The sequence below is a fragment of the Monomorium pharaonis genome, chromosome 5, assembly GCF_013373865.1.
Source record: "Monomorium pharaonis isolate MP-MQ-018 chromosome 5, ASM1337386v2, whole genome shotgun sequence".
NCBI lineage: Eukaryota > Metazoa > Arthropoda > Insecta > Hymenoptera > Formicidae > Monomorium > Monomorium pharaonis.
In genome coordinates, this window is record NC_050471.1 from 245,273 (window position 1) to 461,609 (window position 216,337).

Below are 216,337 nucleotides of genomic sequence, written 5' to 3' on the forward strand. Positions count from 1 at the left end.
CTTCCTCGTACCTTAGCGAATCTCTCTTCTGTCTATCTCTCTCTTTGGCTCACCAGCTGTTCTTTTCTCCTTGTCGGTAGCCCTTCGCGCGGGAGAGACTCTACGGTGGTTTAACTCCCGTGACCTCCCGCTTTTCCCTCTTTCTTTTTCACTCTTTCGACAACTCGGCTCCTATTCGGGCCCGAATTTCTTTCTACAGACCATCCTGAGCGCGCTCGTCCTGGAATGCTCGCGTCTCTCGGGGATCTAGTCTAGTTCTATCTAGCTGGTACTAACAGGGATCTCTACGACAATCGTTGACGGGTTTGTAAAGATGACAATTGCGATCGTTTCGGGGTATTTAACCGGATACAGTTACTATTAGGGGAATGGTTTCGCATAGTTCTCGGGGATCCCCGAACCATTCACCATCGGAGTATCTCTCACGTTGTCTTCACCCGGGACACTGCTTAATTCTAGATATTGTCCCTGAAATTGCGAGTTATGATAATCACGCGACCAGCATATGTCGCTGAATAACACTTTCGGTAAATTAAGCGTTATCTAATTCATTTTATCTCTTACGTGCTGATCGCACTGGGCATCTATCCCCTGAAAGAAATGACTCCCATGACGATCAGCCATAATTCTGTCGCAAGTAATAAAGAAACAACTTTGTACGCTCTACCAATAGCACGATGTATAAATCCCCGCGATGGATATTACTTTTTTAGAATACGAAATAAATTTCTTCGTGCAACGCTCTCCCCTGGGAGTAATTTTAAGCTAATAACATAAAAGCACAAAAAATGAGCTTAGGAGCAGTAAAAACAGTTGAGACTCGCGGCGTTTATATACCAATTCGATTTAACATTTTCAGTTTAATGAAAATATTCGCAAACATCTGTCTGTTTTAAACCAATATTTTACGCGTGTCGTGTACATGCATGGCAGGCAAACCTTATGGACTAAATCCGCATGCAAAAATGACAAACAAAAACATAAGCGCGACAAAAATAATTTTAATCTTATTTCTATGTTTGGCTAAAAAACAAAAATTTTGACAAACTTTCGCGATCATCGTTAATAGAATTTCGTTTCAAATGGAAAATAGTACATGTGTTATTACTTTTACTTTTTTTTACTGAAAATGTCTTTACAATGACACATAAATTGACAATCAAACAAAGAATATACACTGAGAAAAGTTTCCAGACAATAGCAATTTGATTATTCTATCAAAAAGTAACAAATGAATATTTACGGTCATGATCGGACAAAAATCCGACTACGTATTGAATTAAATCACCGAAATATCTGAAAATGAAACGGAAAATAATTATCCATCACGTTTTAAACGAATAATTCGTTTTCTTTTATATTTCAATGACTTCATTCCCAATGAAACATAGACCAATTTTTATCTGCTCTAAATGATCATAAATATTTGTTATTTTTTAAAAGGATAGTTTAATTATACAGTGTTCTTAATTATACAGTGTAATTTGTAATAATTGTAACGGAGACTTATGTTAAATTCTCTTTAAATAAATTGCAAATAACAGTTGTGTTCAATAATTTTTCTCTCAAAAATTTCTATTTATTCACGGCAATAGAAAGAAAACGAATGTCAAATGCATTCAAAACTTTATATGTATGTCACGGTATCTTTTTTCTAAGCATGCTACCGATAGAGTAGTATTGGAAAATGATAATAAACTTAATCTTTCCAAAACGTCATCGAATTACATATTTCATTTATATTAATCCTGTCTATCATTTTGTTCGCTATCTCGGATTATCTGGCTTTATCTGACGTGGGTTGTCCGTGATAGCAAATCGCGAGAACAGTATTCACGTGAGAGAACTAGGTATATTCCAAAAAGATCACAATCTATCAATGACCTATATCGAACCTACTATTAGCGAAGAGCGAAAAGGATGGTCGAAGATCTAAGTTGACGCTATATCGGAATACAGGAGACGGAATTTAGAATGATGGAAACGATTGTCCTGAAATTACAAAGTACGATCTTCCGGCGCGTAGTTAGCAGATTCGAACGTTTGCGAACATGTCGTGAACGAGCGAAAAAAGTGGGAAAGGGGAAAGAGATTGTCGAGTAATTGACTTTGAGATTCGACTTGAATTCACCTGGAAAATAAATCTAAGTATCAAAATGTCAATATTTGTCGCGCCATTTTATCACGCGCAACTGTCATATTTTCAAAATCTTAATAAATGAATGAGATGCGCGCACATGCGGCTTGATATATTAATTTCGCTTATAGATGAAACTGTTTTTATCTCTCTGTTATGGGTAACGCGTCAAATTTTAAATCTAGCGCTTTTTTAAATGTTCCAATATAATAGGATATCTCATACAGTATGAATTGCTGGAAAATTTTCAGAAAGATTTTAATCTTTCACAATTTATGTGCTATTCTGAAAAAACTCTGTAAAATATCATAAAATTTATGTAACAGAAATATTTCTAAAATCTCTCACCTATAATAAACTTAAAAATATGCTCAGAATCAAAAGAACAAATTATCATAATGTCAAAATGGTTTTTAAAAATAATTATTAAAAGCACTTTTTTTATCAATTATGATTTATTTTTGCATCATTTTAAAGTTGTTCAATTATTTAACACTAAATAAAATTTGTAATAAAACCAAAGAGCAGATTGAAAATTTAAAAAATTAACAATTACAAATAATTTATTATTTATTTATATTACAATAAATTGTTTTTCTTATTTTCCGTAACAATCAAGTTTCTTTTAATATAACATTTATCCTTATGCTCTTTTTGGTTTTTATATAATGTTAATACGTTAATCAAAATACTTAAAACACTTCACTATATAGAACTTTATTATTGAATATATAACATTTTTAATATTAAAAAATAATAAATAATACATTTTTTAATTTGTATAATATCCATTCTTTAATTGGCTTATTTTCTTCGCATAATTACTTTTGTAAAACAAATAAATGTTTATTTTTTATTTAAACAGATAATTTTTTGTGCTTTTACATATTTACATTTATTTTATAAAAAATGAGAATAATGTAAAATAAAAATATTATCAGTTGTATTTATGTAATGATATTTTACGATTAATACCTTATGATGGAATATTGATTACCAAAAAATCTTAAGTTGAGCATAAGATAGATTTCAGAGATATGAGATTAAAGTATTTCAAGAAAATCAATTAATGCAATAGCCTCATATCCCTTGTTCTACTTTTTGTATCTATTAATATCTTTTGCATCTATTATATTATCAATCTGTTGTATTTATTATTTTAACATCTTAAAGTTTTAAGATTTTTTAGGTCAAAGATGACGAATTCCAAAACAAAATTTCAAAATTAAAAATATGGCGGAAAGTCTGTCTCTGTTCCTATAATTTTTTTTTATGACTGAGAAAATATACATACTAGATACATAGATCAACACATCCTTGTTTGGTGCTGATGCTACATCAAATATCGGTCTGAGCCATATCATCAGAACATATCGATTTCTACATTGGAATTATTTGTTAATTATTTGCTATTTTTTGCTAAAAAAAAATTTTTTGCTCCAACCAAAAAAAAAATATCAATGGCTAGATAGCTTAATATTATGCTATCTAACCACTACAAAAAATCATATATAAACTAAATAAATTAAAAAATCAACAATACATGAATTTTTTGCTAATTATTTGCTATCTTTGGTGACAAAAAAAAATTTTTTGCTCCAGGCAAAAAAGTTATCATTTGTATCTTTTTAGTTGAAGCAAAAAAATTTTTTTTTCACCAAAGGCTAACAAATAATTATACATAATTTTGTTGCTTTTTAAATTCATTTAGCTTGCGTACGTTTTTTGTAGTATCTTGTTATTAAACTGTCTAGCCACTGGCAATTTTTTTGGGCTGAGGCAAAAAATTTTGTTTGTCACCAAAAAATAGAAAATAATTAGCAAAAAATTCATGTATCGATGATTTTTTTATGATAATTTTTTAATTTATTTAGTTTATATACGACTAGTGGCTAGATAGCATAATATTAAGCTATTTAGCCACTACAAAAAAACGCATATACACTAAACAAATAAAAAAATCATTAATATAGGAATTATTTGCTAATTATTTGCTATCTTTCGATGACAAAAAAATTGTTTATCACCAAAAGCTAGCCAAAGATTAAATATTGTCTACATTATCAAAAAACGGTGTTTAGTCAGTCTGAAACCCAGTGTTGAGTAAGTTAATATAATTTTTTAACTAAATTAAATTAAAGTTAATGGGTTATAAAATTAATTTAATTAAGTTAAAAGTTACACAAATAAAAAACAAACCTAGTTAGTTACGTTAAGATTAAATTAATTCAAGTTACAGTAAAAGTTATTTTTGAGAAACTTTATTTATATTAAATTAAAAACTCATAATTTATTTAAGTCAGATTACCAACAATATCGATCATCAAATATATCTAATATTTTATTTGTAAACTAAGTTATAATATTAATTATAATTTATTTACATGTAAATAACTTACTTTATTTTACTCTTGTATTTACTCTTTCTTCTTATCTCCTTTAAACTGTTTCTAATTTTCTCTCTCTCTCTCTCTCTCTCTCTTCTTCTTCTCTCTTTCTGTTTTTTAATTAAAATTATGTTTAAAATTATGTTATTTTAATCTAAAATATTTATTTTAATTATTTAAAAAATTTCAAATTACTTGTCAAAAATTTGATTGTCAATTGTAGACAACAGCAGACGACAGTATGAAGCAAGTCATACAGCACGAACCTGACACCAACAACCAATCAGCATTGCAGAAAAGCGGTTACAAAATCAATAATACGCTTTTTTTAAGTGGACTAGACACCACAGACTAGACACCACAGACACTACTACTTAACTTTTTATTTCTTACTTTTTAAAAATAAATTACAACGATAATTGTATAGATAATATCTACACAAATTTAACAGCCATCAAAATTCAATCGCAATGACAGCTCCTCTTGCAACACGAAGTAAGCGCAGCGAAAGAATCAATCGGCATCGTGGAAAATCGACAACAATAAATTTCGAGAAATGCGAGCAATCGAATTTACATGCATTTTTTTAGATAGGATAGGATAGGATAGAATTATATTATAAAATCTAGTACAGTTAATATAATGCAACTTTTCCAAGTAGTAAGGTGACGTCAAATATAGTTTTAATGACGCCTTCTTGACGTTGCAAACATCATTAAAAAGACCATATTTGACGTCAGTTTGCTACTTGGATTGTATTTCTTATTTGATTACAGATGCATACAAATAAGTAGTACTTGTGTGTGGGTGTGTGTGTGTGTGTGTGTGTGTGTGTGTGTGTGTGTGCGCGTGCGTGCGTGCGCGCGCGCGCTTAATAATGTGTACTTAATAAAAATTAACATTTTAACAATACCACTTATATATATATGTAATAATTAAACGTGTATTCATGTACATTATCATTTTATTAAGATGAAAAAATAAAATATAAAATTGTATCCTCATTAAACTGATTATTGTACATACATAACGTAGTAAATATTAAAATTGATATCAATTGTATTATGTTTGTAAATATATTGATCTCGTTATTTTTCGATGCCCATCATTCATGTGAGAAAAACCATACATAATGTAGATTAAAATGTTCTTTGAAACAGATGTTTTGGAAGAAACGTCTTATTTCAAATATAATTTTGTTCTAATTAACTCTCCCTGGTCACATGGGATGCACAGCACCCCAAGTAATTTTCTATTCTAATTTACGTACTCTAAAACTCTAGATTCAATTCTAAATTAAACTCTAGATCAAACTTAAAAATGGACTATTATATTTGCTTATTCTCACTATTTTAATTATCAAAACATATTTTTAAATCCGTTAATAATATATCAATATCACTCAAAAGTTTAAAAATGCAAAATAATTATGATAAAACTCTAAAGATGTCGTTGGGACATGACACACCCCATGTGACCAACTTGTTACAAATACGAAGTGTGAGGATTAAAATTAATGAAAACGTGTTGCAACATTTATATAACTTTTATTTAATACAGAAAATAATAACATAAACAATTTTTTTAATATTCTTGTTACAATTATTATGTTAATTGTTAAGATATTTGTTCACGCGTATGATATTTGCTTTAATTTTTAAGTACACAAAATAACATTGATAAAGAAAAAAAATTCAGTTAATCAATTTTATATAAAATTGCCTTTGAAACAAAACAATCTAAGGCTGCATTTCAAAATTCACTGCCAGTACTAAAAATCTATAGTTCATGTTACGTGTACTACTCAGATGGCACATGTTCGTTTTCTAAACGTTTTCTAAACGTATCTAATATTTTTCAATTGGCAATCATTAATAAGAAACGTCTCAACAAAAACTTTTTCAAAACCATAGTTTAAAAAATTTATTTTTCACGTTTCTATAAATGAAATAAAAATTAATTTTTTAATTCAAAATTTTATATATACAGGGTAAATTTTTGACATGTACGAATCATGTATGTGCACATGTCGTCCATGTGTGTACTAAGATCGCAGTCGGTAATTCCATCTCTCATGGTAAAAAGTTGGGACAGCCATTAAAATTCACCCTGTGTGTGTGTGTGTGTGTGTGTGTGTGGGGGGGGGGGGAGAGAGAGAGAAGATAATATGGCTACCCAATTACGCGCGCGTTATGTATATGTGTATAAAACATTTTTTAAACAAATATCTGCTACGTGGGACATTTATATGATAGTATGTTAAAGTTTAAAAAGAATAATGAAGAAGTATATGTGTAATTAAAAGTTTCAAAATGTTCAAAACTAAAAATGTCTTTTGTAACAAATAGCTATTGTATATATTATTATATTAACGCACCTATGTAATGGTAGGCATTATTTTAAATCTGTGAAAAATAATTTTTTACAGATAAAGAAAAAAACAAATTTTAAGTTTCTTAAACGTTATTTTTTCTATTAAAAAAATATTTCCCTAAACGCTTTTGGAGTAAATATTTTTATCAATTAGAAATGTTTCCAAGAGCCGGTTAGATTAGATTAGCTTAGGTTATGAAACGTTTCGAAGAAACATTTGTGAAACGTTTTTAAAACGAGTATGTGCTACCTGGGTATAGATTTTCAGTACTCGCAGTAAATTTTGAAATGCTCTATAAATCGTAAGAATTCGCGGAAATACGCATTAGCATGATAAATTATAAACAAAAATTTTTTTAGAGATGTTTTGCTTTTTGTCGACATTATTACGTGCGCATTGTGTTATCGTTTATACCTTAATTGTGGAAAAGGATTTTTTATTCTGTAAACGCAATTAAAATATTGATGAATCGGAATTAATTAATCACATTATATAATAAAATAAGACAAATTTATCCCCTTATATATTAAAGTTTCAAGTATAAATATTTTAATTACTTATTTTACTTTAATAAATGCTATTTAAAAAATAAAGCATAAAAAATTGTATATTTCTCATTAATTAATTCATTAATTCGTTATTAATTAAAAATCATGAATAATAGATTACACAAGCACACAAAAGAAGTTGTCTGAACAGAATACTCCATGGTGGATGATGAGGCAATTCTGACACCGAATCTGTGTTCAGCGGCTCAAAATACATAAAGACATCATAGTCTGATCCGTGATACAATTCAATTTTTTTGGTACGGCAGTGCAGCATAGTCACTCACAAAAAAAGGTCTGTAAGGTAAATGTCCCTATTCCGGACACCTATAAAGCCGACCCAACAAAAGAATGGCGTTGTCAAGCGTGACAAAAATAAATTGGATAAAGAGTTTTATACTGGTGGATAGCTTCATCCATGCACTTTCCAAAAATCGTAGACTCAATCCATTCCGTCAAGTATTTTTCTAAATAAAGAGGAATAAAGCGGCACTAGTGCGTTCCCCCTCTACCGACCAGCTGTATCTAATGCCGACCAGGCATGCCCCCATGACCGACCACCTTTTTTTAGAGCATGCAAGGCAGAGGTTTCAAACAAAAAATAAACATAAAAACAAACATAAATCAATAATAAACAAAAAATATACATAAATCATGCAAATAGGTATTTTATTTTAATTCAATCAATATTATATTTTAATTCAATCAATATTTTATTTTGATTCAATCAATTTTACATCTTTTGCTTTTTTCTCGCCTTTTCTTCTCGTTTCAAGCGTTTTCTTTTTTTTTCGGCTTCAATAATACGTTTCTTTTCTTCAGTGACGTTTATATACGGCAACGGGGATATGCAGGCATTTTGCTGCGCCTAACCTCGACCATCAAATAAATAAAAAAATAACAGTTTTCGACTGATTTTTGTTTCTAAGTATGGCAAACTATAACAAAACATTTAGCGTTCAAATTATTCTTTACAAAAGAATTTTGAACGAAATACGGACTAGTTAGACAACTGACAATTCTTAACCTCACTCTTAAGAATACGCGTGGATGGTGACGTGTGGCAAGAAATGCGAAAAAAAGTATATTTAATTATCGTACTTACTCTACACGTTACAATCCTCTTGTACTACATGAATTCTGGAATTTTTCCACTTCACTAATGAACGAGCTGATGAATCAGCAGGCTCGTAAACAACGTTTCGCGTCAAAATGATCGGTAGAGGAAACATGGTCGGGAATAGGGACATTTACCTTATCACGAAGCAGACCATGATATGTATTTTGAACCGCTGAACACAAATCCATTTTCAGAATTGCACCATGACTCATCATTTTCCGCGTACAGAGCAATTATTACAATTTTTAGGTTTTTAGGTTACCTTTTTGATTAAATAAAAAAAAAGATGAGTAATGGGACAGTTCTGACACCAGATTCGTGTTTAACACGTCAAAATGCATAAAAATAGCTTAGTGGGATATTCTGTTCAAACAACTTTTTTTATGCGCTTGTGTTATTAAAATATTTTTAATTATTTATTTGCATTAAAAAATGTGAGCATTTCACGTTACGTGAAATTATATATTTTTCTCATTAAATAAATAAAATTATTAAAAATAATTAAAAAAATGAGAATAGGCTTTTTAAGTTCAAGTTTTCAACTTTCCATTAATCCTCTTTTGAATTATTTTTTTGATACAAGTATTTCAAAAAAATATATATTTTTTTTTTAATAAAAAAGAAGAACTAAAGGTAAGAACTTTGCATTCTCTGGCTACGCTTAGAAAACACAATAATCACTGAGTGGCCAGTAATTATTGGTCTTCACCATTGGTTCTCTAAATTTAAACCAATTATATTAGAATTATTCAATTGTTGTGCATCCGTTGTGTTTTCTGAACGTACAATTAGATGCATCGAGAAGTACGCTTACTATGCAGCAAAATAGCAATTAAACGTGACTTGTTAGATCCAAAAGTAAGAACCAATCATCTTCAATTGCTACTTCGCCGCACAATTAGAGATTGTGCTTCTGCACCCATATTAAAAATTTAATGAGCGCTCAGTAATTTTTTAATATAACTATTCTTGCCTTTAGTTCTTTTTTTCTCTCACAACCATGGCTCAATGGTAAATCCTCAAAATTAGCAGTGCTGGTTTGGAATTTCGAATTTTGTGAGTACAAATTGCAAATATTTTCCCTAATATCACAAAACATTAAAGCAATATTGGAAAATAATATTATATGTATCTGTGTATGTCTGTGTGTATGAGTGTATGAATGAAAATTTACATTACATGTATATACTCTCCTTCCCGTGGGTTGAGTGCCTATCGGGCGCGTCTCCGGGCGGCGGATAGGAGGACGCCCGGGTGGGAAACCCTGGCCCGGGTCTAAACCCCCGCGTGCCCGGGTGGACCGCCCGGGTAGTAGCGGTTATAACCTGCCCCGGCGGGCGTAAAACCCTGCCCAGGGGGGGGGAAAGCCGTTACCGCGGACCAACTCCCCAAGCCAAGCTGGAAGCCATCGTGGCGAGGGCTGCGTGGCACTGGGGGAGCAGTGTCTTGAACGATGCCTCTGGGGAACCGGGCGAAACCCCAGAGTATTTAGCCTTACCCACGCATGCGGGGCTCTGCGTGGGTGGACCGTTTATTTCCCTAGCTGCTCGTGGGAACAAAATGGAGAGCTTAAATTTAACATTAAAAACAAAACTCACGGAAGACACCCCGATGGAGGCTTCGACAGAGGACTCCGGAAGAGTAGCAGAAGCGGGATCGGGAGCCGAACGGACCCCTATGGGCACGGGAAGCACCGAGACCGCGGAGAGAGGAGTGGTTTCGGGAGCCGAACGGGCCCCAAGGGGCACGGGAGGCACCGAAGCTACGGATGCTAAGGCGGAAAAGGAGGGGGACCTCGGTAAGAGGAAACTCTCCGGAGCCGCGAAAAGGAAGAGGGCTCGGGAGCGAAAGGTGGAGGCTCAGGCCCGGGCGCAAACCCGGGAGGGGCCTCTGCCGGCCGCTCCGGGGACCTCAACCTTGACCGACCCCCGGACACCGGTTGGGGGGGTTCGGGGGGGCACCACCGCCGGTAAGCGACGGAGGGGCCCCGCCGAGACCCCGCCTTCGGTGGAAGGGGCGACAAAGAAGCCGAAGGTCCAAGGGACCCAGGCTTACGCAGATGCCGCGGACCCCCTAACGAGGGTGATTGTCGCGGAGGGGTACCCCGAGGAAGCGCTAACCGTTGAGCGGGTGGCGCAACTAAGGGGTGCGGTCTTTAAGGAGATCCAGGGGATCCAGGAGGGTCCCCTGCCCAGATTCGACAGCACCTCTTTGCGGGCAGGGGCTGCGGTCGTCAGATGCGCGGATGCGGAGTCGCTGAGTTGGCTAGAAAGTCGAATCAGCGGCATCGTACCGTGGGAGGGCGCCAGGCTCAGGGTGGTGGGACTGGAGATGCTGCAAAGGCAGTGCAGGGCAGTGGTATGGGTCCCGGGTCCACCTGTGGGCGCGGCCGCTGTCCTGGGGCTGCTGGAGCGGCAGAACCCGGGGATCAGTACTTCGGGCTGGCGTGTGCATGCGGAGAACGTGGGGGCTACCTGCGAGGGCAGAAACCTCGTTCTCGGCATTCCCGAGTCCAGTGTCCTCAAGCTGAAGGCACTGGATTTCAGGCCTCATCTCGGGATGGACCGGGTTACCTTCAAGGTGACCGGGGCATCCCAGGATGGGAAGGATAAGGGCAAGGGAGGGCCCGACCCAAAGGCCTCGTCTTCACAGTAGACGGGACCGGGGTGGGCTTCACCCAGATTAACTTGCACCACAGCAAGGGAGCCTCGGCTGCTTTGGCCAGGCGCCAAGCTAGGGTGCACACAGCCATATCACTAATACAAGAACCCTGGCTAGTCCGGGGGGGTATTAGGGGTCTGGCGGGGTGCGGAAGACTATTCAAGTCTCCGCAAGATGAACGACCCAGGGCCTGTGTGGCTGTCAAGGGGTTAGAGGCCCAACTGCTGCCGAATTTCTGTTCCAGAGACCTGGTGGCGGTTGTGATCGAGGCCATCAGTGAGACTAGGACTAGAAGGAGGGTGGTGGTGGCGTCGGGTTACTTCCCACACGAGGAGGACGACCCACTACCATCGGACCTGGTGGTTCGCCTGGTGGAGTACTGCCAAAAGGAGCAGCTTTCCCTCATTTTGGGGTGCGATGCGAACGCGCACCATACGGTGTGGGGAAGCACGGACACCAACAGGAGAGGAGAGAAGCTATTGGAATTTCTGGTGTCTACCGACCTGGAAATTCTCAATAGAGGTAACGAGCCCACCTTTGTCACTGCGGTGAGAAGGGAGGTGCTGGATCTAACTGTCTGTTCTAGGCGGTTGGTATGGGAGGTGACCGGCTGGAGGGTCTCCGATGAACCCTCATTGTCGGATCACAGACAGATCACCTTCAGACTGGCAAAGGCCAAGGCGAAGGTGAGGACTGTAAGGGACCCAAGGAAGACGGACTGGGATTCATTCCGTGAGGACCTGGCTGTCGGTCTCAGGGAGTTCCCCAAGAGACACGGGACCTCACAAGAGATCGAGCTGTGTGTCGAGCACCTGCAAAGGGCGCTCATCAACAGCTTTGAAAGCAACTGTCCGGAGAGGACGGTAAGGAATGACAGAAAGGTTTCCTGGTGGAGCCCAAAGCTGCAGGATCTCAGGGGTGCGGCACGTCGGGCCTGGAATAGAGCCAGGAACACGGGCCGCCAGGCTGACTGGGACCTTCACCGAAGGGCTCAGAAGGTCTACAGGGACTCTGTGGTAAGGGCAAAGAAGGAGAGCTGGAGAAGATTCTGCGAGTCGGTGGAGGGGATACCCGAAGCCGCCAGACTAGGCAGGATCTTGGCTAGAAGTCAGGACGCGGCCTTGGAGGCCATCCGGCTCGATGACGGGACGATGGTTTCCGGGGAACGTTGCCTGACCCACCTGCTGGAATCGAATTTTCCGGGCTTCTGTAGAGACCCGGGAGCAGACATCCAGCAGGAAACCTTGGACCCATGCAGGGCACGAGAGAATGACTGGTCTCTTGCAGCCAAAATTGTGAGGCCCGACAGGGTCAAAAGGGCTGTAGGAGGTTTCAAGCCCTTCAAGTCGGCTGGACCGGACCGGGTCTTCCCGGCCCTTCTTCAGGAGGGGCTGGAACAGATCACGGGGCCGCTCACGCGGACAATGAGGGCTTGCTTGGCCCTGGGCTATACGCCCAGAGCTTGGAGACAGGCGAGAGTTGTGTTCATCCCCAAGGCGGGAAGAACGGGATACAGCTCCGCCAAGGATTTTCGTCCAATCAGCCTGACGTCCTTTCTTCTAAAGACGTTGGAAAGGCTGGTGGATATTTACATACGGGATGTGGTTCTGCTGCGGCATCCGCTGCACGCGAACCAGCATGCGTATCGTACGGGGTATTCCACCGAAACGGCGCTTCACTCTGCTGTATCGTTCATCGAGGAGCAATTGGAGAAGAAGGGTTACGCGGTGGGCACCTTCCTAGATATTGAAGGTGCTTTTAACAACACACCGCATGAGGTGGTATGTGAAGAGGCTGCTCGCAGAGGTGTGCCGGAGAAGATTGTGGAGTGGATCAAAGGCATGCTCAAGCGGCAGGTAACGGCCTCACTGGGAACGGTGAGTGTCAGTGGCTGGGTGGAGAGAGGGTGCCCTCAGGGAGGGGTTCTTTCTCCACTCTTGTGGTGTCTGGTGGCAGATAGTCTGCTCGGAACACTGAACGAGAGGGGGATTCTTACATTGGGATATGCGGATGACCTGGCTATCCTAGTACGAGGCCCCTTCTTGGAAACACTTCTGGAGCTCACGCAGGGAGCATTGGAGGTAGTCGAGGAGTGGTGTGGCAGGACCGGTTTGTCGGTAAACCCACTGAAGACCGGGCTTGTGGTATTCACTCGCAAGTACAAGGTAGGTCCGGTGGAAGGGCCAGTCCTTGGAGGAACGAGATTAGTCCCAACCGGGACGGCTAAATATCTGGGAGTAATCCTAGATAGGAAGCTGGCTTGGAGGGAACATCTTGAGAACCGATGTAAGAGTGTATGCTCTTACTTATGGGTATGCAGGAGGACATTCGGACAGACATGGGGTCTGAAACCGAGGATAGTCCACTGGATTTACACGGCGATACTCAGACCCAGGCTGCTATACGCATCTGTTGTGTGGTGGCCGAGGGTGCTGAAGAAAACCGCCGCGTCAGCGCTGGAGCATATCAGGGCTCTGGTTTTGAGAGGGGCCTTGGGAGCTATGCGGACCACGCCGGTGGCGGCGATGGGCATGCTGCTGGGCATCGAGCCCCTCGATCGGGTAGTAGTGGCGGCGGCGGCAGCGGCGGCCTACCGCCTGAGGTGCGAATCAAGGTGGAGGGCGGGAGCCCTGCACACAAGATTCCCTGAAGGAATTCTATCGGGCCCCATTTTTGCGATGGGGCAAGATAGAAGGCCAGTAATTCGTACCTTTGAAAGAAGGTACAAGATAAGCTTTCCCAAGCGCTGGGAGTGGGACGGCTCCAAGGGACCGGTTCCTCGGGATGGGGACGTCTGGTTCACGGACGGCTCCAGAACGAGCACGGGCTCTGGAGCTGGGCTCTACTGCCAGCGCGATAGAACAAGAATGGTCGTTCCGCTTGGCGAACACGCAACGGTATTTCAGGCGGAAGTGGTAGCTATCATGAGATGTGCCCAGAACCTACTGGAGCTCGGTAGGGTGGGAGGGCGCATCAGAATTTGCTCGGACAGTCAGGCAGCGCTCAAAGCGCTGGAAGGTCCGAGATTTAACTCGCGGTTGGTCTGGGATTGTAAAATTGTACTAGACGAACTGGCGAAGAATAATGACGTTGGTCTAGTATGGGTCCCCGGGCATTCGGGGATCGAGGGCAACGAAATAGCCGACTTGCTTGCCAAGGAGGCAGCAGAAACAAGGTTGGTGGGACCGGAGCCGGCTGTTGGGATCTCCTTCTGCCTGGGCAGGAGAAGGATCGGGAGCTGGCTCCGGGACCAGCACCTTGAGCACTGGAGGAAAGTTACGGGGGTCAAATGCAGACAGGCCGGAGCCTTGCTGGGAGACTGTCCCGGTGAGGACCTGGCCAGAAGCATGAGATCCCTAAATAGGAGGGACGCCAGGCTGGCGACGCAATTGCTCACGGGCCATGGCGACCTTAATTATCACCTGTATAAGCTGGGCAGTAGCGATACGCCCGACTGCAGGTGGTGTGGCGAAGAAGAGGAGACTAGTCTCCATATTCTTGGGAACTGCCCTGTATTGGTCGGACCAAGAGCACGCCTGCTGGGCTCAGGCATTCTGGAACCGGATCAGGTGGGACAGCTGCCCTTGGAGGATCTTCTCCGCTTCTGGAAGGAAGCGGGGCCCCGCTAAGGGCGGCTGACAACGGGGAGATACAATGGACTCTGTCTGAGTGTCAGAGGCGGGACCCATTTGAGGACTGCCCCCCGAACTCATTATTATTATTATTATTATTATATACTCTCCTTCACACTTGTAACTAGAAAACCTTTTATACTATAGAGAACATTCTATGCTATAAGACAGTATAAGAATATAGAAATAAAAAAATTACAGTATCAAAATCAATATTATATCATTGCGTTTCATATTTAAAAAAATCTTTTAATTGTAAGATAATTTTCCATGTACTTATGTACTTAGAAACTTTATATAGTACAGAACATTATACATATATAAAAGCCTGGATACTTTATAAAAACAGCTTGCAAAAACAAAGGCTGAAAGTTAATTTAATGGTTAAATTCTTGCAAGATACGGTCAAGTATTTTCCTTCTTAATTAATTTCTCCTTATTCTTCCAAACTTTTGGTAAATTTCAATTTTGAGGATGTTGGATCTGAAATGCGATACAAACAAGACGTAATCGTATTGTATCAAAAATAAGGAAGTAAGTTTGCTGGACATCTCACAGAGAGATAATATTAACAATTCACAAGATGCTAATTTCACGAACATAGAAATTGAGGCAGTTGCAGAAGTTCCTATAAAGTTGATTCTTAATCTATGTTTGGATATAAGATTCAAAACAAACTTGACACATTTCCGTAATGTGTCCGTAATGTTGAGAAAATGAAATACATTTTGCACATTGTTTTCTCGAGTACGAAAAAATTCATTAACGTTCATAATATTACAAATAATATTACGTTTCGTGTACCCGTTAGTGCATGGAAAAAGGTTAAATACAGAAAAAAAACAATGTAAACCTTTTTTGTATTTTTCTAATACACAAATATGTGTACATTTATATATATGCCTAATTGGAATTGTAATAACAAGTCGAATAGGACAACAGAAATGTTGTGTACCACCTAATAATTATCAACAATTGCACAAACTCATATTCGACGCGCGCAAAAAAAAATTAGTTAATCAAGTTCATGCGACCTTACACGCACGTGCTGTGAAAATGAGATTTGTGTAAGGAAGTAAGGAAATATGTGTAGAGTGTGGTGTATCCGATTTAAAACAAACTCCTTGCCGATAGTTAATTATTGGAGGACAAAACTGATTTGCAAGTACGTCGTTTATAATCCACTTAAGCTCTAATCTAATCCTGGCTAGTCTCGGGGACAACGGATAGACGTGGCTTCCATAGCCGACGTAGTCACATAGTCGATCCTCGGCATTGTGCGTAATTACGCGCTCCGTTTACAATCCTTCATGCGTTATATATATATATATATATATATATATATATATATATATTATACGAGGAACATTTCGCAGTAGAAAATATAATTTATATTGTATATCCCAAATTCACATAAATTTTTGTCATTAATTTAACATAAGATAAATATGTTAAAAAATATAAATAATAATTATATATCATTTTATTCTAATCTTACTTCAAATTCGGACACGATGTTTGTTAGTTTTGTTAGAATATTTTTTTACTGCATACTTATTTCTTACTAATCAAGTTACATTTTAATGATAACGTACACTACAATTTTATATTATTCGTATCCAATATTGTGGAATCTTTAAGTAAATTCTTATTGGAACTTAAAATATGTTTACATTAATCCTATCTCTGATAATTTTTATCTTATTACTACCACAATTTTTAAAATAATTAGTCTGCCTTCCGGCTGTTGAATCAGTTCGACGATAGCGAACAGGGATCACGTAAATTATTCACGCTAATAGCATATTTTTACATTGTAAAAAATTGTCACTAAAGATGACTTACAAGGAACTTTACGGAGGTGTGACTCGTCAATTTTAATAGAACTTTGCATACTTATAAAAATGTAAAAATAATGAATACGTATATTTTTATATCAACAATGGTGCACTTTAAGTGCGGAATACACCTCTCGTGTACTTATGTACATACCAAAAGTTCGAAAAGTACTGGGATGAATATCTCGAAGGGATTATATTTTAGAAAAAAATCTTGAATGCAAAAGTTGTAGGGCACAGAAAAAGTCACTTCCCATCCTTCCCTGCTTACACTGATCGGAGAGTCTCCTATCTTGCCTTCACTGGCCGGATAATTTGCATGTCTTGCTTTCACTGTAAAAAAGTAAATGATCCCTAGAAAGAACCTCAAGGTTAAGGCCAAGGTCGCCATCAGATGACCCTTTCTGTGCCCTGCAACCTTTACATTCAAAATTTTTTCCTAAAATCTAATCCCTTTAAAATATTTTACCGTCCTGGTACTTTTTAAACTTTTCATATGTACACGCAAGATATATTCCACCCTTGAAAGTACACCATTACCAATATAAAAACATTTGTGTTCATTATTTTTCATGTATATATTGAATATACAAGTTTCAAACTTGAGTACTTAAAAAACTTTTTTTTATAACATTTTACTCATTGGAAAAAATTATTTCGAATAATCAGATCTCGTCTAAATAGATGAAGAATCTATCTATACGAAAAAAAACATATGTGAAGGAGGGATCCAAACTAGAAAGATGGCCAGACCTCATTTGTAAATCGAAGATTGGAAGGCATTGTCAAGTGGGTGAAGGCAACAAACCGAGCTTGCTTTCCCATGACAATAGGGTTTCCTCGTTTCAAATTCTCCGTAAAGAAAAGAATTCCTTTACGGAGATGAACGCGGACATTCTTTAAAATTCATGTCATTGGTTCTAGTCTACGACATTGTCACTTCGAATACGTCGTTTCGTCCGCAATACTCAATAAATGCGTTATCATTATGAAACAGTGGAAATATTAAAGCGATGCAGAAACGATCGAAATATTCGATTTGTTCGTGTAGTTTAATGAATCCATATGGGAGCTTTTATATATACGAGAAAAAATTACATAAATACGAGAGTGCAAAAGCACAGTACCACAAAAAAATCGTGCGGTTAGATGCATAAAAGATGGGAGTAGCTCCAATATAACGGCCTTTGATTTCTATTATTCGCATAATTGTATCACGTGATACACACCTGTACCTTTATTTTATAATATAATAATTCAATTATGTGAAAACCATAAATAAATTTTGCGCATTGTTAGGCAATAAAAAATTGTCGACATCGCGTTGCACGCTAATATTTCTGTGATTGTCGAAGAACATCTCTTTCACATTACTCTCTAAATTGCAATCAGTGTATTTTCACTGATTTGTAATAGTATACTTATAACTGTAATAATTTTATTAATATCTACTACTGACTTTTTATGATTTTTACTTCAGAATCAGTGTATAATCACTGAAAAATTAATATTTATTTCACTGATTGACAAGTTATAAATATACCACAAAAATTAGTGTATTTTCACTGATTACAGATTACACTGAATTCAGTGACTTTTCATTGATTGTAATTTAGAAAGTACGCATTGTAAAGTAAATTAAGTAAAATAAAAGCTATACATGTATCGTACATAGTGCATGATGTTGCAAGTTTCAATGTTTAGATTTGGAAACTGGGAACCTGAGAAGAATTGGGTTGAAATAACGACGCTAATTATAAACTTTTAAATTATCTTCCAAAGAAAGAAAAAGAAAGAATCTCTAATGTTCGCTATTCATGGAAATTATCGATCAAAATCCATTCGCTCTCACACCAATGTTTTATATGCACAAATCTCTTTTTAACTTTCAACATCAGACATACCACATTACGATAAAAATATTCATACCGTAAAAATTCTATCATGTTCTTAAAGTAATCCCGTCGGAAAATCATATATTAGAGGCAATAAAGATATTCTGAATTCCAATAATTCTAACCGTTGTTCACAAATATTCTAGTATTCAATTCGGTTTTTTTTCTTGAATTTTAAAGCTAGATTCTTTTAATTCGCATTTTTTATTCACCTCGCATTTACTTGTCTTAAATTATCTATTACACTTCTATTACAGTTCTGTTACAACATTCGTAGAATTTCTAGGGTGCCAGAATAAGGAAGTGAGCCCGATCTGTTCGTTCTCTCAAGCTATATCTCGCAAATTCCTGTCTAAAATCCTCTAATATAAGTTTGCATAGTAAATCAGAATCAAAAGGATTAAAGATCTTCAACTTCTTCACGCATATGTACATTTAAATACTAGGTACTATATCTACTTTAAAGTAAAAATATTTTTATATAACTTTAAAATAGATATAAAGTTCGCATCAATTGATTTATTAAAAAAAACTTGGATATTTTAAGATTTTCTAGCTTAAAAAAATAAAAAGAGTAACATGACTTTTTATATAAGAGAGTTGTGCCAAATGTGTAAAGGTGTTAACATACAGATCAGTATGTCGGATTACCTATCTACCGATCAGCGGATGTATACTTTACCGACCTTGCGCAGTAAAGTCAGGATGCAAACCCTGATGAAAATATTGTACTGAAATGTATTTGAAAATCTCTTAAATGATTATGTTTCATTATTTCATCAATATTTTAATAAAATATTATTAATTTTATTGAAACAGTCAATTGAGAGATTTTCAAATATATTTCAGTAAAATATTTTCATCGGGGTTTGCATCCTGATTTTATTGCGCAAGATCGGTAAACCATGCATCTGCCGATCGGCAGATAGGTAACCCGACATATTGATCTGTATGTTGCATTAGAAGGATGCTAAAGCCTATTTTACCGACATTCTGTTTAACTATTTAGTTTCGAATTAAATTTACAGAATTGGAATTACACGTTTAAAGTACATACACAAATAAACCCGAGGACAATTAGGTAAAAAAATATGCAAAAAATGCAAAAAAAAATTTTAAGTTTATTTGTTTATAAAAATATTTGCTTTAAAATACAAATTATGTAGCTTATACGTACAAATGAATGGCATCCCGCAGTTTGAAATAGGTCGAGGAATAAGACTATATTTGTCAAATTACGATTACAAGCCATTAAAAAAAGATATTTATGTGATCAAATTTTCAGAAATCTGTAATGAAAGCTTAGATGAATAAAATTTGATCACACAAATATTTTTTTTTAACGGCTTGTAATCATAATTTGACGAATACAGTCTTATTCCTCAATCTATTTCAAATCTTGAGACACCATTCATTTGTACGTATAAACTACATAACTTGTAATTTAAAACGAATATTTTCATAAACAAGGATAAACAAATGACTACATTATCGACCTCAATCAAGTTTGATGGGCAGTTTAGCATCCTCTTAACACCTTGTACATATCATTTAAGTTTTTGAATATTTAAATTAAATTTTAGTATAATCTTTTTTACATTTTTTATTTAAAAAAGTCGCCGATATTAATATACCAATATTTATTTTTGGATTTTCTTTCTAAACAAAAAGTAAAAATTAAACTTTGGAGAGATAAATACAAACTAGAAGTGTTTTTGTCAAATAATATAGCCGTTTCTATTTTATAATTTTCCAATAATTTTCTTTTACAAATAAAAAAGCATTTAACAAAATAAACTTTACAACCGATAATAATATATTTTACTTCTGTTTTCCTTTAATATGAATCATTCGTATAACATACTTAATTCTCTAATGCTCTTATCAACAAATGAATACTGATGCTCTTGAATTAGCATTAAATATATCACACATTAACACTGTCAATGTCTTTAACAAAAATTGTATAAAGTAAAATTGAAGAAATGATCTCTCGCTCACACACACAAACACACATAAACTATATTTTAAAAGTTTAGAAGATTGTAAAAAAAAATTAGAATAAAGTTTTAGAGTCAACTTTTGTCATATATGTGTAATTATCTCATTGCACGTATTTTCAATTCCGTCGTTTCACACGAAAAGATAGCATACCACGTCAATGTTCAAATGTTCTCTCTCTCTCTCTCTCTCTCTCTCTCTCTCTTCTTTTTTTTTTTTTTTTTTTTTTTTTTTTTTTTTTTTTTTTTTTTTTGATAAAATGCATCTGTGTAAAATCTTTATTTTGAAAGACTTAAAAAGAGCCCTGTATAAGTAGAATTAAAAATTGTAAATTGCAGAAAAATAAATATTTAATAAATTACATTTTTCAAAAAATCTTCAAAAAACGATCTTTAAAAAATTAATTACACTTAATATAAAGATAAATATAAATAAACTAAAAAAATAAACAACATGAAATGTACATTTTAATTGAAACAAATGTGTTAAAATATTCCCGTGTAATAAATATATTTTGATAAATTAAATTACAAAATTTGTAGAAAAAGTATGAACCATTTTTATATCTTAAAATCATAATTTTAACGCTAAAAAGATGCAAGTAAAAACCTTTTTTACTTAAAATTAAGGGAAAACCTCATGTAAAATAAAAATTTTGAACATTTTTCAATTTTTGCTTAAATCGATAAGAAATTTTCTCTAGAATATGATAAGTTAGAAAGTCATCAAAAACCTCCTTGTACCTTATTTAAAAAAAAATGAAACGGTCGAATTGGGCGGAACACTCAGGTAAACGAACGCTTGCCTGGTTCCTTTGTAATAAATTTAATGTTAATTTGATATTCGAGTAACAGAAAGATCTACTCTATGGCTCTAAAATCGCAGATTAGCAAAAAAATGCGGTAAATTAAAATAAATTGTTTTTTCACGATTCTTACTCTTACTTTAAACACGTTTTTCTCAAAACGCAAAATTTCGCCGGGCAACGTAGATCAAAAACTAATCTTTCAATCCTTATGAAATTTGGTATAAATATTCTATAGATAATTGGCCTTGGCATGACGTGCTCCGATCTTTGGTAATTGTTTAGAATAATAGCTTTTCGCAATTTTGAAGTTTAAAAAAAATTTTTTTTTACGAAATAGTATATGTTGTTGTCAAGTTGAAGAATTGCACGGGGGAGATAAAAAAAACTACACACAAAATATTTTTTTATAGTTTATGGCTTTTTTTAAAGTAGAGTATATTTAAAAGTATATAATGTTCGAATCACATTTGTTTCGTTACATTGTTTCCAAGGGAACTAGCCGTTTCCTTGGAAAAAATGTAACGATGTAATCCAATAATGGATTAACTTTGGTATCCTTGAAATCATATCTCGCGAAAGAGCTTTACATTTGAAAAACAACAGTTTAATTGAAAAAAAAAATAGCAAAAAAACATCAGATAAAGAGAAGGAGAGAGAGAGAGAGAAGGGGAGAAAGAGAAAAAGAGAAGGGGGAGAGAACAAGCAAAAACAAGAAAAGGGCTGACGGCTTGACGATATCTCGGATTCACAAAACTCATTGGATGGAAGTCGACGAAAACTTTCTTGCCACTTTCCTTCCTGTGCTACGGTTCCTCGATAGTTAAAAGTTTTCCGCGCGAGTGTTGATCTACTTCACCCACGCCCGAATTAATCGTGATTCCCGTATAAACTGAGTGACTTAAAAGAATCCCCGTGAGACAGCGTGAAAACGACGGCATAAAGTGAATTGAAAACAAAGGCGGAGAATGACGGCAAAGGATGCGCGATGGCAAAAAGGGATGGTGGAGAGTAATCGGTCGTGCGCGCTTTGTATATTTATTCGCATTGCGGATGGCAAGTCGGCAAAACGGCACCACTTGCTCATGCAAATAGACAACTCGGTTACACGCTTAGTCGGTTGCCGCGGCAACCTTTGTAAAATCTCATAGCCGCTCTTTTACTCTCCTCCCCCTCACTCCATTCTCTCTCTCTCTCTCTCTCTCTCTCTCTCTCTCTCTCTCTCTCTCTTTCCCTCACTTTCTCTTTTCACGATTCCTTGGAAATTTTTATACTTAAAGTAACAAGTCTACGCACAAATTCACCGAGCGCATGACTAAAGCTTTATGATTAACGTATCTTGAATCTTTAAGGAAAAAGATTACAAAATCCAAAATAATACTTTTGATCATATCACATTCAACCTAAGTGATATATAATCTGTAAATACTACAAAATGTATGATATCCAAACCAAATTACTTTTTTTAAAAAGCTAAAAAAATCGCGCCAAGTGTGTGATTTTCCTTTAAGGAAAAAAATCACAAAATCCAAGAATACTTTTCATAATTTTAGCCTAAGTGATATGTTTTTATAACGAAAAAAATTACAAATCCAAGACTTGAATATAAAACTTTTGATCAAATGCAACCTAAGTAATATACTGTAAGTAATATACCTAAGTAATTCCTGAAATGGTATAACTCTGATTATTAAAGTGACAATTATTTAAAAATTAAAAGTTATTGTATTCACACACACACAAATTAATTTCTCTACAAAAATAATGATATGTAAATATTTTGCGCCAATTAAGAATAAACACTACTCTTCTCTTTCTCTCACTTTCTCTTATGCGTGAGCGTTTAAAACTGGATTTAAAACTGGAAATACAAAAATATCTGATTATTATATCTCAAATGTATGGATACTTTACTGTATGAATAATATTTACAAACTTTTACAATAGACAAAAAAAAACATTTCAACGCAGCAAAATATATCACAGAAATATCTTAAAGATATCTATATATCAGAATATCTGTTGCGTAGCAATAGTCACTATCAAGATATTTTAAGTTCAATGTTTCTGAAATATCCCCATGATGATAAAAAGTCATATTAATTTTATCTCAGATATAATATTTGATTTTTAGATTTATTCTAACTAATGTTTAATTCTCATATTTTAAATAGACTAAAGCTTTTCTTAAGATATGTTATAATTACTACACTGTAAAGTATAACATCTATCTCATCACTGTAAAATCTGAGCTATGTTACTATCTGATTAATTAATTTTACATTAATGTTGATGATTAAAAAAGATAAGGTGTAATGTTGAGTGTAGAGTTGTGCATCAGTTAAATACTAATAATGTTCTAAAAATAAAAACCATCTTTTATTATCAAGGTACCAACAATTATATATGTTACTAGTAAAGCAAAGAATAAAAAGTAGTATTATTAAAAATATTTATTTCAAGTTTTATTAAAGCTAATTAATAGTTGTTAATATTGATTGACAATTACAGCAACATTTAACTAATTCACAATTCTATATCACACAGCATCTGATCTACCTCATCGACACCAGTGTAAAGTTAAATCAGAGAGTAACGTAGCTCAGTTAATTATTTAATACATTTATAATATGACAATCTAAGAACAATGATAAAAAATTTGTATGAATAGTCATAACTTAACACGAGTCACTACCTTGTCTTTTGATCTCATATATGTGTAAGACTTCTTTTTCTTAGCTACATTACTACACATATATTAATAAACATAATTCAAAACAATCAGTACCGGAGCTATCGTATACACGTTTTTTACATTACGCAAAGCATATAAAATTGTGTAAAAACTTGAGTACCTCATATATGACTGTATTTTCCATTCTTTACCGTCCCGGCTCTTTCTGCTGTCCTCTTTTTTCGTTTTCTCTCTCTCCCCCCCTCTCTCTCTCTCTCCCTCCCCCATTCTCCCTCGAGGTTTTACCATTGACACGATTATCAATAATAACAAAGCACAATTCACAAAACTGTCTTGTAACCTCACGCTGTGCGTCACTTACAGCAAATTAATCATAATCTCACGCTGCGCGTCACTTACAATGAACCACTATCATGTCTCCCAAAATTTATCACAACTTAGTTAAAATTAAAATTATTGTTGAAAGATAAATCAAACAGTATAACAATGCACTACTTCACAATGCTTCACAAAACTGCCATTCATAATATAACCTCAACATAACCTTACATTGCACATCACACACAAACTGACGCGTGGCGCGAGCAAGCCACTGGCGACACACGTGACTTATATACGGTGCTATAGTGACGATTTGAACGCCACATGGTAGCAGATATGCGAGATGGAATTTCGTCCCTCATGCCGACAACCGTAGAGATACTTACAAGGTTGACGACGACAATGATAATGACGACGACGACGCATCTTAAATGAAATTTTGGCGTTTCGGACTTTACGTCGTGATATCGTCACTCATAAGGCATGTAGAGAAAAAAAGCAGTTTTCTAATATAAATCGATCCCAAGCTTTTGATTGAGTTAGAACTCGATCGGTTTAACCGTTTCTGAGATCCGATAATTTCGGGTGCTCGAAAATCGCGTAGTCGTGTAAAGAACACGGTCGGTCTCGCGCTGCGCTCTCACTTGGCGCGAACCACTACCGTGTCTCTTGATGGACATCGGGACCAATATCTTTCCCGGAGATGCCATTATATTTTTGGTTAGTAACGCAGATAAATAAATAGCCTGGATGATTCATGTTTTTATTATTGAATTATCGCATTTATTTCTTTATATTATATATTTTATAATGTATTTATTCGTTTTCTCTCAATAATGGAAACAATGATTTTTCTATAACTATAAAAGACAAAGTAAGAGTGAAAGAGAGAGAGGAGGGAAGAGAGAGAGGTGAGAGAGAAGAGGGAGAGAGAAAGAGAGAGAGAGAGAGAGAGGGGGGGGGGAGAGAAAATTGCTGTATCGCCAATAATAATGGATAAATGATAAAAGGCTTAAAAACATTGAAGATAACGAAAATATTTATCTACTGTTATCGTTTGTATTTCGTTTATTTTGTAATCTGCTCACAATTATAATTTAGTTGATATTTTTTAATTGCAATTAATATTTGTTTGAAACATTAACATTATTAATATTAAAAGCAAACGGGACTTATAAAGGGCACTAAAAAAATGGGATCATGTGTAATATTTATCCCAAGACATTTTGTCTTGTACTGACAATGCAACATCGTGTTTTTCTTCTTTCAGTCTGTTGTAGTTTCACGCGCGACGTACTTTTTTATGTATGCGTCTTCTATAAAGACATACGGTGGCTCAGGATAAGAGGGTAGGTGAATAGAGTAGGATAGAACAAAATAAAGTAGATAGGTAGATAGGTTTGTATGTAGATGGGTAGTGGGCGGTGTAAGTAGGGTCACGCTTCGTCTAATCCTCCGTGAGATTGTACACCGTGACCAACAAAGTACCACGGTTTACGGAGTATAACTCGCCAAGTAGTTAGATAGGATGAGGCCAAATATGAAAGACAGAGAAAAAGAGAGAGAGTAGAAAACAGTGAATACGGAAAGAAGAAGTAGAGAGGAAGAAAGTCAGAGGGGCTGAAACAGCGGAGCTATTGCAGAATAGAAACGGATGGATCTCGCAGGAGCGAGAGCAATGCGATTAAAAGGTCGCGGTTATCCTGAGAAAAAAAGAGAGCTGACGAGAGCCGACAGGTGGAAAGAAGTCAGTAAGAGCATAAAAAAGAAATAGTAAGAAGAAAAATAAAAGCCGAGAGAAATGAAACATAATGAGAATTAACGAGACGATTATAGAAACGATCAGGTAAAAAAAAATATTACCGGATTTTGAAGGAACGCAATAATAGACTAAAAAAAATTTTCGGTTAGAATAATTATGTTGCATCTAGAATAGCATCTGAAATTATAAACATCGCGCTCAGTAAAAAATTTTTATATAGGAACATAAATATATTAATATACAGGTATGGGAAAGTTATTTTTAAAGTAACTAGTTACCGTTACTCGTTACCAGATCAAAAAAATAACTAGTTACTAAGAACGAGAATTCAGTTAACGTACAAAAAGATACGGAAAATTTGAACACGTTATAACACATATATAACAAAACATATATACTTGAACACATATATAACAGAATAATAAAGATTGCTTAATGGTTGCTCTTTATATATACCTTAGGGATTGTTTTGTTATTGATCTTTAGTCGATTTGCTGACGTCATATGTTAAACGTATTTTACATTTGGTCTTTTACATTATAGTTTACAGTCTTATTATTCTTAATTTTATCTAATGTATAAATGTATAAATGTATTTATTGACTTTAAACATGTAAATTCTCAATATTTTATTTTAATTCATATCTTTTTCTTCGCCCTGCGTTCTATATTCCTTTATTGCTACATTTTTATTCTTATATTTTATTTTACATCTTTGTTGTATATCTTGTAGAACTTGCTTTATATTTCGTTGATCCAAACATAACAAGTTGTTATGTCGTAAATCAAGCACATGTATGTATACCTGAAGAGGACCAAAATCAATGGTCGAAACGTTGTTTATCTAATAAACTAATTTGTCAAGAAGTCGATTTGACTAATTTATCTATTGATTATTTTATGTTATAAATAGATACATCAAAAGCGTCCCAGATGCGCACAGTAACAAACGAACACAGTGCGAAACGGACATAGTAACAAACGCACACAGTGCGAAACGGACACAGTAACAAACGAACTTACCACATGGGTTGCGACTTTTCAGGGTCCCCCTACCAACAGGGTGAGTACGGGGGAAGGAGAAGCCCCCCTTGTACCCCCCCCCCGTGTGTGTGTGTGTGTGTGCGCGCGCGCGCGCAAAGCATTCTCTGCACTATATGGGTTTGTAACTGTGTCCGTTTGGTCTATAAGCATTTGGTCTGTGTCCGTTTCACTCAGCCTGCTGTGCCCGTTTATTACTGTGTGCATCTGGGACTCACTCGATACATCGGTGTAGCTTGCAGTAGTCAATAGATAAATGACAATGTCGCTTCACCGTTACATCAGTTACATCTATTCACGTGCAGTGTCCCATAATTTGCACTAACGCAGTCAGTGATTTACCCACGTGACTTTGTTTAACCATTTAAATTGAGATTATCGATCCAAAATCACTAGATTATGCAAGCGCAAAAGAACAAATCTATGACTAATATTTCATGTATCGTACGGTAAGTTAATAAGACTTTTTGATTGGCGATAAGATAGAGCACTTTTAGAGACTCAAAAATCTCTCTAGTCTATGACCAATCGAGAACGTCCAACTAGCTTGTCGTATGACACATAAAATATTAGCCTAATGAGTGACGTGAAACGATATTTAAAAAGTAACAATAAAAGTAATTAATTCGTTACCGTTATTAAAAACATGTAATTATCATCACAGCACCAAAAGATTTCAGAAAGTTTTCAGAAAGTCGTCAATAAAATATAAAATATTTTTTAAAATATATTTCAGGAATGTTTCAGATATGTTTCAAATACATGAAATGTCCGCTTTCATGTAATGTCAAAAATGTATCTGAAATATTTCTGAAAAGTTTCAAAAATATATTTCTGACATTATATGAAAGCGGATATTTAATATATCTAACATATATATGAAACATATCTGAAATATTTTTTTAAATGTTTTATATTTTATTAAGTTTTCTGAAATCTTTCGATGTTGTGTAAAAACGGTCACCCATCCAAGTGTCAGTCATTATCGACGTTGCTTGACTTAGCAGATCGTACGCAACCTAACGCATAGTGATAATCCACAAATACTTCATGTTTATGCATACATATATTTGTTATAGATCATTTTAAAAGATGTTAGAAGGATGAAACATGTATAAAAAACTTATATTTTTATAAATAAATACAAAGTTTTACAAGTTTTTTGATTTTCCACACAGTACAGATATCTTTTAGAAAGCTCTTTGAAAGATGCACTGTATGGGGCTGTACTCGTTCACGTTAACGCGAAAAATAAAATTAATGTCAATAAAGCCAAAGTAGTAACAATTTTAATAATAATTTAGAAACTTTTTTTGTATTTTACTTTAAAAATCAAATAAAAACTATTTGTATTAAATATTTTAATAACATTCAAAATTATTTCAATGTCGGCTGTCATATTAAATTTAACATTTTTGAAAACTTTTAATGATATTTTAGATATTACATATGAAATATTTCTGAAATATTTCAAAATAATTTTGAAATCTTTTACTGAAAAAATCGAAAGTGATTTTGATGTAATGTTTTACAAATATTTCTGAATGATTACAATGCTATATTTCAATATTAATTTCCAAGATATATTTTAAAAAGCTTTTTGAAAGATGTGTGCTGTGTGCTATACGTTACCGTTATAGTTACAGAAAAACAACCGTAACATCGTTACCAGTCCGTTACCAAAAAAAAGTAACTGTAACGACATTACAAGTAATTCCCCTTCTCTGACACAGGCATACAATACAAAAAAATAAAAGTTGTGTGCCCGACAGACTAAATCATGGTATCCTTGTGTTTTTGAGGTTGTTAAATCTGAACTTGAAGTCCGTTTTGATCCTTAGATAAGAGTTCTTCCCTCGTCTCAAAAAATAACCGCCAAAGTAATACTTTTCGGATTAAACTATAATCTTAACTGAAACTATTAGAGAGAAAAAGTATTCTTATATATTTGGGTTGCTGAATATTTACATTAGATTTACGTTCAAGACATCAGCCATCATGTTTAACAAAATGTAAACCAAGACAGACTCCAAAACGTACATTATCACAGAAAAAAATAAATCTGATTTTCCAATCTTTTTATGCTGTTTTGATTTAGACCTTGAGTAAATCTCATCTTCCCTTTTCTCCTTGGTTTATGTGAGTTTGGTAGTCTGTCTTGGTTAACATTTTGTAAACACAATGGCTGATTTCTGTTGAATATCGAACCTTATGGAGAAAATCTAATGTAAGAATCAAATTCAGCAACCCAAAAAAATATAAGAATATTCTTTCTCACTAAAAGTTTCAGTCATCAAGGTTATAGTTTAGTCCGAAAAGTGTCACTTTAACAGTTATTTTTTAAGGTTAGTAAAAAACCCTGAGCTAAACGGCCAAAATGAGCTTCGGACTCGAATTCAGCGATCCCAAAAACATAAAGATATCACGATCTAGTCCGTCGGACAACTTTTTCTGTTTATGTGTCTGTGTAATTAACTTAATCATAATAGGAGACTTATAACAAAATATTTAATTTTATAGAGAAAAAATACCGATTTGAAACAGTTTTCTAAATTGAAACCCCTTTATTTCTCAGAAACTAAACATTGAATACCGATAAAAACATAATCCGTTTAGTTAATTAGAGAAATAAAAATCCATATTTCATATAATTCACACACATTGCCCTTTTCTACGTAAAATCTGCTGAAAACAAATTTGTCAAAAGCGAGAGATTTATTTGCACAATTTTCTCTTGCAAATTGCACAGTTTAAACAATAGTAAGTGTATAATTGATAACATTACCATCATTTCACATATTTGTAGTTTCCTAAAATTGTTTCTTTTTATTTTTCTCTTTTATATTTATTTCGTAGTGCAGTTTTAAACATAGAGTTGCCGTATGTGCGTAATTGTAACACTCCGTGAGATCAGAGGTCTAGTATGACAACTGTTACTACGCCGTGACCATAGTATAGCTAAGCCGTGATCGTGACGTTAATATATAACTTATATGTATAATAACCTAAATGTTTCGAGACGAGATTTCACGAGAAACAATTAATAAACGAGTCGGAAAAAGCGTGCTTTTAAAAAATATGCTTCTTAAGAATGTTAAACTGCTCGTCAAACTTGATCGAGATCGATAATGTAGAGTCATTCATACATATCTTCTTTTACAGATTTGGAAATCCTTTTCCAGAATTACAAATTTTTTCAGATTGCTCTTTTCAGACATGAAATTTTCGCAGTGCTGCAACTTTTTTATTAAGACGCCTACGCTCAATCTAAAAGCGTAGTATTGTTCCTTAATGTTTACTCGAGTGCGGATTTGGCTTGATTTATAAAACTTTTACATCAAGCACATTTTGTTACAAGTCCACGCCAACAATTAAAAAAAAATTTTTTTATACAAAATTGTTACGTGCGCATACTATTATCATCTATACTTTAATTGTGGAAAAGGATTTTTAATTCTGTAAATGCAATTCAAAGCTGGAGCACTGCAAAAATTATCGATAAAACAGACGACTTTAGGATCCCTTTAAGCGAATCTAATGGAATAACATGGGGTCTATAGAACTACGTAATTTAGGTAAGATGTATAAATAAAAAAATATAACATTAACACTTCGATCGTATACGGGTCCTAAATAAGGCGTCCATTTCATCAGATGCCCTTTTTTGACATGTGTCACAAAAACATTAATTATTAAAAAAATACGAAACAATATTATGAAAATTACTATATCATTTGACAAAAGATACTTTCTAATTTAAATTCATATTTTCAACAGTGTTTTTTAACTATTATTTAAGAAATGTAGTCCAAAAACAACGTGGTGGTCCAAATTCGGTACCTTTCCTCTAATATATTAAGAAATGAATGATTTTAAAAATAAATAAGAAATTAATTTTTTACGGATTTTTTACATTAATTTCGTGTGAGAATATTGTACAAGAAAATATGCAATGTTACATCTTACACTTAAATAAAGGTAATAGTGTTCTTTTACAGTAAATTAATTTTAATTTTTTTTAGAGGAGCGGATTATTTTACCTTATTATAAAAGTTACAAAAGAATCAAATCTCTTTGATTTAAATCTAATTTAGGAAAAAGTCAAATTTTAGTTTAACTCATGTGACATATGGTCTATTTGCTAAATAGTTCTGAATGCACACTGGCGATTGCGACTACGGTAAGTTTGTACACATACGTAAATGTGATAAATGGTTCAAAGGGTGGATACAAAAATCAATACGAGATACTCAATACTCGTACTTTTTCATATTTTATAATTTTACATGCGACACACACACATACACACAGGGTGAGTCACTTAAAATGTTACAGACTTATGTCTCGGAAACTAATCATTTTAGAAGAAAAAAATTCAAACAAAAGTTATTATGTCTAAAGGGGGACACAAGGTGGTACCATCGGATTAATCTTCAATAATCGCTTGAAGATCACATTAAAGTCACCTTTAATTTCTTAAATAAAACACCTTACTTTTTATTACATTCTTGTAGCTTACCAAAATAGTTCGAAAGCTTTCCAAAATACTATAATAAAATGTCTTTTCGTTGAGTATTTTTCGAGTTATAAGCCCTAAATGTACAATACCGCGGACATTACCACGTGGAGGTTGAACGGTAGGATTTACATCTCTTTTTGTGTGTGTGTGTGTGTGTGTGTGTGTGTGTGTGTGTGTGTGTGTGTGTGTGTCACGTGGTTGTCACAGAGAAAAGAACCTAACGATTCGTCACTCCCGTTGTATTTTAGGACTTCAAACCTCTGCTGTGTGTATATATGTGTACGTATAAGCAAAAAATGAAATAAAAAATATCTATTTAATATGTTCAAATTAATCCTCTACTAAAATACACTGTAAGTCTTTTTTTAAAAGATTCTCGGGCACGACCTAACATTTCCGGTGTCACTTCAGTGCAGGCTCGACGAATTCTGACTTTCATATCATCAACTGTTGTGGGTGGCATTGACAACACTCGATTTTTGATAAAGCCTCAGAGAAAAAAATCTAAGGGCGTCATAACAAGCGAACAAGACCAGTTGACAGTTCCTCCTCGTCCTATTCACTTTCCAAGAAACATTTGATTAGTCTGGAACACATCGCATTATGTGGAGGTACACCATCATGCTGCATCTCCATGTTCACTCTAATATTTAGTGGGACATCTTCGAGTAATTGTAGAAGAATATCTCCTAAAAAATTGGAATACATTTAAATGGCCCTCAAAAAAGTAGGAACCTATAACGCAATCTCCTACAATTTCACACCAAACGTTTACGGAGCATGAGTGTTGATATGCAACAGTTCTCATCCAATGGGGGTTTATATCAGACCAGTAATGCATATTATATCTGTTAACTTGTCCAGTATTTGTAGAATTAATTAATTACATCAGAAAATAATATGCAAAAAGAGATTAACACGATTGGCGAAGTCGTTTTCGTATAAATTTTGATGCTAAGACATGTGATAAAAATGAAATTTATACTTATGTAAAATTCTTATGATAGATCTTTAACTTATTCCATTCTCTTTTAAAATTAGCCTGGAACTTGCATGTGGATTTAATTCCATATAAGCAAAAATATCTGTTGATTTTTCTTCAGTAACAATCGTTGACTATCTATTTCTTTTAAGTTGGACACAACCATTTTGAAGAGATCTTTTTTTGAACGACAAAATGCCATATGAGATTTTCGTGAGTGATTTGGAAAGTGTTCATTAAACATAATTTTAGCTGCTCTGTAGTTACCCCTACATTCACCTAAAATCATTAACAAGTGAACTCCTCTTCGAAAGCATTAATTTTGATAATATTAAAAAATATTAACAAAATAAATAAAATTTATCAATAACGATAACGTACAGAGTGATGTGCGTCGTTGTCGGCCGGCTCGAAAGTAAGGATGTGAATAATAGCTCAATGACTATGGCCTTGACAATAATGTTCAAACGTCAGGCATCTGCATTAATGTTTTTGTGACGCAGCACGTTTACAATCATTTTTAGATAAATGTATTGTAACAGGCCTTATAACTCAAAAAATACCTAACAAAGACACTTCATTATAAGATTTTGGAAAGCTTTCGAGGTAAGCTACAAGAATATACAGTAAAAAGTAGGGTGTTTCTATTTAAGTAATTATAAGTGACTTTAACGTGATCTTCAAGCGATTATCAGGGTTAAATAGTTCCACCTTATGCCTCCCTTTGAACACAACTTTTGTATAAAACATTTTCCTTTAAAATGCTTCGTTTCCGAGATATAAGTCTGTAAGACTTTAAGACTCACCCTTACACACACACACGCACACGCACACGCACACACACACACACACATTGTTACATATGTTCCTTTGTGGTCCCTACTCTAGCATAGTTCGAGAATTTAGCACAAACCTCTCTCGTATGGAAAAATAAATTTTTGATGTGTCGATGGAGGCGCGAGTCCTCGAGCAAAAAGAAACGGTGCAAATGTGACATAAAATGAAACGAAAGAAAGAGCAAAAGACGGTAAGGAGAACAGGTTGCATACGAACAGAATTGGATTAGTCGATGTGCTTTCTTTGGCGGTCTCCTCTCGATCGTCTTTCGCCTAAGAAACGACGAGAGAGAAAGAGGTAGATAGATAGAGAAAAAGCAGGAGGGGATGAGACTAAAAAAGTGCGCTTGCACACGTACGCGCGTGGTCCCATCAAACGCGCGGGGAATCCAATTAGTTGTATTTCCGCTCGAAAGAGACTCCGGGGGCCTATGCAAATAAATTTAGCCTGGGCGCTCCTCTTCGTCTCATCTCTCGCCTCTCCTCGACATTTCTCTTCTCACTTTGTCTTCTTAGAAATTCGTGGCGGAAACTCTAATTTCTCTTGTTACATTGTACCTGGCTTCCTCAGGGACCACTCGATTTCGAGACATAAGCAAGAGAATTTTCCCGCGGTTGACGGCTTGCGCAGCCCGGTTTGCGATAATTTCTTATGCTAAAACGTTTTCGGGATAAGTGGTCCAAAACTCGGCGATTCAAAGCTATTCTTACCGGTAGTAGCATTCTCCCTCCGTTTCCTTACTTTTTCTTGCAGCGTGCTGGCGAGCACGTTCTCCGATTTAATTTGGCATTCATTAACGAACGCCACAATGAAATACTACTAAATCTGCTATATGGAAATGACAAGAATTAACAAAAGGAATAAAATATTTTGGGCGTGCACTCGCACGCTCCAAGATTGTTGGTGTTGACATTGGTGGGCATTGAAAAATAAAGTGCAAAGCATATCCCGAGTCGAAATATTCCGTGAGAGAAAAGAAATCCAGATGATATCGTCGGCCGTAGATAAATATCGCGCGCGCGTATCGATTACCCAATACAAAATCTACGAAATCGTTTTCTGAATCTTGCAATGTAAACCAATTGTACTTGCATAAAAAAAATATTTATAAAATTTAATAGTATTTAATTTTTTACAACATTCTTCCACGATACTTTTACATAAAAATTTTCCTTTTTAAATCATTTTTAGGGAAAAATACCTTTTGATAAGTTTTAATTAATTAAAATTAATTTCTTACTATTTATTCTAGAAAAAAAATTAAAGAAAATTTTTCCAAATTCAACTATATAAAAAAGAAATTTAAATATTTAAAAAAATAATAATAAGAGGTATTTTAAAAAATTAACTTTATACAGTATAGTTATAAAATTTACAAAAAATCACAAGTTTTATCTAAAACATGTTTTATATATCTCACTGTTTTGTTGATAACACTGCCACACAAAAAGTAATCTTGATAGTGGGACTAAGTAATCTATGTATTTTGATATGCTGAACACGATCAGAATTACTTCACCTATTTTTTTTATCAAAAAAAATGGCCTAAAAAACCTTGAAAATCGTAATAATTTCGCTGTACGCAAAAAATGGTGAGTGATGGGGCAATTCTGACACTAGATTTATGTTTAGCGGCTCAAAATACATAAAGATATCATAGTCTGGTCCGTGATACAGATCAAATTTTTTTGGTGCGGCAGTGCAGTATAGCTACCCACAAAAAAATTGTCTGTATCACGGATTAAACCATAATATCTTTATGTATTTTAAACCGCTGAACACAAATCTAGTGTCAGAATTACCCTATCACCCACCATTTTCCGCGTGCAGAATAATTTTTAAGATTCTTAGGCTACTTTTTTATTTTAAAAAAAGGAAATAGTGGGTAATGGGGCAATCCTGACACATAATTCGTATTCAGCACGACACAAAATACATAGAGATTAACTAATGGGGGGTCCCAGTATCAGACCACTTTTTTGTGTACTTGGATAATTACGTGAAATCAAATATAAACATTACTTATGAGAAATTGTTACTCGTCTTAAATATCAAACTGGACCAATATAAAAAGAATACGTATTTTAGATTTTTGTGTTATAACATATTTTAAGAAGAATCGAATTAAACAACAAGTAAACCTACTATATGTTTCAATTTTGATAACCTTTGAATATGTAATCTATAGGTCAAAATAAGAAACACGTGTTTATACGACCTATAAAGAGGTAAAACAGTCTCTTGAAAAAAATTAGTTTTTATTTCTTTAAGTCAATGCTATCGAAATGAGAAAATATCCCAGATAGAAACGCATAAAAAAATTAACATTTTAATTTCAAAATGTAATGTAAGATGTATTGTGACATAATTGTAAATCTAATTTTTGAAATTATTGATTGTAAATTTAATTTATATAATATACAGCAATCTTAAAAAAATGATGCTTAAAATATATTTCAGCATGATTGTAATAATAGTGAAAATTATCTCTGCACAATTATTGCTAAATACATTTCAGAAATTAATTTTGTGATTATTGTAAAAACCATGACAGCATTAAATCGTAAAATATATTATTAGTTAAATATTTTTAAATAAAAATTTCACAAAGAAACAAACATAATATTTGTAAATATGTAATGTTCAAAATACTTTTATGTTAATATTAATAATAATTTAACTATTAGCTGATAAAATAATCTTTTTGAGAAGATTATCAATAAATTGAGTTTTCAAAAAAAAGTTAAATAAGTATATATAAGTTTAATATTCAAGTTTACATTAAATCATAAGACCTATTCACATCAATAGCTCACCGAACAACAATTCCGTTTATAGTTAAAATCCAAATTTCAAAAGTAAAGTTGAATCAATTCAACATTTGTCGTGTTACATAAACCATACATAAGATGGAATAAACAGTTTAAACTTCTTCAGATATAACATATTCAGTACAAATAACATAAGATTTTTTAATACACATAAATAATTTGCATGTAACCAACATAAGATTTCATAATACGCATATAAATAATTTGCATATAAACAACATAAGAATTCATAATACACATATAAATAATTTGCATTATAACATCAAAATAGCAGCTTTTATCACATACCAATTTTCACAAGAAAATTACACGAGAGTTTATAATAATAAAGTTCACATGATTAAAAAAATTGACTTGAATTTCACAATAAAGAACTATGATTATTAGTTAGGATTTAAACATACAATTCTGTTGAAATTAAAATAATATGGAATAACATTGATTCATATTGTAAGAAAAGTCAATACTGTATGAAACTTATAATATTTTAATATAAGCAACGCAGTATAAAATACAAAACTGTATGTTTCTCATGCATTGATTATTTGGTAATATACCAATTATATCCTATAAGCAATAGAAATTAAGCATTAATTGACTTTGCTAATATCAAAGAGATTGTTATAACTATAAATATTTATGTACGCAAATTAACGAGACTTATTTATATCAAAGCAATGAATCAACTTTAATCTTGTAATGATACGAAGATATCTTCATATTAAACTAATGAAGTAACCTTTCACAAAGAAATATGCAAAGTGAAATAAAAATTTTTTTTAGTTAGACATGATACAACGCAATTAAATATAGATCAAGAAGATGATCGATCAATCAAATAATTATGATATATTTAATTAAATATCAATACATGAGCAATATACAACAATTTTAATAACTCAATATATAAATAATAGATCTATTATTTACAATTTAATATCTCAATAGTCTTGAGAGAGAATATGCTCGAGCAATTCTTCATGTAAATAAATCTTTGAATTGCATGTAATGAAAGTCATATGTAATTCAGCTTGTAATTAGAAACAGAAAATTGTACTTATCGATTTTCAGAAGATTGATGCTTAAGCCATCATAATGGTGATTATATGCTAATGAGCCCTGAGATAATTCTAAAGACTAGCCATATTAACTCGAAGCCTTTATAGTGTGAGCATTATCCATGTACTTTAGGAATGTACTTAGACAGGATTAAGATATATTAAGCATGAACTACTTATCGTGAGCATTACGTGCGGAATGCACTTACAGAGAATTAGAGATATATTTCTAATGTATATTTTCCATTATCTTGTTTTAAAAAAATACTTTACATTGTTTTCCTCTGAACGTATGGAATTTTCCTTTTTCTTTAGTAAACATGATACATAATTTTAGCCCTATAAATAAGGCACCCTGCAACTGTAGCAACAGTTCTCTCAGTTCTCTTAAAGTACTCTTACAAATCTCTCCTAAGATCCGAATCACGTAGTTATAAGTGATAATTGTAAAGCTTATTAAATAAAGTTGTTTTTTTATATGAAAAAAATCGACAATTCTTACAATAGGATGAATATTACTTTCTTTTTTATTTCAGGACTGATATTTGGCCAACACCAGGAGCACACCAGTGTACAAAAGCACAAAATATTCAATGTGACTATTACTCAAGAGACTGAATAATTTCTCGAATTATAGAAACAGCCAGTTAAGGCACCACTCAAAAATACGTATGTTTACTTCAAATGTTGGATGAGATCTGGTACTTTCGTTACTAACAAACGTGAACAAAAGAAGAAATCGAAAAGACGACACACTTGGTAATACTGCATAACAACAACAAATTTTGAGACGTGTAATGTCAGCGCCACAGGCGTCACGTGATTGATGCTGTTAGCGCCACCGAAGCGCCGCATGACCGTCAATGATATGAAAGCACCACAGAAACTTCACAAACGCAATATCCGCTCGGCACGAGAGCGCTGCTAGAGCGCTGCCATTTGTTAAGATCCACTCATGCGCGCTAATTCTCAATAAAATAGATTAACAAAATATAAAGTTATAATTATTGCGACATACATCTACAGAATTCGATCATTTCTCAAAATCACCTAAATTCGCCTAACACTCTTATCCTTTTTCAATCGGCTACCGGCATCGCTTATCGACAGCGAGTTCGCATGAACTTAAAATGAATCCATCTCATTTCATTCATGTTTTAAGTTCATACATATTGGTAATGTATTATGACTGAAGAGGACTGAGTATAGTCGAAACGTTTCTTTAATACAGTGTTATTAGTCGCGTTTATAATTATATAATGTTTATCTAATTAATTATAATGTATTAAGAAAATTTGTCTTGGCTCGATACATTGACCTGTTTATCAAAATATTTTACTATAGAAACTTGGCGCCGCTAAACCGAATAATTTGTTTTAATACAAAATCGCTTTCTTACAAATTAATTTATATATTAAAATAATACGTATAACATCCCAGGTAACACAGAGATGAACAGAAATTCCTAAAGAAGTCATTTTAAAGAATACTTGGCGAAGTAGAAAAATGAATACATAAAGAATTCTTGAGGAATTAGCTACAATGAGTTCACATTAAAGTATTCCTTAAGAGTTCATCGCAATGAATACCTCGCGATTTATTATTTGGAATATTTAGAGTATTCATAGAGAAGTCATTTTAAAGAATACTTGGCGAAGTAGAAAAATGAATACATAAAGAATTCTTGAGGAATTAGCCACAATGAGTTCACATTGAAGTATTCCTTAAGAGTTCATTGCAATGAATACCTCGCGATTGGAATACTTTGAGTATTCATCAGAAATTACTCGAGTGTTTGGATAATCTCGATTACATTTTTATAATTATATATCGCTTAATAAATGCTAATTTATACTTTTATATACAAAATGCGCTATATATAATTAACAAAACAATATATTAGCAAATATGTATGCATAAACAAGAAGTGTTTATGGATCATCACGAGGCGTTAGGATGCGTACGGTCTTCGAAGTCAAGCAACGTTGGCAATGGTTAACACTTGAATGGGTGACCGTTTTTTCAGGTACAGAAATTAAACATGCTTTAACAGGTACGATGGCTTGGCTGAAATATGGTATAATCTTTTTCCTCTTACAAAATTAATCAGAATTTTTTATTTTTGAAATTTTTCTGAGAAACGTTCCAATATTATAAAAATCGGAACATTTATCAGAAATCTTAAAAATAAATTTTTAATTCCGTTTGAGATATCTACTTGGAGAAGTCCTAATGAATACTTTAAGAAGTTCTGAGGAATTCCAACAAGTAATTCTATATAAATACTTTAAGAAGTCCTGAGGAATTCGAATCATGGTGCATGTAACTTCCTACGTTATTCTTAAAGTATTCTTCTATGAATTCCTCAGGAATTACTGCTCAGAAAGAAAGACTACTTTATGAATTCTTTAAGAAAACACTGTGTTATCTGAGATTATTCATCCACGCATGACAGAAAGAAAAAGAAAAAGAGACATTTAAACGTAAGAACGTATAAAAGACTAAGATATTAAAAATTGCTTCTTTATAAACTGAGTTATACATATACTAAAAACACGCACGCACACACACACACACGCACATACATTCAGATGCACGCACAAAAGAAAAAGAAAGAGAACTGGCAAATTATTCGGTTTAACGGCGCCAAGTTTCTATAGTAAAATATTTATTGGAATTTGACCATTCAAAGCAAAGTTAAGGAATATTGGTTTTGTTCCTAATTAATTACATTTCAATTTAATCCCAATATCAATCTCTAATTTGATACGAGCTTAATGAAAAATCAAATTATGAAGCCAGCCAAAGAATAAACATCTATTTTTATAGGTTGGTGCATATTTCTTCATATCATTATTTTTGTAGAAAAAAAACTTAACACTCATTTTGTAGTGTTCACTCTTAATTGGCGCAAAACATTTACATATCATTATTTTTGTAGAAAAATTAATTTGTGTGTGTAAATACAATAATTTTTTATTTAAAATAATTGTTACTTTAATAATTAAAGGTATACCATTTAAAAAATGTATATTACTTAGGTTGAATTTAATCAAAAGTTTTATCTTGGATTTTTTCGTTATAAAAAAATATCACTTAAGTTGAATTTATCAAAAGTATTCTTGAATTTTGTGATTTTTTCCTTAAAGAAAAATCACACACTCGGCGCGTTTTTTTAAATTGTAATATAACACACGTGTTATATTACAATTACATTGTTGAGTGGGAAATTACAACTAACAGGTACGTTACATGTAACTTGGTGTTTGGTGGAATACTATGTACACCTATATATATCTACTCAGTGTCTTACTAACGTCGCTGTATGATATTCTTCCTCCGTACCGTATTGTCCTCATAATTACCTTGATCCTATCCTATGTCGAAAAAATAAACTCTCCAATGTTGTGTACGAATAAAAAAACGTATTTTAACTAAACCGAGAATGCTTGAGTGTGATTAATTACTTGTAAGAGCCAACAAAGTTCGCAACAGTAATATCTGCAAAGTTTCCAAAACTTTACTGATAAACTGCACGTTGACAGGTCCAACAATTTATTTACATGTTGCACGAAGCGAGAATTGCATTAAATTCCTCAAAGTCAAAATAAATATCGTTTGCGTTACAAGGATAATTGTATTTCATTGGAATCGCATTTAATTTATGAATATAAATGTCCTATTGCCCTATAATTCCTGAAATAATATGAAAATATGTAAAAAGAAATTGTTTTTTTAATTTCATGATTAAAGAGAAATAATAGTTTAAAATAACTAAAAATAGTGTTTTTTTTTTAATTTTTAAAATAAAAATAATAAGTAAAATAAAATGTCGACCTTATTTAAAAAGCCTACCTTATTAAATAAGGTCGGCTTTTATCTACATTATCCTTCTATATAATCCTTTTACATTAAAAAACTTTTTTTACATACTTATTATAAAAATAACAGCAGCTATTGATATTTATTAAAACATACTTTGCAGTAATTCATTATAACATTTCAGAAAATAATTTGAAAGAAAAAATGCTTTGAGAATCCTAAAGAAGGAACTTAAATGTTGTTCAACACGCAAGTACTTCTTTGATTTATGTATTTTTAAAGAAGTTACTGTCTTAAAGCAATAAAAATTTATTTAAAGTTGTTATTTTAAATCTTCGTTGACACACCTCTTTTTTCGATCAATTTTGATAGATATTTATTTTGCATACGGAAGGTAGGCTGTTTATGAAAAATTAGAAAAGGAAAAGGAAAAGATACAGAGTGTCAAAGTCAAAAAAGGAAAAGACACGCGTTAAAGTCATAAAAAGAAAAGGAAAAGGTACAGAGTGTCAAAGTTACCGTATGAGTGACTCACACCCAGTGTGACAACGAAGAGTTAAATTTGAAATTATTTTTATTAATAAATTTAGACGTTTTTATTAAACAATGTTTTATATGAAGAACGAAATAGTAATGAAAATTTTTTAGCTATATCAGTCGAATTTTTGAGATATTATAATCACCAATTTTGAAACGTCTTCTGACAAAAATAATTAACTGTTAAAAAACAATGAAAAAAGATAAACAATAGTCTTAAAACTTAAAAAAATTCAAAAAACAAAAATTAATTTTTTCAAAGATCTTTCAATCTTTTATCTTTCTAAAGGTCGGTTGTTCCAATTTCTTGGTAAACTTACTTATCGGGTAAATATATTTTGTCTGTATTTATTTAAGAAAAGAAATAAAGATAGACACATGCTTATCTGGTAGATAAGTTTATCAAGAAGTTGGAACAACCGACCCTTAATAAGATTTTTATGAAATCGTGGCTTTTCAAATCATTCAAGTTTCTTTTCAAAATAAAATCGGTAATTTTTTATATACGTTTGGTTGTTCAACGTATAAAAGATTCTGAGCAAACTATCGTGAAAAATTAATATCCTATCAGAATTACAAGAAAAAAGGCTTTAAAAATTTTTTACTCCTTTTGTAAATATGTATATATTACATATATATTGGGTTGTCAGAGAAGTCATGACGTATTTTACTATGTTTTTCACCCAAATATCGAGCTTGTTTACGTATCCCAGCTTTTCAAATAGTCGTAAACGCTTGAATAATAATTGTTTAATATTCTGAAATCTCTCCTGTTGTGTAATATGGGTTTGACTTAATCAATGCTTTATTTTGTCGTTATCAATCTATGTAGGCTTTCCTGACCGAAGAGCATCGTAGAGATCAAAATCAGCATGAAATTTCATAAACCATCATTGGCACTGACGTTCTTCTAGAGCATTGTCACCGTAAACTTTACGTAACTTTTTACAAACTTGACGCGCGTGTTTCTCTTTACGAAAGTAAAACAAAAATACTGCGAAAATGCATAGTTTAATTTTCCATCTTCAACTTGTTGTAAAATCTCCAAAACTCAACCAAATTGCTCAATTTTTTTAAGAATAAAGCTAGAACTGTCAACTAAAAAAAATTGAGCAATTTGATTAAGCTTTGGAGATTTTACAGTAAGTTAAAAATGGAAGATCAAACTATGCATTTTCGTTTTACTTACGTAAAAAAAAAAGAACACGTATCAAGTTCGTGAAAAGTTGCATAAAGTTTACCATGTATACATGTATAGATGGATATATATTTATATATACATATAAATACATATACATACATACATACATACATACACGCATACACATGCGCGCGCACACTATATTGCAATATATATATATATATATATATATATATATATATATATATATATATATACATACATATATATATATGTGTGTGTGGGGGGGGGGGCGGGGAGGCGCACATTGCCATTCGTGATCGGTAAACAATAATACAACGAGATAACGCGATATAATGGCAGAATAAAATTCAAAGCTTACGCACCATTTCATCGGTATAGCAATACGTTACGTTACGTATGTGTTCATTACAATGTTGGTGTCACATAATGTACCTAGATGTTTCGAAATATACATTTCCTTGCTACATATTGCACCTCTTTCATATTTAAAAATAACATTTAATCAACTTTACAATTAACAAAACCATGGCTCAATCAAATTAATAATTTAATTATGACAATCGAGCCACGAACTTGTAATAAAGATTGGTAGCGCAAACGGGTATATGACAAAAGATGTTTTATATATTATAATATTTTTTTTATCTTCGTACTTTTTTTTGTGATACCTCATTTTCGAAGAGCTCCAATTTAATAACAAAGGAAACTAATGACATTTTTTCTGTTAAGCAATTTTTTAATAATGTATAATAATAATATCTATTGCAGCAAAAATACTGTAATAATTTATGTCACAATGTAATAGAACTTGATTAAATATTTACACGCACATGTGTGTGTGTGTGTGTGTGTGTGTGTGTGTTTTACATATATTTTAAACATATTCACACACACACACACACATATATATATATACACATATATATATAAAATACCCACATAATAAAAAGATATATACAAATACAAGATGTCTTATTTCTTTCACATTAAAATATTTCGAAAAATATGAAAGATACAAACATTTCAGACAAAAATTATATACTCTGAATAAATAATGATAAAATTAATTTTCAAAAAAAAAATTTTTATAGGTCCATGTATAAAGTTGCCATATTAAAAATTTTTTAACTAAAACTTACAGGCCAAAAACCCCGGACATTTCTATTGCAACCCCGGACATACGAGAATATGTTAATTAGACATAATAAATATTATGAAAGCTGCTCAATAAGTCATGCCATTGGGAAAAACACGGTAAAGGAAATGAATAATCAAAATATTTAAAACCTGGACGCACACAAATTTCCCAGACGAATTTTCAACACTTTCAAAATATGTCTTTTTTTACAGAAAAGCTGATGAAGAGCAATTGGTTTACGTAGTGATAAATTTTGCAAATAATATAAAAATATAATATAAAAATAATATAAATACTTCCACAATGGAAATATTATAGCAAATAGCGGTAATTATAATAACAATCAGTTAAGTCGTGTAATGTACAAAAATTGTTTCGAGTAAATGACAACAATAGTTATATCATTTATTCGAACTAATTATATCTTCGAATTCATAGAGTCCAATAGCACTCAGCCTGTTGCAAAATGAGCTTATTTTGAGCATGGAACTCTATAAACGAGAGCGAGTTATTTATAAGACAAATTGTGCATTACGAAAACAAATCACTTACCAAAAAGTATCTTAAAAGCGGTAGCAACATCACCTTTCGTACATGTGTCTTATATGTCCTAAACTTGAAATTGTTTGTCATGCCATTTCACGATTTGTCGATGAAGATGGAGTAAATCCTCGATAGTGCTGCTAATAAAAATATTATATTATATATTACACAATTCTTTAATATTTTCCAAATCTATAAAAAAATACATACGAAATTTTGTTAAAGCTGTGCACTAATGATTCTACACTATCGACCTTGATTAAATTTCACCATCATTCCAGCGTTCCCTTAAAATAAAATATTAAAAATGTAAAAATTGGAAGAACTAAATTTAAAAAACTATAATATAATAAATAAATTTTAACTAAGAATTTTAACTAAGAAAATTAACTGAGAATATAATAAATAAATTTACTCACAAACTGATGAACCGATGATGTTTTCCTCGTTGCGTTCACACACTCGCCCACACGCCCTTGACACGATTAACGGCTTGGTTCGGCAGGCTCGGCGATGCCTTCCGCGGGGAAACTCACTCTCGACCGACGAGAAGACGCGGGGACGCGACGAGATCGAACGGAGACGGGGACCGCAACACGACGCGACCGCGGACGACGGTCAAGTACAGCCTAAAGTACGATCGTTGTGCACTACGTCACCTTGGACACGACGCGACGAAAATTTCGACACGATTTTCGCGCTAATTTCCCAGACGGGAGGGGAAAGGGGCGCGAGGGACGCGACCACTTTGCCCGCCGATTAATGTCGTCGATTCGGTTCGACATCCCCGGCGATGCCTTCCACGGGGAAACTCGTTCTGGACCGACGAGAAAACACAGGGACCGCGACACGACGCGACCGCGGGCGACGGTTGTACATGAACTGCGTCACACACGATAGTCACTACGCACATGACGCGACGAAAGACTTAAGCGATTTTCGCGCCAATTTCTCACGAACGAGAGGGGAGAGGGGCACGCTACCACTTTGCCCGCCGATTAATGTCGTCGACTCGGTTCGACATCCCCGGCAATGCCTTCCGCGAGGAAACTCGCTCTCGACCGACGAGAGGACGGCGAGAAACGCGACGAGATCTTACCTCGCGGCACTAAAAAGACGAGACAATTAACGCGACACTTTTCGTTACCTACGCCGGACATCGACATCCCAGGCAATATTTTCCGCGGGGAAATTTGCTCTCGATCGAGGACGCGAGAAACGCGACGAGATCTCATTTCGTGGCACTAAAAAGAACTCTTGCCGAGTCAAAAAACGCACGATCGCGAAGCGTAAACGACGTGACCTTCCCCTTGCGTATTCGCCACGGTACTGAGTCGCCTGGCGAACCATGGGAGGAGGATCAGGGGACAAGTAGCTGATTGGCCTTGAGAATCGGAAGAGGAAATTCGTGGAAAAGAAAAAAACTCTAGCGCTTGTCACATGAAATGGCTCGATGTTTTGCTCTAAAAATTTAATAAAAGAAATAAAAACCCATATTTCATTCAATCATACTCTTTTCTACGTAAAATCTGCTAAATGAATTCGTCGAAAGCGAGAGTTTTATTTGCATAATTTTCTCTTGCAAATTACACATTTTAAACAATAGTAAGTGTATTATCGATAACATTACCATCATTTCACATGTTTGTAGTTTTCTAAAACTGTTCCTTTTTATTTTTCTCTTTTATATATTTATTTTTATATATCAATTTTCTATTAGAAAAAACTCTTTCCTTAGAAAAATTATATCAACAGTAAATAAAATTAACAGTAAATGAAATTAATTACACATAACTTTAAAATATTATTTATTAAAAATAAAACATTTTTATGGAGCATGTAAGCCACGCAAGTTGTTCATGCTCGAGTATTGGTAAACAATTTATTAGAAAAAGAAACGTTTTTATCCTGTTATTAGGTTATTTTTAATGTGTTATTGCAATTAAAATTCTTTTTGGGTGATCAAAAAATCTTCTGAAAATCGCATATCAGATAAGATCGCATCGTATTGTATAAAACTTACTAATTGTTTAAAATTCTCTGTATTTGAATGTATACAACTTCGGAAACATTTAGATCGGATTATTTTTGTTATATATTCAACATTTCACAAGAACCACTTTCTTATTCTTTAAGCATATTGAGTTTACGTTATAAATTTAATCTGTCTGTTAATCAAATTTACTTCAATGTGTCAATAATTAAAAAAGAGAAAGAGTGTTAAATGTGAAAGTCGATTGAACAAAAATTAAATAAATGATTATAAAATGACTGTAGAAGTATGAAATGGATAAATAAATAAATAAAATGGAATAAAAATAAAAATAAAAATTGATAACAAGCTACTACAGTACCTGTGATACGATGAAATGATTATTTTACTTCGTTATTCACTGTTAATTTTAATTATTTATTTCCTTTACCGTGCTTTTTCCAATAGCACGACCACTTATTGAAAGGCTAAGTAACAATTAAATATAATAAAATAAAAATACTTAATAGACTTACAACAAAATACTGGTTTAATTTTTAATTTCAAATTTGTAGTTAATTTTTCTCATGGAATTTATAATCAATTTAAGAGTGAATAATTTGAATCATAATTTAAATCGATAAGAAATCCAGATATATGTGTATAAATCTGATTTATTTGCAGAATTTGGCAGTGAAGGAAATAATTAATATTTTACAGTAAAAATATCGAATTTATTTTTCATCTCTTTCTCTTTTATTCCTTCAGGATTAAATGTTTTATAAATTAATATACGAAAAGAATTATTAGATTCAGCCAGTTGTTCAAATATGGACGTATACAATAATAAATAAATAAATAAACAAATAAATATTTCTCCTCTGTCTCATTTTTGATAAAACATTCGTGAATTCCACATTGCACATTAATGTGTAAAATTAAATAATATGAAGAGATAAGCTATGGTAACTATATATATGTCCTTTATGTCAAGTAGCTATCCCGCAGATTTATATATTTTTTAAAATTTAATTTTACCCTTTATTTTAAAAAGTTTCGCAAATTCTTTTCTAAAAATTAGCATTCTAGTATTTAATGAGCAAATTTTTATGAAAACAAATTTAATTCCGTGCATTATAATTTGTATCTTTCGCCAATTGTGCTTTTTAATTTTCTTTTATTAAAATTATTTAAATTAAATCTGTGTATGTTGTATTTTTTATTATTTTAGACCGATTTCATATTTAAACCAAGAGTTAACTCCTTTTTAATACAGATGAACCAATAATAGTTTCAAATTATTAGTAAATTGCACGGTGTATATAATTTTGATATATTGCAAAAAATTTTTAGATGAAAACATCGAACCTCGCCGTGTGTGGCTAATCTCTTCTCGGAAGCAGAGCTCATGTTTTCATGTGACATTTGGCACACGCCGGGCGCGAGCCGAAGCGCTAGAGTTTTTTCTTTTCCACGAATTTTCTCTTCCGATTCTCAAGGCCAATCAGCTACTTGCCCCCCTGGCCCCCCTCCCACGATTCGCCAGGCGACTCAGTACCGTGGCGAACACGCAAGGGGAAGGTCACGTCGTTTACGCTTCGCGATTGTGCGTTTTTCGACTCCGTAAAAGTCGTCTTTTTAGTGCCGCGAAATGAGATCTCGTCGCGTTTCTCACCGTCCTTTCGTCGATCGAGAGTGAGTTTCCCCGTGGAAGACATCGCCGGGGATGTCGAACCAAGTCGACAACATTAATCGGCGGGCAAAGTGGTCGCGTCCCGTCTGTGGGGAAATTAGCGTAAAAATCGTGTCGAAATTTTCGTCGCGTCGCGTCGTGTACAAGGTGACGGCCATATTGTGACGTAATTAGTGCACAACGGTCGTACTTTAGGCTTAGGACCGATTTCACCAACTCCGGTTACCTTAACCGGCCGGTTATTCCATTGGAATTGACCAATCGTATTTGTCATTAAGCAAAATTAACAAATGCGATTGGTCAATTCCAATGGAATAACCAGCCGGTTAAGGTAACCGGAGTTGGTGAAATCGGCCCTTAGTAGTTGACAGTCGCCCGCGTTCGCGTCGTGTCTCGTCTCCGCTCGACACACAGTTGTCCCTTCCGTATCAAGGGTTTCTTGCGAGTTTGCGATCATTTTGCCGTCCTCTCGTCGATCGAGAGCGAGTTTCCCCGCGAAAGGCATCGCCGGAGATGCCGGTGTCCGGTGTACGCAACGAAGTGTCGCGTTGCCGTCATTAATTGTCTCGTTTTTTTAGTGCCGCGAGGCGAGATCTCGTCGCGTTCCTCGCCATCCTCTCGTTGCGTGCCTCGCCATCCTCTCGTCGCGTTCCTCGCCATCCTCTCGTCGCGTTCCTCGCCATCCTCTCGTCAGTCCAGAACGAGTTTCCCCGCGGAAGGCATCGCCAGGGATGTCGAACCGAGTCGACGACACTAAATGGCGTGCAAAGTGGTCGTGATTCTTGCGTCCTTAGTGTTTCTGATCGTGTTGAGTGCATGTAGCGAGTGTGTGTGCGAACGCAACAAGAAAAACGTCATCGATTCATCGGCTGGTGAGTAAATTTATTATATTCGTGGAATTAAATCGGCACGTGGCGTCATTGTCAACTAATATCTTAACCAGAATTTCAAGTTTATTAAATTAAGAATAAGTTTGTAAAATTTTGTTCTTTCAATTTTTCCATTTTTTTCAAATTTTTAAATATTTTTTAAATATTTCCATATTTTATATTTTTGTTATTTTAAGGGGATGCTGGAATGATGGTTAAACTTGATTAAGGTCGATGACAAATTGTCAAGTTTAGGACACATATGAGAGGTGATGCCGCTACCGCTTTTAAAATACTTCTTGGTAAGTGGTTTGTTTTCGTAATGCACAATTTGTCTTATTAATAAATTGCTCTCGTTCATATAGATTTCTATGCTCAAAAAAGCTCATTTTGCAATAGGTTGAGTGCTATCGGACTCTATAAATTCGAAAATATAATTAGTTCAAATAAATAATATAACTACTGTTATCATTTACTCGAAACAATTTTTGTAAATTGCATTGTGCGACTTAATTGATTGTTATTATAGTTATCGATATTATAATATTTCCATTGTGGAAGTATTTATATTATTTTTGTATTATTTGCAAAGTTTACCACTATGTAAACCAATTGCTCTCCATCAGCTGTAATAAGAAGCACATATTTTGAAAGTGTTGAAAATTTGTCTGGGAAAATTATGTGCGTTTAGGTTTTAAATACTTTAATTATTTTCCTTTACCGTGCTTTTTTCAATGGCACGACCACTTATTGAACGGCTTTTATAATATATATTATGTGTAATTGACGTATTCTCGTATATGTCTGGGGTTGCAACAGAAATGTCCGAGGTTTTTGGCCTGTAAATTCTAGTTTAAAAAATTTTAATATGGCAACCCTAGTTGTAAGTTTATTAAATATTTTAATTTTACTATATTTAATTGTTGCTCAGCCTCTCAATAAGTGGTCGTGCCATTGGAAAAAGCACGGTAAAGGAAATAAATAATTAAAATATTTAAAATCCCGGACGCACATAATTTTTCCGGACAAATTTTCAACACTTTCAAAAATCTCTGGACGACCCTAAATGTTCTTAAAAAAAGGACAGTGTCCGGGGAAAAGAGGACGGATGGCAATCCTATCCATATATGAAGATTATAGGTCCTTGTTTTAAATAAAATTATATAATTTTTCTAGAAAGCAATAACGCAATGCAAATAAAAGTTTATTCCGGGTGGTAACTTGTGCTTCAATTTATTCTAATTTACCTAAAGCAATAATAATTCATAACACAATACATAACGTTTCGAACTATTTCAGATCCTCTTCAGTATAATACAAATTTGCACTAAATTGTGTCAAACCGCAAATCTTTCAAACATAAATAAATTTCTGTTGAACATGTAGAAAGATCATAGAAACGCATAGAAATAATGTGTCAATCAAAAAATTTCGATAAGATTACAATTGAGTAAAAAAATCAAAAATTAGTCATTGTATAAAGTTAAGATTCGTGTTATTGCTGTAAAAATTAGTTATATAAAGCATTTCTCGAATAGTTTAGTGACAATTTGAACGATTAAAACTTACATTTGTATTTATAATGAGATGTTATTTGACCGAAAGACGATGATCTTGTAAGAATAAATAATATTCGGTAAAGGAAAGATTTTATAAACAAGTTTGTATACAAAAACCGAACAAAATTTATATATAAAGTTAAGCAAATCAATCTTATGTTAAACATTCTTTTTTATCTGAAATTATGATATTGTCTGAATTAAAATTTTATGTCATGCTCATTTTATGTTCTGTAAATTACCGAAAGTTGCATTATGCTTCTATTGGTTATTTTTGTGTTTTTTTAATTCTTGTTTTTAGGCATCTTGATCTATCCCATGCATCATAGTCATTACAAATAATTCTGTATGTTACATTCCTGCACATTTTTCACGAATGTTGCAATCAAATTAGTAATCAACGTGAATTTATTAACTTATTAAAGCCCATGGATTAACTATTAAAGTCGACAAAAGAATAACTATTGAAAATAAGACTATGGAGCATAAAAAACTTTGACATAAAGAATAGAGTAAAGGCACCGAACTTGGAACACCACTATATTTCTTAAATAATAGTTGGAAAAATATTTTTGAAAATACTAATTTAAATTAGAAAGTATCTTCTATCAGATAACATAGTAATGTTTATAATATTGTTTCGTATTTTTTAAATAATTATTGTTTTTGTCATACATGTAAAAAAAATCTGACAAAATCGACGCCTAATTTGGAACTCGTACGATCGAAGTATTAATGTTTTATTTATTTATACATTTTACCTAAATTACGTAATTCTATAAACTCTATGTTATTCCCTTAGGAAGCATATTTTTTAACAGGCACGCTTTTTTCTACTCTTCTATTGTCTCTCGTGAAATCTCGCCTCGAAACATTTAAGTTGTTATACATATAGGTTATATATTAAAGTTACGATTACAGCCTAGCTATACTACGGTCAAAGCATAGTAACAGTTATGACGTTTTCGACCGGGCAAAATTGAGTTGAGTTAATCCATCTCAGATTCTTATTCTTTTAGAACTGGCCAATTACAATTATTCCATTCTTCAGAAGAAGGGCTGTGATTGGCTTTATGACGTCATTAATTGCTTCTGGAGCGATTAACCCAAGACCGGTCGAAAATGCTATTATATTATTACTAGACGTGATCTCACGGAGTGTTCCAATTTACGCACACATGACAACTTTATTTTTACAACTGCACTACAAAATAAATATAAAAAAGAAAAATAAAAAGAAACAGTTTTAGGAAACTACAAACATGTGAAATGATGGTAATGTTATTGATAATACACTCACTATTGTTTAAACTTTGCAATTTGCAAGAGAAAATTGTGCAAATAAAACTCTCGTTTTTGACGAAATTTTTTTTAGCAGATTTTATATAGAAAAGGACATGAATATATGAAATATGGATTTTCATTTCTTTAATTAACCAAGCGGATCATGTTTTTATCGGTATTCATACGGTGTGATGTTTAGTTTTCGAGAAATAAGGGGGTTCCAATTTAGGAAACTATTCCAAATTTCGTGCCTTTCCTCTACTTTTTAAAATCAATTTTCTAATAAATTATTATAAACAAATTGTTAAAAATTAATTATAAAAAGAAATTGATCTAAGGGAATTTTTCTTGCCATTCCATATATAATGATTTTTTCCGACCAGTTAAAAAATTTATTTAAGAAAAATCCTGCAATTTTACGTAGCTTATATGAGCATAAATAAACTGAGTAAATTTATTAAGATTTAGATAGAAAGACAAGTTATCTATTTTTAATCGAATAAATAGTTACAGAATTGCAATAACTGATGCGTCATGTGTGGAGCACATCTTAAAACTGGAATTAGAAAACAAAAATAATATCAATAGAAACAACTCTTGGTAATTATGAAATCTAAAATAAATACGACACATAATTTTAATTCAGATAATATCATAATTTAGATTAAAAAAACGTTGAGCAAAAACTTAAGGGGCTACATACACCCAGAAATTTTGAAAAAATGGATTTTTCGTTTTTTGCATATTCGTAAAGTATAAGGTCTTAAGAATGTCCCTTGCAAGTTTCAAAGTGATTCCTTAAAAATTGTCGGAGATATAGCGAGAAAGGTCCAAGCGCGTTTGACAATGCTGGGGCGCGATGAGCGCCTTCTGATCCTTTGCAGCAGATAGCTTACGCGAGAATATTACGCCGGCAAGCTAGAATCGAAGCCTTTCATGCCGTTACATCTGGGGAGGGTTCACTGTATGGCCTTGGAGTGGATGACTCTATGTAAGTTGGAAAAAAAATTATCTACGTTTTAACCGAATGTCAAACTTTAAACGCGTTTTTCTCGAAACCATGTTTTCAAAACGCGTGCCAAAAATATCTCGAAAACGGCTGGACCGATTTACTTGAAATTTGGAGGGCTTAATCTACACAAAAAAAGGCAGTCTTTATCGTAGCGGTTTTTTTTAAAGCCCTTACTTTTTTTTTAGTTAAAAAAACGACCGATTTTTATCCTAAAAAATCGCTTTTTTTCTTTAAACGGCTGCCATTTTGCCAAAAATCGATATTTTAAAAATCGGCTACGATAAAGACTAGATAATATCATTCAGTTTAAGAAAATTCTAGGCTGGTCTGTTTCAGATAAGTTCTGTACGAACTGCAATTGGCACCGCAAAGCACCTTTTTTCAACAAGGTCTTGCGACGAGGACAATATCTCCGCCATTTTTAAATATTTTCAGTTCAAATTTATTCTGAGACATGTTCTAAGAATGTATTTTAAAATAAAGAAAACTAGGATTAATTACATACATTACGTTTCGAAAAAAAAAATCGAGAAAAAGGCCTATTTTTTACGTCTCTGGGTGTATGTAGCCCCTTAAGCTCAAAAAAGAATAATCAGCATTCACTAACAGGAACTAAATTATTAAAAAATACTTGCTTGACTTTCTAAATACTAATTTCTTTACTGTCTCTCACAAGATCACTATCTTTCGATCAAGCGATGTGGCAATGATCTAGTATATTTAAAAATCATGCCATGTGACGCAAAATTTACTGCGCAAATATTGTGGTGCTATTAAGTTTATCTAAAATTCAGCTGTCCAGTTCACTTTCAACTAAAATATTTCAGATACTAAAATTATAATTAAAAATATAATGGGAAATTTGTTATACTAGAACAAAACAGGCACGCGCTACGCGCGCGTTATTTAGCTTTTTACTTTTTGAAAATAGTAATAATTGCAATAATAATTATATAAATAAATAATTATATACAGTAGGAATGGTTAAAAAAGAAAGATAGCGAAAACATACATTACTTTATTACCGAATCTTTCTTCTTTAAAAACATTATACACATAAAGATAAAAAAACTCAAAATACACAACATATATAAATCTATTCTTTAAAGCAGTATATTTTTGACATTGAAATGTTACGAATTGTGTGCTCTTTTCTGATGCTGTTTGGCTTTCTTACTTCATGTGTGAATTAATAGAAATAAGATTGCATTAACGATTATATAATCTCTCATGTGTTATAGAAAGTTCAACTTAAAAAAAAACGATAATGCAGTCTTCACAGTAGTAATATAATTTTACTATTAGCATTATCGCGTAAAGGATTACTTGAATAATGATAACAGTAAAAGAACTCAAGTGATAGTAAGGAATGTAGAAGTCAATCGCGTATAGAAACGTCTTATATTGTCTGAATATGTAAATTTTAATTCTTTAATCTATTTTAATACTGATCTACATATAACACAATATTTGTAACTTTTAACTTTATAGAAAATATCAACGTACAAATGATAATAAAATAGCATATTTATTTTAATGAATATTAATTCAAAAATCTTAAATATAAAATTGGAAAAAGAGGCATGAAAAATATATGTACAATTTTATAACTGTAACAATTTTACCACTAATTTAAAATTAGTTTCAGAAAAACATTTAGCAACAATTAAGCTAAAGTAATTCTTACCAAAACTACAATTCAAATAGCAAAATTATACAATGAACGCAAATACTATAATAATATACATTTTTTCTACAAACGTATTTCTTACATTTTCTCTCTCACTATCTCTCTTTCTCTCTCCCTCCCTCCCTTTCTCTCTCAAACCTGTTTTTTATTATTTCTTATTAAACTACATATATAAGTGTACACATATATAGATAATATAGAATAATATTATTAAAAAATTAAATATTATCTGATGTTTTTCCTTATTACTTCTTTCAAACACTCTACCTGTCCCTTACTTTTACTGTTACTTTCTCTTTTGCACTCTTACTATTCCTTCTATTTACAAAAATCATTGTTTCTCTAAATTATGTTATATTTTAATGTTGTATCCTATTTCTCTCTCACTCTCTATCTATCTATCTATCTATCTCTTTTCTTTTCTTCCAAAAACATTAACAATTTCCAATTTTATAATTACAAAATTTTAAAGATATATTAAAAGAGAAATATATATATTAACATACATTAGAAACATTATTGTGCAATGTTATTTTCTTATTTTATAACTACCTGATATTTCTCTCCTTAATTCTTCTCTTCTAAACTTTCTCTTTCTCTCTTTCCGTTCCTTCTTTCTGCAAAAGTTACTGTTTCTCCTTCTAATTTCTTGTCTTCTGTAATCTTTCTCTCTATTTCTCTTTTTTTCTATCTCTCAAACTATCTAATAACCAATTACTTTTTTTTCCTTCTTATTTTTTGTGAAAGATTTCAAAATTTTAAGCATGTTATTGTCATATAATACCCAACAAAATTACTTTTTTTAAAAAAAGATTAAAAAAGGCGCCAAGTGTCTGTATGTGCGCCCCTAAGAAAAAAACTATTATATTAGGTAAATTGTCTTATTGTCTTCTCTACGCAAATAATGATATAAAATAAATGCGCCAATTATAAGAATATTTATACAAAATTTATTTATTATAATTTTTTATTAAAATATTTAATAATAAACGGGCTTGATAATCAAATAATTGAATGATTAAAATCAACTAACGGAATTATAGTGAAGCAAAAACTTGGCGTGCCCGGGTCGCATTTTTTCAATATTTCCAAGACTATATTATTGATATCAATAAGTATATATACAAGAATGCGATTAATGTGGCTTGGGTTTTGTTTTACTACCTATCAGTTTTTGCTTGATTATCAGTTATTATTGATAACATTTCCATTTGTTAAATAACTTTTAAATAGATTTTATAAGATTTTTTTAAGTCTTTTTACCAAATATATTTGGCTAATTAATCTCATCCGATTTTTAAATGTGTTTATGTTTTTGATGGGTTATCATTTTTATTATTTTATTTGTACAAATAATTTAAATAATTTTTTAATAGATTGTATAAGATTTTTCAAGTCTTTTTTCAAATATACTTGTCCAATTCTATTGATCTTGTCCCATTTTCGAATGCGTTTATGTACTTGACATATTTTCTTTGTAAAATTTTTGACGGGTTATCATTTTTTCGTTATTTTATTTGTACAAATAATTTCCATATTTTTATTGTTTAACATTAATGGTTTATTGCGATTTAACGACCCGGGCACGCCAAGTTTTTGCTTCATTATAATCCCGTTAGTTGATTTTAATCATTCAATTATTTGAATATCAAGCCCGTTTATTATTAAATATTTTAATAAAAAATTATGATAAATAAATTTTGTATAAATATTCTTATAATTGGCGCATTTATTTTATATCATTATTTGCGTAGAGAAGACAATAAGACAATTTACCTAATATAATAGTTTTTTTCTTAGGAGCGCACATACAGACACTTGGCGCCTTTTTTTACCTTTTTTTAAAAAAAATAATTTTGTTGGGATATCACGCATTTTGTAGTATTAAGCATTTTATTTAGAGCATATATATTTTTGCAATAAAAAATTATTATATATGACTTAAATTGATTTACATTACACAATTCTTTATATTATATTATTTTTTATATTATTTTATTTTATATTATATTATACTACCGTGTCTCTTGATTTCTGCAATAGGCTGAAAAGTGCAGAAAATATCGAATTTTTACAATACACAAAGTGTTGTAAAAATTAATTTCTGCAATAGGCTGACCATTGCAGAAAATATCGAATTTTTACAATACACATAGTGTTGTAAAAATTAATTTCTGCAATAAGCTGATAATTGCAGAAAATATCGAATTTTTACAATACACAGAGATACGATTCTTGAAATTAAGTACCTGTACCCAATATGGCCCACCTCAGCTTTGGAGATTTTTCTAATTTTTGGATGAATATAAAATTAAAAAATAAGAGTCAGACTTAAAATAGAAACATTTCTGAAACTAAAAAAATGTGTGGCACTCATTTCGACACGGTTCAAATGGACACTGTGCATTTGCACACAGTGTTTTTGGACACGATATCTTGCGCACCGTTCATTTGGACACGGTGCTTTTGGACATCGTTCATTTACATACCGTTCAGTTGCACACCGCTCACTTGCACATCGTTCAATTGGACACGAAAAGAAACAGATATATACATACACGCGTGCGCACACATACACACACACGGGGCGTGCAATGAGGGCTTTCGGCCCCTCTCCCGCACCCACCCCGTCGGTAGGGTGCCCTCGGCTTAGTTATTTCTCACTGTCTCCAAGTGAACAGTGTGCAAATGAACGGTATACAACTGAACGGTGTGCAAATAAACAGTGTGCAACTAAACGGTGTGCAAATGAATGGTGCGTAAAATATCGTGTCCAAAAGCACCGTGTGCAAATGCACCATGTCCATTTGAACCGTGTGCAAATGCATCGCTCCTCAAAAAAGTATATAAAATATTTGCAATTATTTATATAAGTATAGTAATTTATTTAAAGAGTAGCACTTAGGCCATGTTGATTACATATATACTCATTGTGACCTCTAGCTATGTATTTTTCTTTTTTTCATAAATATTTTTGAATAATTGCGATATAAATGCAAATAAAAAATAAACTGGTTTTTAATTAAGCATTTATTAATATACTTATAAAAAAAGTTATACGTACAGCTATTTATTAAATGTTTATTTACTACAAAAGACGTTATCTTAACTTTTACCTGTCAAAAAACTTCAATTAACTGGAGAAAGACAAGAAATACTAATTAAAAGCTAAACACTAAATGAAAAAACAAAATCTTAACTTTTGTATAATAATAAGATATATTGTGTTTCCAGTAGTAATGATTTTACAATACAAAGAGTTTTCTTTTCTTAATTATAAATAAAATGTTTTAATAAAAATGTGAAGTAAATATAGCATAGTTAAAAGCATAAATAAAGAGTTACAAAAATATGAATTGCAGATATTTATAATTGTCACATGATAATTATACAAAGCAAAAATTTACTTTTGAAATTTTTGATTCAGAAGAACACAATTTGAATAAAGTGTCATAATTATAAGTCATGGAAAGCAGATATTAACCAGTTAACTGGCATAAATACATCGTATCGACTTCCTGAACGATATTATTAGCGTTATTTGTAAAAATTCGTTGTGTAACTATTTTAAAATGGGAGGATGAGTCAAATTGGATACATGGCCATATTGGATACCTTATAATTGTTATCTTTGGAGAATTGTTGATTAATACAAAAAAATATGTGGCTCTTGGATTTTTATGTTTAACAACATTTAGTTTTAAAATTTTCGAGACGAGTCGGAGACACGTTGAGCATCGAGAAATATCGTAACCGAGAATATATACGCGCATCTTATCATCGCTTCGCGCTTACTGAATTGTCTGTCTGGGCTCTGACGATATCTCTATTGTGTTCGGCACAAGCATACGGAGTGAATCTCTCTCTCTCTCTCCTTCCCTCCTTTCCTCCCTTTCTCCCCCTGTCTCTTTCTCTCTTTCTGTGCATGTATATGTGACGCATTTGATTTATATTTGTAGAACTATGCCGTTGCGCATTGGATCCTTATCAGCGTCGGATGAATACAGCGTTTGCGAAATTGGAACGCGCGCAACACGAGATAGATTTATTCTATATTTGGAGACCCCGTCGCACCGATTCTAGAGCGAGATCCATTTTGATTTATTTTTGCTGCACCAGTCAAAATTTGTAGCGATTGTTGCGCTTAATCTGGACTCGAATACTCGCTAGCTGATTTTATTTTAGTATTAGCTGTCTCGTGTCGCCGCGTAGTGTATACTAATTCTGATAATTTTGTGATTGCGTTGCGCTGAACATTGTATTCCAAAGCGACTCTGTCTTTCAGTACGATAACCCGCGAACTTCGTTTGTGTCCTTCTGAATCTATTCAGTGTCCGCCTTGATACGCTGTCCGCGTTAGGAGACACTCGGGCATACAGATGACCATCGATTCGATCGCATTAACACAATCCCGTACTCCGTTAGTAAAGCTAAATTATTTCTGTCGCATAACGCGCTGGTGTTTTATATATACTCGCCACTTAGCCGGATAATATTTTATTGCATGGCACGCGAAGTCGCATCTAAGTAGCATTGTCATTCCGCTTGCACTTATGAGAAACTATCCTTATCGATCAAACTTCTTTATAATCCAAAGAAATAATTAAAGGTTGTAAATGTATCCAATATTTTTTAACCGTCAAACACTAATAAGAAACGTTTCTAAAATTATAGTTTAAGAAACGTTATTTTTCACATTTTTATAGACGGAACAAAAATTAATTTTTTAATTCAAAATTTTATGTATACAGAGAAGAAGGTGGTAATATGGCTATTATTTATATTTAATACTTTAATTATAAAATATAAGTATATTTTTATATCCTATATAGATTTTTTAAAATACTTTATGTAGTTGTACTTGAATTTTTGTTAAATCTTATTGTAATATTTGATTGTAATATTATAAACAAAAATAAACAAAAAAATATATAACTACTACACATTTATACATAAATGTATTGTATATTTTTTTATAAAAGAAACAATTTTTCATTTATATATATATCCGTGAAAAATAATTTATTTTATTACAGATTCTCTTCCTCCTATCCATCCATAATAAAAAAGGCCACGGAAACGTAAGAAGTTCGCTCGTAGTCGAGCAGTATTATTGCCGCTTTTCCGCGATGCTGATTAATTCTCTCACTTGACTCATTTCATGTTGCGAGAATTGTAATTTGACAGTTTAATTTTGATAGTTTATATAGGCGCGCACGAAGCGTGCGCTGCGTGCTAGTCTATAACAAAAAAGGCTGTGTAGACGCGAAAAGTGCGCGTTTGATCGCTCCAAATTGTTGCCACTTTTCCGTGATTGGTTTTCTCGCTTGACTCACTTCGTGTTGCGAGATTGTAATTTGACAGTTCAGCTAATACAGGCGCGCGCAAAGCGCACGCTGCGTGCTAGTAGTCCATAATCCATAATAAAAAAAACCGGGAGAACGCGAGAAGTTCGCTCGTGGTCGAGCGGTATTGTTGCCACTTTTCCGCGATGCTGATTGGTTCTCTTGCTTGATTCACTTTGTGTTGCGAAAGTTGTAATTTGACAGTTTAATTTTGACAGTTCAGTTAATATAGCACTGCGTACTAGTGTCCACTATCCACCATCCATCATAATAAGAGGTCATGGGAACGTGAGAAATTTGCTCATGGTCGAGCGGTATTATTGTCGCCGATTGGTTCTCTTACTTGCTTCACTTCGTATTGCGAGAGTAACTGTCATTACAATTGAATACTGACAGCTGTCAAATTTGTATAGGGTTAACTATGCAATTATCTTTGCAATTTATTTTTTAAAAGTAAAAATTGAAAAGTTAAATCGCGCACGCGAAGCACCTAAGTTTTCGTACTTTACGTATTTGACAGAGCATGAATTTTATTAAAGAGAGATGAGAAGGAAAGAGATTGGTGAGAGAAAGAGAGGAGAAACGGGAAGAAATAAGAAGGTACAATATCAGTTAAATTGTTATTTGTTAAGAAAAAAAGGAAATAAAATAAGGAATAACGTTAATTAGAGAGAAAGAGAGATTGATTGATCTTTTATTAGCTTTCTCAGTTATTTTCAATACATTTATAAACAATATTATGCTACACCATTTATGACAAACTCTTTTAACATTCGTTTAAACGATCGTTCTAAACGATTACAATGTTTTATTTCGGGTGGTAATGCGTTATACATTAACACCTCATAAAACATCCTCATAAAACACTTTTTTGCACGCTTCTTGTTTTGCGAAATTTAATTGCAATGTCTCCCGCTTGCCTAGTTTGCCTTTCCTCCCCTTCGCGTTCCTCCCCTAAGTCTATTACTTAATTGCTCCGGCATCATATTATTTAGGATCTTAAAAATAAATGCACATATTGTAGTATAGCCTTTGTCTTATGGTTATGAATTACAGCTCTTGGAGCATACATTTAACTTCGGAACATCTGTCACATTGTAATATGACTCTCATAGCTCTATTTTGCGCTTTTTGTAGCATACTTAGCCGTGTATCTCCTATATCAATTGGCAGCGTCGCACAATACTCAAAGTGAGATGCTATGATTATCTTATATATAGTACATCTAGTATATATCGATATATAATTTTCTATTCTATTTAGAAAACTTATTTTTTCCCTATTTTCTTTAGCATGTAATCACAGTGACCACTGAATCTAAGTCTATCATTGATAATTACGCCTAGATACTTCGTTATTTCTACACGCTCAATCTCTCCATCCAAGCATTTCACAATAGTATTGCCTCTCAACTCTTTTCTTATACTTCGAACTAACATATATTTCGTTTTATCCTCGCATTTATCTTCAGTTTGTTAGTATTCATCCATTCCTCCATTACGTTAAATGCAATATTCAATTTTCTCTCTACCTCCACTACTTTCACCTGTTACATATATTAAGGTGTGGTCTGCAAACATTTTTATACTACACACCTCTGAACAAACATTAACAATATCATTAATTTATATATATTATAAACAACAATGGGCCCACTACCGAACCCTGTGACACTCCGTATTCCGTAGTCAATACCTTAGATCATCCATCATCAAACTGAACTTGCTGTATTCTATCTTTTAAGTATGACCTAAACCATTCTAGAACTGTTCCTATAATACCGTATCGATATAATTTCTTTAATAACTTTCTTCTATCAGTTGTCTCGAATGCCCACTTCAGATCTACAAAAATAACTTCTACTATTTGTCTTTCACTAATAATCAATTTCCATTCATGTATAACTCCTTGAATTGCTGTTTCAGACGAATAATTTTTCTTGAACCCCGACTGATGTTCCGTTATGACATTATTACTTTCTACGTAAAATTTAATTTGTTTTTTAACTATTATCTCTAATACTTTCTCATATATTGATATGTGACTTTGTCCGTCAAGGGCCTAAGCTCGACTGAGAGGAGATCTGAAATTGCGCTCTCGTGTCAGCGGGGAGCGATCTCTCCACCTCGATGGCGTATATCTTTTTGTATTTTCGTGCGTCTTATCGTGTCTTTCAATTTAATTACTTTTTGTTAAGTGCTTTTGTTTAGTAACTGCGAAATTGCGAACGAGATCCGGGTGAGAGGTCGAAGGAGTTTCTTGTTGTAAATCAGAGAAGCTGTGAGGAGGATAGCGGCTATACGACGGTGCAGATGGAATCCGGGACTGTGGATCACCGGCTAAGTTCTGCTATCGGAGCCGTTCGGAGGTACAAGGTGTCACGCCCAGAAAGAAGATCGAAGGAGCGAAGTCTGGAGGACGTTCCGACTTCATTCCAGGAAAAATTGGCGTACTGCAAGACGCATTCGAAGGCCCTAGTGTATCCCGACATTCTGTAGCGGACAAAGTTGCCGCGGCCTGGCCAGCCGAGAACGGATTGTACCGCGAGGCGTAAGAAGGAAAGGTGGCAGCAGGAAATGGCAAAGAGAAGTCCTGGAAAAGCGAGAGTAACGCTAGATCGCTCAATATTCCGATCAACGACGGACGAAAAGTTTCCTGAAAATTACGCGGGCTGCGCAAGTACCGCCGCAAGGACTCGGTGGGATCGCAGCCGGCTATCCTCTGCCGGAAAATCACTGTTCGGCGAACTAGCGACACGAGAGGTGCAAGCTCTGAGGATCCCGACTCACGTCTCTTGAGGCAAACGGACGAGCGACCACCAGCAGTCATTTTGTAAAACCTTCACCTTGGCATATCTCGGTGAGATCGGTCCCGGCTATCCTCTTCCGCGCTTAGGTATCGTCTGTTCCTAAGAGAGCTCGAAGGCATTAGCGGAAGGAGAACAAAGATATTAAGCGTTCTCAGCCATGTGCGCGGCAAATCGGCCGGCTCCGAATCTCCTTGGGTATATTTTCTACGTATCGTAATTTTCGCGTCGTATTGGTTTCAGTTGCGTTTCGGTATCTCATGTATATTCGCACATTCGTGTGAAGAATTTCATGAACTTGTTCGCGAGTCCGAGATTTTTTCCCCCGCCTGATCGACCGCCGACAGTCACCTTGTATCATGTATTGTAATAACAAGTATTGTCGAAAAATATTTTGTATCGGAGATAAAGTCGAGTCAACTGTTATCGTATTGTATGTTGTAACGATTGGAATTATATCGAGAACTTTGGTATTGCGTATCATAAAGTGCTTTCAATTCGTATCGAATTATCGTATATTGCGGTAAATTCCGAATAATCATCACGTCACGTCTCGAAGATCTCTCGAGGAGACTTACGTATCGGATTGTAGTGACGATTAAGTCATCGGAAGTGCGGAATAAGAACTGTTATAATTAAGGGTGTATCGGACATACAATCTTAGACAAAAGTGCATGAAATTTGAAATACTTAAATATCTACGCCTAACGCATAGTAAATCTAGATGTAAGAAACTTGAACGATAGTTGGAGTCTTATTTTTACTTTTACAAAAGTATTTTTTACGTATTTGCGATATTTTTTACTTATAAGTTTAAACTTTTGACAGTGAAAATGCACAATTATCTCAAGTTATATTTTATTTCTTTAAAACGGTGTAGTGAAAACAATTGAAACTTGGCAGATATTTTCATCTATTCATATACTAGATGTACAAAAAAATTCAAAACACTAGTACTATTTCTTCTATATTTTTTTAGCTGTTTCATCCGTCAAGATCGTCTTTTTCCATAAGAAAAGGATACCATGTAAAATCGGTGAAAATTAAAATAGTTATAACTCAGCAACCGTTTAGTGGATGCGTTTTCAATTTTTTTCAGTACATTAAGGAAACTAAAAGAACAATTTCACAAATTTTTAGCAACTTTGTACCATTTTGAACTTCAATCCGATACATCCTTAACTTGCTATACGAAACTCACCGCGTATCACACTATTTTCAATCCTGTGTATTATTATAAAATATATATTTATATGTTTTCTATAATTTAATCTTGATGTATATTTTGTGCGAAACGCTTCCTCTCTCCTAACTCCGCATTAAAAAAGGACCCGCCCCTGTGCCGCGGGCTAATCGAAGCATATCGTGCTATTGTGGATAGATAAAGACTAGTAATTTTTGTGTGACGCGAATTATCGCGCCTGGCGCCCATTGTCGAGAATTTTCCGAAATTATTAGAGATATTATTGCAGTGATTAACGTTTGAATCCATTTTCGACACGCCTCTCCGACCTAGAGCGGGATCGGAGGGTAACATTGTCATCAGAGGTAATATATTAGTAGATTTTAATTTTTTGAAAAGAAGAAAAGTTTTTAAATAAATTAATTGGAATCAAAATGAAGAAAATACGGTTAAAAATAAAGAAGAAGTACGAGTCATAAAAGTGTCTAAACTGGACAGATGTGTAAAAGTTGTCGCGTAAAAAAATGCAAAGTACAAACACAAATAAAAAATGTCAGCATAAATCAGATTTGTCAATAATAGAAGAAAAGGTGGTATGGCCATATTATGCTCATTGTCAACAATATGGCCACTTATTTTTATTAGCTGACAAATTCTAGTAATTAATTATGGAATTATTTGTTTAATAGCTTACCGTTATGATGTGGCGCTAATATGACAATGTACAATAGTCAACGTTTGTTATAACGCATTTTTACTTTTAAGAACTTTCGAAATTTTGAAACTTTTTTAAAATATTTTAGCATTTAATTACACATACTTCCTTATTCTTCTTTACTTAAAGAACTTAAACGCATTATCACACAAATATATGTACACTTGAATATTTTTTTGTTATTTAACTTTTTATTCGGCTGTACACATTTCAACTTATACAAAGTTAAACAATGTCATAAGATTTTGTTAATATATAGTCACCTAAGCGTGCTGGTAATATAATCACTTTCGATTGTCTCCATATTGAAAAAATTAATTGATATATCGATTGTCATTCTACTATTAACTAATAATTCGTGACATGAGGAGAAAGATATACGTATAAACCTAAAAATTCTACCTTTATTAAGTAAGTCTATCTACTTTTATTTCTCTTCACAATTATACTAGTTTTTTCTAACCTAACAATTTATTTTATATAAATATATAATTTTGTAACAAAATATTATGACATTTGTAAAAAAAAACAATTTATTACATCTATTTTTGTCGCGGCCATATATTACAATCCCTTTTTTTGTTCAACCCATTATGCAGTGTCGTTACATATTTATAAATAATATGTAATATAGTAAATATTTTTTATCTTTGAATCTAAAATCTAATGAACAACATTTTAATGAATATAACCGTTAAATTTCAAAATATTTTAAAATATTAGTTATTAACACAGTTATTGCATAAAATGTAAATGTGGGTGGCCATATTATCACCTCCTCCACGTATTTATTATATTCAAAATAATTCCAATTTTTCGAAGCTGTGATAATATTGCACGCTTATTCGAATATAAGAATCTTTCGGAAAAAATAATCAAACTTTCTATCATAGTGAAGAAAAAGAACGAAAAAGAAGCGATCGATAATTATTTCTGCAATCAAAGCCATATTCTCATTCTCGACGATCATTGTTTCCCTCTGAACAATTAATCTTGACATCTGCAATTCTTGCCGCGATTACGGAACTCGACTCGCGAAAAGCGGGGAGGCTTTATATAGGCCGCTTTCCTTTTAGGGAATACAATCGACACAAATATCGTTCTATCTTTGTTACTTATTGAACACAAAAAAAGATAGAACGATGCTTGTGTCGATTGTGTTCCCTAAAAGGAAAGCAGCCATCATGATAAGTCCGAGAATGCGGCCAAGATATTTGGACAAGTGGCGTCAGATGAGAAAAAAAGAAATTCGCGATTCTCTAAATTACGATACGAAAAGAATCAAATAAAATCATTCTAAAATAAAAACACAATTATAGTTTAATCCGAGTACTCATCTTTAGTTAAATAATACAGTCTTATGCATTTTAAGGAGCGTCAAGTTTGTGATTGAATGTTTTCTGCATATAATTATCTCTCATATTTACTCGTTCCTAAAAGGGATAGAATTCATTCTTAACATGGAAACAGATGGAGGAATTTGCACGGGCAATTGATGATTCGTGAAATTGTGCGCAAAGATCATGTGTGGGAGAAGAGGAGAGGGAAAGATAAACCAGTAGTTGAACGAACGGCGGTGCACAAGGTGGAGGAGAACGAAGGTGGAGGAGGTGATAGCGGCAATGGCGGTCCTAGCAATGGAGAGGACCTGGAAATTGAAGAGAGAGAAGCGGCATGCCACTCGTTCGCAGGATACTGCCGGCGTGTGTGCCGGTGGTGGCAAACGCGCCCGGACATCGATACAGCTCCGTCGTTGCCACTATCTCCTCCGCCGCCGCCGCCACCGTCGGCATCGTTTTGCCCCTGAGCCTCTCTCTGACCCTCTCCCCCAGCAGTCGCGCACGCGACCTTCATGTGAACCTTGTGCACGGTACCCCCCCCCCCCCTACACACACACGCACGCACACACACACACACGCGCGCGCGTAGAGAGAGAGAGAGAGAGAGAGAGAGAGTAATATCACAAACATGTTTTCATATTCTCTCGCCCCCTTCGCTCTTCTTTTCGTATATACACCATTAGCCCCAAGAGTGGTACGTTGCCTGATCCTTCCTCTTGCTTCTCTACGTTATTTTCGCGCGCCCAACACTTATTACCATCCGCTTCTCCTTATCTGCAACTTTCTTTCAGACTTATTCTCTTTTTTCCCTCGATCAATGATCAACTCTAACTCGGAGTCATTCGAAATAATTTGAAGAGCGTGCACGTGAAGTCATAACTCTCAATCACGACTTTTTCACTTTCTTCAGTGTTTCTAAAGTTACAAAAAAAATATTATTCCATATAAAAAAAGATTTTTATTAGAATTGCAAAATTATTTGTATTAGACTCGCAATCGGTATGAATCATTCCCTAATATATTAATGCGCGCGGTATATAAAATAATAATTCCAAAAATTCTTTCAAAAATTTCCTTCACAAAGTGTATTGTAACGATAAACGCAAAAAAATGCAAAGACTAAAGAGTACGAATGAAGAGTTAAAAATGTCTTTATTCTTCCAGTGGACTGTATAATAATGTTTCGATAATTGTATAACGGTCAGTTCATCGTTACAAATAGTTTCGACCGTGTCAATGCTCAAATACAACTGGTGCGAAAAGCGTTGTCTGTTCGTCTTCGAACGTATTGACTCCCTTTCCCTTGAAATGTGTTTACGGTAGTAAGCACGCAGTTAGATCATGCTGTGATCACGTTCTCCTCGCTTCCATATACAAAAAAACAATTAATCATATGTCGATAATTATGACAATAACTGCAAAAATTACATATTTATATTAGTTGTTTAAATGCTTGTAATACATAACTTCGTGCTATATTTATTTGTATTTAAAAATCACTTTTTGTATACATCACATACATATGTACTGAACTAATTTAACAATGCAGAATACTATAGATTATAAATCATAAAAAATTTAAGATTATAGTAAACAATTTTAAAATAAAGTTTAAAAAATTCTGTAAAAAAATATTTCATGATTTGTATATGCGTCATATATTTATGTTATTTAAAATTAATGCTGTTTGATTATAAATATACATATAGAAAGATGCCAAAAATTAATAATGAAACAATGCCTTATTTTGTCTATTATACATGGAAAGTATTCCTGTTATAAAAATATCTGCATTTTCAGAATATTAAATATTTATGCGAGATAAAATTATATAATGTGAAACAGAAATAATTTGCGTTAAAATTTTGAAGAATTTTACAGTTTTATCTATATAAAAAAATATTTTTCATTATTTAATAATATAATATATTTTTTTACTTTATTTTATATTATTTATTTGTATAGTTATTTATATAGTTAATATTTCATAAGTTGATAAAAAAATACTGCTGAAAAAATATTGATAGCAATGCCTTCAAATCAAGAATTAGAATTTTTTAATACTAAAGGAAATAATCAAGTCACTATATTAAGTTAAATAAGATTTCTTAAAACAAAAGCGAAAAATATAATTTTAAAAATACAAAGATGAACTAGAAACTATCTTCTGTGAGGAAAGAAGCTGATTATTGTTCGTCTTAATCGAGCTGCAAGTGATTTTTATGTAGTGCGTCGACTGCGTCTTACCGAGAAAGTTAAATCGCCTACTGGTCTATCGGCGCCGCGCACTAACGATATACTAAATATTTTATATTAATTCCGGACTATATTTAGATGTTTAGTACAAAATCTGTCTAGTTATGTCTATTCGATCAAAATATTGTTTGAAATATACATTTAGCATTTGTCTGTATTGTCCAATTTTTACCAAGTTCACACGTCAGGGCAGTTAAACAAACTTTAATATAATTTAGACAAATTGCAGCTTTGAATTGCTGGCTTGCTACCTGTCCAAAACGCATCCAAAACAAGTCTAATTTCTGACTATTTAGTCAAATTGGTCCGCTAAGATTTTTTTTTTCATTATTAATTACATGAAACTGTGTTAGTCATTTTCTAATGATCTTAAACTCAATTATTGTGCGCCGTTTTCCACTAACATTCGCATTAGCAAGCCAAAAACAAGAACGGTAAATAGAAATTGGTAAGCAATAAGCTGCATTCTCTACAGAAAAGTGCGAAAAGAAATTCAGTTATATGCTAAGGAAGCACAAGATAAGTTTAAGTTGATAGCAATCGCGATAATCATCATGCAACACACAGAAACCGTGTTTAGCAACCGAGTTTATTACGACGGTGTGCATTAACATTAGCGATTTATCAATGAACCATTCTACAAAATTTACGATTACATTCTCAAAAGACAGAAGGAAAGTTGTCGGTTTCTACCGAGAACATCAAATTACATGTTAGGAAAAAGATAAATAACACCATTGATGAAATTATGAATGTCCATATATTTGGCCTTAGTAATATTGTGAATAGTAATAAAAATAATAATTGCGTCGTAATCATAGTACATCGTATCTAACGTGACATTTCTCCTCTTTCAATATTCTAACAGTAGAAATCGTAATAATACAATCAATAAATTGTGGTGATAATTATTATTATTACTATATTGTAAAAAAAATTACTACCATCTTTGGGAGACAATACGTAAGAAAAAGGTAGCGAACACCGTAGAAATTTAAGATTAAAAAATGGAGTCGAATAAAGAAAAGGGAAAAGTTTTTCCGTACAAAATTGGTTCTCGCAGATCTAGTTTAAAGTAATTTATATTACCATCATAATGTTATATTCGAATACCTGCCAATCCATAAAATGTATAATCGTTCAAAAGTATTTGCCCAAAATACGCCTCCTCTCTCTCTCTCTTTCCTTCCGTGGGCCACTCGTTCATTGTCCTCGCGCGATAAAAAGCTTATTCCATTTAAAAAACAGTCTTCCATGACATTATACAGAGTTGTCCTTTTCGTTAATGGTATAAAAAATGTTTCGTCACGACAGAGATTACCACAGTGTAAGCTGCAACTGACAGAACTTTCACAAGACTTGCTTTGACAGGATTTCGAGTCAATCTAAGTTAAAATTATCTCACTTTATATGTATCGTGTAGGGCGGGCGGGCGCGCGCGCACGCACGCACGCACGCACGCACGCACGCACGCACGCACGCACGCACGCACGCACGCACGCACGCACGCACGCACGCACGCACGCACGCACGCACACACACACACACACACACCACATTTATTCATTTATTTACAAATAAATGAATATACAAATGTCTCATGTGATAATTCCCCAAACCACAAATATAACTACTATATAAAATAGATGTAAAATCACTAATTTACATACGTAACATAGCAGTTATATGTGTTTCATAGATTCGATGGGATTGTTGAAATCACTATGTGCTTTGCCCGATTGTATTGCAAGTCACGTAACGTAAGGGTATCATATTGCATTATATTTTTCTTAGAATCAGTTTCACCCTGATTAGACCAATTGACAGTCAGTCAGAATGGATGTGAATATTTTAACATTAAGAATGACAGGACATTTATATCATCTATTGACCATATTAATTTGACTGTCGGTTGTTATAATCATGGTTAATGAAACAAATCCTTCAAAAGATGTAGGTTCCAATCATCAATGACGTGATCAGTTGCTTTAAACTGCGATCCACCTAATCTTACAAATATCGCAAAGCATTTAATTAACTAATCGAAATAAAGACGTTTACTAATTAATAGAATACTTCAAAACATTGTAGCATCAAGTAAACCATGTCACTCGTTTAGAAACGGAGTGTTAATGAGCAAGAATATATTAACTGCGCTAGACGAAAAAAAGACATTGTTAAAACAAATTTGCTTATCGCAATATGCGCAATACTCTCGTATACAAGCAAACACGCACACAATCATTCTCGCCCGAACACTCCTCGTAGTCGAAATAACAATATTTGGATCGGATAATCTCGGCTCTTGATCTTAACACTCTTATCACACTTGTTCCAGTGTTACATTAATAACGTCAATTAAACTTACACTTTTGTTACAATTTCTAACATTACTCGATCTGATATTAATAAAACCCCCGCGTAAACATTACGTATACTGATTGCATTCACGTTCAAAAATTCCGCTGGACAATATGAACAAATAATATTTCACGTAATTTGAAAATTTGCCTTCTTTATTATAACACCGAAATTAAAATAGCGAAGATAATCTGATGTTAATAGCAATACAGTAATTATATTATTAAGGATTTTTTTCCAAACTAAAGAGAAGAGTATCTTTGAGATTGTATGAAATCAGATCGTAATAATGCTTCTTCAAAGATGTAACAAATTCACGATTCGCGATCAAGGAACGAGCAGGAAAACGGAAGGACAGGATACTTCCTCTCTTTTAGCGCACGTCGTCTCGCTAAGTTATGAATTCTTTATAAAAGCTGAAGACTTGTGTATCGCCAATGTATTGTTCGTCGACAAATAACATGACAAAAGAATTGTATTAAAAATGAAAAAAAATTTTTCAAAATCTGAAAACTCATCGTGGAAAAAGAAACTGTCAGATATTCATGTCCAGACATCGTGCGTCACGAAATTCCTACAATACAATTAATCTATTATTTATAAAAATGTGACGACATCCGTCGAATATTTACTCGCGCGTTTTTTCATTTCGTGTGTCATCATCATTGTCGTTATGTCTTTTCCATAACGAGTCAGCCGAAAGAATCCTCAGCTGCTATAACTATACAATGAATTAATTAATGTTAGTAATTACTCTCACTTAATTCTAAATTTATCATGATATCGTGTTGTAACGATGTCATCTCTTCAATACGCTAGCCCGTCGTAACGCGTCGTCCGTTTTTATTCGGAACATTAATTAGAACTACACCAGAACTTTACACTAAGAAATTAACTTCGACAAAAAAAGAATCACGATTCGAGCACTATACGAGCTTCCGCTTTTTTTTCTTTCTCTTATCTTCGAGATCTTCGATTCTTTCCACGACACTCGTAATTCGATTATTGAAATATTGGATATTCTAGATTCAAGTAAAGAGTCTCTTACATAATTAGGGTCTTTTTGTATAGACCAGTCAGCGTTGATATTGCACGAGTCTCCTTACATTGAAAACAATTGCACGGCACAGTTGGCTATGCAAGTTGGTGATTTGACAACGCCATTTCTTATTCTACTATTTCACAATTTTTAGAAAGATCAGCACAAATTAAGTTCATACTCCTACTACGTTACTCTAAATCATGTTCCGTATAAAATATTCTTAATTATTAATTATTGATCAAACACGGTAAAACACACTTTATCTCGTTTTTATTAATATTTCTTGAGAATTAAGGTATGTATACATGCCAATGTAAACGAGTACAGACTTATAGTAAATAAAGCGATAAATTTGTATTATAAAAAAGATACACATATAATAATATTGATACGATTTATCAGAAGTAATTTATCTTCTGGATATACCTTTTATTTTCTGAAGTGGAATAGGAGGGGGAGAGGATTTGCTCTGCGTTTCGACCACATGTTAGGTCGCGCTGCGTAATCTGCAGGGTGAGCAAGTAACAAAACAAAGGAATCTCTTGACAAGCAGATTCACAAACGTCAATGTTCCCGATGTGCTTCGTAGAGGCAACTGAACACATCGTTGGAACTTATCATATTCTTCGTCTTCTTCATAGTCATGATTATAATTACACGAAAAATTATGTAAATAATTATGACGATGACGTTGACATTGATGATGCCGTACTTGTTGCTGATGCTGATAAGAATGTTGAATACGGTGTACGCACTTCCTCATTTCCAAAGCGCTAGGTCCTGGCAGTGAAGGGCGAGCGAGGGTGCGTGCTGACGCTGTGTATCCCGATACACGTGGAGAATTGTGCAGTGAGAATAATCGCGAGGATAATCTTGGGGCCAGATTCGGCCTCATTCGGGATCACCAGTTAGCCATGCCCGGTTTGTTTAGAGTCATGAAATAAATCTGGCACGAACTACCACCCTTCGCTGATGAAAAGAATACCTAAAAAGCATATAAATTTGTATACAAAATGTTACAAAAATTCAACACGTTATATCTTTCAGATCTAAGAAAAAAATAATACTAAATACTCAAAATTATACTGTATACTAAAATACTCCATGTTCAGTATACAAAATATCTCGTTTTAAAAAAGGGTCAAAGACTTTGTTCTTAAAGTACAAAACCTAAACAATAAAAACCTAAATTTTTAGCTAAAAATATTAAAAATTAAAAAAGCTATGATTTATTTTGTAAAACTTTTTTTTCTAATGTTGCAAGATTCTAAAATTTTCTTAGCTACTAACGTTTTTAGATTTTTACTTAAAAAATATTAGAATACATTTTTCAAACATTCAAGTTTATCCAAGAATTTTTTTGTTACCAGTATTTTTGATAATTTTATAAATACAGCTATTTAATCACCTTAATCAGCCCTTTGTAATCACACCTCGAAAAATTCAACATTAATCACACGAGTGTTATTTTGACCCCAACGACTTTAAACACTTGCGGCACCAAAGTATGCATCCTATCGAGGACTAAAAATTCCTACACATAATTTGTTCATTGAAGAACTTGCTTTCATAATTGATATAATCAATTCTTATGTTTTGAGTATTGAGATAAAATCTTGAAAAAAATTATTAAACAGTCTTTTTGTACTAAAAAATTCATAATTCTTTCAATTTTTTATAATTTTACATAAAAATTTGGAGCTTTACTCTTGAGATATGATACTCTAAGAAAAAAAGAAAAAAAATAGTTTGTACTGGGTGTTCCAAAAAGTATATTTTGAAGATTGAATTCGATGATTTTGAGGCAAGAATGCGGTGATTCAATGTTGAAGAGTGTATTTATTTAATTATAAAAATAATTCTAATAGATTTTTATTCTTCAAAATTTATTTAATCTTTTTTCTTTAATTTTTATTTTACAATCAAGTGCGAACACAAATTATACGCCATCCAAATATTCAGAAACCATTAAAAAATGCAGTAAAAAAATTTGACGGAATCACAATATTATTTATCATTTTTTGAGGCGTTTGGAGCACAAAAATGGCGAAAAAATAATTGTCCGAAATTAACAAAAAAACTTACGTTCTAATCACACTCAAAGTTAACGTGACCCCAGATTTCAAAACGTTTACTTCAAACGACAATTGAAAGCACACTGATGTTTTACAAGTTATAGCATGTATACAGTCGTGGACTAAACACCTCAAATCATCAGCAAATGGCGCTACAGGTCACGCTTTGGAGAATTTAGTACTCGTAATATCGATGTGAAAATTTGTTGGGATCAAATAGATCCTAGGTGATTACAAAGGGTTAAAAATGACGATGAGTGATAACCACCCAGTCTGATCTCGGCACAGTACAGGCCGACGTCGTTGTAAACAAGGGGGGAGGTATGGTTGGACCTTACTTCGCGTAGAAAGTCACAAATGTGGTTCATAAAACACGTGGGCGGATTGCAGGTGGAAGAACTTCTACGCTTTTCATGCCAAACAAGATCCACACTTTTTGTTTCCACATTGTTCTGCGCCATGAAGATAGGATTATTTACTTTAACCAAAAGTACACTGTACTTCTTACTTATATTTGATTAAAGCAGAAAATATATTGTTTTAATCAAAAGCTTCAACACCTGCTTTCGGTCACTCAGGAGGGTGACCTTAACGACATAGGTTATGATCTAGGTCACCGGAGCTACCTCTCCTATACTGAATAATTATCATGTATCATATTTATTAAACTTTTTTTGTTAATAACTTTTTGTGTATAACTCAAAAACTAAGGCCGAGCGACGGTAACATATGTAGGGAAAAATTGTTCAGAATAATAACCTTGACAACATATTTGAAGGTCATTAAAATCGATGAGAAATTGCTAATGTAAATAATTACCGGTCATCTTAATAATGACATAAATATTGAATATCAAATTCTATTAAAAATTAATAAAAATTTTTATTAAAATTGTGTAACAAAGAGAATGTATGAATCAACATATGATAGCATATATAGCGTTATTTTCATTAAATACTAATAACAGTACATATGATTTAATTTTTTATCTTTATAAAGTTTTCATTTAGTGTACATAAAATAATAAAACACATAATTAAACACATGATATATAACAGTGAATAGAACATAAAATGTAAGATTTTCTTATTTCTTATATTTAAAATAATGTACAATTAGTTTAAAAAAGTAATTGAAAAGTAACGACTCGTTATTTTTTTACTAATTGTGACTGTAATGAATTAATTTTTTAAATCATAACTTGTAACTGTAATTAGTTACTTTTTCAATGAAAAAACTAACTATAACTAATTCTTACAAAGTAATTTTTCCAACCAGGATAACATTAAAGATATTGTATTTTTAGAAATATGCTAGCAGCTCTAGTGTGAGAAAGTTCATCTAAAAAATTTATGCACATGTGTGTGTGCGTCATCGATGTAGTAAAGATATGTGATGTTTACTATTACATCAATATCACACATGGATTGGTAAACTAATGTCACTTCCCCTTAAAAGTGCTAAAATTATTATTCTCAATATAGATCACTTTTTGCTGAGAATATACTGATTAAATTATGTCTTGTACATGTGATGTATCCTTAATCAGATTGCAAATACTAAAAATGTCCAGTAAAAATAATAAGTATATTTTATATATAATTTGTATTGTAATTGTTTAGTTTTTACAAGCTTCTGATTGTGTGTGTGTGTGTGTGTGTGTGTGTGTGTGTAAAATTTAAATTATTCAAATAATATTTAAATATTTCTGAATACTTTAAATTCCTTAAAAAATAAAATCCTTCAAAAATAATACTTAAAGAATTTAATGCTAAATAATATTTCCAAAAATTTCAGTTATCTTAATAGTTTCACATTAGTACACGGAAATATAGAAGAAACTACGAATTATATTAGTTTTTTCAATGTTTCCGCCATATTGGAAGCGACATATTGGATTCACTTTTTAAGATACAAACTAATATGGTCAAACGTTTCTAAGTGATTAATGAGCATTAGTAAATCGAATTACGTTTGACTAGAAAAAATCGTAAAAAATGGGGATTTCCAAAATTTTAAACCAAAAAAATCATGATTTTTTATTAAAAAAAGCTCAAAACTTGATATATGAGACTTGTTTTTAAATTTTTCTCAGCGGCATTTAAAAGAGCACACTTAAAAACCTCAAGAAAAGTACTTTTGGATAAAACGTTTGTCCATTTTATACAGTCTACAATATCTACATCGTCAAAGTTTACAAAAACTCTTGTGCATTTGAGCGTTAAAGGGTTAATCGTTTGCGTCACGGTGAGTTAGAGTGACTTACCAAGGTCTCTACAGTTTTTAATTATTTTAATAATTTTTTAACCTTTTAAAGTCAGTTTTTTGCTTTTTGATAGTTCGGGACACCTTAAAGTATGTATGTTTAAAAATATATATATAACCACAAAATTGTATTTATTTACTTGCTGTAAATAAACAAATACCAAAAATTTAATGTTCTTTTTAAAGAAATTTATTTTCTCTAAGAAAAGAACGCCAATTTCTACAAAACTTTTTGAGGTCGCTGATTATGAATCCGTCGTCAGATTTTCAAAAATAGCAAATGCAATATAACGCACACAATATTAAAAATTTAACCAATTTCCATAAAACTTTAGTATCTAGGAGTTTTTTGAGGTGCTGATTATGAATAGGTTATCAGAATTTCAAAATTTAAAATGATGGATTCAATATGTCGGACATAAAATTAAAAATTCAACTGATTTCCGTAAAACTTAGTACCTAGTAGTTGTGTCATATTAAATCCGTCATTTTGCAAATCTAACAACGAATTCGTAATCAGCATCCAGAAAAACCTAGATACTAAGTTTCACAGGATTTGATTTAATCTTTAGTATTACGTCCGCCATATTGGTCCTTATTTAGTTTCATAATCAGCGAGCCAAAAACCTCTGGATACAGAGTTTTAGCAATATTGGTAAGCAAGAATAATTCGTGGCTCAAGGGGTTAAGAGATTAATATTCTAATTAATTATCAAAATATGCATACTCAAAATTACACATACCTTATCATTACGTTCACAGAGGAACTTGAGTCGTTGAGCCTTCTTGTGCATAAAAACACCATCAAGATGACCGCTCTCTACGCTCCTAATCTCGATCGCTTTGTTACCCCAACCCATGATTTGTCCCGTACCAATATACGCAACACTTGTAGGCATTTCGCCCCACTGAAGTACCATCGTCTTCGATACTCTGCCGTAAGTATTTACGTATACGCCCTCATTGTCGTAGCAGAGTAGCAACTGCATACCGTTACTATTCGGTAATGCTACTATACAGTGCGGGCAAATGGGACCCTGAGTCTATAATTCAACAACATATAATACATATAACAGCTTTCAAAACAATTAAAAAATACATACAGATAAAAAAGATAAATAAATAGATGTTATTCACTGATCAAGTTGAGTAATTTAAATTGGAAATATTGTTAAAGAACATTGTCTGATTTAAATACATAAAATTTTATAAGTAATATATATCTTCCAAATTTTTTTATTGCTATGAAATTTGAAATATTATCAAAAAAATTTGGATTAAAATATTTAAAATTTTAAAAATAATTACATTATTGTTTTAACATAGTCAAAATTTTCTCGCATTTCATAAAACATTATGATACCCTTTAAAAATTTAAAAAAAATTTATGCAAATCACATAATACTTTTTTTTCGTAAACACTCTTTAGTTTCTTGTACAAAATTTACAAAATTTTATAAGAAATATTTATAAAAAATAAATTTTTACAAACGGTTAATGCTATTAAAAAATAGTACTAATTAAAAAAAAAATTTAACTGAGAAAACCTTAAAAATAATTTTTTTTCTTTAATTTTTATTCAATGTTTTATCAGCCTGCAGCGTTTCAGAATAAGAAATATTGAAAAAATATATTTTTAATATCACAATTTAAGAACAAACTATCGAGACATTTAAATATATAATTTTATTCACCTTTATAATTTTATAATTTACATAATGTTGATCAAAAACGTCAATGGGCTGCACTCTCTAAGAATTATAACATATTTTAACCTGTAGAGACCATTAAATGTTTAATCGGCGACCCCAAAAACCTATAGCACCATGTGAATCATATGAAAACAGTAAGCACAAAAAACCAAGATTTATATAAATAAGAGAATATATATTTACGTTACGGTATTATGATTTATCTTAATAAGATAACTCATTAACTCTACAAAAAAAAAAAAAAAAACATGTCAATAAACCACGTAACTTAACTAATCAATCAAATGGATTGTCTCTATGTCGCTTCTCTCTTCTCTAGAATTCTAGTACTATCTGATTATTTCACGTAATTTGGCAATAATCTATAGATGGTAATGAGCAGTCCAGTAGTATATAGTCAAACTCCTGAACGCATATGTAATGAATTCTATTACGAAATAAATTAAACGCGCATGAATAGGATAGAGTAGAGAGCGGAACGCCTTACTTGATGCCGTACATATAGCGCGCTCGGGCCTAAGCTACTATTTCATTGTCAAGTTAGATATCATACACACTGTATATCGTATTCCATTTAATTGTGGATAAGTTGTAGCCGTGTATAACAACCTGCGTTGATTTGTGTTTCCTAAAAGCAGCTAATATTTATTTATTTTTATTTATTTAGCTTTGTTTGTCTTTCCAAAAAAGTTAACGCTTTTGTATTTCTCGTAATATTTTAGGCTAATAAAATTATAAAACTGGAACACTACTGGAAAATCCACTGTAACGCGAAACGTCGAACGGATTTGTTCGACAAGTATTTTAATAATTATAAATATTTTGACCCCGTGTTATCTATTGTTGGTATTGGCGAATAGCACGAGCAGTAAAACGATTGTAGGCATGACTCCTGTACGAACCGGACGAAAACTTATCTACTCTCTTCATGTTCTTTCGCTGTATAGAATATATATTATTTAAAGATTCTATTCGGAGCAAACAAGTTTTTGTTCAATTCACAGAAGTAACCCTCGCTACACTAACTACGTTTATGACCTGATTTACGCCGAATAACGAAGTTACAACTGATGTTAGATACTGTGTTAGATACTATTGTATACGGTACGCTGCTTCACGACAAAATTATTACATCAATGTAGTAACTTAGATCGTTTGGTGATAAGATTACTACATCGACGTAAAAAGAACGTGTAAATAGCCGCAATTTAACAATGACGATACTATCAACCATAAAAATTAAACATTTTAACTTTATTGTTTTGTAGAGTTGGTTATTTCAGTTTCCAATGTACAGAAGACAAAGAAAATAATTATTTCAACTTAATCAAAATAAGATAAACGTAATCAAGTAAACGCAACTCACATTAAATAGAGTTATAACATTAACATTATTAAGTCAAAGTTACAAGTCGTGTAAACATAGTCACCGTCTTACTGCTCGTGTTGTTTGCCAACGCCAGCAACACGATAACATGACACCAGAATATTTGACATAACGATAGTTATTAAAATACCGTTCGTCGACACGATGTCGTTATGAGTGCATTTTTATTCTAGTATTTATCAAATTTTACAATGGCAATAGTGATATGTTCAGAAGCACCGTTAGCTTTTTTTAAGAAAAAAAAAATAATGGTACACTATATAATAAGAGCGGAAGTCGGGTTTTTCTGCACGAGTACAAGAAGTGGATGCATGATGCCGAAGACGAATGTGTTTATTTGCACTCTCTACAAATAAATTATCCATTTTTAGTTTTTACTTCCATCAGTGTATACTTAACTAAACTCCTACTTTCTACTACTAGACAGTAGTTTGTCATTCCAAAAAATTATGGTATTTAAAATATACAGGGTGCGGCGCCAAAATCTGGACAAAATTCAATTTGAATTTCCCGCCGTTCTGTACCATTTGTAATGGTCACGATCAGCGTCCAAAAAAGCTTGACGCGTGTACTAAACAGTCATAATCTCGAAACAGTCGCAATGTTGAAACCAAGTGCGGAGTATAACCGAAGAGCTGCGATCAAGTGTTCGCGTTGGGCGCTCAGCGACAGAAATTATTCGGTTCTTGGGAATCGATTGTGTATGATGTCGTCGCGAAGTCCAATGTATGTTTTGCAACACCGGCGAATGTTTACGTGCTAATTGTGATGTCATGCCACCGCATTTCTTTAACAAAGGGGAAAATGTGACAAAAGAAGTTTATTTGCATGTTCTGACAAATGTAGTGAAGCCATGGATGGAAAACCGTCTGTTTTCCTGTGTCGTCTAGAAAGCCATGTTTTCCAGCAGGACGGTGCGCCCGCCCACACAAGTCATTTGGTTCAAAATTGGTTGTCGGACAACGTCGACATATTTTGGTCCAAAGAATTCTGGCCTCCCAACAGCCCAGATTTAAATCCTTTGGACTTCTATGTATGGATTGAAAGGGTGATTGAAAGGGTCACCAACAAGATCAGACATCCAAATGCATTATGGAGAGCCGCTATTGAAGCGGCATTCGCCGATATGGACCGTGACACATTGAAATATTGAGTAAATGTGTTCTTTACGACCTTACAATTTAGTATTTAAAAAAAGGGGGGAGGTAAACTTTTCCGTTTTTGCAATAAAAATTATGTTTGAAAAAAATCTTTAATTTGTCCGGATTTTGGCGCCACACCCTGTATATACGAGAAATAAAATTATACACACTAAAACGCAACTTATTTTAAAATGCATAATTTTGCATAATTTCAAATAAATTTCTTGCATAATCCATCATTTTTAATGATAAACTCTATCCTGTGCTTAATTATTATTTTTAACGTCTTTAAATTTATTTTAATAATTAATCTAAAAATAAAAAACCTGACAAGTTATTTTAATAGTTTTCGTAATTTAATCTAAAAATTGCAACTCGTTATTTTGACAGATTTTGTTGTTCTAAATGTTAAAAGACACAAATCGTTGTTGCATAGATGCACATTCGAACACAGTTTACTATAGCTAAATGAAATACGATATACAGTGGTTGTACCCTTAATAAGATAATAACCCAAATAGACCCAAGCGCGCTATAAACATGGCATCAAGTAAAGCGTTGTTTTCTCCACGTTGTCCTATATATCCGCACATCGAACCAAATCTTTCGTTAAACAAAGTACAGAGTATTTTGCTCGCATAGAATTGTAAATAAAATAAATTTTTTCATTATGATTTAAAAAATTTACAAATTTTAATGATCTCTGTAAGCTAAACTGTAATTCCTAGAAAGTTTTAGCATTAATACTTTTCATCAGCGCTACATAAAATTTTAAGTATTTAGATTTTAACAATCCCGTATACAACCATATGAAAAATTGTTTCCCAATGGATTTCATTTATCTTCTGTAATTTTATATTTTATGTGACACTTATATATATGTAAATATTGTTTAAATTTAATATTCATTGATGTATTGCTAAATATTGTAAACCGCACATATTCCTTATTCATACATCACTAATTAATAATTGAAAATTATTAAAAAGTATGTATCTAATTTTTCAAACTACGAAATTGGACAATAAATCACATCGCATACATCTACTTATAGATAAGAATCTACTAAAAATTTTCTTACATGTTTTGGTAGATATATATCATAAACCGTAGCAGAATCCAGATCGACTGCGTGAAATCCGTCAGCACTACCATAAATAACCTTTAATCTGGAATTTTCCTCAACTGTAAGATCAACCAACAAGGGTCTGTGCGCAAGCTCGCCAAAAGACTTAAAAGCCATAAATTTGTGGTATGGCTTCGGTGCCCAAGCGTAAATTTCAATGGAATCTTTCAGCGCAATTACGAGAAACTTTATTCTTTCGTACTTCACTATTTTGAAGTGCACCGCGCCCTGCAGATCACCCACATTGATCCAACCGTTACGTCGCTCGACTTGCTGCAAATAAACAAATAAAATATCGACATTAAAATGCAAAGGACACACATACATGTAAAAAAAATTCTTTTGATATATATAAAACAAAAACTTACATCACTGTGACCATCCGTCCGAAGAATTTTGCTCTTCAACCAAGAAAGATAATAAACGCGGACTCTATTTTTCTTACCGCTGATCGTAACCAGAATATTTTGACCCTCAAGGACTTCCATTTGTTGAAAACGTCTTCTACTGATAAGTTGATAAACCTTACCCTGTCCACTTCTGTCCAATAACATTAAACCGTTCTCGGTTCCAATTAATAGATTTACACCTAAAATAATAAGAACCTTAAAATAATAAGAACCCGTTACATTCAATAATTTGGTATTTACAATTTTTTGAATCTTGTTTTCAATTATGTCACTTTAAGAGATTTTTACTTAGTTTCAGTTCAAAATTAAAAAAGTCTGAACAAAAATAAAAAATTTTATTATACACACATATATATAATATATCGAATTAAACAGATAAGTACCATTGAATATCTATTTTGACCCGATCTAACGAAATCTACTTATATCTAGATATATGTTCTACCTCATTAGATTTAAGGACCTGTGATTGTAGAGATAAATTAATTCAATCTGATCACATACAAGAAAATCTTAACCAGTAAAAAGGATAAAAGTTTCTCATATGCGCGCGCACCCCCCCCCCCCACACACATACCAACCCTAATCCCTCCAACTAGGGTCATTCATGTCCCCTCATTTCTGATCGTCGTTATCTCCAAAGAAATATTTGTTATAAAATTGTTATAGAAAATATTTAAACAAATTTCCAAATTTTTTAATATTGATTTTTAGTCAAAAGAATAAAGAGATTGTAAACATTCCCGTGAATTTTTTTGAAGCTATTAACATAGTAAAAACCGCACTGAAATACTCTAGTTGAAAGGATTTAGTTGCAAAAAAACATTGAAAAGATTAAGGTTAATATGCATATATATATATATATACATATATATATAATTTTGTATAAAATTATACAAAATTATGTATAAAATATGTCCTTATAAATTTTTCATAATCATATGTAATTATATATACTGTAAGTTTTTTAAAATTTACGCTAAAATTTCCCAAGACGATCATCTATATTCACAATCTAGTATCATTTAATTTCTGCGAGTAGACTGCTAACACGATCACCTAAGCCAAAGTCACCTAAAAAATTAAGTTTTTAGTATTTTGATATGGCTGTAGAGCAGAAGAAAGGTAAAAACCAATCATATTAAAAACTTAGTAAGCGCTCCATAATTCTTTAATATAATTGATTGTTTTTAGTTCTTTTTCTTTTCCATAGCCATGGCTCTGTGGCAAAATTTTAAACCATGTTCTACTGGACCGCGCCATTTGTAAACTAATGCCGAATTAAGAGACAAGAACAACATTATAGTAACAGCACTTAGGATAAGATCCATTTAATGCTACAAACGTATCAAAGCACTTTTTTAATTAATCAATTCGTAAAATTCTTTGTTCCAATTGGTCAATAAAATGTAGATTACTTAATAATTAAACACCTACCTAAAATTACTCAAAAATACTCGGTTGTGGATATATATAATTATATTTGAAGAATTAGATTTATTCCGGACGATTGAAAGAAGTACCAAGTAATTTTCATCGATAAAGTTGGAAAAGAAAAAGTTCGACCAATAGCTTTGTCTTCCTGTGTTGGGAAAATAATGAAATGCCTTGTAAACGAGCGACTTATCTGGTAATTAGAAAAAAAAAAGATATTATCCCCTATGCAAAACGGTTTTAGGAGACGCAGATTGTGTGCGAAAAATTTAGTTCAACTATTTTCAGATCTTAAGAGCTCCATGATAGTTGGTTTACTCCCTTGCTGCATTCTTGGGTATCGCACCGGCATATGATAACGTGAACTTGGACATTCTCTTACAAAAATTAAAAAGCATTGGATGTCCGCCAGGTATTATGATCTTTATGCTAAATTGGCTTGTACCTCATGAAACAGATTTTGTTATAAATAGCCAAAAACATGTTAAGAGATATGTCGGCAGAGGACTCCCACAAGGAGCAATTCTTAGCCCCATTTTGTATGCATTATACACTAACGAAATTACAAAGGGCGTAGCAACCAATATCAATGTGTTACAATTTGGAGATGATATCGCGATATACACTAGAACAGTAGTTCGAAAAAAAATAATAGAATCTTACTAGAAGTGGCAGTTAATAAAGTCAGAAAGAACCTTGAAATGCTAGGTTTATTGCTAGAATGAAAAAAAAACTAATTTAGTAGAATTCTCAATAACCGGATTTGATAGAAATCAGTACATCAAGATCAAGGGTATTAAGATCGCGAATCAACGTTCGGCAAAATTCTTGGGTGTATGATTTGATAATCACTTCTCCTTTAGCAGACATATAACAGAAATTAGAGATAAGGTTGATAAAGCTAATTTCTCTATTGCGATATCTTGGCGGCGTATCAAAAGGTATAAAAGTCAATACCTCACTTGCGTTATATAAAAGTTTAGTACGTTCTATTATGGATTATGGTTCTTTTGTTTATGCTCCAAATAATTATAACTTACAGCTAAAATTAGAAAGAGGGCAATTTCTTGGACTTAGAACAGCATTAGGATATCGTAACAGCACTCCTAACAATGTTATTATGGCGGAGTCAAAAATAATGTATATCAGAAACAGATCACTTATGTTAACAAAAAATTTTTGTATTAAGACTTTTAAATAAGGAGAAAACACGATTAGGAATAGTCTATGTTTACTTAGGAAAAGAGAGATGTATGCAAATTACAGAAATTCGGGTACTAGCAGACTTGTAATTAAAACGGTATAAAACTATACTATGGTAAATAGAAAGAAAGTGGGTTTACCGTTAAATACGTTTCAACTATGGAACATTATAAACAAATTACCGATAGAATAGATTACGATGAGATTGGTGAAAGAATTAAGATGTTAAAACCCAACAAGATTCTGAGTAACAGTAATGATATTAAAAGTTATAATTCCCAAGATATTAATTTAATTAGAGAAATCCAACATAAATATAAACTGTCAGAAAACTCCTTGATTGTATACTCTGATGGATTGAGCGGTGACCAATACACTTCTGTAGGTTCCAGTCTGATTTTTCGAAGAGCACGGTGAAGACTATAGTACAAGTCTACTGAAACAATGTTCTATATTCTCTGCGGAAGTGTTTGCTATTAAGACTGCTATAGAGTGAGCTATGAATAAATGTACAGATAGAGATGTGATAATTTTTTCGGATTGTAAATTGGTTTTACAGGTTCTTAAGAACAATAGATTATATGCATATCAAAATAAGTATATATTAAAAATAAAGAGCAATAATATTAGAATATAAGGTCAATGAATGAGCTAATGTAGGTGTTACATATATGATTAATCATTATTAATACGCACGTGCAAGAGGAGAATAATATAAATATAAATATATATAAATAAAAGAATTGCGAAATGTTTCGATTCTACTTAGTTATTTTCAGTCGCGTACAATAAAATTAATAATTAGCAGCAGGGTGTTGCATGTCAAACGTTGGGAACGAGTTATACAAACCGAAAATAACAAAAAATAATAAATACGCTCAAAAACAAAAGAAATAATTATACAACAAAAGATCCAAATTAAAATGTCTGTTACAATGTGTTAAATCTTTATTAAAATAAGCGCAATCGGGAAAAAAATTTTTTCTTTGTTAAAAAATTCTTATTAATACATATATTCGAAAGTCCACTCTCTTCGACTTCAATATACTGTTTCTTGGGTAGGTGGAAATGTTGTCAAAAATGGCCATTAATAATTGTTTAAAACGTCAACCGGAATAAAATTATGTAGAAAAAAACGTTCCCACCATCTATGTTCAATCTGTTGTCCAATTAAGAAATAATTTTTGCCTCCCCCTTTGCCAAAAAATGGTAATCTGTGAATTCATTAAAGATTTGAAAAATCATAACAAACACATAGATCTTGACAACATAATAAAAATAAAAAACGCTGTTATTCCACAATTTCAAAAATACCTCAATAAACGACCAACATGTAATGCAATTGACAACCGCATTATGCAGTTGCATAAACTGCAGAGTTTACTAAAAATGTCGCGGACATCATTTTTACAAGAGCTGATAAGGGCCATGTTACAGTGACACTTAACAAAGAGGCATATATCAAAAAAATGGAAGAAATGAGTGACGTAAATACCTACATAGTGGTTAAAAAAGACCCTAGTTCAACTTTAGAGAGGAAACCTTAACAAAATCTTAAAAAGTTGGCTGAATAAGGATTACATCTCTAAGAGTTGCTATTATCAATTACACTCAAGTGATTCGATCTTACATAAGGCCTATGGCCTACCAAAAATTCATAAACCTGACATCCCACTAAGAATTATTGTTTCCTCAATTAATACTTTTCTATATCCGAGAGCGAATTTTTTTACACAAAAGTATACCACAAGATAATAAGCTACCAAAGAACAGCTTTGAAATATATGGAGCACTTTCGGGAAAAAAGATCCCTGCATCGCACATTTTGTTATCACTCGACGCAGTCTCTATTTACGAACATCCCTCAAGATCTTGTAATACTGAGTATAAAGAAAAGATGGAAATACATAAAAAAAAATATTAACATTCCGCTACAAGATTTTATCTCAGTGTTAAAATTTATTTTGAAATCTACTTATTTCACATTCAACAACAAAATTTACAAATAAACATTCGGCACGATGGGGTCACTATTATCTCCCATAATTGCTGATTTAGTTTTGCAAGACCTTGAGAAAAAAGCGTTGAATATGATTAATGTAGATTTACCATTTTATTATAGATACGTAGTTGACATTGTTTTATGTGCTCCATCCAATAAAACTAAGACTATCTTAGATACTTTTAGCAGTTTCCACGAAAGATTCCAATTTACTATCGAAATAGAACACGATCATAATATCAGTTTTCTTGATTTGTTGCTGACTGTTAAGAATAACACAATCTTCATTGACTGGTTCCAAAAAAAAAACTAGAAGAGAAAAAAGAGTTCGAGCAGATATCTCTTTTTATTCACAACACCCTTTATGCCAAAAAATTGGAACAATTTACAGTCTGGTTGACAGAGCATTAATTCTGTCACATCCTATATTTCAACAAAAGAATCTGAAATACTACATTAAAATTTTAAAAGAAAACGGATATCCACTAGACCTAATCTTTAAAGAAATTAATCGAAGAATTAATAAACTTATTGATTGTAGACTGCAACCACTACAAGCAAAAAAGACACTAACGTTGGACAACAGTGATGAGGAACATAAAGAAGATGAAAACTCAATTAATAACTGTAACGCCAATTCACTCATATGGCGACATCTATTGCCCGTGTACTTTTTCGTAGTTTTTGTAGCGCGACCTACTCCCGGTTCTTGTCTCGATGCTTAGTCTTGTGAAATCTCTCTCGGTAAAAGCACGTAACAAATAAATATCAATTTCTTTTGCAAACGCGAGTATCTTTATTAAAGTAATCTCATAACCCAAGCCTATTTCCCACAATAACAAAAAATTCTTTGTGTTGCCCTACATAAAAAACATTTCAGAAATTGCCTTATCTGTGATTGACAAAAATCTCTTTACTGTTGGCTACAGAGTGGTTAATAAACTGAACGCAGTGGTCAAAGTACAAAAAGAAAAAACGGATCATTTCTTAAAAAACAATATTGTATATAAAATATATTGTAATGATTGCGATGCTTCATACGTCGGACAAACTAAAAACGAGAATAAAAGAACATGCCAACAATTTTATATTAAAACCATCAAGACACTCAGTGATCACTAAGCATATTTCTGACACAGGCCATAACATTTGACTGAGATAACATTAAAATTCTTGATTACAAACCTAATTATCAAAAAAGATTAATCTCAGAAATGGTTCATATAAAAAAACAAAAAAAAATTCACAAAATGACACTGAGTTTCTCGATTCTGCCTATTCGTATTTACGTCACAGCCTTACGGGTATAAACAAAAAATATATTTAATGCCTCGTTCGTTTCGAAGGTTCACTTTTTTTTTACTACTGTCTCTTGCACATAACGGCACATAATGTCTCTCACATAACGGCATAATTTTATAAGATTTCATACTCAGTTTTCTACTTCACTCAAGCCATATGTAAGTTTTTCCGCCACTTTGATTTTACATTAGTGATTTCAAAAAATTTAACCGAGCAAATTTAACTAATAGTTATAATTTGCTCGGTTTTCTTGTTTATACAGTTACTTCCACATTTATGCCTTATCATAAAACTAAATTTCTATAACATAACAGTTTTTCGCTCACTAGCGAAAAATACGTTGTTTTAATCTATCTTGACGTATCTGAGCAATTAGACACACGTAAGTGTTTCTTATACAAGTTTTTTACTATTTCAATTCAACTTTAAACCATAAACTGATTTTAGTTTTTTTATCTACATTAGAGTTTTTTTTCTACATAATTTTATCCCGGTTGACGTTCTAAACAATTATTATAGGCCGTTCTTGACAACATTTCCACCTACCCAAGAAACAGTATATTGAAGTCGAAGACAGTGGACTTTCGAATATATTAATAAAAATTTTTTAACAAAAAAATTTGTTTCTCTCCGACTGCGCTTATTTTAATAAAGATTTGACACATTGTAACAGACGTTTTAATTTGGATCCTTTGTTGTATAATTATTTCTTTTGTTTTAGAGCGTATTTATTATTTTTTGTTATTTTCGGTTTGTATAACTCTCGTTCCCAACGTTTAACATGCAACACCGTACTGCTAATTATTAATTTTATTGTACGCGACTAAAAATGACTAAGTGGAGTCGAAACGTTTCGCAATCCTTCTATTTATATATATTTAGATTTTTATATTTTTATTCTCCTCTTTTTTTCATTATTCTCCTCTCACATGCGTATTAATAAAGATTAATCATATATAACACCTATATTAGCTCATTCATTGACCTTGTATTCTAATATTATTGCTTAGCACGACCGAACGGTGTCACATTTAATTTAAAAATAAAAAGATTACACTCTAGGTTTAAAGAATTAATAAATAAAAAAAGATGATATTTATTTGGATCCCATCACATCGAGATCTGACTAGCAATGAACTTGCGGACATGCTGGCTAAACAAGGCGCGGAAGAAGCTTCATCACAAATAGAGATCCCTATAAGATACTTGAGATTTTACAAAGAGGAATCATGGTCCCTCTCTCAGGAAAAAATTAATAATAAATTTAGAAATAAAGAAATTATTTATTATAACAATTACTATAATAAAGATAGTAAAAAGCCATGGTTTAGTTCTTCAAACGCTGAGAAATATTTCATTACATTAACCAAGAGATTACGAGCTAATCGTTATAATTTGAACGCCTCGGTAGCAAGAAAGGACTATATACCGGATTCAAGATACGAATGTGGAGCAGAGTCGGAAGATTTCGATCACCAAGCTACTTATTTTATTTTTTTGTGATTTTTTCAACGCAATATTTTTTGCACTTACAAATTTAAAAATTCTTTTCTACAAACTAAACGTATAAGTACCAACTTAAACAAATAGATTTTATGTCAAAAATTAAAAAAAAAATAGAGAAAGCATTTTTTAAAACCTACTCTTATTCCAATATAGCATTATTAACATGTGTCAATATGTGTTTCATACAAAAAGTTTGCAATCTGTTTGTACAAAACAAAAATGCAATATTGATGTATTATATTACAGTAGTAGTATGTAGTATAAGTAAGAACTAATGTTTTGTAAATCACATGTGTTGTTATAAAACTGGCAACTTTAGCATTCCTTAAATGCTGAGATTCCTAACTTTATTTCAATTTGATTATAATAAGACTTTTCCATCACATCATAGTTATAATATGTAAAAATAATTTTTTCTTGAAACTTCAATTACAAATTTTGCAAAATTGTGAAAAAAAAATTTCGAAACAAAATTCGTACTTAGCATTTAAAAAACTATAGCAAAAGATCAATCTCATTCTGATATTAAAGTATTTTTTCTTGTTAAACTATACAATACTACATATACTCACCCCATAACGCGGCGCAAAGGATCTCGCTGTTAAACCGCTTCTTGTATTTACGTATCTCTGGTGTGTCAGATGCTAAATCATGACTGGTGGGAGTTACGTTAACGTTCACATGGGACTCTCTCCTGGCTGGACCGGCTCCAAAACCAAAAGTCAGAAAAGATCGCTGTTTCTGTTGAAGCGCAAACGGAGGAGGTGATTTCACCGCTTGTCGATACTGCAACAGATATGACTTTGCCGTTTGAGAAAACTCCAGATGAAGCACGTGTCGCAAAACGCAGGCAAACTTTACTACTTTGCAAAGAGATGCTCTAAAAGAATTTCTCATCAACCACATCAAACACAATCAACAGAAGATACAAGTCGCAAAAACGCGCGTTTCTCCTTTCTTCCTATTAATAATAGTATGTAAAAAAAAGCATGCAGCGTATTAAAGGAAGAAAAGAAGAAATCAAAAAAGAACAAATCAGGCAAGTTAAATATGCGATATTTACATAGCATTCATACATACAAATATCATCTCAATCGCAAAAATTAAAGCTTTTTTTTTACAGAATAACACAAAAATAAAAATAAACATTGCATGCATTGAAAAAAAAATATTAACTAAATTTTTCAACTAAATTAAAGAGAGAGAGTCCATAAGGCCAGTTTTTAGCCCCATCTAAAAATTTTATTCTAAATTAAAATAAACATTTTATTATTGTAAGAATTATTGAAATCAGGTAATTTTAGTTAACACTTTTATATCTTATTTTCTAATAACCAACATTTAGTTTACATTTTATTAAGTTTTTAGGGTCATTGATTATAACAATGATAAGATAAGCGTGGTGTAGCAAATAACCGAATGATCCGTTACACCAAAGGTCCTGGATTCGATTCCGGCCAAAATCAAATTGTGTTTGTTATACGCTCGTTCTCCTCTTCGACGGAATAGTAGGTCATCAAGAATATTCCATAGTTCAAAATCTTTTTATCTTAACGGTTGTACGGAAGTATATCTGTATACAAATTACGTATGCACTATAGGTATACCATAAAAAAACCCAGGGAAATCCAGATTATAGATACTATTGAATGAATAAATGATTATAGCACTTAGACTATAGTGCTATTGAGTGAATATAGTACTTAGACTATAGTGTTATTGAATGAATGAGTAATTATAGCAGTAATGCTAACAGATGAAACTATCAGTCCTTATATGCCACCTAGATCTAAAAAGTTTTTGTATGACTTTCGCTAAAGATTAAGAGAAAAAGAATAAAATAAAAAAGTGGGTAAAATAATGTATTGCTAATTTCTCTAAACTAATAACATTTAACGAGCCATGTTGAATTTATTATGCCATCTCGCGACACACATACGATAATGAATACAAAATTACCAACATTTCGTCGTTTTCACGAACCTAATCTAACCTTAACTAATCGATCCATTCGTGTTACTCAAAAACATCAGATGGCGACATATCAAGATCGCGTAAAAGAAATCGATCACGTGGTAATATGATTAAGTAATAAAACCAAAAATGAATACCAAATATCGTCATAATACCCGAAAGTGACAGCAAATTCACATCTTCAGAGATTGTCCAAGTTGTGAAAGACTACAAAAAATATTTTGCTACAAAAATAAAAATAAAATATTTGAATATATACAATAAAAATAAATATTACTAAATTAAAAAATTTTTTTATTACAAAACTATTTAAAGTTTATAATTTACAGAGAACATTTCCTCTGTTCCCCACAAATTCCCTGTCTTTCTTTCTGAACCGGTTCTCGTCTTTGTTACTTTCAACTTGTAACAAAAAATAGTATGTGTAACTCGTGCGGTTTGACCATTGTTCACTTCGACTCGTGCATCCACTCTCTGCACACATGAACAAACCGGTTTTCCAAACTTGATACACATTCTGTTACACACTATTGTTACATTTATATTCATTAATCTGATTCTTTGTTAATTATTCTTTATTTTTATGATATCAAAAAATATAAGTTTAATATATTATAAATTTTTTGTTAAATAAAAAGTATACTTTTGACTTAATTCTTCGTGGTTATCTGAGATCCAGTAAACCCCCAAAAATTTGGTGCTCTGTATCTGAGTCATTATTTAAAAATTAGACTTTTTGTTCTCATGTTAAAATCAAATTTTCATATTCGTTACCAGACGGTACTTTAAAACAATATTTCAAGTTTATTCAGTATTTTGTTTTTATCAAAATAATGAAAATTGTTAATACGGCAAGAAGATGGGCTGGACTATTATATCCAAGTGTGATCAGCACAGAATTTTTTGGAAGTGTGATCACGAAAGATTAATTTAACTCTTTTCATTATCCTACCTCATAGGGAGATAAGATGATAAACTTAACACATTCTCAAAAAATTTAAATTTTGTCAAATTCTAATTTATCTAACAATTTATAATCCTTCGCATACATACTGAGTGGTTATCACCATAACTAAAAATTTTAGCGCTCTGTATCTTTTAAGTAACTTAATGAATAGAAAAAAAAAACTCAAAAACTGCAAAAACTAATTTTTTTAATGGCAAAATAATTTTATGTAAAGTTTCTTAAATTTTAATATCCAAAGTATGTCAATACTTTCTATAAATATTAAAGTTAATCCATGAATTTTTTCAGAATTTTAGCATAAATATTTAAAAAAATACCACTGTTTGAAAATTGTCATGAGTGGCTACCACTCAGTGTGTATGCAAAGGTTAAAAAATAAGTAATGATATATCCACACAAACTTGCATAAACGCATAAGCATATGCATAAAAAATTCGATTGGTCTATTTTCTTATGTAAGTGCTTGTAGACCAATCAATTTTCTTATGTATATGCTTATGCGCTTATGCAAGTTTGTGTGGATATACCATAAGTGTGTATGCAAAGTGTGTAATTTTTACAATAGATAGCGTACTTGTCCCTATTAGTGTGCCTTTAAGCAAACTTCTTCAGTATTCAATTTATTATTAAAGATTACAGAGTTTTAATTTTATGTTTATTTTACTGTTAATATATAATTAATATCGATTTTTTAATTATTTCTTTGACTAAAATATTTTTTATAAGTAAAAAAAGTTAATATTTTATATTGCTTTAATAAAAATTTGAAAGTTTTTTTGTCCCAATTAGTGTGCCCTTCCAAGGAGTAATGAGCATATTAATGTGCTCCTAATTAATATGCATGTCCATATTTATGCATGTGTCCCCGATTAATGTCTGAATAAAGTTATGTTCCCGGCAAAAGAGATCCCGACAACGATTCCGAATAAAGTATCCTAATAACCCAAGGCACAACAATTCTCTCATATATAACAGTCTTTATCAATACCTACCTAAATTATTTTTATTTTTTCACTTGCATTCTCGCATTACAATATTTATCTGTGTTTATTTTTCAGTTTGCACTTTTACGTTGTAATATTCATATTTTTTAGTCGATGTAAAGTTTGAAAAAAGTTATATTAAACTTGAAATGTTTTTCATCAATCATAATAATTATTTCAGATATCAAATCATTATTTATTTATTTTAACATTGTTGCTCGCTTTTTTTTAAATTTTCTTTGTTAGAAAAACTTTTTAACTTTTTTCTTAAGTTTTTGTAGTAAAATTTTATAATTGATACTAAATTTTGTATCTTGTAAATAATTAAAAACAACTTAAAAGTTGTACCTTTTATTTTAATAGTACCTCTTACTAATTTTATTTTAAACAATATTTTGTAATATCTTTTAAAAATAATTGCACTTTATAAAAATATATTTTATGTATCAATATCCAAAAACGCATTATATTAAATTCAAAAAAATAATTAAAATGTTGCATACACGCATACATACACATGTAAATGTAAAAAGATAATATGTAAGTAACACAAATAATAGTGTTGATGATAAAAATGGGACTAATTAATTATAGGATAAATAGGCGTCAAATATTGTTCATTTAAGCAAAAATCAATAATTCTCACAATAAAATGTTTCTAGTAGTTTAGAATACAATTTTCAGATAGGGTCGGAAACCAGCCTTATAAGCTTTCCTCCTTTCAGCCCAAGCATTTATATTTATATTCAACTAAAATATATAAAATACATAAACTTCACTTTAAGTATTTATGTATTCAATTTACATAAAATATTTGAACTATAAAACACTTGAACTAAAAAAAATTTAATCAGATTGAAAAATTTAGTCAAATTGATTTTTCTGTGTGTACAATCTATATGTATATCAAAGGGATACATTCGGTAAGAGTTAAGCAGACTCAAAACTAGCCATCAATATGTTTAATAGCGCTACTACTATTAACTTGTTTTTATCGAATTCTCGAATAACCCTCAAAATAGAATTAAACATCCGTGAAACATAATCCTTCCAGCCGCATGTCGTCGCATCGCACATTTTATTCGGATGAGAAACAAAATCCAAAGGAAAGATCAGAAAGAAGAGAGAGACGTGAAAACAAAAAACAACGGTGATCACGGCAACGGGTTAAGAATTTTACTGTGATAACACCAAGAATTAAATATATATTATATCCCCAAAAAACTAATCAAAAAGAGGATAAGATAAGAATATGATCTACGCGTATATATACACAAAACTAGCATTCATTCTCACGCGGTTATACATAATGAAAAAAAATTAATATTCAAGAGCAAAATAACACGCGTATCCTCGTGCTCCTGTGTCCCTATTCCCACTCCTCACTTAAAAAAGCGAGGAGGAGGAAGAGAGAGGGTCGAAAGTTTTCTTTTAAGTGGATGAATAGATACTTACATTGTAATTAGTATTGGGATTGGAATGGTCAGTAGAGGGCCCTGCCCTTCGAGTTAGAGCTCCCGCGTGTCCCACAACACACAACATAATAATCCTGAATTAGTCACGTTGACAACCGCTTCATTAACGTTTAATAGAGAACACACGTAAAAACAGATATTGCGTGGCCCTATTATCCTACCAATTGTAACATGTAATCGTATAATCATGTTTTTGTAATTTTTTGTAATTCTATATACAAGTTCTATGATAGAAAAATATTAACCCTTTAACGTTCAAATGCACAAAATTTTTTCGTAAACTTTGACAAACGGACAAACTTTTTATGCAAAAGTACTTATCTAGACTATCTAGAGAATTTCAAAAGTGCTCTTTTAAATCCGTGACTTTGACTTTATGTCAAAATTATCGATTCTTACCGCGTGAAAGTGGACGATTATTGAGAATCTTTTTTATCTGTATTTTTTATTTTTTTGTATTTTTTCATTTTTTAAATAATTTAAATAATTTTTTAGAATTATATTTTTTAGTTTTTATAAATTTTTTTTCTTTGTCTCTTCTTCCTTGAATCTAATAATTATTTTCGAAAAACGTCTAACAAAAATATAAATTTCAATGTTTACAGAGTTTTCTTGTTCTTACTGTACATGTTTTTGTTGAATAATATTTCTATGAACTAACTGACTCAGTTTCGTGTTCTTTCATATTCTTAAAGTAAAGTGAGAATAAGAAAATTATATAAACATTGCAAGTCATATATTTGTAAAACATGTTTTAAAAATATTTATCAGATTCAATTAATTTTTTAAATTAATTTTTTAAATAAAAAGTAAAAATTAATTACTTTTTCAATTAATTTTTTTAAGTAAAAAATAAAAATATGAAAAATATTTCAATTTTAAAAAGTAAATAAATATAAAAAAATACTAAACAATTTTAAAAAACAAAACAAAAAAGATTTTCAATAATCGTCCACCTCCAAGCGGGGAGAATAGGTAACACTAACATGAAGTCATCGGCAAAAAACAATTTAGAAGTCGGTTATAGGTGCGTTCGGGGAGACGCTATTAGCGCTATCAGCATCAGTTTATCCTTGTTCTACTTTAAATGAGTAATGAAGATGGACTGATGCTGGTAGCGCTAATAGCGTCTCCCCGAATGCACCCTATGTCATCAGTTTCACTTCTAATTATTTCTTGAATTAGATGTACGTATACACACACACACACACACACTCGCACACAGTATACGTAGTTGCTTTTATATCCCCAGTCATATTAGTACACGGAAATATAAAAAAAAACTACGAATTATATTTTTCTCGGTGTTTCCGCCAATCCTAACCGTCATATTGAATTTCACTTTTTAAGTTACAAACTAATAAGGTCAAACGTTTCTAAACAATTAATGAGCATTAGTAAATCGAATTATGATTGAATAAAAAAAATTGTAAAAAATGAGGATTTCCAAAATTTCTAACATTTAGGCAGCCATATGAGATTCGCTATGCTAAAAAAAAATTTTGCGTTGCACAACCTTCAAGTACAACTAAAAAGTACACCTTTTATGCAGTTTTGATCGCAATTCAAACCCGTTACGATAAAGAAAATTCACTTTAAAATAAATTTTACACAAAAAATTGTCTTTAAAAAGAAAACTCAAAAACTCGATGTTCTCAACTTATTTTTCAATTTTTCTTAGCAGCATTCGAAAGAGCACACTCAAAACCCCTTAAAAAAAGTACTCTTGGATAAAAAGTTTGTCCATTTTATAGTCTACGCCGCCAAAGTTTATGAAAAAATCTTGTGCATTTGAGCATTAAAAGGTTAATAAAATTTTAATAAGATTTGATGATATTTTATTAAATTTTATTAAATTTATTTTAGAATTTAATAAATTATATAGCCAGTAATTTTATCAAAATTTCAGTAAAAATTAATTAATTTTCGTTGCAATTTTAAAAATTTATTACAATGTTTTTTTTAATTCAATGTTGTTAATTTATCATCACAAACCCAATTCACTAACACTATTTAGTATATCCTATTATTGTGTAGCTACTTTATACTAATAGATAAATAGAAAAGATACATATGTGTATACACACACACACACAACACACGCACACACGCGCGCGCGCGCACACACACACACACACACACACACACACACACACACACAAATCAACAAATAAAAAATTCAAACCTTTGCAATACTTTATATAAACAAAGTAATATTAAAAAATATAAATTTTTTTTCTATATTTCATACATTATTTTATTTTAATGTTAATATACATATTAGTTATAAACATAATTTTAAATAAAATTATTTGAACAATTTTCTCTTCATATAAAAAATTATAGTTACAAAATCATTTAGAGTCTAAATTTTAAAACAATAAACATTACATATAACATCACATTTCCTTGATATCTTATTAATGTATACATGAATCTGTCGCGTCTGATGTTATTTTTGTCTTAAACTCTTTAAAGAACTATCATTTGGCTTATTTATCAGTATATGCAATATTGCGGATATAATTATATTTTTACTGTTCATCAAATCTTCCACAAGAATAAATGTCATGTACATATACGATCAAGCCGACAGTTTGCAATATTAAAAAGCCACTCGATACTATGATGTACAATAATCTAATTATTGCAAAGTATCTACAATTTTTCATTACAATTTCATCAAAAACTTATTACAAGTTCAATAAAATGTCGTTAGTTCATCAACAAAGTATATGTGATTTTTCACTGCAATTTTATCAAAAATGTATAACTTCAATAAAATGCCGTTAAGGGAGAAGAGCCTTATGTAAAAGTCAAAAAGATTTTTGTTTTGTACATCAACAATACTTAACTATAGAATATACTAGTAAAATTCTAGAACTAGATTTAAAAGTTGAAGAACGTTTCAATCGGTTTTAGTGCGTTCCGCTCGGCGGCAGACGCAAGTATACAAGTCGCCGTATAGGACCGCTTCTCAGTTCCTTTGTATAATAGCTTGGAAAGAAATATATTCAAAGAGGGAGGATACATATTTATGTAAATTTAACGGATATGGACCTAGTATCACGGAATAATATAAAACAGCTGTAAGTTTGCAAAAAGTACGACTTTTCTGTATTAAAAATTTTAAACGCGTTTTTCTCAAAATGAGAAATTTTGAGCGCCGGGAAGTGTAACGGGGAGTTACACTCAAAAAGTTTTCAATCAATTAACTTCTCCTTTCATACACACATTTTTTGACATCTTCCTCACAACATGAACCTATCCGTTTATAAATATTTTTGTTATAAATAAAATTGTTTTTAGCATTATTTGTTAAGAAAAAAATTATCTTTAATGTCATTATTTTTGCCATTTTGTACACTCACTCGCAAAAAACATGCTATTTAATTTTTCTCAAATTTTTTCATATCTTTTAATAACGACAACTTCGCGAAAAATTATCGTATCGAGATGAATTAAAGCTCAAATTAAAGCTTAAATTTTCCTCTTAAAAGCCATATAAATCGTAATTGATTATGTTACAATAAACGTTTTACAAAATAGCGGACGTCAAAGAGTGTTTAAAAATGGGAAAAAAATTTTTTTTTATTATTGCGTAGCTCAAGGGAGTCAGTCCTTGGTTTAAAAATGTATGAGTTTTTAAGCTTATTCATTTTTTAACAAATCCATCTTTGGAACATTTTTCTACGATTTTTTTTAACAAAACTACATTGTTTTGAAAAATATATTACAAAAACGACAACTTTTTCATTAAAAATCAGCAATTTATAAACAAATTGTCATTACAAAACTTTAAAAAAAAAAACAAAAAAAAAACACTTCGAAGTTAAAAAATTTGTTTCTCTTGAAAGTAAACGATCCAATTTAAATATCGTGTAAGTGTGTACATGTGTGCATTCTGCTCTTAGCATTAACCAGGATCAACGACGTGTATATGACAAAAATCTGATCCCATGTGTGCGCGAGCGTGCATATATGTGTGTTTAATAATGTGTATTAACTTCTCTTGCATCTAACAATTTTCATATTCGTTGAGGCATACTGTTAATTAAATTTCTTATTTTTTCTTGTCTCAAATTGTCCCATTCTTCTTACAAAGCGTTGTGGAGTGCTGCTAATGTTTGAGCATTGTATTTTCTAATTCTGTTTTAGGATATCCCGTACGTGCTCTGTAGGATTCACATCCGGACTTATAACAGACAACATTATAAAAAAGTTGTCGTTTTTGTAACATTTTCTTCAAAACGATATACCTCTGTTTAAAAAAAATCATAGAAAAATGTTCCAAAGATGGATTTGTTCGGAAATAAATAAGATTAAAAACTCATACGTTTTTAAATTAAGAAACTGATTCCTTTGAGCTGCGCAATAATTAAAAAAAAATTTTCCCCATTTTTTAAACACTATCTTCAACGTCCGCCATTTTGTAAAACGTTGTAACTCAATTATATTTATATGGTTTTCAAGAGGAAAGTTCAGGCTTTAATTTGAGCTTTGATTCATCTCGATACAAATTTTGGCGGAATATTCGCCATTAAAAAATATTTAAAAATTTAAGAAAAATTAGGTGGCCCGTTTTTTTGCGAGTGTACTTTTTAATTTGTATTTAAGTTCGTGTTGAACGTATATTTATAAATCAACGGTTTCTTTTTCATTTTTTATTTGTGATGAATGTGGCAGCCTCTATATTCTCCGATGCGTTTCGCGGGGAAGTGGACAAATAGAACATTATTTAAACAATTTCAAGTTTATCACAATAAAAAAATATATTTTAGTACTTGCAATAAAACGTATTTAAAATTTCAAAATAATTCATTACATTCCTCAGGAAAAATGCGTAAATTTTTGGCTGTTTACATAAGACTCCCTTAATTCATCATTATATATTTACAATTTTTGCAGCAATTTTATCAAAAATTTATTATTATATTATAAAATATAATTTCAATAAAACTTTCTTATTTTTTCATTAAATAATTAAAGTATTAACAATTTTTCATTAAAATTTTATTACATTTGTATCAAATTCTCATTAAAGTGTTTTTCAATAAACACAAAAAATAATTTTCTTAGCAAAATATACTTAAAATTTCATTGTATATTTGTTAAAATTTTTCATCAAATTTAATAAAACAATAAATTCATCAAAATTTCATTAAAATCTACCTATCAAGAATCTTCCAATTCCAAATGCATTATTTACAATTTTCATGTCTTTTTTTACACGTAGATGAAAAACGGATAACACTTTCGCATATACGCAACTTGTATATTTGTATACTGCGACATAATCGATATCCAGAAAACACGTCAAAAATAAAAAAAAACGGAAAAGAGCTCTACACAACTCAAAAAACTTTGTTCCACAAAAAAAAAATACAAAACTATGAAATACAAAAAACATGTTGGAAAAAAAAACAAGAGCATCTATAACTTTTACAATAATAAATCGGGTGTATACTGCACAAGACATTGAAAATTTCTTGTGAAGATTTCTTTAAAATTGTCCCCAACCTGAACTCAGAGGACGCAAATAAAGAAACAGAAAATAATTCGGAGAACGATATTTCTAGACCATTACTAAACTAGTGGTAACTCTCTCTCTCTCTCTCTCTCTCTCTCTCTCTCTCTCTCTCTCTCTCTCTCTCTCTCTCTCCCCCCCCCTTAAATTTCTGTTATCAAAGTATACGATGACTTCAAATCGAATTTAAATAGTTTCCTCTAAAATTTCTGCTAATGTCAAACACAGGCCTTTTCCGTTTCGTGCCTATGGCCGTGTATAATAAACGCAAGACAATCGTTTTGCACGACTTCTATTAACAGACAATAATATATTTCTGTCTGTGCTCATAAAAAGAAAACAAAGAACAAATACAAAATAAATAAATACCGTCAAGATAGATCTATTTGTCAATTACTAAAATTCACAACAAAAAGTGAGAATGCAGAACCTAAAAAGAACGGAACAACAAGACTGATACGTATAACGATATAATAGTCAACAAAATGCACTTTTTGGCTATCATAGACATTTAACAAGACATTGGCACAAAGCATATAAGCCGCCCTCTGTGCAAACCCTCAAACTTAAACAAACAGATATAAAGTAAATCGAAAAAACTCAGAAGTTTCCTGCTTAAAACGAAGTAATGTGGGAAAGTTGTCTTCTGATCTCAGAATAAAACTCTTCAAAATACTTTTCTATGAGTTAATATTTTCCGTTCTGGCAAAATAGAAGTTTTAAAATTTGAGTAAAAATAATATTAAAATATTAAGAATATTCAAAAACAATTCCATTTATGTCGATTACAATTTCTATGTTTATTATGGTTAGTTTTTGCTTGCTTGTACATCTAAAAGTAACAAAGTTGCAAAAAGTAACAAATTTGTAACCATAATAGATGATTATAAACTGAAAAATAAATTACAAATAAGAATTTTAGTACAGTGAAAGTGTGTGCTAGAGTTACACTAACCCAGTGTGCAACAATAAGTTGAAAATCGGTATTTTTCAAAAAACTTAAAATGTAAGTAGAAGTGATTAATTGTATTATTTGTGATTCGTATCATAAACGTATATTATAAAAAGTGATTTAAGTTTAATTTTATTGTATTTTTGTTGTCATAGAAAGAAAAAAAGAACAACTAAGCAGTTATTAACGTTAGCGCCGTCTTTATACAGAACATTTAAATAAAATGGTAAGTCTTTTTAATAAAAAAATAATATAAATACTTCTTAAACTATATTTCTTAAAAACATTGATGTAATTTTACTGTTTTTTTTTTAAATAAAAAAACAAAGTCGACGTTGCTTGGCCACACGCAAAAAAATTAATTTGATGTGCAGATTTATGAACAATTTGTGAACATTTCTTTTGTAAACATCATAAACAATACTTTTTAACTAATAAACAAGTTTTGCATTTATGTATAAATATTTATAAATTTATAATACCCACTAATATTATACCCGTTAATACTTTTTCTTTATATAAGCAGTCATTTTATCCGCCATTTTTTGGATTATTTTTATTAATCTTAAATGTTAATATTAATATTTCTCATAGAATTACAATAGAAGTATTTTTCTGTTTTCTGTTCATCAAAGCTAAAAAATGTTTAACTATAATTAGTTCATAAATCTTAAAAATCACTCATCTTTATTTCGTCTAAAAAATATACTTTCTGTACTGATCTAAAAAGACCTCTATTTTCTTAAAGTTCAATTCATTAACTATTGATTTATCATCGAAAAAAATCTTATTATTTTTGGCAAAAATATATAATTTAAACATATACAAATATATAATTTAAAAAAAAAACTGGTTTTTTTCAAACTTTATTCCGATCTACTTTTAATTTTTGCAAAATGTCTCTTGTGCTATAACTTCTTTGGGTTTTTAACTAAAATATTCTTTTTCAGATTTCAAACTATCGATTGAAAAAAATAGTTTAAATTAGTGCAGAGATATACGCAATAAAAACACAGAATTAAGAAAACCCGAGTATGCGTAAATCAGAAGTTTTTTTATGTGTGCTGAGGGATAATTGATAAAACTGACTGTCTCTAATATCCCTTTAAAGTATTAATACTAAAAGTATAATTTTATTTATTTTTCGAAGAAAATATGCTTATTTTCAGCTTATTTCCTGACCCATTATCACCTGCTACGGGGTTCACAGTTTGCTGTTTTTTGCAATTTAAATATGTCAACAAAATTAGTAAAAGATTAACATAAACAGAATCGCTTCTGAATATCCTTAATAGTTCAGTATTTTTATTCAAATTTCAACAAAAGAATGAGCAAAATCGCCGGATTTTGATCCCACCGATAAAATCTTTTATGCATATTTTCTTATATTTTTGGCTAAATTTAAATTAAATATTTTCAAAATAAAAAAGTATAAAAAATCGCATTTAAATTGTTCCGATCTTAAGGGGATGCTGAACTGCCTCTCAAACTTGATCGGAGGCGATAATGTAGTCATTCGTGCACTTTATTAATAAAAGTTCGTATATATTTCTTTTATAGATTTGGAAATTCTTTTCCAGAATTAAAGTACACATATATTATATATAATATCAATCTGTGAATTGGATTTTATACCGAGAACAAAAAAAATTTTTTTCATATTACTCTCTACTTATCGATTTCTTCCAAATCTCGCATATACATATGAAATTTTCAGATAATTTATTCTCTTACACATATCATAATTCTAAATGTGTATAACTTAATCTTATGTATCAACGCACTTGAAAAGGGCCGAACCCTATGATCAAAACGTGGTGTTTTATTAAATATATATGAGGCCAGTCAAATCGAATTGAATAATCACAGTCGTTATTCTCTTATACCAAAAGTTTCTAGCTCATTTCTGAAAGCATATTATTATTCTTTCCTGTAATGACAACGGTACATAACAGTTATTTTGTACGTATAGTCTTTAAAACTTAGTGCTGCAGATTAAAATCACGAGACGACTGCACAAAAAGTATAATTCTATAATCTTTTTTTACATGAAATGGTAGTTAGCCACCGTTTGTTATTGTCTATACTTTAATTCTGGATAAGGATTTACAATTCTATAAAATTAATTAAGAGCCAAGCTTATCCAAAAATAATTAGCGTTTAATCAGTAAAACAGATGACTCCAGTATCCCCTTAACATGATCTAGAATCAATAATGTGAATGTAGCGGATGTTTGATATCGTGTGTGTGTGTGTGTGTGTGTGTGTGTGTGTGTGTGTGTGTTGAAAATTCGTTCTTTTATTCAATATTAATCGTATCATAATTAATCGTCAATGTCGTAGTCGCCATCACAATAATCTTCGACATTAAAAGGATTGTCTAAATATCCAGCTGAACCAGGAGTCGCTTCCAAGTATCAAGCATAAGCAAAATATTATATTATGGTAACAACATACTAACAACTAACTACTCAAAGTCCGATTTTGCAATTGTACAAATGATCTATAACAGCTGAAAGATCAGAACAACTTTTATTAATAATGACATAATAAAAATATTTCACAAATTTTGAATAACTTAATTCAAGCCTTCACTAAAAGAACCCTATTAGTATTGATATCTATATCTTTATCTCTTCAATCAAGTTATTTTTTTCAAGGCACTTTAAAAATATATGTAGTGAGAAAAAGGGGACCAAAAGAGGGAGGGGGAGAGAGAGGGAGAGGGGTAAAAAGAAAAAAGAAGAAATAAAAAAGGAAAGGGGTAGCAGCTTTATTTGCATGTTTATTTGTATTAAGTTACATTATGTTCAATTGAGTTAAGTAAGATTAAGTATTATAATATTAGTAAGGTTATTAATGTACAAAAAAGACAACAATGACAAGATTAGTAAAAAAATCTAGATAAGATTAATCAATACAAAATTGATCAATACAAAAAAATCGAGTTACATTATGTAATGGTACAAGAGTAAGGTAAGAAGATAAAATGAAAAGGAGAGTAAGAAAATATTCAATCTTAAGCTTTTATTCAAATTTTATCAGAAATTTTGCAATTAAATACGATTTAACTATGGTTTTTACTACTTTTTCATCTTTCCATTTTAAATATATTTGGTTTAGATTTAACACTTTTAAAAATATAAAAACACATGCATAAAAAGGGATCCATTATTAGGGTCAAAATCCGATTTTATCCATCCTCTTTTGACTTTCTCACTTGAACAGAAAATATCAACTCATAGAAAGACGCTTTTGCCCGTTTCACTCGTGAGATTGAAAAACAATTTCTCGCACTGTCCGTTTCGATCAGAGAATTTTCGGGTTTTTAATCCACTCTAATGTACGTATGGTTGTGTGTGTTATGTAAATATATATTATGTATATCACGCGCAGTTTCGTTGATTCAGCATAATCTGAAAGTATAAAAGCGTCGAATAAACTCATATCATTGCTGTCGTTGCCACTAGTCTGTTTCCAAGTCTGGTAAGATATAAAGAAAAATTAAATCACATGTTTGCGGGTAAACACAGTATCATACGCGCTACGTACCTATTTTGCGACGAATACTCAGAATAATTGACGAATAATCGTACACATTATAGAACGTTTTGATCCAAATGCACAAAAAAAGCATTACTCTTCGACAGTTCAATAACACGGAGAAAAGAAAGCATTCTCACTTGCTACTGAACAAAATAATCATTCTCATGATTTCGATCGATCATTATACATCGATGTCGTACGTTTCACATCGCTCACCAAACTCACACCTCAAATACACACACGCGAGCGCGCGCGCGCGCATATATAAACGTGTGGGTGGGTGTTATTTTAAAAAGCCACCTAAATGTCTCGAAAACTAAATCCCGTAGACAAAAATGTCTTTAACAAAAGTTGCATGATTTGAAAACAGACACATGAAAATACAGACTTGATTTAACATTGCCAAGTGTTAGGCCAAAGCAGTCGGAATTTTTTAAATAAAAAATCTCTTTTTTGTATATTCTCATAGCCCATCTTGAAACTATTTCAAAACACTTTAATTAAGTTTTTTTAGTTAAAAATTTTCTAATGTTTTAAATTTCATCTTGATATTTATTAATATAAAATATAAAATATCTTGTAAAATATTCACTTTTTGATAATTTTACTCTTATAATTTTATACGTAAAATAATAAAGAAAATCAATTATCAATATTAATTTATACATATTAATATTAATTTATATATATTACAATTTTGTAAACCTTATAAATCTTGTAAATTTTGTAAATCCATTGCGTCTACAAAATGTATTTTTTTAAAAATAAGTTTTACATTAACCGACCTACATCTACGTGCGCATGAATAAGTGTAAATATGTATAAATTCAAAGTGAACATTTCTTACGAGATATTTCACATTTTACATTTCACATTTATATTATTAAACATCAAGACAAAATTTGAAATAGTTTTTTACTAAAAAATAAAAATTATGTTTTAAATAGATTCACCTCTTAAAAAAATTGCAATATACAAAATTTTTTTATATAAAATATTCCAAATAACCTTGCTTTGACTTTAATGACGTCACAATCCATACTTTCATCATTGTTTCTTTCAAACTATGCAAGTTTTGTCTAACAATGGAGATTAAGTAACGAAAATTTAAAAAATCCTGGAAAATTGTGTGCAAATATAGTAGTTCTTTTCTAACACAAAACTATTTTTTATTTTTGCAAAATTACACTTTAAGGAGTTGAAACACTCCTTTGAAAAAAATCGGGGTTTTTCCTTTTCAAGCAAATATCTTCAAAACTATAAAATAGAAAAAAAATTTTTAACACAAGTTGAATGTTTTTGGTATGTTAAAGTTATGAAAATAGAATCTAGAAAGCACAATATTTTGTTAAACAAAAAAAAATAAAAATTTATTCTTTAAACTTTAAAGTGCTTTGAAAACCATTCGCCTTCTGTCAATAAAAAATTTGTTCTTTCTTTTATAGTTTTAAAAATCTTTGTCTTATATATATATATATATATTTTTTAAAAAAAAAGTGTTTAACTCCCTCAAAGTAACTTGCAAAAATAGAAAATAGTTTCGTATTAGAAAAGAACTACTCTACTGGCACACAATTTTTCAGAATTTTCTGAATTTACAGATTCTCTAACTTCCCTTGTAAGACATTGTCTGACAGAGTTTCATTTTTGATATATTTCTCCTTTAAAAATAAGACTATGTGTTCATGTGTAAATGAAAGCGCGCGCGCGTATATGTGTGTGGGGGGGGGGGGGCAAAAAAAAATAGTTGTGAAAAGTGATGCATGCGCGCACTCGCGGAGTTATCACGCGTTAAAATTGAATTCAGATCAAACAAAAAATGTGAACGCAAATAAACGAACTTATTTCAATGATGTAAATTAGCAAATTTTTACATCATCAAATATCTCTCAATGATATATCAAAAAGATTGTTACATTCGCCCATATTTACTCGCAATTGTCTTTGGCCAGTATTCACAGTCAAACCTTATTTTAAGATCGTTTCAACTAACATCTTAAGATGCTAATTTTGCTATTAATACGGCTCTGTAAATAATGGAATTTTAAAATTGTACTTAAAACAATCTTAAATATAAGATTCGATTATGAATACCGACCCTTAATTTAGATCCATCTTTAAATTCGCGCGAGCAAATCTTCTGTTAAATGTAAGACTTTCAATTAATTTCACCTCAAATACTTATTACACCATTAATTCCCTTTTCTTTTCATTCTATATCGAATTACTCATGCAGTACAGAATCTTGCAGCTACATTGCAGTCTTGTATATTACAATGCAATATTTCAAAAACATTGCTAAAATATAAATATATCCATGGATTCTGAAAGATCAAGATTTTTTTGTTTGGGAATGATAGTTTTGTTACATTTCGAGCTAGAAAACTACTTTTTCTAGGCAAAAAGTCAATCGATAATAAAATGTTTGATGGGAAAGAAATTGGGATTAAGGTGCTTATAGCATTATTAAATCTGACGATCAATTTGATTAATTTGAGGTATTATTCTTCAATTTAGAGATAATAAAATTTCATTTATAGTTTACGATTGCGTTTTAATTCCAAAAACCATAACGGTACGCAGTATAAAAATAAAAAATAATTTATATAAAAATATTATTAAACATGAAGATTAATTTCAACTAAAAAATAAGATTCTTTATTACTTGTGTTTTTAATATTAAAATTCAATGTAATTCTAAGCTCTAAGATGCGAAAATTACGTTATTTAAAGTACGATCAAACATGTATGCAAATATAAAAAATTAACCTCTCTGGGACCGGAAGTCTAATATTAGACGCTAGAGCGATGTCATCTTTTTCATAGTTCAACCCACTAACAAGGATAAAAATGTTTTAATATTAAAACTAAAAAAGTCGTCCAAAAAAGGGCCAATCCTCTAGAGATCAAGAAAACAATTATATAAATATAAATTTGTAATTGTGCTTTTAATAATGAAGTAACACATACTTTATATAATTGTGTGTGTGTATGTGTGTGTTGTGTGTGTGTGTTGTGTGTGTGTGTGTGTGTGTGAAAATTACATTCTTTTTTCTAATAATATTGTATTGCTAATAATATTTCTAAAACATTTTACAGTTGCTGTAATGTTGCTATAGCAATTTGCAATATTTTGCAATGTTTTTGCAATCCATCTGTGCTGTATGAAGAATATCTATCTCATGTACATCTCTGTATTTGTCAAGAGATAAAGCGTATACGAGTGCGCGCATAAAAAAATGATGTAGGAAACAGGAAGTATATAAGTATAGACGGATGTATGAATCTGACCTCCTCGCTAGTTGACTTGTCCTGTCGTTGACCCGGCGAAGAAGTCAGAAGATCCGGTAAAACCGAGCTAGGCCGCGAACCCGGGGATGAATCTGATCTCTGAAAATCACTGCCGCCTCCACCTCTCGAACGGTCACCACCTTCGCGATTCTGCAAACCAGTTAATCTCCGTTTAATAAAAATGGCCACCAGCCAAAACCACCAAAGAATAAGAAAGAAAAGATAAAATTAGAAAAAAGATACTCGATCAAGATCTAAATTCTTGTTTTATTGATAAGTTTCTCTACAAAATTTTTTCTTATCTTTCCTAATCCTGATCATATCTCATCCTTCGCACTTCTAAAAAAATTGTTTAATTTTAAGTTTAAAATATTTTACTTTTATATCTATTCTTTAAATACTTAATGTTTTAGTTTTAAACGGTCTTCAAATTCAAAACGCTAAAACATTTTAAAATGTTAAAGATGTTTCAACTTTAAAGCCGATTGTTCCATTTCTAGATAAATTATGTAATAAATTATCTAATATCTATGATTCATTGATAATATTACTTTATTCGAAAGTAGAACAACCGACCTTTAATATTTTAAATTTAAACACTTACATCAAAAACAAAGTTAAAAACTAACTTTTTTTAATATTTAAAAATCAAAGAAAAAATATTTCAATGTTTTAAAATAAAACTTCTTTTATAAGTGCAAAACTGATATGAGATTATTTTCCTTACATCAATATTATAAATTTAGATCTCGGAATTGCCATACAGATCCAATAAAATAAGAAACAAATTGTGCTAATTAGAGAAACAAAACAATTACATTAATGTTAATATCGTAATATAGAAATCAGATATTAATGAATGAGATAGTAATTCCAACAAATATAAGAAGCAATAAAATCATGAAAGCGCAAATTATGTCATAAAAAAGCAAAAAGACAAAATAATAAAGAAAATCGACAGAAAAAGAACAAAGATTTGTAAACAAAAAAAAAAAAAGAAAAGGATAAAAAAATAGATAAATAAAAACAAATAAAATACCAAAATTATCGAAAAACTTATTTTGACGATATATCTAAAGTAAAGAGATATTATGACTAATTTCTTCTATTGATTTCTTCATACGCAACAAGTTTCGATTTGAATGTTATTAAATAATATACATGGTATCTAAACATTTTCGACACAGCACTTAATTACATAGAGATAGAACAGACTAAACTGAGTAGAAAAGTCCTGTACTATTTTGCGATTTTCACAACAATTAACGAGTTATTAATTTAAAAAACAGCCAATTTACCCAACTTACCACTAAATATCGACAAGCGCGCGACGAGATAAGATACCCAAAAAGACGCGCGTCCACAGTTACTAGGCACGCAAGAAATTGTTTACAAGTTCGGCGTAGCCAATTATTTGTTACCATTCTATCTCTCCGTTCTCTATCTCTGTTCTACCTCTATACAAGCGCTGTATCGAGTAATTTCAGACACCCTGTATACAGTGCAGAATACATTTTTTTAACGCAATGTTGGACAAAATTTAATCAATTTATAATTGTGACTAAAAATTTATTTTCTATAATCTCTCTCTAAAGTCAATTTTTCTGATAACTAAAAATCTTCATTTAATACATACTGCATGCGACAACTATCTTATGATAAATGGTTAAAATTTGTTAGTTGCCTTAAAATAAATATTAGACATTACTTAAACTTTCAATCAATAAGTTGTCATTAAAATAAATTGTTTTATAATATGTACACTAAAAAAAAATTATTAGATTAAAATAAATATTTTTTCAAATAGTACCAAGCAGAAGTTTTGTAAAAAAAAAATATTTATTTTTTATAAAACTTCTGCTTGGTACTATTTGAAAAAATATTTATTTCAATCTAGTAAATTTTTTCCATGTATAATTGTAATTAATTCAATCAATCGATTAAAAATAATTTAAATAATTGATTAAAAATACTACTACTTACTAAGCTTATTCTTTTTCGCTGCAGTGCTATACCATATATTTATGACACTTCATAACTTATATTGCCTTTGTGCGCGCGCGCGCGCGTGTGTGTGTGTGTGTGCGCGCGCGCGCGCGCGCAAGATGTTCATAATCATACGGGTCAATACTCATGAAAAGATACAAAAGATCGAGGTAAACAAAAATGTTTTGTATCGTATTGTAATATTTACAATAATTATCGAGATAATAATTTATAAACATAGCCGAATTCGCTCGGTCTACTGCCAAATGTAACCGTGCAGTGAGATAAGAACATCCAGTGAGATGAGCGTCTGCTATCGTTAAAAGCGAATAGTTGAGCGCAAAAACATTGCCGGTTGTAAACAATTTCCCGCGTGTTTAGCAACGCACGTCTATCAACAAAAAAATTGACAATAAAAACGCGTAAAAAGTGAATTTTACTTCGTGGAAAGTTAATTTTTATTATAGTAAACCATTTACAATTAACTTGAATAAAATTAATATTAATATTATTTTATTATTATTATTATACACTACAAGAATTATAATTAAATAAAACCTGAGTATTAGTTTTATTTACAAAATCTTAATCAATATTGTAAATTAAACTATACACCCACAGAAAAGATTTCTGGACCTAATGCTATTATTCTTCGATCTATCATAAAATAAAATCGATATAGCGCCAATCATATTTATCATCATAGAGGAAATATTTTATTCTTAAATGGAAAGTTCTTAAATCTAGAATAATTTTTAATGTTATCTTATTAATTTTCTTAGAACGATTTAGTGTGACAATCTTATGATATTCTAGATTTAAGAATAAACCGATCTGTATATTTTAATCTGAAAATTTGATTTTAATATTTCTAGAAGGGTAAATTACATCAATATTAACAATAACATATTAACGTACGAAGACATCAATAATGCTTTTCTATATAAAATAAGCCGCATTCGGGGCCAGTAATAACTAAGCGCATCACATCAAACTATTCGTGCATCATGACTGTTGGTTATATCATAACGACTCATTATAGACGAGGCATTAGGCTTACGTTTTACGTTCTTACAGATTTTTATGTGTGAAGGCCTTTATTCAAAAGAGTGACATTGACAACATATATCAAAGTCAAAGCCATTGGCGGGAGGTTCATAAAAATAAATGGTTACTGGTTAAATATGTATTACAAAATATTAATAGTTAAAAATATATATCATATATAACTCTTATAACTTTTTAGTTGTAACTTATTAACGAATTACGGGCGCCTTTTAAAACCTTTCAAAGATCACTTAGAGAAATGACTTTGACAACATATCTCAAAGTCAAATTCATTGGCGCTGGCTCTCTACATATGCATCTTAAGCATATTTCACTCTAACTTATTGCACTAGAGTAGCAATGCAGCGAAAAAAATAGATCTATTAATTAAAAAATCAATTGTTAATTATTAATTGCTAATTTTAGTTTCTGATTCATAACATTAATTAATATTCCAAAAAGAAACAGAATATATTAAATTTGAGCAAAGTATTAAAAAATGGGTTTCATATTTTAATATTGGTTCTGGTACTCATTTGAAGATCAGCGTAGTACAAGTCGGTATTCACATACATAAAAGTTATATTAGATCAATATTTCACTTTGTAAATAAACGATAATACTTTGTAATGTCACTAAATGTCAACTAAATAATGCAATATGCATATCTTGAACATTTAATCTAAATTTTTCTAGCAACAGATTCAAACTTAAAGTCTGAAAATTTATTTGTCAAAAATTTGTTTTTTTCTTGCACTAAATTAATGTAAATTAGTGTTATTGATTATTAATCAAAAGCTTGATTAATTTTAATAATCAATTAAATTAATTGTGATTATATTATTAATTTTAAATTGACTGCTTTAATCGAAACTTAACTGATTAAATATACAAAATAATTTAACAATCAATTTTATGAATTAATTACATCAATCAAGATTACATACTTTTTTTAGACGATTATTTTAGTTAACAAATCAATTAATGTCCAACAATGACGCAGTCATGCAAACTGTCAATCAGCCAATATCAATATTGGTTCTTAAATTTATTCTATTAAACTTAAATATAAAATTATTAATTCACTACGTTAATTCAGAACGTTCTACAGTTTATCTTATTATAACTTTAATATTCATTATTTTAAATCTCGTTAATTTCAATAGAAGTGAGAATGCATAATTTCAACAAGATGTACAATAAATATTGCATGAAGAAAGATACAAATTTATGCAATAATAAACAAAAGAAAAATTAAACAGATTGATGTACAATGAGTAATACATTATCGTCTGTTACGTTTCGATAATAACAAACTTAGTTTATATTAATTAATCTAATAAAACAAATACAATTATCACTTTCATTTCAGACACTGCGCGTTAAAGTTTGTTTTAACAAAATAATATATAAATCGAAAATTTTAGAAATTAAAAAATTGCAAATTTTTTAGGTTTATTCTCTTTCTTTTCTTAATCAGTGACAAACTATTTTAGTCGTTTCGAACATTCGAATTTTGAAACTCGTTGCAAAATAAATAATTTAGTTTAAATGAATTATGATATCTTACTGTAATTTTAAGTAAACAATTTTTTAACGAGTAAGTAAATCCAAGTAAACTCTTGCACAAATATTAATTAAAAATATATATAAAAACAATAATTTAATTCAATTAATCCAATCCATTATTTCGTTAAATTTGCAAATAAATACTACAAAATGCGATTTACATAAGAATTAGCAAAGATGAAAGATTAGAAGAGCAAGGATCAAATAACTTTTAAACAGACGATAAAAGTAATTGAGCTCAAATTTTATAGATACTGAAACATTACAATAGAACAATCTATAGCTTTTATATATTTTTATATTTTGACTATAATGTTTGAGATGTGACAAATAAGTTGAAATTGTTACATAACTGTATGCTATTAAAATTCCTAGGAAGTCTATTTACTATAAAATTTTATTAAAACTGTCTACTAATTAAAGAAAAGAATTTAAGAATAAATTTCCAGTATTTGGGACGCTGTTAATAATTCGGCCATTTTCAATAACGTAGATATATAGATACATCTTTGACGTGACTGTTATGGTCCATGCTTTCTTGAGGTTAACAAACGTAAGATAAGAATATCTGAAATTCAATACTAATTCAAGATTCTCTGAATCCTTTTCGTAACGCGCGTTAACCTCGATAAGATCTCGGTAATCAAAACAGATACTGAAAATCGCTACACGCATCATGCCGAAAGAACACATAGAGGCAAAATTAAACATGCTTAGCACGTGCTACAACACACACAAAAACACAAAATACGATCGCCGCGTTTTAACACGTGCAGATTTCAACGAGATGCATTCATACATGTCACAAGCGTCATGCAAGACGATCGTGATAACAGAAGCACAGTTGTTTTATGTACGACATTTACAAAGTGATCCGTCTATTTCTTGTTCCTCGACTTCTTCGAGATCACTCTCCGCCTTGTCGTTCTTTCCTCTTCTCTTGGTACTTCATACTTCAATCTTTATAACCATGTCGTCTTTTGCCTTTATTTTTTATCTTTTTTTTGGTCACACAGGATTACACACACACACACACACACACACACACACACACACACACACAATATTGAAAACTATAATATAAAATGCACTTAAACACATCAGGCTGGATTGTTAACTTATTATTGCTTTTTTTCCATTTTTCAGTCTTCTCAATCGCTCTCTCTCTCTCTCTCTCTCTCTCTCTCTCTCTCTCTCTCTCTCTCTACTTTTTTCATTGGGGTACAAAGAATTGATTCGATAATAGGACTTTCTGATAGAAACTGATACTCAAGAACAATGATTGTTATTAATGCGTGTGAAGTTGGCGTATCATTTTGTGGAAACTCATTAATGTTTTAAAATTCTGGAATCTTTTTAATAGTTCTAGAATTTCTGCTAGATTAAACTCAGTTCTAGTCGTCAAAGCGAAAAATATTGCTTAGTTCAAACTAATGCACTTTGTCCTACAAAAGTTTTCGCTATAATTCTTGTTGAATTTTAAAAGATCTACAGTTCTATACAAATTTCAACGAGAGACGCCGCTCGAAGTAGCTAAAAATTTATTAATGTTTGGAAATAAAAAACTCTTTAGGAAATGTTTAAATACATTTTGATAAGCTTCGAGTATTTTGTAGTTTAGGTCAAAATAAGAAACATGTTTTTATACGTGCCCATACGGCCGTTAAGGAAGTGAACACTCTCTTTAAAAAAATTAGTTTTTATGTTTCTAAGTAAATGCTGTCAAAACTGTAAGAAATATTTAAAAAAGTTTCAAGTAAAAGTTTTGTGGCTTTCAATGTATTTCATAACAGTGCAATCGATTTTTTGAAATTCCCTCTCGCCCCCCTTAATTTTCAAAAATCCAATACTGTACTAACATAACTCCAAAAAGCTAAATAATAACATATCAATTATAGTATTAAACATTGATTAGGTTCATTAAACATCCAAAATTCAGCACTTAACTTTGACCACAGAAAATCAATGTTAACCTAAATTTAATGCATGGAATACAATATTTTTTTTAACTAAATTTAATAATTTTAACTCCGTTTAAGGTAAATTGTAGAACCAGGGCTAAGAAAGACTAAAGTAAAGTCGAAACATTTCGTTTGTACATAATGTTCGAAATATAAATGTGTGTGTGTGTGTGTGTGTTAATCGTATTAAAATATTATTTTCTATTTGCTCGTTTTCATTAATTTTATTTGTTAAATTGTCAAGTAAATCCATGATGAAAAAACACATTAAAACACGTTCGGTAATGCAATAAAAAAACCGTCTTCATTATTTATTAAATCAATTTTATTAAATCAATTTTTTAATATCATATCTCTGAAATCCTGTGGGGTGCCGTTAAGCTGAGTAGTAATGACGTTATTGAGTATCTCGAGAAAATTCCATGCAATTAATCCTCAGTTCAATCTTAGATTTCATATTGTCGCCGTAGACGTCCAGCATTTTTTCATAGTAGCACATCACTCAAACAATAAAGGACAAGGCTTGTTTGCCAAGGACAGGGACACAACAATGAATGGAAAAAACAAAGGAGTCAAAATTACCAAATAGCAATTAATCAATCAATCAAAATGAATATTTTTTCCCATATCCTCGTTAGTGTATTCACGCAAAATCCCCACAACCGTATTAATGAATACATAGTTCAGAAACATCAAAGGTTTACAGATAGAAACATCATATGTGACGATTAAAAAAGTATTCGTCTAAAAAAGTAAAAAAATGTGGTATTTTAAACTTTTTTTATAAAAAAACAAATTTTTGTAAATTTTGCAACTTATGTATTTTTATAATTTCTATAAATTTTTTCAGAATTTTTATTTGCTTTTTTTGTTTTTATCATAGATATTAATTGTGAATTTAAACATCTTAATAACCAATAAAAGAATTTTTTGATTCGAATCTGTTTTTTAAACTAGTCTTGAAATGATATAAAAATCAATTGTTCGAGTGGCTTCTAATTTCAAAACCTTATATAAAAATTTTTATATATAATTTCTACTACAAATAATCAAAATTTCTATTTTTTATAACAATATATGTGCAGCGACTGCTTCGCCACAACCGCGTGTTAACAGAAGTTTAACGGAAAATTCGAAAAGTTTCTCTAATACAGGCAATCTTACTGCCTGCACAGGGAAACAAAAAAATCTAGAAGCGTCGGTTTGTAGGTATATAAAGAGAGAGAAATCTGGAAAAAAAGTTATTGTTACTCTGTACTTGATTCTCGACGCATTTGTTCAGTTCTCTGTTCAATTTGTTACCCGGCATTCCGACGAAACTCTTTTATATATCTACATAGTTTGATATTCAAAGTCAGTAATAAACTCAGTGTTACTCAAAACCCGTGTTGTTCAATTTGAGTCACACTTTTCTGCAGTTTAGTACATCTTAATTCGCAATATCCATAACTAAATATATTTTTCATAAGGTTAAAAAAAGAAGTTAAAAAATCAAACTTTAATTTAAGTGGTCGCCATTCTTATTTATGGCAACTTATTTCAATAATTTTAACAAGAGACATATTTCGTAATCATAAAAATTCTTGATTTTAGATTAAGCCCAACAAAATCCAACTACAACAAAATTAAATCTTATTTATTTTATTAATTTATACTTTTTTCGTATTGGTTATTAAGATGTCCAAAATTTCCGAAGTTATAATTTTTTTTTCTTATAAAAAAAAGAGGTAAAAATGTTTTTTATATCTTATAATTAAAAAAAATTTTTTCATGTTTAAAATTTTTTCTTATTTCTTAAAAACTATCTCAAATTTCTTCAGATTTTGTATATTTTCTTTAGAAATTATAGCATAAGAAATTTTATAATATATCAAAATTTACATAAAGATTTCTAGAAAAAATGCAAACTTTTATATCTTTTCATGACATAATTGTTCTGAAAAATCTTTTTCTGTTGTAATATATTTCTCTATAAATTTCTTAAAATGAAAATACTACCACTATAATTTTTAGAGTAATTTTCCATTTTATAATAAGAGTTAAAATTCACTCTAATAGATTGAATTTTCCACTCCAATAAGAGTTATTTTTCGAGTAATTTTCCACTTCAATAAAAGTTAAAAATTCACTCTGTTAGAGTGAATTCTAACCCTTATTGAGTGGAAAATCACTCGAAAAATTGTAGTGGCAGTATTTTCACTCTAAGAAATTTAAAGAGTAGGATTGAACGTGAGCAATACGCGGCACCGATAAATAGATGCCAAAAAATTCTATTTCCTATAATTAAAAAATTATACAAAATAAAACACAATAAAAGATACAATATTATAAAATTTCTTAATCAATGTTGCCAGGTTTGGTACAATTGTATCCAGATTCAGTACATTTTTAATACAATGCATTATTATGTCTTATTATTTAAAAAAAAAAACAAAGGAAAAAAGTCGCGTTTACTTCAAGACTTAAGTGTAAGCAACTAATAGTGATCATCTATTTGTTATGAGTATAAGTACTACATATCAGGATAATAAAAAAATAACTTTTTAACCTGTATTCACTCTTTCTTAATAAATCCTTAATAAAGGTTGACAATGTTGTAATCTAAAATGATATTAATACGGCAAGGCAATACAATAAGCAAAAATATTTTATTAAGTTATTTTTCTATAATCATATAATTAGATATTATATAATCATGAAAAAGGCTTAGGTATCATAAGACATCTAGACTAATAATTTTAGCTTTATGGCCAAATTTTTTCTTATTTAATGATCATTTGTGACATTCCTAATAATTATACAATATAAAAAAATAACAATAAAAAAAAGTGTTTTTGTTACCAGTGCGTCGAAAGTGATCCCTTTTGAGTCACTTTTTCATGTGCAAAGTCGCCACATTTTATTTTAATACAACTGTTATACAATTATACAGTTTTTATCTTCTAATAAATAGCGTAAGTCGTGGTGAAAAACTATGTTTGATCATTTTTTTATACCTTTATCTTGGTTACCATACTCGCATGTATGTCATCTCGCCACATGGATACGATAACTCGTGCTGAATTATTGATATTTCATCGCTTTCGCAAACCTAACATTAGCACCTATTAATTCATAAAAACTCAAGAGTACTCAAGAACGTCACTTCGACGCAAGTGACAAAAAATGTCGTGTGTAGCATGTATGGATCGGCTATTCCCTATGTGTGCATTTACCTACGCGAATGGGAATATCTAATCTTGTATCCGCACTTGTAATACAATATATATATAAAAAAAAAAAAAAAAAGAAAATGGTAATTTGGCCACATATTTATATTTTATCTAATAACTTTGTTAATAATCAGTATTTTAAATTGAAACATAACGATTATATTCATCAAAGTGTTATTCATTAGATTGTAGATTCAAAGTTATAAAATATTTACTATATTACATATTATTTATAAAAATGTAGACACTGCATAAGGAGTTAAAAAAAAAGAGATAGTAATATGACCACCACAAAAATAAATTTAAAAAACTAATTTTATTTTAAAAAATCGCAATATTTTATTACAAAATTATATATTTATATAAAATAAATTAAGTCAGAAAAAATTGTGACGTAATTGTGAAAAGATAAAGGTAGGATTTTTAAGTTTATGCGTAATTCTTCCTTTTGTCGTGATAATAATTATACGTATCACAAATTATTAATTAAGAATAAAGCGACAAACGATTTATCACGATTAATCTTTTCGATATAAGGATGATCAAAAGTGACCATTACCATGCTCAGGTGGCTGTATCAACAAAATTCTATGCCATTGTTTAACTTTGTATAACTCAAAATGTGTATAAACGAATAAAAAGTTAAATAACAAAAAAATACTCAACTGTATATATATATATATATATATATATATATATATATTTGTGCTAACACGTTTAACTCATTAAGTCCCAAGTGGACAGTTTTCTGTGACTTTTTTCAATGGTATTATTTTACGCTATAAATCTAACGCTTAAAAAAGTTTAAACTAACTTTTTTTATGTAAAATTTCTTAAACTTTCAATATCCATCGTCAGAATTTCTCAAAAATGCTATCTGGATAATTTATGTTAATTTATTTCTAAAAAAGCTAATTTTTTCACTGAAATTTTTTTTAAATTAATATTTACACATAAAAAATAAATGGAAATATCTCTGAGAAGTAAAAATCTTGCGTCCATAGACCATGAACTTTCAAATGTACGTAAATTTCAATTCAAGATGACAACATCCAATATGAAATCTTCGATTTCTCAGCATGTAAATATTTTTTTCAATCGTTTTATCATCTACATTGATTTTTAGAGGTTTTTTTTTTTGAGTCGCTGATTGCGATTCTGTTATCACACATTCAAGATGGCGAATCCAATACGGCAGTCAAAAAAGTTTAAAGTCAATCAAATTTATCGAAAATTACTAAATGAGACTTTTCCGGGTCGCTGATTACAGATCTGGCATTAAAATATTCAAACTCAAGATGACGGATCCAATATGGCGGTCAGAAATGTTTAAAGTCAATTAAATTTACTGAAAATCATTGTATGGGGTTGGGAGGTTACTGATTACGAATCTGGCATCAAAATTGTCGATTTGTAAAAGGATTTACTGTCATAAATAAAATAGCCAAAATCACTCAAATTTCATCAATTTTAAAATTTATCTGATTCATACAAGTGCAGATGAGTTATAATTTTGTATTCTACAAATTCTTTTTTTTTTTTCATTATTTTTCTCGTACTTTCATATTCGTGATATATATTCAAAAACTGAAAAAATAAATAAAAAACCAAAAACTAAAAAATAAAAAAAATAAAAACTGAAGTGTCTCTATTTATGTTCACCTCCAAATGATAAAAACTGGGCAACAATTTCTTGACGGCTAAAAAACGTACATAATTCACTCATTTTATTTCGTATGATGAATATATTTTGTAAAAACGATTCAATATGAATGTAGCGAAGTTTTTCCGAAAGGAGATGAGTATCAGAATCCTCCATAAATGTTCACACATAAAATTTCTCATAGCTTAAAAAATTTTTTGTTGACTACACACAATATTCGATACACTTTCTTCGATTCAACAATTCTGATGTCATATTCATAATCACCAATCCAAAAATCCCCATAGTAATATTCAGCAAATTTAAAAAATTTCGAAGGCTTTCTATCGCCATACTGGATCCGTCATTTTAAGTTCAATTGTTTTGATGACAGATTCGTAATCAGCGACCCCAAAAAACCGATATAGTGATTTCCAAAAAAGTTGATTGACTTCCAAACATTTTCGACCGCTATTTTGGATCCGCCATCTTAAATTCAAATATTTTGATGCCAGATTCGTCATCAGCGACCCAAAAAACTCTCATACAGTAAATTTCAGTAATTTTGATTGACTTCAAACATTTTCGACTGCTATATTGGATTCACCATCTTAAATGACATGTCTAATAACAGAATCGCAATCAGCAACCCAAAAAACTTATAAAAACCAATTTGAATGATAGAGTGATCGAAAGAAATATTTACATACAGAGAAATCTAAGATTTCGTAAATTTTTCCTTTTCTAACTGCCATATTAGATGCGCCATCTTGAATTGAAATATATTTACACGTACATTTGAAAGTTCATGATCCACGGACGCAAGATTTTCACTTCTCAGAGATATTTCCATCTGTTTTCTACGTGTAAATATCGATTTAAAAAAATTTTTCAGTAAAAAAAAATCAGTTTTTTGCAAATAAATTAACATAAATTGTCCAGATCGCATTTTTAAGAAATTCTGACGACGGATATTAAAAGTTCAGAAAATTTTACATAAGAAAAAGTTAATTTAAACTTTTTTGAGAATTAGATGGTATAAAATACCACTAAAGAAAGTAAAAAAACTGCCTGCTTGTGACTTAATGAGTTAAGTTTTAAAAAAATGAAGAAATATGTATAATTAAATGTTAAAATGTACCTTAAAAGTTTCAAAATACTCAAAACTAAAAATGCCTTATAACAAACGTTGGCTATTGTGTGTTGTCATATTAGTGCCATTTCATAACGACAGACCATTGAATAAATGATTCCATAAGTAATTACTAGAATTCGTCAGCTAATAAAAGAAATAATAAGAGCGACCATATTGTCTATAGTTATCATAATATCACCTTCTCCTCTATTATATACTTTGACCATATTATTTTACTAACTTTTTATTTTTCGGGGTAACTGTTCTCTCTACTGTTTTTGATGAAAATGTTCTACAATCCTGAGCATTCTCATCTGGCCATAAAACCGACTGTACCAAAACTATTATTACGTCACTCCAAATCATAGTATATCTAATTTTTGGCAACTGACTTTAATTTATGAATTTATGCACTGATAGCTCAAAATGTAGTCAAAACTTTTATGTTTAATCCATGTAATATTGTACTTTAAATTATTAAAAATATATATTAACTAATTACTTGTTATACTTCTTGCACTCTAATAACCAGACTGACTCCAAATTAACAGTTTTTATCTTAAAATTTGATAAAACATTTAGAAGTCCTAGCCAATTTGTAATCCTTAGTTAAAATTTTTTAACAATGCTTTATAGATCGTGATCAAATACATACTTTTAAAAAAACAAGGAAAAAAACTATTCGCAGAAAATGTAATAAATTACAAAGAAAAAAGATATATTGACATTTTTAATTAATCTAGTGTATTTTTATGATTTAGTTGGTATAAAATATTTTTTAACCTGGCAACACTGTTCTTAACTACGTTTTCATCTAATAATGATGAAATAATATTTTAAAAGCAAACCCATTCCCTCCAAAATTTGTACTCTGAAATAAAATTTTGACAATGCAGTATATTAAATAATGTAGAAATAATATTACAGTAGCAAATATTGTTAAATAGTATTAGGACAAATATCTGTATCTAACAATTTATATTTGTCTAAATATCTAACTATTTTACATATGTTAATGTAAAAAAGTTTTTAGATTTTTAAAATTATTTTTTAAGTATTTCTTAAAAGTATATTAATTACAGAAAATTTGAAAAATTTCCTAAAAAGTTATATACAATATTCGAAATTCTGAAAATATTTTTCTCCAGAAAATTGTATTTTTCCGATTTTTTTAGGCAAATACACTCTTAACACAATCGAGGTAATTCTTCGAAAAAATATGCGTAGTAACATTGCTCAGCAAATACATTTACAAAAAGCCTCTCAAGAAGCGAAAACGTAAATAAAACATTGTGTCGCAGCAACACCTCTTAGCGAAACTCTCCCTCTCCCTCTTAGCGAGCCTCTCATGTTCTTAGTAGAAATAAAAATCAGTATTAGTAATACTAATAGTAGCAGTAGTAATAGTAATAGTGGTAATGGTAACGATAAAAATAGTAAGGATAGTAATGTTAGTAATAGCGAAATTAATAATAGAAAGTGCGACAATATTAAAGATATTCTAACATTATGATTCAAAAATCCCATGATCGCTTTCACATAAAAAAAAAAATAATCAAGAATCTAATCAAAGATTATTATATGAGATAATATTAATACTGCTAATATAATACTAATAGCACTAATAATTAATAATGTATAACTGCTATTTATTTTATAAATCATGAAAACAAATTATACAAGAAAAGAAAATTGCGCCTAAAAGTCGAGCATAGCTGACTAGCTTTCTATGTGATCGTTATGCTAAATATTGAAAAATCGATCACGACTGTGATCTTCTCAAAAAAAAGAATCGAAGTGTCCACGAGTGCGGATATGGACGAGTCGATTAGTTTTAATAAAGTGTTCATAATGTTATTTATAAATAGTTTACAAAAATTATATTGACAATAAATATATAATAAAAAATAAACAAATAAAATAAACTCGACAGACACTTCGAAAATGTTTTGGAGCGGAGCAAAGGATAATCGGGAAAAATAAGACAAAATATGTTGATAAGATAAGTAAAAAGGATTTCTCTCAGGCAAGCACACAGGCAGGACTCGTGAAAGTTTCTCGCGACTCGGGCTGGCGACTCGCAGGCGATTCGCCTAGGGAAACTGACCTGGATGACAATGGGGCTGTACTCGCTGGCTGTCGTACTGACCGTAGACTTAATCGTTCCCGCATCGTCGACCACGGCAAACGCCATAGATCCGTCCGAGGGTCTACAACTGCGTCTTCTTGCATTCTCGTCTTTATTACGTCCAAAATCGTACCGCCTCGCTTCGTGTCTACCGAAGACGATCTCGCTCTCGGTTTTTTCTCTTCTAGGCCTCTGGGGCCCCTCGCGACATAGCGAGAAGTCTGTCAAAACTGGCTCCCCGGTGCTAAGAACACTGCCTTTTTTACCAATGATACCGGCAACGCTTATCTCGCTGCCGCGTCGATTGCCGCTGGCGAATATACTAGAGCGCGAAGAGTCTGATTTTTGTAAGTACGCCGAATGCCTCGCGGACGGGAAAAAATCCGAGTTTTCGCGGCGAAAGGCGCGTGTAAAAGCATTCGACGCGTTGCCCAGTTTCGAATCACTCTCCTGCCGCCTATGAATCGATTTCAATTGCTGCTGTTGCTTTTGATGATGCTGTTGCTCATGTTTTCTTCGAACTAATTGCTCCTGTCTCTTCAGCGTTCTCTCACTAGATGATGAAGAATGATCCTCGTTGGATCCGGATTTGCTCATCCCTTGACCGGCTGCCTCTTGTCGATGCTCCTGTTTCATTTTATCCAATTTTTCGTTAAAACCCTGAAAGAAGCGGGTAAAGTCCCACTCCTTCAGGAGGAGCTGCTCGTCTATTTCTGAACGTCGGTTGTCGCTAGCCGTTGCACGATCATCAGACATCTGACTAAGTTTCTAGAGTGTGTGTACGATGGCGAAGATAATGGTACGGTGACAGAAAAAAAAAACAAGAAAAAGAAATGCGTGCGATAACAACGTGATACAATGATTGTCGACGATAATAATGGTGGTGTATATGATGTAATAATATAACACAATATACACTACTAAAAAAAAAATAGGGAACACTTTTCGTATACTAAAAATTTAGGCTATTTTCAAACCGCTGGATCTTAGGGAAAAATCATCGCAGAAACAAAAACCAAAAAGTGTTTTTAAGCTTGAAACTTCTTTTAAACGCTTTTTGGCGATTTCAGTTATCTTTTTTCTACCAACGTGGCACATATATATAGATAAAGCTTGATCCATTAAAATAAAATTTTTTATGCGACTTTACTGCGTTGGATTTGGCGTAAAAAAACAGAATTTTTGTTACTTGCATCTTGTAACTGGATCTTTTCTTTTTATTTTGAGTGGTCGTTCATTGCTGTATGATTTTTTTGACTGAGTTATTGAGATTTTAAGAAAAAAATAGTCATTTTAATTTTCATCGCTTCTTAATTGTGAACAATTAAGACGTAAGGCGCTCCCCCAAAAAAGCGATGGAGATCTGAAAATTTGTACTTTTCAATGCTGATTGATAAGTTGGGAAAAGCACTTAAACAAATTTGACATAAAATTCCACTGAACATTATTGAGAGGTGCATAAACATATGAGAATGTTTACAGCAGTAATTGATCAAAGAACGTTAATGTTTATTACTAAGGAATAATCGTACTATAAAACTTTGTATTAACGGTGTGATTGGATCTTTCTTCACAATATATAGAATTAAATAAAAACCGTAAAATATGCGATTTTTCTACGTAATTTTTTAACCCGATTTGAAAAAGTAAATTTATGAAAAAATAATTAATAACTTTTGAAAGTGCAAACTTCCAGCTTTCCAACGCTTTCTTGCTGAGCGCTGAATGTTGATCTGTTTACAAGTATCAAGTGATGAAAATCAAAATGACTTCTTTTTTTTTAAATCTCAATAACTCGGTTTTAAAAAATCGCACAGCAATAAACAACCATTCAAAATAAAGGAAAAAAATCCCACTATAAAATGCAAATAACAGAAATTCTCTATAATTTTTTCACGCGAGATGCAGCAAAATCGTATAAAAATTTTTATTTTAACAGGCTTTCAAAAGCTTTGTCATTGTGCCATGTTGATAAAGAAAAGATAACTAAAATTGCCAAAAAACGTTTGAAAGAAGAAATTTCAAGCTTTAAAATGCTTTTTGGATTTTGTTTCTGCAATAATTTTTCGTTAAGTTCCAGCGGTTTAAAGATAGCCTAAATTTTCGGTATACGTCAAATGTTCCCTATTCTTTTTTTAGTAGTATAATAATGAACTATTATCATTGTAGCAGATAAATCTAAGTTCAAAGTAATAAAAATTTTTAGATTAATCTCAACATTGAAAGACAAAATTATGACCAAAAAAAGATGAAAAAAAAGATGTAATGACGCAATTCATTGCATCTTCACTGCAGCAACAGTCAATCTGTAGCAACGTGTGTATATATATATATATATATATATATATATATATATATATATATGAATGTGCATGGTGTATCATAAGACAGCGACAAAGACACAAGGCAGTGCTCGCCATGGTGCTCATTTGAAACATATAGTCTAGTCTTGACGAATACGTGGAGCAAAACAATAAAGAGAGCGGACAATAATAATATCACTGATTTAGTCCTGATTATCAGTTGACATACGTACATATTTACAAGAAAATAAATAAAAGATAAATATGCATCGTAATCACTCGTTTTCTTCCCTCTCTATTCCGTAAATCCGATTCACAAAAAAATTCGGGGCAAATAAATAATAGAGGATCCCTGCAGTCACAAAACAATTATTAAATAATTGTTTTAAAAAAATATTAAAAGAAAAAAAAAATAGTAAAATAATCAAACTTCAAAATAAAATGCATTAATTACATATTACATAATTGTAACTTAATCGATATTTTTTAAATCAAAAGCTAATTCACGTTCAAGTAAATTCTTCAAGTATATTGTCAAATCTACCGAAGTATGTGTCTCGTATTTGCGATAACTGTGCAGTTCTGTATAAACATTTCAATAGGCTTAATAAGTGTGTTTGCATATGCAATACTTGACAAGTTTACTTAAACGTATAGTCGGCTTAATTTTCATACATATTTTATCGAAATAGCATATTTTAGTTTAAATATGTAATTATATTAAGTTGCTCTAATTTGTTTTTCAATTGGCAACAAAACCTATATTGTTTAAATTTGGACGTATCGATTCTCGTGAATGGCTAAAGAAATTAGAGAGGGGAGAAAACACTGCTTTATATGAACTACTAAAACACAATTACATAAAATTTACATTACATACCAACAGTATATACAAAAATGTCAAGTTATATTGAAGTAAAATATATCTAAATAAAAAAGAAGTCTACAAATGTGTATATTTCAACTTGCATCCTAACTTCGATAAAAGAGATACTTACTCGTTTCATGACTAGTGTACGATCTCCCGATTCTTCCTCGTCAGGAGTTGGTGGGAGCGGACGATTCGGTGCTCCTCCTACAAAAATTAAACAAAGTGTTAAATTCCAATGTTTAATATCACATGACATTAGAATCTTGTAAAAACATTAGTCTTGTATATTGAAATGCAATGTTTTAAAAATATTGTTTTAAAAAATGGATATGCAATATAATTTTAATAATACCGCAGTATTTTAAGTATATTGTAATAAAATTATAATTGTGTGTGTGTGTGTGTGTGTGTGTGTGTGTGTGTGTGTGTGTGTGTGCATGTGTGCGTGCGTGTGTGCGTGCGTGCGTGCGTGCGTGCGTGCGTGCGTGCGTGCGTGCGTGCGTGCGTGCGTGCATGCGAGCGCGTGCGCAAAATTAGAAAGTAACGTGTTACTTGTAATGCTGTTACCGTTATTTTTTTTGTAACGGATTGGTGACGGCATTACTTTTCTTTTTTTTGTAACTATAACGGTAACGTAGTTACATTTTTTTAGTAACAATTTAACAGTTACTTTTACTCTTTATCCCAGAAAACATAACATAGTACGCACGCACGCACAATATATAAAAATATCTATTTTTTAGGGTGCATTATATTTTTGTCCTAAGGTTAAACAAATAAAAGTTTATAAAAAAAGTACTATCAACTTCTCTCATCAAACTACAATATAGAGTTCATCCACTTTCCCAGAAAAGATTTGCGTGACCCCAACCAAAATTTCTCCAAAAATTGTTATTGTTAAATTGTTATAAATAGTACATACAGAATTATTTTATTGTTTACTAATATTTTAGCAGAAACACTGCTGCGTCAGTAACCGTACCAGTTTTTAAGATTACGATAAAAAAATGATAATTATATTAAATGGTTTTATTTTATATCTTTGCTATTATAAATATATTTCATATATAAGAAATGTATTTCAAATAAATATTCAAGTTTTATACATTTTTAAAAAATTTTGAAAAATATACCCAGTGGGACACCTATGACCTATTAAAATCTTTCATGTTTTTATGCATCATAACCAATATAACTTTTAATTAGAAATATAAAATAGGTAATTTAAGTTGTCAAAAAAATTCTACAATTTCTATAAAAACTTGGATTAAATTTTAATGTTCTAAGACACTCTAAAAATTACACAACGTTGTTTAAATTACAAACAATGCTATGAGGCATGTATACAAATAATTAAAAGAACAATTAAATAAATATAAACTTACAATTATGCTATTAATAATGTATTAATTGCACATAGTATATGTCGTACAGTGTTATAATACTGTTATTTATAACACATTGCAAATTTAATTATAATGGCTTTAATTCTGCAGAATATATGCCGCACCTAATAAAAACTGGTTTGTTTGCATCGTTCCAACGCATTTTTATTCGCTCCAACATTCTTTTACCAATCAGTATGTTCCAAAGAGCATATCAGAGCAAACCTGTTGAGGCATAACGCAAACAAACTTGTAATTTATCAAGTTCTATTTACTACATTTACGGAAAAAAAACCTGTAAAAACTTTATACTATCTACAATTTTAAAAAATTAAAAATATTTTTTGTATATGAATATATTTAAAAATGATAGGAAAAAGGGGGGTAAGGTGACGAAGTGGATAAGATGACAAATCACTAATTTTTCTAAGCTAATAACAGATTTCAACCCATTGTTAAACTCATTAAAAACTTTAGATGTTTAGATAATAGTAGATTATCTGTTGTAGTTTGATTTTAATCGGTTCACAAAAGTGGATAATAGAATAAGAAATGTGTTTTAGGTACACACCCATGTGTAACTTTTTGGCATTTGTTTATAAAAAATGACGTAATTATAGTAAATACTTCAATTTTTTAATAAAATCATAATATAGTAGAGATAAAAACGTATGTATTAATGCATTCATATTTTTCATTTCTCGCAATATAAACATTTTTATTGAATAAACAAGTGAATACTATAAATGTGGGTAAGACAACGGACGAAACCAGATGACGCATTCGTACTTATAGATCATGTTCTGCAACGAATGTAATTGCGTTAAAGTTATGCAAATTAAGTTTGTAATTTGTGATACTGGTTATACTGATAATCTGTACTGTAAATAAATTTTATTATATGCAATTTATTAATTTCGTAATTTTTAAAAAAATAAAGTAGTTGTACTATTAATATAATATATTGTTAAATAAATAAGAAAATTTGTGTTTATGCAGATAAACAATAGATAGGTTACAATGCCACTAAATTACTCTTCGCTACTAAGTCATCTTATCCACATAGGGGGATAAAATGACGAAATTGACACGAAATTGTTCTTAAAAAATCAAAATTTTTTAAAATTCTAATTTATTTAATAGCTTTTAATTTTTATGCTAAATACAAAAAGCTTCAGTGAATCTAAAAAAATAAATCATTTTTACATCACAAAAATTAGGAAAAATCGACAAACCTTAGCCCTTGGGGTCATGGTGGGTCACTGTGAGTAACTCACCAAGGTCTCTCTAGTTTTTAATCATTTTAACGATTTTTTTGATCTTTTAAAGTCATTTTTTTGCTTTCTGATAGTTCTGGATACCTTACGGTATGTTTATAAAATATATATGATCACAAATTTGTATTTATTTACTTGTTATAAATAAATACCAAAAATTTGCTGCTTTTTGGAAGAAATTTATTTGCGTTGGAGGATGCAAAAGCGAGAAAGAATTCAGAGAGGAAAACAAAAGGTTCAAGGTGGAAGGAAAGGAGTTTGCAGGAAGAAGAGATTGCAAAGCCAGTCTAGCGTTCTAATGTAGCAAAGAGAGTACCGACATATAAAATGCTAAAATATCTTTTCATATTCTTTTCGTAAGTCTATATGTATAATGTATATATGTTAAAAAAGCCAACTGTTCCAACGTTAGTAAGTATCTAGTTGTCTATATTTGGAAATAGTAATTAAATTTTGTAAACGTGTATTTTTTTGTTAATATTGTAATTATTTTTTTATTGTATCTGGAATGTGAGGCTGCTCAATATTTTTTCGTATTTTTGAAAGAATACGAAGAGCGTCACATAAAAATAGTCTAAATGTTGATAGACATTAAATTTTATAATTTCAGTATTTCGTTACTCATTGTTATAAATCCAATAAATAATTTATTTCATGTACCTGTGTTTTTATTTTATATACATACATACGTACGTATTTTTTACGTAATTATTTTTTCAATTTTTTGTTACTTGTATGTTTATTTTACGGATTATTCGTTCAAATTAAAAATACCTTAATTATTGTAACATTATAAAGTATTGTAAAATGTATATTATATTGTATATTATATACATTTATATTGTTATATTGCTGCAACATTGTATTGTGTCTCTCATTGTATATTTCTAAAAGCAATTTATTATTACAACAATATTACGACAACATTTCACAACATTTTTGCAATAAAATCTGCAGTGTTTCTGCAATGTTTCCATGTTATGTGTAATAAACGCTTTTAAAAAGTAGTATTTTCGTACCTTTTGGCTTGTCCTCATGATGAGAATTTTGAGCATTGTGCGAGGACGATGACGACGAGTCCGATGACGGTCTGAAAGGAGAAAATTCGGGACTGCAGCGATGAAAATAGAGATTGCGGCGAAACGACGTAATGGTAGATGAGGTACACGTAATGCGTTGGTGGTGTTGCGAGACGAGGCGAGGCGACCAAGACGACCATATGACGCGAAATGTCGAAGTGTGGGATAGGCATAATGGAAGATGAAACGAAATGACATTAGTAATATTAATACTACAGCCACTTCTTGCTGTATTTAGTGTAAAAATATTTTTAAAAACAATTTTGCAGTGTTATATTGAATATTACCGTACAGAAATTTTTTCTTTAATTTAATTTTAAAATAATTGTAATCGTGAGACTAACGGATATCAAAAAATTTTATTATAGTGATACATGATCGGCAGCCGCGTAAATTAAGCTGTGGGTCACGCTGACTCCAAGCGTGTACCAAGCGTCGACTTGCTCCCAATAAAATAACGCTTTTTTTTTTTAATTGTATTACTCTTAAGAAAAACAAGGTTGCACAAGCAGAGTTACATATTAGTAACAAAATAGTGCGAATAAAGCGATGGCATACAATTTACGCACGCGACGTCTTCAAAATGCTTTACTACAGACAGAGAGAAAAAAGAATAATTTCGAATAAAAAAAGATGTTTACTTTGTTCTTATAAGCAAGATAGGAAAACATCTACACAATTTAGTTTGCTTGCGTCGCATATACATTGTATTTTATTACCATTAAAGTTCGAAAATGTAATTCTTTTTAAATTACATAGAAAAATAAATACTTTTTGTAATAAAATTTTTTCATCCTAAAATTTCACGATTGTTTTACCCTAAAAAACAAGCTCTATCAGTTTATGAAATAAATATCTTTTTTAAAAACTGCACTACAAAATAATTTTTTTTTTAAAGGTATATCTTGAGAATATCAGGTTAAATTTTTAGCCAAAAATATTAAAAATTCAAAAGGTTACAATTTTTTAAGCCAAATAACTTTTAAACTAATAAGTTAAACCAAACTTTTAAACTATATAAATTTATTCTAAAGTATTTAAAGTTTATCTCAGAATTCTTTGCGCAGTCACGTTGACCCAGAGTTGTCTCTGTGTTCGAAAAAATAGTTATGTATCCCAATGATTAAAAAAACAATATAAGTAAGAAAAATTTACTTTTAGACTTTAGAGAATTAAACTAATTTTTACAACTGTAGAGCTAGAGATGTAAAATGTATGATAAAAAATATGTAAAAAGACATGTTATCTCATATATTAAATTAATGGTACATATCACACATCTCTTTTAAAATTTATTTTTCAAAAACTGATTTAAAAATTAATTTGTATAAATTACCTAATTTTATTATATGTTATTTCTGGATAAAATAAACTTTTTCGCATATATAATTTTTTAATTGAGAAATTCTGTAGTTGTACACTCTTCTAAAACACTTCTAAAATAATAAATTGTATTCTAAAAGTATTTTATTGAAAAATGCGCAATTCATAAAAAATTTGTAATCTAAATTTTATTATAATAAAATTATAGAATATTTTTATAGAATAAAATGTAAGGACAACTTGGTTATTAACTTATGTTTCTTATAAATAACAATATCTTTGTTAAGAGAAAGATTAGATATCTGGTATAGAAATAAATTCTTAATTATAATGTTAAGGTCAGATTGTACGCGATTCGTAAATTCATGATTCATAGATATTCATTCGACATTCGGGAAGATTCATCATTCGCTATTATAAATTTCTCACACTATTCACGATTCGCAGTATATCACTTGTCATTTCTTAGTTCGTATTACTTCGACCAGTATTTTCAGCGGTATAAACGTTTACTTAATCAATATTGTTTGTGCCAAAAATGTCTTCTAGAAGCGCAGGGTACGACTTATTTGTCTACTCGATTTTCATTATAGCAGCCAAAGTAAGAACAACAAATCATCGCGAATAGTATGTTACGACACGAATAGATTGATTCGTGTTGATTCATGTCCTTTAAAATTCGTCAAAAAACCGCTCGAATCAATATGAACAAATCATGCATGACGAATTGACAAATTTTTTCTCCACATTATTCACGAACGTAATATAAATCGCAAATTACGAATCACGAATTGTGAATTGCGAATACTCACATAGTGTGCTAGCGTAATATGGTGTTTAAAGAAAACTGTGTACTTCCTCTAATTTTAAATTTTTTAATATCTCAATTTCAATAAAAATTAACTTATATTGTTTCTCAAGAAATCGATTCATACGTTTTTATGGCAACAAGTGACTAATAGAATCTTGATTAACAAGTATTATTTCAATGGTAAATATTTCTTCCAAGGAAATCTCATAAACTCTTATTTCTGATTTTAATAAAACTTTTTTAAGGAAAGTTGGTATAAATGTAGAAAAAGTAAATACATAAATTTAGAAATTTTCCGTTTGGATTCAAAAACGGTTTAAAGGGGTGAAACCACCCTTCAAAGGTAAAGACATTTTTGCCTTTTCTTGATGTCTTATAAACTAAACAAAATATCAAAAAATGTTTTATACAAAAGTTTTACAGCATAAATATATACCTCTATTTAACTATATTATTTATTAAAAAAAAAAAATTTTTTTTTTTTTTCAAAAAATAAATAGCATAATTAAATAGAAGTATTTATGTTGTAAAAATATACTTGTACAAAATATTTTTTGACATCTCGTTTAATTTACGAGATGTATCAAGAAAAGGTAAAAATAATGTCTTTACCTTTGAAGGGTGATTTCACCTCTTTAAAACGTTTTTGGGTCCAAACGGAAAATTTCTAAATTCGTATTTACTCCCTCTACATTTATGCCAAGTTTCAGAGTTTTAGAATCAGAATTTAAGAATTCGCGAGATTTCCTTGTTAGTAAAAATTTTTGAATATTGGAATGTTACTTTACAGTAAAGTTGTTTACTTACAGCGGTTTGGGCGGGTCGCTGGCTAGCAAAGTGCCGTCATTTCTCAAATTATTCCCACCAGTATCCTCATCGTCATCGCTGTCACTCTCAATCGACAGCGCCTAGAATGATAAGACGATATCATTTTTAGAAGATCTCACTCTTGACGTTTACGTGACATTAATTTTTATATTAGTGTACGTTTCTTATTTTTACCTCAAATTAGACGCAAGACAAGGTTTATGTGTCTCATATAATAAAAAGACAAAGAAAACTAAAGTATAACATAACAACAAGGAAACGAAGGATGCAGGCATAAGTAAATTTTGCTGCTGAAATGTCAATCGTGGGTCGCACACGGGCTCCAATCGCTTACTTGATCAAGAATACTGGAGGATTGCGGCATCTGTTTGTTGTTGTGATCGTTACCACTTGCGGGCTGCGTCGAATTCGACATAGACGAAGCTGCGGGACCTTTATGTTGCCTGTTCGGCCTCGGCGGGGCCTCGGGGCCCTGCGACACACCAAGCTCGATGAGTTGAGCGGCCAGTACCTCCATGTCCTACCACCCACACGCATACACGCACAACCCCGTTAGTCACTGTTCCGAGACCTCTAAAAATCTTTTACTAAAGCCACCACCGAATAGGCAACAAGGCAGCGAAACAAAAAAAAAAAGGCAAAGAAAAAGAAACGTCAACAAAAAAGGCATAATGTGCACTTGAGCATAATGTTACAAAGTTTACATCAAATTTAATTCAGATTTCAAAAAATTCCAAAAAATTGTTTAGTGGCCAAATTTTCATAGTATAAATTCTTTTTCTTAATATATGATAATAAATTTTCCTAACATTTGTAATATATACCATTTAATAATTATTATCAAAAATATTCTTTATATATATAAAAAACCGTTATTTTTAAAAAAGTAAATTAAGTAATTGTTTTCTTTAACAGTAGAATTAATATTTTTCTATTTGTATGATTTTCTTATTGATATTTTATATTCTAATGGCCCACAAGCCTGGCCTACAAACTATAGCTCAAACTTTCCTGCTTCTCCTACTCGCAGAGCGCGTACAGTAGCACGCTAATGACCATGTAAAAAAAATAGATAAAATACTCAAGAAGCAAAAAAAAATACGGGACAAAACAATCACAAAAAAAGGGAGCATATTTTCTTTCTCGTATGCTCCGTGGATGCTTGCAAGGTGTATTTTAATTCTTTCTTTTAGTTTTTTCTTCAATTTTAAAAAATATAATATAAGAACTTAATCAAATTTTAAATAAATTTGATTAATGCATTAAAGACCAAATGTATATTTTTTTCACGATAATCAACATTATTTTTATTCATGATAAATCTAAGCATTTTGGCAAGGTTTATTTCTTATACCACCTCTTTCCCCCCTCTCACATTTTTAATTCAAAATAAATATAAGTAATTTTAAAAAACGCGATTTTGTACATTTTTTTCTTAAATTTGCTATTTTAACCCTAAAAAAGTATTGCAGGATTTTTAGAAACCACAAATATCGTGTCAAAAAATGTTTAAGCTTTATGATTAATTATTTTTAAAAAATTGCAAATAGTAATTTTTAAACGGCGTCAAAATTATAAAGATTTTATAATATTGTTAAAATGTTAAAATGTTCGGACTCACTAGTCTTTTTTTATATTTTTTTTTATATCTGAAACTGTATAGAGTCAAATATTTCCTAGATTGCAATTCAGTCAGCCAAAATTTCTTTCTCCTTCATATCCAAAATCTAGAATGTTCTTTAGCCGTCAAATAGTTGAAACATTTTGCCATTACCCAACTCTTACCATGGGAAATAAACGTATTTTAAATGTCATTTTTTGTTTTTAAATTTTAATCTTTAAAACTTCAAAATGAAAAAATGAAACTCACATCTACATATTGTTAATTAAATTAAAACTTTTTAATTTTTGGACCGCTATTTTGGATTCGGCACTTCGAATTTTATGAATCTAATAGTAAATTCAATTGCAATAATCTTTAAAATATTCATATACTCATTTTTATACGAATATTTTCTCGATTTTCGATCCAAATTTAATTCACCTCGAATTTTGAAGATTTTATTGCAGATTTGTTATTAGCTAGAAAACCTCTGACCGTATATAATTTCAAAGAAAATATTATTAAAAAACTAATAAATCAAAATATTTAAAGTCATAAAACCCTCATAATTTCAACGCTATATTAAAATCGTCATTCTGAGTTTGTAAAAAATAATTAGTACCATCTATGGTAAAAGCTTGAGCATTTTTAATATATTTGTCGTTTCCAAGAATACTCCAATGCTTTTTGCGGGTATAGTAAATTTAACCCTTCGTTGACGCACCTCTTCTTTCGATCAACTTTGACACTAAGTAGCTCACCTAGAACAATTTTTTTACAACTGCTATTCTCAGATAGAGAATTCAATTGTTATTTAAAAAAATTATAGATCAATTTCAAGGTTTTTAGAATGTATTGCAATAGTTTTTTTCTATAAAGTTTTATTATAGCTTTTACAAACAAATTCTTTCTTATCATATATCAAAAAAAAAATATAAAAAATCTTTAAAAAATTGTAATTTTCACAAATTTCAATACTAGAAGTTAAAAATTTACAGAGTTATTTAGATAAAACATTTTTTTTAAATAATTCTTTGTGAGGTCAGAAAAGATATTTATTTTGCATATGGAAGGTAAAACTGTTTCGATAAATGAAAAGAAAAAGGTACAGAGTCAAAGTCAGAAAAGAAAAAGATACAAAGAGTCAAAGTTACGTATGGGTGGCTCACACCCAAAGAGTCAAAAAATTAAGAAAAAAAATTTACAAAATTTACGTTCTTTTTTTCTAAGTTATCTTTTTTGGATTAAAGTTTTCAAATTTTGAAAAAAGAAGATGGCATCTGAAAAAACAAACTTCGAAATATAAAAAATAAATTCTGCCAAAATTTTCCCTTTGTCATAAATAAAACTTATGTCAAATATCATTCAAAAGTACATTTGGTCTTTAAAAGATTAATAGTGCATTCAAATTGTTCCGGGACTAATTTTTTTTGGATTGGACTAGTGATGCTATCTATATTTTACTGATAAAACTGGTTAGTACAAAGCTTCGTAAGTTTCCATATTTTTAGCGTCGCCAGCTTGTCTGCAGTTTACATTCAATAAAAATTTCAAATTTTTTTAAATTTATTGTCTTGTCAGAATTTTCATTATGGAACAAAAAATCACGATAAAGTTTTGCTTCAAATATGAGAAAAGCACATCAAAAACATTAATAATCAGGGTTGGGAAGTAACGCATTACTTGTAACGCTGTTACCGTCACAGTTACTTTTTTTAGTAACGGACTGGTAACAACGTTGCTTTTTTTCTGTAGCTGTAACAGTAATGTAGTTACATTTAAATTTTCTACTTATGACATATCATAATTTTTACATTTTCAATTTTTATTCAATCAATATTCCTAATTAAAATCATTTTATAAAAAGTTTTAAGATATCATGAATCAATAGGCGCGTTCAGCAGACGGAGTAAATCAATGAGCGCTCAGTAATTCTTTATTATGATTGTTTTCTACTTCTAAATCCAATAAAGAACTAAAGGCAAGAACCGATCATATTAGAGAATCACTGAGCGCTCACTGATCCGCTCCGTCTGCTGAACGCGCCTAATTACAGAGTCGTAGCTCTTACTTTAAACAAACTTTATAAATATCGGCCTTTAAGTTTATTGCAAGACTGCCCGAAACTAAAAAACTATTTATTAAACTCAATACAACTTTACGAAGCAGCGCAGGTGCTGAGAGAATGTTTAGTATTGGTAATACTGTTTTATCACCTTGTAGAGATAATCTGAACGATAATATAATGGAATATCAACTTTTATTAAAAATTAATAAAAATTATTAATAAAATTTAACAAATTTATTTTATATTTTGTAGAATAATTAATAATCCTATATCCTAATCCGAATAATCCTATTAATTTTATACATTTTAAGAAAACAATTGTAAGTTTAATAAAATTATATTAAAAATGTAAAAATATTAATTTGGATATACTTATAAACTTAATTAAATAAAATTTTTTATTTATATGTTAAGCATTTTAAAACTTTGTTTAGAAAATTTCTTTATTTTGCAACTTTAAAAAATATGTTGCTTACGTTATTTTAAATAAAAAAATATTTTACAAATTTTTTATTTAATCTCGTTTTAGCATTAAAAAAGTAACGGAAAAAATAACGAACCGTTACTTCTTAAGTAACGGTAACGGTAACAAGTTACTTTAGAGAATCAGTAACGAGTAACGGTAACGAGTTACTTTTTTGATTCAGTAACGAGTAACGGTATAACAAATTACTTTTAAAAGTAACTTTTCCATCCCTGTTAATAATGATGCAAAATTCATCATAGAGGAGAGTATCTGAGTTGTAGCAAAAAGTTCGAATAATATTCACGTTTTATTAATGATCGTGGATCGTTTAAAAATAATACGAGAGAAGAACGTTCGACAACGAGCAAAACGGATGACAATGTGGAACGCGTACGCACTCTTTTAACCGAGAACCACCGGCTATTGAAATAATAACAAAGAAGTTGCACATTAGTGTGGGGAGTGTCCACACTATCGTGCATGACGTGCTAAATAAAAAAAAGTTTCTCCACAACAACGCTTCAACACATTCATCAATAAGATTTTTGGCGAAAAAATCGATCGCAATTATTCATCATTCGCTCCCTTCACTAAATCTGATTCCAGCAGATTTTCCCTTTTCTCAAAATTGAAAACTATCCTTAAAAGGAATCATTTCGAGAGTGTGGAGTCCATTATGACAAATATTACAGCGATTCTAAATGCAATTCCGAGGAATATTCTAGGGCCTTTCAGAATTTATATATGATAAGCGCTGTTAAATGTGTATAGAAAGAGAAGGAATGTATGTTAAACATTAAAAAATAAAATTTTGTTTATTTGTAAAATTTAATTTTCTATAGCATCAGTCCCGGAACTTTTTAAACTGTGTAAAGGACGTGGTATTATAGCCTCTCCTTCACATTTTATAAATATAACTTTGTTAATAATCAATATTTTAGATTAAAAACTTATCATTTCCATTCGTCAATATGTTATTCAATCAATTCTAAAAATTATAAAATATCTAATTCTTAGAATGTTATTTATAAAAATATGCGTCACTGAATAATGGATCAAAAAGAAATAGTAATAACATGATAATAACCCGTCCATTAAAATAAGTTTTAAAAATTGGTTTTGTTTTAAAAAACCACTGTTTCGTATTAAATATATAAAATTATATATTTAGTTAAAATTAAAAAATATTGCACAATGCAAATATATGTACAAACACACGATCTTTCTTCTGTATCTAAATATTAGATATCAAAAATCTCTAATACATTTAATGTAAATTTTAAACCAACACTATAAAAACATAAAATGTCAAAAGCAAAAATTTATCTATTTAAACAAATTTCGAATTTAAAACTATAAATAATAATTTTGTAATTTTTATAAATATTAACTCTTTTAACTTACATTTTGTTCAACAAATTTTTTATAATTGTAAAAGATTATTTTGGTATTCAATTTCTGATAAACAATTCTACATATCAATTGTCATAAATGTGAAACAAATTAATAAATTTTATATTACACACACACACACACACACGCGCGCGGTGTAAAATTGATCATAAATATCATGTTTATATTTTAACGATATACAATAATAGAATCGGTGATATCTCGAAACACCAACAAACGTGTTGTGTTCAAATATATACAATTTAACAAAAAAAAACTTAAACAATCAGAGTTAAAGCTTAATATGGAACAAAACAAATGCTCAAGCAGATACATTAAAAAAGCATGTATTTGTTACTATAGAACGGACAAATTTAACAATAAATCAACAATAAATCAATTGCATTCTAAAATATAATCTTTGTCAATTGATGGTCTGTAAATATTTGATATAGTTGCCATTTATATTTAATTCTGTGTTTAAGATTAAATAAAACTACTTTACACAATAGATATTATGTTACTTTTATCATACGTTATGTATAAAATTATGCTTTTTCTGCCATGACAATTTCTTTGATTAATTTAATTTTCTTAATCTTTATTTTACAAAAAACTTCAAAGTTAACAAAACTAACAATCATTATTATTATTTTCTTCACAAAATCAATACTTAAGGGTCTCTAACTTCAAAAGATACACCTAAAAATTTTTTTTGCTGATATAGACAGATTTCTTGATATCACAATCAAAGTGTATCGCTAATTTTGGTATCTGCTTTTGCAGAATTTTGGCTGTTACGTATAAAAACTAAAAATTCTGCTTCTATCAGCTAGATTGATTAGTTACAATACATATACATATCACAGTACTTGCTAATTATTTATCTATCTCAGCTAGATTTTACAAACATATAATTTTTGTTAAAGTTGCAAAATCATTTTTTAAATGTAGGGACTAATTTTTTATTTACATATTTTGTCTTATACACAAAAGCTTTTGGTATTGCTATCTTCAAAATAGTGAATTTGAACAATTTGAACAATAAAAACATGATAATATGTTATTAAGTTCTGATAATTAAATTAAAATAAAATGTAGAACTTTTTTTACTGTATTAACTACAACATTATAAAGTAAAAAATCCACTCAAAACATTCCAAAGTAAATAATTTCGGTGTTCCAATGTAATAATATAAACTGTTGTATTTATGGTTTTACCACAATTCCGATAGAATGGAAAAATATTTTGAGAAATCTCAAAAATATCTTCTCTTCTTTGACTTTCTTTTAAAGATTATATCTAAAAAATTAAAGATAATAAAATTAACAAAATAACGTCTAAAACAAAAAATTAAAAAAATTTTGTTTTTCTAGACGCCATTTTATTACTTTATTTTTATCTTTAATTTTCAGTTATAACCTCTAAAAAGTTAAACGAGAAAAAATATTTTTGATTTCTTAAAATCTTTTTTTATTCGACCGAAATCGTAGTAAAATCGCAAATACAACATATTTTATATTTTGGAACATCAAAATTATTCATTCTAAAATGATTTTGAGGGGATTTTTTACTTTATAATGTTGTAGTTAATACTGTAAAAAATAAAAAAGTTCCATATTTATCCGCGGCTTTGTTATTAACAATTAAACGCAAGCTAATATTCGACATTTTCAAACCTCACCAGTTCCCTTAAATGTATCAAAATTACCATATTTTCATTAAGGGAGGAAACTCATATAAAATGAAAATTTTTAGCCTTTTTTTTACTTAAATTTATAAAAAATCATCCCAAGATGTTCGGAAGAAAAAGAAAGAAGAAGAAGAAGAAGAAGAAAGAAAGTCTTCTCTATGTATCGCCCTTGTATCACATATTAGCACAAAACTGCTGTAAGTTTAAATAAAACACATTTTTTGGCGATTTTTTCCTAAAACTTTAAACGCATTTTTTTCGAAACGCTAAATTTTTCGCGCCGAAACGGATTGCTCGAAAACTACTTGACCGATTTCGATAAAACTTTGAAGGAATATTCTTAAACTTATTGACCACTGCACAAACGTCTTCAATTTTTAATTTTCAATGTTAAAAAAACTTATGAACAATTATTTATTTTAAAAAATCAAACTTTTTTTAAAACATTGTCATTTTTGCATTTTGCAAATTTTTATAATATTGGAGGTTTGTGCTATGCGTTTTTACATAAATTAAAAAAACAATTTTGGATTTTCTGTTTCAGACCATTTTTGCGCCTTCCATTTGTCCGGCGCATTTTCGAAGTACCATCTTTAAGCCGCCATTACTAATTTATTTATAGATATTTACTAACAAAAAAAATATATGTTATAGTTAATAATCTCAACAAAAAGCATATAAAATTTCAAATTATTCAATCCATTTGTTTTCCCCCAAAAATTTCTTAAAAAATAAGCTATTTATGTGAGTTTCCCCCCTTAATATGGCATCACATGTTCAAAGAAAAATTATATAATTTATAAACATTTTATATTATACTTTTTTACAAAAAATAATAGTTACACTTTATTTTTTCTTCTAAAAAATATTCTTTAAATTCCGTTCTTTCTTATAGATAGTTTTTCAGAATTCTTATATTTGTTTGTAATTAAATTACTTAAAATTCTGTTTTTTATTAAAACCTTTCATAAAAATAATGTAGAAATTAATAATATAACCTCGAATTTTGTAAAACAAATATGTGATAAAAGAGTCAAGAACAAGCTTAAAAAAAATTTAAAATAAAATTTTAATTTAAATTTTATTAAAATTAAAATTTATGTTTTTAACAATATTTAATATATGTAATTCATTAATAACAATCAAATTAAATTAAGCGTTATTAAAAACGTTTTAACCCAAAGACATCAATTTAACATTAAACAACTTTATCTTATTACACATTTACTATTTTAAAAAATTATATTTTAAGATTAAAGAAAATTATACAATCAAAAAATTTAAAAAAAATATAGAAGTTTGTATATATTAATCAGAAACTTACTCTCCAAAATTGATCAAGTTTTTATACTATGTAAAAAGATCGAGAAATCTTCTTTTGGAAATTTTTCTAAGCCTTATTTTAATAAAAAGCTGTTGAAATAAATAATAACTATTATATTCTTCAAGAGATCATCAACAGAATACACAAAAACATATCTTTGTATAAATCACAATAAAAATCAACATAATTTTTACACTAATCTTTATTATTAAATCATCCGTATTAAGCAAGCATTTGCAATAAAGCAATTTGTGTATATGTAATTTAAAAAAAAGCAAATAAAGTGTACGTGTCATCTTACCTCTGGCTTCTTCGGCGGCAGCTACGGTAGGTATGAACATAGAAAAGAAACAAAAACATTCCAAGTTCAAGTGCTAGGAGCCTTGCTGTATATGCGAGTATGTGTATGTAGAACGTTGCAGCGTATAAATCAATGACGCAATAGCGACAAGGACGCGTGCAATATATGATAAAAATATCTAATATGTTGCAAATACGTACAAGATATATACAGAATGTTAAAAGTCCAGATGTCCTTTTAGAAATAAATTGTTTAACATATTCTAAAACAAAAATTCTAATGCAAATGTGTTATAGCTACAATAGTTTTTAAATTATTAAGAATACAAATTCGCAAAGCTGACATTTCGCACACTCAGACATGGTTTTATAATAAATGATAAAAGTGGTATCACGAATTTTTTAACCATTCTTTGCTCTTGTATAAGACAAATGATCAGTCCATATTTAGTTTTCTTTTATTATATGAACGCAATATAAAAGTTGACTCTAAAATTTTTTGAAAAATCCAAAAATATAGCGTTTGCCTCATACAGAATAAAAAATTAAAATTTTTATACAAAGGTGTGCACAATATTTTTATTTAAAAATTATTTTTACTTTTATACTAAACATATTTCTACATTACATATGTATTATATGAAAACATAATAGCAAAATATTAATTCAATTATAAGATATTATGACATGTATCAATTGTTAAAATAACCCTTAGCTGGCACTCTGGAGTCAATACAACCCCAGCCTAGTTTAAACTTTGAACCATCTTATTGCGCAAAAATGGCAATAGTGGCGTCATTTAGTGTTAGTTTAAAAAACAAACTTTCTTTTAGGCCACTGAGCATAATTTTAAAAGCGTTGATGTGCTCGTAACAATCCACCGAACCGGAGTGGTGTCCTCAGAGACCCTAGTGTGCCAGCTGTAATTGTAGACAATTTTTTTTCATATTTTTTTTCCTCCAAGTTTTTGTCATTGCCGTGTTAAATAAAATACATCATGTACGATACTTAATTTTTTGTTAAGATCATATAGAATTTTTATGGTTTTATTAAATAAAAAAGTTATTAAATAATATTTATTAAATGAAAAATTACATATTATTTTTTTTACTTGAAATTCAGCATTTCAACTTTCAAAATAAATATCTTTGTTGAAACGACTATTATCAAACTTTTTTTCTGAAAGCGTGATGTCTCAAGAGTATAACGCTACAGTTTTTAGCTTTTTATATAAAAAAAAACAAAGAATTGTTAATTTTTCTGTAAAAACAATTTTTTTCGGTTTTTTTACGAATTCGATTTATTTCTTACTTAACTTTAAATTTATTATAGTATCTTTTTTTTTAAGCAACACTTAAAGAATATCCAGTAATTTTTTTCTAGTAATAATATCCAATAATTTATAGGAATACGCATTTTAATCTTTGTGGTCATAAAGACCTCAGAGTGCTAGTTATGTGATTCGGCTGAATTAGTGTAAATAAATTCACAATAAAAGATAAATTCATAACCATGATGGAAAGAAATAAGGTGAGGCATTCTTCGTGACGAGTTTCGCTGTTCTGCGCAGTCTAGAGATGGTGAGGATTCGCACAATTTCCGCCATCCTTTTTCATTAACACATGCACAGTAGTGTATGTTGAAACATGCATTGGTAAAAATTGTTTAAAAAAAAATTGTTAAAAATTTTATTAGTAAAAATTGTTATTAGTAAAAATAATTTACATCAAGTATTATATTATTTGAAATATTCCTGTTATTGGGATTAAATAATAAATGTGGATATATTAAAGGGTAATTCAATATTAAATTTTTTTTGTTTTTTTAAGTGGATCCTGGAGTGCCAGGAGACCCTTTGAAATTTGATCGATGTCGATAATGTAGAGTCAATCGTGCACATTATTAATAAAATTTCATATGTATTTCTTTTATAGATAAATTCTTTTCCAGAATTAAGGTACACGTATCAATATCAATCTGTGAATTGGATTTTATATTGAGAACGAAAAAATTTTTTTTCATATTGCTCTACTTATCGACTTTTTACGCATATATGTATAATCTACATTTTCGTTTTTTCATTTTCCAGTTTGCGGAATGCGAATCTTTTTTTCTAGGCTTCTAATCTTATTTCTAATTGCACAATATTGTTCCTGAAAGTTTTTTCTACGAGGCGACGAGACTATTTTTTATATATATAAATTATAGATTTTTCGTATAAAGCAAATATTGTTATTAGGTTATTAATAAATAACAATTTTTTTAATTTATCAAAACAAATCGTACGTGGGCCTCTTAATTTTTGTGCATACTTTAATCGTGTAAAAGGATTTTGCATTTTGTTATTCCAATTTAAAAATCCAAGTTCGCAAAAAAATTTTGGTATCTCTGTCACTCCAAAATTCCCTTAAGAGAATCCTAAATATACTACTGTGATCAAAAAATAAGATAAATTTTTTATTTAAACTTCGCGGGTACTATAAAATCATAAAATTATTTTTTTGTGGATTGGTAGTACTGTTTTTGACATCTATGCAGAGTTTCATGTCAATATATTTAATTGCTGCAGAGCTACACATGCTTTTGTAAACATACAAAAGTGAGTTTTTCGATTTTTACTATGTTTGATTTTGTTGAGCAATGAATTTGCATTAAATTTTGCGGAATGAATATTCTGCCGCGAAAACGTTGAGGATATTGCAGAAGGCTTTTGGTGATAAGCCTATGTCGCAAAAAAAAAAAAAACGTTTACAAGTGGTACAAAGACTTGAAAGAAAACAGAGAACGAGTTCAAGACGAACAGCGTCCCGGACAAAATTAAGTGTTTTTGGAACCAATCGAGATTTAACGCGTTTGAGACACAAAACATCTTTTAAAATGATTTGAGTTGATCCAAATGAAATGCCCACAGCATCAACAAGGTCTCTAATTGTCAATTTACGATTTTCGAGCACCAAATCTTTGATTTCCTTGACGTCGCTTTCATTGGTAGATGTTGATGGTCGTCCGGGACGTTGTTTGTCTTGAACTCGTTCTCGGCCTTCTTTCAAGTCTTTGTACCACTTGTAAACATTTTTTTGAGACATAGTCTTATCACCAAAGACCTTCTACAACATCCTCAACGTTTCCGCGGCAGAATATTCATTCCGCAAACAAAATTTAATGCAAATTCTTTGCTCAACAAAATCAGACATAGTAAAAATAAAAAAACTCACTTTTGTATGTTTACAAAAACACGTGTAGCTCTGTAGCAATTCAATATATTGACATGAAACTCTGCATAGACGTTAAAGACAGTACTACCAACCTACAAAAAAAATAATTTCATGATTTTATAGTACTCGCAAAGTTTAAATGAAAAATTCATCTTATTTTTTTATCACAGTAGTATCCTCTTTTACCGATCAAAAAATAAGGTTAAATTTAAATATATTAAATCTATTTATTTGCTACACGAAGTGTTTTTTTAATTATAGCGCTTCCCCGTTTGTAACCTAATATTAATACTTTAATTGTGAAAAGGGATTTAGCAATCTATATAGTCAATCAAAATTATAAGTTCAACTACCTATATTTTGATTAACTACAGATTAATAAATCCTTTTACACAATTAAAATATTAAAATTAATAAACGAAAGAGCGCTATAATTGAAAAAAACAATCGGTATAGTAAATAGATTTATAGTCAAATCTAACATCATTTTTGATCGGTAAAACAAGATGCGTTTAAGATCCTCTATTTTTATACAATGCATAATGCATTTTATATTGTTTCAGAGAAATTATCCAAGTGTGCTGTTAGTTTAACAACAAATATTAGAATTTCATTTCTGATATTTTAAGATCGCAGAAAAAATGCAACACTGTCCGATTATAGGGTGTCGGAGCGATAGACGGAGTAAAACAAAGCAACAAATAAAAAAATTGTTTTTTTTAGTTTTCCAAGGACGGATATTTGCAAAGAATGGCTGAAACACTGTAAAAACCAAAACATCGATACAAAAACAGGTTAGTTGGATCACAGTCCAAGAAAAATTATATTCAAAAGTTATCGTTTGCTTTTTTTGTTAACATAATTTTAAAATAAAATATATTATTTTACAAAAAAAATATGTTTCCTTCATTTTCTGCCAAGTGCCTACAAGAAATAATCTTGGGCACAACAGCAATTGCCTGATACTTTTCGCAGTCTACCGCGTTTGAAAAAAGATGTTCCAACTAAACATTAGGCACTAGAAAGTTCTGATGAAAATTGGAAACTTCAGATTCAAGCTAAAAGGGACACTAATATTGAATTAGCTTTAGCTCATTCAGAAACTAGAAATTCTCCAGAAAAGTCTCAAAAAAAAAAAAATCTTAACGAGAGTCAAAAGTTAATACTTTTGTTGCACCAAGTAGAAGAATTAAAAAAAAACAAATAAACAATTGAGGGAGGCTAACAAAGAATTAATGCAAAAGGTGATTACGACGGATAAAAAACTCAAAGAATAAAACAAATTAATTGAGAAAAAAATTAATTGCTTAGAAAAAAAACACAAGAAACTTTGCGTGCAAGAAAGAAAAATATCCAAAGCTATGAATAAAAGCATAAGATACCAGAGAATATTGCAAAGTGTTTTCACAGCAGAACAATTGAAAATACTCTCCAACAAAAATTTAAAAAAAAATAACATGGTGTTCTAAAGATATTACATCGGTCATATCTTTACGAAGCATTAGCCCTAAAGCTTATAGGTTTGTTAAGAACAGTCTAAAAATCCCTCTACCAGCTATGTCAACCTTGAGAAATTGAGCCCAAAAGTTTAATGTTATGTCAGGTATTTTAAATGTCTTAACCATTAGGAAAAACAAAGCTGAAAGCTTAACAGAATTAGAAAGTTTAACAGTATTAACTTTTTATGGGGATTTACATTTCCAATGACGTGGCAATTAACAGGAAGAATAAAAAAGTTATTTGGCCTCATAAAACATGTCAATTTATCATGGTTAGAGAACTTTTCGGTCGATGGAAAGCCAGTGTTTTATAATTATGATAAAACAATGGACAAAGAACTCTGGAACAAGTAATCAAACAGCTTTTTGAATTCACGCTAGTGGCGCTGCAGATTCAGATTTGGGAACTATGAACGCAATGCTATAGAACAAATTGAATATTGGAACAGACAAAGATGAACATTGTTATTTTGAACATCCAAATAAGATCAATATCGTATTTACATTTTCTCTGACGCCCCCCCATATGATAAAACTGGCACAAAATCACTTTATGGATTTCTTTATAATAAAATCCACATTTAGATGTAAAAAGCCCTCAACGTCAAAATGTGAAACTAGCCGCAAAACTATTTTCCAACAGTATAGCTATTCAATCTTGTACTGCAAAATATCTTGCTGATTTTGAAAATTGCTATACAGTAGTTAGTATGTTGGAAATATTCAATAAGTGCCCTGGCAGAAAAGTTTCTACAAAATTCTAAAAAAACTACAAAAATTTACAAAAGTATTCCAATTCTAGCATTTTTCTAAGAAAAACTACAAAAAAAAAAACTACAAAAATTTACAAAAGTGTTCCAATTTTAGCATTTTTCTTAGAAAAGATTTCTAAAAACAAAAGCTAGAATTGAAACACTTTTATAAATTTTTGTAGTTTTTTTTTTAGAATTTTGTAGAAATTTTTTCGAGTGATTTCTCAGATGTTATCTTATGAAGTTAGATTTATTATGGTTATTTTAATTTTAATAATTTTGAGGGAGAGATATTCTTTTATTGATTTTATAAAATGGCAAAGTTACAAGAAATAAATTCTAAGAAAAACGCTAGAAATGGAACATTTTTGTAAATTTTTGTATTTTTTTAGAACTTTGTAAAATTTTTTCCGCCAGAGTAGTTCGACATTTTCAACAGTAGAACAATATATGGAAAAAATTCAGAACTTCACGAATTTGGCGTTCAACTTTAATCTCAATGCCAAGTATTGCAAGAAATGGAAGAGTTCATTACAAACATGACTATTTTCGGGAAAAAATCTATGCTTCCTTTTCAAAAGAGTTTCGCGCTGTGCTGTCGCTCGTTGCCAAGTTTATTTACATATTTGAAAATTACCTATAGCCAAGAAAAAATCCAATTTCTTATAACTTGCCGACTAAATCGAGATGAGCTGGAGAATATATTCTCTTACCTTCGTGGTGTAGAAAAATATAATGATCACCTCAATTACTACAGATTTACAAAATAGACTTCGGTGGTATATTCTTGGAAAACATTCCACAGCTTTTTTCAGTTCGAGCAAACACCGTTCCAGATCTACTCGACTTAAGTTTGATGGAAGCACAAAATTTTCTGTCAAAGGAAAAATTCTTCATACTCTACCTCACAACAAAGTAAAGATGAACTTTTAATAAATATGAGTTCGTTAAAATCTCCAAAAGATGGTGGAGAAAAAGAGGACGTAAAATAATGGAAAATGAGATGAGTAAAATGACGTATGTGGATAATAGCAATCCAATGGAAACTGACGATTGTGAATTACTGAAACTTCCTGAAGGTTTTAAAAAATCCATTCAACAAAGCGATAAGGCAAAATAAACAAACAAATTCATGTCCTGCTATAATATTTCTATGGTAAAACTACCATACCATGTTATAGTAACAAAAAGATAGTTGAAGGAAATTTTCTTCATCATTTTATTTATATTGTTAATGGCATCTGTCGTTAAATTTAAAATTAATTGTACATAATTGAATAAAATTAAATATTTACATGTATTTTTTAAAGATAGTGGAGAAAAAAAGGACTATGAAATAATAAAAAAGAGATAAGTAAGATGACGTATGTAAATTATAACAATCCGATGAAAACTAATGATTGTGAATTACTGAAGGTTCCAAAGAATCCATTAAACAAAGATGATTTTAAAGGTTAATAAACATATTATCATTATTATTTTATTTATATTGTTAATGACATTTGTCGTTTAATTATTTACATGTATTTTTTTCATAATCAGTTTCACAGTTCTATGACCCAACAGAAGAAGAAATACATCTTCTCAGACAGGTCAAACATATCAATAAAATTGATGACCGGAAATGGATCTGCAATCAAGGCTTAAAATACATCGCGGAATATGTTGCCTATCAGTTCAGGGAAGAGTATTCTTTTTGGGGGAATTCAACAAAAAATTTAGAATTGCTAGATGTCTCAGAATATATAATGTTATAAAGAGATGGTTTGATGTAGGTATCCTTCTGAAGAATTCATCAAAGTGACAAAGTTATAGACGATGTATTCGAAGAATTTCACGGACCGAATCAACTGAAACTAAAAACAAAACTTATTTTTCAAAAAGTGGCAGATCTTGTAGAAGAATGACTCCGTTCCTCGTGATGCTCTTTTGTGTCTGGTGCGCAAGAGAACGTACATCAGGCTTAGGAAATGTAAGATAGAAATTCGAGAACAAAATAGGTTTAAGAAAACAGCAAAAAAGGTAGAAAAAAAAGTGCAATAAAACTATTTAATTAACTAGCAATGAATGTTTCGTTCATATTTGTTTGAAGTCCCCAGTGAAGTATAATAATCAAATAAACCGCTAATAATGGCCGACGCTAATAATGCGGCGTTCTCTATTGGCTGGATGATGCGCATTGCCTCATCTTATTTCCTTTCACCATTTTCATAACCATGTTTATTTGCCTCGTGTTTGTAGTAACATTTTGTAGTAACATTGGTAAACAAACTATTTCTGATGTAAAAATAATAGTCCTCTTAAAAGAATACAAAAAAGATAATAATATATACGCTTCTCAAAAAAGTGTTACTTATTTTTTTTAAATAAAATTCAAATAATATAATAGTATATTTAACTTAAAAAAAAAAACTTGAATAGTAATAGCTTCAATTCTCATTTTTCAAAATCATCACAAAACTGCGCCTATAAAAATAAAATTTATGCACATAAAATTAAAAAATTGCCTTAAAAATAAAATAATATAATATAAATATAACATAAATAAAATAAAAAGTTAAAATTTAGACATGTTACCTTATCTATGTACCAAATTAGATTAAAAAATATTTTTGACGGTTGAGTTAAAATAATAAGATACTTCCACTTGGATTAAAACAGAATTATTCTTAAGGAAGAATTTAAGATTACCTATAGGTTAAGTAACATAACACGCGAAAACTTTCTTTTAACTCCGATAAGCACATTTGTAAAAATATTGCACAATAACATAAATTAATTAAATTAATAAAAATTTCGCAATATTTGCGTTAAGGCGTCATAACGCAATTTTATCGAATAAAGATTTCAAAATAATATCGTCAAAAATTAGACAAATTTAAGTTTGAGAAGTATAAATATTTTACAATTATTTTAAAAATTAATTCATTATTTAAAATGTTACCATACTAAATGTTTAATATATTTCATGTTACAATATTTCTATATTATAATTTACGAAAGTAATTACCCAGTAAACATTGATATCTTGTAGAAATCGAAAAAACATCTTATTCAAGATATCTTCAAGACATATCTAAAAGATATCTAAAAAGATTTTGTCGAAGATATCTTCATAGAATTTCTAAAAAATATCTAAAAGACATCTTCAAAGATGTCTTAAAAATTTTCGAATTAGATATGTCAAAGATATCTAAATGAAAGATCTATACAAGATATCTTAACCTCTTCCTGGCCAGAAGCCTTATATTAAGCTTATAATTCAATTTACCGAAAACACTATATATTCATTTAGCTAAAATTACTTCTTTTAACATAATATATCCATTTATTTCAAAATAATTTGATATGTTACTTTAATGACACTTTATATACTGTCTCATACTTCATAAAGTGCAACATAATCATATTTTTATATACATATTTTTTAACATTTTTATTACAAATGACGCTAAACAATCATTTTAACAATAAATAGTAATATAAAGTTCAAATATAACAAAAAAATAATTACTTTTTTCGAACTAAAAGCCTAATAATATTAGGCGTTAGAGTGATGTTATCTTCTTCGTAGTTCATTTCACTGACAAGGACAAAAATATTTTAGTATTAAAATTAAAAAAGTCAGCCAAAAAAGGGTTGATCTTCTAGAGGTTAAAGATGTACGTCTTTTATACATATACCTTAAAGACCAATTCTAGAATTGCTTTAAATATCCTTAATTACAATCGTAATTTTTAAACAAAATTTTATCATATAATTCTATAAGAGATGTCGGGAAATTAGTGCAATTTTGTAATATTATTTTTTATAAAGACAATATTGCTTGGATATTTCTTTTTTTTTAATTAATTGTACAATAGTTATTTTTCGAGAAATGTTTATCGTTCTTAATATCTTTTTTGTTACATGTGCGTCGAAAGCGATCCTTTTGATGTCACTTTTCTGTAAATAAAGTCCCGAAGTCAGCACTTTCGCAATTTCAGCACTTTAACATCATTACACAGTTAATCCTGTAATAGATAGCGTAAATCGTTACAAAAAACTTTCCAACAAGACTTTTTCAGCACGTTTCACGTTTCAACATGTTTCAAACGTTGACTAATCAAGGAACCACACATTGACGGACGAATACCAAAAAATACGATATGCAACACGGGCATAATGCAGATGAAAGCACTCATGCACAAAAGATCGACTTTACGCTGCATTTCGAAATTCACAGCCAGTACTAAAAATCTATAGTTCATGTTACGCATATTATAGATTTTCAGTATTTGTAGTGAATTTTGGAACGCAGCTCTTGTTACATAATGTACTATTTTATCTATTTTTAAAAAAGTAATTCTTTTCTTGACAATAGTCAATCTTACCATAAAACTGTTTATATAGACAAAAAAACATAATTGTGAATTTATTTTGACAACTAATATATGCTAATATTTATTAAATTGATATTTGTATGTCCGATTGTATTTCTGTGTTCCAATATATTATACGTATAGAATGTATATAAAGTGATACCACTTTTACTATTCGTCTTAGTACCAATTGACTGCACAATGTCAGCACTACAATTGTGAATTTGAATTGCTAATAATTTTAAAACTATTATAACCCAATATGTTTATATTATAATTTTTTTAAGAACATTCCAAAGAATCGATTCTTAAAAAGGCATCCGTTTTGAGATACCATGTATAGAAAGAGAAAAACATACAAAATAAACTATGTGTTATGTAAAAGAATATATACTTGGATTGATAAATACAAAATTTATAGGCAAAACTGCAAAGAAAAGGAAATAATAGCTTACACCTCATTACAAATTTGTTCATCTATAGTTTGTTTTTCTATTTATGATTGTCTCCAGTCATTTTAGCATTTCACCTCTGAAAAAGTCCCATTGAGCTAAATTTTTGCGCACACCTTTATGGAAACATTATTAATAACGTGCGAAAAGTCCCCATCGATATCGTGTTCGCTTCAAAAGTTATTCGTGGTCAAAGATTACGAAAATCGATTTTTCGCAAATATCTCGCTTCTTATTGGGGTCGGACGACAATTATAGTTATTATAAAAATTATAGATTGAACAATTCTCTACAAAAAAGGTCCTATACATTTTTTACGTATGAGCAACCGTTTTCACGTTATACGGCAACAAAGTGTCAATCGCAGAGCGTAGAACAATAATAGCAATGCATTCGTTTCCCCATCATCTTCAAGATAAAATGCAAGGCGCGTTTTTTTTTTATGGTTTCCCCAGTAGACCTAATCCATATTTTGCAAAAGATATATGTATAAAATCATTACGATTCTTCTTCATCATTGTCTTTAATTTAAGGTATTTCTTCGACATCTCTGTCTTCTATTTCGTCTTGAGTACTTTCCTTTGATATGTTAATAATGGCGTCCATTTCATCGTATTCTGCTTCTTCTATATTAATATTTCAAGAAGTGTCAGCAGAATCATTATCGGGAGTGACTTGAGGCATGATTGACTGCGACAGTAACCACAAATTATAGAACATGGCAATCCTGATAATTTGACAGGTGTATTGAGCCTTGACGATTTAGCGAAACTCAAGTAATTATCAATACAATGAAATAGACGCCATTATTAACATATCAAAGGAAAGTACTCAAGACGAAATAGAAGACGCAGATGTAGAAGAAATACCTGAAATTGAAGCCAATGATGAAGAAGAATCGTAATAATTATATATATATATATATATATATATATATATATCTTTTGCAAAATATGGATTAGACCTACTGGAGAAACCATAAAAAAACGCGCCTTGCATTTTACCTCGAAGGTGGTGGGCAAACAAATGCATTACTATTATTGTTCTACGCTCTGCGGTTGACACTTTGTTGCCGTATAATTGTGAAAACGGTTGCTAGTACGTAAAAAATGTATAGGACCTTTTTTGTAGAGAATTGTTCAATCTACAATTTTTATAATAATCACAATTGTCGCCCGACCAATAGGAAGAGAGATATTTGCAAAAAAACAATTTTCTTGACTTTTGACCACAAATAACTTTTGAAACGAACACGATATCAATGAGGACTTTTCGGATGTTATTAATAATGCTTCCATAAAGGTGTGTGCAAAAATTTAGCTCAATGAGACTTTTTCAGAGGTAACGCCCTTTTTTGAGCTAAAATGACCGTATTAGTGTCGTGGAAGAAAAAAGATATGTTTTGGTTGGGGTAAAAAAAAAGCAGGGTTGGCAAATTCCACATTTTTTAAATAAAATTCATGCCAGTGATAAAAACCGATATTTTTTGGAAAAAACCAGCAAAGTGATCTCTTTTTAAGAATAAGTAAGATAAATAAGTAGAAAACAATTACAAAGTATTATCAACTAATGGACTTTTTCAATTTAAAGTTTATCCAAAATAAAATTGTAATAGGTTAGAAATATATATATTGACAACCAAATTTTTGCGCTCGTGCCATTCTGTAATTACTCATTGTATCTTGATGCTGTAATCTATGACATAGTTGTAAAACCACGAAATATGACAAATGCTAACTATAATAATTATACATATAAAATTTTTTTCTCTTTACGATAGAAAAAATCGGCCTCGTACCACATTAATTTTATGATTATGTATTGACTATCAAGGAAAAAGTAAAGATCGATGCTTCTAAGCATTGCTATCTACATCTAGCTAGTTACCATGTTTCAAGACTAACAAATTGTTAGAGTGCAGTTTATGAGTTATAGAAATATTAAATTAATAGAAAAATTATATTTCGCATCAAAATCCGCTGCAGACCAAAGAGACAATCTTAACTTTATGTTAAAACATTCATCGGTCAAAAAGTTAACTTACTATTATTGTATTAAAATACTTATGTGTTATTTGACACGAGAGCAAAAATTGGGCTGTCAATGTATCATTTCTCGTCTCCGACGTCACAAATTCTATATGAATGTGGCAAGAGGCCAAAAGCTCTAATTAATTTTTTAATTAAAATGTAAAATAATGCAAAACAAATTTATGTATGTAAATTTACATGTAAAAATATTTAATTCTGTTACTATGATGGTTTTGTTATAATTTTAATTAAATTAAAAATTAATATAAAATTTAGTAATATTTTTTTATATCTCTAAAATTAAAAAAACAAGTATTTCAATTATAAGTAATTAAAATTTAAAAAATGTTTATCACTACAGTAACTAAACTATAGTAATAAATATGATTTAATAATTTAAAAAAATATCTTTTTACATAAAGTTATACAAACATATTTTAGTCATTTACATATTAACAATTTTTATCGTTTTTGCCAGTTTATTCCATTACATAAAATCCAAGACAACAATCAGAATTTACCGTAAGTTTTTTTACCCACTGAACATTTTCCAACCCTGGATTAAAGAAATATAAAAAATAAGAGTCTATTCATAAAAACTCACCATAGGCTTAAAGACACTGTTCCTTTGAGGTGCGGATTGTCCGCTGGATCCTCCTCCAGCAGCTGTTTGATGATTAGAAGGCGGTGTAGATACTTTATGCGGTTGTCGGAGATCATCTCTAGGTGTTGGAGGTAATGGACGAGATGGTGGTTGTGGATCGGGCACCACTGTTTACATTTTATTTTAATTATCAATATTAGTAGTGTAAAAACGATCAACTAATGTAAATTCTTTTAAAAATCCAAAAATTAAGGAAACAAAATAGACAACTAAGGAGTGATGCTATAATTAGTAAGCAATTTTTTTATTTTGTTTTTGATAATCACTTATTTTTTTGTTTCTAATTACGATTTCTATATGATTTTTATACATCTTTATTTTTAAATTTTTATTTTTTAGTTTTTAAAATCATCTTTTATTCTTTTTTTATCGTTTATTTTTAAATTTTTATTAGTTTTTTTTATATTACTTGTGAATTATTACGTATTAAAATTACATTCTACAAAATATTGTGCATTAATTTAGCATCAAATCCTAGTTATTTCTTGTTTCCACAATTTTTCAATTCTTCAAAGATACCAGTATTATTATTTTTTACAAATTATTAATACCGATGAGTCTGTGTGGTATAGCTGGTCTTGCGGGTGGTCCTGGTTCCGGCACCTCTCTCTGAGATCTACTTCCCGGTTTTTCTTTAGCGGCAGGTGTTTGCACGTCTTGCATCAAAGTCCTGCCTTCCTGAATCTGTTGGAAATTACGTCGCAATGTGTCACCTCCAGGTGCTTGAACTATGGATGACGGTTCGCCCGCTAATGCCGGTTCATCCTCTTCGTTTTCACTACCACTGTATCGATAATCGTCTCTTTCTGTAATAAATGACAAACATGTATGCGTAATATTAATGCAACAAACATGAAATAAATTTCTAAGAAATAACTTTCACTGTTATCTCCGCACCTTTTTCTTGTTTGCGCTTTTTACAACGATCGATGTGATCCTTAAGTTGTATTCTGACTTGTCTTTCCGTAGGTTGATCCCGTATAAATGGATGTTTAAGGAGCTGTTCCGTATAAGGTCTCTGATGATAATCTTTCACCAACACCGTTTCAATAAATCCGTGAAACTTTTTGGCCCATTTTTTAGACTTGAGCCGTGGCGGTGGATTACGAGGAATCAAAAACAAAGCCTGTTTAAACAAATAAAACAATGAAAGATTTTTCTATAAAAATAAAAAAAATCAAAAGTTAAATTTTTGGGTTAAACCTGATGGAAATATATTACTGAAATATTTTACTGAAAATCTCTCTTACACAAAAAAAATGTAATATAGCCAATAACATATGTGATTGCGGGCTGCCAACTACATAAAATACTCAATACAATATTTGCTACTAATGCAAATATAATGTTGATACTGCAATAGTATATATTATTGTATTGAATATATTTGTAGTTGGCAGCCCACAACAACATATGTATCTTATTGAATATATCACTTTTTTTTCAGTGCAATTGACCCCTTTTCATGAAGATTCATTAAGATTCGTTAAATTTAATTAAAATTAATTAAAATTTATTAAGGTTCTTTAAAATTTATTAAAATTCATAAAATTTATTTTTTTGTTAAATAACAATAAAATAAATTTAATGAATTTTATTGAATTTTAATAAATTTGAATGAATTAAATGAGTTTTAATAAATTGTAATGGAATTTAATGAATTTAATGAATTTCAATGAAATGGGTCAATTGAGAGAGATTTTCAATAAAATATTTTTATCGGGGAAATTAAAGAAAAAAACTAAATAAAAAAAAATAAAAAGAAAAAGTAGTTAAATTAAAGTTAAATTAAAGAAAAAAAAACTTCTCATCTTAAAACTGTTCATTACAGTTAGCAATGCTTTGGATATATACAATATATATTAAAAAGTTTTAAATTTTAATATTTTAAAAACAGATTTAAAAATTCTGTTTGGTATTGTGGAAATTTAATACCTATTTACTTATTTCACATTTGTTTTTTATAATTAATAATATAGATAAAGAAGAAAATATTATTTAAAGGACAAAGTACCTTTTATTTATAAAATTTTACCTTTAATTGCTCTTAACAAAAACGTCCTTTTAGATTTGTTTCTATATAAATGTGGTAATTTTTCTTTCGACATATAATAGGTATAAAAAAAAGATTTAAACTTTGATTAATATTTTAAAGATCCATTTAGAAAAAAATAAAAGACCTCTAAATTTTTTTTCAGAAATTTTATATTTTCCACACCTATGTATTTATATTACATTTTTATTTTCCATTTTATATTTCTTGATCTTTGATCAAAGCAAAATTGTTCACGGTGTGATGTGATGCTACCAATAAAAAATAATTTAACGTTATAATTTAGACTTGAAAAGTAAACTTCTTTCATAGAAAATCTTTCAACTGTATAATAATATATAATTTTAAACACAAAAATATTGTGTCATAAAAATTACAATCGCCAAAATTGACAAAGACTCACTCTCATGGGATGTAGATCGCAAAGCGGAGGTTGTGATTCAGCCATTTCTAGAGCGGTAATTCCAAGTGACCAAAGGTCACTTCTATTGTCGTAAGTAGCATCTGGATTCTCGTCGCATGCAATAACTTCTGGTGCCATCCAGTAAGGTGTGCCAATGAATGTATTTCTTCTACCTATCGTCCTGTCCAATTGTGCGCTAACGCCAAAATCAACTGAAAATATCATAGGATAATTAATGTACAAAAGTAAAATATACTGAAATAATAGATATGTAATAATTTGATGCAAAATATTTCTCTTGTAAAGCTCTTATTTTGTTTCACAGATACATTTTTTACAAATAAACAGTATTTAAATTAATCTTACCAAGTTTGACTTCCGCATTATCAGTTAACAAAACATTTTGTCCTTTAATATCTCTGTGAATAACTTTATTACTATGAAGATAACTAAGTCCCCTCAGTATCTCTCGTGATATATAAGCTATCCACTCTTCCTTCAAGCTCTGGCCCTTAGTCGATTTGACAAGATCCGTGACGGAGCCAGCTCCGCAATATTCCATAACCAACCATAATTGATCGTCCTTGCCGGGTGATGACTTCTTTACGAAGGCACCATAATACGTAGCTATATTCCTATGATTTGAGTACTACAAAACAGAAATAAATAAATAAATAAATCAAATGCATTAATGTATACTTTGTTAAGAACCCAACGCTTTAAAATATTTGTTCAAAGTAAGAAAATAATTAAGTCACTCACCCGCTTGAGTACATTTATTTCCAATTTAATTTCTTCCTCCTCATCCTGCAATAAGACAAACAGTTCGTTAAAAAACATAATTTATCAAATATTTAACAAACAAATAAGTACAAAAAGCCAATAAAACAAACAAATTTTATATTGTTTATCAAATGTTTCTTTTAATTTCTTGTATTGCACTTTTGACAAATCCCATTTTTAAACACTTTCGTCCCATTTTTAAACACATTAAAAAATGGGACGAGATCAATTAGTCAAATATATTTGATAAAAAGACTTAAAAAAATCTTATTAAATCTATCAAAAAGCTATTTAAAAAATGGAAATGTTATCAATAATAACAGATTAAGCAAAAACTGATAGATAGTAAAACAAAACCCAAGTCACATTAATCACATTCTTGTATATATACTTATTGATATCAATAACATAGTCTTGGAAATATTGAAAAAATGCGACCCGGGCACGCCAAGTTTTTGCTTCACTATAATCCCGTTAGTTGATTTTAATTATTCAATTATTTGATCATCAAGTCCGTTTATTATTAAATATTTTAATAAAAACTTATAATAAATAAATTTTGTATAAATATTCTTATAATTGGCGCATTTACTTTATATCATTATTTGTGTAGAGAAGACAATAAAACAATAGAACAGTAAGACAATTTACTTAATATAATAGTTCTTTTTAGGAGCGCACACACTTGGCGCCTTTTTTTACCTTTTTATAAAAAAGATAATTTTGTTCGGATATCACTTTTTGTAGTATTAAGCATCTTAATTAGAATATTATATATTTTTGCAATAAAAATTATTATATATATTGATAATTTACTATACTTTTAGTAAATTTAGTAAAATTTACTAAAAGTATGGTGAAATTTTTTGCTACTATATAACTTTCTGATACTGCATGCTTTGTAATTTCCTGTAGAGCTTCTTTCCCTGTATTACTTTTGTCAACTTTATATATCATGTGAAACTCGCCGCGAACTCGTCTGCTAACGTCAAAGCATATATTCGACTACGAACGCGCACTTCTCATCGGATCTACGAGACTTTCCTTCTTATAAGAAATTATTAACCGTACGATTTACAGATATATCATTTAATATTTATTTTTTATTCTTTTAGTCAAAAACGACCATATCACGAATGACAGCAATTTATCATATCAATATATAGTATACATCAACACTTTATAAAAGACCTGTCATGTACTGGACAAAGAATAAAGAGTGACGACGACGTATCTTAAATGAAAAATTTAAAATTCGGTCTTTGCGTGACAATATCTCCACTCGTAGAACATGTAGAGTAAAAATAAAAACAGTTTTCTTATGCAAATCAAACCCAAACTTTCGATTGAGTCTAGTTAGAACTCGATCAGTTCAGTCGTTATTGAGATCTGATAATATCAGTTGCTCGCAAGTCGCGTACTCGCGTATAATACACGGGGCGGTCTCGCGCTGCGCGTTCACTTGGCGTGAGACACCGTGTCTCATGATACCGTTTAAAGTACCGTTTTATGTTTATTTCTTTTGTTTTCGATTCATATATTATTTATTTTCAAATTTTAAATAAAGATATTTGTAAAATTGTACGATATTAAAAAATAGCTTAGTACTTGACTATGTTTAAAATTATTAGATCCTAATATTTTTGTATCTAATCTAACATCTACATAAAGAAACTAAAATTGTAAATAAAAATCTCAAAACCTACTATATAAAATTTCAAGATTTCTAAACAATCGAAATAAAAAGCCGTGTTACCTTACCCGTGAACATTTCGAAAATAATAAAAATTTTAACTTCAGTAAATTATTATAAAACTCACAAGTAACACTACCTAACTGACATTCACCAATTCTAATGACACTTAACATACTTATTAAACACTAAAAAATATTAAACGTGTTTTTTTGTTTCTATTAAACACACATTTTAAAACTCACCCCTCAACTCCTGAGGGTAAAAACAGCTATGGGTAATTATTTCCAAAATGATAAATTTTTTGAAAAAAGTGCTCAGAACCAAAGTTATAGGATTTAAATCATCAAATAATCCTTTTGAATCAATCAAGCCATCCACGTTCTAAACGTAAAATTTTACACTCTATCGATTCTCAGGGTCAAAAGTAAGCTATTCTCTTTGAAAAACATAAGGTGATCTTCAACTGACTTCGTAAATCAAAGAATTTATTATAATTTTGTAAAATTTGTTAAAATTTTAGTAATAAATACTAAAAGGAATTTTACTAATAATTTTAGTAAATTTTAGAACAATTTTATTAAAATTATAACAAAATTCTTCGATATTCACGTTATCCTATACATAATTTTAAACATAAATTCCAAGAGAAAATTCTCTGTGTTTAAAAGTCAACAATCATAACTAGAAACATCGATCAAAAAATCGAATCAAACTTTCGCGAGTCTCTAACAAATGAAAAAACACGTTTGTTATACAAACATATTCCAGATTCTAGATATCATTCCACAGATCTAAGTCAGTGAATATCAAACGTATCATTTGCAAATTCATTTTTATCTCTCTCTCTCATCAGCGTCAGTGATCCGCGGATAATGAATTTAAACTCCCTTCTTATGTCTCCTTCATTTTCTGATAAAAACTTATCTATCTGTGGTCATGCGTGCCGCACAAACGTGTTACATCTATTTTTTTCATATTAAAATTTTTTTTTCTTAATGATGACTATAAACTTTGCCCATACAACTTATATAAATGATGCATATCTCATTATCTCATAAAACTCTTCTATTTCCTGACAGAGAATGGCGCTACACCGAAAAAAATTGTATTCTGAGAACCAAGAGAATATTCTAAAAATAAAAAGACAAGTCTAAATTTGATAATTTTTTCAGTGAATACGTTATTACTTGCAATTGATTTGATGTTTTTGCAATTCTCATAATTATATTTGTCAATTATATTTCTAAATTTAAATAGTATTTTTGTAAAAAGCCAAAAAACGAGAAAATTAGGATGTACTTTAAAAAATAAATTTATTTTAAATCAAACATTAAAAATTAAACTTACGATACATTAATTTATTTACTTATATCTACATTTAATTTAACAATGTTCTTATCTTTAATTATTTATTAATATTATTATTTATTAGAACAAAGAAAGCTGAGAAAGATTGAGTAAATCGAAACGTACCGTCCGTTATTTTAATTTAATATTTGATTTAAAAATAAATTTATTTTTTAAAAGTTAAACATAATAATTTTCTTGTTTCTTTGAATTGTTATTTTATTGCTTACAAATACAAGCTGTTATTCTTTATTGTTTTAATATTTATATTAAAAACTGTTCAAATTAGGAAAAATTGTAAAAAATTAAAAAATAAGATAAAACTTGTATATAAAATAATATTTGAACAAGGTGTAGCGGATATAGTGCACTGATCTGTTATGTCAAAGGTCCCGGGTTCCATCTCGAACCAAAACCGAATTGTGTTTGCTATTATACGCTCATTCTCTTCGATAGAATGGCAGACCATCAAAAGTATTCTATACCTCAAAATCTTTCTATCTTAGCCGTCCAAAATTAGCGTTAAATTGTAGGTCTCGTATATCTATGTGCAACCTACGTGCACACCATAGATATACGTAGAAAGAAAACCCAGATCCGACTTGTAGTGCCATTAAATGAATAAAATGCAACTGAATACTTGCCTCCGTGACGTCCATGACTTTGATGGCCGCCAGCTGACCGGTCTTGGTGTGTCGACCCTGCAAAGTAAAAAAGTACATTATATCATTATCACTCCATTGAACACATAAAACTAAAAAAAATATCAAAATAATTACGAGGCGACTCTCATTATCGCATATTTCATTTCCTAATGTATGCAGAAAACTGCAATCTCGATTGTTAAGGGATTCTATGCTCGTGATTCGTCTTGACTCGTCCAAGCTCATCACAAATTTAATTCATAAATTGATAAAAACAGGCTAAAACCACAGTTCCATGATGCATAGCTCATCGAGCCATGGCAGATCATCCTCGATACGCCGCGTGCCGTGAAAATAAAATAGTTCACTATCGCTTGCAAATTATGACACGCAACTTGTTTCGATAATGTTGGTAGATTGATTGCGAGTCAAAAAGATATTTATGACTAAACAAGACGATAAACATCGCCGCGCATCTCGAAAAAGAAATCAGTTCTAAACCGCGATCTCATGGCGTGACAATTGGCTTGTTCTTTTTCGCTGCACTGCTGCACTGGTGTAACAGGTTAAAGTAAGACAAATTTTTTTTTCTCATTTTAACTTATTGGCACCAGTGCAGCAGTGCAGCAAAAAAGAACAAGTCTCATGATTCATAATTCCTCTTGCTCACCTAGGCTCGTCACAAGCTCGATTCACAAATTGATTTGGTAATGACCCAATACGCGGAGTGACTTATGAGTGAATAATATATCGACACTCTTCAAAAACACTACACCAAAAAAAATATTCTACTCATAAGCAGGAGAAATTCTTCTAACCATTTTCTCCAACCAAAAATCTTATATAAAATAAAGTTTCTCTTTAAAAATGTATTCCTTTACAAAAGATTTGATGCGTCATTTTTAATCTAAAATAAATTCCTATAGTAATATTTTAATAAAAATATATTCTCTTTATTTAATAACAATTTTCATAAGCTTAATAAAAAAAATGTCAAATCTTTAAACTAAAAATTAAATTTTTTAATACTATTTTTATCAAAACATTTATACGTACAAACACATACAAAATAAATAATTTTAATCAAGCCACTAAAATATATCCAAATCTGTAAATAAGATAAAAATGTTTCAGATAAAAACTATTTGATCCGAAAAAAGACGTAAGATGATGTCATTCATTTAATCTTACGTGTACGTGCCAAGATCATATGGAGTTTTTTTTGTAAAACCACACTAATCTTTTTATACAAATCAATTCTTCGCAACATTCTATGTAAAAAGTTATAAAGGTATAATGACAAAAAACTTAATAGTTTACAAGATATTTCAAATTATTTGACATAGTTTTCCATAATATACGAAATATCTCATCAAATATTTATTTCTCAATAAAAATGACATAATAGATCATAATTTCATATCATTTATTATGTATTTATTCTTAAATTTCAAATATAGAAGAAAACGGAGTTATAAATCATCATTTAAATAACTTGTTAGTAAATATTTATGTGACAATTTTCTTGTTAGTACAAGTTTGCTATCCATAGTGTTCTATCAATCATATTATAAGCAAAAGTTTTTCGAATATACATAACATAATTAACAATTTAATAAAGAGGAGAGAAAGATTGCCGTTAAAATTATAAAATTCGTAGAAAGCTATAAAACTACCAAAAAAACTTTCTGTTGCCTCTGATCTGTCAGAATAAGTTTACGTTTTGGCATCTTGAGTGAAAGAAATTAAAAACTGTGTATTAGAACTTAATGATACTTTGGAAAGAGATTAGAACATAAAAAAAGATTAAAAAACGGTTAAAATATTAGAGTTTATCTTTATTATATAATATATAAATAATAGAAAAATGATTTTTTAATTTTTTTTACCGTATCTTTTCTACATATCATTAAATAATTCCTAACATTAAATTATATTTATATAATATTTATTTTATAGATTTTTATTTTTATTTCTAATAAGCAAAATATATTAAAATAACATTTAAAAATGTTGATTTTGTGTGTATTTTTTTAATGTTTTAAAATTATACATATAAACATTTCAAAAAAACTATTTAATACACAATTTTTCAAAATTGTTAAAATATTTTAAAAACTTTTATTTCTAAATCAATGATCAATATTTATTCAATGTTACAACGCATTAAATAGAATAAATTTAAAAACATTACACGTTATTAAACATCTTGTAATAACACAGTAATTATTTTATGTTTATTGAGATATTATTATTGCGTATTATATCTTATAATATCAATATTTCATTCAATATTTCTAAATTTCTCACATATTTTTCTCTATAGCATTAGTTCTACAGTACATAGTAAAGCCAGAAGTTCAAAATTATTAACAGCCGCATTATTGTAAAATATTTAAAAAACGGTAAAACAATTTCTAGACTTTCGTATACAAACGACATTACGATTATGCAATATATGTAATTTCTAAATAAAAATTATGTGTAGATATTACGGATAAGTGTATAATAAATGTTTAGAAGATCGTTCACAGAAAACTGTTCATCAATCACTTTACGCTGATTATCAAGCGCTCAAAAATCAATTGTCCAATCGTATTCATTAAACGCATTCAACATACGAGTACATACAGCCGATTAAAATATTAAACAAAAACACTCAAGCATACATATATTCGTATAATAATATGCTCAAATTAAAAAAAAAGTATGTGCAATTAAATACAAAATGTAAAATGTATTAAAAAATGTATTCAAATATCACGAAACTTTATCACATTAATTCTAATAAATGGTAGGACAATATAATTCTGTAAGACAGTGCATGCATTCGTCATCGCGCTCAAGTTTTCACTCACACACATACCACGTGCGCGGGCGCACGCACACACATACATTTGACCTATTCTGTCATCAGTAGAGCGGGTCATCGTCCTCTTCCTCCGCTCACTCCTCTTCGTCCTCCCCGCGTGGTACGAAAGTAAAGCGTTTAAAGAGTACGAGTATGTCACGCACACATGAGAGCAACCTTGATAAAAACGTATCTTCCCAGTCAACGGTAGCACGCAAAATTTACGCATGTAAATCTTTCCCAAAGCAATTCGGTTAGTGTGTTCTTAATTTAAAAAAAAGAAAAGAAAAATTAAAAAGAAAAAATCTGTTTCTTTATATTCTTTCTGAAAGATGGAAAAATACAACTCTAAAAACGATGGCAGATGTCATTAAAGAATTACTTATTAGAGTTCTTAAATGTAAAAGCTCTTAAATATAAAACTCTTAAATCTTAAAATTGTTGTAAAAAAGTGGCATCTTAAAAGAAAAAAACATATATATAAGTATAACAAGAAAATCAGAAAAAAACGTTTTTCCTTCAAAATTTGCAAGAATTTTTTTCGAGTTAAAATTATTTAACTCGAATATAATAAATTAATCTGTTAGAAATGTAGTACTAAATGATACCAAATGGCGTTGACAATGCTGGTACACCGGGATAAACCGGAATATATTCCAACTCTAGATACAATCGTCTAGTCTATGTTTATCGTAGTCAGCCGTGCTAGTGGTGCTAGGCTGTACGCAGTTGTTGTATTGGTATAAGAAAACTGAGATAAGTACTCTAAATGTAAAATTGCTAAGATTTTTATTATAAATTTGCATTTATTGTCAAATGCTTGTCGTTATACCCCATATTGTTTCTGGTAAATCACTGTCGCCAGCGCCACCATTTGGTACTACATTTCTAACAGATTTTCGCCTCACTTTTGGAGGCGAAATCAGGTTTAGTTCGGTCTCCTGGTTCTAGTCTTCATAGATAAAAAGTTAGGACAGCCATTAAGAAACACCCGGTGTGTGTGTGTGTGTGTGTGTGTGTGTGTGTGTGTGTGTGTGTGTGCGCGTGCGTGCGTGCGTGTGTGTGTGTGTGTGTGTGTACACATACACACACACTATATATCCCACACAGTACATCCGTCCTGTGGACGGATGTAACCTTTTCTTAACCTTTTCTTTTTTTACCTTTTCGTAACCTTTTCTTTATATTTATTACCTATTAATTAAGTAAAATCTAATATGGATGTAACAACGTTACATACTCAGAATATTTTTCAATTTTTTCTCTCCTCTATAACATACCCTTTTACATCTTTTCCAAATTTATATAGATCGCGACTCATCTAGACTTAAGACCAAATTATATTAGTAATTGAATTACAATCGTGATTACCAATTCCTTTTCAACCAATTAAAACAAAAACAGTTACCAATTGACATTAGTGACTGCCGGTAAGAAACTCTCTTCGTTCTATTTTATAACTACTAATTGCAGTCAGCAATAATGATTATTTATCGTATTTTTTATTTATATCACTTTACTCCTCTTACAATTTAATTTGTCACTAAATACAATTTTATGTCTAGTTTTCAATAAAGTATAAAAATATACAAAATTGATTTTTTTCTTATTTCTGCTGATTACTTTATCAAAACATTTTTATGTACAAGAAATTTAACAATTTTGAAAGGGTTTAACGGAATAAGTATGTAAAATCTGCCCCCGCACGTATCAAATCAAAATTTTATTCAAAAAAATGCATTTTTGTAGGAGTTATGGAAGGGGGAAGAAAAACCAAAAGTGATTTTTCTCAAAAACTACTAAACCAATTTTAATTTAAAAAATTAATGTTATGTAGACTAATATAATTATTTAAAAAATTTTAATTTTTTTGTAAAAAAGAAAATTTAAAAAAATTTTTGGAATCTTTTAAGAATTTTTTAGGGTAATATTTTAGATTTTCATATTTTTACAGAAATATCTCTGGATTGTCTACTTTAACACTTTTTTTCAAATTTTTTGATGTGGTGGAACTTTGTATTGTATTGATGGTTATAATAATGTGTGAAAAGCTGGCATATTAATGCTTAGAAAATCATAAATTATTGAGAGTTCTGGCTTTATTTTCAATAGTTCTAGAGTTTCTCATAGATCAGACACAGATTTCTGCTCAGTGAAGCAAAAACGCATTAGTATAAAGTTCCAGGTTCACACAGCAAATCACTTTACTTCACAAAAATTTTAATAACATGTCTTGCAGTATTTTAATAGACTTAGGCCGATTGTTCCAACTCCTTGATAAACTTACCTACTAGGTAAGCATGTGTCTATCTTCATTTCTTTTCTTAAATAAATAAAGACAAATATATATTTATCTGGTAGGTAAGTTTACCAAGAAGTTGGAACAACCGACCCTTAAGATCGGTTGTTTCAACTTCTTGATAAATTTATATATTAGGTAAACTTACGTCTTATTATATTAGGTAAGTTTACCAAGTTGAAACAATCGACCCTTATAATTCTATATGAGTTCTAAAGAAAATTCTGGCTAAACACTAGTTCTTTAATTTTTTAATAATTTTCTTCGTTCCAAAGACATCTTTAAGATAAGACGCTAGTTGGCACTCAGGAGTTCTGTGTATTATATTATATTTTCTAGGTAGTTCTAAATATTTAAATGTTCAAACGCCTTCCAAAAAGTTCTGCCAGTAAACATTATTAATTAATTTTTTAATCATTTTTATCGTCTTAAATATATGTGCAAATGCGAATTTTGGTAATACGCTGTTTTATAGATCTATGCATTATAAAATATTTTTCGTTCCGATCATGTAGTTTTATGAGTTCGATAATTCATGTATCTCTAAATCCATTCAAATAATTTTATAAAGATATACTAATTGAAATTATTTTTTGTTTCTTAAATTGTCTTTATTACAAGATATTGTGTCGCATTTTTTTATGGGCCATAAAAATTATTAAAAAATTAATCATGCTCACGGACAGAACTCTTCAGAAGGCGCTTAAACCCAATTAGAACCACACAAAAATATTTTATCATGCCCAGAACTCTCAAAAAATTAGCAACATCTCGCCAAAATGTGCGTTTGTACTAAAGGTGATAAAAATTATTAAAAAATCAATTTTTCATCAATTAATAATGATTACGGGTAAAACTCTTCGAAAGGCGCTTAAACACATTTAGAACTATATAATATAGTACACAGAAAATATAATACACAGAATTTCTGAGTGTCAACCAGCGTCTCACCTTAAGGATGTCTTTTGGGGCGAAAAAAATTATTAAAAAATTAAAGAAATAGTGTTTCGCCAAAACTCTTTCTAAAACTCATATAGAACTTAAAGTTCATTAAAAAACTCCAAAATGTTATTAAAATTTTTTAATACACAGTGAATGTGTGTGTGTACCTGTTAAATCACTTTATACTAACGCGTTTTTTTTTTAATTGAGCAGAAACCTGTGTTTGATCTATGAACTATTAAAAATAAACCAAGGCGCTTAAACACATTGGAAACTACACAAAAAATATTTTATTATGCACAGAACTCTTCAAAAATTCCCAACGTCTCACAAAATGTGCGAATGTTAAATCACACTGATATCAACTTATGACATCAATTTCGGTTTGATACGTCCTGAGACAAATTTTACATACTTATTCCACTAAGCCTTTTGATTTCTATTATTGATAATCAATTTTTCGTGATCAATATTTTGGGAATATCTGATTTAAATATTTTAATTTTTTTTATTTTAATTTAATTCATCTTTCTTGTCCTATATTATTTATTTCTTCTCTGTATCCTTCTACCTTCATCTCCCAATTTCTTATTTTAAATAAGCATACAAAATAAAAAAATCCCCAATTCAAAATTGCATCTGCCGTAACAAAACGAGAAACGACGTAACAGCATTAGTTGTCTTTATATTAAAAAAAAAAGGCGATTTCTTTATTTCTAAGACATTTTTGCTATGTGACTCACGCCACTTCTGGGTTCACCAATTTAACACGGGTCCATTTATTAATACAAAAGATAAAATCATTTTCTTTTTTTACGCATTAAGGGGATGCTGGAGTTATCTGTTTTACCGACAAAAAGATAGTAATTTTTGTTTCGCAATATCTTTTATTTCTTTTATAGACTTGAAAATCCTTCTCCAGAATAAAAAAATTCGCATTCCTACCAGTCTGTATTGTCGAATGTGAATAATTTAATTTCACACCGTGATTTCGCGTCTTGAGAAAGAGTTTATTGGAAATTCATGGAAAAGATTACACAAATTACACTTGTGAATTGAATAAAATCTAAGGAACACACATATAAATTCGACAGAATAATTAAATTTCGTTTGGAAAAAATCAAACACTCGCGGTGGCAACGCCTTGGAGGACTCGGCCTCTGAGCCACTTTTTCGCGATAAATTTTATTAATATTCAAAGAATTATCAATCGCCACACAAAATATATGGAATTACGAGCACGTGTAAATTGCGTCTACACTCGAGAAATGTTACAACAAGAGTGAGTAATAATATGAAATATCTTAACAACTACAATCCTCGTATACTTTTTCAGTAGTTTTTTATTAATTTCAATTAACTGATAATTGGAAATTTTTTGTTAATTAATGTTATCGATCAGCATATTACTAAGTGACCGAAAAGTGAGTCGGATCACAGCTGCCAAAGATTCTCTTTTCGAAGTACACAATGAAGATTGTCTAGTTACAGTAATTAAATAATAATGTTTGTGTATAGGCAATTGAATAATCAATTCGGGAAATTCATCGAGTAGTCACATATTTTGACATATGTGCTCTTTCGCACATATGGGTAATATTCGCGCATGTAGCGCGTGTCGTGCACGACTTCGCTTACGCACACAGTCTGTGAAGTGAAGTTTCTACCAAAAACGGGAAAAAATTGTTAATTTGCTGTCACATCATAACAATGTTTGCTTAATAAAGATCTACAGTTTGCACTTATGAAAATCGTATGCACAGACTAGTAGACGACGAAAACAGTGTCGAGTTTCGAAAATTAGATTTTAGTGTCTAATTGAGACGAAATTGCAAAACGAAAATTTAGGTTATATATGCGTAAAAAGTCGATAAGTAGAGCAATAAAAAAATTTTTTGTTCTCAATATAAAATCCAATTCATAGATGGATATTAATATGTGTACTTTAATTCTAGAAAAGAATTTTCAAATCTATAAAAGAAATGTATACGAAATCTCATTAATAATATGCGCAAATGACTCTACATTATCGACCCCAATCAAGCTTGAGAGGCAGTCCAGCATCCCTTTAACAAAAGAAACGCTCATCGCGGAGCGATGAGAATCGCACAAAATGCAATGCCACGTTGCGTATCACTTCAAACATGAAAGTTTCCCACGTGTGTAAAACAAACATAAATTTAGATTTCTATGAAATGAAACAGAGACAGGAAATAGGACGGATATGAAACTCGCGATAACACGATTAAACGGGAAATGTAGATATAGTGTAAGCAGCGTAAGTCCTGACAGATAAGAGTTGTGGATTACTAACAAAAAGCATGATAAAACTGAAATAGACAAGAAAATTAGACGCGCAATTCATATATATATAGAATATAGTTTTAAAATATATCACTAGACAGTATCTACACAAAGAATTTTCTTAGAATTTAAAAATCATGGTAATCATGAGACTTCAACAAATTTTACTAATAGCATAATAAAACTCTTTAAATTCATACTGTTCTACAACTGCTAGAATTTTAAAGATAAATCGGAAGAAAAAATTCTCCATGCAACAAGACATTGACATTCTATATTAAATTAGATTAATATACATGTTTTTCATTAATAATCATGTTTTTCGAGTTTATATTGATAGTAATATTGTATAAAGCCATATAACATTAATTTATCATCTAATCTGTAATTTTTCGTTTACTTGTTTAAAAATTTTGTAGTAATTCCCAAAAAATTTTTTAAAATTATTAAAAGCGATTAACCCTTACAGGACCGGCATGTTTTTGATTGACTTTTTTTGTTTTTAGTATTAGAACTTTTTCATTAATGTCATTAGGTTGAATGGTAAAAATAATGACCCCCCTTTCTCACGCCACTATAGTGGCTTCCAGTCTAGAACGGAAAATTCATACCTGTTTCATCTTTTTTTTTTTTACTTTTGCTGGTTAAATAATAAATATCGTAAGAATAATTGTTTAAGCAAAAAATTAAGGTAATATTTCATAAATAACTCATGTGAAAACATTTTTACCATAATTTATGTGGTTGAAATAAAAATCATTTATTTTATACCAATTTATTTTATGAATAACAAGGCAAGTATTTGGAATACGTAATAATTGTGGTACACGTGCCGACATAAAGAACATTCATTATAACATAATTAAGTTAATTGAGATCAGAAAATTGTATAAAATTGACTAAAACAATTCAAAGCCACTAAAGTGGCTTCCAGTCCTGTAAGAGTTAATCACTCAAGATAGTGTCGTCATCGTAAAACAAAGTGTATTTGTTTATCAGAAAAAGCATTAAATCGATGTAAGAAATTTTATCTCATATTAAAAATAGTTTTCAAAAGATAATATACACATAGAAACCTTAGATAAGTAGTATCCCTTTCTCATAATATCTCAGAAATATCACACGAGTTGTAGATATTTTGTTTATTTTCCATCTTTTTCAGGTATGTTAGTTAATTTAAAATATCACAGAAAAGGTCATCATGCTCGCGCGCACCACAGTAAAATCAATAATTAAGAATTGCACATCAAACCAGTTAAGCCAGTAAATAAACGTTGGAACATTACGTTGGAATATTATATAATAAAGAAAAGCAGTAAGTCTACAATAAATAAGACTGTTATATAAATAACGCAATTAAATAGAAAAGCTTCCTAAAGCAATCAAAGCTGGAGCTTAGTATAATATCATAACATCTTTTTTGTATAAACTTACATACTAAGTTTCCAATCTATTAAGTTTACGTTATATTTTTTTAGTTCTTCAAACCGCACAAATAATTTTATTATATAAAATATATAAAAATAAAAATATTAAGCTTTAAATGCAGATTTTATTTAATTACAATCTAAAAGTTTGCGCAAGGCCCGATGTAGCACGGATGGCACTCACTTGGACACGGTTCAAATGGACACGGTGTTTTTGGACACGATATTTTGCGCACAGTTTATTTGCACACCGTTTAGTTGGACACGAAAAAAAACAAACACACATACACACGCGCACGCGCAGAGAAGATGCCGAAAGCCCCCTCTCCCTACCCCATCAATAGGGTACCCTCGGCATTTTCTCACTGTGTCCAAGTGAACGGTGTGCAAGTAAATGGTGTGTAACTGAACGGTGTGCAAAATATCGTGTTTAAAAGCACCGTGTGCAAATGCACTGCTCCTTGTAGTACGCTCCACGCAAGTTTTGTGTGGGAGTATGGGCGCGTGCATGTGCATATGCGTGTGTGTGTAATATCATATGTATAAAAAAAACGTTTTATAAAAAAAAGTTTGTCTTTTGAATATTGTGTTAAATATTTCGAGAGAATTTATCTTGTACTGTAAAATGCCAAAAATAATTTTACGTAATTTTAAGGAGCAAAATAATGTGCTTCTTTTAATACACAAAATTATGTAAAAATAAAAATTTTTTAAGACTATCAAAATTATATTAACTCATTAACACCCAAGCAGACGCATTTTTAACATAATTTTCAGCGCCTTTATTTGCAATGTTAAAGGTCTATATTTAAAAAATATCATTTATGTAAAATTTTACGCTTTCAGAATCTATTATTAAAATTTGTGTAAAATAAATTCCAAAAGTTATAGCGACTTTTAAGTAGAAAAATGTGAAAAAAATCGCAATATTTTTTTCAATATTTTTTCATTATCTTCATTATTTTTCAATATTTTTCAATATAACTACGCACTGTGCTTTTGCGCATTTCTGCCCAATGCACCGCTATTGGCGGGGTGGGTGCAGGAAAAGAGCAGAAGGCTTCTCGTTGCAACCCCCCCCCGCGCGCGCGCACCCGCGTGCGTGTGACCACAGTGAAAAAGTGTCGGTTAAGTGTACTTCTCGATCATATAGACTGGCAATGATTACTATTATTATCATAAAACTTGTGTTAATAACTTTTTAAATAAATGCCGATCGCGGCGAAGCCCCTCTCCCTGCATCCCGCCTATGCGTTTTCTGCATTCTCCCTCCTGCTTCAAAACTAATAAAATCGAAACAAAAAATTAAAATAACTTTTGTGTATAAAGCTGTGGCAGAAAGTATGTCAAAATTTTGTGTCAAAGCTAAGGCCGAGCAGTAACATGTATACGGAAAAGTTCAAAATAATGACCCTAAAAACATATATCAAAATATTGAAATCGGTAAGGTCGTCCTTGTTGTGCATAATTACCAATATTTTTTATTCAAGATATTAACAAAAGCAACAAATTTATCTTAAATTTGCGAAACCAAAAAAAATTTTTTTAATAATTTTAAACCTTTGGTTAATTCCGAAAGAAGTTAAAAATGGCCAATTTTTTGGTACCCAGAGAGTAAATAAAAGAAATACTGTTTTATGTACACTAAAAAAATGCTGTAAAATCAATGAAAAAGCAACTTGTTTCAATTAAACAGTGTAGTTGCGGGTTGTCAACTAAATAAATGATTCATGCAATTCATTTGTTATTGATTGCAATTTCTATTATGCATATTAAACAAATTATGTATACAGGATGTCCTGTAAACCTTCCGTCAACGTTTACAAGCAAGTAGAGCTCATTAAACTGAACAGAAAAGTCCTTTACTGTTTTGCAATTTTCGCAATAGTTAATAAGTTGTTGATTACACAGGCACACAAAAAAAGTGGTTGGTTCGGCAAACCAGACTAATCAATCTTTATGTATTTTGATTTGCTGAATTCAAATCCAAGGTCAGAATTGCTGAGTTGGCTCATTTTTTCCTAATTTAAAAAAAACACCACTTTTTTGTGTACCTTGTGTAATCAATAACTCATTAACTATTGCAAAAATTGCAAAACAGTAAAAGACTTTTCTGTTCAGTGCGCTCTATCTGCTTGTAAACGTTGACGAAAGGTTTACAAAACACCCTGTATATATATATATATATATATATATATATATATATATATATAAATCAATGACATATAATATTGTAGTAAATACATATCAGAGTGTAACAAATTTTTAAAGTTGAGAATTAAATACTTTATAATTATGTAATAATGCTAAATGTAAACATTACAATTGTATTTCAATATTAATCATGTTCAACTTATATTTGATTTGATTAAATGTACAAATAAATGTATAAGTTATATATTTGCATAATTTATACATATGATTAAATTAAGCGTTAATTTTTGTCTTCAAAATAAAAAAGTAATTGTTTTAAAAACATTTTTACACACAATTAAAAACAAAATTTGCTTCAATAAAAGAATAGTATTGCATTAGTTCAACAATAAATGTGCTTGTATTAATTTTAATTTTTCTTTTAATAAGTTTTTTCTACTTTATCCAAATAAAAAAATAAATTTAATTTTATTAAAACATTATTTTTCTTGAATAAAAGTTTTCATAATTCTGTTCTTCTCAATCCCTTTTATAGACTGACATATTTCAGTTTAGTATTATATATCGATGGCAAAAATTAGCTTTCTTCCGCGCTCTTGACGAGTTCCTTTTATTCATAAGACAGTGCATTTTGTTTACGAGATAACACGCCACGTAGCAATGGATGAAAAGAATGCCATCCTAAGAATAAAATATACACAACAACCTATTTATTATTGACACAATACATAAATGGTTCGAACCAATGTTCAACAATATTAAACAATATCAAACATATTAAACATATAAATGCATCTTATTTCCATTCTACCATAATGTATTTGTGTAAATTATAATAGCATTAACTTTTTGGTTGCTTTGTTTTAATCATTTCACGTAATTGAGTTGACAGCATTACTTGAATCATATATTTTACTTCAATATTATTGAATTATATGTATTAATTTATTTACAAGAAATAGAAAAATTTTATAATAATTACACATACGCTTGATGCAATTACAACGTGTACTTAATATTTTTATCTACATATATACAACAATATTACATATGTTAATTATATCAAACCCATATGTAATTAATATAAACACATTTCCATTTCTTCTAAAGATACAATTGTACATAAATGCAATAAGGAGTCAATATAACATCTGACAAATTTTTGATTTGTTCTAATATATAAAAAATATACAAATTAAATACATTGTACTTAAATTAAGAAAATTTGAATCAAAGTACCTCCAACTCCGCGGTTAATTTGTTTTTATTATTTTACGTAGTTGAATTAACAACAGACATAATTATATGAATTACATAGAATTCAACTATATAAACAAAATTATTAATTCTATATGCAATTATATTTTAATTTAATTGCATTACATTAAATTGCATACACATTTAAAAAATATGTAATTGAGATATATAAATATATCGATCATTCAATCACATTTTCTAGAAGCATTGATATTATTAAACCAATTGTCACAATTATTAAAACAATTATTGCAGATTTTCGTTCATTAGTATTGATATTACTTCAATAATATTAATTTTAATTACTGATTTCATTGATATAACAGCATTTTTTTCCGTAACTGAGACCGTAACTCTTTTGCGTCAAGTTTCACAGCTTTGTACCTTAATAACTTTCGAAAGTACTCGCTGGGGTGCCAAAAGTACTCCAATCAAAACCCGGAAATTGTAAAAAAATTTTATTTCTCTAAGGGACTGACTGTATCTAAAAGTGGCCGTAATTCTTTTGCGTCAAGTTTCACAGCTTTGTGCCTTAATAACTTTCGAAAGTACTCGCTGGGGTGCCAAAAGTACTCCAATCAAAACCCGGAAATTGTAAAAAAAATTTCACCTCTCTGGAGGACTGACTGTATCTAAAAGTGACCGTAACTCCTTTGCGTCAAGTTTCACAGCTTTGTGCCTTAATAACTTTCGAAAGTACTCGCTGGGGTGCCAAAAGTACTCCAGTCAGAATCCGGAAATTGTGAAAAAATTGTATCTCTTTCGAGGACTTAACATAATTAAAAGTGACCGTAACTTTTTTGTTTTTGATTTTATAGCTTTGTACCTCAACCTTTAAAAGGTCGGCAAATTGTACGTTATATATCAATCTATTTTTTCCAAAAACTTGTATTTATGTATATATATATATAAATTTTTTTACAATTTCCGGGTTTTGATTGGAGTACTTTTGGCACCCCAGCGAGTACTTTCAAAAGTTATTAAGGCACAAAACTGTAAAATTAAAGGCAAAGGAGTTACGGCCACTTTTATGAAAGATAGGCTGTAATCTTAAAAAAATTTTTTTTTCAGTATTTATTAGTTGGTACTATTATTAAAATGTATCAGGAACTCTAGTACTTTTCGAGTACTTTAAGATAGGATCATTAAAAGAATGATTTTTTAATTTTGCGGTGCCATCCCCAAATTTCAATAATTTTTTTATAATATTTGGCGGTTGGTACTATTGTTAAAATGTATCAGGAACTGTAGTACTTTTCGAGTACTTTAAGATAGGATCTTTAAAACAATATATTTTTCATGTTGCGGTGCCACGGGAAGTTAGCACCTCATATTTTCAAATTGCAATTTCTCTAAGTATTTCGGCGGTACTCTTGCTAATACCTATCAGGAACTCTAGTACTCTTTGGGGTGCAAATAGTACTCTTGATAAAACTTACGATTTTGAAAGATGCGGTGCTAACTTCACACAGGCATTTTTTTCTGTGTAGATTTTGATTTCCTATATACAATAAAATTATTTAGATTAAAATTTTGTAGAGGTTAGGAAACATCTTGAAAATTAAGCAAGAATATTTATATTTATGTGTATTTAGGTGTATTCATAGAAATTTGGATAAGGTAAAAATTAATAAACTTAAAGAATACAACATAACAAGTTATTTTATTTTTTAATTGATCAAAATACAAAAATAAGAAAGTCAAAATATAAAATCTCCCCCTCAATTTTTTTAAAATAAAATACAAAAAATTAAGAACTACAAAATACAAAAAAACAAAACAAAATCAATATTTCGTCGCGTCCTCATTCCGAAAAAGAGAATGAGATTAAAAAGTTAATTAAAGATTAAATCATTCCAGTTATTTTTTTGTTATGGTATAATAATATTATCTAATAGCAGTTAAATCTGCTTAATCATTTTGTTGAATAGCATTGTAAAATAATAGCTGAATAATTTTAACATGCAGAAACAGCCTCTCTATTACTCTCTTTTACTCTTCTCTCCAGACACGTCTTCCGTTTTAGCGGATGCGCATTTGTGATAATCCTTTCATCCAACTTTGTGTAATTTATCCAAATTTCTTCTCTCTTCGCACTCAATTACTAACATCCTCTATATACACATAAATTATACCTCATCCCTACTTTTCTCCTAAAAAGAACTTACATAGATGCGGTTCGAAGCTTCATGTATCAGAATTTTTTATAAATACATCATATTCTTGCTTAAGATGTTCTTTAGGAATTCTTTAATAATTCTATCATATTCAAGAAGTCAAAATCTACAAAAAAAAAATTATTTTACTTTAATGGCAAAATTTGGTCCTTTTTTTAACATCCTTCTTTATAAATAAAAACCTAGTCAAATTTATATTTTTTGTACGCTCAATTTGTTATCACAATAATATTAAATTTACAAATGTTCTTAAAATATATAAAGTTACAAAAATCATTCAAGACTAGGATTACCTAAACATTAAAAAATTCATGCTGCCCGCTCGTGCGGATGAACTCGCCTTCAGCGCGTGCGTCCATATCCCACATTTACGGGCAATTAGCCGATTCACCGCACACTAGTTGCACAAATATTTATTTTATATACACGCACACGTGCGCGTGTATATATGCGTGCGTGCATGTGCACGCGCGTATAACGTAACTATGTAGTTCTAAAGAACACTTTGCAGCCTTCTAAGATTAAAAATACCACACAGCTGTTCTAAGTCCGAAAAGAATCGCAATAATACAAATTACAGTACTCACTTTATAAACTTGGCCATAAGTTCCATTGCCCACCACTTCGATTAGCTCAAAGATTCCAGCAGGCTCCTAAAACACAGATGATCAATTAATCCTCGAAATATAAAACAATCTTTCTCATCATTAAAAGAAAATAACGTCGAATTATCACTCCGTTAATTTCTCCTATTTGTTCTTGTAAAAGAAAGAAAACAATTAAAAATTTTTGGAAAAAATAAATAAAAATAAAATAAAAATTAGAGAATAAAGTTAAAAAATCGATTTTTTTAAGTGAATTATTTACCAAAGTTAAAAAAGTAAGGAACAAATTTTAAAATTTTATTCAAATAAAAAATCCATATATCCGGATTATAAATATAAATAGAAAACAATGTGGATGGGAATTTTCGGTTATACTAGATTTACTTTTTGTACCCATTACGTGTTATCCTTTCTACACTTAGAATGAAAATAATACATTAATTAAAAGTTAAAGAAAAAAAGAAAAGATAAAAAAGAAAGAACATTCTTTAGATCAGCAAAAAACATTCTCATAAATTACGTCACTGAGAGAAAAAGTGGTTGCAATTGTTATAATTTAACTATAATTTATAAACAATAAATAACTTAATCAAGTCGACTTCCTGGTAAATTTATTTATTAGATAAATGATGTTTCGACCATTAATTTTAATCCTCTTCAGGTATAAATACAAGTGATTAATTTACGACATAACAACTTAATATATTTGGATCAACAAAATGTGAAACAAGTTTTACAAGAGATACAACATAGATGTAAAATCAATCTTAACATTAAAAATAAAATATAATAATAAAGGAATAAAGAAAGCAAAGGCAGAAAAAAATGTAAATTAAAATAAAAAATTGAGAACTTACATGTCCGAAGTCAATAAATAAATTTATAAACTAAGTATAATTAGTAATAATAAGATAATAAAACATAATATAAAAAATTAATGGTCAAAACGTCGTTTATCTAATAAACAAATTTGCCAGAAAGTCGACTTGATTAACTTATTTATAGTTTATTACTACTGGCAACAAAAAGATCACATCATATTTTAATGATTTATAAATGTTGTCGGTGCGGAGTACATTTTTTATTTTACCCATTATACTTATTGTTATTAAACAAAAATAGTAAGCAAAAATGTTAAAACAGATATTTGTGTTACAAATGGGAAAAGCCCTCTCTTTCCTTCGAGTGCAATCAATAGGAAAAAGTTAATCAGCACATGTAATACATAATATTTTTATTTGCTACATGTGCGTAAAAAATGGTCCTTTTCGTGGTTCTCTACCGGCCACAAAGTCACCAATTGTAGACGTTTATCGTACAAATCTTAACATTTTAATATTAATATTTAAAATTATCATAATTTATAATAAAGTTTTGTCATAGTTGATAAAACTATAAATACAAAAAATAATCATATATTTACTGTAATTGTAATTACATCTGTTACTTAAAATTTTTATTTTTACTATCCATCTTAATATTTCTTATATTATTATTTAACGTGATTTATAGTAAAATTTTTTGACAGTTGATACATTAATAGTTAATATAACTATAAACATAAATTATTACAAACATTAGTTAATTAGTTAACGTATATTATTACAAACATTACAGTAGTAGTAATTCTAAAAATAAAATTCCTAACCATAATTATTAATAATTATTACCATGCAATTGTAATCATAAAAATACTTTTCTCTCAGTGATCTTTTATCAATTCAGTACGATTCAATCTGTATTGTAAAAAATAACATAATTTTGTGACATACTATTAAAAATATGTATTAAACACATAACATAAAAAGTTGCAACTTTTATAAATAAAATTAATCTTTTTTATAGGAAAACAATTATAATAATTATAGTAATTAAAACCTGGAAGTTTGTGCGAAATATGTATCTAATAATACAATCGTCAATTCTCGTCTTAACGCGTCAACTGAATATAAAAACTTATATAGCGCACAAAATACCAATTCTGAGAATCTGCCAGTCATGACTGTAAAGGAAAAGAACTAAAGACAAGAACCAATCATATTAAAGACAAAAGAACGTTTTTAGGTCTAAATCTCCGATTTGAACGAGCTTGAAATATGTTACAGAGCAGCTAAAAATAAAAAACACGTATTTTTTAAAAAGTACCCAAAAATCGGTTTTTCTCTTCTTTCGGGGCAAATATCGATAAAACTATAAAAGACAAAAAAAAATTTCAAGTAAAAATTAAATAACTCCAAAACGTACGGTGCAAGGTTTAGTTTCTGAGAAATAAGAATTCCAAGGATTTAGGAAACTATTCCAAATTCGGTGCCTTTCCTCTATGAGAAACAGAGTGCGATAATCGCGAGCGTAAATGAAAGTATTTCGGTGTTTACACGTAACTGTAATTGAGAATGCATTTTCAGGGCGAACGTTCGATCTTTCTCTCTTCTGTTCAGGTTTCTGCTTTTTTTGACCGCAGCAATGCTGCGACTTTCTGTTTATTTTTTTCTACTATGTTACAATAACTGCGTTCAGAAAAAAAGTGTTGCTACCGTTATAAATTCTTTTATAGCTGCGTTTCGATATTCACTGCTAGTACTAAAAATCTATAGTTTACGTCACATATACTGTAGATTTTCAGTACTGACAGTAAATATCGAAACGCAGCCTATATTAAGCAAAAATAATATGATAAACAGGTCAATGTATCGAGCCAAGACAAATTTTCTTAATACATTATAAATAATTAGATAAACATTATATGAAATGATGAACATGAAAATATAATTAAACAGTTAAACAAGATGATCATTGAACAACCATAAACGCAATGAGCTGTTTTATGGTTGTTCAATGGTCATCTTAACTGTTTAATTATATTTTCGTGTCCATCATTTCATTCATGTTTTAAGTTCATACATATTGGTAATGTATTATGACTAAAGAGGACTAAGTATAGTGAGAATTTGAGAATTGAAGAATTTTACAATTGCAAAGCTGTTTTTTCTGCTAAACATAGCCAGTTTTTAATATATTCTTAAGAGAATCCTGGATTGCTTCCCAAATTGGATCGGAATCGATAATATATAGTCATTTGTGCACAACATTAATGAGATTTCGTTATGTGTTTCTTTTACAGATTTGGAATTTTTTTCCAAAATTAAATTATACATATTAATATCAATATGTGAATTAGACTTTACATCGAGAACAAAAAAATTTTTTTATATTCCTCTATTTATCGACTCTTCAAGTGTATGTAACTTAAATCTTCATAGCGCAATTTCGTCTCAATTAGGCACCAATATCTAATTTTCAAAACTAGACACTGTTCCTGTCATCTACCAGTCTATAAATACTAATTTTGTAAGTACAAACTATAGATCTCTTAGCAAACATTGTTACTATGTGACCACTAATTAACAAGTTCGTTTTTGGTATAAACTCCACTCCATAGACTGGCAGTAATGTATATACTTTCATTCTGGAGAACAATTTTGAAACCTATAAAAGAAATTAAAAAACATTGAGATACAAACAGTACTGCCTTTCTCTCGGTAAGAGATGGCTTCAGCATCCCTTTAATGATAACAACACATCTCTAGGTCGATTCTTTCCTTTGTTATGTCCATAGTGTTGCAGGAATAGAAAAAACAATTGGTGGATGTGTTTTAAACATAATTTTGATCAGCAAGAACTCAATTCCACTTGCATGAAAATCTATGAGAAATGTGATTCCTAGTAGCATTGACTGAGTTCAGTAGACAATGTAGCGATAAAACTGTGTAAAATTCTTTTATATGATTGATTTATACATTTAGATCCAACAGGAACTAAGAACAAGAACCAATCATGTTGGAGAATTTTACAATTCCACTGCTACATTCTCCGCTGAACGCAGCTATTCATTATGTTCAATTCATTATATTGCTTATATATTGATTAAGCATACTTAATATTTCAATTTAACACTGGAAATTCACAGGTCAAATGCAGACTAAAACTATACATTGATATTAAAGATTACATTGGGAATATATTGGAGCAATGTTATAATGTAAATATAATTAAAAAATTAATTTTTTCTATATCAATACAATTCTTAAAAGATACTACAGGTATATTTTTTCCACCCAACTTCCCTACATTTATTTCAAAAAATCGTGATAATAGAATACAAATTAAAGAAAAATCTCGTAACTTGAATGATTTTGTATTGCGCCAATAAATTATGCTATTAGGAATTGCATGTAACAATACATTAGACATTAATAATACCTTTTCACTTAAAGTTAGCTGTTTTCTGAGTTTTCTATAAATATAGAAAGCAACTAACTTCATATATATGTCCTTTGCAGGTGGTTCTGCGACATATGATTCCGACTTATCAACGATGCGAATGCATCAGACAACAAACGTCGCCTTAATTCTTCCAAGTTTCCTTGTTACGCGTCTCGCGACGATTAAAAAAAAAAAAGAATTTTTTGCCACATCTTAGGACTTCTTGCAGTTTATCTTCCCTTTTTTATTTTTCACATTGGACGAAAAAGAACAAACATTTGAGAAAAGAGAAGGAGAACGTCAGTTCCTCCTTCTCCTCCTTCTCCTCCCTCTCTCATCATTGTCATCGTCGGTTCTCGTAAGGTTAATCACCAATGGTATGCAATGGTATGACGAGACACGCGCTCGTGACACCAGGCGGGTCCGGAAAATGACTGCTGAAGGTCACGATTTGCGATTCGTGATTGTCGTCTCGCGCGACCAGAAAGAAAAGAAGAAAACAAAAAAAAACACGACAAAGAATTCTCATGTCGATACATACCTTCAAAGCGTTCAGGTCAATGTCGTCGAGCGAGCAATTGACGCTCGGTGCCAAATTATGCGCCATCTTGATACGCCACTTGCACTCCCTCCCGTTGTTCTTTTTTCCTTTCTTTCTCTTTCTCTTGCTCGCTGAAGCTCACAGATTATATTGAGAACACCGTTCGAGTGATTCTGTCGTCTAGAATTCGTTGCTCTTGCTCTTTTTTTTTTAATGCTAAATCTCTCTCTTTCCTTTTTCTCTTTTTTCCTTCCTCCCTCGCGCTATCTTCTCCGACCGCTCGCCGTTCACGAGTCGAACAAAAATACAAGGGCAGAGAAAGAAAAAAGCAAAGATGCAGGTTCTCACGATTTACTCGTTGCACCAGCACTACGAGGGCACGAGGAGTGTCGAGGGGCACGGACGAGCGCAGCACATAGCTCAGAGCGGGCGGCGGAGGTCAGTCCTTGCTCTGGCTGAGCCAACTGCGCTACAGCTACTATGCGACGAACCGCTTATCGAACCGCGGCGGCAATACGTATGATGATGAACTGCAAGCTAAAGATGCACGCAAAACAGCAGCAACAACGCGGCACATGGCGCGCAGAATACACTGAAAACCAGAGAAGCCTAGAAAAATCGAGGATACTCTGAAGAAGGCCGTCTAGCGGTTAAACGTGACAGCGTCGCGCCTCCATCGAGTTTTGCTCCCCTCTCTCTCTCTCTCTCTCTCACACACACACACACACACACACACACACACACACACACACACACACACACACACACACACACAACAGAGAGCTTTTCTTTCTCTCGCACGCGACATGAAGGGTGCGCCGAGCTCGATATAAAGCGTTCTCTCTTTTCTTCTTTTTTACTTCCTTTTTAATCTTTCTTTCTCTTTATAATGGAGAAAAGATACCAAGGGCTCGATTCTTGAATTCATTCGCAAGAGAAACGTATTCGCAAATTCTGTTTTTACAGAAAAGTTGGAAATTTATTGGCTATCGTATGACTTTTAACCAATAAACTTGCAACTTTTCTGTTAGAGCGGGTATTTGCGCATACGTTTCTCTTGCAAATGAATTCAAGAATCGAGCCCCTGATTGGTCACCGCATGCGTTTATCGGAGCTCACCGCATACATGGAGTCTTAAGCTGGTCACACACACTTTCCGTAGAACGTAACAGTAAGATTTCGACATGTTGGATTGGGCGACCGTAACAGTAAGCGACTACATCAAGTACGTGATTGGTCAAAACCTTACTGTTACGTTCTACGGAAAGTGTGTGTGACCCACTTTAAGGGCCATCTACAATGGAGTGTTTTAGCCGTAACAGCACTAAACTACGGCAATGCTGTCTAGAATAAAAACGACGTAGCAATAACATACAAGCCGGCCATCAAAGAAAGGCGACCAAAAACTAATCCCAAATGCCCCAACGATCATCGTAAGCACGCAATGAATTGGCTCAATGTCTGCTGTAGGCTATAAACAGTAAAGCAATACGAAGTGGAGACATTTTCTACGACTACTGCTACGGCCTACGACTCTCCATTGTAGATGGCCCTTAAGGCTCTCACACATGAATTGACATAACCATAACAGTAAGGTTTCGACCAATTACGTACTTAATTCAGCTAAAGACCTATAATAAAAGATTCGCCAATGGCGAACACAATTTTGATTGGTCACTTGAATCACGTGATTTATCCGCCCTTGCGTACCTACGCTGGGCAAGGAAAAGGGGAGAGTGCTTTGTGCTGAGTAATATAGGTTAAAGGAATTTGTCAGAAATTATAAGGTAATTCAATCTCTACACTCTCGAGAATCACTATATTTTGACGATACACTCAGGAAGAATAAGAAAAATTAAATTTGCAGCTGCTATATGGTTGCGTAGAACTTGGAGCAGACTCGCATTGTTTGCTTTTACTATCTTCACTACTCCAGACTCCAGCCCCCCAGCCCCCATCCAGTCACCAGTATGGGTACAAGATGGCGGACAAGAGTCACGGTGGGGGGCCATCTTTGATTATAGATCTTTAAATTCAGCCGGTTACGGCAGGTTACAAATAGTAAGAAACTAGTGAATGTATTTAATCATTGGCTGATCAGCTTAAATTCATTACTTGATACGCGTACCAAGTGCTCGGTGTAAACTAGAGCATAAGGCAATTTTTGGCGATCTTTTGGTACATATGTACCAAACTGTACCAGAACCAATAAGATAAAAGTTTATTTATATCCCATTGGTTCTGGTACAGTTTGGTATGCTTTGGTAAATGTACCAAACGATCGCCAAAAATCGCCTATAGTTATGTCAATTCATGTGTGAGGGCTTTTAGGACCAATAATAGGTTTGTTCGCGTTGCTTGAAATCCCCAAAATTTTTCGCACTTTAAACGAGATGGTCTGTTCTTTCTAGCTGCACTGTTGCACTGGTACAATAAGTTAAAGTAAGACAAGTATATTTTTTCTCATTCTAACTTATTGCACCAGTGCAACAGTGCAGCTAGAAAGAACAGACCAAAGAACAGGCCAGTCGAGTGCGAAAAGTGCAAGTAACGCAACAGGCCCATTCACTTGCATTTTCTGGACATAACCAATGTATGTCAACAATGAAGCGTACTTGGCTTGTTATCGCCCAGTCATTTGTTTTGAAATGTTGCAGGTAAGAAATTAACCTTCCTGAACTAATAGTGAATCCACCGTCAATTATAAATTGTGAATTTTTATTATAAAAACAAATTTCATATTTATTTTCTTTTATACGAATTATATTATACCTTGAAATTAATAATTAAGATAACTATACAGTTTAGATCGATCATCTCCTCATCTCCAATATTCTATAGTTATACTCATTTGATGTGTTTTTTTTTTACATAAAATAAAACAATATGGCAAGAGACATGTGTTACTCTGAATTACGGAGAGAGATATTAATCGTTTAAGTTGATACTATTTAGGTTAGAAAACTTATGATATTTATTAAATTTTTATTCTATCAAGACTTGAAGAATTTTATTTATTAATCAAAGAATGCTTCGAAGTATTTATAACATCAAGTGGATCTTAGCTTAACCCTAATTCTTTGAATTAGGGTCAGTTATTTACCCCCCCCCCCCCATCTCTGATGGTTATCTCCAAAGAAATATTTATGTTATACAGTTGTTATAAAAAATATTGAAACAGATAACTTCCTAATTTTTTTACATTTTTGGTCGCAGGTATACAGAAATTATTTTGTGGATTTTTTGAAGCTATTAACATGGTGAAAACCAGGGAAAACTGAACATGAAATACTGTGGTTGGAGAAATTGCAAAAAAAATGTTGGAGAGGTTAAGTTAGGTTAGGATTACATAAATGAACCAACAATGACTGCGTTCCGATATTTATTGTCAGTACTGAAAATCTACAGTATATGTGACATAAACTATAGATTTTCAGTACTGGCAGTAAATATCGGAACGCAGTCTATATTAAAGTTGTACTGAAAAGATTAGCAAGATCTCTGGGTTTCACAAATTCACTGTCAGTAACTGTGTTACATTTATTCCAGAGATTCAATGTATTTATGTATAATTTATTCTAGAAAAAATTGTGTCAAAAATAAAAATAAACTAGTTGCCACAGAAATTAGGTTTGCCTTATTTTTTAAAATATAACAAAAGTTATTCTTGTCGAAGACATATTACAGAGTTGGAAAGTAACTTATTACTTTTAATGAAGTTGAAATAACTTTTTTTATTATAATATTTATAATAACTATAATTTAAGAGTCATCAAAAGTAACAGGTTAAATCATATCTCATTTATGCAGATACATATCTTCAGAATCTTTTGTCTTCTAGACTCTAGAAGACAAAAGATATATATATAATTGATCTTTATTAATACACTTGTACAAGAAGAGATTAATAAGAACATTAAGAAGATTGTGAAACATTTCGACTCTACTTAGTTATCTTTAGTCGCATACCAAAAATTAATAGTTAACAACAAAGTGATGCATGAAAATAACAATAATAAATAAGCTTAAAACCAATAAATAAAATAATTATAAAAAGATGGAAATTAAACCGTCTGTTACGATAATGTGTCAAATCCTAATTAAAACGAACGTAGTCCAGGAGAGAAAGTTCAAATATATCCGAAAATCCACTCACTTCGACTTTAATATTCCGTTCCTTGAGTAAATAGAAACATTGTCGAAACCGACCAATTTATTTATATAAGAACGCTCGTGAGGCATAACGCCTTGAGTAGTGTATGGGCACACTATATATAAGTATTGCTTCAGAAATCGACCCAAAATGTGTCCTAATTCCGAACAATGCTCTAGATCAAATTATATAGGTTTATTTTATACGTCTTAAAATACATGAATTTTTAAAAAAATGTATAACAAAATAACGATTGTAGCATGATTCAAGGACAGATACTTTTTTGGGGGCGTTCCATAACCCGACAAATAAAAGCTATTTCAATCGTAATCTAGAATAATAAAATCACAGTTTTTTCAAAGTTTAGTTTAAAAGCTAAATAAAAGTGTAGGGGTTTTTCGAAAACAATTTTATAAAAACTATAATTATACTATCTGATAGAAGATAGTTTTTAATTTGTCTTTATGTCTTCAGTGTTTTATTTTTAGCTTTTGTTTAAAAAATATAGTCCACAAATGCAAAGTACTGGAATTAACGACGTTCCTTTACAATAAATAAAATAATTTAATGTTAAAAATGTAAAATTTTTGTATTCAAAATAGCAATAAATATTACAAAAAACTAACAGAAAAATAGCTGAAAGTAACGACTCTATTTGTGAATAACCGTAACTGTAACTTTCCAAAGTCTGGTAACCAATTGCTTTTCGAGAAAGACAAACTACTAATTGCTTTTACAAAGTAACTTTTCCAATCCTGATTTGTGTATATTATCATGTTTGTGTAAAATAACAAAGCTATTTCAGTATATCATTTGCATTTCAGTGTACAATCACTGAGACATCGTTACATTGGCACAATGGCGCATCCGCTAATTGCAGTATGTCAAATGCGATCGATAGCTGATAAAGTAAAAAATCTGGAGGTTGTGACCGAATTAACGGCCGAAGCCAAACGCAGATCAGCCATAGTACGTATAATTGGCAATGAATAATACTACATATTCTACATACAGAAAAAATAATATCAAATATTAATATTAAATTACAACTAATGTATTTTATTTAACAATCATTGTTTCATATGTATACATAAGCAAGAAATTATATTCTTACTTATACATAAACAATGATAATCTTATGGCAATATTCTTATAACATATTATTTGAATGATAATCTTGCTTATTTATAATTTAACCTTCTTTAAAGAATTTAAGGGGATGCGGACATTAAACCTGATCGAAATCGATAATATATAAAGTTATTTGTGAACATTAACAAGATTTTGTATGTATTTCTCTTATAGATTTGGAAATTCTTTTCCAGAATTAAAGTACGTATTACGTATAATATCAGTCTATAAATTGGACTTCATATTGAAAATCAAAAAATTTCATGTTTCTCTATTTATCGACTTTTTACGCGTTTGCAATCTAAATTTTTGTACAACGATTTTGTCTTAATTAGACATCAAAGTTTAATTTTTGAAACTTGATATTGTTTATTCCTGTCATCTACTAGTCTAGAAATTCCTGAAGTTCGAATTTCGTGAGTATAAACTGCATCTTTTATACTAAACAAATGTTGTTATGACGTGACAGATACAGACACTACATTTGACTAAAAATACGCAAATAAACAATTTTTTTTGTATGAACTCTATAATCCAGACTGGTAGTAATACACATTTAATTCTAGAAAAGAAGTGGAATAAGCATGTAAAATCTCTCTCCGCAGATATCGGGTTCAAATTCATGCCATAAGTTCACATCAATGTAACATAAAATTTCCCTATAAATAATACCTTAGTATCTTTATTGTTTTAGGAGATATGGAGGGGGAAAGAAAAATTTTTTAAATTAATTTTCTCGAAAACGGCTCAACCGATTTTGATGAAAAAAATATGTTATAAATGAAACAATTTTCCTAAATTTTTTTTAATTTTGACAAAAAATAGGTATTACTTAAACCAACCCTGGCCCACCATCAATGAAACGTACGATGCGCTGACAATTCTTATCACTTTTTTGACAGTTCTCGAGAGTTCTCATATAGTTTCAATTACTTCGATGCATTTTGCAAAGGATTTTGTTAATTAATTATTTAAGTCGGCTACTGGCGCACCATCTACGACACGTAAGGTGTGCTGACAGTTTTTATCACTTTTTTGACAGTTCCCGACAGTTCTCGCATAGTTCCAACTATTTCGGTGCATTTTGCAAAGAGTTCCGTCACTTAATATCTTTAAACAAATTGGATTATCAAAAAATACTAAAAAATATGTTTGTTATGATATATGCCACTCTCTTTTGATACTCTTTGCAAAATGCACCAAAATAGTTGAAACTATGCGATAACTGTCGGGAATTGTAAAAAAAGTGAAGATAGAAACTGTCAGCATACCATACGTCTCGTAGATGGTGCACCAGGGTCGGCTTGAATAATTAATTAAAATTAATTTGTTAAAGATATGATTCAGAGAATTATCGAAATAGAGAATGGTCCCAGCAGGCGAATAAGATGAAATACGGTCACTATGAGAATAAATAAAAGTATTAAAGTCTTGAGTAAACAATATCTATATTAATTTTGAAATAACATTTCTTAAAGTAGTAGAAAATTAACGCCTTAATTTATGGTTGTAAACGGTTTGTCGGACCAAAGCGTTGACCTTCAAATTTAACGAGATGAAACGAAGGTCCCAAGGTCGAAAAAGATTTCAAAATCTGATGGCAGATCGTAATTAACGACCCCAAAAAATCCCTGATACTGGTTTTCATGACTTCATGATTCTTTTTTCATTCTGACATGAATTTTTTGTAAAAAAACTTTTTATATTTATTTATATAACAAAATTAACTACTAATAAAAGAAAGTTACACTCTACCAAATACTACTAAGACTCTTACTGAAGTTAAATTGCAAGAAAAATAATAAAATGCAGTATTTGGTGTTCAAAAAATTAAAAAAATGACTTCACGATAGGTAATCGATATATCGACTACCATGCCACAAAAGATTAGGATGTCATCAACCAATCACAGCCATACTAGCATCTTAAGATATAATTACTTGAGACGATTTTAAAATGAGATTGACTATGAATACCAGCCTATGTCTATCTCTCTTTGATTTCACTCACTCCTCTTATAGGGCAAGCATGCTAGCAATATATGATTATTACATATATAATCTATCCTTGTCTGTATGCGTTTATACAGAAGGTGTCAATAATGCCTAAAGATTTGAAAATGGCGCATTAGAGTACAAATGTACCACTAACATGGCGCCGCTCAATTGGAATTATGTTTCAGCTCAAAAAACAGTATTAGCTATCCAAATATTTAGATTATTTATCCGTGTCTTTAAGATTGAAGTGTGTGCTCTCACGTGTATGGTTGTTACGTTTTAAGTAACGATATTTCTTAAATAAAATAACATTTTAATTTACCATTAATCTACTATTTCGGCATCATATAGTTGCTATTCTGGATCGACATTTTGTCCTCCTCTTCTTTCTTTAGTGATTTAGAGTCTATGAACCTGTTTTGCCCTGTTTGTCAATGAGAGACCACTCAAGTGCGCTCCGCGGCGCTCGGTAATTCGTAAACACCATTAAAAAATTTTTTTCGGGACCACTTACTATTTTTGATACCCTAAGTCTAAGTTATGTTTTTAGCAAAAATTTTTGTTTAATTTTTTTCCAAAATTGTACAGTGGCCTAACCCCTTAAATGGGATGGATGGAGGGATGAGTGTACTAAGAAAGAATGTAAACTCAGTCCCTTTCTTGGTAAATGTAATGCTTAAGTGAATAAAGAGAAAGATTCTATTCTATTCTATTCTATTTTACTTCATATACTCTTATCCTGATTCCTGTAAAGTCAATTTAATAACTCTAAAAATTTTTAAGCTTTAAGTCTAAAATTCTAAAAATATTTAAAAATATGATTACACTTTTCTAAAGTAACATGCAGTTTTAATAGAATATTACTGGTTATTATTATTAGAACCAGCTCGTGTTATGCAAACGCAATACAAAATGAATAAAAACGGTTAAAACAACCAATAATTAATGTTGGAATATATAATGAATTAATATATTTATTCTTGGTTTACACAATAAAAATTGAGAACAAATAAACGAACCGTTTTGAACTTACTTGTCCTTCCTCAGCGTAATAAAAACATATCAAAACGAAGGTATCAAGAATCTAACGCGAACATAATTATCAGGTATGAAAACGAATGATATGCCAATTTTATCAATAGTAAGCTTAATACTAATCTTATTTTGGACGGAAATTGATGTTGCAACTCTTCGCTGTGTGATCGATGTGCGCCTATGTGGTATTCCATTATAGCGACATAGAAGAATCGGAGCTGAGTTGAACTTTTTTGTACATTGTTAGTAAGCGAGGATAATTATCTTCCATCACATGTTTTCGTCGATGGAAGATAATTGTCCTCGTTTACTAACAATGTACAAAAAAGTTCAACTCAGCTCCGATTCTTCTATGTCGCTATAATGGAATACCACATAGGCGCACATCGATCACACAGCGAAGAGTTGCAACATCAATTTCCGTCCAAAATAAGATTAGTATTAAGCTTACTATTGATAAAATTGGCATATCATTCGTTTTCATACCTGATAATTATGTTCGCGTTAGATTCTTGATACCTTCGTTTTGATATATTTTTATTACGCTGAGGAAGGACAAGTAAGTTCAAAACGGTTCGTTTATTTGTTCTCAATTTTTATTGTGTAAACCAAGAATAAATATATTAATTCATTATATATTCCAACATTAATTATTGCTCGTTTTAACCGTTTTTATTCATTTTGTATTACTGGTTATTATATAACATAATCCTAATTCATACATGTATATTAAGAGATACGGTGGTGGCTCGCATTAAGTAAACGCACAGAGCGAGACCGTCCGTATATTACGCGATTTGCAAGCTTATCGGACTTCAAAAATGGCTGAATCGATCAAATTTTAACTAAACTCAACCGATAATTTGAGTTTAAATTATATAAATGTTTATTTTTTCTTTACATACCCTACGAGCGGAGATATCACGACTCTTAGTCCGAAATATAAATTTTTCGCGTTAAGATACGTCGTCATCTTATAGACACGTAAAAGGGTAGAGGCAAGACGAGAAAATATACGATTTGTTGTTTCAATACTAGCAGCGCTAGCTTCCTATGGTAAGGAAATGTGACAATTACTGATGTGAATATATGGATAATTAATGATGCCAAAGGCTCGATGGAGCCAATTGAAGATTCGCCATCTTAGATGAAATGTTAGGGCCGTAGCACAAATTTTTGCATAACGCATAAGAGAATCAGTCAATCAGAGTCGTCTATTTCCATCCCCAGGATAGAAATAAAAACCTCTGATTGATTAATTCTCTTATGCGTTATGCAAGTCTGTGTCCAATCTCTTGGACTTGTGTGTAAGCCTGTACATAAGTGAAATGCTTTTGTACTGTCGAATGAATTCTTGAGAAATGGCTCGCATTTTTATCACGATAAAAGTTATAGAATCGACCCTCAGATGTGAATGAATGAATGAGATAGGATTTTTTTGTAAAGTCCCTTCTTTACAAGCTAAAGTAAAATTAATTCATTGCATGACAATAGTTTCTCTTTTCTAATTTCTATAATATCTTGTACACATATTTTATAATATTTTGCAGATAGCATTTTTTCCTGAAGCTTGCGATTTTTTGGCAAATAATAAGAAAGATATCATTACTATGGCTGAACCTCTGACTGGACAGACAGTGACATCTTATAAAGAAATTGCTATAAAGAATGATATTTGGTTGTCTTTAGGTGGAATTCACGAAGCTGTAAGTATTTTAATTTGTTTTACATTAATTTATACTGGTTAGAAAATTTTTAATGAAATTGTTGATAAAATTTTGAATATGTAACAAAATTTTAATTATATTTAGCTGCAAATTTTTTTCTACATTTAATACAAATATTTCAATGAGAATTCGATGCAAATGTAATAAAATTTCGTAGAAGAGTTGTTAATACTATTTAACAAGTACAGAAATTTTATTAAATTGTAATAAGTTTTTTATAGAAATTTAACAAAAAAATACAAATATCCCGTAATGACAAAGTAATGACTTTTTAATTAATTTTATTGAAACTAATGAATTTTTGATAAAATTACAACATAAACATAAGATTCAACAAAATGTTATTAAACTTTTATCAAAATTCCATAAAAATTTTTTCACCAAGACAAATATATAAAATAAAAGATTTTCTTTAATGATGCATAAAGATAATTTCAGTCAGATAATGTGGAAAAAATTTATAATACACATATATTGATAAATAATCAAGGGCAACTGGTAGCTGCATACAGAAAGATACACTTATTTGACATGGATAACAAAGATACTGGAGTACGCTTAGTGGAATCGGATTACGTGCTTAAAGGAACCGAAATTGTGCCACCAGTACAAACACCGATCGGCAAGCTAGCGCTTAGCATTGTATCCTTAACTAAAACAAATTTTAGTTTATTTTTTTTTATACAGGATATCTGCAACAAGTAGTAGAAAATATAAGAAGTGATTCTAGTCTAGATGATAAAATAAAACAAAAATAAAAAAAAGAACGAAATTACGATTGTCTTTATTTTTATAATTATAAATATTTAATATAAGTATTTAAACATTTATAATAAAAAAAGACAATCGCAATTAAACTGCCCGTCAAACTTGATCGAGGTTGATAATGTAGAGTCATTCGTTTTTCCTTGTTCATAAAAATATTTGCTTTAAAATACAAATTATGTAGCTTATACGTATAAATGAATGGTATCCCTCAGTTCAGAATAGATTGAGGAATGACACTATATTCGTCAAATTACGATTAAAAGCTGTAAAAAAAGTTATTTGTGTGATCAAATTTTATTTATCTAAGCGCTTTTATTACAGATTTTTGAAAATTTGATCACACAAATAACTTTTTTTTACGTCTTAATCGTAATTTGACGAATATAGTCTTATCCCTCAATCTATTCTGAACTGAGAGTCATTTATACGTATAAGCTACATAATTTGTATTTTGAAGCGAATATTTTTATGAACAAGGATAAACGAATAACTTTACCTTATCGACCTCGATCAAGTTTGACGGGCAGTTTAGCATCCTCAATAAATGTTTAAAACGAAAACTTTTTATTTTAATGTCACTTATATTTTTTATAAAAAATTTCTCTATATAGATATGTTAAACAAATATTTATGTGCTTTAGAAGTTTTATACGTAAGTAAACATAATTAAAAAACAAAGTGTAGGTAATTTTGTTTTTATTTTTGTCTTATTTTGTCATCTAGAAATTCTAGAATCGCTTCTTAAATTTTCTCCGACTTGTTGCTAGACCTATATATAAGATAAATATAGTGTTACTGCTGTTTCTGATGGTTCGCTTACGCACACCTTGCTCGCGAATCGGTTGCCTGGAAAGAAAGGAGGGGAGAAGGCGCAATATCTTCTCTCTCCACGAAAAGAGTGCAGCTGCACGTCATTCTGTACTTTCTGTTATTATATTTTTTAATCGTTATTTTATTCAGTTATCAACTGGCTCATCGATGATATCGATCAACTGACTTGCGCGGCGAAAGGATGTAACAGGCAATAGCAGTGCAACACTATCCAGATAGCACAAAATATTTATAAGGAAAAATATTTATAATAAATATTTTGTACATATTTTTATGTCCGAGTTTGCCAGGTATAAAAAAAATTATGGTAAATATTTATGAAAATATTTAAAATAAATATTTATACTATTATTATCAAAGAATATAAAAAATATTTCAAGTTCATATTCCATAAATATTTTTCAGTATATTTTAAAAATATATTCTATATATTGTTAATAATAATTTCTGTATTATTTCTTAAATGGTTTATGAAAAATAATTATAGAATCTTTAAAAGATATTTTTTGAAAATAATTTGTAAAATATTTATGAATATTTATGATAAATTTTCTATGCTATCTGGATAGGGTAAATTACAAATATAGCAACAACTTAACAACTAATATAGTGTTATGATATACGGTTTCCCGAATTATCATTAACTTTGCGAAACATGGGAGCACAGATTCTCACGTATCCGTCGGCATTCACATATCAGACTGGTGCCGCACACTGGGAGGTGATGTTGCGAGCGCGAGCCATAGAAAATCAGTGTTACGTCGTGGCTGCGGCGCAAACCGGCACGCATAACAAAAAGAGAGTGAGTTGGGGTCATGCTATGGTAAATAATTTTTGTATACATTTATTACTTAAAAAAATCTTAAAGTGACAATGGCTCCGTTTTGCAGAGAATGTAGAGGTGGAACTGTTGTAAAATTCTCCAACACGATTGGTTCATCCTTAGTTTCTGTTCATCTTTAGTTCCTGGACCTAAATGTATAAACTAATCATATAAAAGAATTACAATAATTCTATCGCTATAATGGTTGCGTTCAGCGGAGAATGTAGCGGTGGAACCGTTGTAAAATTCTCTAACACGATTGGTTTTTGCTCTTTTGCTAGTTTCTTGGATTTAAATGTATAAATCAATCATATAAAATAATTTTACAACAGTTCCAATGCTACATTTTCTCCTGAACGCATCCAACTGGTTACTTTGTACATACACTGCCTGACAACGATTCATTCCATTTCCTTAGCGAGTTTATACAGGACATGTAACAGGCCTGCTCGTCTTAGGAGTGGGGATATAGGCACACATAGAAAAGGACAGATGTTATCATAGACACAGTATATATAAATCAAATGTAAGGGGCAGGGATCAGATAGAAAGAGACAGGTAATAGAACACGAGCACCTCGCTCTTTCTAATGAGGAGAGAGTGAGAGAGAACGCTGCTTACTTTGCGCTTTCTGTCCTTAATTAATATCTGATCCCCATTCTCGTCTCCTGGATACAGTCGCTCTAGATATACTATGTCTATGGATGATATACGTTGAAAATGACGGACAATTTAAGATATATATCCTTCTTTCTCATGCAGGTGCATGTGAGAGAAACGGAAACACATATCGTCTGTCCTTTACTACGTAAGCTCTACTCCCGAAATTTGGAACAATTCTCGGTCTAGATATACTATATCTATGATATGTAACATATCTTATATAAATTTGTTAGGGGAATGGAACGAATTGTTCTCGAGCAGTGTACATTCTATAGAATTTTTATATTAAACAAATATTTTGTGAGATTACAGTTTTATATATTACAATGGATGCGTTCGGGGAGAATGATATTAATGTCAGCATTAATGTATCCTTGTTCTAGCTTTAATGAGCAACAAGGATAAATAGCAACAAAAATAAATTGACGCTGATAGTGCTAATAGCGTTTTTTTGAACGCAATGTAACACATGAAATGTAATTTTAGACCGAGATCATAGATAGTACGCACTAAAAATTAGCATATTTATTTTAAGGGGATCCTGGAGCGCCTTTGAAATTTGATCGAGGTTGATAATGTAGAGTCATTCGTGCACATCATTAATGAGATTTCATATGTATTTCTTTTATAGATTTAGAAATTCTTTTCCAGAATTAAAGTACATATATTAATATCAATCTATGAATTGGATTCTATATTGAAAACGAAAAATTTTTTTCATATTGTTTTACTTCGATTTTTTACGCGTATATAACTTAAATTTTCGTTTTTTTATTTTTGCAATTTGCGGAATGCGAATCTCTTTTCCTAGACTTCTAATCTTATTTCTAATTGCACGATATTGTTTCTGAAATTTTTTTTAGAGGGCAACGGGACCATTTTATACATACAAACTGTAGATTTTTCGTATAAAATAAATATTGTCATTAGGTGACTAATAAATAACAATTTTTTATTTATTTATCAGAACAAATCTTTATTTGATCAGAACCTCTTCATTTTTGTGCGTACTTTAATCGTGTGAAAGGATTTTGCATTTTGTTACTCCAATATGAAAATTCAACCCAAATAGCACAGAACATTTATCATAAATATTTATAAATATTTTACAAATTTATTTTCAAAAAATATTTTTTAAAGATTATATAATTATTTTTCATAAACCATTTAGAAATGATACAAAAATTATTATCAACAATATATAAAATATATTTTTAAAATGTACTGAAAAATATTTATAGTGTATAAACTCGAAATATTTTTTATATTCTTTGATAATGATAGTATAAATATTTCTTTTAAATATTTTCGTAAATATTTATCATAATTTTTTTTATGGCAAACTGGCAAACTCGAACATAAAAATATATGTACAAAATATTTATCATAAAATTTTTCCTTCTTATAAATATTTTATAAATATTTTGTGCTATCTGGGAAGTTTGCAAAAAAATGTCGGTAACTCTATCATTTCAGGATCCCCTTAAGAGGATGCTAAACTGCTCGTCAAACTTGATCGGGGTAGATAATGTAGAGTCATTTGGGCACGTTATTAACAAAATTTTGTATGTATTTCTTTTATAGATTTAGAAATCTTTTTCCAGAATTAATTGTGGAGAATTTTTAATTCTGTAAATGCAATAAAAAGTTGTACATTGGAACAAATTGTACAATTCTGACGATAAAACAGATAGGATCCTCTTAAACACCGAAAACTTTTTTTAAGGTCCCTAGGCTCATTCTAAAAGCACAGTATTGTTCTTTGCTGAAATGCCAAGTGCGCTCCATGCTTATTTTATACGTACAAAGTCTAAAACTTTTATACGCAGCCAATGTTTTCACGAGTCGACTACAGAAGTCGATAACAAAACTATAATTTTCTAACTTTCTTTCGTTTTTCGTATGAAATTGATCGCAGCGCATCCCGTTATTATCTGTATTTTAATTTTGGAGAAAGATTTTTAATTCCATGCAATCAATAAAAAGATTTCGGTGTCCGAAAATTAATGATAAAACAGAGCAGTTTAGTATCCCCTTAAGAGGATGCTAAAGCCGTGTGTTTTACCGACATTCTGTTTAATCATTTAATTTCGAATTGAATTTACAAAATTGATAATCCTTTTACACTTTTAAAGTACGTACACAAATGAACCCAGGGACAATTAGATAAAGACCAAAAATGCAAAAAATTTTTTAAAGTTTATTTGTTCATAAAAATATTTGCTTCAAAATACAAGTTATGTAGCTTATACGTACAAATGAATGGTGTTCCCGGGTTCGGAATAGATTGAGGAATAAGATTATAATCGTCAAATTACGATTACAAGCCGTAAAAAAAAGATATTTTTATAATAAAAGCGTCTAAATGAATAAAATTTTTGATCACATAAATATGTTTTTTTACGGCTTGTAATCGTAATTTGACAAATATAGTCTTATTCCTTCTATTTCAAACTGCAAGACACCATTTATTTGTAAGTATAAGCTATATAACTCGTATTTTTAAGCAAATTTTTTCATGAACAAGGATAAATAATGACTCTACATTAGCGACCTCAATCAAGTTTGATTGGGCAGTTTAATACATTCTGTTTAATTGTTTCGAAAATTAGTATTTATAAAATTTGGCCGGTAATTCACGCGACTTTAAGATTTTTTTAGTTGATAGGTTTATAGGTTAATAAATTTTTAACAAAATTAGAATCGAAATTTATTTCAGATCGTGGATCCTTGGGGCGCCGTTATAGCACAATGCGCGGAAAAAACGGGTATAGTTGTGGCGGAAGTTGATCTCGTGCTATTGGAAAAAGTGAGAAAAAATATGCCGTGCGAGGAACACCGTCGCATTGATTTGTACTCTAAAATGGGATGTTAAAAGTTTACAAAGTTTAATAAGACCATTTACATTAATGATAATTAACTTTAAACTCGGTTTCATTTATTCTTTCTTTTTCTAAGTTATAAAAATGAGTAAGTTAAACCGAAAATAAAATTTCTATTCTGTTTAGTTAAAGAATATAATCGATATGCGTATAAATAGGATAAAGTGGGAAAAATGCAACACCTTAAAGCTTTTTCATGTGCTGCTGAAACTGATCGTTTGAGCGACAAAAAGGATCACGTGACGGGATTTGTTGCTAAATATTTGTCGTTTGTAATCTAGCGGCTATGATTTTGTAGTTTAAACTGGTTTAACTACAAAGTATTTGTTGCTCAAATGCTGTGTAAAATAGATACACAACGACAGTGCTGCTGCACCGTGTTCATTGTATGTTCCGAGAAAAATAACATAACCTTACAAATCAGAGTATTAGTTATGTTATTTTCAGAAATCGTAAAAAGTTTCATGTAAATGCAACCATTCCATTGGTTGGAATCGTTGAGATTACGTAAAGCACTGACAGTTCTCTGATGTTTATGAAATTTTGATTCAATCATTTGTAACAAGTCCTCCAGTTGTATTGATGATATGAGGAAATAATTTATAAATTTTGCACTTTCTAACTTTATATATGAGGTTTGTTTTTTTATTCCTGCACTGCTGCACTAGTGTAATAAGTTAGAATGAAAATAAATATATTTGTTTTTATTTTATTATATGTCGAATAATAATTTGCATTTATTTTATTACATGTCGAATAATAACAATGTACATACATAAAGTTTCCTTTGTATCAGATGCTCATTTTACTTCTGACTTCTGTCTCATAGACATCTAGTACATTCTTAACTTTTTAATTAAAAAAAATCATTTCTTCATCCGTTTCAAACTCAAGTCCGAAGTGTGATAATTTAACAATTCTCTTTTTCAAGGCATATGTAAGTTGTTTTTTTAAATATCTATTAACATTCATTCTTAAATCATCTCTTAATAGTTACATATAATTTCCTTTGTCCGGTTTTATTCAGATACTTGGATATTTATGCTTCCACAATTTTGCAAAAACAACAGTCTTTTAACATTTCCGTTCACTGTTTCATATGAAAGAGATAATTAATTGTTCTTTCACCTGAACATTTGATATAAGGGATCACTCCTGGACTACGTCTCTATTCTTTATTGTTATTTTAATTTATATTTTGACGAATGACACTTCTTCCGATTTAGACTTCAATTTCGATTGTTAATCCTAATTACTTTTATTCGGTTTATTATTTATTTTTAATCTGTGTTAACCTTATTTTTTAATATTCTTGACCATTTACTTTATATCATTCAGCGTGTTTATATATACTTTAAGTTTTGTTTTTCATTATACTTCAATTGTTTTATAAGCGGCTGAAGATGACTTTGTAAAGTCGAAACGTTTCGAAATTTTAATCTAATTTATATCAAGTTATTTCTAATAAAATTACTTATTTTCTCGCTACATCATAATCTGTTCGTCTTCTTGACCTTTATTATATATTGTTTTTATATTTTTCTTGTTCTAATTTATTGCACCAGAATGCAGCAGTGCAGAAATAAAAAACAAACCTATGGTAATGTAATTCGATCAGTTTCAGTAACACGAAAAAGCACCTTTATAGCAAATTCAGTACACATACACTGACTCTATTCTGATGCTGCCGTGACATGGTGCGAATGCAGAGTAGAATTATTTTATGCGTATAGCATGTAGTACTAGCACGGAGTAAGAGGAGTATGATGTTTATAGCGTGTGAATAGAGGAAGTGGCCCCGTTTTTATCCCCCTAATTGGGAGAGGATCCGCTGAAAGCATGGAGAATAGACATCAGGAGGACGATCAAAGGCAAAAAAGGTGAGACCAAACTCCGTCATAAGTTAAGTGCTATAAGTGCCAATAGATGGTGCTGAGTTTGCATTACTTAAAGCTATATGGGAGAAAGGAGTAATGGGAGAGAGTAGAAATATTCTCATTTTGATTCAAATATGGTAATTAGAATAAAAAATAATTAACAAAACACGTCCATACACGCTCGCGTTCGAAAAAAAACTTTTTAAATGCTGTATAAGTGCGGGACTGACATAATGTTTATACAGGGAGTCCGAAAATTTTTGACATATTGCTTGTATAGAGATAGAACTAGGATAGTCGCTAGGAAATTGTTTAAAAGTTTCGTTGGGCAGTCTTATCTCGCCTCGCACTGTCGCGCACTTGTCTGTATTCGGCGGTCAGGCAAAATTGTTATTCTTTCTTAATTAATAACTTGTTAATTATTGCGACAATTTTTAAATGATAGAGGACTTTTCTACTCAATTTGGTCCGTTCTACCTCTATGCACGCGCTGTCAAAAATTTTCGGCCTCCCTGTATGATTGGTGCAGAGATGTGACAAAAGTGACACTTTTATAGTATAAAATTTATACCATTCTCTAACTATTTCACGGAATCCGATTTCAGCACGGATTTTCATAATGGATTCTTTTATGGATCGTCCTCCTAGTCTCTATTCTTCATGGCTGAAAGAAATGAATTCTTATTCATGGCCACCATTTGAAGAGAGGGAGAGGGAAGGAGAGGAGAGAGGAGGGAGAGAAGCAGAGATAATGGCTGCGTTCAGCGGAAAAAATTTCTCAGTGAGCATCTTATGTTGCGCTCCCAACAGTTTGCGGTTTCTGCTGAACGCACTTTTATCAGATGTGCCATCAGCAAGATGGCGCTGATCATAGTGCAAATTTGAAACTTATAATAAGCTTACTGTGGTACTGTGACTCTCACCAGAGTCGGATATCCATTTGGGGAATAACAATAAGCTTACTGTGAAACATCCTGCATATATATATATATATTTTTTTTTATATAAACATTTGACTACTGATTATTACTATCAAGTATCAATTCGAAAGGAGATTCAAAAATTAATTATTGAAGAAGAAAAAAGATCTACAAACAAGGGGAAACTAATATTATTAACAAAAATAATAGATTTAATATTATTTATTGCGATGGACGAAGCTATAAATTTAAATAACGTTATAAATAATATAGAGACTTAGGTCTTGAAATGCCTTTAATTTATGGATCGCGAAATTGTAATTTTCTTTCATTATATTTTTCTAATAAAAGTTTTGTATTTTGTCTTGTCCAATTAAATGTTGTCTCCTTAGGATCTGTAACATAAACGTACATTATTTTATCACACGTTTGCATGCATGTATGTATATGTGTAAATATTTGCAAAATATAAATTTAAATTTTATATATATGTACATACCAATATTTTCTTTTTCTGTATTGTCTACTACACCTATCGCTTTACTAGAGGTTATATTACTTGATAAATATTTATTAAAAAATTTTGCATCTAAAAATAATCAAATTTGCATATTATAATTACATATAATTTTAAAATTATTGTGCGTATATATAGATACATACCATTTTGTAATCTTTTATGAATGTTGTTTGAGGTACTGATACTGTAAGTAATGTTATTATAATCGTATAATAACTCTTGTACGTCCAGTTTTTAAAATCTTTTTTTGGACTTCTTCCTTTTCTCCTAGAATTAAATTATTCTAAATATATTTTTTAAGTAGTTTTAATTCCGAGTAACCGAGTTAAAAAATATAATTAAGTGTGATATTTTCCAACTAATTATTCAAAATATAGATACGGACTTTTATTATATCTTTTAAGTTCATAATATAATAATCTTACCTGTTTACTATCGTACTTATTCCAACTTTCCTTTTTTTCTATAAGATCTTTAGTGTGCCCTCAGCACGCTCAATGTATTCTGGCTGTTTGGACATTTTTTCTCAAGTTTTTCCTTGGTTATAGAAACTCCAACAGTTTTACATTTAACCTCTTTAGCGAGTCCTTCAACTTTCCTTGTGTTGTTATAGGTTAAGTGCTCAACTGCTCTTGCAACACGTTCCAAATGTAGCGTACTTTTAGTATGATGGAAAAAATGGCGACCGCTCAGCAAACATGTTGCAAGAGCATAAACCGCTACGTGGCGTTCAGCAGAAAATCTTACAACAGTTCCACCGCTACATTCTCCGCTGAACGCAGCCAATATCATCTTTCTGAAAATACAACTCACAAATGCGACTTGTTTGGCTAAAAGTATCAACACCTCTTGCAGCAATGTCACTGTCATGCCAATTGTCGAATATTTTTTCCGGGCAAGTTGTAAAAAGGCTTTTCTTTATGGAAGCATCTTTTTTTCACCTTTTGTAGTACATCCACGTATCCAATACACCATTTCACAATATAAATACATAGATAAACAGAAATACAGCCGGACTGATCGGGTAAGGTTAATTATTGCAAATGGCGTCTATGAATAAGAATCCATTCATTGATATGTAGAATAGACTGCTGGTCGCAGCGGAAGGGAAAATCGGACGTGAGAGGCAGTTCGTGTTCAACACGAACCAATCAAATTTAATAAAAAGAGAGGGAACGAGACTGCAACTTATCTGCCTCTCATTCTATTCGCCCGGTTTCCCCTTCCACTACGACCAGCGGTCCATTCTACATGTCGATGAATCCATTCCTTTCAACGGACATTTTCCTTATTAAGGGACAAAAACGAGACCACTTTTGTTTTACAGAGATTGTACTCTTCTACTCTTACTTCGTGAGTACTAGGTAGACCAATATGGTATAATTAAGTTAGCGCGAGCAAAATAGTATAATTATGGGAAGCATCCAGAGTGGCCACATTCAGATTGACCACAGCCATTAACAGGTGATTGCTGTGGCTTTTCTCTTATATCCACTAATTAGAACATTGTTTTTTAAATTATCCACTTGATGTGGTCATTCTGGTGCTACTCATAATTATGTATGTATTATAATTATATATACATAATATATATAATGTATGTTATAATTGATATTATGTTTATTAATATGTATAATAAATATTATGTATGTTAATTAAAGTGCATATTTTTTGTCATATTATACTTTAATCTGATTACACTGACATATATTCGGAACATTCCGAATATATAACACCGGAAAAGTGCGCACTAATGCAAGTGTACTATTATTTGCCGTATACATATATGGCGCGCTTAGTCTCACGGTTATCATTTCATTGTCAGGTTAAGTCACATATATAATACTCATATATTGGTAGCATCGGGCTTATTCCATAGGAGTGGGTGAGATCAAGGAGAGATAGACGTAGTGAAAATCGTGTACCTGCGTCGTTGTACGCAAGCGTGGCACATAGTAATAGGGACGCGCGGTAACAGGAGTGACTTTTGCGCGTGCGCAAAACTATTAAGGTACACCTAATAACACCGTAATGTTTTTATCGTCTTCTGAGCCCAACTAGCAATATGAATATTATATATGTATATGAGTTAGGTATCACTGTACACGCACTGTATATCGCATTCCAAATGTGTGTGTGTGGGGGGGGGGGTGCGTGTGTGTATGCGTGCGTGTGTGTAGATAAAGTATATTGTATTTTTTAATGTTATTAAAATTATATTTGTTATTGATATTGCAATTGGTTAAAATTAAAATATTTATATCATTTTATTATTTTATTTATTAAAGCCAAAAATTCTTCCATTATAATTAAAACAGACACACGCTGCAAATTACTATTTAACTTATTAATAAATTAAATTATTTAGAATTTATACGGTAATTGTAATTACTAAACATTAATTTGCTTTGCTTTAATGATATATACTATCAGCCATGTCCACTTTCGATTGGATACCCATGAGTTCAACGTCTATTCCCTGCAGCGCCCAATTATGTTCACAGATCTCCAATGCTTCCCATTCAGACTTAAAGGCTGCTTTTGGATCAGGCGGCATAGACATTGCAGCTCCCGATACTTGATCTTGCACTAGTCTTGTGGTGTCCGCAGCATTATTCTCGCCAAGTACAAGTGTATAAATGGATCTTAATCCAAATACATTGAGAAAATACCACGAAGCTGAAGAAACCCATGCAGCGTCCAGCGTAACTAATTCTATACCCCGTTGTAACATTGGCTTGAATCGTAGCGTTAATGGAAATGGCACTTTAGCTAGAATTAAAACGCATTTATGTTAAAAATTATGTTACACAAGAGCCTTGAAAAAGCCTAGATACTTTTCTACTTTGTCTTGATGATTTTTTAGATTTTTAGAAATTTTTTAAGAAAATGCGTAAATTTTTTTTAATTTACTCAAAATTAATTTTGTTTTTTATTATTGTGTAAAGATTAATTTTTTTTTTTTAATAACAATCCTATCTATAAAAGGCATGTAAAGTCGATTGCTCGCATTTCTCGAAGATCATTGTTGTCGCTTTTCCGCGATGCCAATTGGTTCTCTCGCTGCGCTTACTTCGTGTTGCAAGAGTAGCTGTCATTGCAATTGAATTTTGACAGCTGTCAAATTTGTATAAATATTATCTATACATTTATTGTTGTAATTTATTTTTAAAAGGTAAAAAATAAAAATTCAAGTAGCGCGCGCGAAGCACGCGTCTGTGGTGTCTAGTGGTATATAAACTTGAAATATTTTTTATATTCTTTGATAATAATGGTATAAATATTTATTTTAAATATTTTTATAAATGTTTATCATAATTTTTTTAATACTTGACAAACTCAGACATAAAAATATGTACAAATAATTTAGCTTCCGAAACGGACCAATCTCCAATTTAGTTCAAATTTTGGAAATTTCATTTAGTGAAAAAAAAACATATGCAAGGATTTTTGGCGACTCAAAAAAAATTTTTTTTAATGTCGTTAAGTAGGAAATCCATAATTTGTAGACAAAAATTTAAATGTGTGTGTGTGTGTGTGTGTTTGTGTGTGACCACAGCAAAGCAATGTCTTTGTTTACTTTTTTTATGGGTGCACTTGTAAAATGAGTAAGTGTTAATTCCGTTACCAGACATTGTATTAAAAACCTGCAAACACATGTGAACTTTACTTTGTTTGCAGTGTGCACATGGGTTAGCGACTTGGATGGGGTGCGTGCGTGAGTGAGTGAATGAGTGAGTGAGTGAGTGAGTGAGTGAGTGAGTGAGAGCGAGTAAGAGTGAGTGAGGATTGAGTGAGGAGTGAGCGAGAAGTGAGCCGGGAGTGAGCCGGGAGTGAGCGAGGAGTGAGCCGGGAGTGAGCCAGGAATGAGCGAGGAGTGAGCGAGGAGTGAGCGAGGAGTGAGCGAGTGAGTGAGCGAGGAGTGAGCGAGGAGGGAGCGAGGAGGGAGCGAGGAGTGAGCCGGGAGTAAGCCGGGAGTGAGTCGGGAGTGAGCCGGGAGTGAGTCGGGAGTGAACCGGGAGTAAGCCGGGAGTGAGCCGGGAGTGAGTCGGGAGTTAGCGACGAGTGAGCCGGGAGTAAGCCGGGAGTGAGCCGGGAGTGAGTCGGGAGTAAGCCGGGAGTGAGTCGGGAGTGAGTCGGGAGTGAGCCGGGAGTGAGCCAGGAGTGAACGAGTGAGTGAGCGAGGAGTGAGCGAGGAGTGAGCGAGTGAGTGAGCGAGGAGTGAGCCGGGAGTGAGCCAGGAATGAGCGAGGAGTGAGCCGGGAGTGAGCCGGAAGTGAGCGAGGAGTGAGCCGGGAGTGAGCGAGGAATGAGCCGGGAGTGAACCGGGAGTGAGCCGGGAGTGAGCCAGAAGTGAACGAGTGAGTGAGCGAGGAGTGAGCGAGTGAGTGAGCGAGTGAGTGAGCGAGTGAGTGAGCGAAGAGTGAGCCGGGAGTGAACCGGGAGTAAGCCGGGAGTGAGTCGGGAGTGAGCCGGGAGTGAGTCGGGAGTGAGTCGGGAGTGAACCGGGAGTAAGCCGGGAGTGAGCCGGGAGTGAGCCGGGAGTGAGTCGGGAGTTAGCGAGGAGTGAGCCGAGAGTGAGTCGGGAGTTAGCGAGGAGTGAGCCGGGAGTGAGTCGGGAGTGAACCGGGAGTAAGCCGGGAGTGAGTCGGGAGTGAGCCGGGAGTGAGTCGGGAGTGAGCCGGGAGTGAGTCGGGAGTGAACCGGGAGTGAACCGGGAGTGAGCCGGGAGTGAACCGGGAGTGAGCCGGGAGTGAGCCGGGAGTGAGCCAGGAGTGAACGAGTGAGTGAGCGAGGAGTGAGTAAGGAGTGAGTGAGTGAGTGAATGAGAGTGAGTGAGGAGTGAGTGAGGAGTGAGTGAGTGAGTGAGTGAGTGAGCGAGGAGTGAGCGCGTAAGCGAGCTGGCGAGTGAGCGAGGAGTGAGCCAGTGAGTGAGTGAGTGTGTGAGTGAGTGAGTGAAAAAGGGTGGAAGGGAGGGAGCAAACGAGCGAACGTAACTAGATAAATATGTAGCTAGGTAGCTAGATAGCAGTAAGTATGCAAGTAGGTATGTATGTTGGTAGGTATGTAGGTATGTATGTATGTATAATTAAACTTTACATTTTTTTATTTAAAATTGCAGAAGACGTTTGATTAATGTAAACGAAAGATAGAGAAAATCAAATTGCAATTATTATTATTTTTAAAGTAAAAAGTCAAATAGCGCGCGCGCAGCGCGCGCTTGTAATGTTCTAGTTATATAAATAATTCATGAGCAATAGAACTAGGATTAGGTTGATAATTTTGTTCATTTTAATTTTGTCCAATTTTATACCAATATATAATACTAAGCCAAAACCCCCTAGTGCCAAGTTTTATAAAAATTCGTAACTCTATGTAATTGTTATTAAATCTTTCTTCAGTACGTGTGAACACGTACTCCACTGTTTGAGCTCAGTCGCCTAAGCGAGTATGTGTATACATGTATTCCACAGTTAAGGGGTTAATCTCAAATTCGTATATAGACCTTAAAAACCCGGTAATAACGATTACAATAAAAATTAAACTACTATTTTTTTTCCATGACGTGTATATACGTTATCCATAGTCAAGGAGTTAAAGTCTTCATATACGAATTTAAAAAATTTATTAGAGTAAATACACCTAATAAAATAACTCAAAATTTGAGAAATAAAACATCAGGTTGATTCTTATAAAACTCGGTTCAAGAAGATAGATTTTCATGGCGATCCATTGGTATCTGTTTTGGAGGTTGCTGTATACGAATGTAAAATCAAAATTAGAAAATTCGATATTGCAGAGTATGGCAATTTTTAATTAAGAAATTTTTTGAATTTTTATAAGTATATAACAGGATTTTCTACATTTGCACATGAATTTGAAGTTTGCCTTTGATTATTTATTGAAAAAATAAAAAAACATGGATATATCTGCAATTTGATACAAATCCAACCACAAAAACTTTCTCCATTTTTGACCCACTTTTAGTTAGTTTTGAAATCGTTTCCAAATCAAAGATATTTGAATTCAAATTCAACAATTTTATAATATTTTTGTCTTCGATTTTTTTAATGAATATAATGCTAAATGATAGTTTATGATGAAACATTAATCACAGCAAAATTTTACAATGAGTATACAATTAGTTTCAGAGGTCAAAGTGGTTAACATCTACTAAGAAAGTATGACACTAATATCGACACTTGAAAGCATAAACTTTTGTTGGATTTTTTTGAAACACAGTACCTATGGGTTCTTTGAGTTCCTGAGATTACGAATCTGATGTTAGATCTTAAAAATTCAAGTTAAGGGGGTGTTAACCACTCTGATCCCCTATATCTCTGAAACTAATAGTATGCTCATCATAAAACTTTTCTGCGATTAATGTATCATCATCATTTCATCATTTAACATTTATATCCTATCCTATCCTATCTAAAAAAAGATTCTATCATTTAACATTATATTCTACTAGTCCTATCCTATCCTATCCTTTCCTTTCTAAAAAAGGGAATGGCATCGATACTCGCATCTCTCGAAGTATTGTTGTCGCTTTTCCGCAATGCCGATCGAACGTGTGTGAAGTTAGCATCTCAAAGTTTAGCATCTCATAAAAATACTGCAGAATTACTTGCACCCAGCATAGTTCTACAGTTCTTGATAAGATTCAACAATAATTCTGTTGAATTACATATTTTAAATAAATTTTTATAAATGAGATGCTAACATCCAAAATCACATAATAGCATCTCACCGGATTTCGAATATACGACCACAATATGTTTAAAAAATGTTTTAATTAACTTTTTAAAAAATTATTGTACGCGTCCGGAACTATATGAGAACTGCGTTAAAATAAATAGAACTGTCGATATTCGATTAGCACTTCACGCCTAGCCTTCAAAATTCAAGTTTTTTGGGAAATATAATTGTTTAAAAAATGTTTCAATTAATTATATCACCTGAATTCTATATAAAATTATTGTACGCGTCCGGAACTATATGAAAACTGCGTTAAAATAAATTAATCTGTCGATATTCGATTAGCACTTCACGTCTAGCATTCAAAATTCAAGTTTTCCGAGCAAAGTAATTGTTTAAAAGATGTTTTAATTAATTATAACACCGTAACTTTTTAAAAAACCATTGTACGCCTCCAGAACTATATGAAAACTGCGTTGAAATAGATAGAACTGTCGATATTAGATTAGCACTTCACGTCTAGCCTTCAAAATTCAAGTTTTCCGAGCAAAATAATTGTTTAAAAAATGTTTTAATTTATTATGACACCGTCACTTTTTAAAAAATTATTGTACGCGTCCAGAACTATATGAAAACTGCGTTAAAATAAATAGAACTGTCGATATTCGATTAGCATCTTACATCTAGCCCTCAAAATTTAAGTTTTCCGGGCAAAATAATCGTTTAAAAAATATTTTATTTAATTATATCACCGTAACTATTTAAAAAATTATTGTACGCGTCCGGAACTATATGAGAACTGCGTTAAAATAAATCGAATTGTTGATATTCGATTAGCATTTCACGTCTAGCACTCAAAATTCAAGTTTTCCGGGCAAAATAATTGTTTAAAAAATGTTTTAATTATTTATATCACCGGATCTCTTTAGAAAATTATTGTACGCGTCCATATCTATATGGGAACTGCGTTGAAAGAAATAGAACTGTCGATATCCGATCAGCATCTCATGTCTAGACCTATAAATATAAGTTTTCCATCAAGATAGTTGTTGAAAAATACTTTCTAAATTTTTTAAATTAATTAATTTTGTCTATCTAAGATGCCAATTACACCAAATCCACGTGCGCAGACGTACACGCATATATACGTATGTTTTGTAACAAAAAAATTTTTTTTATTAATTTAATCATCAGAACTATTGATAGGACGTCTCTAAACTATAGAACTCTATAGATTTAGTCTTTTCTGTGGTCGTATATTCGAAATACGGTGAGATGCTATTATGTGATTTTGGAAGTTAGCATCTCATTTATAAAAATTTACTTAAAATAGGTAATTCAACGAATCTATTGTTGAAACATATCCAGAACTGTAGAACTATGCTGGATGCAAGTAATTCTGCAGTATTTTTATGAAATGCTAAACTTTGAGATGCTAACTTCACACACGTGCCAATTGGTTCTCTCGTTGCGCTTACTTCGTGTTGCGAGAGTAATTATTGCGATTGAATTTTGACCGCTGTCAAATTTGTATAAATGGTTATCTATACCGGAAGAAACCGGTTTTTATTAATTAGTTAGCACACATAAGATGTATATTCAGCTTATGCCCGATTTCTTCACGTTCAGTTATCTTGCGGTTAAAATTATCCAGGAGATAAACTACCAGATCCATGCACGTGATTGGTTAAACTTGATATTTATCCTCCGGATAACTTTATTGGGAAGTGAAGAAATCGGGCATTAGAAACAAAAACCAATCATAGTAAAGAATCACTGAGCGTTTAGAATCACTGATCTACTCCGTCTGATGAATGGTGCCTAGCTAGTAAGCTGTAATAATCAAAATATTATAATCCTAATATGTCTAACCTAATTTATAATACTTGTATATAAAAACAGGTAAATGTTTACTTTGACCCGCTCTACTCCGATTTCGATGAAATTATACTCAATCGACGCGTTTTAGCATAAAACGAAAGAATCTGGAAGAAACAAGCATCAGTTTCTTCCGCGAAGCGAGATATTAATCTTTAAAACTGACGACTTGGCAGGTTACATGTCATACCGACGAAATGTTGGGACTGAACATAGTCCCGTGGCCATATATGCGCATGCTGACTGGATTAATTATTGCAGAGAGGTGTATATTGTATTTTGGTAGCAGCGACTTTCACGCGAAACAAAAAAAAATTGATTGAGTGGAAGTCGCTGTTTTACCAAAACACAAATGATATGAACCAAAGATGAAGATAATTTTTTGTCGCCAGTAATTAAAACCAAAGAAAAACAAAAACTTAATATCGACAAACTGGCAAGTTCTTTATTCAATATCTAGTCATGATGTTTTGACCATGGCATTTGGTTCTTCTCAAGTACTGATTACAGATGTATTATTATTCGCGAGACAACAACCATTGACGATTTTTGTGGTAGCGAATTCAATAAACAATAGAGAATTCAATAAACAATTCAATAAATTCAATAGAGAATTCAATAAACAATAATTCAAGAAACAAATAATATGCAGGAGCGTGCGCATATATAGTCATGGGGCTATGTTCAATTGCAACATTTCCTCGGTATGACATGTATCGTAACCTGTCAAGTTGCCAGCCTTTAACGATAAAAATCTCGCTTCGCGGAGGAAACCAACGCTTATTTCTTCCAGATTCGTTTCATGCAAAAATGCATCGATCAAGTGTAATTTCATCGACATCGGAGTAGAGCGGGTCAAAGTAAACATTTACCTAAAAACAATAGACGTATAACTTCTTACATTTTTTTTAGTTTAGAGTTTGTTTCATTCATAAAGGTTACAGTCCACTTGACGCTACAAACGTTTCGAAGCATTCTTTGATTGGTCAATTCGTAAAATTCTTTGTTTCAATTGGTCAACTAAATGCTTCGAAGCATTTGTTAGTGGACCGCAGCCAAAGATATACACGTGAAGCACATATATAAAAAAAGAACAAAAAATTGTTAAGATCGTATAGAAAATGTTATCGATATTTTGATATCTTTGTTGTTGGATGATGATAAAATACATAACATGCTGTAATAATTTATAAAATATTGTGTACACAGTATTGAATACAGAATATACTTCACATAAGTCCAAATACTGACGTTTCATATTATCTTCTGCTTAAACATCGTCCAAATTTCTTAACTAGCCAAAAATTGGCGTTTATGATGACTGTTGTTCAATTGATTTAAAATTTAACTACAAAATTGGATAAAATGCAAAATATTGATCAAATTTTAAACTTTGATTCAAATTGTGAACTACATTGGAGAAAACGGGCATCAACCTTGCTTAATATTTTATTTAATATTTAAAATTTTGTTCTTATTTGTGATCACTTTCTAATAAAATTTATCTATTTTCTAATAGGATTATTGTTTTTGTCTGAAACAATAATTATATTATTTATTAATTAAATAATTAAAATCTTATTTTTTATTAAAGTTTTTTAAAATCTGAATGAATGTCTTGTTAATACATCAATATTTTTCGATGACACTAGTAAAATAGAAGTATTATATTATACAAATCTAAAATCATCACTTATATAAGACACAAGTATGTAAAACCTGATATCTCTTATAAATTTTTTATCACTTTTATTATTATTAGCAACATTTTGTCAAAGAAAGCTGTGCAACAATTTATTTTCTTAGCCATTTTAAAGATAGATTTTAAGATCTTTAAAGAATACTTTGTTATGTTCAAATCAGCATGTAATAACTTTAATAAAGTTTGATTTGCATTCAAATTTAAAAAAAATTAGATTTGACTCAAATTTGAGTATTTTTTAGAGATTTAATTCAATTTGATTGTGCAAATTCATAATTTGCATCTCTTGTAAAAAAAATCATATGTGATAAATATACAGAAAATATGAATATTCAACAAATGTAATGCCACATACTTGTTACAAATCCAGAAAACATCCAGTTAATCCAACCACCAATCAATACCATAGGCAAAACATTGGTCACATTTCCCTTAAGCATCTCAGTCATCATATTTGGATCAGTCATAGGATTTTGGGAAACAGGAGGACGCTTCTGAGTCTTAAAATATCCAGTCTCCTCGTTATTGAAGAAATGTCTCCTAGTCATGAAACCTACTTTTGGTAAATACTGTCCGTTTTCTCGGAGCAGTCTAGAGCGTATCATTACTTGACTGAAAAATATTCATATCATAATTTTTGGTAATTTTCATATAGGAAATTTCTAAGAATATGATACACAAATGACTCAATTGCATCATTAACAATAAGTGATAAAATAACCTATGTGCATGATTTATGTTTGCATATATTTTAAAAACAATAAAAATATATTTCTTTAATCAATCAAAAAATATTTCTTTGTCTATACTATAAATATAGCATTATAAATCACATTAGGTTCGTTTTTTATTCCCGCACTAAACTGAACTAGTTCTGCACTAAAACTGAGCTGGTGTAAGCGAGAACTGAGAATGCAGATGGAAATAGAAAACGCTACAGTGCAAAACAATGCAACAATATAAAACAAATTCATATATTCTATACTATAATATATATATACTCTGAATATATCTAAATATATAACTAAATTTATAATTAATATCACAAAAGAACATTAGTATCACAAAAATAAACAGTAATATTACATAAGATTAAGCTAAAAAATAAATACAATAATAATAAATCTCCTTTAAACAAATATATGATTTTTTTTTAGAATTATATCACATCTTTGCTCTATATCCAGAGTTGAGTATTAGTAACTATAGTTAAAAAGTTGTAAGTTAATAATAAAGTTAAAAAGTTAATAACTTTCAATTTAGTTAATTTTAAATAATTTAATTTTTAACTATAGTTTTTATTTTTGAAACGTATAAACTTTAACTTATTAACTGTTTTCTTAAATTACAAATTTTATCTAGACGAAAGAAAAAAATTATAAAATAAAAATACATTCCTGCATGAAAATAATTTTATTTCATAAAATTAATATTATAACTTGATTTATAAATAAAATATTAGATATATTTGATGACCAATACTGTAATTATGTTGGCTATCTGATTTAAATTAATTATATGGGTTTTAAATTTAATATAAATAAAGCTTCTCAAAATAAACTTTTACTTAAACTTGATTTATAGTTAAATTAATCTTTACGTAACTTTAATTGATTGTGAGTGTTTTTTATTTATGTAATTTTTAACTTAACTGAATTAATTTTATAATCCATTAACTTTAATTTAATTTAGTTAAAAAATATATTAACTTAGCCAACTCTGTCTATATCATATACCTTTTGTTCTATTTTATTAACTATTTTTTTGCTGTTACTCAACAGTGACTATAAGCAACAATTTTTACAATAAAAGTTTTAAATGCTTTATATATATATATATATATATATATATATATATATATATATATATATTATACAGCACACCCATTTTGTGGACGTCATATTTAGATGGATATTTGGATATCCCAGACATCCCCAGGATGTTTGCAGGATGGGTGTGCTATATGGGAATGGAATATAAATATTGTAAAATTTTTTTTATTTAAAAAAAGCTTCTTTTATATTTCCATTTAACTTTTAAATTTATTTTGAAATTGCCGATTATTTGGTTACTCTATACTGTTTGCACTACCTCCAGACCTAAGGCCTGTTCTTTGTCACTGCACTACTGTACTGATACAATAAGTTAGAATGAGAAAAAACATGTTTATCTTAGGTTTGTTTTTTATTCCTGCACTGCTGCACTAGTGCAATAAGTTAGAATGAAAAAAAAATTATTTGTCTTATTCTAACTTATTCTAACTTATTGCAGTGCAGCAGTGCAGGAATAAAAAATAAATCTCTTGAGGCCTGTTCTTTGTCGCTACACTGCTGTACTGGTGCAATAAGTTAGAATAGGAAAAAATATTTCTGTCTTATTCTAGCAGTGCAGCAACAAAGAACAGGCCTTTGTTCTAGCTTATTGCACCAGTGCAGCAGTGCAGCGACAAAGAACAGGCCTCTAGTACAGCTAGTTCAGTGAACTCATGTACTAAGTACTGGAATAACAAACGGTATCGGTTACACCAGGGGCTCTATTCTGTACCAGCTACCGACAACTATCGGTATCATTGTGCACGCTTTTGGTAATATAAAATATCTGCGCAACGACACCGATACTTGTTGGTAAGTAGTACAGAATTGAGCTCCAGTTCTGGAATAACAAATGGTTTAGTGTACGCTCTTTGAACTAGTGCAGCCAGTGCAGGAAAACAAACTTATTACTTGACTATTTATTATGAGGAAAAAAGTTAACTAAATTTTTCAACTTAATTAAATTTTGTAATATATTTATGTATTAAATTAAATATTATATATACTATATATACACATACATAAGCTAAAAAAATTTAGTCAACATTTTTTTAGTACAAAATTACTGAACCTGCATACGACACCTGTCATTTTAGTGGTACAATTGATGAAATCGCCTATGTACTGTATAACTCTAAATTTATTGATGTTTACTTTAAGTGTTTACCTATCTTGCACTTGATGAAGTTCGACTTTTTTTTGCGATGCAAGCAATATTGAAACATAGTGACGGATTATGCCGACTAGAAATGTAATCACTACTATGGGCAAAAATACCCAGCCTCGTATATTTGGATCTAGCAACAATTCGGCCATGTCTCTACCGCATAAATCTATACAGTTTATTCAATCTATTCTAATTTGTTCATTCATGAGAATGAAAATACTTTCTTTATCCGAATGCGAAGGTAATACACACTCAAGTTCAAATTAAAAAAATTTTTAATGCCTATAACCTAACACATATATATATATATATACTGTAATCATTGGTCTAGTTTCCACCGTAGTCTTCAATCCCATTCTGTTCCCGCGATGCGAATCGAATTTAATGTTGATTTCCACTGGAAGTCAAGTAGAAGTGGGGAAAATTGATATTTCAATAGAGCTAACTTAAGCCTACGATACACGATGCTTGTTTTCGTGCTGGTTTGTTTGCTGGATGGAAATACTCTGTCCTGATTGGTGCATTTCTGAAGATAAATATATATGCACCAATCAAGACAGAGTATTTTATCCAGCAAACAAACTAGCACGAAAACAAGCATCGTGTATCTCTGGCTTTACTTAGTTTGTTGAATATTATTAACAAGCATAATCTTTGAATAGTCTACATTACACTAAAGTGTCAAAAAACCGAAAATTATATATCTTGTTTATTTTCCATTTTGATTACTAAGGTTAGATTCCTTTTTGAGAAAATATGACCTTACAGAAAAGTTGGAAATTTATTGGCTATCGTATGACTTTTAACCAATAAACTTGCAACTTTTCTGTTAGAGCGGGTATTTGCGCATACGTTTTCTTGCGAATGAATTCAAGAATCGAGCCCCTGGTTCTACGCCGTACTAGAAGCGAATTAATGGCCTAGTTTACATCGTGCATTTGATACGCGTATCAAGTAGTGAATTTAAGCTGATCAGCCAATGATTAAACACATTCACTAGTTATTTACTATTTGATACGCGTATCAAATGCACGATGTAAACTAGGCCAATGACCTAGTTTACACCGAGCACTTGGTACGCGTATCAAATAGTAAATAACTAGTGAATGTGTTTATTCAGAGAGGAACCTGAGAGCGGCCACCGCGGCTTTTTTCGTGCGACCAATATTTGACTAGCATCAGCGCCAAACGTGGATGTAAAGCCCGTTCTACATTAATTGCAGTCGCCAGTTACAATTTGCAACACCCAATAAATGTCGAGCTTTAACTAGAAACTAAGCGCCTATTAGATGTCGCAAGTCGCAACTAGCTGCTTGCAATTAATGTAAAACAGACTTTACATCCACGTTTAGCGCTGATGCTAGTCAAATATCGGTCGCACGAAAAAGGCCGCGGTGGCCGCTCTCAGGTTCCTCTCTGGTTTATTCATTGCTCTAGTTTACACCGAGCACTTGGTACGCGTATCAAGTAGTGAATTTAAGCTGATCAGCCAATGATTAAACACATTCACTAGTTACTTACTATTTGATACGCGTACCAAGTGCTCGGTGTAAACTAGAGCAATGCATCGG

General features: G+C 30.9%; 3 protein-coding genes and 2 long non-coding RNA genes across 25 annotated transcripts; 3 read left to right on the forward strand and 2 right to left on the reverse strand.

Annotated features, from left to right (window-relative positions):
- The first annotated feature begins 36,261 nt into the window (after positions 1 to 36,261).
- Positions 36,262 to 39,473, forward strand: LOC118645481. Its single transcript, XR_004963170.1, has 2 exons — positions 36,262 to 37,553; positions 37,981 to 39,473. It is a non-coding gene; the product is annotated as an uncharacterized LOC118645481 (long non-coding RNA).
- Positions 39,474 to 47,831: 8,358 nt separating this feature from the next.
- On the forward strand, positions 47,832 to 51,848 carry LOC114254142. Its single transcript, XR_003625513.2, has 2 exons — positions 47,832 to 49,186; positions 49,381 to 51,848. It is a non-coding gene; the product is annotated as an uncharacterized LOC114254142 (long non-coding RNA).
- A 17,266-nt stretch (positions 51,849 to 69,114) lies between these two features.
- On the reverse strand, positions 69,115 to 182,921 carry LOC105839163 (traf2 and NCK-interacting protein kinase). 13 transcript variants are annotated; one of them, XM_012685268.3, is made up of 21 exons: positions 182,179 to 182,921; positions 177,357 to 177,422; positions 161,359 to 161,415; positions 157,651 to 157,695; positions 157,255 to 157,537; positions 156,889 to 157,100; positions 155,330 to 155,558; positions 154,984 to 155,238; positions 154,373 to 154,539; positions 141,461 to 141,481; positions 132,947 to 133,132; positions 132,592 to 132,692; positions 129,591 to 129,682; positions 126,037 to 126,113; positions 122,715 to 123,503; positions 108,056 to 108,205; positions 89,913 to 90,126; positions 81,852 to 82,072; positions 81,439 to 81,756; positions 76,860 to 77,159; positions 69,115 to 72,761 (listed from the first exon to the last, which is right to left on the reverse strand). In XM_012685268.3, the coding sequence occupies exons 1-21, from the start codon at positions 182,242 to 182,244 to the stop codon at positions 72,678 to 72,680; spliced, it is 3,933 nt and encodes a 1,310-aa protein (XP_012540722.1). In that variant the 5' UTR covers positions 182,245 to 182,921; the 3' UTR covers positions 69,115 to 72,677. The 13 variants fall into 13 exon arrangements, with proteins under 13 accessions (XP_012540722.1, XP_012540727.1, XP_012540723.1 ...); XM_012685273.3 differs by having other exon boundaries at positions 132,947 to 133,084; positions 182,179 to 182,920; XM_012685269.3 differs by having other exon boundaries at positions 129,591 to 129,661; positions 182,179 to 182,920.
- Positions 182,922 to 184,634: 1,713 nt separating this feature from the next.
- Positions 184,635 to 201,469, forward strand: LOC105836986 (deaminated glutathione amidase). 9 transcript variants are annotated; one of them, XR_004963244.1, is made up of 7 exons: positions 184,641 to 184,835; positions 187,156 to 187,300; positions 192,045 to 192,200; positions 192,660 to 192,863; positions 194,431 to 194,643; positions 198,026 to 200,068; positions 200,671 to 201,469. XR_004963244.1 is itself a non-coding variant. In XM_036286801.1 (7 exons), the coding sequence occupies exons 3-7, from the start codon at positions 187,190 to 187,192 to the stop codon at positions 198,179 to 198,181; spliced, it is 840 nt and encodes a 279-aa protein (XP_036142694.1). In that variant the 5' UTR covers positions 184,642 to 184,835; positions 185,395 to 185,516; positions 187,156 to 187,189; the 3' UTR covers positions 198,182 to 201,469. The 9 variants fall into 9 exon arrangements, 8 of the variants coding, with proteins under 8 accessions (XP_036142696.1, XP_036142693.1, XP_036142692.1 ...); XM_036286801.1 differs by adding an exon at positions 185,395 to 185,516 and having other exon boundaries at positions 184,642 to 184,835; positions 198,026 to 201,469; XM_036286802.1 differs by lacking the exon at positions 184,641 to 184,835 and adding exons at positions 184,842 to 185,133; positions 185,395 to 185,516 and having other exon boundaries at positions 198,026 to 201,469.
- Positions 201,470 to 203,791: 2,322 nt separating this feature from the next.
- Positions 203,792 to 215,094, reverse strand: LOC105837992 (ER membrane protein complex subunit 3). The gene is made up of 3 exons (XM_036286807.1): positions 214,767 to 215,094; positions 212,143 to 212,399; positions 203,792 to 204,277 (listed from the first exon to the last, which is right to left on the reverse strand). Exons 1-3 carry the CDS (start codon positions 214,913 to 214,915, stop codon positions 203,919 to 203,921), a joined length of 765 nt encoding a protein of 254 aa, XP_036142700.1. The 5' UTR covers positions 214,916 to 215,094; the 3' UTR covers positions 203,792 to 203,918.
- Positions 215,095 to 216,337: the final 1,243 nt, after the last annotated feature.

Bases quoted from the DNA above. Each gene is read 5' to 3' on its own strand.
- LOC105839163 (XM_012685268.3), bottom strand. From the start codon at position 182,244: ATGGCGCATAATTTGGCACCGAGCGTCAATTGCTCGCTCGACGACATT. The intron at 81,757-81,851 runs GTAAGTTTTTGT...GTTTATTTGCAG, and splicing joins GGACGGATGGTCACAGTGAT to CAAGTCGAGCGACGTAACGG. The intron at 77,160-81,438 runs GTAAGAAAATTT...GTTGAATTATAG, and splicing joins ATATATATCTACCAAAACAT to ACTCAGGGTCCCATTTGCCC.
- LOC105836986 (XM_036286798.1), top strand. From the start codon at position 184,774: ATGTCAACAATGAAGCGTACTTGGCTTGTTATCGCCCAGTCATTTGTT. The intron at 184,836-187,155 runs GTAAGAAATTAA...TTTGCATTTCAG, and splicing joins TTTGTTTTGAAATGTTGCAG to TGTACAATCACTGAGACATC. The intron at 187,301-192,044 runs GTACGTATAATT...AATATTTTGCAG, and splicing joins CCAAACGCAGATCAGCCATA to ATAGCATTTTTTCCTGAAGC.
- LOC105837992 (XM_036286807.1), bottom strand. From the start codon at position 214,915: ATGGCCGAATTGTTGCTAGATCCAAATATACGAGGCTGGGTATTTTTG. The intron at 212,400-214,766 runs GTAAACACTTAA...AATATTTTTCAG, and splicing joins CTTCATCAAGTGCAAGATAG to TCAAGTAATGATACGCTCTA. The intron at 204,278-212,142 runs GTATGTGGCATT...TTTTAATTCTAG, and splicing joins GTTTTCTGGATTTGTAACAA to CTAAAGTGCCATTTCCATTA.